We start from the raw sequence: 251,251 nt of genomic DNA, 5'->3' as shown, positions 1-251,251 counted from the left end.
ATCGCTTTTTCTCCTCACGAGGCCCTTTCATCTGTAGCCACTTTCTTAATATAAAATCACTATCATTACATAATCACTAACAAAATCTTGTCAATATGCTGATGAAGAAAATTTTGCCCACGACACAGGAAATCCTAGTGCAATGTCGTTCTATTACGTATAATAAAGTTGTTTCTTTCTTAGATGTTTTTATTAATATATAGATAATAGGATCTCGAAATATATGCTAGCCACTTAAACACAAGAGTTACAAACGTCCATTATTTCAGAAAGAAAGTGGCTTATACGTAAATCACTTCGGGTCACTAGCAATTACAGCGCTCCGAGAAACTTCAAGTTTATTTAACTAGAAATACATACACAAAGTTTAACCTGGACTTGACAGCGAGCGGCTGCTAGACGCAATTTTTCTCTGCACAAACAGTGCTGTCGGTTTTACTGTACAGTACATTTGCGGTGTTTTTTTTTTTTAAACAGGGGAAAACGGGTAGGAGGCTGACCTCATGTTAAATGATACCGTCCATGGGCATTCTCAATGCTAGAGGGCAGTTGCGAGTTTCCATGGACCTTGATAGCGTTGCTGGCCTTTAATTAATTAATGGTAATTTATTCACATTTTTTTCTAATGTACACGTACATTGAGTTTAACCAAGTCAAAAATATCGTAAGAATAACAAAACACAATATTATTGAAAAGATAATTACTATTGTCTTTTGTTAAAATAGCTTTTACACATTAAGAAAAACACATTTTTAGACGGATTAAAGCTATGTATTATTATATAGATAACACAACATTCTCTGCAGCTGTGATACTTTTGACATTTAACACATTTTGTCTTCAGTCACCGTGACCACGCACGTTAAAATTATGTAAATAATTATAAATTTTTAATAATAATACATAGCTTTAATCCGCACAAAAAGATCTCTAACCATATTCAAAAAACCCGACCCAGGTGTACAATTCGATTTGTACCAATTTCTTAAGCTTTCAATGAGATAGCGAACTTAATTCTTCGAACTAAGTATTTTATATGTAACGCTTATCTCAATTAATCAGTTTCAGTACGTCAGTAGTGATTGAAAAGATATCCAGTCGCAAGTTAACTTCGGTGGCGGTAGTTGGCAGGACGTTCTAATAAATGAAACACTTTGTTCGAAGCTAAGTGTCAACTGTATTTAATGATTAAGATAGGGTAGGCAATCTTGAGTTGAGATCTTTGGATTGAGAATATCGATCTCGATTTAAAAAGTATTTTTATACATTGCCAGAAGGCTTGCAAGTGAGTCGCCGGCCTCTTAAAAATACCTACGTTCTTTTCTAGAAGGATTCTCAGTTGAATTGATTTTGAAATAATCCAACTAGCTACCAGATCCACATAGTTGAGATAAAGTTAAAAAACGCTCAGTTGTGGAACGACGGACGTCAATGCGATACGAATGGTGCTTCGTATTCTGCCTTGACGTCTGATATTGAATCTCAGTTGCGGGAATACCTGAACAACTCGTATGAACACTGTTCATGGTAAAAGCGGTAGAAGATGCAAAGATACTCCATCTCTACACAAGCCATCAAGCAGTCTACCGTTATTACTGTAACTTTAACCCGCTGTTCTATTTTAAGAGAGATCTGGTAGCACTGAGTACAATCGATTACGACATCCCATACTTTATTAAGTACCGTAGAAAACTATCTATGTATATAAAAATGAATCCCTATTTCCGTTGGTCACGGCATCACGCGTGAACGGCTGGACCGATTTCGCTAATTGTTGTGTTTGTTATTGGCAGAAGAAGGTTCTTATGGAATTATTTAGAAAATTTAAGAATACTTAACCACCATATTAAGTTATCAGGATGTTTTTTATGATAGCAATTTTTTTTTCAGTGCATACAAGATCTTTTACAATACAAACTTTTTCATGTAACCTTATGGCATTTGACATAACATTGACAGAATGCGTACTGCAAATATCGTTAAAGAGGATATAAGAAAAATTAATATCGTTTAAAACAAATACTTCGATCGGAGTTATTATTATACATATAAATAATTACAGTTGCTAATTGTTTGTGGCATTAATCTTGAAAACCCATGTTTTTCAAATGGCTAGTTATAGTTCGCCTGTAGTGTCGCCTGTTCCCGTGTCAGAATATCAACAAAACTATTTATATACGCGCCAGAAAAACAAACAAAGAATGTTGTATATCCTAAAGCATTTTTAGTTAATTATACCAATTCGAAATTAATATTCATAGTCAAGACAGGACAACGTCCGTCGGGTTCGCTAGTCATTAAAAAAAAGTATTTTACTAATTATAAATGACTAAACAAAACACGATAATTTCCTAAAATTTTCATATTAGTAGAGAATTCAAAAAAAAATGCTCCTTTGGCGTAATTTAGGAATAATTTTTTATGGGTGTAGGATCACGGGTCTTGTGTAACTCAGTGGAATGTCAGTCGAAGTAAATGGGGATGGCTAATTCAGCCAACACGTGACTAACATGGCTGTCAAATATACTAGGCGAAAGCGTGTCAAGCTAATCCAATCGCGACGGTATTAAAAATACAAGTGTTTTTTGCACGGTGGTCGATGTTAGACTTACTCTTAATAATTATTAAATCATTAATGCTAAACACGTTATGTGATAAAATAATAGAAACTAAGCATTTTGTGTAGCAGTTGCAATAACGCTTATTGTGCGTTCCGGATATATGCGTGACAATGTAACTAGCTTACCAATTAAAAAGAAAAACCAAAAAATTACGAAACTGCTACAGAAATCTCAGGTCCAGAGATAAAAGGTTGTAGCGCCACTGTATATTAAGATAACTATTTAACGCTTTAAAGATTTAAGAAATTTTAAAAGCTTAATAATTAAGTTCCCTATTGAATCGAAAACTTAAAATTTGGTAAAAGTATTACAATTAAAAAGATCTTCACACAAAACATTAATCAACCAATACACTTAATGGACGAATCTGAGTATAAATAATGTAGTAATCTAAGTCTGTTTATGCAGATAAACAATAGCACTGTAATATCACAATAACACAATACAGGAAAAAACAACAAGGACGAAGGATGTCAGCCTTGCTGCTGAAAGCACTCCACATAACCCAGACATTAAAAAGCAGAAGACAGAAATTTACAGCTGATAGCAATCAAACAACAACTTAATATAAACTAGCATTAAAAATTAATAAATAGTTTTATTCATAGAATATTACTAATTGTTTCTTAAACGTATTTTTAGTTTAGTTTTTGTTAATAAGACAATGAAACACCTGTTAAAGACTCGTTTGTAAATCTTTTTTAGCTTTCTTATCACACAACTACTGTACACAAGTTTTTATATTATTTTTGTTGCAATTAGGTTTGTCACTGCTCTTGTAGTGTTTCACGACTCACTAATAACTAGAAGCCAAGAGCTCACGTAAGTCAACGACATCTTGATGTCTGTATATATTCGGAACAATACTTTTCTTAATATAAATTTGTTCTAATTATTTTTAACGTGGGCTTACGTTACGTGCTGTAAAACGCGTTTTATTAATTGCTTAAACATTATAAATAAACTGTACAAAGATGAATCAACTTAGAGGTTTAACCTTGGTGTCTGAAATAAATTACTATAAGGAATACATCGAGTAAATGCTGCCAGCATTAAAGGTACACTATGACCAAACGTTTTTTTTAAATTTTCTATTTATACATTTTTAATTATTATTATTACTATGCAGGTTAAGAATATTTAAAATACTGTATAATTGTGTATTAAAATTATTATTTTAGAAAATCATTTATAACAAATGGTGCTACAACCGCTACGTAGGTAGATATTCCACTCTAAGATTTAGAGAAACTGTACTAAGTATGACTTCTGTACGTCAAAAATGTTTTTGACATACCGGTCTTGTTTCTGAAACTATCCCTGACAGTGTGAAGCCCAAGTTCGACTCTCGTAGATAAAAAAAAAACCAACACAATTTATTAACTAGCGATTTTCTAACGATGGAACTCACTTCACAGGGGTTACGAACAGTTGTATTGCCCAAAATTGCATCTATGCCAAAGTTTATCAAACTCTACACAACAAACAAACCCTGAAATGTAGAATTATATTATCGTGTTAGCGACGATTTTAATATAAATCAGCCGTTGCATCTTTTGGAACAGTTATGGCCCATACTAAAAATACTTTTATAATCCCGTTCCATTTAACGTTCGCCTATTGAAATTTAAACACCAAGTATGCTGTTTTTAGTTCGTATTTTTCATTCCAGTTTATACAAACACGATACGGTGAAGAAATCGTTTGGAATGCCCTAATTTCCAACGGAGCGGGGAAAAATCTCATACTTATGTAACCGTTGTAAGTATGTGAAGACAGCATATAGTATAGATACAAACATATAGATATGTTAATATGGACAACTGAAACTATTATCTAATAAAACTGTTACAATTACTTATAACATATGATGATGATATAGATCATAGACAGTCATTAGTATGACTGATTTATGAAACAAATTGTTGGTTAAAAATTACAAAGGAACCGTATTATATTTAAGTAAAAGTTTAAGCCATCCAAAGTTATAAAAGACACTAGGCGCTGACTGGTATAATTAAATATCAAAACAAAATAAAATTACTTATGAAAATTGATTAAAATTCAACTGTGAATTTAATGTTTTATTCATTGTTTAATTCTTTGTAAAAAACCCATATGTGACAGGAATAGGTAGAAATCTGAGGCCAAAAGTTTCTTTTACTTCATCAATCATATCGAGTTCACGACGTCTGTCGCGTTTAGGCTTTCCTAGCTTGGATATTGTAAATTAAACCTTGTTGACATGAATTAAGGTCTCATTTTAAATGTCGATTGTGTATTGGTTGTAACAGATTTTGTTAGAATTGCATTAGAAACCATAATTTTAAAGGTTCATATACTCAATGTTCCACAGTCTAACGTTACAGTCGTTATACGCGATTCGATATTTGTTATAACCACGAGCTGCGAACATAAAATGCCATAATCCAGTTTCTACATCCGAGTACGTTATATTGATTGATACGCGTTTTCTGTTTTTAAATATTATGATATAACACGAAGCTTTTGACACAGATACTCAGAAGTGCTATTAAAATTAGTTTGTAGTGCATAAAACAACATACAATATAATTAAAATTCTCTGATTTTTTTTTGCTTATTATCTTTCATCTTTATTTACAATCACTCAATTCATTTACATTTGTAAAAGGGCCTGGGACTAGTGCTAGGCAGGCTACTTCTAATTAATTTGCGATATTTGCCTTGAAATAAGTGTTGTTTGATGATTTGCCATTTTAAAAGAGTACCGAGAGTTTTTTACGCCGGCTTTTCTCTCGGCCTACAACCTCTGTCTTCTTTGCCGATGAGTAGGGATGACTACCTATTCAAATTTAATGTCGTGGAATAAGTGATATTATGTTCCATAATAAACATATTTTTTTTTATTGTAAAGTTTTGAACAAATTTTCTTTTGTTTACATTTTCCAGTCCGTACTGTGCACATAGTATTGTCTTTTGTTAACATAGCTTTTACTCATTAAGAAAACACTTTTTAAACGGATTGAAGCTATGTAGTATTATTATAAACTTATAATTATTTAAATAATTTTAAATTTTCCGACGTTTCGCGTGCTTTAAAGTGTGCGTGGTCAAATTTTCTTTTGGTTCATTATAATGTAGTATCGCTCCAATCTGTTCTTTGAATTTTATTTGCATCATTAACAGTCCTCTAAGCGATATATTTAAAAATTCTAACAAATTAATAACTGCTAATAAGATAAAAAGATCCATCCGTTTTACGGCATAAAGGAAATATGTTTTCCTATCAACGATTTTAACATAATTCGACAACTTCATTTAATTTAAATGGTTTTCTTTCCAGACAGCATATATTTTAAAGTACATACTTTCTGTTGTAACTAAGATAAAAGCAATAATGAGCGGCTCGACGCTGACGCGACTGAGTCGGGTGAATTTTAAATTACACTTTGCACAAATTTGCTGAGCCAGTAAACACAGCCTTGCTACATGACCCTCCCATGAACGTAATGAACGTAACTGTCATTAAAATATATATTTTCGTTACCATTATTTAGTTACACTTTACACACCCTTACACAGGATTTACTTTTTTTTGATTCTTTTCTTTTTAAGTTTTGGTAATATATGTTGTCTGTATAATTTTTAAGTATGAATCACGATTGTATTTTGTTTTGCATTTCCTCACAATACTATATTTAGTTAGAAAAAACTTACAGCTTACTTAACTCTGATACAAAACAATACGCCACTTAAAACGTTTATTTTAATACGTAGGTGTGTATTTGTGTGTGACGCAACTTGACCGTTTTAGTGACATTAAATGTCCGATGTTCTAAGGATATCTTTTTAGAAAGAGTTGCAAGGGGAATTTAATGTCTAGTGTTAAAAATTCGTTGTACAGTACAGGCAGCCGATTATATAATTAATGTTTAGTGAAGTTATAAAAGAGTAGGAACTAAGAGTGGAGTATTTCTAGTCCTTGCCGGATATATATTGAAGTTTATATAGCGCTGAGAACAATCGAATTTATTATTAAGTATATCGTATATAATACATTTCCAAAAGTTGATGAGTATATACAGTCGTGGTCAACTAATTAGGGACACTCTTTGGTTAAAGCGAATTGTGAATTTATTTTTTATTTTCCAACGAGTCTAAACCATATTCCATATCTCTTACATGTAAGAATAATTAGTCATTTATGTGCCCGATTATACAAACAATAACAACTTCTTAAACAATTAACCTCTTTACAGTATAGCTGATAGATTATTGTAGGGCTATTTGTTCAAATAATGCTGGCTGGCCATTTAATTAGGGACACTGAGATATTGCGTCCTATTTTCAAAATTTGAATCTCAATACTTTTTTACTTCTTCTCTTATTGTTTCGTGGTAGTTTTGGCGGCAATCCCGATATTTATTTTAAGTTTTGAAAAATATTTTTAAGAAAAATGGGTAAAAATAAAAGTTCCGATACAACACTACGAAAAATTATAATGAAGTTTGTTGTCGAGCATGGTTGGCCATACCGAAGGATAGCAGAACATTTAAATTGTTCATAAACTATGGTATACAATGCAGTGCAACATGTCAGACGCAATAACACAGATTTAAATGTGCCCAGAACAAAAAGATCGAGAAAAACAACTCCGCAAGAAGATAGAATGATAACCAGGGTAGCTAAGAAAGATCCGTTTCTAGGCTCTATTTTAATTAAACACGAAGTGTTTGGGACAGACGAAAGAGCTGGTGTCTCAGCGAGGACCGTTCGACGACGTCTGGTAGAAGCAGGGTTGTTCGGAAGAGTGGCTCGCAAAGTACCGTTGTTGAAGAAAGAACATAGAAATGCTCGTTTAGCGTTTGCACGTAAATATGGACATTGGACCTACGCCCAATGGCAACATGTATTATTCTCTGACGAGACCAAGGTTAATTTGATTTCTTCAGATGGAAGGCAATACGTACGGCGTCCAGTAAAAGCGGAAATGAATCCAAGATTCACAAAAAAGCAGGTGAAACATGGCGGTGAAAACATTAAAATGTGGGGTTCATTTTCTGGACGTGGAGTGGGACCTGTGAGGAAAGTTCAGGGTAACTTAGACCAACATCAATACAAGGCAATATTGGAGGAAACGATGCTTCCCTAGGCTGAGGAGCATCTCCCTATTATATGGACGTTTCAGCATGATAACGACCCGAAACATACCGCCCGTTCAGTCAAGTCGTTTCTTACCAGTCAGTCAGTATCGGTGCTAGATTGGCCAGCAAATAGCCCGGACCTTAACCCAATCGAGCACCTTTGGCACGAAATCAAGAAAAAAGTAGCCACTTATCGTACCACAACTTTAAATGAACTTAATGAAGCTATTTGTGAGGCATGGGCAAACATTCCTGTCGAAACATGCCAGAAACTGATAATGTCTATGCCACATCGGTGTCAAGCGGTAATTACTAACAAAGGTTTTGCTACTGGGTACTGATTTTACACGTAATAAAATGGAGCTGTTAAAGATATTATAATACTGCAGATTATTAGTTTTGTTTAACTCTATTTTTCATTATAGTTTACTGTCCTTAATTAAATGTCCACCTACAGATTTATACCTTAAGATTGAATACATATTCAACCTTTGATATTAAATACTTTTTTCTATTTATTTATTCTTTTATTTACAGCCATTTAAAGCATAATAATCGGACCAAATTATGCAAACAATAGTTACTGAGAAATCAATAGGGTTTTATATTTGTATGTACATAACCGGTTATTGTTCTTCACTATCTTGCATGTCCCTAATTAGTTGACCACGACTGTATATGTAAGGGCACGCTTAGGCCCACTATGTAATGTTTCTATATTCTTTATCGTTACATTTATACAAAAACATAACATAATACATCAAAATTATATGAGATGGCTTATAGCTAACGATCTCTTCCAGGCAACCCTAGGCAACCCCAGATCGTTCGTCCCCATCCTTTTAATTTTTCCCTCAAAAAATAAATGGCTCAGCAAGAAACATAACCAAATCTTATAAATAAATTATAGAAGCATAATAAACACACATAATACACAAAAAAAATAATAAAATAAACTTAAAACTAAAAAAAACTAATCTCACAGATTCATGATTCATATTTTGTAATTCGTGTACTAATGTCGCTTTGATTTGGATTACGAAATATTTGTTTTATGTATTAAATGAACTTGCATCCTCGGTGTAGTGTTTTATTTAAATTATGAAACAATAGTTCTATCAGATAGATAAGCACAGAAGCCCTACTTACCTACATAAAAATATCACCGAAACAGTGACTAAAATATCCACCTGCCTAAAGAACTTTAAACCTGGATTTAACTCCCGCGAGCTTATTACACGAAGCTCTACGACACTTTAAATTTAATACATTTTACACGTATTCAAATATTTTCAGATAAATTGAAATGCAAAAGTATTTCCACGTTACATTTTAATTTTGCAAATCAATAGTAAGAGAATCTGGACCGTTGAACATCCAAAAATAATATAACGCTCGGATTTTATATTAAAACCTGCCAACGATAATTGCGACTTGTGGCATAGATATTTACATACAAACTTTTTTGTAATTATTTTTTTTTGTTTAACTCTCTAGTCTTCCGGTCTTCATCGGGAACTTATCGTCGCCCGTGTTAGAGGTACACTTCGCCTAGCAGATCGTATACATTTTTCTAGTAACGCAATAAACACTGATTGACACCATATAATAAAAATGACGACAGATGCAATTTTGGAGCCTTATATCACCTCACTCACTCAATTATTTATTATTTACATCCAGAGTTTACTCTGTTATAGCAACAGTAAGTTTTGGGGACACAAAAGACTTTGCAATAAGTCCAAAGTCTAAACATAAGTTCAGAACTTATTCCCAATTTATCCTCGGAGTGATTGGAACAATTGAAACTGTCAATCATCAATTTCCTTAATAACAGGACAAGGGGTGCGCAAGTAATTTCGTGAGTAAATTAAAAATTACAAAAAGCGGTATTGTTAAATGGTGACGGTAAGGAAAATATTAATTTTTGAAATTAAACTTCTTTTTCGACGTTGGAAAAAAAATTACCGTCACATTCTTGGGTTACGCATCAATTTTTTCCGTTACGTGCCATCTTTTTTTGTCCCTACCACGGTTGATTTGAAGCTATTAATAACAATAACATAAAAAAACGATAACAATAATAGGGATAATTCTATTACAATTAATAAGATTCTGTAATAATCTTAGTAGTAATAAGGTAAAAATAAATAATTGTATTATTTGTATTCATATCGATGATAATATAAGCCTTTTGTTTAACATTATCCTTTTTTATTTAACCAATTTCTGTAAAGTTGCATATAATAAATCATTTTAAAAAATAAGGTCATAAAGAAGTTTAATTTCTTATGTGTGTCCACTAGTTACCACACGCACTTAATTTTTTATAGAACAGATAGCCCGTTTAGCTCACCTGATGTTAAGTGATACCGCCTATGGACACTCTCAATGACAGACGGCTCGTGTGGTTGCGTCGAGTGCGCTGCTGGCCTTTTAAAAATGGGTACGATCTTTTCATGAACTAGCCTAAGGAGAATTGGTTCAGAAATACTTTAGTTGGCAGCTTGTTAAATAGTGATGGTCGAGGTGATATGAACGTCCGATAATAAAACTTAGCTGCAGGTATCAATCGAACAACTCCTCTGAAAACTCTCTATGGTTAATGCGGTAGAAGATGCAGAGTGACTCCACATCTTTACGCAACGCCAATTTCAGTACAATTCAAAGATTTGTTACAAGAAAACATTAAGATTCAATAAATTGATTTCAATTACATACATTACTTGTCTATTATCAATTTAGTCCTTTTTAGACATTTACGATTAATAACTGAAAACGGTCTTGTCTTGTAATAAGATTTATCTAATTATTATCAACGTAAAACGAATATAATTCGCCCTTTAGAACAATCGATTTGGGATTATATTTTGTTTTTTAATTACTATTCCAAGCATTTTTTTTCTTAGCTTAGTTAGATATATCATCCCGGAGTTTCGCTCAGCAAAATATTTGTTTCGAGTTGGTCGGTACAAGAGCTTTGTTACTACTTAAATCATAAAATACACCTTTGCCTAAGGTCTAGCAAAATATTTCATTTCTCTATTTAAAATATTTTATTTATATACGTTAGATAAGGGAAACCATTTAGGGGTGAAAGCGGGAGATCTTGAAAGGAAAAGGGTGGCGGAAGTCGCCCGCTTTCAAGCTCCGTGATGCCTTGACAACGGTCTGGTAATGAAGTACTAAGGTTTCCATTATTAGTAATTATTGTTACTTTTCTATATATAGCATTTTTTCAAGGGTTTTTGACTTACACAGATAAAATTAGGTATATACTCCATGCGGGAAAACCAATCAGCTTGTTTCTAAATTCATGTTTTTTTATAGAACAAACGCAAGGCTCAACTAAAGTAAAGTTTTTACACCCATGGACACCACTAATGGTGAAGGGTCGCGAATGCGTTGCCGGCCTTTTAACAATTAGTACGTCATTTTCTTGAAAGAAAAGAAATGTTGTAAATTCAGTATATTCCTTCTGTCAGTTATAGCCTTCTGTGTCTGACACACACCGTCGACTTTTTGGGTCTAAGGCAAGCCGGTTTCCTCACGATGTTTTCCTTCACCGTTCGAGCTAATAGAAAGAAAATCCACTGGTGCACGGCCGGGGTTCGAACCTACGACCTCGGGGATGAGAGTCGCACGCTGAAGTCACTAGGCCAACACTGCTCTTTTATTTAAATTCAGTATATATAAAATAGTATAATAGTAATATATATGACTAGTTTTGCAAGGTTTCGTCTGGTTTAAGATCGAACGGCTACAAAAATACGTAAAATGTATTTATTATGCTCTAATAATTGATGTCTAATAATGTATGCATTACGAATTTAGTAGTACTATATTCCAGATTAATTAAAGCATTCGAGAAGTTTGACCCGTCGCAGAAGTAGGAATAAATTCAGCAACTACCTTATTCTGACTTCGTATTAGATGTCCTTATTTCCTTGAAAGAAAGTCCCAATTGGGCCGAGTCCATTTACAGGTAGCCGGCAAAAAATTGAGGGCAGTCCATATTGATTTTATTACGTTCAAATCGAGTGCTGTCGGGAGTTGTTTATTTAACCGGTAAGTTTATAGTTCGTGATGAATTTATAGTTGAAATTTAGGACGCACGTTACGTTACAAACATATGAGTAACAAATATTGGAGAAAATTTACCCAAAGAGGGCTTAAAACTAATGAATTGTATAATTTTCCCGACATTGTCTATGTCACACCGGCTTTAATCCGTTCAAAAAGTGTTTTTCTTAATGTGTAAAAGCTATTTTAACAAAAGACAATACTAGAATTTCGAGGCTTATATTTAAGTTGCTCGTCACGTGTTGGAACCTAATTTTTGATCATATTTCGATTTTCCATTAATGTCGGGAAAATTATACAATTGACCACGCACCCTGAAAAGCACGCGAAACGTCGGTAAAAAAAAATTAAAATTTAGAATTATGTAAATAATTATAAGTTTTAATAATAATACATAGCTTCAATCCACGAAATTCTACTACAAAATTCAATATTTCTTCGTTGAACTAAAATGTGTTTAAATAACATTGGTTTCATTAAACACGGCATCATTATTATTCGTTTAAGAAAGTCTATAGATATCAATTTTGTAGTACGTAAGGTACACGATGATAAAGATCACAATGTAGGATATAGAACAGAAGCTACTGCTGAATCACTGAACAAGCAAAGACAAGTAACCTAACCAAACATCTCAAGCGGAGGTTGTCGAAATTCGGACTCGGCATTTTAAAATATTCTCGACTCTTTTGAAATATAACTTTACTCTTATAGTACAAATTTCGAATCACGACTCCACATTAAAACCGCTCCGACATCCAACATCTTTCGTCATATTTTCATCACTCGGCATTGGTGTACCATGTAGTAGTATTACCAATAATGTAGTGGCGCGCATACTCTTAACCCCATAGAAATGAATTAAAACATTCGACATATATATACATTCGATTTGTGAAAGAAATGAAAGAAGGTATAAATTGTTGGATTTAACCTAACGTAATAATCAGTGAGACCCACTGAGAACTGAGACAATTATATATATATTCATCATGCATGTAATATTATCAGTTTTTTTTTAATTCTTATAAGTAGTCTAAAACGCCATACGCCTCCTTAATATTACTTGTGGTACTACAGATAGAAAATAATTGGAGGAACTTTTTTCAACAATTTTTACACACGTAAAATAACATCTGACTTAACATCAGGTGAGCCTTTCCCCATATTCTATAAAGAATAATTTTCGCAAATTTGTATAGTGAAACTCTGTGTATGCCGTATAATAACGCCAGAGCCAATATTTTAATTAAACTTTCATTGAACTTCGGTATGCGATGTTGTTAAATTGATTACAGTGGGAGCGCTTGACAATGTAATTTTATTCATTAGTATATATGTATGTATTAAACAAACAATAAATAGCTTTCTAAAACGCAATGCGTGTTCAGATTTAGGATAAGAAGAGTGTGTTACAAATTGTCATATGTTTTATATGTAGACTATAAATTGATCGGGTAATAATTTCACATATAAACCTTCCTTCTTGTCTATTGACACACCGTTTAGAAAATCGTAATTGATGTAAAAAAAGCAGTGGCGCTACAACCTTTTTAGGCCTATGCCTCAGGTGTCTGTACAATGATGAGCCTCGTGTGCCTGTACACGCCGTAGTCTTTTTACATCTAAGGCAAAGTAGTTTACTCACGATGTTTTTCTTCACCGTTCGCATCCTGGAGCCACTTTGCCAACACTGCTCTATACGAGTGATAATTATTTTTTTCATATCATTGTCATCTCCTACAACTTCAGTTAAAATTATTAGGGGTATTGTTAATAGTTAACCGAGCTGTTCTCACTAGCACCATTTAGAGAGGCGTGATTAACACTTGCTCGTTAAAGATACGTGATCGACATAGTGAGGCCGTAAAATGAGCTTGAAGTTTCACATTTCGGACACCAAGACACATTTTGGATTGGAGTGATTGAGTGTGGGCAAAAATGGGTGACACGTGTCAAGAGATATATAAATTGAACTATACACAAATCTAGTATTGTCTTTTGATAAAATAGCTATTACACATTAAGAAAAACACTTTTTGAATTATTATTAAAACTTAAAGTTTTAATAATTAAAACTTAAAGTTTTAATAATAATACATAGCTTTAATCCGTTCAAAAAGTGTTTTTCTTAATATACATAAATCTTATGCCACTTCTTAGGTTGGATAACATTTCGGAATATTATTTTATTCCCTTTGGAGTTGGGACTCTTGGGCCATGGGGTTCAAGTGTATAGGCGCTAATTAAAGAAATAAGTTGGCGCGTGAAGATAAGAAAAACTCCAGAGCTCGTGATTTCCTCGTTTAACGAAGAAGTCTCGCATAACAGCGAAGTAATTCTGTACAATGTTCACTGCCACAGAGACCAACATTCTTAAATTTGTTTGAATTTCGTAGGTTTATAATATTGTAAATACTATTTGTGTCATAATGTTGTAAACAGAAGATAGGTTAATAACTTGAAATTAACTACGAGCCCTACCTGGTATATTCTAATTAACGCTAATGGATCGTGCGTTCACCTGGAATCGCCTAGTTTACGAGGGAGCTGTGATAAATATTATATTTTCAATGAGTTTATTGTACACTGGCCTGAACAATATATCGAATCGAGAAGCTAATGAGTATAAAGCGAGACGATGCATTCCCCTAATTTGTAGGACCTTAATGTAGTGGACGTCACCACAATAATCAAAAAGATTTGGAGCCCACGAACAAAGGCTCCCGCACGTGAACGACGCTATACAACTTCAACAGCAACAGCACGGGCCTAGTGAGAAGATTGAAAACTAGTAACCGAATATCGAATTAATGTGAGTGCATGTTAGTCATAAGTGCTAAACAGTCGTAAATGAAAAAATAATACTCAAAAACAGAATGTCTCCCCCTTAATAGTGTCTGTGAGTAGTGTTATTGGACACTTTCTTAGGAGCCGTTCAAGTATTACGTAAGCACTGTAGCGAGGGGAGGTTTTTGATTTCCTTATTTGGCGATTACGTCAACAGTAATTATTTACTTTTTAACACATATTACCTACACATTGTTTATGTTTTGAGAGCTTTGTTTAAATTTGGTGACAAGAGGAAGAGAGACGAATAAATTGCAGAATACGTATATGAACGGCCTCTTATGTTAAATATCCTTTTTAGTAAATAACCTTAGTTTAGAATTACATATTAAGTTAGGCTAGATCGGATGTCTTTGTACCGAGACAATTTGTGAACACTTGTAACATAATTAAGATAGCAGACCTTAAAACAATAATATTTAGGTTTCAATAGGTTGCCTCGTGGGTCCCGAAAGCTTTGGTTGGGTTTGACAATGATTACTTCTAGTTAGCAGGAACAAAAGGCCACCTTGTAGGAAACCCTAGCCCAATTAGACAGACATAAAGCTATGTAAATATTTTTAATCGGCGACAAATATCATTTTGCAAATTAACAGACGAATTGCGATCCAATTAAAAGTACGATTACGCAAATCATAACGATGCTTATTCGGCAGAATTTAATTAAAGTATCATCAAACAGATACAATGAATATTGCATTTTGGCGTGGTGTATTTGTGCATTCCCGATATAACACTGACCGAAAGTTAGTTTAATAAACTGTCATTATTGACAGCTTGACTACTACGGCAATACTCAAATTTAATTTATATAACTATACAGGATGTTCCTGTTCGCGACTACTCAAAAAAGAACAGATTTTAACGTGTTTATGTTCATTTATTTATGTTCCTTAAACCGGCCTAAAATCTCATAACGGAGTACATATTTATTATTATGTTCGGTTTTTTTTATAATTAATAAATCTGAATGTACCAGTTTGCAAATAAACGATTCATTATTATTAAAATTCGACGATTATTTAACGTCTTTTTAATCTGTACACAAATCATTGTTATTGTGTAATGTACTTAGTTACCTATTAAATACTGGTTGGATTACGAGAAAATACTACTTCTACAAAAACTAATTATCAAGATATCAAAACGTCATCTATTGATTCAAATCGTGAGTATAGCGTATAACAACATCAACCATAACAATGTTTCAAATGTAACCTCTTTTGGACTGTCAAATCGGCGCCGTATACAAGATGAATCTAGACAGTGCCTTAAGTGCGAGGGGCCGAAATAGACAGGGCGTTTAAGTCATGCATAGTCAGGTTAGTTACCCCGTGAGGGAAGCGCTTTCAATGAATGCTTAAGTGGTCCACACGATATGCATTCAAAGTGCACTCAATCCTTGCGTGTATACTATCCTTTCATACAAAATGTGTCACTTGGTCCTTCCAGCCAAGTGCGTGGGAATTTCTCAATTCAACTCTAGTCAATGCCCCACTTTACTACATGTTTCATTGCAATTTGAATATAGAAACCTCCTAAACTTCTAGTTTGACGAAAACTAGGTCTACATTGGTCCTCGTGGTAGTGTTTTCGTAAAGGGGTTGAAATGTTTGATTCTCCGTTTATGTCTCTATTTCGGTGTGATGCTAAAGATAAGTGATTGCTACTAAAATTTCCTCAAGTAGAACGCCTAGGGGTTTAGCACTTTTTTACTACTTATTTACTAGTTCTTTTATAGCAACCCTATAAACAGTTACTTGCTGTTCTACACCAAATACTCCTATTTTATTTTTTGGAAATCAATTTAGGGACTTTTAAAAGTGACGCACGTGTGTGGGGGTCGGTCAGCGAGGTGCAATGGACTCCTACCTAAAATATTCCTATTTAAACGAACACCATCAAACTTTAAATGTTTGTCATATTATGTATCGCTAAACGCTCGCCAACAAGTCTGCAAACTTTGTAGTTGAGGCAAATACAAAATTGCATCTTGAACTTGCGCTAACTTCCATAACGATGGTCGATGGTCGATGCGGAGATCTTCAAATAGCTGTTCCAGACAAAATGTCCTGCTTATTAAGACTTATTGAGGAACTTTTCATGTAACGTAGTAGGCACAAAACTAAGTGCTTCGTTTATGTGTTACGCTCATGCCGGTGTCACTCCACATCAGGTAAGCCAGATAGTTTTGCCCCAGTTTATAGTTTGAAAAATATATAAAATCACACACGAACACACATAGTAGGCAATTCCCATGAGGTAGAAAAAAAATAAAACTCTCCAATAAAGCGTTATAGTATATAGAAGTTAGAACGTTACTTCCCGACCTCTTTCAAATATCAGACGGAATAGAAGTTGGTGCCGGTTCAGAAGATACGCTGGCTGAGTAGCTATTGAACAAAAGACCAGTCACATTATAAAATCAAAAATCTATTTCCATATGAATTTCCTTTCTAGGTCTCTTCATCTAAAAGCATTACAGACACGGGACAACGGATCAATAACACGAGGTCGCGAATTGTTCGCGGTGAGCATTGTAATTCAGACAGAACCGTACAATAGGACTGTTTTGCTAAAAAAAACTACATTCTTAACGGTAAAGGCTTATGGACATTTTAGACACAAGTTTCTACTGTAAAGTATTATATAAACAAACATTTATCAATGTATCAAGGTCTATTATAATCAAAGCAAAACAAGTGACACTACAACTCTTAATCTTGCTCTTAGATTTCTGCATCTGTAACGTGTTATTCTTAATAGACAAGCTTGAGTGCATGACAAACTGGATTTTAGACACACACCTCGGATTCAGTGCCTTAAAATTTAAAATACTGGAGTTATGCTTATAAATTTCAACTGTGCAACCTTGACAAAAAGGATAAACAAATTATTAGGGATGTAACGGGCGGGTTTGTCGCTAACAAGCGATATCTTCCAGGCAATCCTAGTAAGGAAAAAATTAGAAAAAGGAAATATTAAGGGTGTATATTCAAAGCAACAAACATAACATTACAAGTAATGCACAGGTGGTGCTTTATAATGGAGGATTTTATTTAAACTCTATATAAACCACTCGAGTACGATATAAGCGAAATATTGAACTGTTAATTGCTATGTAACGAATGAATGCAATGTAACAGTTGAGGAGAGTGCTGACGTCTGGCTTTACTAATCCGACGATTTAGGAAACCGCTACGTTTATAAAACTAAGAAAGCCTGGGTGAGCAAAATGTACAGCCTTGGCTGGTACAAGTAACACTGAAAGAATTACCGAACTTAATCTAAAATATAACAAAAAAAAATGATAAATAAACTAAAAACTAATATCACGGTAATAGTTAGCCTAATTCATACCGGTTTTCTCACGTTTCCGTCACCGTATAGAGATATGCTTGATATTGTTGGCTGATAATTGACTGGCTAATAATATCCATTTGCAGACGTGATTCGAACGCTCGACCTAAGGATTTAGAGTCACGCCTACTCACTAAACTACTACACTACTACTGCCTATTTATATAACGAGAACATGGAGAGTGTGCTGAGGAGCTATTCGGATAGCTGCAGCTGAGTTTCATCATCGGACGTCGAGGCAGAATACGAAATTCCACCCGTATCACGTCAACGTCCGTCTTTCCAAAACTGAGCGTTTTTTAAGGCAGTTCAACGCATCACAACTATGTGGAACCAGCTGCCCATTGAGTTATTTCCGTACCTATTCGACTAAGGGTCCTTCAAGAAAAGAGCGCACCAATTCTCAAAAGGCTGGCAACGCATTCGCGAGCCCTTTGGCATTGAGTGTCTATTGACGGTATCAGATGAGCCTCCTCTGCCCGTTAGCCCCCAGTTCTATAAGAAATATATATAGCGACAATCAAATATGTTAGATAATTTGAAATCCAAAATTTCGTCTATTAGAGTTCTACATTACTAATAATCAAAATATTCCGTACGCTGATTATATACAATGCAAATTAATTATCTTATTAGGTCAACATGTTTGGAATAACCAAATACCATTGAATATGGTAAAGTTGCCGTTCCAGGCTCGTGCCTCGAACTCACAGAGCGCAATTAGTTCACTTCCGTGCTTTCAAAGGCCTTCAACTATGTGCTGCTAAAATTTTAATATAGCAGAGAAAAATTGCACATTCCTAGAATGCGATCTTATTTTGGGGCTATATACGTATTAATACTTTTGTATATAGCTCAAGGATTTGACAGAGCAAAAGGTGTTTGTTTCATTATTTTACTTTTTATTTTATCCTTCACCTAAACAAGAAAACGTAACAAGGGAAATGAATACTTATTACATATACTATATATTTATTTATTCTGGTGTCACAATGTTAGTTCCCATACTCCTCCGAAACGGCTCGACCGATGCTTATGAGTTTATGCATATTCAGTAAGTCTGAGAATCGGCTACTATCTATCTTTCAAACCCCTAAAAATTTTATTATATTTTTTAGACAATATTTTGTTTTGTTTATTTTTTTATGATACATCATACACAAATACATACAACCCTTAATTTACACGCCTCTACGATCAAGCACTATTTTTTATTACAATAGATAGGTTATTTTTATTGAACTAAAAAAATGTTTCCTGCAAAAATATACATGGCAAAACGACGTATGCTAGTATGCTATATATTTATTTATTTACTAAAGTTCACCACATCATATACAATTCTATATCTGCAGTATATGTTACAAGCTATATTTTATAAAGTACATGACAATTATGATTACAAAAAAAAATTAAAATAACATTTCCAATTTTTGATTTTACTGGTAATTGTTTGCTTGACATTAAGCTACAGCAATAAAACAGCGGATTAGGTATCAGATAGGCACCAAATAATGCTTTTTTTAAATTGATCAGCTCATTTACGAATATGTCAAGCTCTGGATAAGTAGTGTTTATCTTGTTATATTCGCGAAGCTTTCGAATGAGAGGTGCCTGAACTTCTAGGTTGGTTTTTGCAGACGGAATTTCATATGCAATTGACATTTTATCGTACTGGTGCCACTTTGACCTCAAATATCTCATTGGAACCAAAAACGCAGTGTGTTTTCTTTTGCGGCACCGCCGCCATACACATCATTAATCCTTCCAGCCATTTCGACAGCACTGGTGCCACGGTGGAACTCGTACTCGTAAATAACGCGATATTTCAAGTTTTCCATTTTATAAGTATAATGACGCAAAGAAAAAAACGAGAAAAGGAAATGAATCATGGTTTTCGAAAAACAAATGCACGAGTAAACAACTGTAAAAAGATTTGAATTTGGAATTTCCTAACCAAAGAGGAGATATTTGCGGTCAAAGTGGCCAGTAGCACAAAACGTCAATTTCCTATGTAGGAACGTAATATATATTTAAAATAGGCAAATAAACAAGTCCTGATTAACTTAAGCTCCCATCTTTACGTGGAGCATACGGAGCGGACTAAAATTACTCTTTTCCCGCTTCCTTTACGTTTAATTGAACGGTTTTCGGCTAATATTTAATATATAACAAATTTAAAACGCATGCGTACACGGAACACGGAAAGTTGTATCATTAGGAATTTTCGTACTGTATAGCAACATTATGCGTTATGCAGCTCGTGTTCATCGAGGCATTTATTTCAGCGGTCGTGCCTTGCAGCTATGTTACCGCTACGCAATTAAAAACGTGAATTTTGGCCCTCGCTCATGTTTAAAACGTTTGTCAGATCGACCAATATTTATATGGAAATAGCGATGTTTTACGTGCAGACACGTAAATTACTGCGAGTGCCAAACAATGTTCGTTTTTTAAATTTTTATATTTTTCTGTTAAAATGCCAGGACATTCAGATACATATAATATACATGGTTGAATTTTTTTTCACCTGTCATGTTATCATGAGAACTTAAGAAGGTAGGAAGCCCTAACCAGGTCCATGCAACTTCCTCACAGTCGAGTAGCCCGCAATATCTCTCGAGGGGACTCTTTCTATTGAAGTCACATGGGTCCGCCAAGCATCCGCGATACACTGTAGCTTTTTATATCAAAGTAGAACAGTGTTGTCCTAGCGGCTTCAGTGTGCCACTATCATCCCTCGGGTCGTAGGTTCGTTCCCCGGCTGTGCACCAATGGACTTTCTAAGTGCGCATTTAACGATGAACGGTGAAGCAAAACATCTTAAGGAAACTGGCTTGCCTTAGACCCAAAAAGTCAACGGTGTATGTCACAGAAAATTGATCACCTACTTGCCTATTAGAAATGTTCACGAAACAGATACAGACATCTGGGCTCAGACCTTATCATCATACATGTTTAGTTTCTGTAAAGTTTCTCAGAAATTTTTCATTGCAGCGATCATAGTTATAAAAAAAAATTGAATAATATAAAATTCAAAAAATTAATGCTATATGCATTTCAAACATGAATATTAAAACCGGTACAATAACAACGCCCAAAGAGGCTTGAGAAAAAGGATTTGTTGGTTAAGCCTGACAACATTGTATCGCCAGCATACTCCTGAGACATTTAAAAATGGAAATGAAAGAAGTTACATAAAGTTTATTCAATATATAAAAGAAACAAAAACATAGCAATACGACATTAGTTTACTTGTTTACATATGTAACTCATGACTAATTACTCTTATAAATAAGTGGTGCATACTCGTATATAAGTTCATAAGTCAAGTATATATGTATTTAAATCAATTATGACTTTAGAAAGCATCCAAAATTGTTTAAAACATTCAAAGAATTGCCTGTATACCTCGGTATGCCGAGGGATCCAACAAGGCTGTGGATGCCTGCATGTCATACCACTATATTAAAAAAAAATTACGCCATCGCTATCAAACTGTTTAATCACCTTCCTAGATGTTATAGATCACTGCCGTGTAATGCTTTCAAGAGAAAGGTGATTAAAATTTTTAAAAGAAAGGTACCTGTATAGTGGTGGACCATAAATTTGATTTCATGAAGATTAATATGACATTTGCATGCCTATCTTTATATGGCTGATTGTGCGGATTTTTATGCAAATAAATGATTTATTTTATATTGATGCTGCTTGTGCAACTTATTTATGTCAATCTCAAACTAATTTAATTTCAGCCGTGTATCGAACTCACGACAATCTGGGTTGCAAGTTTAAGCCACTAAGCGAACAATGCTAAATTGAATTTGCTATGTGCGCAAATAGCACTGACTCCTACAGCAAAGGCAAACATCATAAAAACATATATGGAACATATGCTGCCTACTGATGTGTCTCTAAACCAATTCGACTAAGGGTCCTTCGAGATTTTTTTTTAATGAAACTCGCTGTTGGCCTCGAGGTCCTTTACAGTTCAGCTCATACTGAATGGGCGTTTGGTACAATTCTTAAAACACCGACAACGCACTTACAGCCCCTCTAGCAAGTGGTACCACTTGGGAGTTATATCTGTCAGATACAGAAAGTTTACTTCAAATGGGTTATCAAAACTCAATTTTGTATCGCACGGCCCGGCTAAGCCTCGACTTGTTTAAGCTATCGAAAATAGTTAAAATGGGAATTATGAATATCCATAACGCAAAATCACCTGCATCATGAGCATACCCCACATGCACACCTTCACGGACATACCCTCACTTATACACCATCATATAACAAAGCCAAATTAGGTAGTTAGTTAAATGTATTGAATAATTATATGTAATTGTTTCTGTGTATGTATTCCATCTTTGGCTATATTTTAAGTGTAATTGTTTGATTTTATATAATGTTTTTGATAGCAAATAGAATTACGAGATAAATAAATGATAGAAAAAACGCATGTAATCAGAGGGCAAGAACAAAATAGGGTCGTCACGCGTAGCGCCACTGGATTCTTATTAGCAATTTAATACATTTATGTATATAAAAATGAATCAGTATTTCCCTTGGTCACGGCATCACTCGTGAGCCGCTGGACCGATTTCAGGAGAGTAGAAGGTACTTATAAAAGAAATTATTATTATTTGACCAAACCTACCAAATTAAGTAATCCTGACTTTTGTTACGATAGCAATTTTTTTTTTCATATCATTTCAACTTTTTCTATGTAACCTTATGGTATGGCATAACATTGACAGAATGCGGGCTGCACATCGTCAAAGAGAACTAATAAAAACGAATTACTAATAAAAAATGAATTTCTTAATGCACGCACATCACCGTCAGTTCAGAGCTATCAGGCCTAATATCAAAAGACAAATTTAATATTGAATTTTGATAGGAAATATTTTTTTAGTTAATTATACCAATTCGAAATTAATATTCATAGTTAAGTAGGACAACGTCTGTCGGGTCCGCTAGTAGTTCATATAGAAAAAAACTATAATATCCGTCACATATAATAACGGATATTATCCGTTGACAGTCATAACATTTCTATTACTAACAATGTTCTAACAGTACTTCCCATTTAACTAATGATATAATATTTATTTATATTAAATAATTAACAAAATACTTACGAGTGCAACGGAGTTATTATTCTGCTGTAACCATCTAAGTATCGCGCTTGCCGTGGTGAAATCTGGCCTCGGTGGTGGAGGAATCGCATGTTGGAGCGACGAAGCCAACTGTTGGGCCAATTCTAAAGCGCGACCTCTGGCTTGTCGACCTGGACCCGTTGTACCACCGGGGCCTGTACCGCCCGCTTCTGCAATACCAAGGTGAGGGTTATTGCCTTAAAAAAATGACAGGCGCATTTTTTTTGATATTGGTTTATATTTTTGTAACTACTGTATAATATAATATTTGCATTTACATTCCCTATACTCGATAATTATGTAATCTGTATTTTGTCTCTATATATTTTACTTTATAAATAATGTAGCTTTGTAATTAAATTGCGATCATTAATTAATAATCTAAATATGATATAACAGTAAATTAACAGAGCTTAATTCGTTTTTATTATAGTGTTACTCAGAGTTAAATCACATGAAATAATGAAACTGCAACCAGCTCTAGCATTACTTTGATAAAATATGAAACGTTCAGTAAAATATCTATATGAAAAATCTTACAGCTCAAAACTAAGAGATTACATAAAAAAATCAAATTATTACTACAAGTATGACGCGAGTACGCGAGACGTTATGTGCAAATGATTCACGTTAAACTTTTCTCGTTAAAGGGGATTTAAATCGAATATTAAGAAAATACTATGTTATGAACGAAATAAATATAAATGTCACAGTATAGAAACAACGTGTGAATCCCCGCGTCATATAGAGGAACATCTGTGTTATGCGAGGAACTAAAATCGCGTAATATAATAATGCGTTATAAGAGTACCGTGTTATACATTAGAATTTAAACGTACCAATAGATAACATCAGGGCTTCCCAAAGGGCTGAAAATTTTAAATTCGGAACGGTATTAACAATTGAAAATCACCTAGAAGTCTAGAATTACAACCTTCGTGGAAATAAAGAATTTAAGTTTTAAACAGATTAATATTTAATTATTTATCTTGCCAATCCTGAACCTAACTCATTACTGAAACAAATGAGGTGAGTCCGTATAACGAACTGCTGGTAATTGCAACAAGTTTTAAGTGATGTGAGCCAAATTAATGAACCTTACGATTATATGTGAAAATCACGTTTCTTGAGCTAATCACTGAGCTAATTGAGGTCTTGGGCACCGCTCAGACCCGTAATTAAAATGAACGTTGGAGAAACATTTGACGTACAAATATTATACGTCAAATAAATCAGCCTGAAAGACGAGGCGCAAAACTAATTTTAATCAATGCGTAAGTGTTGGTGACCATAAGTTTGAGGTGACCATAAGTGTTAGGAGACCATAAGTTTGAGGTGATTATTAGTGTTAGCTGAATACAAGTTTTAGGTGACCATAAGTTTGATCATAAGAGTTAGTTTAACATAAGTTTGAGGTGATCATAAGTGTTAGTTTAACATAAGTGTTAGGAGACCATAAGTGTTAGGTGACCATAAGTTTGAGGTGATTATGAGTGTTAGTTGAATACAAGTTTTAGGTGACCATAAGTTTGATCATAAGAGTTAGTTGAACATAAGTTTGAGGTGATCATATGTGTTAGTTTAACATAAGTGTTAGGAGACCATAAGTTTGAGGTGATTATGAGTGTTAGTTGAATACAAGTTTTAGGTGACCATAAGTTTGATCATAAGAGTTAGTTGAACATAAGAGTTAGTTGAACATAAGTTTGAGGTGATCATAAGTGTTAGTTTAACATAAGTGTTAGGAGACCATAAGTGTGAGGTGACCATACGTTTGCGGTGATCATAAGTGTTAGTTGAACATAAGTGTTAAAAACATTAGTATTTATACATTAAGTTACAAATATTTATTAGTTTACAGTAGAATTAATTAAGTCAAAAAAAACATTTGGGTGAAAAGGTGGATCGTGGCACAAAAAGTTTGGGAAACACTGGTGTAAGGCATACCAGTTTCTTCACAATTTTTCTTCACCCTACGGGGGAGTGTTTAATTCGCACATAGAAAGTCCATTGGCGCACAGCCGGGGTGTAGCATCTATAGTCGCACGCCCAAGCCACTAGGCCGACAGCTATTATTCATTAATCTAATACAAATCTTGAATATGCTCGCTCATACCTCTAATTAACACGTGAGTAAAATATATTAAGCCGTTTTTAATAAAATTAGCTTGCGAGCGGTGTTAACCAAATTGAATCTAATTTACAAGGAGATGAAATTAACCCCATATGAATATGATTGTTTATATTATAAGAGACAATTTGTCCTATTAATAATTATTAGAATTAATTATTTTAGATATCTCAGTATAAAGTAGTGTTAGCCTAGTTGGCTCATTGTTGAGGTTGTAGGTTCGATCCCTGGCTATGACCCAATGGACTTAGAAAACATCGACTTGCTAAAGGTACAAAAACTCCACTGCGTGTATCAGGCGCACGGGGTTGATCCCCTTTTTGCATATTAGAGTTAGAAAACTGAGGCCCAGACCTAAAAGGTGGTACGGCCACTATTTTTTTTTATTCAAATGTAACTCTAATTTCCTACCAATTTAATATAAATTTTAATCGTATAGTTAAGTCGATTGATATACATTTTAATAAGCCGTTTTTAATTTAAATGTTGCATCCATTTTCAATTATTCTTATGAAAGGAAACGAAACGAGAGGCATAAATAAAACACATTGTACAAATGATTTTTTGTAAAGAAAAATATAGCAACAATAGGTTAATTATCTCCGGTGCTGGAGGCGAATAATGGCAACATCTCAATGTATTATTAATTAATGCCACAAGCCTATGTGACCCAATAAAATTGACTAAGCTTAAGTTGACAAGGTGCCAGATGAGAGATAATCATATGTAGTACCACCCCACGTCCCCTGGTAACACCTTATACGTTTCTGCATGGTTTCATTTATCGTGATCACAAAAAAAACAACATCGTCGATTATTGATTAAGAAATTCCTGTTTCCGCCTTTACAGTACGTACAACTATTATGACGCACATATATACAACAAAACGGGTTTTAATATTATATGCTTTTGTCAGTACAGTCTAGTGCTTCTATATACGGTATAAAGCTATCAGATTATGTCTGCCACGCTGTCTACAACTTATACATCGATCGGCTTTAACTACACTGAGGTAATGCTTAACGTTCCTTGCTGGAAATTCCTTTTGCACCGCTACGAAGCTTATGCAACAAAATTCCAACTTGTGAATATGCAATTTATCGAAAGCCTAAAATACCTTGATTTTTATTTAATTTTAAAATAACATTATTTTTAAATATTCTTCAAAACTAGTTTTAAGTATCGATAAAACACTCTCACACATTCACTTACGTCAATAAAATTAGAATTAATTTTGATTTAAATACAATATCGTCTTTATAACACACTCCCAATTACGAACGGTAATTAGAATATAGAACCAGTGAGTTTAAATGAAAGTACCCTCTGGATTATTAAGCATTTTACCCCGCAGCGTTTATCAACAATAATTTGCAAAGTTGTCAGTAACTAAGAACCTAAATGTCCGAAGAACTTAATTTCGGTGCTTTCTACCGAACTTCAATAACACGGAAGTTTATAATAAACTTTTTAATAGCTTTTATTTTGTTTTCACGATATACACTTTACGGGTCCCACAGCTGCGGCCCTGTAAGGCAAGATTTAATGTAGCAATATAAAATGTTCTGTACAAAGCGTAGATCGTTTGTACTAAGTACGTATTGGAATATACGTACAATGGAGTACCACTACTATATACTGTTGACATTTTAGTATCACGTCTTTAATTACATGTAAGCGTGCCCGTTGCAGCAATGTTTCCTATTTAATATTAAACGGAAGTACCCTCTAAAAGTTATTGTTTCCCTTAAATTTTTTAATGTATTTTGTCGGTATTTTATTATTTCCTGTATCCAAAACACTGATTGCATTTGTAGACTGGCATTTTATTGGCAAAGCATGTTTTCGAAGATGTATTTTGTAATATTTTTAGATATGATTGTATTATTGGCCAGTCCTCTGTGTATTACTGAAAATATATTAATTTCTTCACACTAAACCTATTTACACAAAGCAAAATATATTGACACATTGAGCATCTTCTATACATGTTTAGAAAATCAGCTAACTCCTCAGCATAACTAAAATTTAAACACGTTTAATATTCGAAGTACCACACGATTCAGAGGCAAAACCCATTCACAGACATAACGATTAGATTCACCATTGTTGTTTACATACAATTTTTAGCATAGTGATTCGAATGTCGTCGAAATTATTGCAATTGCAGAAATAACGGAACGAGGGAATTGTACCCGCGATGGAACAATGACTCTCTCGCTTCGGGCACGAAAACAAAAAACACGCCATCAGGTTTTTCTTTTCATTACATTGCGGATATCTAGTACGATATTTGTAAAGGGAGTTTTCATGTTCAACTTTATTGTTTATAAAATAAATGTTGTGTTTACCATTACTATTTGTATTTACGTTTAATGCGTAAAAAAAAGCTTTATGTTATGTTATATAAAACCACAGATCTTAGCTACTAAATATTTTTACTAAGGATTTGGTAACAAAATATATTATAAGCAACATTCTCTTCTAAATTTTGTTAGCTCATTCATAAAGTAATAAGCAAAGATTGCGAGGAGTTACTTAACTAATTACACGACAGTAAACGAGACATTATTGCTTAAGTCAAGTAATTGTTATGAACAACCCTGTAAATCCCATAGGCGCAATTTCTTAGTACTTCAAGTTATATATAAATGTTTCCTTTATAAATCAAAAGTATCTTAGTAATGGAGGCCGCATTTGAAATTTACAGTTTCAAAAATGAACAAGAAAGATATTCAATGTTATCATTTTTAATTTTAGCATGTGTAATGCTACATGATATTGTCTTCTCGTAAATAGTTATCTATAGTCACCGATAACACAGAATAAAATGAAAATATGCGCTCAAAGCGATCGTAATAGACAAAAATCAAATTTGATAGTTGAAAAAAAAAATTTTTTTTTCTACATTAAATACTTTATAAGAACATACGGTGAGGTATCTGCGACTCGGCTTCAACATCGAAGAGCCCATGGCCACAGACATCGAACATCCAACACCTTGTCACGTGGTTCGGCCATTGCCAACACCCCGGCATCACTCACAATTCACATCACACACAGCACCACTATTTTTCATCCACCGTCACTATTAAAACAAATCTAGGACTGGAAAAGCATACTATCATAAAATTAAAAACATGAAGTACATAACAATTAGTATCGCAATACAGCGAGGAAATTTAAAGAGCGTAAAATACTATTTTTTTTATTATTATTGAAACAACACAATCGACGGCACTTAAACATATATTCAGTACTAGCGTATAAACCTAGTCCTAGAGCTTCAATTATCATTTCAAAGCTCTGTCCCATGTAACTCGTGCTTTAGACTAAACTAAAATGTATATGTATATGCATCGTAGACTAGACTTTTTACTACAGCTCAGAAAATATCAGACGTCTTCCTCATACGACACACAATACGGCTTATCGGGATTACTCACCCCTTGACGAACAATAGGGACTGGGGTCAATGAGGTGTTCTGATCGAAATCCGTGTGAAAAATACGAACCTGTTGAATGGTAGACGCTAGACATTGCTGTAGAAAGTCAAACAAAAGGGAAAGAGTACTTCATACGAAGGAATACCTACACATACAAAAGTATTACGTACTTTGCCCGAGGAAGTACTAATTAATATTGAAATTTCGAGTAACCAACAAAAGCCTAAGGATTTTTTCCCAACATTAGATCCGTTAGTAAATATTTGAGAAACGACCGTCTCCGATAAGCGATGTCGGAAATATTGAGCATTTTACATTCCAAGTAAGATTAAATTCTCTATAGAGCCTGGTTTCTTTGTACATGTATTTGTATCTCTGTTTCATTTATGTGAAAGCCTCCAATTGTGCCTTTTGAGTTTTGGCCTCCTATAATAACGTATTTCTTATTGTAATCTTCTTATTATTTTTCTTACGGTTCAAGAAATAAGCCTGATGTATTGTTAAAAAGAAATGAATATTGTGTATTATTCTAAAGTGGAACAGATAATAAAAGAAATATTAATTGTTTAGTATAAGATTAGACGACGATAAATTAATCTTATTATACTGTAATCTGATTGGAATTTGATAATTAATTGATAGAAAATTTGTATAATATTTTATATAATAAACTACTTTTTCATTTAGGTTTAATAAATATTAGATTTTATATTAATTGTACATAAATATACTAAAATGACGATTAAACCAATAAAATAAAAATAAAACATTTCATATAACTAACAATGTTTGATTAATAAAAATATATTTATCAGAATTTTTCGCGAAATACGCGTGTCACAACCGGCACGTGCGAACGACACGCGTGTTGCGGCCGACTGGCGCCATTTCACCCTCTGTTCAACAGTTAGCACCCCTTGCTCCCCTGCACTCACCCGCTTGTTTAAATTTTCTTCTGTCAGTAATTTTAACTTAGTTTATATTCAAAATAACAGTCCTATTAGCTCTCCTATTAGTAAATCTATTTTATATTATGCAATTTTGTTATTATATGCCAATGATAATTTAAACAGGAAGGTATATATTTATGAATACCTCCAAACAGTAAATAAACTTCATAGACATTTTTTTTCTATTATGATCCTCAAAATCATACTAATTAATATTTAATGTTACAGCTCAAACATTGGAAACAAAATCTTCAGTGTGTTGGCTCTATAGCTTTTATTAGCTAACTGAACGCTGCAAAATAACTAAACTATGGACATTACCAGTTTTAAATCATGCTAAAATACTGTAACTTCAATAAAGCTAGATCATATGATTTTAATGAATCATACTTTATAAAAACAAAATTTTTGAACCTTTAAACATGCTCATGACCTAATAAGATAACTAACAGAAATGTCTATACTATTCAGTGTGCAAATCTTATCCCATAAAAATTATTAACCTTGTGTTTTTTGTGTAAATAAAACCAATTTTTGTCAATATACCTTGTTAATAAAAGTTGATTCAGCAATTTCAAAGTTTGATCTTTTCATCAGTTTGTTCGTAGAAAACTTTCCCTGTTACTTTAATGAAGTTAGAATTAATTTAAACTTAAAATAAACGGATTAGTAAAGTAATGGGCTTTTGACAAGAGTTTACTATACTTGTAATCCAGAAACTAACCAGCTATGATTCCATCCATCTGTTCTAGAGCAGCTTCAAGCAGCTTTGCAGGATCTGACTCAGCTGATGTTGGATTATTGTCGCCATCGACCTCCGTACTCCTTCCCATCACACTTTTTAGAAATAACTAATTCTGAACGCACTCGCAAAACTAAATAAATTATTAATTAACAACTTTACAAAAAGTTTAGTCAAAACTTTTTTGGGTCAACAACTCTACTGTCAAATTAAACCGACGAAACTGACAATTCACGGTCAACAGGTAATATCCTATTTTGTAAATCGTACAAGTACAGGTTATATTTTATATCCTGATCTGTGATATTGTTTACAGTAGTAAAATTACGACTCATTGGTATTTGAAATGCGTATTTTTTTTTGCTAGATGGAGTTTTAGAACATTGTAGTCCCTTAAACGTCGCTTACACACCCGCATGGCTTTTCGTAATGCAGGTGTCCATGAGCTGCATAAAGCAAGGCTGGTAATGCGCACGCGAGCTTCCTTGAAATATTAGCGTCAACGACGTCGGTGACACTCGCTGTGACTACCCTTTAAAAAAAAATATAATTGCCAGGTCAACAAATGAAGACCAGACTTTCTCCATTTCGTCATAAAAAAAATATTCGGCTTCGAAAACAAGCTTCCAAATTTAAGATACTAAGTCGAGACTTATTGCTACTATGACTTCTGTCTGTCCCCTCGGAGCTGAGACCTTATAACTTTGGATGCAATGAAGCATAGATAACTATTGAATTGTGTCTAAAATTTATGCACCAAAATAAATAAAAACCCACCATTTTATCTCATATTTTATTAGACCCTTTACCAAATTATTTTATTATAAGTAAATAAATTACAATATTCGGTAATAAGTACCAATCCTTTTAAAACCTAGACAATATTTTGTAACAAGATGACATTCACAACTGCAAATAAACTTTACCATAAAAACAAGCTAAACAGCCATTTGCAAATATTGCGCTATATAAATAAATAACATTGAACTTTGTGTAAATATATCTGTGAGAACAGTTTAACACACACATCTAAATACTTTTCAATATAAATTTCGAAACAATTTAATTTATTACTGATCTAAGGCACAATCTTCTATGATATTATTTACTATCACTCAGGTTACAAAGTTGGTTTTTCATAAATTTTATCCCCTCTAACTTATTAGTATGTTAAAAATTAGAAATAAGATTAATATATTATAACGCAATAAATTTAACAGCAAAATATCAACGATCTTCTCCATCTACCTACCGTAATGTTTTATTCTTAACTACATTGTTACACACATAACAACTAAAACAAAAAAAATTAAATGTTGGTAAGCTGTATTTTGGTATTAAGGTGAGGACTGCTATTCTACGATACGTCTATGAATAAAATGAATATGAACGTAATTAAACTCAATTCTAGCCTACAGGCCCACAAAGGCATCAGTTTCAGGTCAAAAAGTATAGAATGTAGTAAAACCATAGTGTCAGAGACAAGGAAACATAGAATAAGAGCTAATTTAAGTAAGTCTTTATCTATTTGATATATTACTTCGTGTTCTTTTCTTTGAAAATGAAATTGCTTTCTTGCCCCTGCTAATACACTACATTCTCATATACACTTAATTACAAATTGAGGGCCAATTTTTCAAATGTTAAAGATGTAAGGCACAGTGTAACAATTGAAAAATCAAGGCCAAATACCTTATAGTTAACTCACGTTTGACTTATATATTGGATGATTTGAATACTGCTCTGTATCGTAATAAATTGACAATGTTTAATCACGACAACTAAGATACTACCACACGATAAAGCATTTACATCAAAACCGCAACATCCAAAAATCGAAGCCTACCTCTTCAATTCTCTAAACTAATTAAACCTCTTGTTATTTGTAAATATTTTCACTTATCTGTTCTTATCTAACGCTTATAAATATATTATCTCTATTAAATAGTAAAGGCAATATCTATCTTTAGACGTGGACGGATTAAGTGAAGGCGCCCAATGGGGTTACCATCTATTGGTAAACTGCCCTAAGCTAAGCCACGGCGCGACGGTAGGGACCGAAAAACATCAAGTCTACAACAAAATCAACAAAGAGGATAAATGTATCTATATAATAAATAATAAATATGTGTTGTTCCATCAGGTAACTCACTAGGTCCATTGGACGTCACCGCGCGCTGCGGCTCTTACACTAATAGCATTTAAAACAAAACAATGACATCTAAACAAAATACTGTTATTAAAATAAACAACTATTAAGTAGGCCAACAATGACTTATAGATCCGATCAAGTGTCAGAAAAAGCCAGTGTGAGGGTAGATTTTTAAGTTTTAATTAATTTGTATTTTTAACAGTATTTTATTTAAACGTAAAGACAATAGACACTTCATTGGTTAACAATTTCAGTTTCATCTAAACGATTTCGTTAACTTAACAGGCAAGACCACAACCGATATTAAGTACTTATCGTCTATACTATAAGGAATGTTTTGTATTTAGCCAAAACTCACCTGCAAGTATCGAAACTAACCCCAATGCAGTCAATACAATCTTTAAATTTAAAAAAGGAATGCTTAGAAATTCAATAGACTATAGAACGATTGTATAACTGCATTAGAAACCATAAATAATATATTAATCTGATAACATTTAAATATCTTAAATTTTCTCTAATAAATAATTTGCATAAAATATTTCTCTGTTGAGCACATTTGGCGCAATAATTAATAGCTGTTATGTCGCTTATATTAAGTAGTTTTAATTACCAATTCGAAATACCTATGGGTATATATATATAGGTGCACCAAAAAGCACGCATTACAATGTTACAAGATAATTTTGTGCGAATCGCTTGCACCGAATTGAACCCACTCCTTGAGCCTTGAAAGTATTGAGCAATATATTACAGAGCGTCTACACGTTCGCTGAATAGTGAGGCGAATTAAGAGAAAAGCTGCATTTTCGTATTGTGTTGCCAACTACAAATACCAAAGTAAAAAAAAAATGTAAGTCAATGATAAACATGAAATGAAACGCTACTCAAAGCACATGCAAAATTCTAATGTCTCGCTTTAAACTGAGCTAGAAAGGCACTGATTATGTGCAGTGCTATTTTCCCATAGCCTAACTGAACTATAAATACGAAAGTCGAAAAAAGTGATAGATTAACATATGAAATTAAACACTAATAAAGCCCAAAAAAAAATTGCGCTGTTTTTCCATAACTCAGCGCTAAACCAAATATCAGGTTCTAAAGCGCTAGATTGGGCGCTGACGAATCCAAGAGTGACATATGAATTCTAACACAAGATTCCGCTAGATGGCGGTAAAAGCGCTAGATAAGGATGTAGATTTTGGACAGAAACTCTTCTAGCTATTCGCCTCACCATACGTGTGGATTCCTTATACTTTCAAATAAATTCCGATTCATGGACCACTTAAGTACGATATCCCATTTTAGAATATAAATAAAATAACAACAAAAATCAACTTGTACATTAAGTATAGTCGTGGACTTGCATCATATGCGTAGAAAATAAATAGAAACGGAAAATTTTTAATTCCGGTCATCACATTTAGGCTTTGCCATAATAAAATATTGAATAGTGAAATGTAAAAATATATTAATTTGTACATGCATTAAACATTTGTAAAATTCACTATCGCACCACAATAGATATTTGTATATCACTATACATAAGTACACAAAATAAATAAATAAAATCTTTTTATGATAAACAATATTCCCCGCCAGAGGCTATAAGTCAATCTCATTAAATGGAATGCACTCGTTGCAATTCGGAATGTTTAAATTTCACTTCGATAATTTCCGACAGGTCCCAAACACTATCTAATTAAACCGATTAAGTACTAAAATATCCATAAAAATATCCTTACTCGCACCACAATTTGGTAAACCAGTATGATCCTTCAAATGAGTTAAGTTCCAAATTCAAATTGTCGTAAAGCAATATTTGACATATGATGACACAATAACAACGCTAAATTTTGCTTCAAACATATTTGACAACTGACATATGTAGTCCATTCTATAAACCCATAATATAACTTTACATTTTAATGTATCTGTCTTCTTATTAACACTGTTACAGTTCAGTAGTACAAAAACAATTAATTATTTGAAAAAAAAAGCGTCCATATTCTACTACCGTCTCTTCATACAAATTTATAATAAGCAAGACACCAACGTAATAAAGCAAAATAACTAGAAACAAGTTTGAACCATATCTGACCTTGTTATAAGGCATGGACTAAATTTAATACCGTGTTTATCTTTTATAATTTTACGATGGTAACAAATACGGTACAATTTATAGTTCAAATTTTCAACGAACAAGTATATACATATATGTATATATAACAAAATAATAATAATCATAACATCCAATACCGCAAAACAATAAATTTAAATTTGGAACATTCCACTCAAAGTAAACTTTTGTTTTCTATACTGCTGTCCCTTTCTTGTCCACTTATAAAAAGACAAAACATTAAATTTGAATTTGGAACATTTTATAAACACCATTCCTTTCCACAAAAGGAAAACATGAAAGTAACCATTTGAGATAAATATTTAAAGTACCATACCAGCTTCCACTTCAGCTTCGGGGGGACGTATCAGCAGTTCGAAGATCTTCCTAGATAGAGATAAATACCTTCGAATCGCTCACGTGTAGTGCTTATATCATTGCGTCCCCCCAGCAAACAGTCATTGGTGGCTTTTGGACAGTAGATGCGAGTTGAATTCGTAAACATTGCAGCATTGTTCGCCGCAAATGTTGCATTTCCATGGATTTGAGTCGCAATGGCAACCCTTGTGAAGGAAATATAGAGTCGAATCAGGGAATGTGATAGAGCAGAATGTGCAGACAAGAGAAGATGGTAGAAGAGCATCGCCGTGAGTGGACGTTATCATGCCGCCTTCGCTTGGTGATGCACGGGCCTGTAATCATTTTGTTAAATTTTAATTATAATAAAAAATTGCTTAAACGAACCTGGAAATGCTGCCTGGCGACAGAGCTTTGCCTTACGTATTCATTTTACTTAGAGTCAAAAAAAATGTTTTAATTTTTGAGTATTAAGGTACTGTAAGAGTAGAAAATAAGGAAATAATTAAACATGGGCCAAAGATCATCAGCCTGATTGCTCTTAGACAGTTCTTTTAATCCCGCTTCTAGAGGGCTAAAACGTCAGAGGGAAGACGAAAAAACCATGAGTTTCTGCACGTCAAACGAACATTATATGACGTATGACACATGTCAACGATGGGCGAGCGATGCGGTTGACCAATGACAATTGACGATCGTTATGTCTTTCACTTTACATTCTCACCCCCCAGGCGTACTTTATGCTCTATACTACTGGTACTTTAGTACCTATATAGGAACTGAAGTCGACGGAGTCATTTATAAAATATAAGGGATGAAAAATCTAAATTGTGGTTGCTATGTGGGTTGTTAGCTACGGCTGTTAATGGAAAATAAGCCTTATTAAAATTAACTAAGGTCAATACTACTGGACTTTTTTGTACCTAGCAATGTAAAAGTATATAGATAATGGTTTGACAGTTCTTAATGATGTGAAACTATGGACTGTAACTTTTTGACTTTGACAAAAATACAAGTTTGAGTTTACCGCGTAACCTCAACAGCAATCAATTATAGTTGACTGTCATTGGAGTATCAAGGAACCATAATGACGTCATCTAACGATGGTACATATAAAAAATCTAATGTTGAAGTTATGTGATAGGAAATAATAAAAAAACAAACTTCTTAAAAATTCTTTCATGCATGCGATACCTATATTCAACCAACGAATGTCCATGAAACATAAGCAAAATGCAAGTATACCAAACATCCGTTAGTTAAATATTGGAACCGGGTGTTAATACTAACATTTGAGCCACGCGAGCGTCCACGCGCTGAGATTCTACGGCGTAAGTCTTCTCTAAGGAGGCTTTTAAGTGGCGAAACCTTTATAAGGGAATTGAGACTCGATTTAACGTCTCGTTTTTCGCCATTCCCATCTTCACCTGCATTCTCTTCCGCATTTGGCTCCTAAAATTACCCCAAACACCCAATTTCAGACATTTATTATACCCGGTTCTAATATTCAACTAACGGATGTCATATACATTACCATTCGACAAGCTGTAAAACTATTGCGGTCTTATTACAGAAAACTCTATTTTTGTTAATATTAAAAGCAAAAACCCTTCAAAAGTTTCCTAAAACTTGTCATTTAATTTATGTTTTATCAATGCATTTGACAAAAGTCTTATTCCGATAGACATCCATTACTTGAACATAGTATTGGATTTACAAATAGTTAGAAAAAACTTTTCTATGGGTTAAGACCACAAGATATATTGCGAAAGTCCTCTCAATAATGTTAAACATCCCGTGTTTATCAATTTTAAGTAAAAAGCTGACACAGTCTTAATTATACACATTTTAATTTTATCATTGAGCAATATTTTTCATGTTTATTACCAGTAAAATTATATATAAAAATAATATTTACATATAGCTTGGCCCCCATGGGCCTTAATATACTTTTAATTAGCCTACATACCAACATATGATGTTTTTTTGCTATGCTACCCTATTAATACTAATTGCATTGCCGGAATAAAAACTATTTTATTTTATTTTTAAAACTTTTCTAAGTATCCTAATAAAAAAATACTTAAATTGATCCAGCCGTCCTCAAGTACAATATATTTTGTGGTTCATTTAATTCATATAGATTTATTTTTTAATGTTTCTGATTACAAAATCAATCATGTTTTATAATTCACTGTAGAATAATCACAATAATAAAACTATATAATCATACCGACCTGTTTAATAGGTATAAGTGTGATTGATGGAGTGATGTTAGTAGGCAGGCCTGCGGAGAGTGAGCTGCTTGCCACTGCGCTATCACCTGACTGGGGTGAACTGGGACCTTCCCCATTCACACGGGAATCTGAAATTATAAACATTATAAAACTTAACAATAGACAAATGTTAGGGCCTTTCCCAATGTAATACATGTGCTCCTATATCATGTTTTTTTTTTTATTATAACAATATAAGGTTGCAGCCCCTTAAACAACAATCTTGCTGCTTTAAAGGGTTACAGAGAATGGATTACATTCTACACTTTTGATTTTTGTTTAATTCATAAGTGTACCACAAAATATACCTATGTGTATAAATTTTATTTTGTTTTGATTCATCTGTTTGTTAGCCGTTTGTTTCTATATAAACAATATTTAAAAATAAATTGCAATCTACATTTAAACATAAACTTCAGATATATTCAAGTGGATCAAACATATAAAATATTTAAAAATGTAAGTTTCAAATTACATCAATCTATTTTAACATTTGACCTAGATAATTATGGAAAATCCTCTTTTATAACTGCTATAACAAAACAGATTTAGGTAAAATCCATAGATATGGGAGTGAGATATTTTACATTTAAAGGAAAACAAGGTAAAAGGAAAAACTGATGATAATGTACTATGCATTGATTATACCTATGTACTTTGAAATTATAATCACCTGAATTGCCCATATGACTTGTCTGGCCAGGGGAAAATGTTTCATTATTGTCTGCCATTGATATTTCAACATGAGGGGTCAAATAGTGCATGGGTGGTGTCGCATTGTCAACCGATCTCTCTCCATTACTGTCACCGCTGTCTGAATAAGCTGCCGCAACTGATACCGATAGTCCAGACCCAAGAGCACCCAATGCATTTAGAGTACTAGGGTCCATTGTACCATCACCATATGCTGCATTTGCGATTCCAGCAGCCAAAAGGGAAACAGAGGTATTCCCAGGGCCTGGGTTGTCGAGATCAATACCGTGCCTGAAAATTTTGTATAAAATTATAAGCTATATAAGATCTATAAAGAATGAATTACAGTCAAACACTATTTATGAGAATTTTCATACAAGAATTATGTAAACTTTACTCTAGTAAGTTGCTTAACTACATTAAGTTTTTAGGACACAAATAGGTACATGCATTTTATAAAATACTTAAAATCACCTAGTCATGATATATCTTATTCATAAAAATGAAAGTTACCTGTTAAAGAAGTGTACTCGAAGACTCTTCATAGTGGGCGCGCGGTAACTACAAAGAGGGCAAGTTTTGACAAGGTCATGCTGACCTACGTGTTCGTTCTGGAAATGGGCGCGCATCGCGATCTGGCGTTGGAAACCCCGATTGCAAATTGGACAATGATATGGCAAGCTTTTTGTATGAGTTGTAAAATGCTCAGCTAAGTGATCTTTTCTGAAGAATCGCTTCTGACAGACTCTGCATTCATAAGGTTTGACACCAGTATGTCGCATTTTATGGCGACGCATATTGGCGCCATTAGAGAATTTCATATTGCACACGTCACACTCAAAGAGTTTTCTGTGCGGCCGGGCATCAGTATTCTGAGCTGTGGCCACATTATTGTTATCTGGGGAGCACTGAGCCATGTGAGTGTTTAGAGCCCGGGTACTTAGTGTACTGAAGCTATTACATGTTGTACATTTTAATAATGTACTATTATTTCGTTTGGGAGTCTCCTTACTTGGTGCCGCCACCTGAAAAATCCATTTTTCCTCACTTATATTAAAACTTAAAGACTAGATCTAAAACTTAAAGATCTAGTCTTTAAGTTTTAATTCAAGTGAAATATGCAGTTTTTCTTTTGCCATATATATATTTGAGTAAAAAACAGGACTTTTAATCAACTCACTCAACATAAACAATAAAAGATAAAATGATTTAAATGAATATGATATATATATATAAACTACAAAATGATGAAAAATTCTGTGTATCTGAGATAAGCTTAGAATTTCATGTAAACAAGACCAAATACAAATGAAAAATAATTATTTGTCTCCTATCCTCTCTGAGAAATATTCAAAGTAGTACTTGTGGCAATGTGTATAGTTTCTATTATAATAGTGATACCTGTTAAATTAATATTACAAATCCTATTAAAGATAAACAACTAACAATATAAAACAAAACTTGTCGTGTAATTGTAGATATCACATTTATAGCACAATTTTTTCACATTATGTTAATTCAAGGCCATGAATTCCCTTGATAACTAGATTGACCTCATAGGGAAAAGATAAAATAATAATAGTAAATTATAACATCTAATGAATATATAAAACATACATGCTACATAAGTAATTCAGAATTCTAATTCTGAAACAGCAGATCAGCTGTTAAACTAAGTTATATAAAATAAAATCTCACCTAACTTAAAAATCATCTCTTATCAAAATCTTATCAAGGGTTGGTTTTAAAGATGGTTCCAAATAATAAAAAAATTAAGGTTATTAAACTTTTCATTAGATCCTACATCTATTATTTCATGTAATTATAAGTTTGGACTCCCAACTTTTTAGATACTAACAAAAAGATGACACAGTTTTTGCTGGCTATGTAAAACATAAACATAATATGAAATCAATGGAAAACAGTCTACTATGAAATCAACACTTGAGCTAAAATAACTGTGAACTGTCCCACTTTTACTATGCACACTGGGATATGTTTTTGTATTGCATGGACTTACTAACCGGTTCATTTTTAACAGGTAATGCATTTGGCGACACCGTGCCAGAATCGGCCTCTGTTTCCCCTTTTGATGACATCACATTAGTTCACGGCCTTTTGATCATCACTCTCCCGCCTCACTTATCTAGAACTAAGACGTTTTATATTCAAAATGTTCCTTTATACAATAATAAAAACGAGTAGGACTTCTATCTGATGAAGAGAATACACCTAGCAACCTTAACTTGAAGAATGGCGAGGTGACCTATTTACGAAAACATACGAATAAAATGATTTGCTAACACTATTTTTCCTATTCACGATCCACGACATTTAAATGTTTATTTAAACCATATTACTTAGTTTTATTTGCACTTATTAATCACTTTAATACACTTACTTGCAAGTCCGTCTTAATACGTAGACACGCGACAGCCAGAACAGCGGTATTTTAGGGAGAGATCGCTATGTGGCCTAATTCAATACTTGAACTCTATGCACAAAATACGTGTTACACGAATAACTGTAAATTCACGAATAAGTGGGCTTACACTTCTAGTTATTAACAATTTATACATTAATTTTAATTATAATCACAGAAAATATTTTATTTACAATAAAATTACTAATATATTATTTTTATGAAACCCATTCCGTCGAACTATCTAATGACCAACTATAAATCTAGATACCTACGGCTAACATACCTACACTCTACATGTCTACAGATAACCAAGTACGAAAACAGCAAAGATTTACTTCTCAATACTAGTATAATACTAGTATTGGGACAGTAATTTATTGGGCTTGATACACAAGACAAAATGTTAATGTGACTTTTCAGCACGGTTTAAGCAACTAATCATCGGGAATTCTCGTAAGACATTTAGATAAAATAATTATAGAGTATTTAACAATATTTAAATATAATTTATAAGTTAAATCAATAAGGAGCAGATTTATAATATATTACACATAACTGTTTGTAAATCTCTAGTAGAAACGTCGTCCATCTGTGTTTTTTTTATAATTCATATATATTTTTACATTACCGATGCCAAGGGGACAATAAACGTGTGGATAGCTGTCACCTTTTTAAAAACACTGGATAGGCAGGTATAAACTTAGTTTTAAGCAGTAATGGCCATAGGTTGAGAAATGTTGGTCGACGCGAGGGCAGTTAAATATGATAAAAACCCAGTCCATACACCTGTATTAAATAAAATAACAAAAAACTTATATACCACGTAATACTTTACAATACTAATACAGTATTATACTGAGATATTAATCTATCACATCCCTTTTGTAATTTTAGTAGCATTATTTATTATTCTGTTCTTGATTCTAAATAAAATACAGGTACCACGGCAATTTTAAAACTGGGGCGGTTTTATTTATTTATGTTTATATGTGATAGCAATATTATTCACGAATAATTAAAATCACCTGATTTCCAACAATTTTCATCAATAATCTGTCCAGGAAGCTTAGACTAAACCCCCAGCGTGTTATACACTTAAATTAAAACGACAACTATCAGCCTAGTAAATGACATATAAGTTTATGACAATGACATATACTATGACAGTTGTTAAAATGAGAAAAATGATAAAATTGCGAGACGTGATTCAAAACTTAGTTAATAATTATTGTTATTATGTACTTTGTTAATTCTTTTTGTTTAGTAAATGTATACATTGATGTTATAATTTCGAATTCAATATACTGCTCATTATTTAATTAATAGCAATAATAATTAATATTCGGTTATAGTTAATAATAATTTTCTTTTGCTAAATTTATGTGAATGTATTAAGTGTATTCACATGCGTAACGATTTGCTTAGAGTATCAGATGAAAGTGACTTTCCGTGTAGGCATTTTTTTATGAAAAACTCCTATAGTAATCAACGAATATGTGCACGGAGCCAGTGAGATCATTTTTTAGCCAGTGGCGACTTTGGATAAGGCCTTTCTTTATTGCGACATATATATTATTGGTAATTGTATTAGTGCCAACACTAATTGTACATGCTATTGAAAATGGATTTACAAAATCTGATCAAGGAACGTTGGTTGCTGGGGGCTTCGTACTCTTGGCTGTGCCAATATCAATTTGGCAAATTACACAACACATAGTACACTATACTAAACCGTCATTACAAAAACATATTATTCGGTGAGTGTTTACATTTCATGTTTATCCCGATTCAATAAACTATTCCTGTCATAAGAACTATTTTATATAATTTAGCATTTTTTACATTACATATTTAATTTTGTCATATTTTATTATTTTTCTTACATCTTTTTACTTGTTGCAGAATATTATGGATGGTACCAATTTATGCCTTAAATGCTTGGCTTGGCTTAGAATTTCCTGAGCAGTCTATATATATGGACTCCCTAAGAGAATGTTATGAAGCATATGTTATATATAATTTCATGAAGTATTTACTTAATTACCTCAATGATGGTAATGATTTTGAAGAATTATTAGAGTCAAAGCCTCAAGTGTATCATATATTCCCCTTGTGTTGTTTGGCTCCTTGGGAAATGGGAAGGTAAGAAAATTTTAGGGATAATATATTATCTTCCTATCCTTTATTTTTATTTTTGTTGTAAAAATCTTTTCTTTTTTTTCAATTTATTAAATGACCATAGATAGATATAAAAATTCTAAATAAATTGAACATTACCGGTTATAGTTTCTTATTCAATGGCTATAGTCTATAATAGTTAAAATCTATTTATTAAAATTGCTACTATTAAGATCCAATAAAATAGATTTTACATTTTTGAACTTAAAACCTTTTAAGTTTTATTTTAGACCTGTTTAGTTATATTAAAAACTTGTCTTGAAATTTTTATTGCCAAATTATGTAAAGGTTGACTTTACATTTTGGATAAGGCCATGTATTATAATTATATACAATACTCAAACAAGCAGTAGAGAAACAAAAAAAAATTATAAAACAAGTTTTGCGCATTTATACTATTATAGATAATTTATATACTACTACATTTAGACACACTAATTATAATAAAGTTAATTAATATATCAATTTTCGATAAAAATAGATGAAACCGTAAAATTTGTTTATCACTAGCCTGGACACATATCCTGTTTAGGATAAATTGTTAGTTGACCTTTTTAAATTATAGTACATATATAAATTCTATTTTAAATAATATTAAATAATTTACATTTTTATATAAAAACTACAAAAATGTTTTTACCAACATATTAAAAACTAGGGTATATATTAGTAGCCTTATGTTAGTCCCTACACCAACAGAAATTATTTTTTATTCACTGAACGCAAAGTTGGCTCTAAGTTTTAATAGGAATCTATTAATGTTTAAGGAATGCATTAGAAACAATTGAATGTTTAAAATAGATACGAATTATTTTTTTTTGCAGTGAATTTATTCATAACTGCAAGCATGGGATTCTGCAGTACACACTTGTGAGGCCTCTGACAACTGTCATCTCAATGATATGTGAACTTTGTGGTGTCTATGGAGAAAGTGACTTCAGTGCAAATGTTGCTTTCCCTTACATGGTAGCAATTAATAACTTGTCACAATTTGTGGCTATGTATTGTTTAGTATTATTTTACAGAGCAAATAGGACAGAGTTAAAACCAATGAAGCCTATTGGAAAATTTCTATGCATCAAAGCGGTAGTTTTCTTTTCATTCTTGTAAGTACTTATACATTTGAGGAATCACTATTCTCAGTTATTATTATATTATAGGCGCTATATATATTCTAAATCAAGTTTTTTAAAATGTTACTATCATGATGATGTGATGACAAAATAATGTGGAGAGTGGTTGAGTAATAGTAGAGAGGTATAAGCATGTGCTGTTTCTGGGTTAGTTTTTGCAACATCTGAGTCATGCCAAGATATGTAGAAAGACTTCTGTAGAATCAAAATCCAAATTGGCTAGCATAAATTTTATGTATTTTGTGAGTTTCTGGATAGTTTGACTATCTCAGAATATAACTTTTGCTTTATTGGTAACTGTTTTACTTTTCAGCCAAGGCGTTATTATAAATATTTTGGTATACTGTGGTGTGATATCAACAATATTTGATATTTCTGATAAGGACAAGATAAAGATTATGTCTTCCAAACTACAGGTACTTTTTTGTTTACATTTTATGATCTCTTATCTACATACAAATAGAGACAAAACATTTTTATTATTGATTGCAATGGCAATCTTTGGCTTGTTAGTAGACTAATTATGAGGATGTAAAATTGTTAAGTTTTTCTAGCCGCAGCCTATTCTTTTTGTTTAAGTCAGATCACATACTTATAATGGCTGTCATAAATTTTGATCTGAAGACCATATTTGAGGTTGATTTATGTTTTCAGGATCTAAAGGTCAGGTTCAGAAATGAGACTTTAACTCCAGTATGCCGGAATCCAATACATTTTTGTGTACGCTGGTCAGACTTTGAGCTAAATCTCGTTTCTGAATCGAGAGTCATATTTTAGAATATCAATTAAAATAAAATCGTTTTGACAGTTCTTGATCTGTCAAAATATTTTAATTGTGTTTTATAATTGTTGGACATAGTATAAAAATTATAATACATGAATGAGATAGGATATATATTTAACCAATTTCGTAATATAGGAACTCTGAACACAATGAGTAGAAGTATTTTTTAATGAATAACAAAAATAGACTTTGTTATACTCTGTGGTTGGGGCTGGCCCTATGTAAGAATTTTCTAAGGTCCAGCCCTATAATTTTGAATCGGTAAATCGGTTTTTTACTTACGAAACGAAACTTTAAATAAAATACACAACAAATCCATTAAATATTATACCAATTGTAGGACTTCCTGATTTGCATAGAGATGTTTATAGCAGCGATAGCCCATCACTACAGTTTCTCGTACAAGCCTTATATATCGCCTCTCGATCCATCTCCATCGTGTTTGGGCTCGTTCCTCGCGATGTGGGATGTATCTGATGTCAAACGGGACATTTCTGAGCATCTTGGCGTTGTGGGTGAGTCACCTGAATTATTGTACATAGAAATAGGTTTAAAAAAAATTGTGGCGCTACAACTACAAGACTTAGTTTTGTTCTTTCACCAATTATGTAAATGTTTTTGACATTCATAAGCATACGCTTTATTAATTTGATTTTGATCATCTACATTAGTAGGCAAGTAGGTTATCAGCCTCCGGTGCCTGACTCACGCCGTCGACTTTTTTGGGTCTAAGCCAAGCCGGTTTCCTCACAATTTCCTTCACCGTTCGAGAATGTTCGATTCGCAAAAAGAAAGTCCATTGGTTCGGGGATGCGAGTCAAACGCTGAAGCCACAGGTCAATGCAGCTTGAAATAAGTTTATGTCATTTTAATCTAATGTAGATTATATATGAATTTGTTTAAGGTTATACTTCGTAATATTTTAACAAGATTTTTTCTTATTATATGTCTCGACCTATTTTTACGTTGAATTGTCGTAACCTAAAGATCAAGTTTTTGCTTTCAAATTAAAATACGTACATTTAATCATGTCACAAATTAAGACAGACCTTAATAACTATGAAAATTCTTTTGCTTGCTTCATTCCTTTTAAATATTATTTTAGGAAGCTCATTTAGCAGACGATTACGAGGTAAATCAATGTATCACATGACCAAAGGTTATGATGAGAGCTCAAGGCTTGTCAGCGAACAAGTTCCATCCAGCTCTGCTCCAGATTTGACAGTTGAAGCCACGGAACCACCGTCGGTGGACATACGACCTTCTGTATATGGATCTCTCGATAGCACCATGGCAACGGGTTCAATGAACTCTGAAACTGACCCCTTACTTGATATGTCCGAAGATAAATCTGAACCGAGAGCGTAATTAACGAACTAATACGAATTGTATGTTAGCGATTAAAGATAAATGCAATTTAAAAAAACCTTATGCTAGTTGTTAGAAATTTGTGTATAAAATAACGGAATGATATGATGACCACTTGCAATGTCTAATGTGGTAGATCTAAGGTTTGGGGGGGGGGGGGATTCCCACAGTAAAAGTAATGGAGGAGTGCGGTATGTATGTTCATAATATACTATTAAAGTGATTAATGTCCTGTTTGGATCGTTTTTTATCAATAAGAAAATTTTCAATATCAAGGCAAGTAATAATAACATTTAAAATTTTGTGATATGGAGACCCCACTCCAAGCCCCAGAGTTTATATTGAAACTATTTGAATCATTACTATTATGAAGTGTGATGACGTCATCATAGTTTTAGTGTATTTTACAATGCATAATTTAAATATGATTTTTTATGGCCATGGCGGTGTAACAGCATTTATAATTGAATCCAGAAATGTGAAATTATATTTAATAAAATATTTTTATGTATAACATAAAAATATTACGAAAAATAGATTAAAATTACATACTAAAACATATTCATGAGTTTACTATTGTCTCTGGTTTTAAGTGACATTACAACACTATTGCGTATTATTTATGATTTACGTAAGCCGGCGTTTTTTTTTTAAATTTTTGTTAACGATTCGAAGGACTTTCATACTGTATATAATAATTCTAATAATCGGAAAATATTTAATTAAAGGATGTCAGTCGTTCAATGAATGATTATGTCATATCAACTTTTCTTCGGTTTTTATCTGCGTTAATTATTGAACCGAATGTTAAGTAAACAGCAACTGACAAACGCTTATAATGAACTAACCAAGTGTATTTAAGATAGATTTCTAGAAAATCCTTCATATTTTTTGGCTGATTTTATGAATTATAAATATAATATGACAATGTATGATTTTAAATGTATATTTAAGTATTATTAATGTTGCATTCCAAAGGCTAGAGCAAGTATTTCTCCCTTCTCTGTACTTAAAGTGTGTTTTGTTGAGTGGAATAATTTTTTTTCTATGCTATTTCAATACTATTGAAGCGTAAATACGACTTAAATTTTTCCGAAATAATGTTTTTAACACATTAAAAATGCTTTATAAACTAATATCTTTTTGGAAAATTAGCTATATTTGAAATAATGTTTATTTATTCGTAACTATGTTCTTACGCAATTTATAACTTTTCTTAGAAATTCATATATCGGAAGATACATGAGCATCTCAAATAGTATTGTTAATACATTTAAACTTAAAGAGCACGGATTTAGTCTTGCCATATAAAAGGAGTGTTTATTACTATTAAATGTGCGTTGTATGCGCGGCTAGAATTTCAGTTACAAAAATTAATTTAACACTTCGTGAACGTACAAGTATAGAAATTGTTTAGGCCTTATATCAGCGACTTTGCTGTAACTTCACATGGTGACAACGACATAGTGTCACAAGGAGCATAACCTTGGGATATACAAAAACCTGTTTCAGTATCTCTATTGGAAGTTATAGTAAGGGGCTTAAGGTCTTTAAAAATATGAAATTATTTTTGAAATTTATCATTTTTAAATGGACTGAAATGTATAAAATACACTACTCTCGTTTTTTTTTCACGTTTAAAAAGCTTTAAATACTTTATTGTGTGTGTTACTTTACATAGATCTTTCTTTTATTAGCAATAAAGCATAATAACCACACTATGGTAATATAATGGAATGTGATATATTTTGTTGTTTTTTTTTAAATATAGTTCACTGTACCGTTGAATATGATTTGTGAAATAAAACAATTTTTCTAAGAATTGGTTATTTATTTTTAAAATGAGTATGAATAAAATATCACAATTATTGGTATGTACACTTATGGGCCTCGTATCTTACAAGGCAAACTTATCTTTAAGACGAAAATCGTAAAAATTCCGTCCTAAATAATAGCTTATAAGCACTGATAAATGCATAGTAATTACGTATTGAAGTACTGTATTTATTGAAATATCTGCTTCCAAATATTCAGATACAACAAAAATAATTTCATACATTATTTGAATTTCGAAAAAAAATTGGTTTATTTTTTTTAAAGATTTCGGTATAGAACACATGTTTTCGTTTTTACTATAAACAACAAATGGCTTAGCCAAAGCTTAACATAGGAAAGGCTACTGCGTAGACATTATTAGGAAAAGACTGCTATGAAAAAAATTATATTTGGAAGTCTGTTTAAAACGTAATATAAATTACATTGTACCTAATAAATAAATAAATATTTTTACACTAATTTTCACTTAAACTACTCCTTTGGAAATTTTCTAATGCTGACAACCCAGCTTTAAGACTATTCATCTCAATTCTATTCCAAATCGTCCCCATAACAATATAATAAAAACAAATACCGGTCATGAATATTTTAATCATATCGACTAAAACATTGTTCGGCCAATACCCAACCGAACCAATCAAAAACATGAAAATAAGACCACCGGTTATCAAAAATAACTTTCTCGATTTCACCACAGTAACTTTTGCTTCTTTACAGATTTTAATTGCTTCTACTACTGTGTCATCATATTTGTCGTAAACGCTCTTAGGCCGTTCCTTGTTTTTGACATTTGCCTTAACCTTCAACTCGAGCGACACGGCGTTGTGGTCTGAATATGAAAATTCTTGTCCTGGTACTCTATCTTGTAGTGGATTCTTGAGACTGATGACTTCGGCCTTTAATTAATAAATATTGAACCTTATATTGCAGTGTTTATTAAAAATTATAGGTAAAGAGATTCAGAAATATCTTTGAGTATTTGCGGATATGAGACAGTATTTAATTTGTCCTCTGTGTATCAGCTTTTTTCGCAAGCCGTACGGTTTATATGAACAGAGCTAGGAAACCGGCAACCAACAATTGACATATCAGGCACAGACGTCATTTATTAAAAAAAAAAATTGTGCCGTAAAGGCTTGCAATAAATTATTCTTTAAATATCTTTTAAAAATAATGAAAAATCAAAACAGTCAGAAATTCTAGATCTTGGCCTAAGATTGCTGTGTTAGTTTTATAATCGTTTTGTTAGTAGGCAGATGTGAGAACATTCGATGCCTGACACGTCGATTTTTGAGTCTATGGTTGGTTTCTTCACGATGTTTTCCTTCATCGTACGAATATGTATATGCGCATTCAAAATTCCATTAATGCACAACCGTACTTCGAGCTCACGACTTCCGGGTTGAAAATAGGGATGCACCAAATACCGATATATTGATTGCCGATACTACGATACATTTCAAATATCGCGCTTTATCCCCGCGTATTCCATTTCGCTACATACATTAGTTGGCTTTTAACTCCTATCGCGCGTAGTATCATTTCGATACCACATTAAATAAAATACAGAATTATAAAAATCGTATCAATGTTAATTTTAATTACTAACAGTTATTTATTTTATCGTAATTATTACTCCCAATTCTTAGTTTAAATAACTAAACTTTTAATTTTATTCAAAGTTTGTGACTGATATTTTATACTAAAAATTAAAAACTTTAACTAAGTAAACTCGATATATTTTACCCTAATTTAATTTTAATTCAATAAGCGTTGGTATCGGTATCGGTAAAGTATCGGCAACAAGGCGTATCGATGCATACCTAATTGAAAGGCACGCCACTAAGTCAAGACTATAACTTTAAATAATGTACTATGCATGTGTCGTTCGCTCGATCTGAAAGATCTGAATCAATACTGAGCCATTGACAAAATGATCTCGTTCGTTCGAACCGTTCAATCAAACGATTGATTCAATTTCATAGTTCATACGAACCAAAGGTAACTGAATTCGAACTGAATCGTTTCGGGTTGTATCGGGTCAGATTTGAAAATATTATTATTAGTTAGTTATGATTGATATTATCTTTTCACTTCGTACTTCTTAGCATCATTTTGCATTAGATTCATTTCACATGTTAATTATTAATTTACCTCACTTAATTTAAGTAGAGTGTGCCTACCTAGTATCTACTACCTACTTAAACTTTAGAAATATAAATTATTGAAATACCTTACTCAATAAATATTAGCTCTAAACTTATTTTGTTATTATTTTAAAAAAGAGAACTTTCGAAATACATTATTTTCACGGGCCACTCCGTTAACAATCAACACGTAAAAGGACACTATGGCACTAAAATATAAAATTGAAATGGGACCTTTTTTGTTTTAAAGAATAAAAGTAAATTTTCAAACTATATCGGCTAGTCAAGTAGTTCAACAATAATATAACCGCGACCTATATTGAAGATTCAACCTTATTTGTACCACAATAGAATATCTTATTAAACTGAAGTAAAAGCAAACTAAAAGTATAAAATAGATTCTAGCTACAATTTACCTACATTCAAGTATCATATTCGATTGTCTCTCTCGTAAATTTTAAATACCGCATCGTCGGCTCCCGCTTGGTTCGTTCGTTACTTCGTCTCATAGCTCAGTTTCCCATGGATCGCTACGACCCACCGCGAGTCGCGACCTCATTGAGTGAACGAATCATTTTCAATGAAGTGAACCGATCAATGGCGAACGACACATACATATAATGTACAAAGTTAACAATCATAAGATTTACCTCCCATCCTGAATTCACGTTGAACAGTATATGATCAATTCTCTTTCCTTCCGGGCAGGTTTTTGTCATTTTCGGGTTAGAGTAGCTATTATTGATATTATCACAGGTCCCTAATGCTTTTATCAACTTTGCTGTGTCCCCAATTGACTCTACATCACATGGATCTAGAAGATTTGCTATTTGAGTTATTAATCTATAATAAAAATATACTAAATTAGTTTAACAAATTACAAATACCATTATTATTATTATACACACACAGGTATTATTATTGTACGCATACAGTCATAGAATCATTACATTATTTATTTATCACAATGAAATACTAAAAAAAGTGTGACGCAAATGTTATTTTCATATTTCAGGTTAATACATTGTGTATATTTAAAAAAAGAACTAAAATTCTTAGTCTCGTTTGTTTCGCGTCGGAAACCATTCTGGGCGCTGCGGTGACCATTTTCATACCCAAATGGTTGTGTGTAATATTATGAACACTTTCTGTATAAATCTTCACTTTTGCTATAAAACAGTAACACGCACAACGATCCGCGAAGACAACTGTTAAAAATTTTCTAATCCCTTATTCAGTCTCACTACCGTTGTAAGGCCTCGTGAGCGGGTGTCGTTAAGTTTTTCCTCACTTGAACTCAGCACATAAACACGCAACCGTAGAATATTTAGGAGCATAACTCCACAAGTCTAGATCTACCAATATTTATTTATTTTAAACTAACTAAGAGATAATTTGTTACAGCGCGATCAATTTTAAATTTCAATTGAATTCAATTTTATCCATTTTCAAAAACACGACACGACGCAAAGAAATGATTTCTATTTAAAAAAAAAAAAATGATTGATTTTATTAATTTTTCGATAAAGTATCGCATTATGACAATTTATTGAATATCCATCGTATATAAGACAATAAAATTATGAAATACTCAATCGTATGCGTCAGTCACAATGTACACACAATCTAAGATTATATATCCTTCCTATGACAACAAATTTAAAAAAAAGTAAGCGAAAAACTATAAACGAAATTAAAAAAAATTAGTTTAAATAAATAAGTTTTTAATACAACACTCAATTGGTTATTAAAATACAAATATTTTTTTAATGATAATAATAATACTTTTAAGATCAAACAAATCAGACCCGAGCATGGCATGCTGCCGATATAGATCAATTTATTTGTGTGTGTATTTATAAAATCTTATCTTTTAGTGAAAAATGAGCATTTAATTCCCTTACACAAAAAAACGTGAGTGTATTATGTACACGCGTTAGAAATTATACTTCTTTGGCGTAACAAGATTATCTACGTTTGTATCTATATAATAAGTAAGATGTTGACTATAGCTAACTTCAGGGTGACGGATTTTGTGACGGTCTGCGCGCGCATCGTAAAAAAAAATCATAATTTTTCCCTAACGCGCCAAAAAAAATTAGGAAAGTGTGGAATCAATACTTTAGAAACACATTTGTTATGTACCTTACACATATTTATCTCAATAAGAAAGTTATATTCACCTAAACGATATTTCTCCAGGAGCTGTATTAAAATCACCAGCTAGAAAGGAGATATCAGCTGGAGAAGAGGTAAGGTTCACAAACTCGGCAGTCGAATGTGCTTGCAATACTCGGTGGGCTAGGTAAATGTCATCTTCATGGTATTCAGCATGCAACTATAATTAATAAAGCATAATAATTAAAATGTGGCTTAAAAATGATCTTCATTTTAGATATAATTTAGTGCTGACTTTGAACTTCAACTCTTAGAGAAAGAAATGAAAAACAAAGTAAACAAATATCAATGTGAACTAGTTGAGCTATCTATTGATCTATTATATTAGCTTTTTTTGTTACTTAGTATAAGTAACGGTAAGAAGAAGCAGCCATTAACAGAAGTATTGTAGTATCTATCTTATCTTATAGTAAGTACAAAAAGTTGTCAATTGTTAATTCGAACTATATTAGTACAATAAACTTACCATAATTAATTATACTCACATGTGTACAATAAACATTTATTAATCTGTCCAAATATTTAATGCGACAAAGACCAACCCCTTTCCCTCCAAACCAATCTCCATGATGTATCTTGTGAATGTAACCATTCAACGGCCATTGATGAAAGAAGACATCTTTTATAAGCCACTTGGAGAACACACATAGACCTGAACCAAGAACTCCACTACAAAAAAAAAATACTCTTTATTTTGATATTCTCAAAGTTGCATTTTTGTATATTAGTTTACCTGCCATTGGAATAGAGGATCCCTAGCAACAGCGCAAATGTAATAATAAATTAATTAAATATATTTTATTATATTATAAGTTTTGTCTGTTCTGTCAATAAGTAACCAATGATTTTTGAATATGTACTATAAAGATTGTATTATGATTAGTATTGTAAGAATGTATATTGATTAGTATGCTTGCAGGCTTATTATATAAAATGAAATGGTCTTTTTTTGAATACACTATCATTATAATTAGATTTTTATGTAAATGGCTAAAGTACATTTGATTAATATGTTACTATAATCTATTCGAAAATGTGTTTAAAGAGGTATTTGTCCATGCAAGTTTGGGAGAAATGAATGATCACCTACTATAATTAAAGTATTATAGTTCGAGCCGAGTTTGTGCAATACAGATAAGATTGTGCCTTTATAAGCACAATTATCATTTGACATCACTTATGGCTTCCATACTTATATCAAGATATTGTGAAACAAAGGTTTTATCAGTGTTCTACGTAACTAAATTATTGAAATAAAATATTTATTATTACAAATGGTAAAATAAAAGCAGTAAATTGTAAGCTTACCTATAGAAATAGTGTGAATATGGCAGTACACTACTTAAATTCTCTTTCAAATAGAGATAATCATTTTCACTCCATACTTCTTGAAGACATACAATATCTTGGTCACCGGAAAGTAAATACTTAGTAATTGCTTCAATTCTTTCCTTACGATTTTTGGATACAATAGGGATACCCCTTCAAAAACAGTCATAACATAAATAATTTGCTATATTTTTACATTAAGATTTTTGAAAACTTTGGTCCACTTACCAACAGTTTAGTGTAAACAAATTTATAGAGAATTCCATTTTACTACTAATTAGTAAATAATTAATTATAATTGTACCCGTAATATGTTCAATATGGATCGCACTAATTTAATAAATATAGCAAACTTTTCTCTCTCTTTGTTTTATCATCAATTTGTAGTTTGAAGTATTTAAATAGAAAATATTTGAATACAGAAGGAATGTAAATTTTACTAGATATTATTTTTTGGTATTCAATTCTCACTGTCGCGATTCGACAACACGATTTTGATTAACAAACTGTCAATGAACAGCTGCTGTAAAACAGATAATTTGCAACTGGCAACAGTAGCTATAGTGCAGATAACATGAAAAAGATATATTAACCAACGGCTAAAGTTAAATTTAGTACGGGCAATATTTTTAAACCTGTTTATTTATTCTAAATAGGTAATTAGGTTTGCATTAAATTATAGCGAACAACGGCATTGCATTGGCCCTTAGCTAAATAAATTAATATAACATATTTTAATAAAATAATAAATGTATGTATAAAGCAATTTAATTTTAATTATTCCGGTTAATTCAATCAGTAACACTCATATTTTAAACGATTTATCCCTACTGCATTTTTATTTCAGGTTTATGATAACTATATTCATTATATCACAGTTACAGTTTAACGAAAACTTCAGAGAACATAAAAGATTTTACGTATGGCGGAATAATATTAAATATTAATATATAAATGAAGCCAATAATTTATTTAACACTTTTAAACCATTTTACTTTGTCCCTATTGCCGTAATGTGGGTCTTTTGTACATTTAAAAATCAAGAAGAATATTTCGAAAACTTTGTTTCAATTGATGGGTGTATGAATCAGAACCGTAACTGTAAGTAAAAAAACGTTGGTAGTTTATTTGTCATATAATTTGTACATCAAAATCACTAAGTACCAGCAGCAAATTAAAGTCATTTATTTGTACTCCCTTGGACTTAAAGTACGTAAATTTTATTTTAAGCTATTGTTGGTAAACACAATAGATATTGTATATTTACTGAGCTAACAGTGATTTATTTTTACATTCCAACACTTAATAGTTGATTAACACCGGCATTTTCTTCTCTTTCTATATATGCATCTGGTAATGCTGGATTTTCCAAAACAGGACATGGCAATCCAGCTAACTTGAGGGCTGTATTGGATCTAGGTATGTAGGCATCTTTCCTCTTTTTTCGGCCTGTTAACAATGTCTTTGGGGGTTTATAAGGTGTAGGACGACTGTGTCTTATAATATGCTCTTTTAGTTTTGCCTGTAAGTAAAATAAATGGTTATCTCAAAAGTACACCTTGTTTAGAGATATGGTTTAAGATTAAAATACTGAAAGCCATCTAATCCAAAGCAGTCAATCTTTTAGGCTGATATTGATAAGAAAAAGGTTAAGTATAGACTTAAAATGACATATGAATCTAACACAGCCAGTTAGATTTCAGTTTGAAAAAATCTACTTTTATTTGAAGGAGCAACAATAAATATTAACCTCAAAGCAAGTTTGTTTAATGTATTACTGGGTTCTTTTCTTATCACTAGTTTATTATATAACTAATCCAGCCAAAGTTCTGTTACTAGTGATAATGCATTTTCTTAAATGAAGTAATGTAATAAATAATATAAAATTTATTTATTTAAGTCTCAAAACAATAAACCCCTTTGGCTTTTATACAGTCTTTAATCTGTTTTGCCACGAATCTATGGATTTACGCACTGTTTCCAAGGGAAATTTCGCCATTGCTTGCTCCAAAGATTTTTTAAGAGACTTAATGTCGTCGTGTAGTTTAGAGCAGGCCATGTCCTCTAAAACTGACCATAATATGAAGTCTAAATGGTTGAGCTCTGGGCTAGATGAGGGCCAGTCTACAGCTCTCATAAAGTCCGGAACGGTGGTTTCAAGCCAGGCTTGGGTAGTTCGTGCTTTGTGACCAGGTGCAGAAACCTGCTGGAAATTCCACGGTATATTTATAAAAAGTGTATTGCCGAGCGGTTTCAGAACATGAACCAAGACTGTATCTTGATACACTTTGGCTGAAGTTTTCTCTCCTTTGTATGTAATTAATAAAATGTAGTTTTGTGACCATGATAAGACACTCCCCACCAAACCATTACTGACCACGTTGTACCTTTCCGACCACTTGAGCAGCTTCTTTAGAACTGTGAGCGTACACTAACATATTGCTTATTGTAGTGTTCTTCAATCGTGAAATTTTTTTCATCGGTAAAGAGGATATGTATGTGCTTTTACACGATCCACTCTCTTTAATTATAAAGATTGATTTAAGGCATGCCCTGTATATAGCCAATAAGCACCGAGCTTTTGGGCTTGTTTTATAATACACGACAGAGTCCGAGCCGGAATCTACATTTCTCACGATAAGATTTTTTTACAATCTAATGGGGTTTCGAAGAATTCTGGCTTAAACCCTATTAACAGCCGTTGTATTTCTAACAGCACGCGGAGGCCTCGATTGTTTCTGGTCTGACAGACAAAGTCATGTTATATTCGTTGACAGTACGATATACGAACTTACGGCTGATACCAAGCTTTTGAAGTGTCTGGAATATGACTGACAGCTCTAAACTCACTTTGTTTGTAGGGCAATCCTATTTTCTATAGGCCCCGTGCGTATCGTGACAATACGTAGATGTCCAGGTGACTGGCCCCTGAAGTAGTATATGATTCATACGCACTTCGAGGTCATTATTAATCGAAAATAATTGACAATTATTAACGTTATGACCTCGACGATAATCCAATGTGGTTTTCAATCAAACTATTTACATTTTTTTCAAAACCCATATCAAAGGGTAAGTAATGTACCAAAAAAAAAATAGTAATCCAACCTTTCCGAGTGAATGTGTAGATGCTTATTATTGAATTGAATTTTAGGTAAAAAAACTATTTGAAAGCAGGCATGTCTCCAACGTGAGAGAAATTATCGATGCGGATGGTAGACGTATGATCAAGGGAATTTTTTTACCACAAACTAGCGTAACAAACCCTCCGTACGATGTTACGTGGAAGGTATATAAAAAAAATATTTTTATTGTAAATTGTATTATTAAAATTTGATGTAAATCCCTAAATCATGAATTTTTACAGTCACTTGTATGAGGATAACAACTCGTTGAAGCAAATATGCAGGATCGTACAGTCAAACTAAATAAGTATTGTTAGAGTAATTGTCGATTCAAGTTTCATAGGAATTTCACTAGCCTCTTGCACTAATAAATTAATGATTTGCTCTTTCATTTTCCTCAAAGCATGATGTACGGCACTGATGGTGTGGTCCTTGTGTGATTATAACACATAGTTTTTGTGTTGTATTGTTCATAGCTATAAATTAATGAACCATTCGATATTTTTTGGTATTCACTGGATATTTCATAGGATCAATTTTTTTGTCGCTTGGCTTTTTAACTCTTACACTATTTTATTGTTATAATAATAAGAATGCATTTTTATATTTGAGTTTGAAGTTTATAGTAGTCTTACAGCTTGTATCCACTTTTTCCTTATGTCATTTTCATGGCTTTTTCTCGAAAACGAGCAAAATTTTAATTTCCGACTATTTTGTTCGGAGTGGTTGTACCCAATAACACAACAATATCTTTTGGCAGGCATTATTTTTCGATATTTTCACAAGTTCAATCCGTATGCACGAGCTCACTCCGAACGACTGTTGTGACCACATGGTCACATGGGCATCTACTAACTTTCCGATTGAGCCGCAAGGGCGGCGCCACATGCTCTGCGCACGGGGCCTATAACACCTCATTCCATGTTGTATTTCGATAATGAACACGAAAAAATGTGTGAAATAGCTCAAAATAGAAAGAAGTTTTTAAAATAATAAACATGTTCCAAATTCAAAATAATTAAAAAGTTAAAAAAAAAAAGTTTTATGTAACAGTATTTATGGCCAGACTAGTTATATATCTACCATATAATAAAGAAAATAATTTCTATGAGCTAATATGCAAATAGACATGTCAAAGGCACGCCAAACTTAAGAATGTAAATACTGTATGTATAGTCTATTCAAACAAATACCTTTGTTGACAATTTTGCTTCACATAAATGGCAGTTAAAAGTCAAACCCTCATGTTTAACTAATATATGCTGCTTCAAATTGCTGTTTCTTGAGTAATTCCTGAAATACAAATAACTTTTATCAAAAATTATTACCTCCTAAATTTATAATGTATTTTTTTAATAATCAATAATCACTTGCTCTCCAGTAAAGTTTGTACATATTTGTAAAGGGGTTGTAAGTTAGTATCAACCTCGACATGAAACAAAGATGCATGGCCTTAAGTAATAAAATGCTGACCACATTCTATTACTTAAGCTCATACTTTATATATTAACTACTTAGACTTTAGTATATATAATAATAATATCCAGAAACTTTGGGAACCATAGACGGGAAACCAGGAAATCTTACAGAAAGCATTAAGGCAACATGACGAGTGGTGTGTTAGAATATTACGCATTTATAGTGTAAGTATTCGAATAAAATGTAAAGCTTTGTATTAAATAAAATAACAATTTTCTTACCTAGAACAATTTTCATATGGACAAATAAAAAGTGACACTTCTCTGGTGTAATGTTGTATCTTTAAATGACGAATTATGTGTTGTCTTTGCTTAAAAATTTTCCCACAGTGATCACAAATATATTCTGAAAATACAAAAAAACCTTATATAATTTTTCAAATTATTGCATACCTGGATACAGATCAAATCGGTCCTCTGAGTTATTTGCAATGTTAACCAGTAGGCCAAGAATTATACAATAGCATAATTGTAATTTTCATATATATATATATATATATTTTATACTGTAATTTTTATTTAAAACTATTAACTTTTGACACTATAATTTTTGCTACAACACATCTACATATACAAAGCTTTTACAAGACAAATTGTGGCATAGAAACATACCTTCTGATTGATGACTTGTCTGTCTATGTTGTACCAGATCAAGCCACCGTGAAAATTTCTGATAACAATGTTCACATATAAATTCTTTATGATTTCTTATGTGTTTTTTCTGCTCCGTCATAGATATAAATTGTTTTGGGCACATTGGACAACTGCAACATTTACTATGTCAGTGGCCTAAAATAGTATCTTTATTAAATAGATAAATGAGCAAACAATGCAAATAGATAATTGAGAAACATTTTCTTCATGTATTTTTGTTTCAAGTCTGTCATTCTAGTAACTGCATATGTACTTTGATACTACCAAATATTTAAATTAATAATAAACTAAAAAAAAGTCACCTAAAACTTTATGTTCATGCAGGTTCTACTATCTCTAAAATTGTGATAGTTAAGCTTATATTGTTCTAATTGATTTATACAACTTTTACTCAATTTATTGCCTACTCAAAGTTGAAACTAGCTGTTATAAGATAATTTAAATAACAGACATAAGAGTATAAAAGCTTATACACTGAAATTAATTTACCTGAAGTCTTTTACTCCTGTATGTCTATACATATGTGTCCTTAACTGATGGTTACGCTTAAAACTAATGTGGCATATTTCACATGAGAACTTTTCCACACCACCCACATGATGTATTTTATAATGTCTTTTAAGATTTTGGCGATTGCTATATTGTTTAAAGCAAGTTGGACAGCTGAAAGAAAAATATTAATAAAAAAAAATCTTGTGCACAATGTAAGAAACTTGTTAAAACAAAATACACAACCTTTAATGTTTTTACATGTAAGTCTCATTGTTAAGGAATAATTCAGGGACCAGACAGCACAAACTAGGACTACTATTGTGTCTAATGTGTGTTAGCAGTAATTTTTGTTTTAATTTCAACGGTAGAAAATGTGATTATGGACTTTGATAATAATAATATATTAAGATACCTGTACATTGTAGTATCATTGTAAGATCTGTGAGCAGTATTTATGTGCCTTTCTAAGTGATTTTTGCTAGTGTAGGCTTTACCACATCCATCTTCTATACAAGAATATGGTTTCTGGAAATATTAATATATTCAATAACAAAACATAGTCGTGGAGTACAAAATAAATAAGATACTTACAATATTTGCGTGAGTTAGTCGATGTTTTAAAAGCCTGTTAGGTCTGTCGAACTGAGCTCTGCAACCTTCTATCTCACATTGAAATTTCTTTGGTTTCACCGCTTCTTCACAATCCATCATAATGTAATAGGTTCTCTTCCTCCCCAGAATTGTTTAACCAATCTATACCCGATGTTATTTTGACTTTAATATTACTTTTAAGCAATAAATATATGAAATGTATTTATGCCAGACTACAAGCCATTAACATAACATCTCGATTCTTTAAAAAAAAGTATCACTATTCACAAATATTAATAAAGCATGGATCCATTCATTACATACTATATAAAGAAATTCCTTCCACTTACTACTGACTACAATCCACTCACGAGTCACAGATTAGTATGTAGTACTTAATAGTACAAATTTCACGAATTATACGAATATCAGAGTCAGAGATAAACAATTTTAGTAATTGTATAATTACCATAATCGCACAGATATGCAATTAATATTTGTATGGCTCTTTTTCTGTAATATTGCAAAGATATCGTATTTTGTACCTTCTAATTAATTTCTTGATTGATATGTGTATATATTTTTTTATCTTGTCAATTTAGGGTCATCTGTTAGGATAGGATCTTGTTTTAAGTAAATAAGTAATTTTTTTATGTAAGTGTCGGTAATATTTCCCCTAAAATTATCCTTTACACGCTGATCTTAAAAGAAGATTTAAAATGTTATGTTTTTTTTTAATTCCAAAAATTTATTGATCTGTGCCGAGTGGATCTTACCTCTGTGGAATATTGCGCTATGAAAATCTTGAAGTTTTTATTTTTCTGAAATTCGGATAGTGAATCCAATGTTCTTAAAAACTTTGAATTATTGGAATATAAATATGCGTTTCAATTAGATTAAGAGCTCAAAAGTGTCGTGCTCAGTAATTCTTTATATTTAGTTGATGTGTATTTACAATTATTTTGTCAGCTGACTAATATAAACAAAGGAATGTCAAAAGTGTAGTCTTGAGACGTAGTGGTGCAATAACTTACAACAATGGATGTGGACGGTTCAGCTGTTACTGGGGAAATAGATCAAAATCTTCTCTTGCAATTTAGTTGTATGAATACTACTGATAGGGATGAGCTTATAAGCCAAATGCAAAGGCTTTTGGGGCCTAGTTTAAATTATAATACAGCAAGCTTTTTCCTAGACATGAGTAATTGGTAATACAATTTCACTGGGCATTCATTAAAATACATCAGACAATATTAATAATAAAAAATCTTAATTACAGGAACTTACAGGCTGCAATATGTTGTTATTTAGATTATAATTTACCACCAAAACTTCCATCAATGTCTTTAAAAGCTGCTCAAACACAGGAATCAGCAGTTAGTCCAGGAACGAGGTAAAACAATTCATTACAGTTAATACAATATAATATTTACATAAGATATTGGTAAAACTGACAAAACACATTTTAATATTAGCTATTTGGTAAAGGCAAAAAGAAAATCTTGAAATATTAATATTGTTGCAGTTTTGAACAAAGTTGGAGTATTGCAAATACAGGGACAGAAGGTTGGCCAGGAAGTTGTAGGTTGATACAGGCTGGTGGTGATCCATTAGGAGCAACATCCTTGTATGTGCCACCATTGCTCCCAGGGCACAGTACAACAGTTACTATGAAGTTAGTGGCACCTAGTACACCTGGCACATACAGGGGCTATTTCCATTTGGTTTCTGATAAAGGAGAACAAATAGGAGGTAATTTAAAATTATCTTCTATTTACCATGTCTTACTTCATTTAAAGAAATTGCTATTAAAAAAAACTACAAATAATTATAATAAACCTACCTACAATTATTGTATATGAATTTTTTGTAAAATTATATTCATGTTAAAAAACCTACACATACACCAGAAGAAGATATTTAACAGTAAACAACATTGTTTTTAATAAATTAACTATAGGATTAAGAGTGTATAGGCCTTTATTACCATTATTCAGAATATATTGTTTCAGATCCACTATGGGCAATAATTAAGGTAGAATCTGAGGAAACCATGGCACTAGCAGAACAATTAGCTGCACTGCCAATACCTAGTAGTAGGCTAGAAGAACAATCACAGGTGAACAAAAATAATTAAATTCAGTTTCTAGTTCCTTAAATTTTATATAGTACTAAACCTTACACTCTCACAATCTCTCTTAACTAGCTGACAATAATTATAGTGTCTAATATACAATGCTAGGGATTCTCTACATCTAAGTTGGACAAGCATGTGGTTTATTCGGGCACATATATATTTGTCTTTTATTAACATAACTTTTATACATTTAAAGAAAACGCTTTTTGAATGGTTTGAAGCTATGTATTATTACAAACTTATAAGTTAAAAAAGTGTTTTTTTTTCTTAAACATATATTTGTTATATGAAAAATGTGGTACTTTAATTGGATAAGAAAGTGTCTCAAATAGGAGGTAGACAATGGCTGGCTAACCTGCTAATTTTTTTTTTCAGGCATCTCCACCAGATGATCAGATGTGTTGATAATTTGAATGCTTTTTTGTTCTCTTAATATATTTGCCATACAATTGGTTGAGTTGTGGAAATTTTATAAAAAGCCCATATATAGTTTTTGAATAATTTTTAAAACTTTTTTTTGAATTGGCTCCTCACATTAGCATATTGCTAATTAAAATTACAATAAAGTAAGAAATGTAAAATCCAATGAATGTACAAATAGTAAGTACCTATATTAAGAATGTTGTCTAGATTATAAGGTATCACAATATTAGTCTATCATGATATTACACAAAAATAATTTTTATATTTTAATTCATAAAAATTTTCAACATTTTTATTTAAGAATTAGAAATATATTTTTGGTGTTTTAGTATCTTATAATAGGGTTTTTATTTTAATAAAACAATGATTTGATTTTTATACAATTATTATTTGATTCATAATCTTATGCTAAAATACTGGCTAAAATACAAATTTGGTATGTTTTAGTAAGCATCACACAATTTAGTCACCATTACTTATTATGATTTTTTTTTACTTTTAATTTCATAATTAAACTTATTTAAGGACTAAATATGGTAATGGTCATTCCTGTATAAATGTTGTCTTACCAAAGCAGGAAACTATATTAAATATATGATAATGATGTCCATAAAAGGTAAAATTCTATACTGCCATGTCCATTTCAATCTTAGGATGTGGTTCATAACCCTTAATTATAAAATCTTCATATTTGAAATCATCTATTGATTCAATTTTTCTGGTAAATTCTAAAGTTGGAAATGGCTTAGGGTGTCTTTCTAATTGTTTTTTAAGAGGTTCTATGTGATTGAGGTACACATGAGTATCACCTGTAGTATGAACAAATTCTCCTGCCTGAAATGATTTTGATTTAAGTCAGATAACAAAAAAAAAACTCACTATAAAACTATAAGATATACAAGATCCACAGAAGGAATTGATTTTTTTGAAGCATTGTGCAGCAAGTATAAACATTTTTGAAATTGTAGCACTTACCTCAAGACCAGTTATGTGAGCTATCATATGAGTTAAAATGGCATAACTGGCAATATTAAAAGGTACACCAAGTCCCATATCTGCACTCCTTTGATACAATAGGCAGGAGAGTCTACCATTAGCAACATGAAACTGAGCAAGACAATGGCAAGGCGGTAATGCCATTTTATCAAGATCAGTTGGGTTCCAGGAACACATTAATATTCTTCTGTCTGCTGGTTTGTTTCTGAAATATTTATTAATTGTTATATATAATTGATAATTTATAACATCTATTTTGTAAATATAATGTTTATTACTTTATTGTATGTATAACTCTTTGCAATTGATCTATTCCTTGTCCAGTATAATCAGTTGTACAATCTATGTATTTGGCACCACTGTGTCTCCATTGAAAGCCATAGACCGGGCCAAGATCGCCTACAACATAATGTAGGGTTAATGAAAGGAACGCAACAAATTGTATCCATAAAGTATTTTCGTTAATACAAAAACTAACCTTCTTCTCGTTCTGTAAAACCTAAGTTATCAAGGAAAGCTTTAGACCCATTGGCATCCCAAATATGAACATTCTTCTGTGTTAATTTTTTGCTGTCTGTAGAACCAGAGATCATCCAAAGTAGTTCTTCAATCACCCCTCTCGTGAAGACACGCTTGGTAGTAAGTAGAGGCAGTATATTATGTTTTAAGGAATATCTTTGCATTGCTCCAAATATAGATAGAGTGCCTACACCTGTCCTGTCGACACGCTTATCTCCTATAAAGTACGAAAGATCACAGTATTACATTTCTGTACATTCTTTAAAAGAAATACTAGGATAGACACGTATTTAATATACTCATAATATTAGCAAGAATAATCGACAGTTACCTGTATCTATAATTTGTTTCACCAAGTTTAAGTAGTGATATTCATCATGATTTCCACAATCATTACTTAATTTAGACACACCATTACTTGTTTTAGACACACCATTACTCAATTGATTCATTTTGATAGATCTTGTTAAGTTTAACAACTTAAAACACACTGCAATCAACGTTTGCCCTGTAATCGTTTTTTTTGGTGTTTGGCGCCAAAAGTGAAAACAGATAAAAAATCCAGCCATGTCAAATTATGGTTATAGTATAAATATTAGTCCGTATGAGATCCTCAACAGCAATGAGATTTAGTCATGAACATGAATGTTTATGTTTCATAATACATAATAATACACAGTAATTAAATAAATTTTATCTTTTAGTTATTGTTATTGTTTGGGATTTAGATACTTTAGTCTATTAAAAGGAAGACCACTGTTACTCGCACGGTAGTCGGTAAATAGCATTATGCCTAAAATTGACGTCTGAAGAGAAAATTTGACAGAACAGACTACCATAGATCAATGATACTAAGTTTTGCAAACATTAGAATTGATATGATGACCCACAGATATAATATTATAATTTCAGATAGGAATCAAACATCTTGCTATAAAAGATAAAATAACTATTTTGTTTATTTTTTAGTTCCTACTTCCAACTTAATACGCATTCCTGCGACATACCTGGTTTTATAGTCCACTCTCAAACCATTAGAGAACCAATAGACTTTGGGTAGTGGTTAATGTATTCTTTAAGGTTGACATGGAAACGATATTGTTACTAAGATCGACATAAATCATGATGTTTTCAAAACTTTTTAACGATATTATGGTACTAAAGAATAATCAATAAATATTGTTTTATAAGAGATTAATTAGTATTCAGTGAAAACTAAATGGAGTAGACGGTAAAAAAAGATTTCCAGTATTATGCCATTTCATGAAGCACCCAGTGTTGAGCTGGGATCAGCACCAAGAACACCAAGTGTTATTGCCTCGCCATCTCCATCAGAGGTTTCTAGTGCAAGCTCATCGGAACCACATAACGTTCGAGCAACGCCGCTGTTCAGGTATTAAATATTATTATTTTGTAAAACATAAACTGGCCGCGGTTTAGATGTCACTCTTTTGTACTCGTCCCGTTAATATGATCTTCCGTTAGTTATGTCATTATTTAATAATTTTATGATCTGTTTATCATAAAAAAATGACAGCTTTAATAGATCTTAATAGTGTTCATGATAATTAAAAGTGCCTTCCATAAATATACTGGCAAAAACTAGACTCGGTACATTATACAAAACTTTTTAAGGTGTTTAAAAAAATACGCTTAAAAGTAAACAGAACTATAATAACATTTTTATTACTAATACTTCTTGATATACATGTTTTTTCTTGATATACAAGTTTATTTCGAATTATATGATAACGATACTTAAAATACCCTACGTAATCATACATCATATATTTAAATATATTTTTATCTAGGACGACTGTTATGCTAGTAAGAACGTAGGTAGTAGAGTACACAAAATGCAATACCAAAATTTAAAAATAGACTGGTATAATAAAAAAAATTCTACTATATTTAATTTAATTACGGATTAGGCACTTTTTATACGTTTTATTGTCTTATTTTGGATGTTGTGGTATTGATTAATTGTTTCTAAATATGAGAGAATTTTTACTTTATGTTTTTATTATAGTGTTACAAATTTATTAGTCAAACATAATATTTCCATTTAAGTATTAAACCTTTTAATATACAATTAACACTCAATTGTGTGTTAAAACTCCAGGCGGCAGTGGTTTCTAATAGGTTGCTATTGGTACAAATTACTTAAGTATCTACAGTACTTTTATTTAATTTTTTATATTATATTCTAATTACAGGGCCCTGGCATTACGGCCCCCAGAACCGGAACAACCTCCAGGACAAGATGAATTGGAGCGACGCCTGCCGGGTTACAGGCGAATCGTTATACCCCGGGAATTAACTCTCATTGAATTGCTTGTTAGTACCGTTGTAGTTTATTTAAATTATCGAAATGAAAAGACATAATGTGGTTGGTACTCCCGACTTTAAATTCCAAGGTAGCGCAGCTCTACGGATACAGAGTACCGACGCACACTTTGTGTTTTACATATTTTCACACTAACCCTCATAAAAACCAAATTAATCTAATTGAACTCTTTTAAATAAGTCTTTTGTCTCTTTCTGTAAAATTCTATTAACTCTGAGGTGAAAAGAGGCAGACCAGTAAAATTCTGACAAGTTGATATATAAGAAATATTTTTAGGTTTAATATCCAATAAATATTATTCTAGATATTCTTAGAATTAGTGTGATAAAAAAATCTAAAGGTCTGGCTTCCGAGTTCTGAACACACCTTACGCAGAGTTGGGGATGATACTGAGATAACATGTAGTTATACATTCATACACATTATATTCACAGTACAATAGACTTATAAAAAATCAAAATTGTTAATGAAAAAAAAATATTATTAACTTTGTTATAGATTTGACTATTAAGTTTGTTATTGAAACCTGGAAATCCTCACATACGTATATTTACTTAAAAGCTTTATAGAATTACGAAAAGAACTGTGTTTTAGGTCGTTGTTCAGTTCATATTTTACAGACATCGCTGAGACTTGGAACATATATATATACACACATGTGTATATGTATATATATGTGTACAAGTAATATCGAAAAGATATATTTTTTAAATTTAGAAGCAGAGCAGCGGTGTGACAGCTGATGACGAAGTCCTGAGAATCCGCGAAGCAAAGTTAAAAGTTGTGGCCGAGCGTGTAGGCTTACGACGTCTTCATGTTTTAGCTCCACACTTGAGAAAATTGATACTCGATGGCAGTGCAATATCCTCTCTACGAGACCTGGGTATTGGCCTGATCCATTTAAAGGTAATTAAAAAAAGTGTACCAGCCTCCATGTCGTGGCAATGAAGGCATATGTAACGAAAGGGTTGTGGCTAATTCCTAGCAAGATAGTAATTGTTTTATGTTGTCCGACCAATGGGCCTAGTCGTAGTAGTAATATGATCTGTGGCTGAGCTGATGCAACTTGCAGATCATCAACTTGATAATATTCTTACTTTTAAAAACATTCATTCCGTATCCGTATAGAGACAAGTAATTTCAGGTGCTTAGCGTCAATCGTTGTGGGCTTACATCGTTGGACGGAATATGGGGTCTTGGGACCTTACGAGAACTTCACGCAGCAGGAAATCGATTGCGTGATCTTCATCCTTTGGCTGTGTTACAGAAGCTGCATACGCTAAATCTGGCCGAGTTAATATTTATGTTTTATTAATATTGGTAGTAATCTCGTCCCCAGCGAATCTTTCAAAAATATTAGGTTACATATGAAATTGGCGTTTTGTTTGGGAAGAACAAAAAGTAGTTTTTTAAATAGAATATATTTAATTTATCGAAGTATGTACCGTTGCTATCTTTGCACTTTCGCCATCTTTTAGGTTAGGTTAGGTTCATTGATCCCTTTACAAAAAAATAATTCGGACTGGAATCAATAAATTCTTTGAAGGCGGTTTCGACTGCCTCTCATGACAGTTGAATTTTTTACCTTGCTAAAACTTATGTAAAATTGTTACGAAAAAATGATAATCTAAAATCAAATGCCTCGTAAAAATCTGTAAATATCGAATTTGGAATTTCTAACCAAAAGGTAGTAAACCTCTTACTATTTGAGGTGACGACAAAACGTCAATTTCAGATGTAAGGACTTTATATATTCATATGGATCTCTTAGCCCACTCATTAATAATATTCTTTTCTATCAATGAAAGACCAACAAAGAAACTTCTAAACTTTTAAATAATAGTAAAATGACTTGAAAACTATGTGTTGGTCACGTGACACAAGAGTCAGCATGACTCGAATACACCATATAAAGACGTACTACGAATAATGTAAATTATTTTTTTGCAATATTTAAAGTACTTTTTAGTGTTATTTTATGAAAAGCTTTAGAATATACAAACGATTGTATAGCTTTCGAAAGTCTTAACCTAAATTAAATCAAAGCTTTAGTTTCTCACTCTTATTATCTAAATTTAATTCATAACCAGTAAAACTTGTAAAACTTTAAAGTCATTTTCAAAAACTCTTAAAAATAGATATATAAGGCTTTATTACTTAAGCATTCACCAAAGTCTTAGATTCCGGAGATAGAGAGTCTTAGACTCCGGTAATTGTTCGGTAATTGTTTTTGTAATTTAGATGCCACTTGTTACTAATCAATAATTAAATAGTTATTATCTGTGGTTGTCCGCGAGTTTTCTACTTTTATATGCTGTTTTTGGAGTCGATAAGGAAATTACATCCTGTAGGCCCTCAGTTACTTTCATGTTTGTCTCCATAGAGTAACTCCTCTACGAGAAAGAACCCGCGATTTAAAGGCATTTGCAATATCATTGACTAAAGTTTGATTAAAATGTTTTACTAACCCAAATACAAATTGCGTATCAAATGAACAAGCAAAATCTTGTTTTGTCTTCTTGAAAAAACTAATAAAATTTTGAACTGATTAATATTTTGTTAGCAATCCTCTGGAGGAAACAAGTCGCCTTTGGACTCTGGGCGTATGTGGTGCATTGCGACATATAACATTGAGGGGCACTCCTTTGGCCAACCTCATGGAGTACCGAACATTGGTGGCCTCAGCTCTGCCAATGCTGACGCATCTAGATGATTTTCCTCTTCAAGATGATAGTAAGTTTGCCTTAACTGGACATAGTCTTTTTGGGGATTAATATCGATTTCTAATGATTGACATAATCCTAATTCCAATAATTATGACTTTTATCTCAATTTGAAGTTTCTTTAAATGTAGTAATTTATTGGGACTCCGGCGCATTTAACTTATGAATACATCTAATGCGCAAGAGTCAGTTTTAATTATTAATTAAGAGGGGAGGATTATATATCGTTATAAGTAGAAAATATTTATTGATAGGTGTTATCGATGAGGCTATTGAAGCCTCTTCGGAGTCCGATGCTGACGTCAGCGATATTGAACTAGATAAACCATCTAATGTGCAATCTGATCCACAACCTGGTCCATCACATGAGGTATGTATTTAATATATATATATTACGCGCTCAGTGACGCTACTCTATATGGGCTTCTTACAAGTAGGTAATCAGCCATCAGTGCCTCATACATTTTAGATTTAAGAAACTAAGGCATGCCTTATCTCCTTATACGGATCCTCCAACTACTTACCTTAGAAAGACCTAGTAGGGCTTAGTGCTCCGGGAAGCAACGCAGGAAAACAAGCTGTGCAAAAAAGCTAGTGCTATACCAACTAGGCGATTCTAAGCAAATAAAATCCCATTTTAGGAATGGGATATTATTTGGGAGATTTAACACTCCTACTTTCTCGACACCAGATCTTCCTGATCGCATGCCTGATCCTTAACCCAAAGGGACCCTTGAAAATATAAAAAGAAACTAACACCATGGTGCGTTTCGATTGATTGGCATGGTGGTATGAAAAGTGTTAATATAAAATAATACTATATATATAATATGAATATATATAATAATAATATTATTGGACTCAATGCTATTGATCAATTACAGTGAAACGATAGCTCATCGCATGGCAGTGACTACTGTCAAACAAGAATAGAACAATTTAGAAACACAAAATGTATACATCCTTTTTTTTTTAATTAATTCATAACACTACTCCCTTGCCATATTGTCCAGGGACTTTTTATACCACATTTTTTCCCATAAAAACAATGTACATTTAATTAAATCTACTAGTTCGCGAATGGCAGGCTACGCGTCGCGAAATACGCCCCGGCTGCATCGGTAATATTTTTATTTACAATATGGGCGAGCCGGGGCGCAATTCCTCGCGAAACCCGCTCTTTCGGTTTTTGTTCCTTTGGACTTACACAGTAGTAAGCCATATTTGTATTTACAGACTAAAGGATACGAACCAGTCGTCTGTCTAGAGCCCATTCAACCAACGGCTCGTAAACGACCAGCGACAACAGAATGCGTTGGTCTTCGGCCGAGAATAAATGTCCCACCAAGACCAAAGACAGCAGTAGAACGAAATACACCATCCAAATTGCACGTGGTTAACACACTTTTAGGTATGTACTTTTAATATTAGTTATTAATCATTATTCTGTAACATGATCAAATATTTTTTAATTTAAAAATATCGTAATGGGCGTAAATGTTGATTAATAAAAGGGGTATGAAACAGAACACACTTAATTAAATTATGAATAAAAAGTATTAGAAAGTACGAGCTCCGATGCATAATAGTACGTCTAGTGTGAAATTTTCTCTGTGAGATTTTTTCTAACTTCATTTATTTTGTATATCTATATAATATATTAAGCAGTTCTACAATCACTTATGCCATTTTTTAATTATGAAAATTCTAACTTACGTATTCTTACTTAAGTTAAGATTACCCCAGGGGATATAAGGGCTTGAGACAAAATCACTTTTGGAGAGGCGTGACCCACTGAATTTAGAAATTCACGCCAAATGAATTTGTATGTCAATATGTTATACAGCGGTCGAAATCATTTTGATAGTGCGATTCAAAATGATGTCATCGTACTAATTGTAGTGTCACTAAACATACATTCGAAAGAAGATGCTTGTTGTTAATTGTCATTTTATTTTTTTGCTTTATATAGGATATAGATAATAGACAAAGAAACTAGATTATAGTCAAACAAAGTTCTCAGAGATCTATGGATAAAAACGATTCGCTCTAAAATTTTTAGACAATGAGTGGCACTGCAGCGGCAGTAAGCTGACTTCGAGTGGACCAGTTTATGGGAATTTAGCAAGGGCTTTACGAAGACCGAGAAAAAGCCGCGATAGTTCAAGTAAATATAATTTATTTATTATAAACTCTTTTGCAACAAAATAAAAACGGGTACCTAAGAAAATTTACATTATATGTTCTTCTTGTATTTGAGTTGATTGAATGAAATAATTATTGTGTAAATTAATACGCGTGATGTAAATTCCGGTATTTTTTTCTGAATTCTTAAAACCGGCCAAGGCAACCTACACGGCTAAACAATAGGAAATGGTCGCCAATAGAGACAAGGATTGAAAAAAAGTTAGGAAGTTTCTCCTAACTCCTAAACGTTTTTTTTTGCAATAGAGTTCCGATAAAAATCTACTATCTGACGAACTGTGCAGACGAGTTGATTTATTGGTCCGTTTATATTTGTTCTAGACCTAGGCGATTTATTTAAATGAATTATATTTTATGTTGTGTATATCATCTTTGTTAGTAGAGTGTCTGCGATGACGTACATAACATTTGGCTTTAGTATAATTAGAAGTAGAATTGCATTGAAGATGTTTTGCACAATCTACTACTTATATGTACTTTTTGTACCAAATTTTTATTATTTAGCTCCAACATTCAATACTAATTTCTACCAAAAATATTATGATTTAGAAAGTAATATGATTGTGCATGTCATGTCACGATGAATATGACCCGTAATCACATATTTACTAAGCCCATTGTGTTGTATCAGTTACAACAGACAGATTTCTCAATTGAGTATTTCTTGTCACCGTGTAAACTTTAAAATATAGAAACTAATTTTGTTATTGTTTTTTTTCATATAATTGATATTCTATATTTAAAAGTTTCTAGTTAATAGAATAAATAATGCTATATAAACGAAGAAGACTAAGTTTTAGTAGTCTATCTAAAGATAATAAACTATTTTAACTGTCTATGGTCTCACAATCACAAACATAGAACATCAATTTAATGCATCGAAGTCGTTAACAACTAGGTTATTCTGTTTTGTTCTAAATTTTCTTTAAATCTTCACTTTTATAATAAATAAGAAAATTTGCAAATGCTTGTCAGATTTGACTTGTACACAGATTCCGATATATTTGTTGAACAAACACTGGACGTGACCTATAGCGCTGTTGCCGCAGAAATACCGCGAGCTCTCACTTCGGAACTATGGGATAAATTCAAAGAAGACACTGGGTGAGACAAATACAAATATAATTATAGAGTGAGAGTTTGATAAGAAATAATGACAGGCTACAGTAATGGCAAAATACTGAGTTCTGAATTTGAATATATTATATATGTACGATATTTAAAATTCTTTTCCCCGTACAATTGAAGGTATTGTTAAAGTACAGAGAATATAAATTATTATTTGTGAATCATTAGATGTTTTTGTCGTCCATTATGTAAACGATGACGCCCGGGAAAAAATTAAAGACAAATACACCTACACAGATTCAAGTTGGAATCCGACGGGGAACAGTTCTTCAATCTTTTATGTAATACTTGTCTTAATTGGGCAATCTCTGTGTGGAATAATCACGACTCGGCTTGCGAAGTGGATTCGCTCTGAGACACGTTTCTAAATGGATAAAACAATTGTTTTTAAACGTATTCTTAGCTAGATTTCATCAAAATTGGTACTGTTTTAAATACTGTAAAAAAATTGCTTAAAGTAATACATAAATAATAGACAAATACAATGACATAATTTTCCGGCAACGCACTTGCAATGTTTACTCCTATTAAAATAAAACGGACTAAAACTGGCCTAACTCAGTTTATTCAAATTCAAATATCACACATGTTAAAATCGTACTTATGAAAATATGTTAGATATAGAGTTGTGAAAATGATATGAGAACTTAAAAAGGCAAATTGATTTTATGTTAGCATTTTAAATAGGTGATTTGACAAATATGTATATATTTTTATTCAGAATTGAAATCGATATAGACTTCAATGAAAGACCAAAAGGTGCAGATCCAAACAAAGCCATTGAACGTTTAGAAAAAATCGAGAAGGAAACAATGGAACGTTTGAACAACGAAAACCCTGACTCGAATTTCACACGCAACGTGTATAACTTTGCTTCGGATCCCGCTAGAATATTCTCAAGTGGCCTAAATGATGAATTGTGGAGGGGAATCGAAGATCTGGCATTACCTGATACGGAATATACGGGAAATTTACAACATTGAGTGAGGTTTATTAGAATTTTATAGGATCTTGATGCATATATCTTAACATGTATCGGTGAAATGAAAGCTGTTGCGAAATTGAAAATCTTTAAAGCTTTTGTATAGATGTGAACCTTTCCGCCAATAAATCACTCCAATCTCGTCCATTTGAAGATGACTTTTCGAAACTTAGGAAACAATAATTTGTATGAAATTTGGTCACGTTGCGTCTAAAAATAAATTTAATTTACACAATAACATATCTATTTAAATATAGCTGTTTATTATACAGCTAAGGTTGTTGTCTGTCTCTGTCAAAGAGAGATAGAGAAAGCAAGAGTTGTTACAATAGTTCTAAACACAATTTTGTGTATTTAAAGAGGTGTTATATTTTGTTTTGAACACAAAGAATTGTGTTATTTATTGTTAATTGAGAATTGTTTTGTTTAATAAATTTTATTATTCGTTTTTATTGTTTCATTTATAATACCTAAAAGCATAAATATTTGAAATAGGGACTTTTAAGTTCCGCAGTCCCACTATCCCACAAAAGTCCCACGCCTAATAATACTACAAATTTGGCATGTAAGTGTTCAGGTTCCTGTGCCTTTCGAACCGAAACAAATATTGTTTGGAATCGAATCATTATATAAAATTAGCTAAAGCTATGGAATTTAATTTAATTTCTATTTTCAATAAACTGTTATTAATATTCTAATCTTCGTACTTTATAGTCTATGCTGATATTTTGTAATTTTATCTTCATCCATTGATAATAATAATGATTACAATTTCTTCATAGTAAAAGTGGGTCTTGAATCATTAGCTATATTGTTATAACATGATGTATGATATAAACATTTTATGGCATACATATCATAGAGAGAACTGTTATAAGTTCAATATTAATAAAGATAGACTATTTCGATTACTATAATAAGGATTAGGTTAATGTTATTATTGTTAGTACACGACGCGACGTAGTTAAGGCCTTCTCCAAATTCTTTCATCTCTCATCTTCGCTACTATTTTCAAAACCAGCTCTCTTTTATTTCGCTTTCCCAGGTTACTGGTAGGCTTCCTCTGTCACCTCTTTTCTTCCAACTTTTGACAATATTTAAAATAACTTAGAACTTACCTTTAAAAAAGTGAAAACTCAGTTACAACGAATACATATTGAATTTTTATTCAGAAACAAGGCATCATAAAAAGATATCTGATTAAAAAAAGAAAATACCTATTATGACCTTTAAATTGTGATGTGCGCGCTCAGAATAATAAGTGAACGTATTATAATTGTTAGTTATTAGTATTAACAATTTGTAGCTTCCTCACAGTTATAATATGATAAACCTCAGTCAGCCACTCACAGCCGTTAGGGACAAACGTGTTAATTAATCCCGCTGTGTTTTGTTTAAACATGGGTGTGATAACGTATATAAAACGACTTGCTATAGCAAACGCATTGACGCTGTATTATACTGCAGCTATTATTTTCTATATGTTGGTGACGTACTTGAAGAACCCCTTCAGGAATCCATGGGCTAATAAGCAGAGGCTGGTACCACCGGCTAGGTTGTCTGATCCGAAGTACGGTGTTCATAAATATATTAAAGTTAACGTGAGTATACATTTAAATTTATTACAGGTACAGTTAGCCTTTTTTAGAACAAGACGCAAACGGGCAGGAAATTGAATGATTCCGCTGCTCATGGACACTCAATGCCAGTGTGCTCGCGAGGGCGCTGCCGGTTGCCTTCCACATGAGTGATCCTAAGCAATTTTGACTATATATGCCATTTAAGGTTCTTTATTATGTATCTATTATATTTATATCTATCTAATTACTGTATGATGCATGGTAGACACATTTCCAGCATCCATTTCATTGATAATTTTTCTCTAGTTTTTTTATTTCAATAAAAAATGATGTAATTATCATGTAAGCTTTTTTACTACCTATTTCGTGTAAGGTTCTCTTTTATCTATCTAATCTTTTTATACCTATTGTAGACACGTTTAGCTTTAACTGATAAGTTTCCAATAAAACACTAACAGTTGTACAAACAAACGTGGTATAAAATGCTAAACCAAGAATAAGCAAAATCTTTTCTAATAAACTGGGAATAACTTAAATCTAGTATATCTTCATCTAGTATATCTTTTCATATATTCATGTATTTATGAAAAATCTAAAAAATCAGAGATGGATGTAATTGTGTGTGTAAAAATGTCGCACTACGTACACAGTAAATATATGTACTTTAATGTACAAATAATTTTTAATTTAATGACTGCCGAAAATGAAATAACTACAATTACAAATTTTTATTTCAATTGTTTTTGCTATAATATGAATGCTGTTGTTATTTGGCTTGAGTTTTTAGCAATCACTGGTTTAGAAGGAGTTCCAGGTGTCAATGTGTCACTTAATAACGGTTTTACGTTGGACCCCGGTTTCTAGCGAAAAATAATTACCAAAAACGCTTTCTGCCTAGCAACTGCGGGTTTTCTTACTTTTTTTTGTCTTCTCTGGTTTGATTTGGAAGGTATTTACATTCCAATCAATACGATGAAGCAAATCCTCAGTGCTTAACGTAACGTCAATGTGGCTGTTTAGGCTTCGGGTGCCTCTAATAGTATCGAATGTTCGGACTTGCCCATCGTTCAATATTTGCAAGCCCCATTAATTGCAGAAAACCTTTACAGTATTTATGTTAATTATGGTTTTGTTTATAAAATTACCTGAGAAGGTGTTAAACAGTTAACTAAATGTTTTTATTCAATCGCATGAACAAGATTAAACCTTAGAAAGCGGAACGAAATCGTGCGTAACATTTTAGTGTTACGTCGTCGCACGACTGTATGATAGTAAATATTGATTTTACAGCTTTTCATTATCATAAAACCTAAGTGGGATTTTGTTAATTATGAATATTACTTTGTCATAAAAGTCCCGTACTGTACCAGTGCATTCCTGTTAGTTATTATTTAAATAAATTATAAAGGCGCTATTAAAAGTAGCGATCCGTCCTGACTAAGCACGGGTAGCAATTCTTTAAAAATTCTGGAATGTATTACAATATTATCTTAGAAATAGAAACAAAAGCAAACTAAAAAAACCCAATTTCAAAGTTAATTTAAAATAATTTGCATTAAGGAGCTAACATAGCATGCATTAAATTTGCGTAATAACTATTTACTAACAATTACTTAAAAAAGAGGAATATCTAATGAGCAAAATATAGATGACAATGCTTATTGCAAAATATGCGAGAGCACTAAACTGCTCTACTCTGTGGGTAAGAGAGGCGAAGGATTTACAAAGGTTTACTCTAAAGAGTTCCTTGAATTTTAAACACGAAAAAGTCCCGAAGGATGTCCTAACAGATCCGAAGGATCAAATCACGATAGCTAATGGTAAAATTAAAAGCCGGGCTGCCGTGCAAATGATAGTAGTCAAAAACAGATTAGGGTAAAAAACCGCCTTCACCGGGAAAGGCGAGGACCTTTACTTCGCACTTCGTTCACTCCAGTGAGCTTTCATCCTGCCCGTCCGATTGACTATGCCACAACGTCCCAAGCCGAGGTCCGAGTCTCGCAGGAGACGCCCTTGCGCTACTCGCGGGAAAACTCCCATTCAGATCAAGCTACGCGCGCCAAGACATCCCGAGCAGTGCTGAAGAGGCTCTTAAGGCCAACGGCGAGAGATTCCATAAAAAAAATCCATAACGTCCAAATATTATTTTATTACAACAAATTAAAACTTGACAAAATATTTGCATTAACCTATCTTACTATATATAAGGTAATCCGTGCTGTAGTTTTAAGTTTTTCGGAAACAAACAGAAACGCAGCGGATGACTTCGTTAAACAAACTTAGATTAATTTTAATTTACCTTTATGAAAATAATTTCGTACTAAACATAAACTAACCTTTGCTAGGTGATGATTTATAGATTCCAAAATAATATATATAAAATACACATTATAAGGTTAGCGAAACGCCACTCATGCGAGCAATACAAATAATAAACAGAATTCCTATCCAGGTAGATCTTTTATTTGTACACTAGCTGAGTTCACAAGAGTTGCTTGCGATATTATAAGTTAGAGCTAGGTACATATATATTTTATTGTAGGATTATAGGTGTAGGTATTATTGTGCCGTTCTATCGCTTTAGTAGTAATTGTTAAAATAGAATAATGAAGTGGAAATAAATAAATAAAATAAAATAAGTGAGCAGTGTTCGGCATGAGCGTCTTTTATCTATGATTTTCTGTCTTTGGGCATTTAACACTCACTCGGACAGTGAAGGAAATTATTGCGAGAAAACTGGCTTGTCACAGACCCAAAAAGTCGACGGTCTGTGTCGATCACTTGCCTATTAGAAAAAAACAAATGATCACGATATAGATACAGAAATCTGAGACCCATACAAAAAAGGTTGTAGCGCCACTGGTTTTTTTTGTTTCACATCTAAATTGTCTGTGCACACCATATATTATCTATACATACATTCTGTAGTACAGACATTTTTTTCAGAATGTGAAGCTCCATTATGTAGAAAACGGAGATCCCTCAAAACCTTTAATGGTATTCTTGCATGGATTCCCTGAATTTTGGTATTCATGGCGGTATCAATTGCTCGAATTTAAAAAAGATTATTGGTGAGTATCTGGCTTCATAATTTGTCTTCGGTTACTAAAATAGCCTTGATTTGTCTTAAATTCCTTTAAACATATGTAATAAAACAATTTCAGGTGTGTAGCAGTTGACATGAGAGGGTACGGGGACTCCGAAAGACCAGATGGTGTCTCTTCGTATAATATCCAAACAATGGCGGAAGATATACGGGACCTCCTTCGCCAATTAGGTATGATTTTATTAAAAAAATATACATGTAGCCAGTACAGCATAGGGCCCACAATTTTTTACGTCTATTTCATTGAACATATTTCTTTATAGACAAGGATAAAAGCCGAATTACTACGAATTTAACTGTAAAACTCATAGTAATTCGGAAGATTAAAGGGCATTATTTAAAATATCAGGTATTATCTAATAGATAGTATATCTAGCACCAACTCTTCAGTCTTCATCCACTTGTTAAGTGATAGAGGGGCTTTCCCTACGCTTCTCTATTTGCCTTCATAGCGCGCAACGAGCTGCCCTAATATTTGGCATCATATTTATCAAGATGTCATCCCATGACATAGGAGAGTCCTACTGAGGGTCATACATTCCAGTTTTCTTACGATGTTTTCCTCTACAGTACGACCAACTATAGATAGAAAGAAGTCCATTGTTGTATGTATAACGTGTTGTTCACTGTACAGAAACGCATGAACAACCTATCACTGCTCCATACGTCTGACCTTCGATCATTATCCTTTAAACTGATAATACGCAGACAAATGCTGTCAGACAGAATTCGTGATAACAAATTTAAATGAGTAGTATTAATTGTTTGTATTGTCCTTTTTTACGCAGTGCATTTATTTTGTATTGTTAAGAGGAGTAGATGCAACTTGTTCTGTGTAAATCGAATTGTTAACCTCTTTCTCCTCCTTCGTCCTTCGAGTTTTTATTTAACAAACTCATCAAGTCGCCTTGGTTTAAACGAATACTCAAGTAATATTTTCAAAAATCGATCACTTACAATACACATATTGTTATTGAGTAAGAAGAAATATTAAAAAATAATTTATACTTTTTAACTTTTGTTACACTGAGCTTATAAAAACTAGACTATAAAGTAGACAAAATCTCGAGTACATTGTAGCTTTTCGTGTTACCGGATACATTGATGTAGTACGTCGTATGTACGAAATAACATTTTTAAAGGTCAAACAAAATAATTTAATTACGTATGTTACAACATTAACAATAAAATTGTTAACTTAATAATTTGTTTTATTTTATAATGTGAATTAAATTAACTCTAATTGCTCTGAAGTTATGTACGGGAAGTTCAAATATATATTTTATTAATTATAATGCGGGAGTCTACGAACATCAGTTCAAAATGCGTTCAAATATAAATTTAAGCGCGTTATCTTAATTACCTTTATTGATAATTAGTTCCATTGTCATATGTACTTTCGACTCCGCAATTAATTTGATAGGCTACTTAATGATTATATACTTTATCCTTGTACAGGGTCAGTGATAGGGTAAAAAAAATATTCTGCATTTGATTATGAGGATGAATCATCAAAATAAATTTATGTATATAATATCGCATCTCCGCTTAATGTAAAATAAAAATGTTTCAGGTCGAGAGACGTTCATTTTGGTTTCTCACGACTGGGGTGGCATAGTAGCAACCAGGTTTCGGGACAACTACCCGGAAACCCTACAAGCACTCGTTGTATTGAGTAGTACAGCGCATGAGGCATGGCTTGATGCTATATGGAATGATGATGAACAACGAAAGTTATCTTGGTGAGATTTTCTAGAATAATAAAATATTATTTAAATTAAGTATCCTGTGTCGTATCAAATAAGGTTTTAGTTCTAGAGCTCGGAGTCGTAAACTTTGAAATGGGGGAGACTGTATACAGTTAGAGCTTACCCCAGCTATGTATCAACCTACCTAATAATGTAGTGTACATACATTAACATATTTCAGGTATGTTTTCTTGTACCGTATGAGAGTGATTCCAGAACTTATGATACAAATGAATAATTTAGAATTGCTGGACAAGGTCATGATTGTTGAAGGAAAGCCGACTGTTGATAGTGAAGATTTGGAATGCTACAAATATTGGTTCGGCAAACAATGTGAGTGCTAAGTAAATAAGATCTTGTACTATTACGAGGCGCACACGCGTTTTGCTTTCCATTACGGCTATGATGTAACTTAAGATTAAACACCTAAGTAAACGCAAATCTCAACAAATAGTATGTTAAGCCTTTATATAGCCGTATAAGATACGGCCCGGCTGAAAATCAGACTCGGAGATGTTTTTTTCTTATTCTTCCAGTTTGTTTAATTGCAATTCCGTCCAAACAGGATGAATCGTATCTACCCTTTATCTTTTAAAAATCGAACACTGAATGGTATCCTTTATCATAATGAACATCGTGTTGGATGTAGTGGTGATTAAATATAATTTGTATGGATTTTTTCAGATGCTCTAACACCCCCGATCAATTACTACAGAGCTGCTATTGATTACATTGATGTTGAATTGAAGCAACACGATGAAAACGTTCCTTTCCTATTTGCACATGGGACAAATGAACGTTACTTAGGTAAAAAAATAATGGAAACCATGAAGAAACTCTACAAAACAATTGAAACAACTAAAGTTCAAGATAGTGGCCATTTTATGCAGCAAGAAGACCCGGAAAAAGTAAACAGACTTATTAGAACATTTTTGCAAAAGCAAAATCTGTAATTAAGTTGGTCTATGAAAATATTTGTTCATTCCTCTCTCGTTTAATATTAATAGTAGATTTTTATATTTTGTTATTATCTTAATTCCTTACGAGAGTACCGTAATTATTAAAGATCAATAATTTTAAAAAAATATCTTTAAAAAATATCATCATTAATATTTAAACAATTTAATTTATTACTTTATTTTCAATACCATCCATTTTGATTTTAGTATGTTTGCTGAACCAATTTTAACTAAAATTTTGATCAAATAAACAATAATTAAGGGTCATAATTATTCTGCGATAATGGCGGTCAGGTCATATTTTTTTTAGATTTACAGTAGTGAGTAATACAAAATTTTTATGTATAAATTAAATAATAAATTAATATTATGAACATTTTATTTATACCTTTTAATGATTTTATTGTCGTACTACAGTACAGCTATAAATAAGACTTTATAATCGACTTCAACATAATGGGAATTTTAAACAATAAAATAAATTAATTGTTTAAAATTTAAGTTGTTTAAGATTTAAAGTTTTACAAGCACAGAAAGAAACCATAAACCAACAAACCAGAAATCATCTTAACCTGATAAATTTATTATTTATAAACGATTATGATAGATGATTAATTACTGTTAAAGCGTACTTAAGTTTATACAAAAACCGTTATTTTCGATTTACTTTTCGACACTGATAAGAGATCTATAAATACCTTTACTAAGCCTATGGAATTCACCACAACTACTTCAATCAAATAAATGTAGTCTGTGGATTATATTAGTGTCGGTAGGATCTCCAAGGGGTAGTTCGGTTATAAATCATTTCATTAAAATATAAACTGTGGACCCTTCTGTTATCTATGAATATTACATACTTTTGTATTTCAAGGTCATGTCATACTAGTATTATCATACCCTGTGAGAATGCTAGGAACCTCATATTTTTTCTCTTTCTATAACATTCAATTCACATCGTGTTATCTCAACAGCATGATTTATTTTAATTTTCCTACATTTTAGGGAACTTCTAAATCTTCTAATGGCTGCCGAAGTCCATCCACAAAACAGCTGATGTGCGTCTTTTGCTTTTTAAATAAAGTTATTGTGTGTTCCCTTGTTTGTGACTCTATTTTTTAAATTAGATGGTCCGGTGTTTGTGTTTATATTGTATGCGACGTACAGGGTTAGTATATTATAGCTTTACAATCAAATTTTATTAGACAAGGAATGCTACTGTAGATTGTTGGGCTTTTCAGATGTCACTGACCATACAACAAATAATTTTGGATGCAAAAAGACTTGCTGGTCGGCTTAAGGAGCGGGAGACTGAAGCGGATGCGTTGCTGACTGAAACTCAAACAGCATATAGACAAATAAGCACGATGAAACAGGTAGGAATCTCAATAAAGCAAGAATCTTATTGACGTAGTCAATTGTTGTAGTACATGAATAAGTTCATGTAACTGTATAGCTATATTTGGTTAAGGCAGATTAAGATATATTTAAGAACATAAAATCCTATTATTCTAGTACAAGGAAGAAGTGGACACACTTAATGAGGCATCCAGAGAGAGACCTAGAGGGGAGTTAATTGCTAGTATAGAAAGAGAATCTCGAATAATGAGGGAGGTCCAGAGGGAAAATGTTGAACTAAGAGCTGCACTTGAGGATCACAGAAGAGCTCTTGAGTTAATAATGTCAAAATACAGGCAACATACAGAAAAGAGAATATGGGAGTCTCGGATAGATTTTACATCAGCAATCAATGAGAAACAGCAAGAAGTAAGCTTTAATTTGATATCACAATCAATGTTTCTTCTGAATTTGTAAAATGCTTACATGTTTATAATTAAATGTGGTTTTTCAGCTTATCCGCCAGCAAGCAGAGCGAATTAATGAAATGACCAGTATCATGTATAAAGCAGTGAACATGGATGCTCATGGTGATACTAGGAGAGAAGAAGAACTATACCAAAGGCTTATTACAGAGAATAAGGTAATACTATTGTTTGACATACTGAAACTGGTCTAATACATCTAAGCTTTATTTAGTATTATGATAAATACACTTGTTTATGAAAGGGAACTGATGGGTATTGATTGCAACTACTAAATGATTGAAGACATACACAGAGGCAATATATATACATATATTTCTAAACTAGTAGAATTGTAGTATGTTAAGAAAACTTTACTCATCCTATTTGCTGGTTTATTTAGTAATAATTGACCTCTCGTGAAAACTACTTTAGCTTATACAGTTTTACTTATATTTTCAAAGATATCAATTAAAAATACTGTACATTCTTTCAGGTTTATATATAATATGAAACATTAATTATATATAATAAGTTACAGTTTTCTACATTATACATACTTTTTTTTAAAGAAAAAGCACAATATAATTTAAAATAATAATTGGTCTCTTTGAGACAATCTGAATTATGCAATAACTGGTTTTCACTTTTGTAAGTACTAGTGTGTTATGTACAGCGAAAGACACAAATATATTTTTTTCTGAAGTGATGTGATTCTCTCTTTTTGTTATATTTTTGTGGTTTGTATCTTTTGTTTTATCACACTTGTATGATTGGTTCATAAATTGAAACCTATTTATTGTGTTTGTATCAAATAACTGTGAAAAGATACTTTTTTGATGATACTTTACTATGTGATAAATTTTGCAGGGTCTACGAGAAATGCTTGATATATCACGGCGTTATGGTTCAGACAAGTCGTACCCTTCTATGGAGGACAAAGATGTTCAGACAGATGGGCCACCACTACCTGGAGCGTGACGACCTGCTAATGACCTGTGCCGCCTCTAAATAAATAATGCACCTTTCCAAACATTCTCTTGTGACATAACTTTACATTCGTGTGAGTCTATTCCATTTCCATGCTCATCTAAATCTTATGTTATTTGTGTCCTAAAAATTATTATGTAAATTTCATAACAGTTAATTTCAAGTATATAAGATTGGCATGGCCACTTCATAAAATATGTGTGAGAATAAATTACTTGACTTGACTAGATCATTTACTGTGATCAAGTATAATTCTTGAAAAATTCTTAATTTGTACTTCTAACATTGTTTGAGTAATCCTAATTAGTGACATCATTGTTATTATGAGATTATTTACATAAACTTTAAATTTTCAGTCCATCAAATTTTATTTTATGATTATTAATGTTTACTTGATTAACACCCTTTAATTATATTTTCAATCAGTTAAGTGTGTAAAATAGAAGTGTTTAACACATTAAATCAGGAAAGCATTGAAAATACCAGTTGATATTTGAGGGGTTTTAACAACACTCTATATCAAGTTAAGACCACAATTTTGTAAACTATTTTTGATAATAATTTCAAATGTGTTAAAGTTACTTCCTGAAAATTGGTGAAGGATGACATTGTATTGTATATTGCATTGCTTAACGCGTTTCTAGTTGAAGGATCTGTGATGGTTAATTTAGTATGAAATTATTCATGTTATGTTGCTGTTAATATGACTACCCAATTTACAGGAAGTTTTAACGATAATTTTAAAGCAGTAAATGTTAAGAAATTTTCGAATTTTTGGATAAATATTGAAGTGAATGTAATGTTGTTTTACTTTTAAATTACAATAATTGTCATAGATGTAGCCTGTCAACCATTTTCTGCTTGAATGTGTGAAACTTATGGCATTACTGTGATCTTTAGAATCTACTTAATGTTTATTAATATTCTATGAGTACCATGTGGGCTATGGCTACAAAGACCTACCTGTTTTTCTATTTTTCTTAGTTTTATTGTTATACATAATTTTGACTAAAACAACTAAGGTTTTTTACTTAATAATATAACATTTGAATAAGTTTGTACTTCTATAGTTTAAATTTCTGTTGTGAAGTTTCATTATACAGACGGTTTGCAGAAGCAGAGTAAGAATTGTGAGCAGAAAAGCCATTGATAATTTTTTATAAAAATTTTAACTGTTTGTGTATGTGCAAAAATGATCTACAAGCTATTAAAATATACTTAGCAAATTACCATGTATTAGATGTAATGTGCTATTTAGACAATATGATACTTATTAAATTGTAAAATTTTATTGCAAAAATTAACTCCCAACTCTTTTCTTCTGTTCAGTAGATATTTCAATATAGACTATTCCTATTGTAGATGGTTATCAAATGTAATGTAGTTGTAACAAATGTAGCAAATAAGGTTAAGATAGTTTTTAGCCACATAAGCAGTGCTGGTTCGACATTCAAGTAGAGGCACAAAGCAAGCAATATCAATTTTTTTTTCTTAAAACATCAAATGATCGTTTTTATAAAACTAAAAGTTAGAATCGTACAAAGCACAATTTTATATAGCATTGATTAGATTTCAATAATCGTACCTGGATCTATGGAACAATGTGGGCACAATTAAAAGATTTTGCAAACTCATAATCTCGTAAATACCCCCGAACTAAAACCCTTTCTAAGAAAATTTTAGGCAATTAATAAACTTAAACAGAACTTATGGATAACAGTATTTTCAAGATTGTTAGTATTTTTCAATACTTCAATTTAGACGTGCCAACTGATGTATAACTTTCTAAATGGTATTATTGTAAAAAATATATTAAGCTCACTCTATATAATTCTGATTTATTATATATAAATCATCACATTGCCCAAAATAATAAATAAAATATATTATTTGATCTTCCCATTGATCAATAGTAAAGTATACTCTGGTGTATAAATCTGTTGATTTTTTAGGCTAACAAAATTTACTAAAGTATTGTAAGATAAATTAGTTATAATGAAACACTTGATGCGATATTTTTTCATATTACAGCTTTGGATGTTAGTTGCCTAGGGTTAGTGGTTAAAGTAGTTTCTTTGTAGTTGGTAAAAAATATGCTAGAAAAAGCAAGCAATATAATGTGGACTGCATAACATAAAAATTAGTCAAACTTGCTTGATAAGCCGTCCTCACTGGAAGTCGGTACTTTCATATACATAATATTATGAAATTAAGGAAATTCTTCAATGTTTTAATGACTATGAGCCATATTAAGGCTGTATCCTACAAATAATTGTATTTCATACTCTGAATGAACCCATTAAATGCCATGTGGTCATAAAAATGTATCAAACCCTGGAGTAAATGCTTACTTGAGTTTCTCCAATTAATTAGTATGTAGTATTCCTCCCTGTTCTATTTTTATAGATGTCTATATAGTTTATCTGCAAAATTGTTAATATGTAAAATATGATTTTGCAAATTGTTCATATTATTTCATACCATGTATAACTATTACTTAATGTTATAACAGTAAAATTGAAGAACAGAGTTATAGTTTGATAATTATTCTGATTGTTATGTTGCACTTTATCAGATTAAACCCTAACTGCAAAATTCTTCAAAATGCAATTATAAGTTTTGATTTTAAGAGTCTAGTATCAAAAATTATTGTATCTGTATAATATAATAGAAAATAAAAAGATGACAAATAGTAGTTTTATTTTACTGTAGTTTTCTATCTTCCATATAGATTTTTCAACATTACATAGCCATCCTGATTAATTAATAATAATTTTTTTAGTGGAAAAAGATTTTTTTTTAAAACTACATGGATATAATAAAAATGCTAACTTAGATTGAATATATAATTTATCAAACACACACATTTATTCATCTAAAGAGTTGTAAACTCTTTTATTATGAATCATACTCTTGTTTGTGTGTATTCTATAGGGAACTTGAAGGAATGCTGACCAATGGCTGGAATGTTAGGCAGCAGACCTGCATTTGGGATAATATTCCATGACAAGGTTAATGTGACATTGTTGTGACCCCTGAAATATAAAAAAAATAGAACATGAATGCAAAACACAATTTAAGTGATAATATTTAAAGAATCAATTTCTGAAAAAGTTAAAGATGTTATGTAGACATAAGTTTGTTTAAAATACAAAATATCTGTTTGTCTAGGAATAATATATATATATATATAAATTCTAAATGAAGTTTCTGAGAATTACTAAAGAACTAAGTTTTACTCTGTTACCAACCACAATATGTTAAATGATATGATTCAAATAATTACTTACTTTAAACCATTTCCATCATCCCAGAAATAGTATTTTATGTTCATATTCTTAAAATCTAGCAAAGCATTTTCTCCCCTTAAAATAATTTTATCCCACAGCACAACTTGATTCAATTCATTAGATGGTGTAATGTACTCTGCAGTTAGATATAAGAACAACTGTTTAACGTTCCAGTTAAAGAGACTGGAAAGATCTGTTTTCAGATCAAATGTTAAATAGCCCAAATCATTCTTTTCTCTTGAGGCACCATAGTCTGGAACATTTTTTCTGTAATGTTAAGGATATAAACTTTTACAAGGATAAGTATAGAGGAATATTTTGCGATGCTCTTAATTCTTTTTTTATTAGTGAGAGATTGTTATTTTTCACTTGTCGTAACGAGGCCCAATTTTAGTCATTGTTAAAAAATTACTCTTTACTTACACAACTACTTTCACTGTATTCATTTGAGCAGCGGTTCTATAGTCCACCGTCAGTGTGGATAGAAAACATAAGAAAGTTAAACATGCAAGAACACTAAGAGTATACGTAAGAATTGCATTTCCTCTTGTTAATATAGAATACATGTTTATATATTATAAACGAAACAATTTATTATTGTGATTTTATATATTTGATAATGTATTTTTGTTATCCTATTCAAAATGAGCAATAAAGCCACGATCCACTGCGGTTAGCTGACGTTGTCTGTATTTGACATTGACATTACCAGATAACAATATCTGCTCGAGGACACGTCATTCTTTTTTTTTTTTTGGAGTTTATGGACTGGTGTCTAGACCTTTAGGCCAAGTCTTCAGTATTTTTATTCGGTTATTATAATTTCCCCACTGTATTTTTGATGAATTTATATAGAAGCACGTAATAGGGTCTATTTTTTAACATATCACTCAGGTGGCGGGAGGGATCTTGCACTATATATATTTTACAATAACAATGGTATTGAACTACCAATGGAAAGTACATCCATCTTTATTTTATTATTATAATAAGTAGTTTATAATAATAAACGAAATATATATAAAACAAAGGATATTTTGATTCCAAAAATCGTGGAAGTTTGGAGGATCTAAGGATAAGATTCAGATACTAGACGATGGGAGTCATACTTCGATAGTATATTAAAAAGTCTCGGCTTTGAATCTGAAGCTCAGATTAGGTAAGGAAATTAATGATTAGTCGTTTTGATTTTTCCTTGTCTTTATTTATAACATACATTACTGTTTTTTTTAGTTTCTAATAATAAAAACAACGAAGCCTAGCAATGCCGCAAATATCGACGGTATGACAGCAAAGCCCTTGTTACACGGCACTCCCCCAAGAACACTTCGACAGAAGCAAACCCTTGTTCGATAACTTCCAGACATCTGCTCATAGCACCCACTAGTGATTGCTGTATTATTATTATCTACGGCCCTAGTACACATGTAGGTTGAATTTTCCGCTGTAAAGAAAAAAATCTATTCCATTACATTTCAGAATAGTGATACGTTGCAAAGTATCTGTAAATTTCTTAAATGTAAACTACTTAGAATCAAGATATATTTCCACACCTTGTCATTGGTTTATTTAAGGAATTTAATTTCAAAACCTGAAATAAAACGAATCCTTTACACCGTCGACGATAAGTCTACGTATTCTACATATTTCTAAGTATTACTTTCAAAAAGTTTAATATAATGAATACATACGATGTCCATTGAAATAGTAAGTATATTTTGCACAGATATCATTTTGTGTGAGTACACATGTCGTTGCGTTAAAATGGTTTGCCCAAATGTAATCCATATCTGGCCAGGTGCCGTCCTCTGAAAATAAAATGTATTTTAAGTTGTTAAAGGTTAGAACGTGGGTTTTGGAACGGTGAGATATAGTCAGACTTAGCGCCTTACAAAAAGATAAAGCAAATTCTGCATCGCGTACTTTCGTTAGTGACCGACGACCGAAGTAGCCGAAATATGAGGTAATCAAATCGAAATGTTATGTTTTTAAGTTTTTTGAGTTGTTGCAATGGTGCGATACAGCAATGAGAGTTTCTGAATAATTGTTATTAACGATGCTTATAACTTTGTAGAAGCTGTAAACTTTTCAAGATTTAAATCCAACCTCTTTAATAACTATATAGGTATTATACTAAGTATATAAGTACATAAGATGGGATATAATTATATAAAATATTGTTTCCTTGTGTTATTATTTCCTTCAAATATTCAGATTCGATAGTCATTGCAAAAACTCAAAGTCTAAATTTGTCGACACGAACTGTAATTTTCATACAAATTTAGTTTTCGACTTTCTACATATACTACTGTTAAGGCATCTTGACTAAGTCCCGGGTTATAAGAAGCAATTAAACCGAATAAGAATATATACCCATACTCTTAATAGCAATTCCAATAATGAATCCAAATATTGTAATAAATAAATCTGGGGTACAGACCAGTAAAAATATTCAATTTTGGAAATTATTACATTCAATGTTGTTCAGAGTACGGGAAATCAGCTACATGAAATGTGAAGTACAAACCTGAAACAACGAGAGGCTGATAGCATGGTATTCCATCCGCAAGTCGTGTAGCATCATTGCAGGTCGCGTTCAAGAAGACACTTTGATTATCATATCGGGGACCAAGCCACGTGAATTGGAAGCATCGTGTGTCATTACGGTTCGACTGAGCTACGGCTGAAGCGTCTATTTTACGTAAATGTAAATATCGATTTAATATGACGGCAACATTTTGTACATGGTAGAATTTTAAGATTAATAACACCTGTAGAAAATCCCAAATACAATTGACAGCCAATGTTACTTCATTTTCTAAATACAAATTTAATTATTTTATACTTGTTTCGCTAAATTTAACCTGTTTAAGTTGGACAGACACAAACTTCCACTCCAGATAAAAATTTACATAATTACAACTAAAAAAGGTATATTAATTCAATTAAGGAACCGCTCAAATAAGCAGGTTTATCAATTTCAACAACTACGGTATAATAATTAGTAAGACAACATTAAAACAGCAGTTTAAAATTGAAAAAAATCGAAAAGGACACATTTAATATTATTTAATTACAAATACTTACATAAAATTGATGTTATTACTACAATCCTTTCAATATTCCACATAATTAATACTAGTCTTTTTGTTTTCATTCACATTGTTTTCACTGTTCAACACTTGAAGAAATCTTGATAAATTGTTATCTTTAAATTACGTACGATATTAAAATATTCAGTTAAATATCTTTGTTCCTTGCCGATTTATCAAGAACTGATTGCACGGATTTTGATAAGCATTCTGTCTAGTTTGAGTAATCAGTATTTAATAAGTGCAGATATATATTTATATATACATAATAATACGCAGGTCATTTCGTCACATCAGGAACATTTTCGAAGTGCCTCGAATGAACGTCTAAAGCTAAGGTCTTATTCCAGTTGGGTTGAACTGCCATTCCATCAGAGCATGAGAGAAAATATCGTCGACTAATAACGACTCGTGTCGTTACGCACACATAATATGTGCACAATATTACTATATATCTAACCATTAGAATTGTAACTATAACAATGAACGATATTTCTAGAAAATTTTCTTAGATTACATAATTAAATTTTTCTAATATCATTCCAGTCGACATAGATATTAAAAAAATTTTTTTTAAAATTATTATACTGGCAACACTGTCAGCGACTAGATCCTTATTATATCTTAATAGGTATATATATTATTTTTATACAACGCTACTTTAACTTGCAACTAAATCTCATTAAGTCTGTAAAGTATAAAGCTACTGCAATAGGCTTGTGGTTCGCGATAAAGCTTCAAAAATCCATCGTGAATTTTGCTTAAACTCCTTGTTGTTATTTAATATTCTCAGGCGTTTTGGTATTCAATAGGTACGATATGAATATTAGGTTCTTGAAAATATGAAATACGTCAGAAGGATTAGCAAGTACTGCATTTGCAAGTGAAGAACATGTCTATGATATAACTTCCCTCGGGCTGTATATTTGTATAAGCCGATTTCGTTCATCCTTGTTCCATCAGCGAGCAACGCGTATTCCCAGGGGAATATGGCTACCTACAGATATGTCTTTAATATAATCGCAATTTATTATCTTTTGCGGTTCTTATTTTGAAAGGGATAATTGTTTTTATGAAGTGGGTTAGATTTTTTGGGACTTCACGAGTACCGTTTTATAGAACGGACGGTAAATGGAGTAAAGACTCGGAGATGTGCCCCCTTATTTATTAAAAACATCTGTGTAATTTAACCATTTCAACTCAAGAACTCATGTCTCTTTTCATGAAATCATCACAAATTAACAGAAAGAAACGTAAGAGTACATTTATGTGTTAGACTGTTTTAGTTTTTATGAATAAGGTCTAAACACTTTTTTATGATATCACGGTCATCGGACACTTGCAATTCCAACATTGTGTCGAGTTATAACGCAAAACTTCGCGTAGATGCAAATGTAACTTCAATTGTCCTTATCCTGTCATTAATTACTGCCAATTATCATGATGCCTCTTGTCTAACTGTTATTGAAACTTATTCCTAGGACCAAGAAGAGTTGGTATGGTTTAATTAATGTTGCCTAAAACTTGGTTTAAATTTTTTAATTATGTATAGTCTCAAAATCTTAGTCCAATAAAATACTATTGTAGAAATGTTAATAATCTATAACCTGTGCCCAACGTAAAAAAAGCATCATATATTGTTATGCTAATGTTTCAGAAGTTCAAAACTTATTTTTGGAGCTAAAGATTTATTATATTCACAAAAGCCGACATAATTTTTACTTTGACAATTCGTAGTGCCTTTGAGTGCTCTCGGTGTGAAGTTTTAAAGAAGATATCACGGTAATAGGATAAATAGGTAATACTTTTTATTCAAGTAAATTGTTTATTTATTAAAAATGAATCACAAAATATGTTGCTAAGCGTAAAACTAGAAGTCGGCTGGACCAACTTCCATAATTTTTATGTATTTATTTCTTAAACTCCGAGAAGGTTTTTATGGAGGAAAAAATGGAAAAATGTTGTTTTATTTTAATAGTTTCAATTCCATATTAAAATGTTCCATATGTTGGTAAGGCTAAGTAAAAAAGTCATATTAAGGCGATTCGTTTCGTTCCCGAGGGAGCTAGTATAAAATAAAACTAACTAGTACGAATTGCTTGTGCTTCTAAAAGCTCGGATTAATGTCTGGTTGTTGGGAGAATGCTGTATTCTAATATAGGAACGGCTTTCCTAACCACAGGTAGGTGGTAGAACTCCGTTTAGATTTTAATTCCTCCTCATTTTCCTTATAGTGGGTATGGCTCATTTTAAGTGATTTTTCACTTAATAAGGGTTTTAAAATTATGTTTCTTTTGAAGAGCATTGAGAGCGTAGGCTGAGCTCCATTGAACTTTTTGGTCTGTGTGCACTCACTGGAACGATGAAGGAAAACCGTGAAGAAACCGTCATGCCTAAGAGATTTAATATCGTGTATCAGGCAGCCTCAGAAGGCTGAGGACATTCTTGGCAATTAATAAATAATTAATATAATTAAACAGATACAGAAATCTGAGGCCTTGTTGGCCACAAGTTCAAGCAGTATTCACCTTTAGTCGTTAGGTCGGCATATAAGGAAGCGTGATTGTTTCGTGCGTTATCTTTCGCATAAGGGTATAGAAACACCAGTTATACTATATAAAAGTTTATTTAAAGCAAATGGTCTTATCATATAGTTGCACAATTACGTAATACCTTAAAGAAATATTACCTATATACAAATACAATAAAAAAGTATAAATAGAGTATTTACAAATATTACAAGTGCTTAGAGTATTTATATTTTTACAAACTCTATTCTAGATATATCTAAGGATTAGAAAATATTTCTATTACACACCAAATAAAATGTTCACCGTCACATTATTCGAAAATGATTTCATATTGAAGTGCACTAAAGACTTAAGTTCATCTCCTATCTTTAAATTACACGAACACTACTTTCAATTTTCACTCATAGATTTTACAGGCTTAGACTAAGATTTTATCACGGGATATATTAAAATCTGTGGTGTCTAACCAACGTAAGGAAAGGGCGCATATGGGGGTGGGTAATATCCGGGGAAACCAGGTGCAGCACTAGCTTGTAAAGGTATAGACGATGTAACGTATGATGTCAAGACTGTTGGTACGACTGCAGTTGAGAATAATGTTGTGTAAACTGTTTTAGCGCCAAATGTCAGTTTCAAAACTTGGCTGTTTGTGGCTACCACTTCTGTATTAATCACGACTGGCGTGGACGTTACTGTGAATTGTTGTTGAGGGAAGAGGGGGTTCAAAGGAAGAGCAGGAAGGCTACTGGTTCCCACTTCAAACTCAGTCCTAGTTACTGTTGCTACTGCTCGGGATATAGTACTTTGAATCGTATTTTTACCATCGAAGACTGGGATGACGTGTGATTCGTAAATCGTCTCATATTTGAGTATTGGCTTTGATGTGGTTACTACATTTGGTATTTGGGCAGCAGCAGCAGGGTTAAGTAAACGTAGTAAAGCCAGTTGTTGAGCTTGCTCTGGAGATAACGCCGGTGTTGATGGTAGAGGTGGTTCTGTAACTTGATTGTTTTTATTTTGTCCATGTGCTTTCTTAAGTCGTAAGTGGTTGTCTCTGTATTTATCAATTTCTGTGAGGTCAAAATCTGATCCAATATTTGCAAGATCTAAGTCTGATGGAAATACGCGGCGGGGTACACCCTCTTCGTCTTCGTTGCTATCACCAAAGTCTAATTCTAAATGTAGTTCTGAACCAGCTTCATCCAGTCTGCTGTTAAATTCTTTGAGGGTCTTGCTTGGTATAAATTGGAAAAAGTCCAACGGTGGTAATGTTTTCGTTGCAGTGACTAAGCGTGTCACTTGATACGTTTGAATAAAGGTTAAACTGTTTGTAACGTTAGAATCTCTTACAATTGGTAATATATGAGTCTTAAGCATATTTTGTGTAGTACTAAATGTTTCCGTCACAGTTTCTAATGGCGGAGTTTCAATATCAGACGACAGAGTAATAGCTGGCAACGTGACTATGCTTGAATCCAACAGGTGATCTTTGCCATATGGAGACGCTGTTGCCAATATATTTTCTGTCAACGGTTCGTTGAGAGAACTTTGCGAATTGTATGATGTTGGTTCTATGCGCTTTTCTATTGTCGATGTTACTGTAATAATACGAGTATTTTTAACGCGTCCAACCTGTAAGAAAATAAGTACAGGTTAGTATAATGATTTTATGCCATATATATTTATATTACTTAAGTATAAAAGCAAACCTGGAATGTATATGGAGACTTAAGAGTTGCAATTTCATAGTAGACATCTCGAAAATCTGCTGGAGTAGAGATTTCTACCTTAATAGTTTCGACTGGAGGAGGCTTTTCAATAGAATTATCATCAGATTCGTTATCTAAGAGAGTGCCAGGACCAGTTTGAGATCCGGACAACTCAAGGTCGTTGTCTGAACGCGCTAATGGTGTAACATCATTTGATTGCACATCGTCAAAAAGTGGATTTGTATTGGGAGTTGTTGGCTCTTCATCACCACTCATTTTTCGAATTGTCACTTTAGGTTTAGGACTTGTTTTGTATTGCCAACGTCCTGAACCTGGCGAGCGATTCAATTTGAATTTGTACACACTCGTTGAAGAAGCCGAGACTTGTTCAACTGCTGATGGCTGTACTCGAGGTTTGAAGCCGCGTCGTGGTTGATTATCATTACTACTGGGTGGGGTAACTGTGGTCTTATGCCCAGAGTTTCGATTGTTGTTCTTTCTTCTATTCGAAAACGCTGGTGGTGCTGGTGGTTCACTGAAAACAGAGACGGTTGCCAGTTGAGGAGTGTTTGTGGGTCGGCCATATCGTGTACTGAAAATAGAATATTAATGTGAAGGTGCATCCTTAATAATAATTAAGTAGTGCTAAGAAGAGGAAAGTTTAAGGTTATGAAAATGATACTATTACGTTACCTGATTGTTTTTTGGCCTGTAGGTGAATTTCTGTTTTTAAATTTTTTAGACTGATTGATTGGCTCTGTGCTATCGTTTTCATTATTTTGAACTCTATGTCTGTTTTTAAAGGAGGTACCACTACTGGGTTGTCTTCTAGCAGCCTTAGTGTGATTTTCTTCATCGCTTATTGATGGTGTTGGTTCTAGATTGTGTCTATGATTTTTTGCGATTGCAGGCGCTGCCGTTTTTAGTATTCTATGAGTAGGGCTTGGTGAAATTTTTCCTTTATGGCCAGTTTGTAATATTTTTGAATTACTGTTTAAAACTTGAGCATATTTTCCAGAAATATAAGTTCCAATAACACTTGTTTCATGTACGGTTGTAAGTCCATCTTTGACAATTGTACCTCCTAGCGTAGTAACCAGGCCAAGAGGATGTTCTTCATCGTCCTGTGAAGGCGTCGGTGGGTGAACTCGCGTCTTAGGCCCTTTAGGCTTTTGGCCATGGGGTTTAGACGGACGTAAGTTTATAACTCTATAAGTTTCTTCTACAAACTCTGAGGGTTGTCGTGATAAATAATCGTACTCAGGCTCCCCAATATTATTGTTTGTAACTAAAATTGCCGGTTCTTCTTGACTGGACTTTATTTCCACCATTTTATTAACCTTTGAGTTTACCACAACTGATGGGCCTACATTTTGTTTTCCATCAACCTTGCTGCTTACAACATTTGTAACACTTTTGATTGTTTGACTTTTCTTTGTTTCTTTTTTATTTGGTTGAGTTGCTTGTTTACTAGGTTTTGAAGTAGTTTGTTTCATAGAGTTATTTTCAACGATTTTTGAAGGTCCCGCATAAACTTCAACTTTAGTAATTATTTGCTTTTGTTCTTTAATAATAGGTTTTGGAGCATTAGCGTGCTTTTGTTCAACTTTTGGTGGAGACGTTACAACAGATATAGCACTCGATGCCACGATCGGGGTTGGCGCTTTGTTTGTTTTTTCTTTACTCGTTGTTTTACTTGGTTTTATGGCTTCTGGCTTTATACTCGTTATAGGCGGTGGTTTGGTTTCTATTACATTTTCTTGAACTGATTTTTCGGTCACAGGTTCTGAAATTGAACATTCTTTTTTAATTTGTCGCTTAAAGATTTTTTTATAACATAGTGATTTTTACAAATTATTACCTGGAGGTGGAGCGGAATTTGGCGAAAACACCATCACAGTATTTCCTATTGTTGTTGTAAAGTCCAGGAAGCCATAAACAGTTTGAGTAAGAAAGTTGGCTGGATTCGCTGAAGACACGCCGCCTGAAAATTGTAAAGAATCTTGTCTAATCGTTGTCTTTATCAAATAAATTATTAATAAATTAAATACACTTTCTTGAATATGACAAGAATATTTGTATAAAGATAATAAAGACTCATTGAATGTGTTACTTCAATATCATTGAATGTTTAATGGTCTGTATTAGTACCATCGTGAAGTTAAAAAAGGGATTGGATACAAAACAAAGCCATTCAAGACATGCGTATCTTTGAATTAATGATGTGTACTGTCGTTAACCTAAAGAATATCTCCAAAAAGAAATATTTTTGTTGATGGTTTGGCAGACAAACATAGTTCACTTGTTTTAAGTGGTTGTGAAAAACAACTTTAGAAAATACATGTTATAAAAGTTTGTTTGCACTGTGGCTAATTTGTATTAAATAATAAGAAAAAATAAGTACTTCGTTATATTTTGAAAAATACACAATTGGTTGAAAACAAGATGCAATTTAATTTAAAATTGCATTTTTAAATTTATAACTTTGGTATGTCACAAATTTATTGCCCCACAATCCGTGCCAAAATCAAATTTATATTGCATTTTCGCTTTCGAAAGTAGGTAACAAAATTCAAGCATCGTTGCTCTATATTCTTGTTACTTCCGCACAATTTGCTGGCAAGTGGATCGAGATAGTCCACCATTGATAAGGTTTAGGGACGCCTAGTAATCTATGCTTTCAATTATTTTCGCCCCGTCTATATATTGAAATTTCTTAGAGGAATCTTAAGAATTTAATATTACACCGCCTGGACTAGGCTTTATTTATCACGTTTTTTAAACTTTGTGCTTTCTCCGCATTTCGTGGGGATCCAGCGACCCACTAGTGCATTGTTTAACATGTGATATTTGCTTAAAATATTATATTATTAACATTAAACGTAAACAAACCTTTGTAACTAAGATACCTAAATAGCAAAAATTGACTATATCTTCATATTATATATGACAATATAATTTCTGTTATATTAAACTGTTGTCAATCCAGTAGCTATATTATATAAAATTTACTGCATATGTCCTCATTAGCTTCTCTGTAATTGCTTTGCGAGTTTTGCAAAACACATTGTGAAATATTTTGGCTTTTGTTTTATAATGAGTCCTGTGATTTAAGGTTCGTAACCTTTAGGTTTTCAAGTCACGGACAATTGTTATAAGCTTAAATACACAATATTAATAACTGCAATATTATATTTATGCAATAGTACTCAAGGCTAACTAAGCCAGTAAAATAATTAACACTTCGTGACTCATATAGTCAAATATTCATCGATTATTATAAGAAAAAGTTTTTCGATACATTTACTTACACAGTGCAGCAGAAACTGCTAGAAGCAAGAATAACCTCGGATCCATGAATCTCATCTTGATGCTCAGAGTTTCAACTAGTAAAAATCTTGTTTATCAGCTCAAACAGTGATGAATACCCATATTGTCTGAAAAAGCAGGACCTGAAATAAATAATAGAATAATTGAGTAAATGATCAGACTTATGAACCGACTTTTTGAAGTTCAACTTCTTTATCGGCGTAAAATTACCACATTTTTTTCGCTTACGCGTCACATTTTTCCGTTTCGCGTCATCTTTTTTTGTCCCTACCATTCGATTAGATTTAGGTTGATTCGAAGAGATTCAAAGCCATTAATAACAAAAATATATAATAACGATAAAAATGACAGTAATAATTCTATTACAATTAATGAAATTCTGTAATAATCTTAGTAGTAATAAGGTAAAATTAAATAATTGTATTATTTGTATTCATGTCTATGATAATAAAAGCCTTTTGTTAAACTTTATTTAACCAATTTCTGTAAAGTTGCATATAGTATATCATTTTTCGAAAGATAAGGCCATAAAGAAGTTTCACTTCTTATGTGTGTACACTTGTAAAACACGCACACATTATTTTAAATAAGTATCTTAAGTCTAAGCTAGACTTAGGTCATAGTGACTTGCGTCTAAAAACGCAACAAAACCTTTATGTATATTGCCCTATGGGCTAATTTTCGGCTGTGAATCCTACCCTTCTACTGGTAGTAGGTACTCGTGTTGACGATATAGATTTCAAAATAGTTGTGAATTATTTTGCTAATAATGCTAGAAGACCACAAAAGCGATTGGATGACGGCATATAAGGTTTCTAAGTAGGAATGGATGGAGGAAACAAAAAACAGATGTAAATGGAAAGGTTAGGCGGAGGCTTTTACCCAAAAGGGATCCATACTGCAGAACACAAAGAAACGGATATAACAAAATCTAACGTAGACTAAGAGTATAATAACAAATAGCACCCATTTGATATGTATTTTTTATCAGTATGGAATTACATAATAATAATTATTATATTAATTATTTGTTACGCTCTATTATTATTTTATTATTATAATAACTGCTACAATCATTCCAAGTCATATCATACAAAGCCATTCCTAAAAATTGAATATATTGGCGATATATAAAAATTGTTATAGTCATCGCGGCCACCAAATTAGACTGGGCCTGGTTTCAGTCGAACTTTCAGGTCGGAGGAAGTGTCCTCCTTAAAAATTATGCTTTAGACTTTCTGCTATTTAAAATTCAGTCTACAAAATGAATCTATTTCTAAAAGATCTGTTAAATAAACGGCACCTTGTTGCGTGAAAAAGTTAGGTTCTTATAGTGTCTTCGTAGGCCATTATCAAATGTGCAGTCATTATAAGAGGTTTCTTTCTAAAACGAACATTTGCCCACGACGCAAAATTTAAACATTTAATAAGTTCACTTCATTATATAGAAGTAGTAAATTAAACGGTTATAAAACGATGCCGCATTCACTCACGCATCAACGGACAAAATAATCACTCAACATGCAAATCGTTGAAGCGGCCTCACCCTCTCATTTCATTGGTATCCCAATCCGCACAAAACCAATATAGCTTTTAATATAAACAAGTTTACTTGTTTACGTTATCCGATATCAGTATACGTTAGAACTATGTTATAAAATATAGAAAAAGGCTTATATATTGTGACATATATATACTTTACAAGGGCTGTGATAAAAAATAAATGAATGTACAAATAAACGTAACAACCTTTTTTGGGTTTCTGTATCTGTTTGTCAATTAGGTGATCAGCCTGCTGTGCTTGACACAACATCGACTTTTTGGGTCTAAAGCAAGCCGGTTTCCTCACGATGTTTTCTTTCACCGTTCGAGCGAATGCGCACAAGAAAGTTGCACGTTAAAGCAACTTTGCCAAGGCGATAGAAACTAAACAGTGTATCTAGTTGTTTTTACTATGCTCAGTCTGAAAAAGCACAAGGCTTTGTTTCATCAATGTATTAAAACAAATTCAATACTTTTATTAAGTAAAGACGACGTGGACTACACAGCTAAGCATTGTATTGTTTGAATAATAAACAATGCACCAAATACACCAAGGAATAAAACGGTAACAAATAATAGGTATTAAATTAGTAGTATTACTTTTGTTGATCGACTGATTACATTTGGTAATTCACGATTGGCATCCATTGTGGGGCTGGCATTTGAAGGCACGGAGGATTTAAGGTCGGATAGGTTAGCTCTGGAATTTGCAGTGCACTACGAAATGTCTTAAATAGGACCGGACTATTCCTATAGGATGATTAAATTCCATTCAATAGAGGCTAGATATTTTATGGATTGGTATGAGATTAAATGTATTTGTTATAAGTTAAATTATATATTGAAATTATAACAAATATGTACATTAAATCTCATTCGCGTTAAGGGCCAAATTTGACTACTTAAATTCGTGAATTTGATTTAATTTTAATGACTCCTGAGCACGGATATATAATAATATTAAAACAATGGTAAAGTGAGTTATAGAAGCCCTGTAAGCGTCTTCGAGTATCGGTATATTCAGCATTATGAATGGAAATATAGCTGACAAAAACATTATTCGTATTTGAATTAGATTAATGTTAAATTACCTTATTATAAGTTTTTAATCATATTCGAAACCGAATTAATAGGATTGGACTACATAGGAATTGAATAACATCATTCATGTTTTTCTGACGGTAACTAAATTTATGTTGTCGATCAAGTAGGTTTAAAGCTGTACGTTAGATATTTAATTGAATATTCTGTTGTATATATTATACAGTAATTGAACCGCCCGAAGACACGTCAGTATGCTGGCTGTGTCAGCGCGGAGGCATCTGAACCAAATTCCTGTGCAAATTGGCATCTATTGTGCTCCAGTCCAGTCGCTAGTCTGGCAGACTGCATTCAAACCATTTGAATGCACCCTAAGTTCCTAAGCACCCGTCATTTGAATATGCTAGCTAACGGTTGTTTACTTTTGATTAAAGCCTTTCTATATATACGATCCGTAAGCAGCTACGAGTAGTAGATAATCACATTTTTTTTAAATATAGAACGCTGTACATATAGCATCCGGCTATCGATAAAAAAACCTTTGTTGATTTCAATTTGAATTAAGAATCATTTATTTATGGTGAAGACAGAAAACGATTTCTATGAGCCATAAATTAAAATAAAAAGCGCAGACCCCTTGCTATCTACGCACATGATCACTCAATTGGCTGTAAAATTCACAAGAGGTTAACGTCCTCGCAAGACGCGTGATTTAAAATTAAAATGATCTTTCAAAAAGCTTTGCCTTTGCTAACACAAAATGATATAAAAAATGCGAGGACGTCATCAAAGTACGGTAAAGGAAGGGTGTAAAGTGTTTGCGAGTGAGATGAACGCGGTTTGTGGTGCTATTCATATTGTAAACGCTCTCGCATTCCTAACGATAGTTTTGAGTGTCAGCATTTTACTTCTACTGAAAGTAATTAACTTCCTCCTCAGCAGCTTGGTTAAGCTTTGTCAAGCTTACGATAATGTCAGTTTTTGACAGCGTCCCGATCGTGTTATGTTTTCAAGCTTCCTAAATCACGTACATGAGGTTTTTAAACTCTAAATAGCATATTTATTTATAACCAAATTTTTTTTTCATTTTTTTAAATACATATGTAGTCTGTTTGATGCAATTATTTATTGAATTATTAAAACTTGTTACATTAATAGAAAATACTCCACGCACATTACTACAAAGGTAATATGTCAATAGGGTCTTGTTAATTCAATGATAAAAAAAAATAGTGACGCTCCAACCTATTTTTGGTGTGGGCCTCAAGAGCAAGTACAGATACCGGCAAACTTCTTGCGCATTAAACAAAGGAGTGGGGGAAAGTTTGCGCATTGTACTCAGCGCGGGACACAAACCTCCACTGATTTACCAATCGCGCGAATGACACGACACTCTCCCACCGCCCCCCTTCCACTGATACCTAAAAAATAGCTTCTGCGTTTGCCGGTATCTGTAGGGCTCCTGTGCTTGACACATGGCGTCGGCTTTTTTGGGTCTAACGCAAGCCTGTTTCATCATGATGTTTTGCTTCACCGTTCCAGCGAATGTTAAATGCGCACATAGAACGAAAGTCCTCACCCAGGGATGGAACCTACGACCTCAAGGATGAGTGTCGCTGAAGCCACAAGTCCAATACTGCTAGTCAATCAAATTATAACAATTGTATAATGACAATAATATGTAAACATATTTAAGACTTTCGTACAAGTTGTACCTCGAAAATACCGTGGAGAACGAGTTAAGAGCTGGAGGTGCGCAGAAATGGTTTGGCTGCAGCCCAAGCACGTTTTGCATTTTATTCAAAACGTTGACGTGAAGGATAAAGTTATATTATTTTACTACTGTGACGTGATCTGCATTCTCTCGAATAAATAGCTGCAAATAATATCAACGTATTAGCTTTGTAATTGACTTTTATGTAAGACAAAGCTTTTATAGTAATGATTGATTTGTAATTTTATAAGATTTGACGATAAACATGTATAACAAAACTTAATAGTTTAACTTACTGGCCTTATTATACAAGTAAATTTACTTAAAATTTTAAACTATTTCTATATCTCTGTACTTTTTTATTTCTTAGAAAAAAAGAGAATTGTTTAAAAAACTAGTCTGTGCTTATTAATATTCAGTCGCCTACACGAAACAAAGATGGCGCTAGAACCCAGGTAGTGGCCATTCAGTATCGGTTTCTTGGTCGCTTGTGTTTAAAAATCCGATTTCAATCAAATGTATCGCTAGTGCACAGATATTTAATATAAGTAGTTACAAGGATTACAGTTTCAGTCTTATTGTTTGATAAACAATCACAAAAGTAAGTTATGTAAGGCATGACGTCAATTTTAGTTGATCAGGTGGTGGTTAGTTAGTTTATGAAGACATAATCCCTTTCAAACATTGTTTAATGTGAGCTTGCTTAACAAAGCCACAGGTACTTATTTCCTCGCTACGAATTAACTCTAAAGTTCATGTTTACTGATACTATAGGGTTTCTCTTCATTATACTAATACAGAACTTTAAATTTGCTTATATAACACTCCTGCCCGACCCATTACAGCTATACCACAGATAATATGTGGCTTTTGTCATTATCTGTAAATTTAATAAGTTCCAATTTTAAAGATTATAAGTTTAAAACACACTTAAAAGTATACGATAATAATATTCGGTATTTGAATTGTAATATAGAGTTAAGTTAAAAGAGAGAAAAGAGGAATGAATACAATAAAAAGTAGTTGCATTTGTCTTTATAAAATAAAATAAAACCTCCTTCGATATTGTTGCTTATTTTAAAAAGAAGAAGTATTATCTATGAATTTACAATGATCTTTTGTTATTCTCGGCAGTCGTGTTAGTAGAGGCATTCATTCGTGATGCGCAATCAGGTGTATATATGTGTTGTATTGTATTAAAAACATATAGTATGTTATTATTACTTGAGGTACTCGTGGAGTTGTGCTTTACACTATAAGAAGGGTATGGAATTCATAAAAGTTATGGTAGAAATTTTCTAAATTAAATATAGATGAATTTATACATAAAAAATTAAATAGAACTTTAATGGATGTAATTTATGTCCATAACGTTTATAACCACTGTGGAGTGCAACCAGAAATCATGGTTTATTTATTATTTATTAACACTTCGTTGCAGAAACATAATAATATTGCAGCATTAAATGAAAAGGAGGGCAACTGGCGGCCTTATTGCTTTCGAGCGATCTCTTCCAGGCAACCACTTCCAACCACGCCACAACATTTTATTTAAATGTTACTCTCGTGACCAGACAATCTTTTATATAAATTGCATATACAATAATAGTTGTAAATTACTGTTTAATCAGTGTAATGATTGAGTGAGCAAAGTGCGAAGGGTGCGCCTTTAAAATTTAACAATCGCTAAATTCTATTCTTGCATACGCCCACATTATTTTGATTTGTGAAGAGTTAATTCTATTGTTATTTACATCATGTATTTCGAGATGTCAAGGATTTTCTAACAATAATTGACACAATTTTCCTGTTAACATATATTAAACCAGAATTCGAAATTTAAAATTGAACAGATTTTTGTGTCCGTTTATGCCTACCGTTTTGACACATTGTTCCATAGAGAGCCCATGCAATAAAGTCTTCCATAATCCAGTTTAACGATTTGTTTAAATCTAATTACAGATAAAACAGATCTAAGTCCTTTGAATTTTGTTTTATTAGAATACAAGTATGGGTCTATAATAATATAATTAACGGAAAATCCCATGTATTTATGTTGTTTTGACGTAATTCGGATTAGGCGAGTAGACTTATTTAAATAACAATTCACAAGAGACAACAATAGGTGTTGAACTTAAATTATTTATTATAAATCCTAATCAACATGGATTCTTAAAATACAAGAAAATATAACATCACAAATTTTATACACATCGATTATATTAGAACATAAAAATATCAAATTAGCAAGGGAAAAATTTAACTAGAAAAAAAAACTAAAACTAAATAAAAATATTAACCTTATTAAGAGTGTGATACACAAAGTTGCGGTAAGTATGAAGATTGTTGTAAAATTTATCAATATTCACATCAATGTTAGTAATTAAGTTTTAAGAGCGAGAATGCCTATTCATTAAACTAAACGAATAAAAATAGCAGATAAGCGATCCGTACATACATCCCAGCTATTTCCGACTAACGTTAAGTGCTGTCAGTGGTGGCTAGCGGGAGACTGCCACAGACAATTTGATATTATTGATTAAACGTTGAACATGATTTTAACAAATAATTTAGCATCTGCGTAAATATTTGCATGAAAATAGTTATTTTACGAACCAGACTCACGGTTATTGTCTCGATTGAGTTTATTCTTTGTCAAACTCTTCATAAATATAAAGATAAATTTTAAATTATGTGAAAATTAAGTAATACATATAGATTTCTATATGTATTACTTGGATTGATGTCTATATAGATAGAGACATCAATCCAAATTTGTAGGCTCAATGGATAAAAGCAATTCGCGAATCTCATTTCATGGAAGATTATTATGAAAATCTCGGCTTAATCATTGCCTAAACATCAAAAATCGAGCGCCAAGGAATTATTCACAATATATTATTATTTAATTGCGTTTTATGAAAATCCGTGGTGTGACGATATTGTGAGAATTCTTTACCAGATTTCATATTGAAGAGGGTGTTAACAAATAAATACAATAAAATGATTTTCAAGATGCTTTCAATATCTATATAAAACTACGCGATTGAGACTGTATACACCATGATTATGCTTTGTTTGAAATTTAATTTTTTGGTAGATAATTCTATTGCAAAGTATAATATTATTATTGTTACAAAATGTCGACGCTTCGACAGAAAATGTGTAACCAATGTATGTTCCATCGTCATATAAATTTATTTAGCTTTTTTTAAAATAAAAAATTGAATAATTAATTAGATCAGTCTTGGCCTAGTCGCTTCAGCGTCCCACTCTCATTCCAAAATCGTAGGTTCGATCCCTGGCTGTGCACCAATGGACATTATTTCTATTCGCATTTAATATTCGCTCGAACGGTGAAGGATCAGCGCGAGAAAACCGGCTTGCCTTAGACCCAAAATCCCAGCATGTATCAGGCACAGAGGAGGCTGATGATACATAAATCAGAGGTTAACTTAAAAAGGTTGAAGCGCCACTTATTTTAATTTTATTTTTAAATAAATAATAAACGCGTAGGATCGAAAAATAAAACCAGCGATCGCGTTACTTTATTATTTGTTTATTTAGTAAGAATTACTATTCCTACGAATCATTAGTATTAAAAAAATATAATTACGATTATAAAAATACGTTTGTAAGTTGTTCGAGTCGTAGATGAATTCTAATTCTAAAAAGTCTTAAACCTCCTCTTTCGGGTCTTATGAAAGCTAAAAATACCCCATTTGCGAATTAAAGTCGATAAGAGATCTCTTCTAATAAAAAGCTCATTAAAAAGAGCATTAAATTTTGACAATGTTACTCATTTTAAAAAATCGCTTTTCCTTCCTTCACTCGGCGGATGCATTCTGCCTGTATTGCCATGGAAGATTTTAATTTGAGATAGTTCGAGATTTACTCGTAATACGCCGTATATTTAGATACTCTATTTGTACGAGATAAATAATATTGTGACTTTACTTTGTGGAGATTCTGAAGCTCGTTGCAAAGGTGAATTCGCCGAGTAACTATTGAATACTGCAATATTCAGTATAAATAAAACCCGTCCTAGGCAAGTTTGAATACGTTTGTATACTTTAAAAATAGGTAGGTTTAGAATTTCCTTAATCCTTTTAACTGTGCATATATAAATCATTTCAAGGCAATCATTTAGAGATAGACAGTAAGTGTGGTATGGAATTTCACACGAATAACTTCGCTTCTCGTAGTAAAATTAATAAACACACGCTCCGAAAAGATTCCAATTATAATCCCAAGCAGGCGCTTGATTAGAACTCGCAAGTAAAGCGGAAACGTGGCCGTCCCAAACAAACCTGGCGTTGTACAGTTGCAGATGAGACAAAGAGGGCCGGAAATACTTGGAGCGAGGTGAAATACGAAGCTCAAGACCGAACGCGATGGAGACTCACTGAGAACGCCCTCTGTCCCACTTAGTGGTTACACATTAAGGGACATTAAGTCAAGATTATATATTTAAAATGTAGATTGGGAATTAACTTACAAGCAAATTCCTTCTTAATATTGTACAGTGACTAACTGATTAATAAAAAATTGTAATAACGTCTGAAAGTATTCTAACAAAGATGATATTATCCCGCAGACTCAAGATTACTTTTCGTATGGCTTTGATTTATTTATTGTACAACAATTGGATAGAAGCCATTAAATATGCGCCAAGTCTTGCGATGCAGACGTTCCTGTTGTAGTCACTTTATTGCAAAGAGACAAGTAGGTACTACGTGGTATTGTTGTGCTCGATCGATTCTCGTCCGAGGCCAGACAAAAGCACGGGAATATTGTTTGTCACAAAATTTATTATGGCGACAGAGTGTGGGCGACCAACTTAGATAACCCTCTAACCAACACAAACATATTTTTATCCTGACATCTTTCGGAGTTTCGTCCGTTGAGTGTGGCTTAGGCTAAATTCAAATAATAGTAATGGCTACAATATGCTCCAGGCTTTAGATTGCATGTTTCATTAAGTATTTTTCTTTATATTATATTTTGATTTTTTTGGTCGAAATGTTATCCACAGAAAAAATATTGCTGACGCAACTTTAACACAAAACCTTTGTCATAGTTTGGCTAACTTTTGCTAGATCAATAAATCGATTCTGAATACCCAGATTTATCTTTAGGATTGAGGCAAAACAAACAAAATGAGTGAACACGCCATCAATTTGCATGAGACACCGGCAAAGGCTTATGAGATAAGGATGTAATGTTTATCAAAGTGTCAACCATAAATCTTAAGCCCCATTTAGCATGTCTAAAATATTTTATTTTCGGTAGCGAATTGATTCATTATTACTCTCTTTCTATAGTTACTTTTGTGAGTATTATCTTACGAGTTTGTGTTTTTGTGGCCTGGAAACAGACGAAAAAATGTGTCCTTAGGGAAAATGGGAAATGACATTTTTTTAAGTTTGGGATTGATTTAAACAAGTGGGGTTTAAATTATAATTATATAAAAATAACAAGTTTATTAAGCACCCTTTCGTCTAAGTAATGGTTTAATTCTAATACGTAATCAATTAATACCTACCTATATAAGTATAAATTCTTTTAATTAATTTTAAATAATTTCAGCGTTTTCACCTACAGTTTATCCATTGAATAACTTAAGAGTCGTAAAAGAAAACGAAGAATAATCCGATTAAGGGTTTTAAAAGTTGACTGATACAATTTAAGTATTTGAGTTTGAAAGCCTTTCAAATGTTTCAAATGTACAATTCAAAAAGTATGTAACTTTATTATATATTAATGTTTATCATTACTAAAGAATTATTTCTTCAATGTGTTCAATTTCTTTTTCAACACATTCATTATTACCACTTCGTTGCATTACAATATAAAAATGGAATATAATTAAATGAAAGGAGGGCAACTGGCGGCCTTATCCCTTTCGAGCAATCACTTACAGGCAACCACTGTGAGAAAAAAATTTATTAAATTAGATAAGGTAGGCAAGGAATGCAAAAGTACACATTACATATACTTATTGAGACAAAACTAAACAGGAACAAAAATGTCAAACTAAACGAAAAAAGGATACATGAAAAATAAAATGTAAAACTGCATATATATCACGATAATTTAAGATCAGTCTCACGTCAGTACTAGTACGACAGTTATAGACGATGTGGACAGGTGACAGTGAATTCCATAGCCAAACTATAGAGACCTTAAGTATTCGTCAAGAAAGGAGGAGTTATGAGATGGGAATTCAAGGATATAGTTTTCTATAGGCTATAGTAGCGTACGCTCTTCCGAATGGACTCGCAAAAATTTGAAATCATTACATTAATTTTAACCGAAAACTCAAATCTTAGTTAATTTTATTTATTATTATTTATACATTATAGTTATTGTTTTTCTTATTCCACGATAACCGATTCTGTGTGCCTACGGCCAAATGCCTCCCCCATTGTCCTCTATTTTTTTCTTATACTATACCAGTTACGTCCAGCCACTTCCATGATTTCATCGACCCACCTTTTGAATCGCCTACCTCCATTTTTACGGCCATAGTGATAGGATTTTATCCCATTTATCTGCTCTTCTTATGGTATGTCCAGCCCATATCCATATCAGTTATTTTGTTTTATGTGTAACGTCAGTTTTATCTCTTAAATTCTTGTTACTTATTTTGTCAATTCTACTTTTCTTTATTATACTTCTTTCCCTGGCTCTCTGGGTTACGCTTAATCTTTCACATTGTGCTTTGCTAAACTTAGTTATAATATTAGGTCCTTACATATGAAATTGGCGGTTTGTGTGGGAGGAACAAAAAGTCGAATATTTTTAAATATAATATATTTAATTAATCAAAGTATGTCCGGGGAGTCCGGGGAGGATGTCTTAGACATTCCAATTGAAGCTCTTCTAATTTGGTAGCCGTCTGGTGTGCAGTGTGTGGTCTAGCGTTGTCGTGAAGTAGCAGTGGCGTGGAGCGATTGGCCAGCCTAGGTTGTTTAGCCGCTAGCTTTTCCATCATGGTTTGCAATTGCTGACAATAGACATCAGCCGTAATAGTCTAGCCAGATTTAAGAAAACTCCAATGAACAATACCGGCACTAGTCCACCAAACGCTTACAAGTAACTTTTTTGGGGTTAATTTTCGCTTGGGGCAGGATTTGGCTGGCTGGCCAGGATCCAACCATTGCGCTGAGCGGTTCCGATTATCGTAAAGAATCCATTTTTCATCACATGTAATTATTCGGTTTAAAATACCTTCATTATTGTACCGGTTCAGTAATGTAACGCAGCAATCGACGCGCGTTTGCCGGTTTGCTTCAGTCAATTCGTGAGGTACCCACCTTTCAAGCTTTTTAATCTTCCCAATAGGCTTCAAGTGAATTAAAACAGTTTTATCACTAACACCGCAGCCTGCAGCTAACTCGGACGTGGTTTGCGATAGATCCGCTTCCACAATGGCCTTCAATACTTCATTATCAACTTGGGTCTCAGGCCGTCCACGGGGCTTGTTCTGCAGGTCGAAATTTCCAGAACGAAAACGTTGGAACCAAAAACGAGCTGTGTTTTCTTTTGCAACATGACCGCCATACACATCATTCACCCTTCGAGTCGTTTCCCCAGCACTAGTGCCACGGCGGAACTCGTACCCGTAAATAATGCGATACTTTAAGTTTTCCATTTTGTAAAATGAGTGACGCAAACAGAAAAAACAAATGAATGACGGTCATCGAAGCACAAATACATGAGTAAATAGCTGTACAAATTTGAATTTGAAATTCCTTACCAAAGAGGAGAACATCGTGATTAAAGTGGCCAGTACGAAATACGCCAATTTCATATGTAAGGACCTAATATTACATAATTACAGTAGTCACTATAAATAGCAATTTTGAAATAGTTTCTGTCATACATACTAAACATGAATAGTAAATTTCCTGTCTTACCTTGCGTATTACAAAGAAAAAGTGGTTCAAAGCTTAACTAGTCTTCCTGTAAGTTCTAATGCAATGTAATTTATTACCACTTATTTGCACACACGTACACTTTAAACCAAGATGTCGCTGTATGCAACGGTTGACCTTAAACATCGGCCTCTAGCACAAAACTGCATAAATAAGTAATATATAACTAAACAAAGTCTAAAATGTAATTATAAAATACTTATACAAGATTACACTAAAACTTCAACCAAACGTCAACTGATATAAATGTGAATTTATTACATTTTTATAACGTTTCCAGTGTTTTACAGCACTGCGGGAGACCGATTTTATGTATATAAATTACAAACATTATAAAATACATATTTTCCAAAAAATATATATTTCTAAAACATGCAATCGGTGTACATAACTAAAAAGTAATTAATTATACCCAAGATCTTTAAGGCTGTCGCTCGAAGGAATTCTTTCCTACTGTCTGAATAATTCATGTGCATTTAATTGAATAACATTTAAATTCATTAGTACTGCTATTCTTTTCTGATTCTCATTTTTATTTTCGATAGCAACAGAGCATAAAAGGAATACTTGATGCAGAAAATGTCAATGGGATATTTTAAAAGGTTTTAATGGAGGGTGAATATTTCGTGGTTTAAAATATGATAATATTTTCATTTGAATCAATTTTTGATTGTGTAATGATGTTCGTAATTTGAATATATACATTTGAAATGCATATAGATTAACTCTATTATTTGACTTTTAGGATTAGGAGCTTTCAACTCGTAAATTAAAATTTGATGCAGGAGACAAATTCTATTAAAATCATAAATTAAACTCGTTAATAATTACTTGTCTTTAACATTGGTAGTAGTTGTTTCATTTAGGGTTGCGTTTTCGGACGGAAACTTAAAGGTACGCTTATGACTAAAAAGTGCTTTGTAAAATGTTTCTGAAGAAAATTAGGCTAACAAAGTTTTAAATAAAAGTTAAGTACGAAAATACGTTAAATAAACCTCGCTCAGTATTAAGTTACCAGTTCTAGTGGTGCTGTCTACAAAACTAATATTCGCGTATTAGTGCTCAATTTCGAAAGGCCCTCGGACGCTACCCACTTTGTCTACTGTCTGAATTGTAAATGTCCTGCTCTCGGTGTATTTGTTTAGAGGAAATCCAAGGTAGAAGTCTCTACGCAAAACTCGTGTACTGAATAAATTGTTTTTGATATTTTCTATTGTTGCATATTTGTACAGTTTGTGAGAAAAGGTTCATATAGTATATATAAACTTGTGACAAACTTATAAACACAATTTAAAAGAATGTGTGCGCGTACTAGTGTACACACTTAAGAAGTGAAACTTCTTTATGACCTTATTTTTCGAAAAATTATCTACTATATAGCAACTTTACAGAAATTGGTTAAATAAAGTTGAATTATAATTGAAATATAGTTTAACAAAAGGCTTTTATTATCATAGACATGAAAACGAATAATACAATTACTTCTCAGATTATTGCAGAATTTCATTAATTGTAATAGAATTATTACTATCAATGTTATCGTTATTATATTTTTTTGTTATTAATGGCTTCAAATCTCTTCTAATCAACCGTGGTGGGGACAAGAAATAGATGGCGCGTAACGCGAAAAATGTGACGGTAAATGTTTTTCCAACGCCGATAAAGAAGTTTCACTTCAAAAAAAAAATTAATCGTTTTTTATTTCTTATCTATTGTCTATGTAAGAATAATAGAGGGCCTACATAATTGTCTATAACAGTCTTGACGACGCCAACATCGTACATAAAGTGCACCGAATGCGGACGTCAGAACCCCCCAAAGTCCTTGCGGTACTCATCACCTGGCGGGATGGAGTTAAAGACCTCGAAATAATAAGTGTTCAAAGTTAGACGCTACAAGCACGTTATAGATTGGACTTAGCCCATAAGGGGCTGTACAGTCGTTGATTATAATGGTGAAGATGTAGTTATTAATCTTTGCAGTAGAAAGAAAGCGTGTATAATATTTAAATATATATGAAATGTTATTTATATATTTATGATAGTAATACACAGATGCACATTATTTACGCTAAATTTAGTTGTCCGAATTGTTGAAAACGAGGGCTTTACGATAAAATGCATCATTTACATGACCTAAGGGGTATTTGTGTGGATAAGTTTATACATTAACATGAAAATTATAATTGTTATACGCATATTTGGATTAATTCCTGTCTGGGAGTTTAGCAGTTTAATGTTAAGTCATCTTTTTCATGTCCCTACCATGGTTGATTCGAAGAGATTCGAAGCCATTAATAACAAAAATATATAATTACGATAACGATAACAATGCTAGTAATAATTCTATTACAATTAATGAAATTGTATGTATTGTAATGTAAGAATCTTAGTAGTAATAAGGTAAAATGAAATAATTGTATTATTTGTATTCATATCTATGATAATAAAAGCGTTTTGTTAAACTTTTTCTCGATCAATAATGTAAAGAAGTTTTACTTCTTACGTGTGTACACTAGTACAAGCAATATTTTTTTTTAATTTAGCTTACGCGGCAGTTCAATAAAATATTTATATCTTTATACATTTTTCAAAAAATAACCTGCCTTCACAAGACAGGAAATAAATCATTATGTCTTTAAGTTATTTAACATTAATTTAACCTTAAATAATTTTTCACAAATCAATGTAAATAACCGTCTATTTTGATTAACTGTTAGCCAGGTGCTAAAACGATAATCTGACACATTTTGATATTGTTATTAAAATATATCCGTAATAATAAACGAAGTTTTTATAGTAGTTATGACGCGCGTTAAATTCATAGAACAACGCTTGCTTTTGTTTTGAAGGCATACGTCCACGACTTGCTTATGTTGGGACCTATTCTGTGCACTTTTTGGTATTAATATTAAATCTGACAAACAATGTAGCCAATAAAACTTTATATTATAGAAAACTAAATGAGATTACAAATAATTTATTATTATCAATGCAGGGCTACATGGACTAATGGTTAATGGACAAAAACGTTACGTCAAGCTTCACAAAAAATTTAATAAAAATATACAGTACTCATAAGCTACTGAAAGAAAATGTTCAGTCATCCCAATACGTAGCCCGCAGCTTAAAATATCACTAACTTAGGCGAAATATTTCCCATTTATTACAAACCTAAAAATTGTCCTTAAAATTATATTTATCTTTTAAGATAATTTGAAATTACATAAATGACCTAATTTCGGAAGTATTTGCTATGTTACTTGACGTTTTCTAAAACAGAATCATTCAGAGAAACAATTGAATTTCCGTAAACCAGAACAATCCTTGTTGACACAATGTTACCCCTATTGACGTAGTAGGTTACTGGTGCTCTCATAGTCAATAAGTACGGGAAAAGTCAATTTTCCTTTAACTTGACTTAATTGGCTTGTTTTGTTTGGGGGTTCTAATTTTCATGACTTCCTTCATTTGTTTCTTATAGAATTATTTGATATGTATTACTAATATTTTATACGGGTTGAATCATACATTTATGAACACTTACACTTGACTTAGGAAATCATTTACAACGAAAACTTTTTATATAATATAAAATTTTGTTTTATAAAATATACTTTTAAGCCTCAACCACTGTGTATAAAGAAATCAAAGAAAATCATATCACTAATGTGTAAACGTTTCATTTTACAAACTATACTTTCATACAAAGTACTATAAAAACTTGCAATAGTAAATGAACCGACTGATCATTTACAACTAATTTGTGAGAAAAATCCTTATACTAGAATACTTTTGACAATAAAAGGGTATAAATGTCCGAATAGATATCGCTTATGGAGATTGCTCCAAGATTATAATCAAACGTAAACAAACTTCGGGTCCCACGTGCCGGGAATCCAAAAACTTGGGCTATTCTAATTTCACGGCGTGACGAAGGGAGCTCGTCATTTTCCTGACTGTAGCGGATATTTTCAATTTTCCCTGTGGCATCTCCTTTTTATTAGTTGTTGTGTCGACTTGAATACTAATTTGCGAAAATTAAAATTCACACGACAACACTCGTTGGTAAATTCGGTTCGACTTTTATAATTTGATCGATATTCTTGTTGTCTAGATGGTTTTTACTCGGCCTTTGACACTTGATCGGGGATATTTACATGTAACCTCAAGACCTCGAGGACAATATAGTTGAGGCCCTTACAGGATACCATCACCCAAGCGCTGAAGCTTGCTAAAGACAGGGGTAGGAAATTGTGTAGTGTCACAAACACTACCTTTAGAAATAAGAAGTGTGACTGAAGATATTTTTGTGTATATTATATATCTTGTTGTCTAGATGGTTTAGGTTATAACAATGTTTTCAATTGTTATATTTGTGCGTTTTTTTAAATATATATTATAGTTGTTCCATCACGTTTATGTCAACCTGAAGCAATTATTTTGCCAAGAACCTCGTCTTAATTCTGACTAACGAAGCTAAAATATTTGCCTTTATTATGTAGGCAAATATTAATCTGGTTGAGTAAGTTATAAAACCATGAAACTTATAAGATATCCAAGTGTGCATTTGTGCCTTACATAGAAGTTTTAGAACATGTTAAGTCAGCTAGTTAACACAGAATTAAATATGTATATTGGAATACTATAAACGTTATTTTATCTCATATGAAAATAGCAATTTCCATTTAAAGCAAAGCGTTGAACTATCTATAGTGCTGCTGTTTATTAATCGTCGTCCGGATTTTAATTACGGCGGTTATTACAGGGAACGTCAGTGTAATATCATTTTGCTGTACCTACCTATACATTAAAGCAATTTCGCTTCGAGCGAGTTTACGTCTAATGAGGACGCTATCTTATTTATTTAATGAACGCTGAAACTTCTATACAGTGATAGGGTTGATACATTAGTTTGCCATCAAGTCCCATCAATATCTATTATAGTATATGGCATTTAAGCAAACTGTGTGCGTGATATAAGTGAGGGTAAATACATTTTGTGAAAATCGAGGAAGGTTGGATTATATTGAAACAGATATCACGCTCATTATTATATATCGTTATGTATAAAACTCATAAACTCTTGATTAAACGAAACGAATTGAATTGGCGCTGTATTTATTGAATTTAAAAGGGCCCTTAATTACTCTTAAGAGCCCGAAACAGGTTACAAAATTAAAACTGTTGTCCAATGGCGATTGACATAATTAAGTTCTCATGAGAAAACTGCAATTTTCTTTAAAATAATAAAGTTTTTATATAATATAAAGTACACGTAGTCGATGTATCATTTACATATTTTAATAGAACAGGAATCAAACAGGCTCACCTGATGTTATGTGATACCGCTGCCCTTGGACACACGCTGCGAGAAGGCTCGCAAGTGCGGTTTTTAGTTCAAAATAGTTAAGGAGCAACTTTTCTATAACATATAAAACGTCCTATATATTATGTTAACGATTGGTACGTAGTCCTTGTAAGGACTTTTTACATTTACACCGTTTACACTCTGGTATAGATCCCGAATACTATAAAAAAGATGTTGTGTTTTTACGTGAATATAAATAAGTAGGTAACATATTATACTTGTTGCTCGTTTACGGCACCATTTAGTTACGAAACTTCTGCTCAAATGTACGAATCATATAAACAAGAAAACATTACGAAAAAATCTTGAGATTTGAGGTTGATAGCATTTTTTATGGTTATCAATTTTGGTCTCAAACAATGCGTTATTTACAAAGGTTTATTGAATGGTAATCCTTAGTATTCTATTGACTCGGCAATCGAATAATCAAATACCATAGGTTCATTAATGTGCAAGGCTCTTAAATAGTATACAGGAAGAAGTTTTTGTTAATTTTAGCTTTAGATAAATTTAGTAAAAAATAACACACAGTCTGCTCGATTCTGCGCAAATATTTCTCTTGCATTCAAGTTTTATATTGTATTGACATAATATAATATTGACATAATATAATTGTTATACACAATTCTCAATAAAGCAAATACACTTTGTAAATTCACTAACGTGTATTTAATTTACACTTTGAAATTTTAAAGGCCGCACACACAAAGCCATAATCATTTGATAAATTAAATCTATAATGTTTACAATGCCCGTCAGTTAACGTGATGAATGGTACAAAGTCAGTATAGTAGTTTATGTGTATTCAATATCGACCATGACTGGAGTCATGACATCATTATAGAATTGGTATTTATGATGATGTTTATCAGGTTTGATTTAATGGCTAAAATCTTTTTGTAGCCAGCCGTATTCAGTGTTACTCATTACATTATAAGTAAGCATCATTATTAACTACGTACATATATAACCTTATTCACAAAAAAACTATTTCTTAATTCATTCTTTTAATAATAATATATTCGTAAGATTATGATACAAAAATATTATGGTGCTACAATCTAAACTTCACATATTCTGCCACATATAGCGGCGTGCAAAATTTGTCTTGAAAGGTAGAATTTTACATGAAAGTTACATGTATTTATTACATATTTTATTCGATTTTTACGTACATTATCAAATTTATGAAAGTACTTTTTCTGTCAAAATACGTGACAGAAAATAAAATCAGTGGCGCTACAACCCTATTTACAGGTTTCTTAAGCGGTTTTCTGACCATGTTTTCCGTCCAGAAAGAAAATCGGCAGCCGGGGATCGAACCTACGACCTAAAGGAAGAGAGTCGCACGCTGACGCCACTAGGCCAACACAGCTTTGTGACAGAATACTCTTTCTAATTAAGGCTCATAAGATCACTTGTATTCATCTAAATGTAACTTTTAATAATATAATCTTACAACCTTTAATATTTTGATTGGGTCGTTCAATATGACGAGGTCGACCCATTGTTATCTTTTGTTAGAGGTTCCATTCATATTTTAATTGATAATTCGAAATTCGAATTCAGAATAACTCAAATCGTTTTAGTATACGATAATTAAATACAGAACTATCTTCTCTAAGCTTTCCTAGTACAAATAGGAAAGTAATTTGAAACTAAAATATCATGAACGCGTGTATCAATAAAAGTCCAAAATGGGACGAATGTCGTATACATATATGATTCGTCTGTATCTGTGTATCTTGTATCCGAGTTCTGTCTCACTCACTCAGGGTATAATTTACCTCTAGTCGGTATAATAAAAATAACCCAGGTGCAAAAAAATATAAGTCTGTTTCGTAAATATTTCTTTATAGGAAATCAGGTCACTGATGTATTGAAGTGTTCTGAACCAATTCGACTTAGGGTCCTTCAAAAAAACAGCATACCAATTTTTAAAAGGCAACGTTCGCGCCTTCTGGCATTGAGAGTATCCATGGGCGGTATCACTTAACATCAGGTGAGCCTCTTGGCCATTTCTTCTATGAAAAAAAACCGACATGCGATTAAAAAATTAGTTAATTAATTTGCGGAATCTGATCGGTCTCCAGATTGTTAATTGCACACTTGTAAAAGCTGATTTTCCGGTATTCTAATATAACATTGAATATTAACTCGACAGTTATCGAAATGGATAAACCCTTATATATTAGCTTAAATATGCTAGAGAGTATTGCAAAATTATTGTATAAAATCTCTGGAGTAAAACTTTTAATGCAACATAAATTACTATTTTACACGGTGATAAGGGACATTATTTCTTTCGCAAAATTGAATGTAGCATGCTCCGGGGAGCGGTCACGAAAGCCTTATCACAGTCGGAATTACAATGTCAAGAATGCTATATAAATTATTTATGAAATACTAAATACTGTTTTAAATGTACATTCATTTGGCGTTCCTGTTTTATTTATAAGCCCTTCAGGATGAGATCAAATGGATTTTGTGATAAATGTAATATTGTAAATGAACCAGAATAACTAAATATCAGTCTCTTATGAGCAGTGATGAAGGTTGGACGTTGATCTCTTAAACCTAAGGTGATCTGTTCGGTCACAGTTGTCCACCAATGGAAGGTCCATCCATTTTTTTATAGAAAGGGCAGGAGGCCGATGAGCCTGCCTAACATCAGATGTGATGTTAGGCGATACCGCCATGGATATTCTCAATGCCAGAGGGCTCGCGAGTGCGTTACCGGCCTTTTAATCCTTCTTTTGTGATTAACACTCGCTCGTTTTGTAAAGGAACACAGCAAGCGGAAAGCATGCTTTCGACCTAAAAGACAGAGGAATGCCCATTAAGAAGATATATATGATCCTGTAATAGATACACTACTATCGAGTAAAATACAAAATATAGCTCTCATCAAACGCATAGGAATGTCGTTGATAATATTACGAGATTTTTCTTCACGATAATGTCAACAAATTCTTTTACTTCTACAATTTGTAAAATATCTATTGATTTATTGTTAAAAAATCCTTAAAACGTCATCGAGACAAGGTATTTCGTCTAGTCGTGGCGGATTTTTCGTTGTTTTGTCGTGATACCTTCAACATAGAAAGGTCATTCTTGTTCAATTACTGTGAACATAAAATAACAATGCCCTTCACTCACGTCTCAAACGTGTCAAATCTGTGTATTTTTTTATTCTTTACATCTGACTAATATTGAAGGCCATGTTCGTCCTTACATATAAAAAGTCCCCAAGGCGCGTTTTTGCGTGAACGCGATAAACCCAAAGTTGCCGAAACGATTTCTCCAATAATTGATTAAGATTTTAAAAGGGCGGCCAACGGAGTGTCCATGGGCGGTATCACTTAACATCAGATGAGCCTCCTGCCAGTTCTATAAAACAAAATGTTTAGATATTAAGATATCACAATAATGGTTGGAAGTGTTGGGAAAAAGTTCAAAGCCGCTTGTTTATGGCAACAACAATCAGTAATCTTAATTTTAGTGTAGTTTTAGACTCAAGACTTCATACGCTTTACCACTAAGCCAATATTGCTCATCTACCTACTAAATAAACGAACATACCTTATTAAATTAGTTAATCTCATTAACTGTTTTGTGTTAGTCAAGTTAAATTATACACACGTAAACAAATGACAGTGTCGCCTTCTTACAGTCGCAACATATAATCCAAAACCCGTCATAATTGGAACGAGTCGTAAAATTTGTCACAGAAATTTACGAATCTTAAGGTTTTCTGTCTAATGATTTCTTTATAACAAAAACTCATATATATATCACAAATTTTATAAATCTATTTGTATATTATAAAGATAGGAGCACACTCATCTCTGAGATCGTAGTTTCGATTCCCGGATGTGTACCAATGGAGATTATTTCCATGTGCCCATTTAACATTAGCTCGAACGGTGGAGTAAATCATCGTGATGAAACCGGCTTGCCTTAGACCCAAAAAAAGTCGACGGCGTGTGTCAGACACAAAAGGCTGATCACCTACTTGCCTATTCGTTATACAAATGATCATAAAACAGATACAGAAATCTGAGGCCCAGACATAAAAAGCTTGTAGCGCCATTATTTTTTTTATTATTATAAAGATAAATAATTATCTAAGTGTTATGTATTTTTAACTAAATACTGACGCAACAGTTAAAATCCTTGACAATTTTTACTCATAAGTCAAGGTGATGTCTATTGTATTATTTAGAATGAGGTGCAAGTTCGATATTTCCATTACCTAATGGTGTTATCCATCATTCATGCTTAATTGGTATAGCGTAGGTTTTATCTGTAGGTTCAGTCATTATTATATGAGGTCAAAAGTCAGCTATGAGTCGTGGCGAATTGGGTAGCTATTCATGCCTAGCAGTAATAGCACGTCGTGATTCAACGTTTGAATTTATATTCTTACAGACGCTTGATTGAGGTCAAATATTATTGGTATGATTTCTGGATAAACCCTTTTTGTAAATATATAGTGAATTAAGTGTTCATTCACAGACAAAATTATGATTGGATTTGACACATGTAACTAAAACGAGATACAAACATTTCACAAATATACTAGGTTTTTAGGTCGTTTCTAAGTTTATACTTATCATGGAAACTATCGTGAGGCGATAAAAGTGATCACAAAAGTTTACTAACATAAATCTTTTGTCTCTTATATGGAATACAGTCAAGCCTATTATTGAATTTGCTTAATAGAATGTTTGCCATTTATATGATTTACCTCTATTGTAACCAAAAAGAAAAGAAAACAACTGGCCCTACAATCTTTTGTCTCAGATTTCTATATATTCGTGATAATTAATATTTCTAATAGCCAAATAGGTAGTAGGTAATCAACCATCTTATATCTTCTGTGCCTGACACGCTCCATCGATGTTTTTGGCCTAACGTCTTTCCTCACGATGTTGTCTTTCACCGTAGAAGCGAGTGGTAAATGCGCACAATAGACAGAAAGTCCTTTGCACCGCTGAGGTTTGAACCTACGACCTCTCAATCAAGGATGAGATCGACTTTTATGACCTCGTCAAGACTATTTTTTGTATAGATAGGTATTGGTTATTGAATTTATACATATCTTTATTATAGACGGATAAAATAGCAGGAACTAGCCTGTATAACGAAAGCAATTAACTGCATAAGAATTTATTGAAATCAATATCGAATAGTTTCCTTAGAACAAGCTTATTGAAGGATAAAGATGAAAGATAAAGAACCGTCTTAATAAGGGATGAAGTTTAATCGGTTTTTTCCGTCCTTCTAATAGTTTTAAAAAGATATAATTTCAACCTACTGACTGAAATTTATTTTTTAAATGCATAAGGTTCAATTCAAAGTTCTCAGAAGTAAGTAACAAAATATGTAAGGTGTCATTGTTATCATTTAAGGGTTACAAAATTACTATTTAGTTGAACATACTTTATTCAGTACTTTTGTATCATTCACGATATATATTTATTTTAAAGCCGGCAACGCACTTGCAAGTTATCCGGCAGTCTGAGTGCCTTTGGGCTTTCCATCACTTAACATCAGATGAGCCTCCTGCCCGTTTGTGCCCCTGAACACTTCGTGAGACACGAGGGCACATTGCTACATTCACAAAATATTATTAACAGTATTTCTTAAGTTCTAAACAATAGTAAGTGGAAACTAATCGATCGACAATTTATGAAAAAAATACGGTATAATATGATGGTACGAGTGGTGTTGCTCTAAAATCTTGAGCAGACTCTCAACCCTGGGGCGTCAGAAAACCAGGACGTCTTAATCCCAGAAATTGGCGACACATGTCACGCATATAAGTCTGTTTGCTCTAAGATTGCTACTTGCTTATTAAGACAAACAATGTTAAAAGAGTTTGATAAAACCAAGTATTGTAGCTCCATTGGAGAAATTCAAAAGACAAATAAAAATATTGTTTTCACGTGATTTATAATACTGGAATAAAAATACTGCACAGTTTTTCGTCTATATCTAACATCATTAACGACCAACAATATTTATCACTGTATGTAACAAATGGTTATTTCTTAGCAATAAATGTCTGAAGACTACAAAATAACTCGTTTATTTTCATGGCTGAAACTTTCAAGTACTCTGGAATATTGGCTACATAAAAGATACCATTGCGATACTCATCACAGGTACTGAACAAAATATACTCTATTCTGCTCGTTTCATTATAGTTTTTCTTTTATAGCCTTGTTTACTCTGTGTTTACTTACGATTTATTGTATTCTAGAATAGGTTGAAAGTAACTGTTGATACTATAAAGAATGTTCGTTAACAAACAACGGCTTAGAGGTTAAGTTTTATGATGTAAGATTTTTATAGATACCGCTTCTTCATTAATATATAGAAAAAAATTGTCGAGACAACTAGATAGTTGTATTTTTGCTTAAGAAGCCCAAAAGTTTATCTCTTCTATGTATGTACATTTTAAATATGCCCTTATTCGTTCACAAGTAAAGTATTTAAGTCAACGGGAATGGAACACTGTTGAATTAGACATGGGGAGCAATTGGCTATGCTAATAATTAATCTGGAACTGTATAGGAAAACATTCAAACGTCCTACTAGTCTTTAAAATTCTTCCTAATGTACTACTTTTGGAAAAATATATTATTTTATTACTGCTTATTTGCGTGAAATATTGTAATTTATTTGATAACGTAAAACGTTTAATAGTGATGATGAATATGAAAAATATAAGAATTTGCTATAACGACTCATAATGTAATTTTAACTTCAATGCTACCTTTTAAGACAAATTTGCACGCATAATATGCAGAATATGCGATATTTAGATTGTACCACCACGACATTTTTGTACCAAATTCTTGCAAATAAATTATTATTATTAAAAGCTCTAAAAGCTTTTATTAACACTTTTGATAATTTATTCAAGATAATACGGTTGCAAAGCAATTACGATTGTATGGTCATCATGAATAATATAGTCAACTGTATTGGCAGCGTAATTATGCCCTAATAGCTTTATTTTGTTATTTCATAGTATCTACCTACCTGAAACAATTAATGTTTGTATATCTAACGCGACTTCACGAAACAGAAAAGCGTAGGCTTCGAAAAGTCACTTTTTTGTATTATTTAAAGAAATTAATATATATAGAGCTTATAAAAATACTAAATTGAGCTATTGATTTACTAAAAATAGGAAATTGAGCGACGCTTATAAAAATTACTTGGCTGAGCGTCTATAGAAGAGGTATTACTTAAGGTTAGCTGCTTGTTTGGTCCATATTCTAGAAAAAAATAATTAAACTAACATACTGTAAGTAGCGGTTCCTCGTATCTACGATGAAGGAAGCTAAAAGTGTAATGTTTGCTCACGTAATAGAGGTTACCTGAGATGCAGGAAGAGTTATTGCATATCATCGATTGGCCCTCTTTGGTGTTCTGTGTAACTGGCTACACGATACATCAGTAATGTGATGTTTTTTTCTTGTTTCCGCTTACGTTCAGAATGTGTGCTTACGTGTTGTGTTTTTTTTAATTAAACTAAAGGTGTAAGTAAGTTAAATGAAATTTTAAGATTCTCATTCAGAATTTTGCAAAATATGTCTATTTGCTAATGGAATTTTACCAGTGTTGGCCTAGCTTTAGCGTGCGACTCTCATCCCTGAGGTCATAGGTTCGAGCCCTAGCTGTACACCAATAGATTTTTTTTCTATGTGCCCATTTAACATTCGCTCGACGGGGCTTTTGGACACTATTTACACAGACTGAAGACAAGCCCCGCGTGTGCGTGTGACGACAGAACCGAACAGTGGTTCATTTACATGTTGACTGTGCGAGTTTTGAAAAGCCCAGCGATGGGATGGGCTATCATCATACATGTTGCTTTGAGCACAGATCGCAGCTGGAAAAATTCTGCGGCAAGATTTTCAAACATGTCACTAACATAAATAGCATGAGAAGTAACGTGGGTGGCGCCGGGAAGCGGGCCCCAACTCGCCCATAAATATTATGAAAATATTTCCGGAGTAGTTGTCGCCTAGGCCCAGTGGGAGACGCCAACCCTTTAATTTAATAATATCCCTTTTTAAGAAACCGGAGACTTCGACACTACCCTGCTGCTTAGCTACTCGGTCACATATCTGCGTGATTGTAGGGTATGTAGGGGACCCGGTTTATTAAAAAAAAAACATTCCGTCGAATGGTAAGGGAAACAACGTGAAGAAACCGGCTTGCCTCAGACCCAAAAAGTCGACAGCGTGTGTCAGGCACAGGAAGTTGATCACCTACTTGCCTATTAGACTGACAAATTATCATGAAACAGATACAGAAATCTGAAGCCAAGACCTAAAATAAAGGTTGTAGTGCCACTGTTTTTTTTGTATTATTGGAATGATAATCATCCTGGATCCATACTAGGGACTTAACATCTACATAATCCCAAAATTAACGTATCTTGTACAAATAAATCTATAATGCTGTTTTGGGATTGTAATATTTGTTTAGGTAATGCATATTTCTTACGGAACGGCAATGTTTGTATTAATTTAACTTGGTTTCCCGTGGGTTGCGAAAAATAGAGCAATTGTTTAGACAATTGTCGTCAATTCAATTTATATTTGTATCCAATTCCACGCAAATATAAATAAGATCATATATATGCTACTATAGTATTCACGGTATTATTTAGAACTATACAACATATATTTTAAAAATGTGAGTGATTGTGAAAATCTAAACAAACAACGTTCAAGTGTCAACTGTTATCTGTCAAGAGTAGCACAATTTTGATTTATCGCAATGCTTGCGAGCGCCCGAGTGAAAGATATGATAGAAATGCATTTTATTTTTCCGAGTTATACAACTAAACCTAACCACATACACAAAGCTTAATTCATCGTCACGTGTGCTCCAGACGCGTCATCATTATTCGTAGACATGACGCTTTGAAGAGCACCATATACGCACGCAATTTAATATTTTGTTAGCGGGGAAAAAATCTACGCCCTCAACGTTATTATAACAAAAAGTGAAGTTGTTTTAGTATTATTAATCCTACATAATTAATAATTATTTCTGATACTGTGTTCATTTCTTATTGGGTCTTGAAAGCTCTGCTCGAGCTGATTAACGAGCGTCAATCGGCTGTAATGGGCTTCGTGTTCAGGACGACTGTTATTATTTATTTTTAAACGGACAGGAGGCTCCAGGAGTATGTTAAGTGATACTGTCGTCCATATACACTCACATTGCCAGACATTTTTTATTTATTGGTAGGTAAACGTTTATCCAGACGCAGAGTTGGCCTAGTGGCTTCAGCGTGCGACTCTCATCCCTGAGGTCGTAGGTTCGATCTCCGGCTGTTAACCAATGGATTTTCTTACTATGTGCACATTTAACATTAGCTCGAACGGTGAAGGAAAATATCGTAAGGAAACCGGCTTGCCATAGACCCAAAAAGTCAAAGGTGTGTGTCAGGCACAGAAGGCTGATCACCTACTTGCCTATTCAATTCACAAACGATCATGAAACCGATACAGAAATCTGAGGCCCAGACCTAAAAAAGGTTGTAGCGCCATTGATTATTATTATCAAACGTTTATCCACATACCGACTAAGATTTAAGATATTAAATGTTTTAAAATTTAACTCTGAATAGTTGCGTCGCCTCACATATATCCGGAACAAATTGTTTTATCGCCATTTCTAGAAGAGGATCGCACGTAATTCTTTTCAGTCCGCATACAAACAGCCCCTAAGGAGGCGACAATCCTTACCGCAAACAATAAAAATATACATAAAAATAAATTTGATACTTGAAAACCAACGGCCGTGAATATACCTTATTTTGATCGCAGTATTTATTGGCTAGTTTAGAACAACGTTAGTTTTTATTAATACTATTCAAATACTCTGTATAATGCTTCAAGTTTGCTGATTGTTTATTTTTTTATTATAGCTTTGTTATCTTTGAATTGAACAGATAATAATAGACTAATCATTCTAAGTTTGAGCTACCTACATACTGTATAGGCTAATGGATTTCATTACATTAGAATTGATGCATTTTGCATTTCTATAAACATAGATAAATACATTTAATTATTGTCTATATCTTTTTCACAGATATTCATAAACCGAAGGAGGAGCTATTCGACGAATGCATCTCTATGTCTACTAATAACTCATTCACATTAGTGCAGTAACCCGTGAAAGTGTTTCCAAGGGTTAATTTGTATTGTATGTATATACAATACAAAAATTAAATCGGTTAAATAGAACAGCAGTGAGGCTCCAGCGTGTGACTCTCAACCCTGAGGTCGTATGATCAATTTTCAGCTTAGATGAGAAAAGTCGACGCATCAGCCACAGAAGGTTCACCAACTTGTCTATTAGATTGACAAGTTATCACGACACAGATACATATATCTGTGGTCCAAATTTAAAAAGATTGTAGCACCAGACTGAATTTGAAGATTACTGTAGAATACACAGGGACTCTTCATGAAATTATCTATCTAAGACAACTACGTGTGTCGAATACGTAAACGCCACATGTCGGCATAATCAAAACTCGATTCGAATACATTCACAACCTCCAAGCACACACTTGTCCTTTAATGAGATAATAGTTACGCCTCTGTCCTAATATTCGCAAATGTATAAAGAAAAAGCGCCATGTACATGAAAGTCACGATTATATTAATATCTATATCATCTTTCACTGTAATATGGTTTACTGATTTTTATATTAGTATCTTGTTACTACAGAGAAGAGTAATATACCACTTAATATTTTTCTGTCTTGAGTTCGATTACATGGACAATAACGTATTTAAATATGGAAAGGGTTGGAAAATAGAGGGAGTTTAGGGAACGTCGTGATTAGTTTCATATATATGAGTATTATAAAATTGACATAAGTATTTAGCTATAGAAATAGTTACGTATTATGAGCAATACTGAAAGCGCTAAGGCGCTAACACTTTTTACAAACTTTTCAGTGAAAATAAAGCTATCACTAACTTATAAACTATTCAAGCTTCCTAATGGAGCTTTAAGTGAAGGATTTTGAAAACTTGAATACCTTTCTAAACTGCTTCCTTGTTATCTTAGCGAATAATAATTTTCAGGAAGATACCTTTTCTAAAATCTTAAGAAAAAAGAATTATTGATGTGATGAATCTTAATAAAAAAATATTTTAATTCGGCTAAGGAGGGGTGGAGTGGGTTACTAGTTACTACTTTACTATTATTGGCTGAATTTTTACTCACCAGGTTTTAATTTTGAATAAACTTAAATACTATTAAAAATATCGATTCCTAAAAATTTCTATATGTTTCTATTTTGTGGACTATATACCTCACTATAACGTAGTAGTATTAGGTACTTACATATGAAATTGTCGTACTGGCCACTTTGACCTCAAATATCTCCTATTTGGTTAGAAATTCCAAATTAAATTTTCTATAGCATTTTTTATTTGTTGTTCAAAAACTCATATTAAAACAAAACTACTTTTTGTTCCTCCAATACAAAAAGCTAAATGTTGAATGATACAAAAGGAAGTTAACATATACATTAACATTCTTTCAACATCAAACCCTATTTAATTTAAGAATTAATAACTAAGAATAATAATCGACACTTTCAGAATTGAAAAGCACAGATTTATCTAATGAGTTGGGTTATTTAGGGAATTCGTATGTGATGCGAAGTCACGGCCTATCGGAGACGAGTGACAGGCCCTCGACATGCGACGTGCTACGGAATAATGACCACCAAATGAACCGCGCTAGCTGACATGAATCGAAATGTAGATGACGCAATTGCATTAAAGAATCTGCGGACTCCAGCTTGTGATGCGACGAATAAATAGGACGGTAATTGCGAGCTTGATTACGTTTACATATACACGGCGCACGCTATGAGGATTTTCACATTGATAACTAAAATAGAAATGTGTAAGCCTGCAGATGTTATCTTACTAACAATCCGACAGGTGGTTTGACGTCTGCGTAACATTTTTGTATGAGGATTGCTAGCGTGAGATTCAGAAACGAATCTAGGAATCCAGTTTGTCCAAATCCTTGTTATTTTTGTTGTGGCTTGTCGTACACCTAAATTATTAGTATTCCTCATCGTAAACTAGATATATCTTATACATATATTCTAGTTATATCTATATAAAAAAAACTAGTTGCCCCCTCGAACTTCGTTTCTCTTTAATGTGGTTTTAATTAGCCTTAATGCCGTGACACGAAAGAATAATTTCTCTGTATTATCGTCACTATAATTTTAATTTGATTTACACATCGATCTAAGTAACACGTGGTTGGCTATGCTAACACCAAAAATTAGAAAAGTAGAAATAATTGAATTTCACGGTATTTCGTTTACTACAAAAAAGAAATAATTTATACTTTAGCCTCAATAACACGTGGTAATCATGATATTAAATTGTAGCTTATATGACACGTTTGTCGGTTTCAATCCAGTCGAAAAGTACCGACATCTGTTAGAACCTTTTGTAGTTAACAGATAATTGTGACTGTCAATTAATTATAGACAAATAATTTGCAATAAAATAAAATTGTGACTATAATTAGAGATCTAAGCTATCCTATCTCTTAAGTTGGACCAGACTGCTCACGGTGTGCCAATTTAATTTAAAATCAGTTAAGTAGTTTAAGAGTCCATCGCTGAAAACTTCGTGACAGGAGATTTATATATATTAACATATTTATATCTATAAAAAAATGCTATAAAAAGCTAAAAAAGCTTGTCACAGCGCCTATATCCGCATAAGCAGACTAAGACAAAGTCTGTAGGTCACGTGCCTGTAAGAGGTAATAGTAGAACGGCTAGATGTATACCCCATTGGCAATTTCAAATAACTGTATGTCACCTTTTAAAAAATCTCATATATGCTTTCTTGAACAAAGTTTATAGAGCTCAACTCTCGGCTATATTCTGTAAATATAAATGTCAACATTCAAATACTGTTATCCGAACACGAATAGCAAATATTATGAAGATGAAAACGTAGGACTTGTGTCGAAACTTGTATAACAAATTGCATTGTGACACAGGCGTTATACCAACGAAATTGGATTGCGCTATCTAATAATTCCAATCGTGATTTTCATTGATGATGTTCGTGACGGTGTTGCCATGTTTTACCAAGTTTTCACAGAGAAAACAACGTTGATTAGATTAGGAGTTAGTTTGCTGTACATTCGAGTGTACGAATTAACTGCTTTTGCTAGATCAATAGCAGCTTAGTAGCAATGTTGTATATATTGCTCATTATAATATTTTGTGTACTTCCTCTATGGAAGTTAATATAAAATAGGTATATTGTGGGGAAGTTTAATCCGTTCAATACTAAAGAACATTACGGAAGTTTCCTGCTTTTTATAAGACCAAACTTAGGACGCCTGATACAAATAAGCACGAATAGAATTTCTTTCTTAATGTTATTTTTAAATTACGGGCCATTAGAACGAGTTGTAAAAATATCTTACTCTAGACTTTTAATCAAAGAAAACTTCTTTAACGAAAATAAAATCAATATTTGGAGTGTTATAGCAGTCGTGGTCATTGAGAAACTGCGATATCAAATTAACAAAAACTAATTTTATATTATAATAAAGCGTAATGAAATGTTGCGTAATAATTATTTCTTTTTGTATGCCATCTATTGGCTTAATCTGTGAAAAGTGTATTGCATAATATATCATAAGGTATGTTTATAGCAATGTTTAAAAGCATTCGAATGCAAGCTGCATCCACCTACATGAATAAAATTAGCATTCGTGTACTAAATGAGTTATTAGTTTGTTTCGTTTACGCCAACAAATTATTTAATTTGGTTACTGCTATTTCAACCTTTTTTTATCTGCAGATTATCTACAATAAGAGTTTATACATTTCATTGACAATTTTTAACTTATATAACACCCAAATAAATTTCTTTTAATTACCCAATTAAATTGTTTTTCATAGCCGTCCTTGGTCCTTGGTCCGATCATATATTTTAGCCACCGATTTTTATCTTTTAGTATAAAGCCTTCTCTTAATACAGAGACAATTAACACAAAATTATTGTTCAATACTTTTTAGTCCATTTCAGAGTCGGATATAATATTTAAAACAAATTTATTGTATGTACCGAAAATCAGACAATTCTAGGTCTACAATTTTGTTCCTTGCATTGAAAATGACTCTTTACCTCACGGCTATAACTATAGTATCAAATATTGATAATACTACTATAATTTTAAACATGAATCGACATAATAGATACAATAGTAGCAAACGCCTACAGGCTATATGACAAATTGAGTTTTGAAACTGTATCGATAAATAACTGCTAGTTTGATATATAGTTCAGAACTTCGATAACACTGAATACATCACCATTGAATTATTGTTTCAGTCACAATATTATTTGATATTTAACTGACATCAAAAATGGAGGCATTTATAGGCTTCCGAGCGCGTATGTTAAAATTACGTAGTATGTACATTAACACTAAGATAATTCATTCAAATTAATCCCTCGCTAAAGAAATGTTTTAAATAAGTTTTTAGCTTATGTTTTATTATAGAGAGTGTTTTGTTTATGATATTTTACTTCGAATTTTGCATTTATGTGTCTAATTATCATAAATATAAACTTAAAGCTTAAGAATCTTTATAAAAAAAGTTTTCTATTACTCTAAAAATTTCAATATTCTACTAATTTGTGTTGTTGGGAAATCATTAAAAGTAAAATCTATGTAATACAAGTTAATTATTTAAAAAAAAAGTGTGGGAGTCTTGTTCAAGTCCAAACTTTCGAAGAATGCGAATATTAGCCATTGTTATGAATTAGATTTATTAAGCTTTTACCATTTTTAAATACTTGAAGAGAATTTAAGGTGACCAAACTGACCATAATAAATGAGGTATGAAAAAAAGTGGCTCACAATATAACATAGTATAAAAATGATATTCAAATGGAATTTTACGTTTAGTTCCAAATTCTATTTTACAATTAGAGTAAAGAGTTATTACATATTCGTATTTTTATTCACACACCACATGCCGTGCCACGTTGAGCTGTCACTCCTGCGCCTGCTTGTGATTGGCCGTGCCGGATACTCGTCCTACTGTAGTACAGATACCGGCAAACATCTAGTCTTGAACAAATGTCCTTGCCTGCGCAGAAGCGATTTTTAGGTATCACTGGGAGGGATGGCGGCGGGGCGGGGGGAGAGTGACGTGTCGATCGCGTGATTGGTAAATCAGTTGACGTCTGTGTCCCGCGCTGTGTACGATGCGCAAACTTTCCCCCACTCCCTTGTTTAATACTCAAGAAGTTTGCCGGTACATGTAAAGAGTTTTGGAATTGACAGTCCACGTCTCCATTCATACGCATAAGGACCATATCTCAAACAAGGCAGATCCCAATAGATGCCGTTTCACAAAGAAATTTTCTCTTTGGACAACGTCAAATGTAAGTTTTAAGAGTTTTGGGATTGGTCTACGTCTAAAAGCTAATTTAAATGATATCGAAAGATTGTAGTCTAATTAACAAACGTGTGTACGTTGAATAAGTGACAATTGAAATAATTCGTTATTGTTGGGGTAACGCTGTCCCGTGGGAAGATCCCACGGCGAATGGCCCAATCATATACGATAATGCACTAATGCCTGCGTTAGAGCATTGCAAATATTAATAATTGGCATTGTTCCTTTTTTATTGAGGTTTTCTCACTTTGACAATAGTTTTAATATTGCCTGACAATTGTTAATATTATAGCCTAATATTGTTTTGTTTTATACATACTAGGAAGCAAACGGCCCTTTTTAACCATCGTCTAAAAGAAAAAGTTATCAGTTTAGACTATATTTAATGTTCTTTACGCATACAACACACAATTATGTTTAATATTTCTCATTACAGACAAAGTTTATAAAAAAATCAATAGCGCTACAACCTTTTTAGGTCTGGGCCTCAGATTTCTGTATATGTTTCATGATCATTTGTAAATTGAATAGGCAAGTAGGTGATCAGCCTTCTGTGCCTGACGCACGCCTTCGTCTTTTTGGGTCTAAGGCAAGCCGGTTTTCTTACGATGTTTTCCTTCACCATTGGAGCTAATGTTAATGCGCACATAGAAAGAAAATCCATTCCACAGCCGGGTATCGAACCTGCGACCTCAGGGATGACCGTCGCACGCAAACGCCACCAGGCCAACACTGCTCAATAGCACAAAGTTTATAAAGCTAAGTTAATATTTAAAACAAATTGAAACTTCAAAGCATTTCAAATAACTTTCAACACACATGCAGAATAATTCAACTTAATTAATATGAGATTGGAATAAAGAAAGGTCAGGTCAAAAGGATCTGAACCCGTGAAACACGAATGTAAATTAGATGCATGTAGAATTACTCTGTTGTTGGGTATTAGTTTATACATAATGTAAGAAACTCTTTGTTGAATAGACTAAGAACCATATAGTAGCATAGTAATGAAATTAGTTACCCTAAAGTAATTTTCTTTTCGAATAAGTGGGACCATAAATATATACATATTTATTATATAAAGAAACTGGTTTTGAGGGTTTCACAAATTTTAGAGAATTCAAAAAGCCCGTTATACCATATATAATATGTTGTACAATATATTTTGCTTTATTGAATATAATCTAATATCTATTTTTTCATTCACACATTCTGCAGGTATCGATCATCTTTGTGGGAGACTGGTGCCTATAATAAAGCTATAGAAGTCAGATATCCATCGCGGATAGAAATTATGCAGAGATGACTATATGTACTTAGACTGAGCTAAACTAACAGAACAAAATAACACTAAAGTATGAGTGGTTGTGTGTGAAAGCATAAAATTTTCTGTGGCATGGTAATCAATAATGAGAAATTTAGAAACAGCTATTTTAAATTTGTTTTCTTTGCTGTAATTACTTAAGTAAGAATTACGTTTATTGTACATAAATGGCCCGAGAAAGCAGAAAAAGTTATGCGGATGGTGTGAATGATGGATGTGAAGGATGATTCACTTTGCAAATTGTATCCTTATGCCGTTTGTGGTCAACGTAGTTTAATTTTCCTATGCCTTTACTACGTATTTTTAATAAATATGTATATTGTAAAAACTGGGAACTTGCGTGTGGAGTACAGTTGCGTACGTAATTAATTAATTATAGAAATTAAAACAAAAAAAAACGACACGCACTGCAAAACCCAAGCTTGTAGCATAAGGAAGCATTCTATTTCAAATTGGCTGATAGGAACTTAAGAGAACAATTAATGTTATTTTATAAACTTTGCTATAATTTAAATTTTTAACCCGGCAAAGTTCTCGACTTTATATATCAATTGCTTCTAGGATTAAAGCACCACCTAGCAATGACACTTCATTACAATTTTTAAATCACTTTAACTATTTGAAGATTTTCTAAAACGACTAACTGCTATTTTTTTACTTTAAATTACCGCTAGACGTTCAAGAAAATATGGCCTAACGTTTTGCAATTTTATTATAAAAAGTCTTGAATACTATATTATATTAATTAATGAAGATAAGCTTATGTCTGTAGGCAGAGCTTATGAAAAGCTTATTGCAAGGATGAACATCTTACCTTCACTTAATTAATCTGATCAGACGATCTTGTAATAATTTACAAGATCGTCTGATCTAGGGAACGTATAGTTTCATGAATTATCTTATATTTTGTAGAAAAGTATATGTAAAAGCGTTACTCAATTAATGATTGTAATACAACAAGCTGTAGTATAAAACAGTTCCCCAAAATCTAAAAATATAATGCATTCGTACTTATAACAAATAATATTACTTTCAAGGTTTGTATATTATACTTGAATCCAAGCCTGTGATAATGTTCAATAACGGTCAACTCTATTGTTTGTGGCTTCATGTGTATGAAATTGTTTTAATAATATAATGTACTATTGTTTTAATAAATGAATAAAGTATGTAATTTTAATTAATTATTCAAAACATTTTAAGAAACTTGCCTATTAATAACGAGGGGTCCATCACGACTGCATAGCGTTCCACGATGTTTTTAAACAATTGTTACGCCGGCTATAAAACTTGGTTAAATAGTTTCCTTCCTAGAAGTTGTAGATCACTTCTGTGTTATGCTTTCAAGGGGAAGGTAATTAAATTTTCAAGACAAGGTGCCTTTATTGTGCTGGAGAGTATTTAGACTATTAGAACTGAATAACAGTTATGACAATATGGTTATTAATATGACACATACATGCATATTTTTATAGCTGTGCAGTTCTTGAAGTGAATCTTCTTTATCGGCGTTGGAAGAACATTTACCGTCACATTTTTCGGTTATGCGCCATCTTTTTCTTGTCACTACCACGGTTGATTCGAAGAGATTCGAAGCCATTAATAACAAAAAAATATAATAACGATAACATTGATAGTAATAATTCTATTACAATTAATGAAATTATGCAATAATCTTAGAAGTAATTGTATTATTTGTTTTCATGTCTATGATAATAAAAGCCTTTTGTTAAACTATATCTAATTCAACTTTATTTAACCAATATCTGTAAAGTTGCATATAGTAGATCATTTTTCGAAAAATAAGGTCACATAGAAGTTTCACTTCTTACGTGTGTACACTAGTACACGCACACATTTTTTTATACAAAAAATCAATCTGAACGTTCCTTGCAAATTGGCGATTTATTATTGATCGTCTTCATTTACTTAATCGCGAGCACAGTTTGTGAATAATGCTGAATAGAAATCAATTTTCAAGGCGAACCTGCTATTACGCTCATAGATTAAACTTAATTATTACAAATGTCTAATTGGTTATTTCAGTTCAGTAATTAAACAGATAAATGGATAAATTTAGGGCTGTTTTCTAAAATTTTATCTACTTACACTAACGAAAATGAAACAAATATTTTACATCCATAATTATTTTATAGATCATCCTTATCTATGTTTAAAAACCTTGTAAGTTCATTAAAAGCCAACATGGCTTTAAAGTGCTTCTGTTTAAAACAGGGCGGTATGCTCTAGTATATTGTAGACATTACAGCCCTATTCGTAGCACAATAATATTTAAATTAACAATATGCATTTTTGATAATTTTATCGAAGTTTTATTTACGTAAATATTATAAAGAGGAGTGATTTGAATGTAACGATAATCGTAAGATAATACATCTATTTCTTAAAACCGCAGCAGTTATGGTCTCTCTCAGTATCTGCTGAAGAAGTTTTATTTATTTATTTGTATATATTTCTAGCTACTAGACTTTGTTGGTCAAGAAATGAAAAATCACAATCTCAAATTTGTATTTGAATTAAAAAGCAATTCAAAAACGTTATTAATATTATTTCTAAGATCCATTACTAATACAATGCTTTGGCCAAATTAACAATAACCGAAGCGCGAATACAGCAAAGAAAAGCTGCCAGCATTAAGGACCCACAGGGTCCAAACTTTTAAATTGGTTTTAGTGTATTTATTTGTATGTACAGAGTAGGTTAAAATTGTGTTTTACTTATTGATTAAAACTATTGATTTCTAAAGGCCGCTTTAGATCGGCTACAAAATCCTAAATTTAACTATGGAATACACAGAGTACTGCATTAGAAAGAGTTTATTGTATTATAATATTTAAGTAATTTAAAACAGTCCTTCGATCCAAAAACAATATTTTAAACAACGCTTTCTGTTTATATAAATGTATTAATTATTTATGTTTACAGAAATAAATAACCTATATATAATATATATAATTTTGTACCATATGTATTAACGTTTGTTAAATAAAGCTGCAGTTATCTTGTTTACCTTCTAAAATTGCATTTGCCATTCTTATTAATAAGTTTTGTTTAGAATTTATTATCGCGAGTTCAGGATGAATTGCCTACATATATCGGATGGGAATTCTGATCAAGTGTAGAAGTAAGAGAAATTGTTCCCGCGTTCTGGCTATAGTGGATCTTTGATTATTAAGGAGAGACAAACGTGGCAAAAGAGAACATTTATTGCTGCCGAAGCCTGAAGCGTTCTGAATTAATTCCCGAGGAATTAGACTAAAGATAAATGTATAATAAAAATATATACATAATACTGTGTTTATAGGTAACGGCGAACTTATGAATAACATAAGGCTTAGTTGTATGTTTGAAAGTTGAATTATTATTCCGAGTATGTGAAATCTAAGAAGCCTTTGAAGGTTCTCAAATTAAGTTGAAACTTGAATCAAGTATTTGAATGTCTTTGTACTTTGTAATATGATTTGAGATTGAGTCCAACAATATACTTCTGTAATTATTTGTTGTTTCAATGTTTCACTATGTTACATCTGATGTAAATTATTCTGACAGGAAAATATTACTTGGTACGATTTTGGGCAGCTGGTCACCCACTAAGTTTATAAAGAGCGTTTAGGCTGAATTCTTGGTTATTCGTAAAACAATGATGCTATTTATTTTCTTCTTCTTCCTTTATATGTATATTAACATAAACCCTAAGTATAATTTTTACTTTTTTATTGTTATTTTTTTTAGGTTTTAGTTCAGTTTAGTATAATTCTCGTGTGAACACGTAATAATAATGTTTTTTGTTAATTATTTATGCACTTAACGCTCATTTGAAGGTGTGTTTGAAGGGGAAGTCAGTCTGGAAGAAATCGCTTGTTAGGCGGCCCGTAATAACTTATGTAAGCTGTTTTTTACATGTATGTTTAAGGTAACGAAGTGAAAATAAATATATGAAATAGTGCATGCATGCATTTTATGAGACTTTATATTGAATGTAGGCATTTTAACCCAATCAATATGAACCACAAACCCCGTGAACAAATTGAAACTCGCTCAGCATGAATAATTATGCAAAAACCACATGATATGGGAATGTACAATTGACATTGTTCATTTGCGACTTGCTATTTATATTATTAGTCATTTAATGACAGCATAAAAAGGGGATTTATAAGCTGCTTGCATGGATTCAGGATTAAACGTCATTTTAATTCCAGCCTTAGATTATAGATGTCGCTGTTAAATGACCATCCTATCTATTCTGAGTAATGTAAGGGAAACGTGTATATTTTCCGAAAGTAACATAACTATTTTTAGTTGAACTTCTTGTATGTATTGACTTATATTTTGTAATATGTTAATAGGGTAAAAAGCTTCTATGGAGGCCTGCTATTCTTCTTTTTTGATATAGCCACATACTAGGGCTCAATATTGTACGCGTAACGTGCACAGGTGGGAGCCGCGTCCATAAATCGTTAGTGGAAAGGAAGTGCCTTGTAAATCGAACGGATTCCCACAGAGATAGCTAGAGTTTTAACGATGTACATTATTGATTGGCAAACAATAAACAATGATATTGCAAAATTAAGTTTCTTGTTCGTGATCACGCCTCTTCATCGAAGAACGAACATCAAAGTTGCTAGACATTAACTTTATTACACATAAACTACGGTGTTACTAGCTATGAACTGCTGATTCAATTTAAGTTTATTTTGTTAACTCCGAACCATTATACATACACCATAGATGGTGATATTACGATTGACGACGATATTATTAAGATCCGATAAGCCTCTAGCCCGATTGCTTCTATTACATAAAAAAATATTACCTCGACCTCAGTCGTTTCAGAACTGAGTCTTTTTATTATTTTTAACCACGCACGATGAGGAACCAGCTGCCCTCTTAGGGTCCCTCAAGAATATACAAATTCATAAAACGCCGGCGACATCAAGAGACAAACATCAGATGAGCTTGCTGCCCAACAATATAACAATATTTATTCGAACCTTAAGAAATTCGACAGTTGCCAAAGTGTTGTCCTATACGAAATTTTAATCTAGAACATTGTTTTGAAAAATATAAAAATTATCTATGGCATAGATTATAAATATTTTCATCCAAGCCAGTTGGGATGGGAGGTGTTTAAAAGCTTTTGTTACTTTTAAGCCACAATATAGAAAATTAATTTATATGAATAAAGCGTTTGCATGCTTAATAAACAATACCGAGTTATAATATATACTTTTGGGTTTGAAGTACCCTTTACAAACACTTGCACAGACTAACACAACACCTAGTCGTTTGTACGTTTTGACTTTGAGACCCCATGATTGGACTGTCCCGGTATTTGTTAGCGAGTTGAGTTGTGCATTTGCGCGACTTCAGCTTTGTCTTACACGGCTAATGATGAATGATTTAAGGCTATGGTTGGCATATATTGCAATATTCTGAAGACTGCATTTTTATATAAGTTGTGTTTAGAAATTGTAAAAAATTTCAATAACTTGACCAATTCGGAATGTAAAATTAAAAGCTGTTTACCTTGTATGTTAATGGGGTTTGAAACTTATAATGAATAAAGTCCACCAAAGACAGATCGACTCAAATGAATCCTATAATCTAGAATAATACATAATTATATTTTGATTGAAATCTTTACATCACAATACTATTAAATAGATAATGTTCTTTAACAGACTTAGTGTTCGACCATGTTTCGATACTATATTGTCTACACTAGTTTCACTAACCCAAAAGTTTAGTACCTTTAAGCCATTAGTATGCTCTGTGGTTTATAAATGTAACATATATGTTTATTTATATTTATTTAAACAAATATTTTTTAGTATTTTGCAGCATCATAACTTTGTATATTATAAAAGTAGTATAACTTTACACATAATTTATAGACACGGTTAGGTATATTTTAGTCATAAATATCTTCTTAATATGAGAGCCTTCGACAGCCGTTACGATTGTAATTAATGAGTGGCTTCTAAACGCCTTTTACACGTGACGTCGATATTAATTGTTTCCGAGGTTTGAGGAAAAGCTCCCAATAATTAATATTATTAACAATATATTAATTATTATCCATGTACCTACTATAGTAAATAGGGAAATATTTATATAATAATAAGAATGTATTAAGAATACACTGAACGAAACGAAAACTTCTTTCGTTCTCGTTTTATTAATATGTTACGCAGCGATGAAAAGATAATTGAAAGATAAAACACTAGCGCATTTTGTTTCATTGCCATTGGTCAATTCCACACGTCAAAGTTTTAAACCAATCACAGACACGCGATGCGATCCGTCTCTCCGTTTGACGACACGAAACGCGCGATCATTACTTTTACATTCTCAATGTGTCTGCGGCCCTTTAACTTAACTTAAGCTTTAACTTTACGAAAGTTATTTCCAGTAGAACATCAATACGATAAAGATAGATTTGACAGATAGAACGCATTAATTTTTCATGATCCATTCGCACGGGCTTCCGTTTATTTCTAAAGCGCCGTCGCTTTTGAAGTTTACATAACAAAAATCAATTGTTTCAGCGGTTCGGTCTCTCGTCACGTCTTGGAAGAGACATGTCAGTGCTTTAGTTATAGCAGTGGAACTGATCTTGTTTTTATAAATCTAAAACACTGCTTAATTATTACACAATATAAGTTCATAGGGTTATCGAGAGCGACACTCGGCCGGTGCGTGTCGCAACATTGAATAATGACGTTGGTGACATTTAATTTGGGATACAAAAGGCTCTTTATGCTGTTTACCCTAATCCATTTATCCTCGAGCCCGGAATATTGAAGGGGAGTCCTTAAAGTTGCCGATACTTAATTATATTAACAGCTTTTCGGTTATTGTTTGAGATGTATTAAGAATATTAATGTTATTTTTAGAAAACGACAATGTTTGCTGCGAAATTACTTAGATTTTTTATATAACAAACGGGTAGGAAGCTCACCTGATGTTAAGTGATACTGCCGTCCATGAACACTCAATGCCAGAGAGCACGTGAGTGCGTTGCCGGCCTTTTAAGAGCCTCTTTTCTCGCCCTATGTCAAAAATATTGCAAACTGAAATATTTTAGAATTTCATAAATATTGTCGTTCGCAAGGTGTGTAGTTGTGAAATGGCAAAGTACATGGAGCTGTGGAAATTTCCTATTTCGGAGGCCAGGACAATGACATTTTATTCTAAAGTCACTTGTTCAGATTTAATATTGAACATCAACCAACTGCTAACACGGTTCACGTGTTTTCAAATCATAACAGCTTAAGAGTGATTTTTAATTATATTTGATTTGAATATTGCTCAGTCTTATTCATTTCTCGCTTCCTCTCAAAGTGGCGAAGACTATTTCAAACCCTTAATTATCGTGGTGAGCCTGCCCGATATCCTCTGAGATCCCACCACCTCGAACCTTTGATCCTACCCGTCAGACTACGTCTGTTATCTTATGTTCTTGGTGCAGACACTTCTTATATATTCACTATTTATGTGTTAGGGTACGACTACGGCTTAGGGATCCATAGGGTTGTTAGGTTCTTGCATCTCACCCTCTTATATATTCAGTTCTCTAGTGCAGCTTGCTCATACATATATTTATTTATTTTATTTACACTTCGTTACACTACAAAATAAAAATAAAAATTAACATAATTAAATCAAAAGGAGGGCAACTGGCGGCCTTATCGCTTACGAGCGATCTCTTCCACGCAACCACTGTGAGTAAAGAAAAAAAAATGTATTAAATAAGATAGGCAAGTAGTGCAAATCTACTATAAAGATACTCCTGAAATTCAATACATATAAATTTTAAACACACACTTTACAGTCCACTGTATATACATATGATTATCTAATCATACGCTGTAATAGAGGTCGATTCCAATTAGTAAAAATATTATATGTTTTGTTGGTTTAGAGTTTGATCATTGATCATACTTGCCGGCTGAGAAAGGCGTTATAATAAAATGCGATTTAAAAATGCGTTGTAAAATGCGCAGTGTCACCCACAATAACTTCCCTTATACTCTAAACAGTAGAAATGTCTTGAATACCTCAACACCTTCGGTAATAAAAACTTTTTATTTTCATCTTATATAATTGTACATCTAAATATAGTTATAGTGCATAAAATATAAATTGAATGAATTAAATAATCTCTTATAAGCTGAGTCACAACACGGTGACACTGCGCTAATTTATACAACCAACAAGCGTGAAGGTGTCGATTAATATATTTATATCGTTACTATGACGCATAGTATTAAGGACATAATTAACGGAAGTCACTAGAAGTGCAGAGCTTACAAAAGTTGAGAGAAATACTCTATTGATAAGATATTTATTATTTATAGACAGTAGATCTTCTTTAACACACGCCGTTAATGTTTGGGTTAAGACCTCATTTAATTTTATTTATTTATTTTTAGTACGGGCAAATCTAAATTGCATACGTAATACATTAGTAAACATCCGGAGTTCACAACATGATCTCGTTGATTATACTTAGTCACAGTACGATCTTCTTCTGAAGATTGCGTCACTATAAAGCCTCGTGTCTCTATAGCTTCCCTTAGCGCAGTGAAACATGTTAAGGGAGGTAAGTAAGTAACAGTTATTACAATAAACATATGTTTATTTATAGATAATCCATCATAGGGTATATATAGTTGGGCGATAATGTGAACTTTTTGTCCAATTTATCTACTGAGTTTGAAAGGTGTTAATCTAAAAAGTCGTAGGCGATTGAATTTATTGTATATGTATATGAAAACAATTTTCTGTTTATAATAAAATGGCATACAAAACACAAGTATGTGATTAACTTCTGTGCAATTAATTTTGTCATTACTACACTCATTTTAACGTTCCATTTAATATCGGTAATGCATTTTTAATCAATATTAAATTTGGTCGTTTAATTTAAGTTGCCCATTGTGTCCATTTGAAAGAGATTTTGCTGATTCCCAGTAATTGCTGTATCACGGTAAATGCTGTTACTATTAAACGATAAACCCTTAATCCACTTCGAACAAGAATGTAAGGTCCTGGTCGGAATTTAAAATTATATTAAAATATACGGAATGAATACATAAAAAATGTCATAACAAAATGACTTCATTTAGTTTGTTTTTTAAATAGGACTTTAAATTGCTAAGCCCGAATTTGTTGTACGCATCCAAATTTTAGTTTAATGATTCCGACTAAGGAACTTAGCAAACCAATCATAAGAAAGAGAAGACATGTATGTCATGAATTCTACAGTTTACATATGCGTATGCGCAAATATAAATTTTCCGACAGTTTTGTCAGATATGCGTTAATTTACAGTTTCATACACTTGTAGTTTTAGTGCCAACGCGCAGTGTCTACTGCTTAAGTTTTCAACATAGATTTCAATTATAGAAATAAATAGTGTGTAATACGTAAAGTTTATTATTTAACATATTTCAGGTAAAATAATTTTCGTCCATTTAATTTAAATTCCAGTCCAATCGACGATTAATTGATCAGTAATAAATATTTTCTTAAAGCAACTTTGCTCAAGCAAGATTGCCTAATCTACATGTTTTATGTTGTGTTCTAAATATAAATTTATTCCATAAGCTTATCTAGTACTTAGTTAAACATGCTTAACTTACGTTTCTTAAGGGCACTCGTACTGAAGACGGCTCTCACGAAGTTAGGCGGCCTGAAAATAAAATTTCCTTTGAATATAATTCTTAATAGGGATATTATTTATTCACAAAGAAAATACACTTTTCTAAATTAACGTCTTGATTTCACGACATTTATATGCTTAGGTTGAGAACGTTCAAGGAAATTAATTTTACGACTCGACAGGATGAAGTCCCCGACTTCGCGTTTTGTTGTTCAATTTATTTGAAAAAGGAATTGAGTCTTTCATAATCAAACTTATTGGGCGCAGTCCATATTAATAAAAGTCTTAACGGAAATTATTCGCAATTGTTATTATTGTAACGGAAACCGAATTTAATTTACGAGAAATATCACTTTTCTCTGTCAAGTACATACTCGATATTAAAATACTAATATCGTTTATATATTTCTACTACTATATCTGTAGTTGTTGGTATATATTCATTTATAAATTGTATTATACAGCTTAGTAATAAAACGAAGGACCAAAAGAAGGCCCGAGTTTCATCTCTTAACATATACATACGATCTTATGAGGCGTATTTTCATTTAATTCTTATTTATGTACGCAGTTTATAATGTATATCTTAACCATCAAAGATTGAAGCGAACAGGTATGAGGGCAGAATTGATGTTGTCACAATTCGCAACAGCGAATAATTCATGAGACGCGAGAGGGCGGTCCCGAGGTGTTTCGATGTTTTGTAATAGCTACAAGCTTGTACGAATCGATCTATTGTACTATTATTATGCAAAACTAGCTGACGAACCATCGATAAATTTCTTGCGCATTGCTCTTTCTGAAAGTACACGGAATGTAGGACAGTGTTCAAGGTCGTAGTGAAAATTTGTTAAGCGCACAAAGCGATTTTAATTTGAAACTGTTGAAGTAGAAAAACAATGATGCAATTTAGAACCGGTTTTGTAATGTTAGTTTAATTAGGATTGCAGTTTTATGCTTACGTTATTTAGTCGTAAATGTGTCTTAATTAAATAATATTTTGTTAAATTGTGACGAGACAATTATAAAGAGAGGACGTACAATACAATTAACGATTCGTAAAACCTTTCTAAGACGTGTCCTTTTCGTTTATATAGACAGAAATGACATGTATGTATTTTGGTATTACTAAAAACGAAATGTCTTAAATTATGGACGGCATTTTTGCCACTGATTCTAGCAGCTTCAGCTTGCGAGCTTCTCATCCCTGAGGTCGTAAGTTCCTTGACTGTGCACCTATGTAATTTCTATATATCTGCGCATTTAACACACGCTCAAAGACATAGTGAGGTAACCGTCATATTTTAGAACCAATAAAGTGTGTGAGGCATAGAATACTGATCACCCATTCCACCCATTCGAAAAAAAATGACGATTTCACAATGAAACAGATACAGAAATATGAGGCAGACCTAAAAGGTTGTAGCACCAGTGGTTCTATTACGTCTGTAATAATTTGATTATATTTTTCTGTACCACGAAATCGTATAATTAATTTAACCATTAAACAGTTGATCGCGAAGAAACAAGCGACTGTAAAATAAATTCAAATATTCTAGTTAACTTCCGGAGGATCTCCGATAACATATCAGTCCATAACCTAATTTTTAATTACACCTCGACATTGAAGTGCATTAAGAATTTCCTAACTAAAACGGATGTCTCGTAACTCTTTGAATTACGTTAATAGTATTGTCTTGTAATTATTCTGTACACATTCTCACCTGAACGTTCTCAGTCATTAATTACACATCACAGTAATCAGCTAATCAAACTAAGCTATCAACAGCTCGTTTCGCCCATAGTTATATCTATTTGATGGTGACATACAACCTTGTTAAAGTAAGATCTTGACAATGTTTTTATAAATTCCCCATTTTTGAAGTGAAACTTCTTTAGGCGCATAAGGGTTTTTTTACGGATGAAACGTCACGAAGATGTGCAGCGTTTTTGTCGAAGAAAGGGGAGAGAGCAATTGAGACCGATTGAGAGAGAGTGAGAAAGATGTTGAAGTGTGAGGTTGATGTATTCGTTTAATAGTTACATATTAGAACTTTAGATAGCAATTCTGTCGCATAACGTCTAGTGCAGTAAACGCAGATTTTTTATTTATTTTTAATATCATTAGCATGTATCCAATGTGTAAACAGTGTGAATATAAATATACAAATACATGAAGTGATCATATACTGGTACATGATCATCGACTGGGGATTGGGGACTGGGGACCTTAGTAATAATTAATTTACAAAGAAGTTTCACTTCTGACATGTGTACTTAGAAACACGCAATCTTTTTTTAATCTAGTAATCCTCGGGTATCCACTTCTGCTGCATTTGTTTCACAGTTATGTGTAGCAACTAATAAGAAGTACGTATCTGTATTAGGTAAAAAAATAACTATACATCAGGGCTATCAAATGCGTTCCTTATCTTACCAAACCGAGTCCTTTACAAACACGAACATTAATTATTATTTCACTGCAGCCACTGCCATTTAGAAATTTACTAATTAGTTAATAATAAAGACTAAAATGTTATCGTATCTTCTCCTGGTTCACAAATACGTTAAAGGGCGTTAAAGCCTCTATTAATTAAGTTGAATGTAACACATGTTCTCGGTATTTATTGTAAAGAGAATTAATAATTAAGATGCTCTTATCTCAACATTATATTACATGACAAACGGTTTAATATATTATGTAATAAGGTGACGGTTATTATGTTGTTAAACATGTTAGTTTTAAGTTAATTGAGGCTAAGAGAATATTATATTTCGTACCTAAGATGACAAATATGGAATCTATTCTAACCTTTATTTGATCTCTAAGTACTTCGCTACTCGTATGTCCTCAGCGTAATCCAATTAATGCTACAGTAACAACATCGTTAATTAAATAAAGACATAATATACATTAAGAATAAATATTTCAGTTGAAATAGGAATAGTTATAAAACTGTTAATTACTCACAAAACAAACGAGTCAATGTACCTATTTGTAGATTTTTCTATTTAAAAGTGAATTACGGTCACAAAATGTCTTTTTGCTCCTTAAAAGTCGCGTAAGTATCTACTGATAGGTAGCACCTTAATATCAGTATAGAGATTGGTAAAAGTCCTAACCGTCCGTTGGCCGTCAAATTCGTCTAATTAACATTAAGAAGACACCCAATGAAGCGGGAAGATACAAATTAATATTGATGTTTATCGCAGACCGACGACAAAATACCGCTTTCCATCATTCCGCGCCTCCCCCGTCAGATGTCACGAATTTTTCATCCGTTAAATCGAACAGGCTTGTCAAATTGAAATATATTGCGCTGATTGAATATGCTGTTAAATTAGGATTGATTTGCCGTGTACCAGCTTATATATGGGTGCTATTTCTTAGGTGTAATTAGTATATAAGTTTCGAAACTGTAGTAGTGACTGTGGAGGGCACCAACGCCTGATACCTAAGTGAATAATATCGCTAGGTAGCTTAAGGCTTAGCTTTCAATATTTACTCATGATGATAATATATTTAATGACTGGCATAATCAAGAAGTTATTTAGGAAAAACAATATCAATAAAAATTGTCATATGCAGTTGACGTCTCATAAATAAACTGTGGCTTTTTATGTCTGGGCCTCAGATTTCTGCATCCGTTTTGTGATTTTGTCAATCTAATAGGCAAGTAGGTGGCCAGCTAGGAGGAGGACACAGGAGTATCTGACACACGCCGTTGACTTTTTAGGGCTAGTGGTAGTTTCCTCACGATGAATTCCTTTAGCGTACGAGCGAATATTAAATGCGCACATATAGAGTGTCCATTGGTCCACGGCGGGGGACAAAACCTACGACCCTAAACCTACGACGAAGATTGTACTGGCAGTTCTCTTTAGAACTCTTCAATAAAATAAGGTGTTTTATCATTGTAAAGTTCATATTTATAAACACATATACATTGTGTGTTGTTCCCACGGCAACCGTGTGCTCTTATTTCACCATGCCTACTGCCTCTATCAGCATAGAGGACAAATCTTTGTTTTTCTTAGTATGTTGTATTATAAGTTAGCTATTATTAATGACCTAAGGTGTCATGTGGAACATGGTGAACATCAAAAAGAGTGGCGGAGTTTTTATTGGCAGATCTTCTCGTCCGTTCTACGCCCTTGAATTGAGAATATATATTTCTTTATATACGTACGACGTACATTGTGTTACGTAAATGAATTAATCATTATGAATTTTGAATTTCGAATAATTTTAGTTTCCACTTCATAAAGGGCAACTTATTTACCTCGCGCTCAACAAAATAACATTAAACGAAGGCCTTTCAAGTTATAACTAAATATATTTCAAACTATTATCTCTGTAATTGATGTCTACTGTCTTGAGAACAATACTCGTTTGAACCTTTACTTATTTCGCTGTCAAGGCAATGTCAAATGAAATATTATAATTATTGTTTGTTGTACATAATGTGGTTTACCTTTCATCGTTTGGTTCTAATTAATTTAATGATTGAGGAAAATGCGCGGGTACGAAGGTCTCACGTTATTGTATAATTGTATGATGAGCGAATATTGAATAACATTTAAAAATACTGCAAGTCTTTTTTTTATTTACTAGGTAATGTATCATGTGTGACGGCCATGCTGGTTTGCAAAACCAACGGCCAGATCCCCGTTGACAAAGTCGTTGCGCCTACTAATTGCTGTCTCCGGTACTATCGATATCTTTATATGTTCGCTGAGTGAGTTTACGCTATTATATTGTGTTTCTTGTATTTTTAAATATAAATACATTATTATATTTTCGACATTATCGTATTGGCGTACTAAGTATAAACGTAGTATATGTGTTTTTGAATGTAAATGGTGTATGTTTTATGGTTTTGGATTTAGGACAGAGCAGTTGCGTATGTGTTAATTGTGCGCATAATATATTTAAAAACACTATCGCAAGTTTTGAGTCATACATTTGAGCACTATGCCATCAAGGCTCCAAGCATATGTGGTAGCTGTTAAAACTACAAAACCTGTTTACTCTTTTTTATTTTATTATTTTATAAATATCTTGTGAGTCCTACCATTGCGTAACTTTTGGGAAATCTATATTTTATTATTATAAAAATGTTTTTTGTTTTAAAAAAAAACTATAAAAGACCTTTTTTGAAAGAAATCTTGTTTATTAATTTAATTAAAGTCGTAATTGCATTTCTCAAAAAAATCGTAAACTAATTTAAGCAATATATAGGAAACTATTTGCTAAGTTTAATGACCTGCGGAATGTAAGCTAGATTTCTTTGGCCTAAATACTTTTAAACAAACAGTGCAGGGTCACGACAATGAACTCAAAATGTCCAATACATTATTAAATATAGATTAATCGATTTTACATAATGCAATTACAAGCTGTCCTATTGTTTCGGCTTGATGGATTCGCGCCAAGCATACTTAAAGATCAATGCCGTAACTTTGATGTAGTTGATACCAGAGCTTTGATTAGATAGAAGAAAATTTTATAAAATATTGAATGTAAGACAACCAGGGGAATAGTTTTTAACAAATCAGCATCTAAAAATATCGAATCAACTTTATATTACACTTTTAATAAATTATTAAAATCCTCATCGCGCATTGTAAACACAAAAACTCTTCATTCAATTCCCATTCATCGCGCTGAAAGATCACAAAAACGATTCTCCTCCGATGAGTGTTGCATCGGGCGAGATTATATCAAATTAGTATTTGTTCTGTTCCTTTGTTCTTGCGACGAATTACATTATTGTTTGGGTTTTAATTAATAGTATTATGACTAATTATCATGTATCATTATGAGTATTACATTGAGGTGCAAAATATTAAATTATTCGTTTATTAGTACTGTACACATGGATACAGTTAAAGCACGTTGGTTTACAGCGACTTTAATAAATACGCAGGACTGTATCTAGCTAGGTTCTAAAATTTCAAACTGACATGAGATACTAGCTATTTTACGAATGCATTTATTATAAAAATGCATTTATAACAGTAGCCAAATTAAAGGCGCCACAAGTCATTTAATTTGCATATCTTTGTCATTGATCCGATAATTTGTTTTTGATAACTAATTACCATTCTAATAGCATATTTAAATATTAATTAAGTTTTGTTAACGATAAAATGTAATAGTGATTTACATTGCTAAAACTTTTAATTAAAGTTTCGAAATTACGTAATTTGAAAGAGAAATTCAAATTAAATATTCAATTGGATATTAAAATTGTTAATTAAGTTAGTAGTAGTCTAGTAATTAACCGTGCGACAGACACTGTGGTCGTGCATTCACCTCCTGATTTTGCAAATTCTCATGGTATGTACGCTCGTACATCCGAAAACTGAGATAGTCATCACGGCTTCTAGACGCTGTGATCCTCTTAATTCAATATATTAAATAAATAGGTATTAAAGTACAAATAAATATATTTAACCGTGCAATGTTTGCCGATAAAAACAATACGTAGATCGTGACTTGTCTAGTGACAGGCTAAATTGTTCGCACACTACCGTGGTAACTTTAAAGCCAATTCTGTAGGAATTTCATGCTATAATAATTTTAACCTTTTATATGAGATACAACGTCAAATGGCAGATAAGTGGCCATTTGTAGACAATACTGTAACGATAAGTACTTGCTTATTTGAGTTTGTTTAGCACTGTGTGTTAATTATCAAGCGATGAATGTTTTAGGCGAGATCGGGGACACAAAACATATTCCGACACAAGCTATTTTCGTAATTTCCAGTGATATTGAAACGATTTATATTTATTCAGTAAAACAACACGTTTAGGTTGCTATTGGGAATGCCGAGGTTCTGCAGTACGTCATGTTTGCTTAACTGACGGTTTTAATGGCATTTTTCGGAAAAGAGATTCTTCGATACATCGTGTTACGCATAGCACCAATGGCTACCTAAATGTTTTGATCACAAAGGACACGCATTTCTGAAAACTATGATATGCTGTGCATTCCTCATTATAGGATTTATCTTCTTTTGTTTAGTAACAACTTCTTTTGTTTTTAATTATTTCCGGACGAGGTAGCTTACTATTCAAGTTCTGAATTCTTAGTTAAACTTATATAAGTATTTAGTATAAGTGTTGCTAAGTAGTTTATATAAGATTGTACCATATAATATTTCTTACGTGTATTTTGTTGAAAAACTAGCAGTTCCCGGAAACCGTTTTGCCTTAATATTAGTTTTACTTAGCCTTCCTTATTAGAAGCTACATATCAACATACGGAACATTTTGGTAAGCTATCCCATAGATACTTTTTTATATTTTATTAATTTTTCTTTCCATGAAAATATTCCTCAGAGTTCAAGGAATAAATTTAAAAAAAATCTTGAATTGGTCAGCCGTCTTCGAGTATTGAGCTTAGCAACATTCATTACGTATAAAAAAATCTCTACGTATATATATATTAATAAATATATATGTACGTCAAAATTAGATAGGAAAAAGCTCTTCCTAGTGCGTTCTTCTATTATATTATCAGGGAGTTTGATTCTAAAAAACATACTATTCTAACAACACTACTATTAAAAAGTCTCTTTACAAAATCTCGTATAGTATAAAAGATGAGACATTACGCCTGATTTCGTTTACAAAAGCTGTGATCTAAACAATTTTAATATCAATTATTGTATACATTATATAACGAGGGACCTTGAAATATGACCATAGTCGTGACTCGTGAGTCGAGCGGTCAGATTGTGTGTACCAAGTGACAGGAGTATGCGAAATTATTTTGTCGCTCATTTATGCATGATTTGAGATAATGTCAAGGTTTGATTTCAGAATTAAGTTCCTTTCAATGTGTCAAGATACACTTTACAGATATACCTATATATGTTTTTCTTATTTAATGAATTGCTTTTGCAGTGAATAATTACATCATTGGCGCAGGATTATTTAATAGTATTACTATTTTATTACATGCACGATTTCCTTTAGAAGCCCTTGTTCGATCATTTAAGAAAACCTAAAAGTATTATGATTAATTTTAAGACGTATAATACAAATTAAAAATTAAACAGCACTACAACGTTTTTAGGTTTGGGCCTCAGATTTATGTATACGTTTGAAAGTACGTAGGCGATTAGTCTTTTGTAGCTGGCCACGCCGTCGAGTTTCTGAACCGTACGTGCGAGTGTTGCACACATAGACAGAAGTCCCTAGGCAAACACTGCTGGAAATCTTATGAGCATAGTATAAATAAATAAATATGCATCCATCATTTGTACGCATAGGTCTTTTAAATTATGTAACAAATAATAATGCGGCTGTCATGGTTATCGTGGAAAATATCATATGTATATTATACTTATATAAAAATTACTGCTTTTCGTTGTCTATATACAGATGATTTAACCTGTTTTGTCCATTGTGTCACACGAAATCGCATGGACAAGTATAATCCTAAAACGCTTAAGCCTATACCAACCACCATACGTAGCTAAATCGTGAACACCAGTGATAGATGCCTTGAGTCACAGCTCACAACTTGATACCATATTTACGAGCACTTGAAACCGTGACAGCCTAAAAATGTCATGAAGGGCAACTAATGGCTGACACGATATGCCTTACTGATTAATAACTTATTACACTAGAATTCAATAGACCACATACAGTGACAAATGACTATTTCAATGGGATTGTGTTATCGTAATCTATGCTTTCATATTATGGCTTTTATTTATTATCTGTGGTCGCATTAAAGCAGTCTATATTATTATTGGATTTTTTTCGTACAAATCAGAAAGCGGACGCCCTTATGGATGTGGTCTATATAATGTATTTAAGAGGTTTGATTAGCGATGCAACAATCATTATTTTGGATTATGGTAATAGAGAAAAAATAATAAAAATGGTTCAAGTATAATTTTGTTAAAAGAACAATTTAAATAGTGTTTTTATAATTGTGGACATTACCTATAACGTTTTGTTAGGTAATACAGTTTTTGTAACCATTCAGAATTCTAATTGAATTATCCCAGTTCCGGCAAAGTACGTGATTGTATATTTAATGTTGCAGATTTGTTACAAAAATATGTTGTATAAAATACTAATGTAATTAGTAGTTTTAGTAGACCAGTCATAACTACGAACTAGTTGGTGCACTGAGGTTCTTGTGGTAGGTATTGCTCACCCAGTCTCTGAATAGCAGATATTTTGTTATGGGATGAGTTCCACATATCCCTGCGATTCGATATACTCCAAAAAAGAATAGTGAACTTGTCCAGGTGTAACTCTATGGATCTGCTACGTCTAAACATTTTTTAATCATATTGAAAATAATATGGCTAGTGTAAAGTTCAGGAGAATTCCTATTCGTAATATTACTGTATAGATAAACGTATAAAACGTAAAGGGAAACGATTTTAAAATAACTAGAAGTATTGAGTCAGAGCAATTTTCGATTTGAGTGATTTTATTATAAATAGATATGATGCACACGAGACTCAGCAATTATAATGAAGTTCGAACGTAAGAAGCTTCGTTATAGGAACATCGGAATAGCGTTAACACGGAAGCTTCCAGACGCTCGAGCAAAACTAATTCAATTGCGAAGCGAATACAACTTGTTTAGCAAGATCTTATTATATCAAGATTATTTTAACTTTGTAGAAGAACTGTTTTGCATTGTATTTATATTTCAATTTATCGTGTGGTTGGAATTGGGTCGTTTATTTTCAATGTCGATTCGTGTTCTCGCAATTAAAATAAATTTCTTGAACTTGATCTTGAAATGAGTATGACAATTTTTGTTGAAAATAATTTTTTAACACTCCCTTTTGAGGCAACACTTTTTTAAAGATATTAGTGTTATTTTATACTATTTGCCTAATCAACCTTAGTTAAACCGTACTAATACTGGCAAGCACATTTCAGTGTCAGGTTTTTGGGGAGATTTGGGGACTCTATCAAAAAAACGTGTGTCATGGTTCCTATTTCTTCTATAACCTAATAGTTACTTCCATAACTTTTTTAGTGTTTTTCAATAAAATTGTTTTAAACCTGTTAAAAATACGTGCGTGCATGTGTGAGTGACATGTTAGATCTCAGGAGCATCTCCAACTCTGCGTTAAGTGTGTTCATAAGGCAGTCCTTTAAGAAGGACCGATGGACCCGCAGGCTCCTGGAGTGGAGACCACGGCAGAATGAGAGACCGCACGGCCGCCCAACCAACCAACTTGGTGGACTGACGTCGTCGTCAAGGAGGTTAGCTCCCAATGGATGCAGACAGGCCAGTCCAGGCCGTTCTGGAGGAAGATGGTAGAGGCCTTATTAAACATATTTCTTAAGTTGAGATCTGACGACCAAGTTCCTCTATTTAAATATATGTATATTTACTGAGACATCATAGAACATTGCGATCTAACTTAAGACTAATAAGTAATACTAATAACACTTACAGACTCAATTTAAAAAAACGCTCTGTTCTTCTCTTATATTTTTAAATATAAATACAGAAAATATATACAAAAAACCTTAATGATAATACTTTTCCAACATCTATGCGTGGATCATTTAGTAACAGTTGTGAGTGATGAGTTATTACGATCTCGCTATTAAGCTGAGCACTCGAATTATATCACGCCGCGTGCTAACGACACCCATTCAAGTAAATGCTACGGATGAAATTTAAAATATCGGATATTAATTCAAGCTTAATCTCGTCTATATGAAATTCTTTATAAAGGCAATTTTTCAGTGTAAATACTTCATCAATTTACGAATTAATTTTATTTTCATATTACCAAATTAATGTTTACGGATAAAGAGGGATAAAGTTGTATATTGTATTATATCAAGTATTATAAGTTACTAGCTTCAATTTAACAATGTTTCCCCATAATATGATTTTTTGGTAGCTGCATACAGACATAACAATTAACATGAACATTTAGCTATTCAAATACCAAAATTGTCATATGTTTTAGGAAAGATAGCTTGTTTCTTGCCAGTTTTTCTTGCCCGTTATACGTCCTTGACTTGTGAACTGGTAGTTAATGTAAATTTAGAATTGATTTAACCTTCATAGGTGTACTTTTTTACACTTACATTATAAATAAAGCTATTTTAATTTGAGTTTGTGACATATACTATAACTATATTATGATGTATGATATGGTAAATTTCAATAAATTATAAATTTAAAAAAAACTGTTCGCTTTTCCGGAATAAAAATATTTATGTTTATAGTCTTACAAATTTTCGCTCTATAAAGATCTTCCTCAGAGTTCAAGGAATAAACTTTAAAAAAATTACACGGATTGGTTCAGCCGTCTTTGAGTTTTGAGCTTAGCAACTTGTTTTGGGATTCATGTTAATTTTTTTTTTATATACATGTGTCTTTACTACGACATCATGGAACATTACGATCTAGCCTAACTTAAGACTAATAAGTAATTTAAGTCTAACCTAATTTACTAAAAAGGATTGTTATCATAAGTAAGTGTCCAATAACGCTACTTATAGTCTCCATTAAAGGGAAGACACTCTGTTCTTGTGTTCAATAGATGTTCATGTTAATTTATGTAAGGATTTGGTATTGATAAGGATTTTTCTTACTCGTTACCATGACAACTCGAATAAATCTATGCTAACTTTTTTTTAATTTGTTTATAATGGCATACTTCTATCACGCTTGAACTAGTTTTAAATTGGGTATTTGTAGTGTACTATTAGTTCAAGAAATCTACAAATTTAATAGCTGTAATAAACAATATAAAATTGCCCGTTGAGCGAATTTTTATTACTATCGAACTTTCTTAAAGAAATTTGATTATAAAGCAAAACAAGTGTTAAAGAAGTGTTTTAGCGAAAGTTGTGGCGCGTAAAGATAACGGATACTTTCAAACAATTTTTTTGTTTATCACTGTCAAAATCACTTTCCATAGTCGGTTGAAATAAGGTAAATATCTACATACATCGTCTATGGTCTTTCTAACCTTATTACGACTCTAAGATTGGACTTGGCCATGACTCGGAATGCATCGGAAAGTTATTGACTTTTGATAATGAAACCAGTTTGCGCCAAGCTGACCGAGAGTACGTGGCCCCGTTCAATACCAGTTGTGCCTGCTCATAATTGTCGCCTTTTCTATCTTATCTCTTATGCAAGTGTTCATTGCGCCTTCATTCATTAAAGTCTCTCACGATAGCTATCAAAACCAGAAGTGTACTACCATCAGTGAAATGATCGTTCCCTTCTTTCGAACAATACGTAACGGAGTATATGTTGGGCTTACAGACAACGATAGCTCTTAAGTCGTCGTTAAGTAACCGGTAAATAAGATTGCCTTTACACGATAGAAAATAAACAGTGCAAGCAGTTCAGCTGGTCCTTCTACAATTTAATAGCTTTTGTTGAAAGTTCTTAAGACGGGAACTATTTGACATGAATAAAAAACAACTTGATATTTAAGTAGGTATATAAGGCTATCAATTAAGGACTAGAGAATGAGGAAATGAGACCATAGACCTCTTATGAATGTGTTACATGACAATTATCTAGAAATATAGGGTCTGTGGCACAAAATAAGTCTGTTAACATAACGTTGTCTTGTATCGTTGCAAAAAACTTGGATAAAACATTTATTTTGTTTAAACGCGCATGACTTACATACGGCTAGACATATGGATGAAATCGGAAATTCATAACCAAACTGCGCTAATTGAAAAAAAGAAATTTCTTCTCGGCACGATAGCGCGATTACAATGAAGCCTGGGGAACTAATTTCAAACTCATAACTTTCCCCTTTCTTATACAAAATAGATGCATTAAAGCTCATAAAGAAAGCAAGGCTTACGAAAGTTGCGATGGTAAATTGCACATTCGGTAGATAATCTTTGTAACATCACGTACAAAAATCGCAATAATAGTCAATTAGGAAGGTAGGCAACGCCAAAGAAAACCTGTGGCTTTTTGATCACGAAAAGTTGCAAAACATCGTACAATCAGATATATTGTGTAAGCTTCTATTTTCTACCATTAAGTGTTATTTTCTATGTCCTTGCCCTAATAGAAACAATGAGACAAAAAGCCTTTGAATTATCTAAGGAAATAATACGATTTGCTCATAAACGAATAAACGAGTTGATGTATCGGACAGTTGCAACAAATAAGTTTTGCTCAATCTGCTCATAATTTAATGTGAATATTGTATATAACGACGCAACTGTATACTTTTTGCCGGATTTCTGGTGATGGTTTATGAAAATTGACTGGGCTTGTCAATTTTTAAATGCTCTTAATCTCTCTTATTTGGTAGTAGTATCTGTTTTAATATGCAAATTATGTCATAAATGTTGGAAAATTTATAATAAATTCGTTGTTTATAACTTATATGATACGTATATATTTTTTATTTCTTAATTAATACACAAAACAACTACAAACAACAACAAACTAAAGAACATAACGACTCTCAAATACATGCGCATACACAACCAAATACAAACAGGCTTATACGACTTGTGTTTGACTAGAATATTAAGAATTAAAAAAAATGTTTTAAAAATGCACAACACAGGGGCTATCGAGTGAGGTGACTAGCGTTAGGTGAATTTTGTTATAACCATATGAATGTCATGAATAAAGTTTTAACTAAACATGATATGCAATACATAAACTATTAACTTACATAATAATTTATATGCACATGTTAGGTTAACAACTCCATCTCTGCGATACACTCGAAAGTTAAGCAGAACTAGCAGTACTGCAGAATTTATTTTATAACAAAATTAACTAGTATATCGTTGGAATACTTTATTACTAGAGACATAACACTAAAAAGCGCTTCCTTAATTGCATCATTTCAATCCAACTTTAGTTTTCAGCACGCTAGCGCTGTATAATTTTCCTCTAACAACTTGAAAATAATCTTCCACTGAAAACAGGGAATTGGAGTGAAATTTCCGTACGGCTATAAACTGTTACTTGCTTAACGTTGGGAAAATGAGAGGACCAGTATAAAGAGTGAAGGTTTTGGCCGTTTTCTTTGGCATTAATAGACCCAAGGAGTACCTTGGGGCGGCAATCTCGCGCCCAGGCTTCGTATCTACCTTGGATATCACCAAATCGTCTCACATTAGGTGATTGTTTTAAATGCTTAAATATCTCACTATTGTAAACATTTTTAAAAACTAACCAAAATTGAGACAATATGACAACTCTTGTTAAAATAAACTGTAAAAAGATTACACATAAAATAAGTCATACAAGTAATTTGACGAGAAAATTCACTACTACTTGAAGAATAATTTGTACCTTTCATTATTGTAAACCTTTTAACCTGTTAACTTTACAAATTAGCTGCTTACAATAAACCTACAGATGAGATACTTACAATGCAATAGCGTTAATGTCAAATGCCATTGTCATTATATGTCACAGAACTCATAAAATAACAACGTCAGTGTCAAATCAGTTTAAATCCGTAAATAATTATGGTATATTCGATTTGCTAATATAGCAAGAGCTATAGATTAACGAAAATTAATTGAATAACCCACTTGTAAATTTTTAAGCTTTGTGACATAATGACAATGGCAGCTGACATTAGCGCCATTGCTTCGACATGTATAAGGAGAAAACATTTCTTATTGTTATGTTTACGGTTATCAAAACGTTGATTACGTTATAATTTTTTTGAATCCCGATACTTCCGACATGAGCTGTCATGTCACATTATTAACACAAGCGGTCAATTGATTGATATGTACAAATTGTTAAATCGTTAATCATTTTTTATTCTCTGTGATTTATAACAATCAACTTTTTGTTAAAACAGATCATGTTTAATTAGTTGCCTAGTTTTTATAGCATTTTTGATAGGCATTTGTTCAATTTTGAGGTCACGGCTCATACTAGTTTACATGTAAATACGATGTACGACAGTACCAGCAATTTTTCTATAGAACAAATATAAAATTTTACACTAACTGACATGTCTGAATTTACGAATTTTGCGTTAATCATTTTTAACCATAAACATAGGTTATATTTACTAGCGACTACGTCCTCGCTATAAATGACATTTTGACAATTAACGGTTTTCATATCACCTTTTTTATGTTACAGGAGACAAACAGGCAGGAGGCCGCCCAGGGACAATCACACTGCCAGAAGGCTCGCAAGGCAGCGGCTTGCCTTTTAAAAACTCTACTACAGCTAGCCCCTCCTAATTAAACATAAGATGCACGATAAAAAATAATAATACTAATAAAATTGTTGCAATAAGTTTATATCCTCTGAGTTGGATACGCCTTGATCTATATTGTCCTGTACTGTAATAGAAATCCTTTGGCTTGTACAAGCTTAACCAATGTTTTACCTTATACCAAATAGATGTGAGAAGAATACAATACAAGAATAATGTTTAACTTAAAAATCACTTAGTGTAACGCAAACCTAGTTCCATACATTTCAGCAAAGTACAGACACTTAGTATAAAACAGGACAAAATCCTGTTTAAAAGCAAGATTTAAGCTATGAGGACAAATAGTTTTCGCGTGCTTTAAACGGACTTCATTTGTTTTTAGTTGAATTGTTTTGTTTTGTCGTATAAATAAGGATTACTAGTAATCTTTAACTTTTCTTGTTAGCGACGTATAGATGTTTTTAAGTCCTATCATATAATGTTTTCAAAGGTTAGATTAGGTTTTAACAGCCTAGCTTCCGTGATATGAACGAATTCTTAAGGTCTAAGACTTGACGTATATTTGACATTATACTTAATTTTATTTTAACATACATGTAGATTTGGATTCATGTATAAAGAAGTTGTATTAATTGTATCGTGAACTTAATGTTTCATTGATAAAATACAGGTAAATAGTTTTCTGTGCAAAATAAGTGTTTCCGGGCAAAGACGAAACAAAAGACAAACTATCAGTACATTGTTAACATCTAACAACTTTAAAAAAATAATATACATAACGAAAAAGATACCTGTACAAATTTCGAAGGGTACCGTCCAATGCTATTATGAATATTTTGTGTATTTTTCTTGAAGCTTCGTTTTAGGCAATTATTAAAGTTCTCTATATCACTTTCAGGATTGTATTAAGTGTACATATTTAATATATAACAAATAACTTAATACTTGAGCAAATACCAGAGTCCGAAAGTCTCTTCTTTCACGTTAGTGCAATTCACTATTTGTGGAAATTCATCTATTTGTATTTGAATTTTGTATGTGAGCAACAAAATGTTTGCCAAAGTTACGAGTCCAATTAGGCCACACTTTTAGTTTAGTTTCAACATTGGTGACCAAATAGCACTTTAGACTTTTACTTACAAGAATGAATTCCTAAAGTATTTTTGAATAACACTGATATAAAATAATTATTCTTATTAGAGCTTTATTAATAAATCCATACAAAATTTGTTTACTTTAACATTTCTTTATATGAGTATTAGTTATGTTAGTATAAGTTTAAGTAAGAATTTAAGTTATTTTTTTGTGGTCTAGTATTGTATGACGTTTTTTTTTAAATATAAAAGGATTTAAAAAATTACATATATATAAAAAAACTTAATATTAATGCTACTTTTTTTAATATAAATACTATACAGTCACAGGTCACAATAATAAAGATAGATGTTTAATATAATTCGTCAATTATGAGGACATAAAGGTACAACATTTGTATGCGAGCAAACATATATTTTCCTGGGGATTGAACTCCAGATAAGCAGACTAAACGCTGTACGGTAAGGTATGGACGTGGGTAACCCACCATACTTGTATATAACACTATAATCGTTTTAAGTCAAGAGTCGTTATAAGCAAATCATTGTATGCCAAATAATATATTTGCAGCTATTCGTAATTTATAAAGCGTTCAAAGTACGTAACGACCCGTCAATTTCCCTTTCAGTAGAATCTATTCAAGACGCAAAAGCTTTACCTCGAACCAATCGGAGCCTTCACAATAAAATATTACGAATTAGCTATGCCCGCGATTTTGTTCGGGTTATAAAACATAATGTTTATCAAAAACTCCAGTATATATAACCTTACTTATAAAAGTTTGTTGTTGTCAGTTGTTAAATACTTTTATTATTGGACCGATAATTGAATATAACTTAGTGAAACACAAACGTTAATGGCGACCAAATCGATATCAATATATTTGACCATATATAACCATAGAACCATTTGTAAAATACAGACTATGCATGTATAGTATATATTAATTACTAATGAGCTTGTTGCTTATAGTGAAGCAAAATTTATTAATTATTAGTTTTATTTGCAGAACTAAAAGGCAGACAAACCAACCTTCATTTTCATATTGAACTTCCAGAATGGAATATTAAGAATAGGCCATCTTAATACCGAACGAGGTGAATATTAAAGTAGACTTTTTCGATGATTTTCTTCAATAATTCCTTACGCGGAAAATTCATGGCACGATCTCTAACCGAAACATGATTTATGACTGCGTAGATTATAAATAAAATATGAATATGGGTTGCGTGTTTTCTATGGATAAATTGTATTTTTATTTTATCATAAGCTCCTTCCTTCACCCTTTATAAAACATGTTTTACTATAGATACAATGTTTTTCGTATGTTCTAAAAGTCAGTACAATTCAAGACAGGGGGGATTGCACACGAAGCGCAAGTGTACTCTGTGTACTCTGTGTACTGTGTAGTACTCTGTGAGACAGTGGTGGCCTGTACTGGTCGTATCTTCCCATTTGGATGATTCCCGAAACATAAAACTCCCACTGCGTGGAAATAACTTCAGTCACGGGTCATCAGTTTCCGACACCTAAAGTAATCTTTCAAACAGCTTCATTCACGGATAAAATAACATATTTATCAAAAACCTAAATTCAAACTAAAAAGTCGGAAGACCTGCAGTACAAGAATTAATGACACACAAATGGCCTACGACTGAATGAATCGAATATAGAAACCGGGTGTTTATAAAAATTCATAAGCGTCTAAGTAATAGCGCAATAAGGCACTTGAACTTTAGCAATCTTATTACTCTAATCAACATATCGCTAGTTATAATGTGCAATTTAATATCCATAATTAGAGCGTAATATGACACCTTGAACAGAACAGACTATATCTAGCTTCACTTCCTTTTCCTGAGTAGCATAATCATAGATTAACGTAGATCTTAATGCTTGCCTCGTCGACCGTGAAGGTACACTTTTCTATTTCTAAGGTTACCGTTTTATTAAAGAAACAAATATTATTATAAGCAAAATAATCTAATAAAACAAAAAGCCTTAGACATTTAAGTAAACTTTCTTTCTAATGGATAAAATTATAGTTCAATTAACACGTTATCTAACATAAGGGCCATAATAATTAGCAGTTTATTTTTGAAATTCGAATGCAGACAACGAGCACAGACAATATTATCCACAGATTACTACTAGTTTCGAGGTGACTTAATATAAATGATAACGATAATGACGTGTTGTTAACAATGGTACCTATATATGTTATTAGGAATAATAAATTATATAATTATATAATATAACAAATGTGGATTATGTCATGTAATATAGTAGCTAATCAATGATTAACGACTAATGACGTGCAATTTGTTCGTTTTATTACCACTGAAGGTATTATATATTTTTTATAACCACGAATTGGTTTTGTTTTGACTTTGATTAATACAGCTAAGCAAAAGGAGCTATGAGCAACATTAATTAATTTAATGCAGAAAAAAGCTAACGTACTTTGCATCAGAACATTTTTCAAAGGTTTTTTTAGCACGAATTTAACATGAGCTAATCTGTCGCATCAGTGCGTGACGGTACTTTTTGCTGTTATAAAATAGCTTTCAAGAAAAAAATGGAACGGCTGGTACCTGTGCACGTTTTTCTGGCGAGTTTTATCGTTATGTTAAATTATTAAAATTTAGTCAAAGTACCAATGGATCTATAACAAAATTCTAGATTTATGTATTCTGTAATAAAAATATATAAAAATACTTAAATATTTCAAAATAATAATAAACTTCTTGCGATTCATACGAAAGGAATTCAATATTTTATAGAAAAAAGTAATTTAATTTCGAATTGCTATATTGCGTCCATCACTAGTAAGTGGATCTGCAATACGCACGTCTTGTGCAACTTTAGATCATCTCTCGATAGCGAAAGGGTTGCCACAATCAATAATAAAAAATATTAGGTTTTTAGAAGCAGACTAATTGTTAATAGATATTAAGCAAATATTACCAATTAATTTAGTTTTTTTATCACCACGTAAATGTAACAAGCCTACTTTCACATAATAAAAAAGCGAATTATTCTTCTATTTATATTATTTATTGTATCGAAGTATTTAAACAACAGTTTTACTGCAGTTTTTTCTATAGCTTTCATAGTGAGATTTTATATCGTCAACCCTATAATTATTTTACGTGACCAGCCAACCCTAGTAGTTTCGTAAGGTGACACTTTTACTCTTGATAAAATGTGCCGAATACCGACGAGTGAAAGTGTTTGACAAAACTGTCATTTGCGTATGAATTCGTGACATTAGATACGCATGTTACGTTGGTGTTATGGCGTAGCAAGATATTTCAAAATCAAATTGTGTATGCAGTTAAACAAATCAACGCACTATAACCAAAAATGAGCATTTTAGCTGTCACCAGCAACATTTCAGAGATATATTTGAGACAACTGTGAGCTCATATGGTTAACTCATGCAACATTCTACTAATATTATACAACTGAGGTAACATAGAAATCAGGTTTCGAAACGAAAACGTTAATACAATACTGCTATGTACCTGTTTGTTTACTTCTTGCTAATAAACACTACATTGCTTATATGAGAATTCTGTGTGTCTATTTAAAAATAGAACACAATATCTAATATCTAATAAGATATTTATTCTTAGTTACGTCTTCAGTCACGCCCACACACGTCTTCAACGTAGACTAGCTCTGATCGGGTCGAAACATTTTAATTATTTTTTGTTAATTTTATATTAAATATTTAACACCTTTTATGAGTAACTCCTATGAAGTAGCAAATAAGGCAAACGATGTGGCAGATCTAGGCAGGCCGAAGAGGCAGGTAGGCAGTGTCAAATCTCCCCTCCCCAAAGACATGCTTTATTTGCTTAAACTTAGGCTTGACAACCAGAACGAAAATATTCTAATGATATATATGGGCAAATGTGTTTATTTTTTTACTTCAGGTTTGGAATTGAGAACGAGTTGTTCCTCGTTTTAATTTTATAAAACATACATCTTTCTTTATTGATAACTTGCCCAAGTGAATTACAAAAGCGAGATTAGAATATTTTTCAAGGCGATCTTTGGTCACAGTCCACTTATTCGTAAAACTATGCGGCGTTAAACGCGCTCGTTGCACGACAACTTTGTTTTATTGCGAACACTTTTATTTACTCTTGCTCCATTTTATTAGGTTTTTGTGCGGTCAGTGGTTATATACGGCTAGTTTGAGCTGTGAATTTGACTCCATACATTTTATCGATCGATATAAATGAAATACATATTAAGAACACTGTACTTTATGAATTAAATTTACGATGCAATTATAAAATTTATGACTACTATTTGATAAAACAAAAAATAAAACTATATATTTTAATATTCTGAAAATTTGTATATATATATTAATAATAATATAGGTTTTTTATTCCTTAAAATACAACATACGATACAAAACATTAAGTGTATGTAATAAAAATTATTTAGACCCCCTACGGGTACGGTAAAAGGAAGCAAGGAATTTAAAAAAAAATTATATCTTCAGCCAAAAGATGGCTGAGGAGCCTGAGGATGGAATTAAAACGCCAAGCCAACCTATATACGTAGATAAGCACGCAGTTTCTAATTATTAAAATATTAAACAATCAATAACAGACTGTTTCTGAAATTTGAAAGAAAGTCCTCTAACTCATTTTTTGTACACTTAAAACGGTGTGACGAATTGACGAAAATGGATTTTTTACGACCTCTATACCAATTAAACAGGACAGTATTTCGACGTAGCTAGTATTTCGTATGTTAAAATGTAATAAAATTTTAAACCAAGGTTATATATAATGCAAAATTGTGTTGCAATAATAATTCAAACTGTTTATGTCTTAACAAATGAGCAATTAAATAAAGTAATTTTAGCTTATTTTAAACTGCAGAGGATAACGTTTCTAAGCTGTTATTTAGTAAGACTGAATGTAATTGTTAAAATTTAATAAGTTAGCGTGTTAATAATACTATATTTATGTACGTAATTAACTCAAAGACCTCGTTTTATTTTGTATACTGAGGTCGCTGTGCATCAATAGACGGCATTTACTATGTGCATTTAACACCCGCTCGTACGGTGAAGCTCATCTTGAGGCAACCAATATGCCTTAGATCCAAAAAGTCGACGGATTGTATCAGGCACAGAAGGCTGCGTTTATGACTATTAGAAGAAAAAAAACATTATCACGAAACACTATAACGATATCTAAGGTTGCGCAATTGTTAGTGAAAATGATATATGAAAATTAGTTAAATTACATTGTTTTCTTTTTTATGACAGAATGATGTTTTGTTAAGCTTCATTTGTCTGTAACTATTCTAAAAAAATATATACCTACTCATAATTTCATGGATACAATATAATTGAATATAAGTTCAACACTTTTACTCCATATAACTTGTCAATTCAGAACTTGAAGAACGGATTAAATATAGGATAACCATTCCTCAAATCCTTTATATATACTACTTATAAGACTCGATACTTAAAGATAAATTCGATTCCAATATAGAAATCCGATACGTTTTTGACGTACGGGAATAGTTGGTCGCCTTAGTTTCCGCATCAGTTTCAAACACCTGCTGGTTTTCTCGTTGTGTTTATCTTCACCACACGAGAAAAAAGAAACACCAATTGGTATACAGTCCGGATGAATGTACGACCACAGGTTATTTCAAATATATTACGGAATTTATATAGAATCACAAAAATTTCAACAAAATTTCCGCATGTATGAACCGTATGATGCCAATTCGTCCGTAATAACCAATTTTAAACACATGTTCCGCCGTCCGTAAAGTTAATAACGATAGAAAAATCGCAATCCCGAAACTGACGGGATCTGATATACATCAGGCGGTCACTCCCGCTGCTAATTTCCCGGGAGACCTTCAGCTGGACAAATCGAAATGTTTCTTTATGTCACTTGCCTTTGCCGTGTCTTAAACAAAGCCAGCTGATCTTCACAAGCGATATATTATCCTGGTACATAGAGATTCCGCCTTCTTTGATATGTAACTGCCTGGTCCGATAAAAAAAGTTTCACTAAGACAATAAATCCACTTAAGAGTTCTTAGATTAGAGCGTTTATTTATCACAATTAAAGAAATCTTTATTAATATTTTATCTACCACTGAACCAGTGGCGTAACAATAGGGTGGCAGGGCTGGCAAAATGCCACGGGCCCCCGACCGAAGTGGGCCCCTGCCCAAGAGGCCGCAAGCCCAAAAATTTGTTACTTTTATTTCATTGTAAATGTACGCAGGTTTCCTCACGTTTCATTCACTGAAAAGCTAGCGAATAAATAAAGAATGCATTGAGATATTATAGAGCTGGCGTGGAGACTACAAACCATTCCCTCTCGCCTAAGAGAGTAGTTATTATTGTGGCATTAAAAGAAATTGCCTCACATGGTATAGTTACGCCACTGCACCGAACTGTCTTTCGCAACGTGATTATGGATTAGAATTATTAGCAATGTAAATAAAACTGTTATCTTAATTAGATAAATTAAATGTTGGTTATAAAATACCGCTTTGAATTAATCTAATTCTGAGAGTGTTCCATAACATTTTTAATTCCATTCATTCACGTTTACTTACTCTTTAAGTATAAGCGTTTCATTCGTCGCACACGAAAAAGATCTTTAATTTAATCTATGTCAATTGGAATTGCTTGAATACTCAGTTGCTGAAATATTTCTAAGAAAAATATTTTTATTAGACGAAATTGAAATTCCCAAAGGGTAAGAGATGTTATTTTGTGTAATTAGAATGTTGTATAGAAATAATAAACGGGGTTCTGAAAAGCTCTTCAAAATATTAAGTTGATTATTAACATTTACTAATAAATGGGGAAAGTTGTGATATTCTCAGTATTGAATTACGTCTTAGAATTTATCTTTTTGTTATTGATCCCTACAAGAGTTGCTTGGAAAATATTACGCCTGAGCGATAAGGCGTTGCTCTTTAACTATTTTATAGCTTAACGGTAACTTCAACGGTTTTAAATTACAATATATACAAAAACAGTTAATTATTTTAAAAATATCATAGTACCAAAACATTCAACATAACTATTGCAAATATTAAATATTGCTCCAAAACTTATCCAATATAGCATAAGTGCGAAGCGAAGCGATTGTTCATAAAACACAAATGCAGAAATTAGATTTGAAATTGACAGTATAAATATGACTTTCAATTTCTCATAAGCCCCTATCCGTGATTTACATATGGAAGGCGAGTTTAATAAAGCAGTATTAAAAATTTGAGCGGGGTTTGAGCTATACGTTAGAACACGTGTCGTGCTTAACAGAAATCCGTTATCAGAACGACTCTCAAAGGATTTAATTTCCTGCCGACGAAATGAAAATCGATTAGTTTGATTTCCGATGGAGGCCAGCGCTGGAGGGTCGATAGTTTCCGATGGTTTGGTTTAACTTAATAAGACATGCGAGGTAATATAGCTGAAGCCTCCAGTGATTGTTTTCTGTTGGTAATGGAGTTTCTGGATTGGTCAGTTTTGTAAATCTTGTTTTGAAGTCTAGTTATGGAGACTAACACGCTGCGTGTTTATTGATAATTTCGAATGTATTTACCAAATATATATATACTGTAATGATATTTTAAAAAGTGTATATGAATAGCATATTTTTATATATTTGATTATACAACTTTGTTTATAAAAATTTATATGAATTATGATAGTTCAACATTAAAAATTAGTATTGTTGTTTTACTTACCAACATCAACAATTGTTTCGAGGTGATGTCGAATCTGTAATTAAAAGTAACGTGATTAGTTAAAGAGTGCATATTTAAATAATAGGTACATGTATTCATGATTTTTTTTAAATGTGATTAACATTAAGAATAAACAGTTATGATTAACATTAAGAATAAACAGATTTAAATAACAAAAGCATACATTGACAGAAAAGACAAAAGAAAATATATTTATTTACAAAAATACGCTGAAAAATAGACGACACGAGATAAAATTTTAAAAAAACTTGAAAGAAATACGCAAGCTAAAATTTACGTCAAATAGATAAAGTACAAAAACAAAATTTAAATTGGTACGTTAATATTTTATTTTATTCAAAGTACAAGCTTTTATTTCTCGAAGGCGTACTGACGTGTTTACAACAATTTAATGCAGTTATCTGCATTACCGACACGCGAGGGCCTTGTTATGGGATCACTGGGTTGCTTGTTCTATAAATAACTTAATTATTTTCTAACAATGATATGATAATATATGTTAAATAACAAAGTGTTAGGCGAGGGATATCTTAATGTATGTGAGCAATTGTTTTTTGGTCACTTGGTCGTACGGAAGGATAAAATTGTAAAAATACTGATGTAATATGTTAAACTCATAAACGCCGTATGTAGTCTGAGCCGCCTGCATCTCAGATTTTAGTATTTGTTTCATGAACATTTTTTTAATATAACAGGCAAGTAGGTGATCAGTCTCCTGTGCCTGATACACACTAGGACTTTTTGGGTTTGTGAAATAATATACACATAGACAGAAAAACAATTGGTGCACAACCGGGGATCGAACCAGGGATGAGAGACGCATGCTTACGCCACTTGGCCGACACTGCTCTCAGTCCAGTTAAAGCCTAATCTTTTATTTCCCGCGTATGCGTTTCAGTCCTCCACGGCATATTTCACCATATGGAGTAATAAAATAATAATAAGAAAATTGTGTTGCGCACGGTTGAGTCTTATTAACGAATTATTTTTAACTAGGACTTCAACCGTCAGCAACCTGGGCTCTAGCATGTCAGAATCAGGCTGTCAATTGTCACCATTTTTGACTGTTGAGTATAGCTTATGATTTATAAATGTAACTGTTTATTTTTGTATATTATGAGAAATCAATGACCTATAAAAGCTTGTAAACTAAAACCTATAATAATCGTGATAATAATTTTTACGTTATCATATACGTTATTTTTCTATAGATGTAAAAAATGCTCAAGTTAGAAAGAGATGGAGCCAGCAGGAGTAGGCCTATACTCTAACGTCTGTTTTTGTAAAGACACATGAATATTTCAAGGATTGAATCAGGCTTAATTATTAATTAATATTTTTATTATAATTTTACAGATAATGAATCTTTTGAGTACATATATGTCACTCTATAATCGAATTGAGAAGTCATCAAAATGCCTTGGTATTTTTCAATTACTCAAAGACACCTGATTGCCTGAATTTTGTTGGTGAAGTTAAAATAATATGTCCATGGACTATGTAGGTAAATAAACCTCAAATTATGTACGTAATTGCTATTAGTCATACGTATGAGCACCGAGATTAAATGAATGTCCCCGAGATAATAAAGCAAATGGCGCACAATTCTACAAAATAACGGATAAAAACAAGTCTATATGATTATTTTCGAAGAAGCACTCTTATCACATCGAAATCATGTTTCCCAATGTCCGCCGTAATTCTATGAAGTGAATTTTAAGTCAATTCAAGTACGTGATTTGCGTTTATATCGTTTACTTAACGGCTTTGTTTAAATGTGAAGGTATCATGTCTTATATAGGTTAGAATTTCCTTGTTCGGTGGTTATTCAGTGACAAACAAGATCTCTATTTGATCTATGATAGTGCAAGTATCTACATTAAACTTACTTAGACTCAGCATATTAAAAATATCAAACAAGAAAACAAACAACAATACTACTGGGGGTTTATACGCAAATTAATAAAAAAGTCACGCCAAAGTACATCAGATTTTTTAAAGAATAATCGATTGGTCCAACACATAGAAGTCTAGAAAGATCTGAAATGAATTATTTATGAAGAAAATGCTTTTCTTGACATTAAACGTGATAAATCAAATAGTATTTATTTAAAATAATTAGCGGCAATTTAACATATAATTTACTTGCCTAGTAATGAAAGGTCTGTCAGTCTATCATTATAAAGTAAATATTATAATTTAAGTGTGAAAATATATGATTTTTGCTTAGTAACTCTTGTATGGTAATAATATTGTACAACCTTACACCTAAAATCAAAACATGATAAAATCCAAAATAAAATCAAATCATGAGTAGTTGTATTGTGTGAATATGTGTAAGGGTGAAACAATTTTATTAGAAGTTGATAACAAGACAAGATCAAAGATAATATTTAGGGATCCATCCAAACGGAATATTTTTTCTTTATTGGCCCTCCTCAATCAATGGACTATCCATAAAGATTTTTCTTTAATTCGAATTTTTGAATAAGATTAGAGAGGAATCACTTATTCATACGTCTGTTTATAATTGAATTGTTATTAGTGGAGATTGGAACATAACTGTAAGACATGACAACTGGCGTTTTTCACATAAAGAGTTATATTACTAATGTATATTGGTACATAACAATATAAAGTAACAAATTCCTTGTGAAAGGTTACTAAACAAGCACCAACAGCCAGGTAAACTTTCTTATCAGATATGCAAAACATTTTAAAAATATACTTAAGTACAATCGGAGGTTATGCTAAGATAATTTTAACATGTAGTAATTCCTAATTCCATTAATTTTTACTCTCACGATAAAGGTAATGGAAACACTCAAAACAAAGAACCATTTGACCTTTGACAGTATCTCAGTTAATTTACTTCACCACAGATTACGCAAAATGTCAAAAATTTTGCCGCGCCTCCAGCATTTTGCTGAAACGGAGCTAATCTGTGGGCCTGACCTAAGTATAGTATTACACCATGCTAAAATTGCAATATTATGCGGGCATGTCACTGGCAACCGCAACACATCGTCTAGTTTCCAATTATGCTTCGGTTCGACTTTATACCATCGAATTTTTACCGCGTTTTATAACCGCGAAAATAAAATCTCCTTTTTGCAATTGGCCTATTTAAGACTATTTTTATATTACCACATCCGGTTCTCGAAAAATAATGATGGAAATAGCGAAAATTATCGCATTTTCATGTTAATTATCATAAACTTATATTTGTTTACACTTCCTTACATACGTTACATATATGGGAAAACAAATAATATTGTATTATAACTAAAAGCCAAATAGAACCAAATGGTTTTAGTTTCAAATATTTATACTATGTGTCGTTCGTTAAATAGAGATATTTATTTTAATAACAATACTCTATGTATTATATAAAAAGCGAAAGCTTTAACACAACATAGCCATTATAGCGGTCACAATCAGTTGTGTGATATAAAATTTTTAATCAATGAATATTCTTCAGCTTGATGCCGTTGATTCTCGTAATAGTTGCATAAGCACGGTGTTAAAGGTTAAGAGAGAGTGTTATTTATATGTTTTTTGTTTATGTGAAGCGAGATTACAACATAGGAATTTTATTGACAATGTTAACTTTTTAATTGACCTATTGCGAATAAGTTGCAGTTGGATTTTGAACGAAACAAGACACAAGTGTTTATATTTATTCACTAACTGTCCCCGAAATTGCTTCTGCGATGTGGTTTCGCTTTAATTTGATAATTTACTTAGCCTAGATGTTGTATGTGACAATTGTTATGCTAGGCTACCCCAAGAAGACTGTTTAATTTTTTGGTATAACCTAAATACAAAAAAAAACTTGTTTTAGAATGCTCAGCGACATATTTTGCATATCATTTTTATTCATTTAGATTTTATAGTCTAAAGTATTTTTTTGCTTTAGAGCTATTTATTGTAAAAAAATATGGTTTTAAAGCCTATAACTTAAATGGGGTATACATTTAAAAGCGTAAAAGCTTTTTATTCTGACTACCTCATTTTTTTATTCGCTTCACGTATTACAACTTTTCATTAACAAATATAGAAAATGATGACAAATTTTCAGAAAGGACTAATAAGTACTTAATTAAAATGGCGGGGTAAAATTGATCAATAATAACCTTAGCATCCTCAAGATATCTGATTCCATCATAAACGTGTATATTCTACCATTAAAGCTATAGGTAAGAAATATTCAAAATTCGATAAAATAATTATTTCTAAGCGGGTCAATTTGAATTTCACAAAGTCAGGACAAAGTTTAGTGTTAATTAAACTTGTTTCATTCAACACTGAGAATGAGTTTTGGAAATTAATCAGTAAGGTCTATTCAAAAGAAACTTCTAAATGGAGGGCTGAGATGAAATTTAATTTTATACGAACCACACCGAGGTTATTAACATAAGTTAAAATTATCTTGACCACCTGAATATCATTATTAAAGTTCCCAGCTTTTTAAATAACTTATAAGTTTATAATAAAATATTAACTGTACTATGTGTAGGCTACCACAGAAGAAACATTGAGAAATTAAATTATTTGAATGATTTTACATTACTTTTTAGTCTAAATCAGGATATTTCTTGCCATTATTTGTATAAAGATATAAGTCATATTGGTAATAATGTATGACCACGAAATAGACTTTGATTTGTTTATAGGTATACAGAAAACAATGTTTGGGCTGTCTATATGCTGTTAAATAAATATAAAGAATGGAATATTTCGTACATTGGGCTGTTAATAATATAAACTTGCTGCCACCCACAGCACTCTTCAAGAATAGTCGCTATATTTCAGTGAATATAAATGAAATCATAATGAAGTTTAATCTTCTAGTCCATCTTAGGTTCAACGCTGTATACGTTTGGTATTTTTTTGTTTATTGCAAAAACACATATACACAAAAACACGACGGTTGTAATATAATATAAATACTACTAATAAATAAAAAATACTACTATATAAATATAGTTAAAAAGATATCAAATGCCATTTTTATTAGAATGAAATAGGGACATATCAATAATACTTGTGTATAATGTTATCTTTCTCCTTTCTACTTCTGATACCATTGACATCATTCCTAGGTCTCTCAGAGCTTGAGACTAGAAAGTACATAAAACATACCGAATTTATTGATTTTCAATTAAAAATTATTACAAATTTGCACAGTCTGGTTAAATGCTCAAGCCCTCCACTCGTAGTTGTTAATTTTGCAATTCATTAAAATATCGTACCTCAGACCTCTTGACAACGTATATACAGAAATAGACTACATTCTTCTTGTGGAAAATATATATAAAGTGAATTTCGCGGGTATATATATACGCGAAATTTTCTATACCGTTAACTAATTGTTGAGTTTTTGTTTTCACACCCCTTAATAACATTTTCTACAGCAGTAAAAAGATTCAGTTAAAATGTTCATTTCTTAGAATCTTGCATTTAAAACATTGAAGTTTTCCCATTTATTTGCTACAGATTGAAATTATTACCTCAGTGGACCGGACAACTGTAGGAAGAAATGGCTAAACTCTACGATTTATATCTGTATTTAATAGTCGTTTTGATAAACGGACCTTGGACATTAAAGGGCGCAAGATTACACCTATTCCGAAAACTTTAATGTTGAAAAAATAAATTGTGAGTTTTTATGAAGGTTTGACTTTATACAATTTTTGCCGCCTATAAGTGACGGTATTACGCCAGGACTTATAGAATATAAACTTTATTATGTGTGTGCGCACTCATTGATGCACTAAGGAGAGGCCAGGCTCAACATAGATCAGCCCCAATCGGGCTGGGAGCTTGTAGAATATAATTACTTACAAAATCTTTTATTTTAACTATTGTCCATGTATGCAACTCATTAGTAAAACACCATGGGATCAAAATTTCACATTTAATATTGAATTTAAAATGACAAATGTCTCGATATATTCTGTGATTAACATCAAGCACGTGGCAGGTTAATAACAAATTTTATAATTTCGAAATAAATATCGTTATTAAACACGTTAATATCCGGCAAAGTGTCTTTTGCACACTTTATTATTTATAGAGTCAAACGCATAACTCATTTCCAACACAAATAGTGACTTAGAAGTTTTAAGATATGGGACGAAACTACAGGTCGTCCAAAACGGACAGTCATCGCTGACCATGGATACCCAATTTGGGGGGGGGGGGGGTAAAAGTATGCTCTTTTTCTTAACAGTTGAAGGTCATATCTCCCAGGGAGTCGATTCCACAGTTCGCTAGTTCGCAAAAGAATATGTGTTGTGAAGCGGAAGTGGAAGACTTCCACGAAATTTTGTGTTAATACTTTAATCTATCACCTACCTGTTACTTTTAATACAAACACGTCACACACGCATTGTTACATGATTTCATAATTATAAAACAATCAGTAGTGCTGGAACCATTTCAGGTCTGGCTTCAGAATTCTCTATCTGTTTTATGATGTATTTTATATAATAAAATAACCTTGCCAATTCATAAACCATGGAATCATTTAACCTCCGAATACCATATTATAGTACACATAATAAATTGTTTAAACAAAGGAAATTATATTTTTTTTTGGTTTAACCTTGTTGCATTTCCACAGCAATAATTGTTATGATGTCATCCAAATGTATAAGGAAGCATGAGTGTCACGACTGACATAAAGGTGTTAGCTAATACAGGGGTACAGACACGTGACCTCACGTAAGCTTTTGGGTACACTCACCATCACAAATTTTCGGACAGTACAGTCAGTTTAGGTGTAGACAAATTCTACAGAACACATACTCAAAATAACTTTATTAATAGGTTACCAAGTACACTTATTAACGTCAATAGAAAATATATTAAATTGATTCTATTACATTTACTACCCGTTCACAAGTCAAAGGCGTAGAGCGGGCGAGAAGAACTGGCAAGAAACGTTTCGCCATTCTTTTTAATCGGCAAGTTTTGAGTCATTCAAATTGTAAGCAAAGCAACCATAATTAATTGAACTGGAGAGAATCGAACTGAAGGATTAGGATCATTTAAGTAAATCATATTTATAAAATGCTTTATTGATTAATTTACGTATAACGGGTGTTTTTTTAATATATTCAGTGATAATTTTGTATATTCGCTTGGTAGTTGTAAAAACAAATACAATTTTCATAGGAGTGGTTTATATTCTGGAGCCTGGTTGGTCGTACGCGTAGATTAGTTCTGTTTCGAGTATTATATAAGGTTCATGAGTATTGTGTCACCAGATTGTGTCATATTTAATTCTTTAAACTTAATCCGATATATTAATATTACAATATTATAAATTGTATAGTTTTTTTCTAGACGCTTCGAATTACGTGAAGCAAGGGACAGGTCGAATAAAATATAATTTTTAGCTCATCAAAACTACAGTAGTCTGTGGACAGAAACATTTATTTAAAAATAGCAAAAATCAAAATACCTTAGACACACGAACCTAAAATAAATAAAACTCTGGGTTTTTTCGTATAAACACTTCACTTTTTAACTTTTAATAGATTTCGGGATTTCCAGTCACATCGACACCCCACAAAACATTGACTTATGACGTCAATAACAATGAACACATCTTAAAAATTGTTGCTATAGGAAAAAAATGGTTCTAATAGTTTTTCGCAAAATGGCGAGGTTTTTTTCATTGTTTTTTATCTATTATAAGTAGTAGAACAAATTGACATAGAATATTGCACTTAAACTTTGTGGCAATAGATGGCGTTTATATAGCAGCATTTCTTAAATCGATACTGTCAAACTGCCTTTTCGTCCCTCTCCATTACTGAGGGCTACATCAGTCTCGTAAAGCGTGGCTTGTCCTGTACCTAAACTACCGAAGCCGTGTCCTCGGATTTAAGTTTTTCAAATTGTGAAAACATTGCATTATTTAAATAATAATCCGTTAAAGATGTTTTATTTTACCAGATCCTAGTTCATTAATGATTCGTCACTATAGTCGTTTGGTTCATATACAATTTTAGCAACTACTTATGCAGAGACAGAACAATCATAGGAGTTAAAATCAAGTATATTAATAATATTTATTTCTTCTCTCACATATACATAGAAGGTTATTATGATTAAACTAAGATGATAACATCTGGAAGTCTATATGAGAGACTGATCTCTGTAACAGGAGACTTGATAGCCAGTCTTTCCTGCACATGACCGGAACACGTACAATCAGGCCATTGTCATAAGATACAAAAGAAGAAAATAAGCAAGTGCTAAAAGAAAACATTGAAAACGGAGTCGTAAAAATAATTTGGTGTGTGTTTGTGTCTATGTGTATATGTATCCGTATGCAAGCGCGCGCGTTTCTGTGTGTTCGCGCGTACGTATAAAAAATATATAAATATACCTATATAATTCTCCGGCCTCTACAATGTTCATTAATGATAATGCATGGTGTTTTTTCAAGGAAATTTATTGTGAGTTAGTCACGGTAGCTGTCCTTTAAGGGCATTTAATTGTGAGTGATGTCTTCAAAGGTTGGTTATGCAGCTAAATACCGGCACAAGGCTGTGTGTATTTTAGTATCTATCACGTGTGAAGTGATTTGTATTATATTTTACTAGCTTTGATGAACCGTAATATAATGAGACAGACACTTCCTTTCTACAGACATGTTTTTATAAGGTTGATTGTTCTGTGCCTGAAATAATAATTCATTGGGAATTTAACCTAATAATTCTGGGTAATCCTCGTGAACTATGTAATGTTAACGTGGTTCATTAATTAATATGTATTATATTTGTCATATTCATTACAAAAATTATGTTTTTGACCAAATTTTTATAAAAATATTGAAAGTTAGTTTGTATAAGTTAACATTTTTATTATGTATAAATAGCCTGTACACATAAGTTAACAAGTGTTTCGATTGAATTGTTTTTATGTGAGTCGATTAAATGGCACGTTCTAATAGTCGTTTTCAATATATTCGACGTGATTTCTAAGCATGCTCACATATAAATACCAAGTTTTATGTTACGTCTCAAACAATAAATTCAATTAAGCTTCACCATTACTTATAAGGTCATATATTTACGTAATATAAACTTAAAGTGTGTTTATACAGGAAATTTATTAAGTACTTTGATATTTTCTAAAATTCACCCTTATTTCCTCAATATAACTTAGGGTCCTTCAAGAAAAGAGCGTACTGTTCTTAAAAGGCCTGCAACGCACTCGCAGAATGAGTGTTCATAGGTGGTGGTATCCCTTAACATCAAAAACAAATATATGTTTAATTATAACTTACTTATATGATAATGACGTTGTTACAGTATTGAATATGTTACATTTAAATTTTTTCTTTAAGTTAAATTTGTCGATTCAATATTATTTTTTTATCAAAATTTATAATTGTCGCAGATTTTTGTTTCTCTTATTAACGAACACAAGCTTTTTATTCGCATTTAAGATTGTCCCTTGAAAAACCCAGCACGCTTTTGTCTTGTAAGTTATATTATAAAAATACAAAAAGCCTAAAGCCTCTCAAAGATACATCTCGGATAAATATGATTACATATGAATCGAGTACATTATAATCAAGTGTCATGAATGAAAGTTGACAACAAGTTGTCGGGTGAGAGCTTTGCGATATCTTGATGTGTGTCATGTCATTATGAATTCCATTCAAACAATTTTATCCTATTCATTAACGAAAGTGATAGGCCAGATAAATTATTTATTATCAATGAGTTTTAATATTCGTGTGGCAATATAAATTCAAAATTGCAAGTCTAGTTAAGTTATTAAATCTGAGAGGTTCAGATCTCGGTTGTGCACCAATAGATTATTTTTAAAAATAAATCAGTGGCGTACAACCATTTAAAGTCTGGGCCTCAGATTTCTGTATTTGTTTTATGATCATGTTTTAATCTAATAGGCAAGTAGGTTATTAGCTTCCTGTGCCTGACAAAAGTCGGTTTCCTCACGTTGTTTTTCTTCATTATTCGAGCAAATATTGAATGCGGATACTATGTCCGCATTCAATATACTACTATACTATACTTGTTTCTATAACAAGTACATTGGTACTCAGCCGAGCATCGAACCTACATCGGACCTACGATATACAAAAATATTATCGAAATATAACACTAAGGACACAAACGTGTCCACTGTTTATACTAAGACGGTTGTAGGTAAAAATCGTCTTACGACATTTTGTTTCCAACGCATCCTGAGTTTTTTTGGAACCGTAACACGCAGAGGTTGTGAAAAAGAAAAATTTATCTCACTGGCAGAGTGAAGAGCACCAGGTCTTGAGGCCGATCGCTTACTCGTTACACCAATCAATTAAAGGCCCTTACAGGTCTTACTTCCCGGGCGCAGATGCTTGCCGAAGACTGGGGATTGTAGAGTAAGTTGTGCGGCGCCACTAACACCTTCAGAAATGGAGAACACAACTAAAGAAGAAGAAGAAATATAACAAGGAAAACCAAGCTCTTCATTAAAATTGATCAAAATAAGACTTAGATCTTAATAATTCTGTGATATTTATGGCCTTAAATTACGCTTAGAACATTTTGACTACGTATTTGATTCTCATATATCTAATTTAAATATTGTAGGGAGAGTTGTGGACAAGATTAATTAGTAATGAATAGCTGGTCTGGTATTGTACATGTTTTATTTGAAGACAAGTATTGTAGCGACGTAGCGAGCGTTGAACTCTTCCCAAGCAACATATTTGTTCTGCGACAAAACAAAGAAGTGAGATTGTACTGATAGCGAGACCAGTTTTTATTTAGCTATCTATTTCTTGTGTACCTATGACTGCTTTTACATAGATTATAACAAGTATGTTACCATGGCAACCATTACTGAGCCATGATCCAACGGTAATTAATACTGTTAGTAAAATTTAATTTAATGGCGAGATAAAAATAAGAAAATAAAATAAGTTTAATATGGAATATAAGATAAAGGTATCATCTATTCCACGTCAATAAATTTGAATAAGTAGATATCCCTACTCATCGGCAAAGAAGACAGAGGTTGTAGGCCGAGAGAAAAGCCGGCGTAAAAAACTCTCGGTACTCTTTTAAAATGGCAAATCATCAAACAACACTTATTTCAAAGCAAATAGCGCAAATTAATTAGAAGTACTAGCTCTACTTCCGCCGGCTTTATATTTTAAATCTAGCACTAGTCCCAGACACCTTAATCAACTAGATAATCGTTACCTTTATAGTAAGCCTTTTAACACAGCCATTCTTCAATATATTTCTTAAAAGGCAGGGATAAGAGAGCCTCTGGGATTAAAGAAAAGTATCCCTTTTCCCAAAAAATAATTACTTACTTTAGATAGTCTTGTACGGGAAAATTGCAGGCAGCGTTTGTTCCGATTATTAACATTGTGCGTATTTTTTTTCTTGTAAACTTATCACTATTTTTGAATACATACATAATATTTTCATAACTTTAAGGTATTTGATATCACAGCTAATAGTTATACTACCCAGTCAGTTATTATATAGCCTAATGTTAATTTACATAAAAAGTAAGTTAAAAAACTATTTTGATATGCATTTGTCGTGCTCTTTAATATGACAGCTATGGGTTCTATAATACAAACCACAGTGGTTTTTAAATGTATATATCATGATTTATTATTCAGGATTACATTATTCTGTAAAATAAAAAAAACAACAACGAGTGAAAACGTTAATTACGAATAATTTAAAATAAAGTAAGTTTTTTTATGAATAATACGGTGAAATTTCTTAAAGGTCTTGTTACCATGGCAACCATTGACAATTGAAATACTGCTAGGCAATGGTTTGTCACTGAAATTTTCTGTGATTTGCATCAGTATTGAGTATTGCAATAATTGTTGTTGGAGAAAATGTGCCTGTGCCCGGATACGTAACCATAATGACGGTAATCATTAGCTACAAAACATTGTACAAAGGATCTCAATTCGGGTCAAGGAATGCCATTATTTTTTATACATATTGATTTTGTAATATTTAAATTTATCTAGGCCGTGTTCTATGTAAGTTAAACGTAACTGATTCTGTGCAATCGTTATGTTTATAAGGGTATTGGATTCCACTACCGGCCAAACTTAAAAATGTAATGGACGCAGGATGGAAAAAGGATGTGCCTATTGCGATTTTAATTTGAAGAGAATCCTACCCCCAGCAGTGTTGGTCTAGTAGCTTCAGCATGCGACTCTTATCTGAGTTTGTAGGTTCGAAGCTGTACACCAATGTATTTTCTATGTCTTATACGAAAAAAAATGAGAAAATCGAAATGCCTTGACCCAAAAGTTGACGTCCTGTATCATGCATAGAAAAAACCAACCATTGCTTTTTTTTTCATCACAAATGTGAAATTTTTTTTAACCTAAATATATATTATTTCGTGGTATCTCTGATTCGGGTTCAGTTGTTTTGCCGCGATCTTTTTTTCACCGGCACAAAGCCAAAATCAAACTTCAATGTGTGGAGTACTTGATTTATTTAACAGACTTTAATATGTAGGTATATATTTCAATATCGTAAATTTGTTTTAACATTTAAGCCTATACGACATTTACATAGGCACGCATAAATTGCACGGAAATTAACATTCCTTATATACGATTTATGCACGAGATTCTAGATATTCCAGAACCGGAATTGACCTAGAAGCCGGGAAACTGGGTTTTAATTATCCTTATGTTTCTTCACAGACATAGTCATATTATCATTTTGTAGTCCGCATATAGTGTTAACTGTATATCTTAAAAAGTTATTAATATAGTAGAAATATAAGCGTGTCTGCATATTGAGAACAATTGCTTTTCTTTTAAAAGGAATCCTACCACGAGCAGTGATGGCCTAGTGGCGTGTGGCTCTCATCTGAAGTCGTAGGTAGATTTGAATTCTAGCTGTGCACCAATGGAATGTGTATGAATATAAAACTTGTAAGGCAGAAGTGTTAAATTTACAAATTAACTTTATGGTCGAAAATCGAAGTCAAATAATAAACATTTTTCGACTTCTATATTTTAGAGTTATTGCTTATCTAATTTTTCGGTGTCGCTTAAGATTTTAGTATGAAATAATTATGCATGCTTGTTAAAATTTCAAATTTGGATTGTCACAGACTAGAAATTTCTATCTTGGAACCATAACCTACGTAACGTCATTCATATTCAATATGACGATACATAACTTGTGTCATGTAAATCAAACATGATTTCGTAAATATTTATTAAATAATTATATAATTTATTAGAGGCTGGCTTACGTATTTGTTTTGTTACAACATAAGTAACATAATTAAAAAAAAACCAAATAAGTTTCAATAAAAAGAAACGAAATAAATAGGAATTGCGTAAAAAAATAAGCAACGAATGTTTTAGGAGCCTGAAAGCCAATTGTGAACTGAACAATGAAGATATATCCTTAAAGATCCTAGAATCCTTACATAAAACAAATAAACTCAGTTTCACAGCGGTGTCGAGAAGTTTGTTCACATAAGTGTCCGGCTCGTTTTAATCAAGTCGGTTACGAGCAAACAGCGAGGGAGTCTAGTGCACTTATCTTCTTAGACGCTTGATTACGCCTAACATACTATGCGTATAGGTTTTGTTTAGATATTCCTTCTGATCATGGACGCCTGGTACATATTATTTTATTTCACTATGACAATTAGCTTAGATATATAAAAAAAGTCCATTAAAATTTCATTAAACGAGTTTTGATATTGCTTTTAGTCTTTAGGAAAAGTTGTATTATTTTGCCTTATTAAGAGGCGAACAGGCAAGAGGCTCATCTGATGTTAAATGATAGAGGCTTATCCATTATTATAGTTCTAAATTTGAATACAACGGAATTAGCTGGTAAAATTTAATTAATAAAAAAACGGTTCTTATGGCGAGATTTGAACCTGCAACTGTCAACAAATCTGACGTTCATTTAAACTCCAGTGGCTTGATTAAACTGGACCTAACAATGACCATTTCCCCTCATTGAAAAGTAGGAAAGTCCAGACGTTCAATACGTTTATTGGGTGTTAATGACCATGAATGGGGCATAAAGCGTTCAATGAGCCAGTAATAGCTGTCCTTTTGAAATCGGAAGTTACGAGCACTTTTATTTGATCTTAAGTGGTCTTATACTATGGAATTTGAAAATGGCATTTTATATACATATTTGTATTCCTTTATACTTATAGGTGAGTGAGGACCTTCCGTCTCGTTGTAGTGATCAATGTATGTTACTATGCTTCTCAATATTTCGGGTAACTGCTTGGCAGTTATCTTTAGTTTGAAAGGGTTCTAAGTAAAGCTTTTTTTATAATTATCATAGTATGTTATAGTATCTTTAGCACGTTATAAAATCTACATTTGTATATAATTCTCCGCGGCTGCAATATCGACTAAAATACGACGCTTCATGACGTCGCCAGTGTATCAGGGATACAAGGTATCTTTTATACCGAGGTCTGTATTATGGTTGGCAACACTGTTTATAAAATGAAAACCAATGATGCATATTCATTATAAACTATTTGATTTATTATTTAACAATATTTCATTTCAAATTAAGTCACATTTCATAGAATTAAAAGCAAGGTCTGCTTTCAATGTATTTATGGCATTGGTCGCAAGTAACAGAGTTCAGTGAGTCTTAACTGGTCAATCACGAAGTTCAACTAATTCCATTAATTGCCTAAGAGCTGAGGATTGCCGGAAGAATCCAAATGTTCTTCGGAAGCTGTTGAAGTTTTATGGGATCTTAGTTGAAGCTAAGATATTTGTTTCCATTGAGTCGTCTTACATTTAAACAAGATTACTTTAAACCCGTTTATATTGTATACAGAGTTTCTAAGTAATCGTTGTCAGGGAGAGATTAAATATTGAAAGTAAATGAGAAGTGATGGCCTAGGGGCTTAAGGGTGTGACTTCCATCCGAAGTGGTGCGTTAGAATCACGGCTGTGTACATGTGGATTTTCTTTCTTTAAATTTGGAATGGTATTTAAAAGACTAGAAAGAGAAAATGATATACTATACTGGAGATGAATTCTCATTCTGATTCAGAGCAGTGTCGGTCTAGTAGCTTAAGCGCGCGACTTTCATCGCTGAGGTCATAGGTTTGATCCCCGGCTTGGACTTTCAGTCCTTTGTCTATGTCCATATATTACGGTCTATGTGCGCACACTCGCTGTTACGATAAGGATAACATCGCAAGGAAACCGGCATGCACTCACTTGTCAAATATCATGAGACAGAATAAAATCGATGGACTCTTATACTCGTTAAATAACTATTTGGTTAAACATTAATCCTATTTATTGTTATATCAAATGGAGAAAACAGGTATGCAAATCAGTGCGCAACTAAGAACTGTTTAGCAAAAATGCATTACGGGTGAATGTAATTATGATTTCATTCATTTATTGGATATGTTATGGTAATATAAATAATCGGTCCAGGGATTATTACGTATTATTATTATCGTACGTATTACGTACGTGCGTGTTTAGTTGTTATGGGATAAAGAAAATAGCGCCTCGCATCTGTGAGGTCGTCGAGGTTCGGCTTGACAAGTCGGAGTGTTAAGCACAAGAGGCTGATCACCTACTTCCATATTAGATTAACAAATAATCATAGAAATCTGAGGCTCAGACCTGAAGTCTTTTTATTTATAAATATAATCGTGGTACAGATTAATTTATCGTTTACAGAAAACTACAACAAAGTCGGTCATTTCTCTAATATCTAAACTTTAAAGTATTATAATATACTAGCTGACCCGGCAAACGTCGTCTTGCCATGTATATTATTTATATAGGAAACATTTTTAAAGTTCAATAAAAATTTCTACTATAATTAAAAATAGGGGTTGATCGTAGAGGGGTTGTATGTATGTTTGTATGTTGTATCATAAAAAAATAGAAATTAAAAATTTTGTCTAAAAAATAAAAATAAAAATTTAGAGGTGGACTACCCCTAACATTTAGGGGGATGAAAAGTAGATGTTGGCCGATTCTCATAGATACCGGATAAGCACAAAAAATTTCATCAAAATCGGTCAAGCCGTTTCGGAGGAGTATGGCAACGAAAACTGTGACACGAGAATTTTATATATATAGATCTTATTTATAAACAGTTAAATTAATATTCACATCTGTTCTTCTTTTGTTTTAAATTTGCTTTCAGAGTAGTAAAACATTCGATAGAAAAATAACTAACGTTCTATTTCATAGAACAATTTTTAAAGTTCGAAACTGGAACGTCTAACCCAGTTTGAAAAAAAAACCAATAGACAACATCCCTTTTATAGGCATCATAGAGCACGCACTCTAGTTACACAATCTGACGTAATGGCACAGGTAATAATGGAATGAGAGCGCAAAACAAAACGCGTCGCTTTCATTCGAAAGTCGAGGCCGGAACTGGCAACACTCGACCATAACTCACGTGAAGCTGTTTTTTGCGTTGCACATTTCACTTGATGCATCTTAGTACTTGCGCTGTGAGTAAAAAAGGCGATTTCTCGCATGAAATGGTATAGTCTGCTTTTATATTTTAGGTTATAAATTCTAATTTGTGACAGATTTAAATATTTAATCCCTCGGTGATTAATAATCTATTCTTACTTTAATGTATTCCTGTCTTGTTAATATAACATCAGGTATTAGCCGAGGATGATCGAATCATTACGTTGGCATCTATTATTTATGAAAATCAATCACTTGTTCAATTTAAACGGACCGGATAATATTATTAAGCTGTGAAGTCATTAATATCAATGTCTTTAAATATTTTACAGTGTTCAACAGTGTGTTTGTGAGAGATTTAGGTTCTAAAGTGACTTTAATGCCGTTTTGATAATATTGAAAGCTTATGATAGTATCTGTCCTGCATATGCGATCCCGAAGACCTAGGTGGTTCATACTCAAGTTGGTTTTATAGCACCTAGCGCCGTATAGTTCTGAAAGTTTTGAATTGAAGACTCACATCCGTAGGGGATTTAAAATTTCATTTCCTGAATAAAAATAATTAAACAATTAAAAAAGGCGTGGCGCTAAAAGCCTATCTGGGCCTCAGGTTCCTGTATCTGTTATATGACAATCTAATAGGTAAGTAGGTGATCAGCATCCTGTGCCTTCATGCCGTTGACTTTTGGAGTCTAAGGCAAGCCTCCTCACAATATTTTTCATCATGTTTTGAGCGAATGTTAAATGGGCACAGTCGGGGATCGAACCTACGAGGGTTGAGAGTCACACTCTGAAGCCACTGTATCATTTTATATCTATAGTTTTTTTAAATCACGTGTTTTTAGTTTGTAAGATTCTTTTAGTACTTATTATAAAGCAGTTATTTAGTATGAAGCACCAGTGTTTGTCAGCCAAAAGTTGAACAAATACTTTAATTGTTGTTAAACTTTATTGTGATGCCGTTGCCAAACCTTTTTGTATTTTTTGTGTTTCAATCTAGCTTGTTAAAATTGTTATAGAGATACCGCTATATAAGACGTACTTATGAAACTATTGCAAGATATCAAATCAAAAATCGATCTTTTTTGTTTTATTTATGATATTTCTGAGATAAAATACTGGATATTCCTTATCTGTCAAATGTAATCGACTGAACCGGAACTTTACCGTTCCGAATTTTTTGTGTTTTTATTACAAACTGTTCAATTGTAAGTTATTAACAGAAATCACAATTGTAGCGTCTGATAGGTTACTTGCGTCGAATTTAATGAATACCTTTTCCAAATTAAAATTTTGACTTAATTATTTTTGCCTCGTGATAGTAATTATTTATATATATAATTCCCTATTACAGTGATGATGCCCACACAATTATGTATAACAAATGCTTATTTGTAACAGTTTTCAATTTCTTATTTTATTAATTTAGGTTTGTTTCTTGTACCACGACATCTAATCAGGCACAACATAAAATTCTACTGGTGACCAGTTTTTTTAATCCACTAGAGTGTAAACTTTTATCGTAATAATCAAAAGTTTGCTTTAATTTTACCTAGTAAACTTTTATTTCGCTAAAATTATATAAAGCTTGTTGAAAGAAAATAGTTTTCATTTTCTTTATTAAATCTAAACATTTGTAGAAATGAAATTTCCAACTACACTGCTATAAAACTCGAAAGAATTTTCACGATATTAAAGAATCAAATTAGCTTTTTTATTGTTCGTAGTTATAGTGCTTTGAGCTCATCTCCAAGTAAAAAATAAAAGTGCACGCGAACCGGTGAACTATCGAAGTAATAGGACGTAGCGAAATGGACCGGCTACAAGACCCAAGTAATCTCAACTAAGATTGAATCTCAAACTTAGTGTATCGACTTGGAAGTGCATTATTTTGTATCAGCCCCTATCGCCTTCGGACTTAACAAAGGCAGTATCCCCGATTAGAACTTGAAACAATACGTATTCTTTATAAAAGTTAGATTAGCTTTGAGTTGAAATTAGTATTCCTATCTATACTCGGAGCGAATAGAATTATTTAAAGTCGAACATTATACGAACTCAGGAATTTTGGGAAACTTGTTGAATACGAAGTACCTTTCAATTTATAATATATAAAATTGTAGGGCCGTGGGGTCCAAGTGCACAGATAGAACCAGTGACGCCAGATGTGATGCTTTCCTCTCCCACCGAATAAGTATTGCGAATACAGCGAGGAAAATTGCATTAAAAGTCACACACACACTGCCATAGGGACCAAAATCTAATAATTATCATTATTACTTTGTAGGTTAAGTATATTGCAAATACTGTATATTTGTGTATATTAATATAATTTGTAAAAAAAACTTTATTAGGGTTTTTTCTTCGATTTATTTATAGAGTTATATTTTTACTGATTTTAGTTTGGCATCTACTGTCATAAGTTACGTAGTTATACTTGTTGTTTATTTAAAATTCGAATCTTTGTCACACTAGAACTCTGTTTTGGACTTCTTTTGTTTTTTTTTTGTCTATCGCTTTGTATTATTTGAATAACATATAATTGTGGATGACTTCATAAATTTTCTCATTGACGCTTTGCATCTGTAAATAAACAGTGAGTAATATGCAGCCTCCTTGATCTTGACATAGATTCTACTACATATCCTTCTGCAGAAACCTGTATGGACAATTACTTGCAAATAGTAATTTATGTGTTTACATAAACATGTACATACGTACTTAAATGGGTGTAGATGAGTTTAGATGTATTAAGAGGTGTCGAGAGATTAGAAAACGTTAGCAAAATAAGTGTAATGATTCCTATATGAAATATAGTCAGTAAAATCAAAATATTAAGCATATTTGTAACTCCGTAATATAATTTTATGTTTATTTATTCTTTTAGCACGCTAATACGAAAGAAAGACGAAGTCATTTCTTTTGTGTTTCAAACAGCGTACCAATTCTTAAAAGACCGGCAGCGCACTTGCGAGGCATCTTGAAATGTGAGTATGTATGGGCGGTGGAATCACTTAACATAAGCTGCTGTTATCGCAAGTTAGGAATCGTGCGGTACAATTGTCGCTAGTACTTACACTGCACTGGTATTCTGTAACTTATTACAGAATACCAGTGATGCTGATACCAACACATTTTGACCGAATAAATCCGGGTATAGATTGTCAATTATATTCTGTAACGCCCTAAAACACAGTCAGTATTAATCATATTTTATTGATTATTTATAACCACTAAATAGTCTCCTAAGAAACAATTCCGCCGGGAACCAAACCTTTGAAACTTGAAAGTATGACGGAAATAATGCTGCATACATAACATTACGTACATGTAGGAAAGGCCTCTTTTAGTAACGTAGTAACTTTGACGTAAAAAGGTTTTGATAAAGTGATAAACAAAAGTCTTAAGAAATATGTGAGTATAAAAAGACGGTGAAACGGACGGTATGAACAATGTCTATTCCCATTTTATCTTGTTTCCACAACATAAGTTAATGTAACATTTGTATTGGAGTTGATTTTATTATACATTCGTAGTCAAGATTTACATTGTTGTCGGCAGCTCCACTATCCATAACTAAACAACTATTACAGTATTAATAATTGATTAAATAATGATTCAATGTATTCTTTAAGGTCGCAAACTTGGAAAAGAAAAATCTCTTTATTGGAGAAAAGGGCGCCCCAAAAAAAGAAAGGAATACAATAAATAGAAGATGGACTATGAAAGCTATGGACAGATTTACATATTTGGAAAAAGTCGAAGAGGCGTTAATACAATACGAAATAGTGTTTAAAATGTATATAACAAATCTAATGTATATTTGTATTATACTTTTGTAATGGTTGGAAATTAAACGGGGTTTTATTATAACGATACAATTATAGATGAATGTCCAGTGCTCGCAGCTTCTTCAAGCTTATTACCTTTTCCCCAAAACGGAAGATACTTTATATATAGACATGTATGTATTTTAATTTTTCGTTGCAATACAGTTCGATTAACAAGGTAACAAAATTAAAAATAAAATCCATAATTGACGGTGTCCACAAAAAACATGATCAAGGAATAGCTGTTTTTTTATCCTATAATTAAAAATATTCACAATCTTTTTGCAGTTTTAGCACAAAAAACTATTAAATGTCATATCACGATTTTATAAAACTATTTAGAAAATCGTGTTCGCGTTTAAATATTTTAATTGAATATAATAAATACTTATCGGCTAATGAATGAAAATTATAAAACTCCGTGTTTTGGTACTAAAAATGTCTTTATGAGTTTAAGCAAAGATGGCTTCATATTCCTTTTTTTGGAATGTTCTGGACCTGTAATTGAATATGCCACCATTTCCAACTACTATAACGTATCGCAATAGTCGCTAGAGCAGGATGGTGGTGACGAGTCTTACATTAGTTGTATGTAACTTTTGGAATAGCGATAATACTCAAATAGAATCTCCTCAGAAATAAAAAAGCTAATAATGTTAGTAATATTCCAATGCAGAGGTCATCTTAGCTAGCCAATACTTGGTTCTTCTAATATTTTCTTACCGATAGTCAAGGCGTTTACTGTCAAGAGCAATAAAGGAACATCCGTCGACTTGACCGAGTTTACGGCCAGTTTCTTCTCGTATAAACTTTTGCCTTTGCACAAGTGCAAGTTGGTATAACTTATACAGGCAATGAAATTTCATATACTTGTTTACGTTCTTTTCAACGGGGTTTGTTCTAGAATGTTTTTGTTTTGTATTCTTGTGAACCCCAGTGATGTTCTTTTGTTTTATAATAAAAACTTATACCAACCTCACTGTCTCGGTTGCTAGGTAACTGTTCTTTTTATGGCTGTTCTCAATTGTTCTAATTATTGTTTGTATTTGACATTCATTATTTCCTGGTCATTTAAACCAAAAGTCTAATAATATAATTAATATAATATATTTAATGCTAATAATACCAATCAATAGCAATTAGAAATTGTTATAAAATACTTTTTAGTGTATTTTAACTCTTATTAATGGAATACATTTATTTTAGTCTTGTTTTATTGAGAGACCCATTTAATTATTTACTTCGAACCAAACCATTAATAGAACCTCATTTATTTCGAAATTTAGAACATAGTAGTTCGAAATTTAAAACGACCATACATAATTTAATATGCCCGAGCTTTCCTGCCATTACTCAATACAAAAAATCGCAAAGCCAGTTTATCTTACAAGTATAAAGCTCTTTATAAATTCTGTTGGTATTCAGGACGCGGGTCTGGGATCACTGAACGCTGGTACAATGACTCCATGGTCCTCAACCCAGCAACGAGACATTTTCTAAGAAAGCGAAACATTTCGAGAAATTTCGATGTCTTAACGTCGCTTTTCAAAAACTTAAGTTTCTGTTACGTACAATTTATAAGACTCAATTTCTTAGAAGAAATTTTAAAGAAAATTTACAATGCTATTTTTTTATTTAAAATAATGTTACATAGCTTCATGGTCTTCAAAAAAGAAACAAAATATTAACAAAAACCGTTTAATATGATATCGTATTCGTAAGATCCCTGTTTTCCAATCCCTTTATAATTTTCAGAGTATTGTTGGCCTTGTGTCTTCTTCTCTCATGACTGAAGTGGTAGGTTTGAACATCGGCTGTACACCAATCGACTTTCTAACGATGTGCGCACTAAGCACTTGCTCGTATGGTGACGGAAAACATCGTGAGGACTTTGCTTTAAACACATAAAATTGACGGGTCTGTCGCATACAAAGCTGATAACATTTACGTGTATATTAAGAAAAATAACTATACAAAACAACATTGCTTTTGTCTTAAACATGCTCAAGTCCAGTCCCCATCAACACAGGGTCTAGTGTGAGGACTAACATCAGATTAATGCTGTCACAACCACAAATTGTTTTCAAATAAAGATCGTTATTATATTGTACATAATAATATTAAGTCAGTTACCAATGTTGTATTATATAATTAATTATTCACGTAGCTGAATCATTTGTGTATATAGCATGATTATATCAATTATGTACTTATGAGCTGATTGACTTAGCGATGATAATGTAATTGAAGGCACATCGTTAAATCTTACATTAAATTAAGGATGTTTTATACATAAGCGAGTGTGTATAGATAAAATGAATTCTTCTTTTAATTATCTACGTAGATTCCTTGTTTATGACAAGTTCTGAACTTATTTGTGTAGTTGTGGCTATGTGTAGAAAAGAGATTCCGTGATTTCTCCTTCTCACAAATACTTTAATTTATTGTTACTACCGTTTCAATCTATCTACAAAAATTATATAATATCTAAATTCACAAAAGTGTGGAGTATATTATAAAAATAGTATTGAATTAATATTTCTATGGAATTATCAGGGAGACGACACAAATGTACAGCTTTATAATTAATAATATCTTCTATAAACCCGAGCGTTATAGGACATAATAGACCTCACAGATTTCAGTTATTATGTTTATAACAAAGAGGTAGAATTCTCTGTTATAATAGTCCCGCAAGAGGCTTTATTATGTTCAAGTTATTGACTCAATAGCCAAGTCATTACAATGTATTACGTCAGAGTACCGCTATGAGCGTCTCCTGCCATCTTTAGATTATGGTTGTATCACGTGTGAAGAATAACTTATATCTACTTTCACAATACTGATGGATAAATTTGCGACGGGTTTTTGTGAATGCCAGTGTATTGGCTTTGAAAAAAGCTTAATTTTAACAGAATGAAATTTTAAACAGATGAATTTCTCCTTTTAAAAACATGTACGTAATAACGTCATTTTCTTCAAATTATAAAATTATTTCGGTTGAAAAATCGCAAATTAAGTACTTAATATGTTTATTGACTTAATCTTAGATAAACAGTATTGTACACTTATCAGGATAATATTTTAAATTCTTGTCCCAAGCGTGGGTTTTGAGTATAAAAAGTTAAAAAGGGCTACAGATAATTAATTCAGTATGGGCGTAGGTTCGATAATATAAATCAGCCTTCCTTAAGATAAGACATTTTAAGCTAATATGTTTTAGGCGAAGGTGTGCAAAATTATTAGCTTGGATTCGCATAAATTGCATTTTATAATCCCACACTGGAAAGTGGTATAAACGTGAAGTTTTGGATTATTTTTATTTGCGGGTGCAAATTAGTATAACAAGAAATAAACAGAAATTAATATTTTTTATTATTGTAAGATATTTTATATAATATCATATCGATCGAGCACTGTATCCTAGAGCGTGTTACTGTACTATATGGTGCGTTTGAAACTCGGCTGTGTCCTATTAATGTATAATAAAAAATATAATAACTACAAACGCGGGTATGAATCTATAATTTACTCAAAAAGTCTTCGTCACCTCTTAGTATCGAGGTGATTTTCATAGAACTGGAGATAAACGTGCAGAAATCTCACCCTTTGTTAGGCCCATGGACACTTAATTCCAGAGGGCTAGCGTGTTCATTTCTATAAAATGCAATTAAATCAAAATTATAGCAAATTAACACGTTTTGTACGACATTTATTCAACTGGTGCATAATTTGATTGTTAATTATGTAATACATTAATTAACTCTAGGCTATGTTCGAATTTTGTGGTCTAATTTTCATCTGAAATATTCTGTTTGATTATAACAATAATGGGTTCATTAAAGTTAATAATTGAATAATTTTTAAGAACGAAACAGAATTTATGTTTATGATGCATTTGGGTAAAATATTATTCACGTATGAATTGATTTTTTTGTACGATTTTTTGTTTTAGTGTATAAGTCAGCTTGTCCCAACTTCACACGGCTGTACATTTATTACTTACAAAGTTTTGTACCCGTGTTAATGTAGGATTTAAATGGTAAAAGATTTGATCAGTCCATAAGTTTTTAAGTTAATTCGTTACAAGACATACAACAATTTAAATCCACTTTATAATATTACTACATAGTACATAAAAATAAAACATCAGTGGCGCAACAACCTTTTTAGGTCTAGGTATCAGATTCCTGTGCCTGTTTCATGTTCATTTGTTAATCTAATAGACAAGTAGTTGATCAGCCTCATGTGCCTGACGCACGCCGTCGACTTTTTGGGTCAAAGGCATCTCGGTTACCTTCATCGTACGAGCGAATGTTAAATGCGCACATAGAAAGTCCATTGGTGCACAGCCGAGAATCGAAGCTACGACCTCAGATATGAGAGTCGCACTCTGAAGCCTCACAATCACTTGACTAGAATATCTCTGTAAATATCTTATATAATCTTTTTACATTTTATATACAGTTCTCATCCGAAACGTATCTGACATGCGTTTATAGCGATATCAGATATATCTCAATATAATACAATCTATTACGCGTAGTAAATAATTTTGTATTATTATTTGTTTTAGAATTACACATTGCCTTCGCAAGTTTTGAACGAATTTCGTGTAAAAAACCCATAAATACACATAACACGCACAAAATAGAAAGTGAATTTGAAATAAGAAAAACGACCTTGAATTTCATAAACAATACAGATTTATTGTTATATTTTGATTACAAATATGCATATGTTTTACCTTCAGTAAGCCTTTACGCCTAGTAATTTTGTGAATATTCATTAGTCTAATTAACAATTTTACGAAACCGCTCACGATGGAGATTAAAGATTATTGTTATCAAATATTTAATATTTTAACACTTAATAGGCTCCATCACTTAGTTTTTTTAAATCCAATAGAACAATTTAAAGTAAAATAATATATGTTACACTTCAGAAAACAGTTCATTTAAGTTAAAGGAAGTAAATATTATGACACTATCTGACAATATATTATTAAAGCCTTATATAATAGTGGAAACAGAACTAATCTAAGCGTACGTCCAACCAGGCTCCAGAAGATAAACCACTACTTTTATGGACATTGTATTAGTTTTTACAATAAAGTTGTTTTGACAATTAGTTAGCGTTATATCAAAACCCATTTTTGGGTTGGATACACAATCTCCTAGATTACAGACGACTATCGTCTGTCATCTATCATGTACCACGCTACCTTTGAGATCCATTAATCAAGACTGTATTGGAAATTAATTCTTATTCAAAAGGAAGATTAACTTTATGCAAAGGTATGTGATAATATCTGTCTGAACCGTCCATAAAATTTTTGGGACATTATTTAATTACTGGAATACTATAAAAACAAGAGCCCGCAGAACCTATTAAGCAAATATACTTGTTGAAAACATTTAATAAATGGCATTAAAAAAAACCGTTTTAACTTGCAGCCTTTTGGCTGTGTGTCTTCATAGGCAGAGGTAGCGCTTAACATTAGCTGAACCTTCTATAACTCTTGAATTTACGAAATGCTACATTATATTAGGTTTTAATATGACAAATCTATAGCATATACAGTCGATACAACAAAAAGCCTATGATAGAGTGTCGTAGCATACTAGTTATAATTTGTGAAATATTACCTTACGAAACCATTATTAGCAATTCTTATAAATCGATTATTTATTGGCCACGCTCTATTTGGCTTATGTCTTGATTTATCATACAAATTACCTGAGAAATCGGACTAAATATAATTATTGAATTAGCTTCGTCGTAGGCCTTAACACTGACCGAATTTTATAGGCATACAATTTTACTGACACCGGCAGTGTTATGCGACATTAAAGAGATCAATATCATAAGGATATATATTTTGTATATTTTTTTTATGAATAAGCTCAAAAAGTACAGGAAAATAAAAAATATATAATTATTAAATAATAATAAAAAATTGTTTATTGTGGCTAGTGGTGATTTCAGATTTATAAAAAAAAACTGTACTATCAGCCATATTAAAATAGGCATGTGTCATATTAATTATCATAATAAAAAACAGTCCAGTTATTTATAGTCAAAAGTTATGGTCTAAAATCATTATCTCTGTGTAAAATGTATTTATTCCTAAAATAGAAAAAAGTTCAGCGAAGTCGCTATTACACCCTGTTAGTATATAATAATTGGTATTATATTATTGGACCACATAATCAGTCAATTACGGTACACAAAATGCATTCAGTAGCAGAGTTCTCGTGACTCCTTGAGGTCGTAGGCTCAATCCAATGCACCAATAGGCTTTCTGTCTATGTGCGCATTTAACATTCGCTCAAACGGTGAATAAAATACAGTGAGGAAACTGGCTTGTATTAGATCCAAAAAGTCGATAACTTTCTTATTAGATTGACAAATGATCATGAAAGAGATACAGAAATCTGAGGCCGAGTCCTAAAAAAGGTCTTTCTTCTTTTATAAAAAAAAAACAAAAGCTGTTAAAATCGTGTTCTAACCAGTACGCAAAGGAATAAAAAATATCATTTATATTGCATTAATTAACATTGTATTAAATATTCTCTATGAATATGTAAATAGAAATATTCAATTCTAGAATAATATTCTAGAACCACGCATATCGCCAAAAGTGTGAAAACATAGTTTTTGTTTCTCCGCGACAGTGAGAGTGGTTTTCTGGGTCACCATGATCACACAGTATGTAGTGTGAGATTGTCCGAGAGAAAACTACTAATTACAAGTTAGCGTTCATTGAACATGTTTACTCCACTCTGTATACATACATGTTTTATAGCATAGAATGCAACATAAATAAATATTTTAAAATCGCATAGATACAATACGTGGCATAAAAATAAAATAAACGCTACAACCTTTTTAGGTGTGGGCCAGACTTCTGTATCTGTTTAATGATAATTTGTCAATCATATAGGCAAGTAGGCTATTAGCCTCCTCCTCGACACGCCGTCGAATTTTTGGGACTAAGGCAAGCCGGTTTCCGTACGATGTTTTTCCTTCTCCGGTCGAGCGCATGTTGAATGACATACAAAGAAAGTCCATTGATGCACAGCCGGGGATCGAACCGACAAACTCAGGCCATTAGGCTGCTGGAAGACTCCGTGGCATAGTGAAAGATCGGCTAATATCTTACATGAAGAAAGATACTTAAACATAGACAAATGTGACGTATTTATGCCTAAATTTAAATATTTTTAGCTTTGGGAACTCAATTATTATAATTCTACTAATTTTAAATTACCACCAAGACATTTACATTCATGATATTATGTAATATACTAAAAAATAATAAACATTATCTACAGTTCTTTTGCTAACATTTTATATGATATTATATTTGACATGACATGACATTTTATATGATGATATACATTTATATAATACTTAAAAATAAAATAAAATATCACCTAAAAAGAACATGGAATTAATCCTATTTATTAGTAAGTATAATAAATTAATTGAAATTCCTTCTATTACCTCCTACGCGTTTGAACTAAATCTGTCCTGCTGTAGGTGGATATTTTGTATAGAAAGTTGTTCTAAATTTTAATAATTATATCTTGATAAAGGAGTCGAGTATGTCTTTAAATATTGAGTTCATGCTAAAAAAATATCTAAGATAATTTAATTTACCTTATAAAAACTAGTTAGATATTTTTTTAATATAACAGGGGGCATTCGGACATGGACTCTCAATGCCAGAGGCCTCGCGAGTGCGTTGCCGGCCTTTTACTTTATGCTTAAGGTTTCGCCCGGAGTTCGATTCCCGGTGAACCGTATATTAAATAGCGTAATCAATAAAAGTCATCGCTATAACGGTCTTCCTCTCATAAAGCATGAAAATGGTGTAATGTGATTGGATAAATGTGTCAAAATAGTGGAATTAAACACAAATCAGAAAAGAAAGAAATCTACCAGTAACTTATAAAATAAAAACATTGATCTATAACTGGCGTAACAGAATTATTTTTAAAAATTACACGGTTTCAGAAACACAATATTAACAAAGTAGGCTTTATTATGCAGTCATATTGGATAATTGTGTAGGTCAAAAAGTGTTAATTCTATGCAACGGTTGTTACTATTGCAGGTACTGTGAACCGCAACGTTGCGAAAAAACAAAAAAATATTGAACGGCAATTGCATACTAATTCTGTTAAATTTCCACACTTTGCCTTTAACCTTAAACATTTGCAAAGCATTTTTGTATTATACGTGGTATGTATGTGATATTTAGAACGAAATAAATAAAAATTTCAATTAAAAAAAGTTTTGACGACGAATTCACCTTTTTCCATTTGCAGTTTTCCAAGAGGTATACAAAATAGTTGAGATATTTTAGGCTAGTTGTATGTATCAGCATTACATTAAGATTTATATACTTTTTATATATTCTAAAATACTTATGTAATTAATTTTATCTAGATTTATGATCGAAATAGGATTTAAACTTAGCCCAATAATATATATACAATTTTTTTATATGAATTTTTCCAATTGTCTTATATTTATTTAGCAACATTTACTAAATTATTTTGAATTAATACAGAAAGACTGTTTATTAGATAACTTAATAGCATAAAAACATATCGTGGACTACAGTAATAAATTAATTAATTAAGCTATAAATTTTAATTAAATATTATCTAATACAAATACAACACTAATGTACAATAAAACATTAAACACTTCGTTCGTAATACTTTTGATTGACGTAATTAAAAATATTAACATCGCCTTTACAAGTTTAATTAGTTAATTATTACAAATAATTTAAAGTCATAGTTGTCTAATTTAAAAAAAAAGTTGCAATTTTTATATTATATTAATTACGTAGAGAGGAATTTAAGAGAGTAAAAATTCATGTAAAACCTTTAAGATATACCGCAATAATAAATTTCAAATCAGCGTATAAAATAAAGAAAAAATTGTCGTGTTATGAATCGAGAAACAGTTTTTACGTCTTACGCTTTCTTAGCAGGAGAGAGTGACCGCGAATATTATAAACGAAAGTCGACTCACCTATGTTAACAAACACAATCACATATATCACAGAGTTCGTTCACAGTTCACGTTAAAAGTTCGGTCGCTGGTAGTGTTAAAGTTGTACTGAGCAGCTAGCGGAAGAAATGCGTGCGCGCTCAACAAATACCAAACCCACAAGCGTTCGCCGTACAGTGCTCAATCGGAAAGATATCACAGCCGATCTAACACCCCACACTGCGTTTATTAAGGTTAAGGATAGTAATCGTAGCGAAAAATGAATTCGGTAATTGATTTGTTACGAGATAAACGCTAATTGTGTCGAAAGGTACAATGAGAGCGTGCGAGTTTAAGATTTTTAACGGGTAACGATGTGTCGATGACGTTATCAGTTTATGAAATAAAAAAAATATTAAAACGAGTTTCAATAGTTCTGCTCCTCCTGGTATAATCTGTGAGGCGACGTTAAAACATAGCTTTCGTATGGGCCTGAAATTGAAAAAAATAATTAACAGATAACAATATTTTATTTGATGTTCAGAGTGTCAATTTGTAATAAAATCAGTAGTTGTTAACATATATATATATATATATAGCCGGTACTTGTTCACATCAAGTTAGGTCTCAAGTACAAACATTACTGGTTTTCCTAGAAAGCTATCCTACTTATATAACTTGCGATTTTACACTTTGACATACAAGTTTGTCGTTAATACTAGAATTAAGTTTAATGGATTTATTTTCAAGAGAATTGTTTGCGCTCTCTTCTTGTATTATAAGATAGTCTATTGATTGCAGATTGAAGTAGTAGTATACGGTGTAAGGGATAAGCATTGTATGCCAATCACAGTATACAATTAAGTGTCAAAGCAGAGCCTGTCGACAGCCTAATATAGAATATATAGTTCTAAACATAAACACATTTGACGTGATTTTTTTGATATTAATTAATAAATTATTTTTATTTAAAATATCCAAACATTATATTTAAAAAAAAAACAGTGACACTACAACCTTTTTGGTCTTGACCTCCTGTAACTATTTTGTGGTCCTTTGTTTTTTTTTAAAGGCATGCATAGTTTTCCTTCCCAGTACGAGGGAGTGTTATCAGTGCACAGCGGCGGTTCAAACATACACAGGGATCAGAGCCACACACTAAATCCACAACTGCTCTGTAAAACTGTGTTCGTATTTCGACGAGTAAGTTGATGTAAACCTTTTGCGTCTTGGCCTCGTATTTATGCATGTGTTTCATTTAATACTCTTCTATAGGCATACAATCTATTGAAATGGTAGAGGAGAAAGATATCAGAGGTGTGGGCGTGGAGTTCAAAACTAATGAGAAGTTAAACCGTAAATTAGAATCGCACAAAATACAATAATTTTTAATTAAATTTAAATCTACAAAAGCTTCTAAAGGTTCTTAGTTAATAATGAAGCCTTTACGAGACTCTGGCATTACACCTGTATTATCGTGGTAATCATGTTTATTAAAGTCATACATCATGCTTTACGAGACTTAAATGGCTTGTATCTGTGGATGCCTTCTCATAAATAATTTAATTAATATTTGGACTGATGTTATTATTATTATAAAAGAAAATTGAAGTTTTGCGCCTTATTCCATATCCAGTTACTATTTTTTTATTGATTTTTTTATGAAAAGACAAAAGATGTATTATAATGGTATTCAAGAATTATTTATGTTAAAGTGATGTATCTGTTTGTTTCCTGATAAATATATAAATAAATAACAGGAGGAGAGTAAGAGAGCACGTCAAGTGACAGGCCATCTGCTGAAGAGATGGAAGAATTCACAAAAGTAGGCTTTAGGAGTTATCCTATGTTAAAAGACTGTCTAACCATAAAATTGGAATGAAAAAATTATTTTGTTAATTTGAGTTCTAACCTTGAAAATAACGACTTAATTCATTTATATATCTGTACGTACTATTTCATGCCTTTGACTTATTACGTGGAAGTATGTCTTATATACCTAGAAATGATCGACATGAATAAACCGAGATATAACTAGAATAAATATTGTCCTTTCACTTATATTTGAATTAATGTATACAGTTATACAGTAAACATGTATCCGCATTTATATTTGTTTTGTTTTTTGTGATTTATTCCTGTGCTGTGTATTCGTTGATAACTTCCTTTCATACGATCCGATCATCGGTCAGGGCCTGACATATGTCGTGAATTTTTAGCAAATCGAAACATGCTCTTAGGAAGTTCACAGGTCTGTCGCTAACAGACGATTTCATCATCAGCCGTCAAGGCAGAATGCGAAAATTTCCGTCCGACGTCCGGTCCGACAACTGAGCGTTTTCAGGCAGTTTTTATCGCACTCTACCACCACGCGGAACCAGCTATACAATGAAGTATTTCAGAATTAATTCGACTAAGGGTCCTTCTAGAAAAGAGCGTACCGATTCTTTCAAGGCCAGCAGTGCACTTGCGAGCCCTCTGGCAATGTGACTGTTTGGCGGTGGTGTCGCTTAACATCAGATGAGCCTTCTGCCCGCTTGCCGCCTCTTATAAGGTCGTTTTAGTACCTGTGTACAAGGCAGTTGATAAGTTTCATACAGTTATCCTTAACCTAATGTACAGTATCAGCAATCAAAATTCACGTTTTAAGCCATTAGGCTGTGAATGAAGCATAAGGCTGGATTTTACTTACAATGATCGTTCTTTGTCACAAGGCGTCGATTTTTGGGTCTAAGACTTCTCTTACTAAACGAAAGTATTAATGCGCACGTAGTAAGAAAAATAACTTTTTGTTTTTCTCAGACTCGAACCACGAACGAAAGTTGTGAATTACACCACTAGTAGTTGTGTACTGCTCAATGTGCAAAAAAACGGCCGAAATCTATTGGAGATTTTCCGTTTTTAAAAATGTTATGACAGGCCAACCAGTTTCAGTTTCACAGTGCATTGAATTGCTATCATAACGTTTTGAATATTCCTATTTTTATTGCAGTACGTGACATCGAAATCATATCGGCAAAGTAAAAACTATCGCTATACATTCATCTTTTTGTCTTTCGGTTAAAACGATATTTGTGTTATTCGTTAAAATGCTAAAATGGTTTGAAAGTTCATTGAACCTATTGTTTTGTTGTATTTTTCATTTGCTTACTATCTAAGACTTTTCTGCGTGATACTTAGACTAAACGAGAAATACCACGAAATTGCATTACCGACAAGCAACATCGTCCTTGACTACTTGGGCCACATTTTCATAACGAAGTTTAATTACCCTTGATGGTATTTTGATTTTCAATTATATCAAACGATTCCGTGCCTAATATACTTATAGGTCTAAAGACGTATTGTAAGTATATATTGTACTTTATGCAATAATTGTCTAACAAGACTTATCAAAAGAAGTTTTTTTTTGTTTATTTTTTTATTTATGCATGTCCCAATTCTAACTAAAATTTTGTTCCCTTTGGAGTAGAGACTCTTGGGCCGTGAGGTTCAAGTGCTCAGACGCTAATTAAATATTTAAGTTATCGCCTGGTAGATAGGAGTGGTGACCCCAAGGCTGGTGCTTTCCTCGCTCAACGAATAGGTATCGCAATATGGTGAGGAAATGCTGCCAATGTTAAAGGTACACTGCCACAGGGACCAATCTTTTTAAATTTGATTAATTTTTTTTTATGATTACTATGAATATTTTGATTGCTATGTTTAGGTTTATTTGAAAAAAAATATATAATCATTCACGAAAAAAATAGATACTAATAATAGAACCCTTATAAACGTCAATGTGAATATCAACACGCATCATGTTCCACCTTTAACCAGCTGCTAGAGGCATTTCTCTTATCCTATATCCTTCAAGGAATCATCCATCATTCATCATCATCTTAAAGGTCGGCAATACAACCTCAAGACTCCCAGTGTTATAGGCGTATATGGGCAGTAGATGGCGCTTTAGTCAGTGACACAGTTGCTAGATTTGCTTTCTATAGCATAAACAATATTCTAAATTTACTTTTACTTTCTGTTTTCAAATTTAACGTTTCAAATGTAATAGATTTGTAGAACCCTCTTCTCTTATTAATAGTTTTTATTTGTTATTTAAAATGCAGCGACTTACTTACTGTGTTTATGGTGTCTCATAATATCGCCTTGACACTCTTAGCTCGAAATGTAAAAATACGGTGAACGTGGGTTCAAGAGTTTTTCACTAAATTTTATTTAACTAAAGAGAAAAATTGCTGAAAGAATAAAAATAGAAGAAGGGTTTACTTTCAGATTTGCATGATCAAAATAAATGAGTAAAGTTTCGACAGTTGGACAGCTCCGTCGTCTTCAAGAAAAGCTTGGAACATTGTCATCGCGAAAACAATTAACAGTGAATAGAATAAGTTCTTTTGAAGAGTTTAGATAACAAAATTGAATACAAGGTGAACAAAAGTGAACTTTGACAACTCTTAAGTTTCTTCTAACATTGATAAGTGTTGACAAAGGGACGATCTTTTGAATTATATTTTTATGTTCACCAATTGGATCCGACCGAAGTATATTCCTTTTTCTATTAACTAAAAAGTAAATCGTTTTGTGTTTTATACATATAACAAGAAAAGCATTTAAATTCCATGATAGTAAAGCAAATTATAGAACAGGGACAAACGTGCAGGAAGCGCACCTGATGTTAACTGATTCCGCTGACCATAGACACTGTCGATGCCAGAGGGCTCGCGAGTGCGTTGTCGGCCTTTTAAGAAATAGTACGCTCTTTTCTTGAAGAAATCTAGAAGAAGAAGTCGAATCGGTCCAAAAATACTTCAGTGGGCTTGTTCCACCAAGGCTCTGTTTCTGGAACGACGGACGTCGCGGTAATACGGAACGCAATTAATACAGTAATAACTTTCTAATATTGGTCTCAAACAAATAGGCAAATAACGAACAAGTATGCAATATTTTTTCGTCAGTCATTATTATTCTGTATTCGCGCTGAAACAAACATCAACATATAGACAAAAACAATAGTTTTTCCACTTGGTGTCCTTCCAAAAGAGTCGCATTTTTCTCCATCAACAAAAGGCAATTTCGCGGTTCGTGGAAATCGTGAAAACGATTTATGCAACTGAAAATGTTTACCTGCTTTGAATTCTCAATGAAACTAACACAAAACACTTGTGTAGCTTACAGTCGCATGTAAAATTATTTCTCTGGTAGTACAAAGGGACATTGTTAATTGCAAAATTATTTTACACAGAATACATGGATATAATTACGAGTTCAATCCTTTGTTTGAAGCTTCTAACGTTTCTAACATGGCTGGGTTTTACTCGGTTTTTGTATTTTTGGACTACGATAGTAACTTGCATAAATTTGAATTATCCTGCAATATGGATAACTAGCCGTTTACTAAGCGTTCTATGTGGTTAACCACGTCATTGTAAAGTCGACGTTAAAGAATAGTGTTGGTGTAGTGGTTAGACCTTAAAGTATCCCTGAGATTTTAGATTACATGTGGTTCTTTAACACTTGTTTGTACCCTCCATTCGGTATCATCCTCTGCAATTGCCCTTTCTTTTGACCGACAACCTTTGTGTGCAACAAGGTAGTGTTTATTGCCCACATCTCTAAGTTTGTCTCGCTTATTAATGAGTCCATGGCCTTCTAGTTCCATGTCTTTATATATATAATTCTACTGTAGGTGTGTATGTCACTGAACTCTTCTTAAGCGACTGGACCGATTTGAATGAATTTTTTTCTGTGCTTTGGGCGCCCTGAATGGCTTAGATTCATAAATCAGCCCGGCAGATGGCACTGCAGTGGGGAATTTGATACTTTGCTTGATAACCTTATCACTTGAAATACCATGCAGGACAACGTCTGTCGGGTAAGCTATGTCTTAATAAAATTATATTCTCTTCTTTAGAAAAAAACTTATTTATTTTATATTAATTTAAATGTCTGTTGGCATACTATGTGCTTCTGTATATAATCTTCTAGGATACAGAATACAGCTAAAATGCATTCCAACTCTGTACTGCAGTCCATTATTTAAAGGAACAAGATCTTATTCTGCTCACGTACACTGTTGTAATTGTGGAGTACGATTGATCCGTACGTAAAATTTACATTGAATAAAATTTTGTTTGTAATATCTATATTGTTGACTTCTTACTAGAAGCAAGACGAAATTCCACGGCTGCTGTGTAAGGCATTGGTGGTGGCTGATATCCAAACAATATATTTATAATAAAAATAATCAATTTAGGGGAAACTAAAGATGACCGTGGTGAAAAACGGTCCTCTTGTAAACTCAGAACTAAATAGCGTAATGCCATCTATTTACAGCTGGTGCTGATCAGGCAAACATCCCTGTTCAGAAATACATGGGGAACAGTTATAATGTTTAGAACTGGCCCGTTAGATTGATTGCTAATGAAAATGTTTTTTGAATTTCAGTTTTAGAACTCTTTGGTAACATAATGTATATTTCATTAATTTGTTTGTGAATTGGCGCTAAATAAAAAACTCTTGTTACACGTGAAAATGAACCTAACGCGAGAATATATCCGGTCAATGATTTATTATAACTTTCGGAATGATGCAGTGAAGATGCGGTGAAAGCGTAGGAAAATGCCATAGAAGAGACGCCTAAGGAAGAATGGGCCCACTGTTTTTCTCAGTGGTTCCATCGAATGCGACGATAGAAGAACGGAGATTACTTCGAAAAACAATAAAAGTATTAGGAAAATTCTACATTAAGCCGTTTTTCATTTTCTAAACATTTTCAGTGTTACCCAAGTATTTTTGTTTTCTTTGTGAGAAGAAGTTGACCCAAGTTTTGCGTTTGGATCACACTACAAATCGTCAAATATGTACTGTAATCTGTCAATCAAACTAATATTTCAATTTGGAATTTTACCTTTAAACATACTTTAATTACTAAGAAAAGCTATTCTAAGCCTTTAGAAGTACGACCTCCAGGAATTCATCATTAGCTTGTACATAAATTACACTGCAACCATACATCGGAAGCAATCTTGTTCACTCCAATAAATCTCATTAGACGAAATGAGTTAATATTAAAATGAAAATATGACCTGCGAATGAGATGAGAGTTTTGAACTACATACAAATTGATGGGTCAGCGAATACGGTAACATGATGAAGAGACTGTAAATATTTTAATTTTAAATCGCATTAACAGAATTGGCCTAGCGGTTTCAGCGTGCGACTCACATCCCTTAGATCATAGGTTCGATCCCCGGCTGTGCACCAATGGATTTTATTCTATGTGCGCATTTCACTTTCGCTCGAACGGTGATGGAAAAACATCAAGAGGAAACATAAAGTCAGCGGTGTGTGTCTATTAGATAACAAATAATCATGAAACCAATACATTTTTATTGTAGCGCCATTAATTAATTTATTTAATTGAACCAAATTAGTAATTATTATTATATCGCAACAAACTCTATCATCAAAGGTGTATTGAAGTGAGGATCACTGGTCTTCTTTCTGGGACTTGTAAACATGATATTCATAATGATGAATAATTCCGCAAACATCAATACGGTCTGTATTGTTGTTCGAAGGACATATCCCGGAGACTGTTTCATTTACATTTGAAAAGTCAATGCAGCCTTTTTATCTACTAACTTGAACCAATTATTTTTACGAACTTTTTAATTAAAAAGTTAAATATGTAATATTGACGTATTTAGAAAGACTCAACAATTCTTTACAAAAATAATGTGATTCTCGAAATAAACAGTTATATTACGATGATAAATAATGAAAACAAGATATTCAACAATAAATATAATAAACCTGCAGTAAACAGCGCCCTTAATTAATCAGCGTCCAAAAAACCATGGCCAACGATATGGTTTCCTATTTCATGCTCTCGTATTCAATCGTATCCACCTGCGAATTTGAGGGTTGGCAAGGTTTGTGTACACTCCAGGTGTTCCCTTACGAGCACAGCCTATACCGAAGGATACTACACCAACTTGCTGTGTGTTCGAAGAAAATACCACTGGGCCACCGGAATCACCCTAAAACGATATTAAAGTAAAAATAAGTGTAAACTATTTTGGTGTTATAAATAAGTCCTATAATTATATAGAACAATGTATGTATATTCAGTTCATCAATATCGACAATACAACCGTGTGATATAAGTCATGTTTAAAATACAAAATAAGAGACTTCGAGAGATCGAAGGATAAGCACTTGTCCCGCAAGTGCCAAGTGCTGATTGCCACTGGTTTCTCCACTTTATCTTGTATGACGTGGAATAAAATAGTTTTACAGAATATTCTTGTTCTGTCATGGGTGACCATGGGGATCATGTTGGGGTTTTATATATATTTAAACTTTGTCCCCAAAGCCGTCAATTAACTTCTACCTACTAACTTGGTGAAAAGTACCTGGCATGAATCCTTGCCTCCTTCAGGAACTCCTGCGCAAAACATTCTGGACGTAATAGTGTTTCCGTAAGATTTGCGACAATCTTCGTTGCTAACTATTTGTACTTGCACAGCCATTAAAGTGTCACTTGTGTCACCGTTTTCCTGCAATAAGTAACCAAAAACAGATTAGCTTTACTGTTTTTTATTTAAATTTATTTTTCTTTTGGGCTCTCTCCATTACTACTTGATGGTCATCAATCATGTCTTTGTCCTGTGCCAGATGCAGCAACTCTTCCCCAGTCGTAATACCCGTTCACGCCTATGATTTTCTTTCTACCAACACTCGGTTTACCTTGGATTTCACCCATTATAATTAATTGAAGTTGAGTTAGTAGTAGGAGGTAGTAGCGGTCTGGAATGACTTTTCTTTTAGTTTAGTATTAGTATATTCTTGTGCTACACGCAATAATGTAGTTGAAATTTTGTTTGCAAATTTATATTTATATGTTATAGGTAACGAAGTGTAAATAAATATATACATATTTTAATAAATATATATTTTAACTATGGAGTAGCCCAAAACCAGTTCCAGTATTTTGAATAACATAACCATTTTAGGTTAAAAGAAAACACTTTTTTACCGGATTGAATCTGTATATTATTATAAACTTATAATTATTTTACCTAATTTTAATTATTTTCCGACGTTTCTCGTAAAATACTGTAAAAGGTATGTTAACAAAAGTATTACGTTAAACATTTTACGTTACGTTAAGTGACACCGCCACCCTTTAACACTCACATTGCCAAAAAGGCTCGCAAGCGCGTTGCCAACCTCGTAATAATTGGTACGCTTTTTAAAAAAATACACAAAATTTACTTACAGCTGTAGCTCCCCAGCCACTGACAGTGACATTTCGGCCAGCAGGAACAGCAGTGTTCCTTGCAACTAGTGCGGTTCTCTTAGTACTCTGTCCATCTATAGTCATGCGTCTAGGTAGGCGGACGTAGCCAACATCATAATCGCTTGTAACTGTATTGTATAGAGGATGTTGGAAGAAAGTTTTGCTTACATACTGCGTACCACCACTTAAGGAATCCGTGCTCCCGGCTCGTACGAACACTTCTTCCATTCTATAAGTCATAATTTGATTATTAATTTACAAGTATTCTTACAGCTACGCATACCCATATTATAAAAGAACACAGCCAGACAATATACTAAAAGAAAACAATATACTAAGATGAAAATAGTAAACTGAAATTAATCGATTGACGAATCACAATTGCTATGAACTTAATATATTAAGATTGTTTAAGTCATTATCAAAATACTAAAATACTGGTAAAGTTTAAGAAGTGTTTTTAAATAAATTTTAGTGATATAGCCTTTTGTTTACGATTGATATATATTTTAATTAAACATTTGAAGGTTATAAACGCGAATTTATTATATTGATAACATAATTTGACGGTTTGAGTGCTTTACTGACCGCGTAGTCAAACGCCGAGTTATATTAACTATAAATCCGGATTTATCTGTATGTATTATTATGTTTTATTAATTATGAGTTTATAGAAAAACTGTTTTTCTGTGAAAAGTCTAATAATTACGACTCCTTAAATCTGTATACTGAATTAGAAATACAATTTTAAAAATATTTTCCTACTCGTTTGACATTTTGCTACAGTTTCAGACCAATAATACAATTTTTAATATCCTTTTGTTGGTTGTATTGCTACTTATGTATTGATTTTATCAGTAAAATATGATATCTGTTCTACTATGTTATATATTTGTATACCTATTTTATTATTTGTTATCATTGTGGAAATAAATACCCGGTCAAGCAATGCGCGGCAGTCAAGATATTCATTTCGTTCAGAATGGATCCTCCACACTGGTAGTAGTCGTTTCCCTTTCTCAGCAAAAGATATACTTGATAAGGGAAACTCTGTATGGTTGTATTGTAACCACCTACTATCCTGCCATCGTGTCTTAAGTGCACACGTCGTCGACATACAACTTCTGTAACAAATAATATATCTTTTGCGGTATATCGCCTTAGTATTGACTGGGTGTCAAGCCAGTCCAGATATGTCGGTGTAATCTAGAGATCCTGATTCCACCCATGGTGGAGATTCATCCATAGAAATGTTAATAAAAACGATCTATTTGGACATTGCATCATTAAAATTTCTTTAGCTGACCATGATTTCCACTGGCGTGTCACGAGATTTAAACACACATTTAACATACATTGATGATATTTGTTACATTTTGTTCCAGAATATAATCACTAACGTTTCAGGCCTAGATTGAGAATCTCCGACTTAAGCCTATTAAATAAAATAATATTACAAAACGAATCACGATCAAGGATTTAAGCGCCACTGTTTATCTTTAAATAAAATTCAGAATATCTCACTCGTACCTTGCACTAACAAACAGATGAATAGGACAAAACAACTTTTTACTGCATTCATTCTGGCTCACGATTGATTTGAGTATGTTTTTTCACTTCACCATATATAAATTCTTTCCTTTTCATATTTTTCTTTGAAATAATCTATTTCTTATCATAATTGGATCCTCATCAACGTATTAAAAAGTCATTACTACGACACTTCCTATAATTTTCGAAAATTGGTCCTGTACTAAGGCTTAGGAAATATTATTATATTTACGTATTTAAAATAAGACCCTTTAACCATTTGGGTTATCTAAGGTTAATCTATGTAATGGTACTGCTAACTGATTGTGTTGAGGGTAAACATAATTGGAATGCTGCTGAGCTATTAGCTGAGAGGTCGCTAATAAAAGTGTTTTTAAATAAAATGTCAACAAAATTGCTTCCATAGGAACAAACAGACGACTGTAGGATTACATAAAAATACTACATTACCACCATAGGTAATTCGAAGTATCGATATTCAATACATTTCTGACATACAAGAGTCATACTTTCAGGAGCTGGTTTAATATACTCATTTAGGTAGAACGTTAAGAGAATAAAAAATAGTATGTTTAATTAATAGTTTTGATTAGTAAGTGAGTATTTAATTTGATAAATAGTTAATAAAAATTTCATAATTCACTCAGTAATTTAACGTAAAGTAAAACGAAACGGGTAATAACACGAATGTTTATATAACTCGACGTTACAGTACAGTAAACGTCATTATAAAGCACTCGAAACGTCGAATTATGTAGATAATTTAATTTTTGCATATAAGCATGATAATGGTATTGTTTCCGTTCCGTTATTAACCAACTTCAAAACACCCGAAGGAAGAGGTTTACAATTCTTGTAAGTTGTGGTTTGTATGTTTAAGATGTCTGTTATGGCTCCTCCGTGAACCGATATGAATCAAAATTCAAAATCGATTTGAAGTGATTTGACACCCCGATTATTCCCTACAAGTTCACGTTTCAAGGATCATCGTGCTTGCTTAAATGTCACTGCCTGTGGCGGCGTCCTTGCGTCATGTTGTATCTATCCTTAAAATGTGGCGAGGAGCCCGATGGCTGGCGATGCGTCATACTCGTAAACGTGTGCTTCTTGTAGTGAGTGGTTGAACTGGAATTCGTGTATGCGGTGATGTTAGTTATTTCGACTATGTATTTGCGTGTTGTTCCCACGAGAATGTAATGCGTGTTCCTATTTCACCATGCCGTCTGCTGATAGAGGACAAATCTTTGTTTTTATTTTTCTTTTATTACTAATCAATTATTAATTACTTAAGATGTCATGTGGAACATCGTGTAATAGTTGGAGCTCCTAACAAACATTGTGTAAAACAAAAACGTGGCGATTAAAAAGAGTGGCGGAGAGTTTTATTGCCAGTTCTTCTCTTTCGTTCTACACCCTTAATTTGAGAACTGACAGTAAATAAGAAGCATTTAATATGTATTTCCTTATTGACGCTCATAAGTGTACTTTTTGCCAGTCTAAATACGATAGTATCAAACATAATTTGATTTCTTTAAAATTATAATATGCATTTATCATACACAGAATATATGGTGTTACTACTACAAAATCGCTCCACGAACATATGTATGTGTGGTCTATGTAGGAGACGTTAATTGAGACTTTCTTTCGTTATTATGACAATTCCAATTATGTTTACCCTCATGTTAAAAATATACATTTTCAAAAATATATAATATATTTGAAAGAAATGTTATTACTCATTAATGTAACAAAACTTGTGTGACGTCGATGCTGTAGTTTATTTGTTAAAACATACAAAAGTTGAAATATTACCTCTGTATACACATTACGATAATATTATCTATATTTCTGCTATAATTTAAAAGAATACACAAATATTTTTATAGATTTAATTTGTTTGCCGACCGACCATTAACAGATTCACAACACAAAAAGAAAACAAAGGAACAACAACATTGGATGATAAATAGAAGTATATTAACTAAACAAGTAACACAGAAATCTATAATTTATTGTCAGTCATAGAGCATGCCAAACGTCTCCTAAAGGCGCCAACTGTGCTGGCACTTCTAATCAGAATTAAATAATTTCACCCCCTCAAATGTCAGCATACTCTTGCTTGCTTTACTTTTCAAAAAAATTTGGATGTCAAGAAGACTAGTGTCACAAAATAATCTGGCTGAGTGTATGGTTAAAGGGAGTTAAAGGGATAACTTTTTTAGCTTTTATATTATTTTGCAGTTTTTAGGTCACCAAGTCGAAGACTAGAGATTTATACATATTTATTCTTATAAGATTGTATGTAATAGTTATTACTCTGTGTAGTTTACTATTGTAAACAAATATTATAACTGCGACATAGCGATTAAAAAATCCGCACTCGTCGTATACCGAACGCTACCACTAACCTCGCGCTTGCCCTGTGGTATACCGAGAAATTTGTGTTTAAAGTTTAAAATCGGCATCCTAATAAAATAATAAAGGACATTTCATTGTAGTAAAAATATAAGTAAACGGTGGCTTATCTAATCGGTGTGCTAGATTCTATAGCCAATGCATTTTATATTTCAATGTTTTCAGTAATCCAGTCCCGTAATTCAGCATTGGCAAGGTTTCCGTAAACACCACGGCATATTTTACGACCATATCCAGTGCGGAAAGAAACAAATCCAACTTGATCCTGTGTCGATAAAAATACAGCAGGACCACCGGAGTCTCCCTGAAAGAGAAGCGACTTCCGTAGTAGTAAAATACATTGTTAGTGACTAAGAAAATATATGTAATTAGTTAAAATGAAGCGAAGGAAAATATTGCGAGGAAATTATCAATAACTTAAATGAAGATATATATGTTTGCCCTTTGGAAAAATGGGACCTTGTACTATTAAAAAGTCGTTCACAATTGGACTTTTGTCGTAATAGTTGCATACGATTAACGATTCAACTCGAGTAACACGTGATTCTCACACTTGGGATCTCTTTTAAGTAAAATGCCTACTTCATTGCTGGGTTTTGCAAATATTTATTTGGGCGTAATCACTGTTCTTAGTGCCTTTGAATACAAGTTTTACATTAGATAAGTATTATATATATTTATAACAGTTACTGTAGCCGTATATAAGGTTCTTAGAGCCGTAGGAAACATCAAATCAATTAAATTAATATATTAAGAAGAAAAGCGTTAATGTCCTTATCTAATCATGTAAGAATTGACTTTGATGATTTGATTGATAATGAACTGTAACATTTAACTACTATATACAATTCTGCCTTTTAATTAAAATAATTATGTAAGAGCAATTTGCACGGAAAATGTGTGGTACAATATACGAAGTTATGATTGTACTATATTCTCGTAAATAAATTATTAAAATGCTCCTGCGCAAAACATTTTCGACGTATTCGTATAATAGTATTCTTATAAGCTTTGTCACACTTATCTTGGCTTACTATTCGTATTTGCCTAAGGGACTCACATGAAACACCGTTCTCCTACAAAATAGTTGATTAAAAATAAAGAAGTTTTGGATTAATTGAATAATTATTAGATAAATGGTAATGATGTTATTTTTAACACTTCACTTACAGGCGTGTCGCTCTATCTGTAACTTTTCCCCTGCGGGAATTGCAGTGTCAGCAACGTGTGTTTTCTTTTGTTTCTTTTTTCCATAAAGAGTAAGAGGTATATGAGTAAGGCGTATGACTGCAATATCATAGTAATTGGTATTCCTAACATAGGATCCCTACTATGATAGAAATTTGTACCGGGTATACGCGTACCTCCACTTGCGGACTTAGAGCTCTCAGGTCTGACAAGCACTTCTTCAACTCTGCAGCTACGTACTTAGTGCTTTAGTTGGTAAAGCTTTATAACATATTGCTCAGAGGTATTTTGACTACTAGCGAAATAATAGTTTGGGTCAATACAATAATTTTTGAAAAAATATTCTTATAATATATCCGTATTGGTACCGATTCTCCAACACATCGTCAACATTTTTAATTTTTTTGGCGCAAAATAGCTATCTCCTTCATCGTACTTTATAAAGTGGAGTATTCCCTGTGTCATGTTTATAGTTCCTCAGGTCTCAAATGCTTTTGCGCATGGAGTTGCATGTGTTGTCGAATTATTTTATGACATTTGTAAACTTAATTTTCGTTAGTAAAATAATATTTTGCATGGAGCATCCTAATAATAAATAACATAAAAATTATAAAAAAAAACGACTTGGCAGACTAAATAAAATAACTCACATAATCATCAACTATTTTTTATATACACTGTGATACCGACGCCCATGGCTACACTCAATGCGTCTTTCATCAAACCTTTTTAGAAATTGAATATAATTTAAAATAATGATTCAGCCTCTCAATTATAAAAATTTAATGAGATGCACGAGTAAATGTTGGTCATCAAAAGAACAATCGTTTATAAATGTTGGGTCGAGTGACGATAAAATAAACAATTCAATGAAATCAACAATAAAACAGATATCAATTGAATTTGGGACGTCCTATTATGCATTGGTTTAAAATTCATTTACAATATCGAAATATTCATATAAAACAGTGATGTGAGTAAATTATTGAGCCAAATCGTTCAAGTTTAATATAAATTATTTGAAAAGACCATTTCTGGATTCATACTATATACATTATTTGTTTATTAGAGATTACATTATCGTATTGGCTCTGTTTGTAAGGATAATGTTTGTATGTATTTCTGTAAACAGATAAATAATAATGTATCTTAATGCCTTTTCTCTTTCAGACAATTTCATCTTCAATGACGTTAAAAACAAAATTTCACAACTCACTATCGATTCAAAACTTTACACATTCACTAACAATCTTAAGCAATCATTTAGCATATACGAAACAAGAGTAAAGGTAAGTTTTAAAATAACTTGTATTTATATTTCTATGGATCCTACACGAAATACCAATATTTTAATGGTCCTAACTCCACCAATCTTTCGCTTGCTGTGATCGCAATTTCGTTTTTCCATCTGGTATAGGTCGGCCTCTTGGCCTTATTGGCCTTTTGCTTCATGGCATTCATGCATAAGTCAGTTTAATTAAGGAGTACCTTTAGGTTGGCTATTTCAGTTATAGTTACTCTATTTTTTTTGGAAAAATACATTGTAACGCACATTTAAATTAAATAAACCAAACTTAGCAATAATGTATAAAAAAGTTAAATATTTGTATATGTTTAGATAATCGAAATGTATTATTTACTTGATTGTCATAACTTTTGAACAATCAACTTGGCCGTGTTTCATTTGTTTTGATAATGTTTACAAAACACGTAATTTAAATTGATACTTGCTAATGTATGTGAAGACAAAACAAAACAACTGGCAAATTTTAGGCCCGTAATCCAATTTCTTATTCAAGTCACAAACTAATTGTACGTATTGTAAAATTTGACAAATTTCATACAAATTATTTTATATAAGTAAACTTGAACTGTCTATTTGTTCTGCTATATGGTTGTGCAACGTGGAAGGTCACTAACGACATCTCACACCGGCTCGAAGTCCATGTCCACCATGATCTTCGCCGTATTATGAGTCTCTCTTCTTGACACGCTGTCGAGAAACTCCGATTAGCCAGCAGATCAAGCGACGAAAGTGGATAGGCCATAAACTCTGAAGAGAATGAGGCAAAGAGACGGATGGACTTGGAGTAATGTAAAATGCAAAGCTCAAGATGAAGTTTTCAAAATACGAGTCTTTTTATTTAAAAATCAAAGTAATACTCAATTTTTTACGTATTAATAGTATTCATACAGGTCCCATATATGTCTTAGATTTTCTTACAAACATTCGTTGTTGTGAATAATAAATTCATGAGAAATTTTTAGTTTGAAATATACTTATTTTAGAGCAACGGCAATTCTTAGAATTTAAGAAGATTTAATCAGCTCACAATAGAACTTGTTTACAACTTGCAGAAGAAAGTTTTCGTTTATTTTTCGTCTGGTCTATTATATTTTTTAATAATTTAAAATAAACATGTAATGAACCTGCAACATCGGACAATATATGTGAGTGTATTACTTAACATCAGGTGAGCCTCTTGCCTGTTTGCCTCCTTGTACATAAAAAAAATGGGACACATATTTTCCGTTCACTAGACATAATTCTTTATTTTTAAACTGGTGTTTAAAGTCATAGTAGACCTAGACCGCTAGACACAATGAGTGTTTCCAAGCCTAGGGTGGTTGTTTTTCCCATAAAATTAAAAATATCATGTATGATTAATGTGGTCTTTATAAATAGGATTTCAAGTAGGTCATAGGTCACTGTTAATGGAAAGTCATTCACTATCCATGAATTCCTACCTTCCACTTTGTTCTCTACCTGGTACCCACTAGGATAGTACACATCACCAAATCATCATGGCCTTAACGGAGGCGACTGGAAAATGCAGTCAAACGTCTTCTAGAACGCCGATATCAATAGCGATATTTATATAACGGACGAAAAGTGAGGGTAGATTGTAGATGAGTCGACCCATTTGCAATGACCTAACATGTAATTAATATTGTCTTTTGCCGCGAGTACATATTGTTAGCTTCTAATATTTATGTAATTAAATTCTGAACATTTTTTATGAGACATATTCTTAAGAATCTTCCTACAAGTGCGCATGTGGAATAGTTGCTCATTTGCTCGTTCGGTTGCTTACGAATTGTTACAAATTGACTCGAACATCTCCCTGAAATGGAATGATCGAGTCGGAGTATGGAATAGATTATAAATGAGATTGTGACACATGCGCATGGGCAATTCATTTGTGTAAGTTTCAGGTTATATAAAACTGTAAAATCAGTAAAGAGAATTTTAGTGAATCAAGTCATTATTGGAGTGTTTAAGTTCTTAGGGTAGGCTGTAGGATACATCTCTTTTCTAGTGCTCTATAGCAGTCGTGGTCAATGATCTTATTTTTCGGTTTATACGCTAATATCCTCTGAAACTGCCTTGATTTTTCGCTAATAAATAGCAATCAATAATTTTCATTAAATAAACTGTTAAAATTACTGTACTGTATAACCTTTAACATACTTCTGACAAGGATTCGAAACCTCACCTCATAGTTCCTCTACATACAACTACACTAAACATTAATTTTATAAACAGCTACATCGTACCCGCATCCCAAGTATTTCTGTATATATATTGGGTGTGTATTTGTGTGTATGCAACTGGAGCATGTGTGTAAAAGGTAGCCGTTTATATAATGAGTGTTTTGTGCAGTTAGTTAGAGTTAAAGGGTTTAATCAGACTTTTAATTGGCGTATTGATTAAAATTTATTTTGTTTTATAGTTTTTAGGTGTAAGGTTTCCTGAATACATAAGAAGACTTCGCTGCATAATACAATATTATCAATAATACTTTTCGCTTACAAGTGTTTTCAGCGATTAAATAAATAAAATTCTTAGATATACATAAATAAACAGCAATTTCACGTATACAATGCAAAACGTGGATATCGAAATCTATGTAGATAATAATCTAATCATAACAGAGAGAATAAAATTAACTAAATATAAAATAAGCAGCAGTAATGTTGGCCTAGTGGCTTCAGTGTGGATTCTGATCCTTGAGGTCGTAGGATCCAAGGCTGTGTGCACCTATGGAAACCCACGGTGAAGGGAAACATCGTAAGACTTACCATAGATACAAAAAGACGACAGCGTATGTCAAGCACAGGGGGCTGATCATCTACTTGACTTGATTAGATTGCCAAATGGCCTTTTGTTTTTTTTAATACAAAATAATAATATTAAAACAAACACTTAAATAATTACGTCACATTTAGACAACTTTTTATTATCACAATTATAATTGCAACACCAAATTTTGTCACCCATTAATTAGAAGTTTTAAAGCGTTAACGACGAGTTTGCACAAACTTTATACAATAAACGACTAATTTAACGGCTACACGTCATGTCGTAGGTTACTACAATGAACAGTTTTAACTGATAAAATTGAGTTTAGAACAACTCAATTATACTAATATTGATTCAATCAGGTCCTTGTTAAATAGTATGAACCTTATCGTAACCAGACTTGGGCAAGTGACACAACGTTGGTTCAGGGAAGTCAGGTTGGTGCGGACTAGGCTACGCTGTTACCGTGTCTGGGCAATGGCTGGTGGCGCTGTGGTATTCTAGAATGCACAGGAGTCCCACACAACGCGCCACAAGACAGTCACGCTCGTTTGTCACGCAAACTAATTTCCCAATCGGCCATTCCTGGACATATGTCAATACCTGTCAATTTAAGACGGTGCTCAAGTGCAAGTCGTGTGTGATACCTAATGGAAAACAAGCCGTCTATAGCCGCAGGAGTTCAGTTTGCAGGTCAATTCGACAAACATGAAGAAAATCGAAGTGGGCGGAACATTACGCAACCCAATCCTAAGGTTCATATTTTAATTCGTATCTCATTCGTCTTGGGCATAGTCAAATAAGTCAAATTTCAGACCGAATAAATGGTATAACATCTCTTGAAACTTTGATGCTCTTGAAGATTTAATTTTGATTGACAGTCTAGAGTTGTGTGCTCTTCTCTGCAACTCCGAAAGTCGAATCAAGAAATTTTATTACATTACAAAATTCTAGAACTGTATATAGAATGCAATACCAGGTAATTTAAAACGGTCATTAAAATGGGTTTAAATGTTTAAAAAATTGACAAATATTCGATATTCGATGTGTTTATTGTGAAATTAATGTGTGAAATACTTGGTGAAACCGTATCGCAATTTACATAATTTCATTGTTACAATTTAAGACAATTATTATTTTTATGATCGCGTTTTGTTCAAAGTATTAAGGTAGAAACGCTAATTTAGTTACAGACGAAAGTTTTATTCGTCAATTGAGGCCATGTGTGAGATATTTTAGTCTAAATATTTGTTACACTTAACAAACTTCAACAAAAGAGCGTACCAATCATTAAAAGGCCGACAACGCACTTATCAACCCTTTGTCATTGAGTGTCCAAGCGGTATCACTTAAAGTTCGAGCCCGAATATACATTTTGTTGATGAAGGCATAATACAGTGTTAACGTGTATACTTTTACTTTTACTGTTGGTTTTTATATAAATATTACAGTTAATTTATTTTTTAGGTTAAATAAACACTTTGTTTATAAAAGCTTGCTCGCTGATATTGGTAAATAAAGAACAATAAAATACAAGATTCAATGTAACAAGCACTTAAAGGAAAATAAATACGGAAAAAAAATAACTATAAAAACGAAAGATAAATTGATTTCAATGTGAGTGCGTAGATTTAAGACATTACAATTAAAAACAAGCAAATTCAATACACCCTATACAGTGATGGTGTCATGTTTCCTGTCACGTTCAGACTGTAACAATTGTACTGAATAGTTTTAATTGGCGTACGGTGTCTAATGATGTCTTAGGGACATACAGCCTTCGAGATTCCACGTGCATTGATGCAATAAGATGGAATTCGTAGCTGCATTTTAGAGAAATGTCACCACATTTTTGTAATTAATTTAAGTGGTGTAATACAGATGGGAATTGTATGTAATGTAATGTCAACATTTTACCCACTGCACCATTAAAGAAATCAATAGCGCTACAAACTTTTTTTTAGGTCTAGACCTCATGACCTAAAGGTGATTAGCCTCCTGTTCAGGCCACACTCGCTGTCGACTTTTTGGGTCCAAGGCAAGCCGATTTCCCCACGATGTTTTTCTTCACCGTTCGAGCGAAGGCTAAATGCACACAGAAAGAAAATCAAACCTATGACCTCAGGGATACTCTTATCCCTGTGGCTCTCCACACGCTAAAGCCACTGGGTCAACACTGCTCTTTCTTTATCCATTGCACTCTTTTGGCTAAAGTTCTACGTCATTTTTTTCTGTCAAAAGGTATTCTTTACATAGATCCTCTTATAGCCTACCAACCACGAGATCAGGCAGATCTGTGGCCGAGAAGCTAAACGGTAGGGAGAGTTTATTCTCTCCTTTCTGAAAAAAATAAATACTTTATTTACAATTTTTTCCAGCTGCAGTCTGTGCTTGGGCATTATGTCAGATAGCCCATCCTGGGATACCCTCATGCTAGTCTCAAGCTGCAGACCGCACCTGGGTCTGTCGAAAGTCAGGTCGGTTCTTTGGTCACATTCGCACGCAGGGCTTATCTTCAGTTTGAAATCCCTTTGCCCACTCAGAATCTGTGCCATATGGGGTGCGAAGCACATTGTCTTGCAGATATACAATTCCACAAAAAGAAATATGTGCCTGTGGGTGTTTCGCCATAGCGCTTGTGCCTAACTAGATACCTAAGCCAGCGTTTTGAGACATGTCAGCCGTCGCAAGTAGGAAAGCCTCTGATGGGTTATTAAACGATCATATTGGTCCGATGTAGTTTTTATAAATAAGTAAGTAGCACAGTAGTTCCATAAATTACCCTAAATCTGAAAATACGTAAGTTATCAGTTTGTTTATAATTATAATATTATAATAACTCCTATAATATATTACTATAAATACCGCGACCCGCTTTTACATAACAAATTCTCACTAAAGATTTCACATGTATTTTAAAGTATTTTTTTCTATAATTGCGTTTTCATTACCAATAATTGTAAGTGTAATAACAGAAAAGCGGAAAACGAATATTAACTAAGAATGCAACCTTACATACATAATTGTCATGGAATAGTTTTAGTCCTTATTATGTTTTCTCGAGAACCTAAACCAAATATGGAATGAAATTATGCATAGAAGTAACTTTTTGATCTTTGTTCATTATGTGGCCAGTACAACCTAATATGTGTATACGAAGACCCATGTTTAAGTAACACACACACAAATACACGAATTATCTCTGAATATATATTACAATTAGATTTTGCTAAACTAATAATAGCATTTAAGCATTTGAAATTGTATTGCCAAGATAAAGTTATCGCAAAGAATTGTACGTAAATGTTAGACGCGTAATAAATGGAATTCACCGGCCACAAGTTAAATATTTAATTAAATTCTAAGTTAAAAAATATATGTTCAATGTTAGAAACAGTGAATCACGGTAATTCTGTAGCAGACGTGTCAGCTAATTGAGAACGTAATAGTTGACCCATGTGCAGTTCTTCGAACTGATTAGTTCTGTTTACGCTGTCTTTATATTTTGTAAGTTATGTTTTTAATTTAGAACTTAATTTATAAGGAAAAGTAGCAGATGCTTTTCAGTAGGATTAAGTAGTTATAGAACTTTACACCACTTTTGAGGGTTTACCATTGACAAATGGCTTATTTTCTTTATTTAGTTCGAAGAGTATGATTTTTTTATTACGTGTAATATCTTCTGTAAATACGAAAAATATACATGCAATCTGCATATAAACTTGAGTTTAATTACATACACGATTACTTAATAACGTCATATTAATGTAAGTTAAAAATAATGCGCCCTAGTTCGAACTAGTTTACAAGAAAACACGTGCAATTGTAAGCATTTTCCTTAAGTTTTGATATCGCTTAAAAATACACAATTTTTTAACACATTTCCAAAGCTTTACTTTACATATTATATGTTCTAAGAAAAAACTGCTTAAGAGTTTCCTCTACTTTAGATTCTATAGATATAATAAAGCTAGTTTAATACAAAAGTAGAATATACATACAATTTAGATTTGTTATATACATTTCTTTTTCCTGTTATCCTAATATCGTAGCTTCCTTCACTACCGTTGATTGGAACTCCTACGCTACCGTGCGTACCTTTTTTTCTCCATTCGCTTCCTGCTACCGCTTATATTTCTTCTATGCTCTTTTTCTTTGAAATATATATAAATATTTCTATATAGGGAAAATTTGTAACTTATGAATATCTAAATAATTGCAATATAAACGATTCGTTGCGTTTATAAATAGAAATTAATTAACTGATATACATGATTCTAGTGAGAACTCAATTACTGCAGTCGATATTTAGGTACATTTAAACCAAAATTGGTCTTGTTATCTGTGATCTATACAATAAAGCTCAATCCTATGTAATTATTGGGAATACACCGTTCTATAAAACTAGACTACAGATGATTAATGGTTGGGTAACCTAGGGCTTTCGACATAAGTTTTCCATTATAAAATCACATCATTTACTTTATATTTAAAAAAATGTGTGCGTGTACTAGTGTACACACGTAAGAAGTAAAACTTCTTTATGACCTTATTTTTCGTGAAATGATCTACTAAATGCAACTTTACAGAAATTGGTTAAATAAAGCTAAATTAGATAAAGTTTAACAAAAGGCTTTTATCATCATAGAAATGAATACAAATAATACAATTATTTCATTTTACTCTATTACTACTAAGACTATTACAAAATTTCATTAATTGTAATAGAATAATTATTATCATTGTTATCGTTTTTATATATTTTTGTTATAAATAGCTTCGAATCTCTTCGAATCAACCATGGTAGGGACAAGAAAAAGATAGCGCGTAACGGAACAGTGTGATGCGTAACCAAAAAATGTGACGCAATTTTTTTAATACGCCGTTAAAGAAGTTTCACATCAAAAATATTTTATGCTACTATATAGGTGCATCTCTCAACGCATCTCATAAATACAAGATGTTTAAATCAGTGTTTATTTATTGAAATGTGTTTTTAAAACGCATTAATAATTGTGTAGTGTTCTACTCATTAAGAATCTGTCGGTAGTATTTCTCCTTGCCATATACAATTTCTGAATTGTATTCATCATTCCTGCTGTACTGCATGTACTGCCCGTACATGTAAGGTACATTGACGGGATCTTCAGCATTTCCTGTCTGCTGCCCATTTTTTTATAGTATCGTATGCCTCTATGTTAAGTGATACCGCCGCCCATGAACAGTCATTGCTAGAGGGCTTACGAGTGCGTTGCCGGCCTGCTAGTGATATCTCCAGAATGTTTAGTCTATAAATTTCTTGGCGCAGCAAACAGAACTTAATACGATAAAAATACAATTATGTATTGAACGGCTGTATTTGTCTAATTATGACTGTATTCTTATTTTGTTTTATTAAATAATCACGCCATTTTCCCGGTCCTGCTGTGAGGACTACCATCTACAATTGTTACGGTCCTGACATTAGTCTCCCGCTTCATCAATTTCATGACATTCACCAAACATGCTCGTAGTTTATGGGTACTTTTAACTTCCGTCCATTTTCAAATACAAGTCGTACCTAATCCGATTTCAACCATGGTTGCTTTGTATATCCTACTTCTTAACCGCTTCTCATCGATCAGTTCTTTAAGGCCAAACCACCAATCCATTCCCTTTCACGTCCTTGTCATTATGTCCTTTTTTAAACCTGCTCATGAGTCTCACTGTTCTTCATCCTATCACGCAATGTTCCACCACACATGCTTCTTAAAGCTCTCATTTTCACGGCATTTATACTAATTTCATTCTTCCTCTGCCACACCCAACATTTACAACCGTATGATCCCGTATATTTTATAGCTACTTTTTCTAGTTCTCGTTTAAGGTTTTTTTATACGCATAGTTTTAGAGTTAGATTTATTTTAACCTACAGCAATTTAGCACTTATTTGATAGAACTGAATATGACGGTTTTTAACGCATGATTAAGTGTGTATCCCTGAGGAAGTCTGTGGCACAGCCAGCAATAGCTGACTTTTCCCTTAGCTAGTGTGGTTAATCGGTACTCAAATCCCGGCCCCCTTTAATACCTCTGCATAAAAAGTTTAAGAAATTAAATATTATGACCCCATCTGGTCAATTCTTGAAGCCTTGTTGTATATACAAAAACAATAAACTATTTTAAAACAAATGGTGAGTTTCACCAGTATAATACTCGAAACAGAACAAATCTAAGCGTACGACCAACCAGGACCAAGACTCCAGAAGGTAAATCAATCCTTATATGGAAACTGTATTCGTTTTTACAAGAAACACCCAAGCAGATTAGAGAATTATCACAGAGAAGTACTTCAATAAAGCGTTTTATAAATTCGACGATTATTTAAATGATCCTAATCCTTGAATTGATTTGCTCCAATTAAAATATTTATGGATGCGTTATGCTTGCCTTAGAAACAATTTGTACGACTCGAAACTTGGCGATCAAAAAAAGTGGCGGAGAGTTTCTTGCCAGTTCTTGCCCCCTCTACGCCCTTCACTTGCGAACTGGCCATAAATATAAATTTAATTTAACATATTTTCTTTTCACGATCATATATGAATAAAGTTATTTTGAGTTTAAGTTTATTATTTGATTATTGATAGTTAAATGACGGCATTCTTATATATTTGAGTACTTTTATTGCCCGAAGGATGTCCATAAAAGAATAAATTAAAATACACGTAAGAAACATCTCACTTTTTAACCTACCCTCTTGCTAACAGTGCATCTAAATAATTGTGCTATAAAAAATACCTAACAATTCACGAATAGAAATGCGAATCCGTTAGAATTTAAATGAACGAGAACAAAGTTGTGTAGCTGAAAACTTTTTTAATTTCGTCGAAAAGAGCCAGGTGCTCACGTCACTTTGAATTCGACAGACAATATCCTATAGATAAGACTTCTCCAAATTTCGTAATTATCTTTAATTGAGACTGCGTTGATTGCCTTTTTAACTTAGATCTGATGGTTTTGCCCCGCAAATTTAAGGCTTGATTTATGGTTTTTAATTACCCACCTTTTATTTATTAACTTTACGGTTATAAGAAGTTGTAAAATCAATACATAAGTAATATAATTTGAAAATATAAGAACACGAAAATAATGCTCTTTTTGTCTGTGGCCAATCAACGTTGGTTTTTTACCGAATTTAAATGAATTTAGTCCGTTAGAAATTACGTGTGTCGAGGGGTTACCACTCCGCGAGTATAAGACGAGTACATGGAACATATCTGCCAGTGTTTTTAGTTGATTTTTCTGTAATATGACAAATTATTAGACCGGGAATCGAACCGTGATGCGTGGGAGGGGACCTTCTTTGTTATACATTATGACATGAAAGTTTTCACGGAAATGTTAAATTTCCCAGTAACTGTTCCTATAATTGTATCTTGGTAAAATAGCTTGTCTTTCATAAAAGCCAGATGTTCAAAGGAGAATTCTGGCCAGTTCAACCCACCCGATTAGCATTGGTTACGATCTGAACAAAAACTAAAGTAAACAATTTATCTTAAGCAATTCAATTAATTTACAAATAACGAGTTCATTACAGAGCAATCTGCGCCGTGTAGATAAACTCTGATTCAATTGAAAGGAAAGATAAATGAAAATGTAATTAAGCAACAAGAAAACTTTTTGGGGGATACTTAAGTTTATTCTCGAAGCAAGATTATTTATAACTTCCGTCGACTCTCTTGATATTATTTAGTCTACACCTCCGACGGAAAGTAATCAACGTGGCCCGACTTCGAAAATTGAGTCTTTTCCAGATATTCTTTTTTCAAATGTGTGTACAGTTTGAATTTGGAATTTATATATAAACACCAAACTATATGATAAAATAGAAGTGAAACTTTTTTATGAACTTATTTTTCGAAATATGATTTACTATACGCAACTTTACAGAAATTTGTTAAATACAGTTAAATAAGATAAAGTTTAACAAAAACACTTTTACTTTTATTATCATAGACATGAATACAAATAATACAGTCATTTCATTTTACCTTATTACTTTTAACATTATTACACAATTTCATTAATTGTAATATAATTATTACTGTCATTGTTATCGTTATTATATATTTTTGATATTAATGGCTTCAAATCTCTTTGAAGCAACCGTGCTAGGAACAAGAAAAAGATGTCGCGTAACGGAAAAATGTGACGCGCAACCGAAAAATGTGACGGTAATTTTTTTCGATAAAAAACTTCAAAAATATTCCTTTTTTGGCTTTTTATTGATAAATACTATCGATACTTATAAACGAGACTATCGCTTAAGTATTGCCAACATCATCGACTATACGTCACGAGCAGAATTGTGTCTCAGCACATATTTTTTGGTGCGTTAGGGAAAAATCATGAGGGTAAATTTTTACGATGCGCGTGCACACCGTCACAAAACCGACATCCTGAAGTTAGCTATACTCAACATTTTAGTTTGTGATATTTAAATAAACTTTATTTAACTAGATAATGCGTTATAATAAAACTTTCAACGTATTAAATACCTTTCTCCTATTGTTAGTGTCGTTTTTTCTACAAACGTAGAATAAGGCGGAAGATAATATTTTTAAAAAGATTTTTATGTTGTTACGCCAAAGAAGTATCATTTTTAACATGTTTACATAAGTACACACACGTTTTGTATACTTTGTTATCTATATTATCAAACACATAAAACAATTAGATTAACTTTCCTCCATAACCCATTTAAAAATGATATATACGGAATTTAGAGAAAATGGACGACATACGAAGTCATAGACACTACTGAGCTAGGTGCAAATTTAATTTCAAATATATTATACATTCAAAAGAAACTCATAACGTAGCTAAAGAAGTCAGAATTTGAAAAATATCACTTTTCTTTCGTTTTCCTTCATAATTACCACGAGTGGAATGTAGGGGTGGCGCGCGTTAAATTTCTTTATGTAATTTCCATTTTTTAACGTTTAACGTTTCAAGATTCCAGTGAATTTACCCCGACTTAAAAGCTACTTGGCTGTACCGAATAAAATGAATAATGCGGGTGTAAGCTTTTCATTTCGCTAACAACGTAGTATTGTTCTTAAAATGGCGCGGAAAACAGCTTGACATAATGTATTAAAGGCGGTAAGACATGTTGATAAAGATGAGGTCAATGAACCTTGTAAAAAGCTGTTACAAAATATAATATGTTTAAATCTATGGAAGGATATTAAAATTAATAATTAATTAAATTTACTAATAATAGTAAAAGTTGGATTACAATTATCAAAATGTATGTTTTGTATTTCAATATATTTTATTATAAGTAAGAACATTAATAACTGTCCCTCTTGAATATACATATAATTGTTCGGTTTTGGTAGGTGATCAATTTCTTACCTAATTCTTGCAATCAAGATCAGTTTTAGCTTATTATTCGATGAGAACGGTCCCAATGATGCACTGTTGGCCAAGATGAAGTATTGAAGAATTATGGAAAAATCTGAAGAAACTCATTTTATACATAGATAACTACTATACGGTATTTGGTATATGCACAAAAGCACATATGGAACAGTATTTAGATTTAAAATGTACGCTAACCGAAATCTGTAAATACCAACACCAAAACAGGAGTTTATCTACCGGCGCTAACTTCGGATGTCAATTGACAATTAACACCATTCGTCAATAGTCATCATCATGGATGACAAATTTGATACTGAGATGTGAATGTCAAGTTCTATAACACCGTTTTTTAATAATCGAAACGAAACGTAATTTTCACATTTAACATAAAGATAGTCTTGGTTCTGAACACTAGCATTTATTACGCAAGCCACAAAAACAAAAAAACATGCAGAGCTTGAAGTGACAGTTGACAAATGAAATATCTTCTTGTCAGCAGTCTATGATCGATCGATGTATGGAAAGTATTCTAATTTTATATAAAAATAGGATTTAAATTAAAAATGTTTATTAATTGGGAATAAAATATATCAATTGGAGTTAATAATTGTAATTTTTCAATATGTTCATTATATAATTAATTAATTAAACATAATAAAAAAAATAACATGGCTGGCATTAATGGCTCTGTGGTCTTCAATAGCATAGATAGCATAGATTTTAATGTCGATAATGACAACATTGAGCGTTTGCGGATTTTTTTTAAAAAGATTAATTGTCATTTCTGTAGATGCTAATTCCTTTGTCTTTTTATACGAAGAAAAACATTTTTTCATTAAAACAGTAATCCACTTAAGCGTTTTATGTGACAAAAATAATCGTTAAATTTAATCCTAATACATTTCCGAGAGCTCGGGACATTCCGTAAAACTAGCGGAGCATGAAAGCGAGCGTCCGACATTTTTCGAAAATTCATTTGTCCAAAATTCTCAGAACTTTCCCTTGTATCGTACAATATTTTCGACATGAGCATGGTTGTATATCGAATACAGGCTGTTCAATTTAAACGAAGGCGACGGATTTTATCAGTGCGTTGAGATAAGCGATTTAATTTCCTTCTAGACGGTTTGATGGCATCTTTTTATGAAATTAAAAGATATTTTTTCGTTAAAAGGCAACGAAGTAAGATAGGGAATTGTATTTTCTGGATTGTAAAACAACAAACCCAATGTTGGGTCGAAATAACATTTCATTAAAACAACATTAAAATAGCTAATAATGAACATTTCATTAATACATGAGACATATTGTTTCGTTGTGTGTATAACGTATTTCGTCTATTGTTATATCGTTATTGTTTATAATACTTTAGCTAGATAATATTTTTTGTTAATTTTGCTTTGATTGTTCATAAATGGAGGAGATTTAATTAGCAGTTAGGCTCCCTAGGGATTTCTTTGAATAAATAAATTAATTCAATGAAATTAATTCTGTAGTAGATATCAAGTGTTAAATTTATTTATTCTTATTAATATTTGGGCAGCTTTACAAACGGTCACTTTATTTACTAGTCTACTAGTGTACATAAGTATATATATATATATATATATATATATATATATATTTCATTTATAACATCACTATAGATGTTAGAAATAAATACGGGTGCAATAGAAAAACGGTCAAGTCTAGTGGTGGGAGTAAGTCTGCTTAAACGACATGGTATCCCTACTCCACTGGAGAATGTACTCTTCCAATCAACCGTGGTAGGGACAAGAACGCGCGCAACGGAAAAATGTGACGCGTAACCGAAAAAGGTGACGGTTTTTTTTCCATGCATAGTATAAAAATATATTTTAATTAAGAAATTTAACCGTTATACAATGATTAAGTATATTAAGTATGGAATTATAGACAAGTCATGAAGCCTTTATACAAATATTTGGATTTCGGTGCCAAAAGTTACGATTGGTATCGAGGATATCAAATTAGATATCCAAAAAGTCGTTCTGATTTTTCAAGCCAGTTTAAAATACCTTATTAATCCAGAGCACAAGTTAAGTATTGTTAGAATATTCTAAAATACATTGTGATACAAGTCTGTAGTCAGCAGCGTAAGTGACATGAGCAAATTGGAGCCTGATAGCATCGGGCCAAGTTTCAAACTCCTAATAATCTAGCCATCTTGGGAGTGCAACGGAAATCCAATACGTACATTGTTAGTTTTGTTCCTTAGTTGTTGAAAGTAGTTATAAATATTGTAGTGCCATTTGGTGACAGAAACTTCAACTTCATTGGGTCCTTTTCAGATACTGTTTTATAATACAGTATACCCAGTAAGCTAGCAAGGTCACCCAATAGTTTGGTTTATAAGTTAAATAAATTAGGTCAGTCTCTGCAAAGTTACGATTTTAAAGTATGAATTTTTAAAGGCCGGCAACGCATTCGAGTATTCTGGAAATGTGAGTGGCCATGGGCGGCAGGTATCACCATATCAAAAATGTTTTAATAATGAAAGCTTTAAATATTTAAAAAAAATCAATGGCGCTACAACCTTTTTGGGTCTGGGCCTCAGATTCTGTATCTGTTTCATGATCATTTGTTAATGTAACAGGCAAGTAGGTGATCAGCCTTCTGTGCCTGACGCACACCGTCGACTTTTTGGGTCTAAGACAAGCCGGTTTCCTCACGATGTTTTCCTTCACCGTTCGAGCTAATGTTAAATGCGCACATAGAAAGAAAATCCATTGGTGCACAGCCGGGGATCGAACCTACGACCTTTGGGATATGAGTCGCATACTGAAGCCACTAGGCCAACACTGCTCAAAATATAAAGTGAAAAGAATAATTTGGACTCTCGATTTAAAATACTGAATCACAAGCATTTCGCTCTATTTGCTTGAAAAGAATTGAAAATCTTTAAAAATCTCATAAAACTTCCTCATGTCTATAAAACGCTGAAAGCGCCCTCGAGAGGTAAAGAGATGCAATTTGCATTACAATAAATTCATATTGGAGTTCTAAGAACTTCGATCAGCATGAAAGGGGTTTGAAAAGCATTATATCTGCAGTTAGCAATAATGATGCATAGGTCGCAAAAAGATTTCTAAAGAAGTCCATCGCCTGACGTTCAGATGTTATTTGGTTTAGAGGGATAGAACTTATTGGTTATACCGATGATTTAACAATTTAGCTTGCGATTTCAATCAATAATATATATATATATCCCAATTGGGATTAGATTATTGAATTATATGAATTTTGTAATCTTATATCAAATTATGATAGGAAAACAATGGGCCGTACAATGGTCACAACTACTCTTAGTTGTTTGTAAGATAAATTCAAAGTATGGCAATAACGTGAATAACTTGGTTATTATTGCGATAAATCTCCAGAAGGAAAATTAAAAAAATAAAATAAAAATCAGTGGCCACAAGCTTTTAAGTCTGGGCCTCAGATTTCTGAATCTGTTTCATGGTCGTTCAATCTAATAGGCAAGTAGATGATCAGACTCCTGTGCCTGACACACGACGTCTACCTTTTGGGTTTGATTCAAGCCGGTTTCCTCAAGATATTTTCCTTCACCGTTCGAGCCAATGTTAAATGCACACATAGAAAGAAAGTCCATTGGCACACACAATTCGTACAATGCTTACAAATTATAGTTTCTTTGCTATGCTCTATTATCTAAGCTCAAAATATAGAGATAGCGGCGACATCAGATCGCTATGTTATTATTGCGATAAATATTTTGAATGAATATTAAACATTGTTTAATATATTTGATTTTAAATAATAAAAGTATTGCAATATAGCATGGATGTGCTGCCAGCATTAAGGTATACTACTACAGAAACCAAATTGTTTAAATTGAATTATTAAATTAATAATTTAGTCAAGCCAGAATAAATTATTAATTTACATTCTTGTGTTAAAAATCTGGTCTGTCTAAGTATTATTACATTTTAAAGTGTTTGTAAATGTCTGTTTGTAAAATCTTTTTTGCAGATCGAATATTAAAACTTCTTCAAGATTGCGAGATATTCGAGCGATTTGTAGTCTACTCCCAAGCGAGGTTGTTCGCCATAAATTCACAGAATCTCTCAGGTCTTAAGAAAATAGTAATTTCAAAATAGCGCGATATACTATGTATCAAGTTCTATCAAAATTTTAGTTTTATCATGTATGGTATGCCATGCCCTGGTTCAGAACTACATATGTGTAAGCGATAAACTCTCTGTCACAAATGCCATGCATCTGGAGATAAAAGTACATCTAATTTGATAAAATAAGTCATAAGTATAAAAGGTATATTTTCCGTTTTTGGATTTATCTGTAAATTAATAGTTTTTACTACATAACCAGTGTTATTACGAGTACTGCTAATTACGACACTTGATAATTATAACATACAGTTTTATTTGGGTTTTAATGTTTGAAAAATCAATGAAATGAGACTTAGAAATATGCTCATACAAATCTATCTCTACTAGAATTTGCATTCCTTGGTATCAAATTAACCTGTAGAACGACCAGTCCTTATCGTATTATTACAACTAGAGAATAATAACGTTAACGTACTGATATGATTAATTATTGAATGTTGTGTCTATCAAATTCATTTGACAAAACATGTTTCAAAAGATCAGGTGAAAAATAATTTAATAAATCAGCAAGATAAGGTAGTAAACGTGTGGATTGATATTAATTGTTCTACCAAGTTCTTAATCCAATCCCTTCGATATCTAGCGTTTTTGAATGACCAACTCCCAGCGAAGTCACATTACGAATGAAAAACCACGAGTTTGGCGTAATTGAAAATTCCCTGCGTAAAATACGACTTGCAATTCCCTCCTAATAGGGCTGCTACATTTTTTCTAACGATATTATTTAGGGCCACAAATTTTACCATTTCTCTTACGCCTAACAGCAATTTCATTATGGAAATCGCACATTACCTTGCTTCACCTAAGGAGAATGCGCCTAAATTGGTGCTTCAAATGAAAAATAATCCTGATTTCGATTAGCTACTGCGTAAGCTTTATTTTTATTAGATTCGCGAGAGTGAATTTTATGGTTTCAGATGTTATCTGTTATTCAAATTCTATTTTTGAAAATTATTTGTTAGGATTTGGTAATTTGGAAATTTTATTTGCGATATTAAATAATTAGTCTTGTTAGAACGAGACCAGGGGTAACCATGGTAACAACACATCTTCAGTCCACGTTTAATATTAAGGCTAGTCGATTACCTTATATTAATATGTTACAGGTGTATCGATTTGAACGACTTTCTGTATAGAATCATCAATATCCTAGCAGGTATTTTCTGAACTTTCCTTTTTTTTTAGAACAGGGTGTAGGGATCCTAAGTGATATTGGTTCGTAAATACTTCAGTGGGCAGCTGGTTCCACATAGTAGTGGTGCGCGGCAACAACTGCCTTAAAAAACGCTCAGTTGTGGAACGACTGATTACGGAATTTCGTATGCCTGATGATGAAACTCAGCTTCAGGTAACTGAACAACTCCTCTCACACTCCTCAGGGTATATGCGGTAAAGGATACAGAGTTACCCCACCAGTTAAGATATCAAGCCGCTTGGAATGGGATTGGACATCGAAGATTTGAACTGCTCTTTGTAAAATACGGTCAAGTGGAAGCTGGTACTGGGGAGCTCGAGAACAGTACACGATATGGGGCCAAATTTGCGCTTTATACAGTTGCAAGCAGTAGCCCGGAGAGAACCTACCGTACCTAATTTAGCCTTCAATGATTATCAATGATTAGTAATATTCTATACAACAAAAATACGCCATAGTGAACATTAAATTGAAATTCTCAAAGCACAATAATTGCTTGGATTATTTATCTCTTTGGTTTAAGTTCAACTAATTAAGAAGAAGCTCAGGCCTGGGAATTTGAATCCAGTTAAGCGAGTTTTAATAGCAGAGGCTTATTATGAACCGGGTGTAACTAAACCGTCGGTGGCAAATATTATTTAAGAGAAATTTCTTTAGGGATTTTTTACAAATGTATCCATAAATACTAAAAGCAACCTAGTTCTATGTCTCCTGAATGTGTTATTGTATTATGTGAGTAGTTGTCACTCCAACATTGAATGGGTCTACTGAAAATCAGTATTGCTGGTGACAGTAACGCTGAGTTCGTTTTTGTTTAAAGTGTTTATTTTTTTGTATCTTTTATGTATTTTGTATACAAAGAATATTTTTGTTAAATAATATTATTTATCCGTAATTATAAATTATAAAATTCCAATCCCAGCATATTTCTGTGATTTCTAATAGGCAGACAAGACCAGTTTCAATTAGATATCTTACAACCAAGTTCACGCAGTAATTCGCTGTTTAAAAAATTAAGCTATGGTGGTAAACTCTTATAAGTTCCATTAATTAAGACGAACAAAACTCGCTCACGAATGGCAAAAGTATTCTTAATTAAACTGAAAGTCTTCAGCCGCTGAAAAATGCTGTGTTTTAATTATAACGCCATTGAAGCGCTTAGGTAATAAAACCCAATTTATTTTAAAGTAGGCACCTGCTTTGGCGCTGTATTTATATTAACGTTTAACAATAAGAATTCTATTCATAAGATTATGCCTCTGGGGTGACTTTGACAAAACATTATACGAATATATCGATTATAACGTTTACTAAATGGTTCACGCGATTAAAAAATACTTTTAGGATCTACGTTTCTGAAAGAATTAATATAAAACAATATTGTTTGCCTTTATGATTATGATATTAAATTGTGGTAGGTTCTACGGATTGTATGGTTTTGGCTGTGATTGCAATTACTAATCTTTAATGTGGAAATTCATTTATTTGAGGAAAATGTAAATCTTAAGTTGATGTTTTTAACTTAATTTATTTCAGTAAATAACTAAGTGTAGATTTAACTAGTTAAGTTAGGAACATAACTAAGACCATGCACTATGTTAATATATAACTTTAAAAGTTATACATTATATACAACACCTTGCTGAATTTTTCAGGTGATTCGTACCTATTTTTTTCCTATCCTAAGGGGTCCTAAGGGATTCTAAACGCTAAACTTGAAATGATTATCTGGTAGATTTGACAGTGAAAAGTATTGTAAACTGCAGCATACACAAAAAAACTAATATTATTGATTAATTTAAAAATAACACATATTTATTTTAGAAATGTGAATGCCTTTGTCAACCCTATTCAACGGTCAATAATAATCGAAAGCTTTCATTAAAAGCATTAAAACACTCTACGAATGCTCGTCTCAACTTTGCAAACTTAAACAAATTTCAATGGTTCCTCCATACACCTTTTCATTTATTCCTTCTTAGGCACCACCTTTTCCTTGTCTTTCTCAAATCAGTACCCACTTTAACCCCTTGCAAAAGTTCTTCATAATATGCGGGGGAGGCTTAAAGTTTCCCTTTATTGAGATTCACCTTTGAGGCCATTTCACCTTTATTACGTTTTTTATTGGAAATATCTATTGTCTTTGAAACTAGTGACATTCAAGTTAGCTTTATTGGTATTTGAAAGTTATCAAAAGGAATTTTTAATAAAGAATATTTGTCATACCGAGCTTTTGTGCTTTCTTGGTTTTCTCTTGAAATGGATTCTATCTCTATTTATTTTGATATTTATTTTCAATGTAAGCGATGCAATTTACGTCAGGCATAGCAGTGATGAAATCATTTGATTTATCAATTGGTATATCGCATAACAATCAATGTTATATTTTTATAACTCCCTTATTTATAATAACGGATTAAATAGTGCTTATCCGGAGCTGGAAATATTCGGCAGTGGGTTGATCGGTTTAACTAAAGCATTGTTAAGCTGCCTATCTCGAACTTAATCCGCTGATATTTTTTTTATTTTTTTTGTTTAACAAAAATTTATGGTATATTCGTTTTAACTAGTATATATTTGAATTGTATTTTTTATTAATTTTTTCTATAATTTTGTTACCTTAATTGTCACACCTTTTAGATAAAATAGTTTGTATGTAACATTTACTGTAGATTTAGTACTATCTATGATTTTAAACTTGAATAAATAAATAAAATATTGTAACATTATGGTTATGTATAATTAATTGTTTAATGTGACTTACATTACGTTGAACCTCAATTTCTTTAAAAACTAGAGGATTAAAACAATTGACAAAATAAATAAATAACATTAACACGGCTCTCGATAGAGATTTATAAACTAAGTAGTTCAAATTTTTGCCTGTTTTAATTACTTTACTGCCTACGCCTCGCCAAGTGAATGCTTTTATCATAAATCAAAGTAATGTCGAACTGTTTATATTTATAATACTTTATGTCACAATAAATTATTTGTAAACTATTACAAATTATTCTATTCTATTAATTTATATTAATTGTATAAGAAATACCATAGGAAACGTTAAAGTATTACGTAAGCAGATTTACTGCTATTTATTTCCCCCTCCAATTGTCAGCAAAAGTAAGCAAAGCTCTTAAAAGTTCTTTCGTTTTCTAGCATAGACAATATTTCGGGAATATGTGTAAACAACTAAATAATTACTGTTGACGTAATCACCCAATAATAAAATCAAAGACCCCCCCCCCCATAGTGATTACGTCATTACTACGTCATTATTTTAAATATATAATTTCAGCGGTCTCGGCAGCGGGTCCTCGAATATTCTCACATTTGATGTTGATGTATGTTTCCTAAGCAAATAGAAATCACGATTTTGGCAGACGGGACCTTTTCGAACAGAGTATCTGTAGCCATGTAAATGCAGGCACGCGTAGGATCACGGATGGTCATCGCAGTCTTTGCGCAGCCAGAGGTTAGATAGATCCGTTGCTTCAAGCGTGCCGAGGCTACGAGAACAGACATCTAGTGTGACGTACACGCCAACTCCCGCCCGCGGCACCAAGGAGTGTTCCAATTTGTACCCCAGATAGGAAAGGTAGGTCCGCGGCTGATGCTGGTGAGGATATCTGAGTCTCGGTAAGGAAGAATAAGGCCGGCGTCACAGTCTAGATGAAATTGAACCGCATTGAGGTTAGAATTGAGCCGTTTAATATTGGTAATGTCCAATTCTTATAAGGCTGGCAACGAACTTGCGAGTCCTCTGGCATTGAAAGTGTCCATGGGTATCACTTAACATCAGGTTAGCCTCCTGCCCGTTTGGCTTCTGTTCCATAAAAAAACTGAGCGTGTTAGGGGTTGCTTTCGGTACATTCGTCAGTTTGCCCCAAGATCAGCTTTCAGATATCATGGGCTATTCGTTGTCTCGCTTGACCGATTTGGCTTATTTTGATCTTGAAATATTTGTGGAAGTTTTGGGAAGGTTTAAATGGTGATTAAAAACATAAATGGTTGAATTTTCTAACCAAACCATTATCATTATATATTTACACACCGCAATAAAGATAATAACTATTAAATATCAAAAAGCTTTAAAATTTATGGTTATAGCTTATTTATGAAACCTTTCTTATCTTCCGTTTATATGAAAAATAGACCACAAGTAATCCATTAAACTATTCGAGCAATATCGGCCACCTGGTTTTGTGACACAGGAACTTTATGAGGGTCACTTTCAAAACAATCCCACTAAATTCTCGACCGCACGACAATGCGCGATTTTCAAACAAAAAGTGGTTTAATTTATGGAGCAAAGTTATAGGTTGTGATGTTCTGAAATACGTAAATAATTGCGATTGTAATTAATTTGGCGTTTTTTTGATCTCAGATAAAAGAGTATAAAGAAATCCATGCTTTCAATATACAGGCTATATTAAAATAAAATAAAAACTTCTTTGGTAAATGATAATGTTAAAATATTGTATTTTATAAAATCAGAAGATTTTATTATTATTATTTATTTATTAAAAGCAGTGTCGGCCAAGCGGCTTTAGCGTGCGACTCTCATCCCTGAGGTTGTAGGTTCCATTCCCGTGAAAAACATCCAAAAACTCGATGGCGTATGTCAGGCACAGCAGGACCTACTTGTCGATTAGATTGGTAAATGATCATGTAACAGATACAAAAATCTGAGGCCCAGACCTAAAAAGGTTGTAGCGCCACAATTTTTTTATTTTATTTTATAAAAATATTTTAATCCTTAATAATATTTAAAAAAGAGTTTAATATTAAAGCGAAATCGACATTATTAATTTATTGAAGAAGCTGCAATTTTTATTAGCAATAAAAAAATATGGTAACAACTATATTACATACTAAACTAACTATATATAAAAACTATAATAAAACGAACTTATAACAAGTGAAGAATTAAAAAATACACTTTTTGTAAAAATATACCAAATGAAGTAATTAATACACAAAACATCAAAGTTAAATGAAAACATTTCTATACTATTATGAACAGTAAAAATTTCTTAACTCTGTGACTTTATGTTAAATGATAAAAATGGCTAGAAATAATTGGTAAATCTTTAGACGCCTTATAACGTCCCGATAACGATAATAAGATAACAATAATCAGTACAAATACACATAGTATTGTTGTATATACCCAGGTTGAGGCTTCGGATATCTTTTTTTTAATATACGAAATTAACATTTTACCTAGCCAATGTTGGCTAAATTAATGCTTTAATTCGTAGGAGTTTTAGTTCCATCTATAGAAACCCGATGAACGCCACCATTTATTACGAAAACAATAGAATTCAGACATTATTATTTCGTTCCTGACATTTGCGCTAACAAAAGGTCAGTTAGGTAGGGCCAACAATGCCCTATAGCATCCATAATAGTTTTGTACTATTCATAATTTACACATTGTTACTTGTATATTTTAATAGTACAATATTGTATCAGCATCATACAAGTGCCTGGTACATTGAGACATTTATATCATTCATATGTATTAAAAACGTAACCTATAATATTATAAACCATTTCATAACTAAGAATGGTCAATAAATCTTTTTTTTTTGTATAACGGGGGCAAACGGGCAGGAGGCTCACCTGATGTTAAGTGATACCGCAGTCTATGGACACTCTTAATGCCAGAGGCGAGTACATTGCCAGCCTTTAGAAGTTGGTATGCTCTTTAAGAGTTTCTTTAAGGGTTTCTAAATCGAGTTGGTTCGGAAATACTTCAGTGGGTAGCTGGTTCCACATAGTGCGCAGCCAAAAATTGCCTTTAATAACGCTCAGTTGTGGAACGGCGATGACGTTCGAAATGAATATTCCGTCGGTCTTTAACACAACATTATTCAGTGTGCACAATGCATGATTTCTTTATAGAACTGGGGGCAAACGGGCAGGAGGCTTATCTGATGTTAAGTGATACCGATGCCCATGGACACTCGAGCGTACCATGGAGAATGGGTACGCTCTTACTATACTATACGTAAAATAACTATATCGTAATAGTGCCCGTAAGATTTTTTAAAATTATATTTTGTGCAATGAAGCGTAAATAAATAAACTCATTAATTTCAACACCGGAATGGTTTTGACGGGTGCGTGAAGGGCATTATGAAATTAAAATGTTTGTAGAATTGATCAGTTTGAATTAATGACACTCAAGGCGCCTTTTGTACTGTATATTGATATTAAATTATGATTGATACAATTGTTCCTATTGAATAGACTATTAAAATTAATATTTCATAATTTTAATTGTGTTAAATGTTGTGACTGGTTTTTAATTGTATGTATTTGCAATACTTCAAATTATAATTTTAATTCTGATTCCGTATTAAATTATTTAATGTTCATTAGAACATTACCTTAGATTAATTCATTAGTATTGTAGAAAATAAAGTCAACATAATATTATTTATGAGCCATAATTATTGTATAGGCTAGACTCTTTGTGAACTTTATTGCAATAAAAAAAATCTGATGTCAATTGACCAGACCAACCTAATGACGACGTCATCGGACGTCGAGGGAGAATACGAAATTCTACTCTTATCACCTCGACGGCCGTCATTCCACAACTGAGCGTTTTTTGTGGCAGGTTTTGCCGGCTCAACCACTATGAGGCACCAGCTGCCCACTGTAGTGTAATGAGCGTACCAATTCTTAAAATTCCTCTGGAATTGAATATTCCCTTGGGTGGTATCACTAAACGCTCATTGGTCATTTGCCCTCTATTCTAAAAAAATACAATTATTTTAAAAGGAAAAGAGACTTTGGAATTAATGATGAAAACATATGAACTTTGCTATTAAATGGTAGTTCTGTATGCTATATATTCTGCCGATATGTTTGGAAAACGCTGCGTTAGTACTGCAAACTAAGTAACTATATCGCTAATAAGTAAACGCTACTTTATGTATAGTCGACTAAAGAATCAAAAAGTTTGTCTACAACTCAAGCTAGACTAAACAAAACAACTGAAAAGTAATTCTGAATACTTAAAGTTTTATTCAAATCATTTATTATTATTCAAAAATTTATTTATTCCAGGTGGGTACTGGATACTTTAGTATTTATTGTTTGCCTATAAGTTACATTATAAATCAATGGCGCTACAACCTTTTAAGGTCTGGGCTTCAGATTTCTGTATCTGTTTCATGATCATCTGTTAATCTAATAGGCAAGTAGGTGATCAGCCTTCTGTGCTTGACACATACCTTGACTTTTTGGGTCTAAGGCGAAACGGTTTGAGCGAATGTTTAATGAGCACATAGAAATAAAGTCCATTGGTGCACAGCCGGGGATCGAACCTACGACCTCAGAGGTGAGAGTAGCACGCTGAAGCCACTAGGCCAACACATATATTCAAATTATTTTTTCTTATAAAAATGTATAATATTTTTTATAAATAAATAAACTATGTTAAACCGAGTTGGACAGATGTTCTAATAAATGAAACTCTTTGTTTGAAGCTAGGTATCTGTTTTATTGTTTAAAATATTAGCTTATAACTAATACATTTATTATTATTATAGCCTCTCTATTTACATAATGAATATATTTAATATATAAATAATATATTTAACAATATGATTAATTATTACATAATATGTGCATGCATTCAATAAAATATTACTATTAATCATCCTTAAATTTAAATTCCAATTGTAATTAAATAACAATGTATACATATTTTTCATTTTTATAAAACATAAATAATTTATCTTTATATTTTATTTATTGGTCCTCGCCAGGTAGTTACCCTTAATGTCATCTAATATTATTTTCTGGTTATTGTATTGATATAGTGCGTTTTGTAGAAGTTATTGATTTCTTGGATGCTTGCCTCAACGGTTGGTGAGCGAACTTGTATAATAGTGAGTCTTATGTACTAGGAATACATGGAATAAACATAAATTAAGGCAAGTGGGATTGTGACGCTAACCAAAAACTAACTTGGCTTATGTATGGGTTCTTAAATCTAAGTGATACTTCAATATAAGTAAAGTCAACATTTTGGACATTAACGGAAACAAGAAGTTATATTACAATTATTAAGGAGTGTGAGAAATGCTCATTTTGGCTTCAAGTGTGCGATAATTGCTAACATTTGGTTTTCGTTTCTATTTATTTACTAAAATCTATATATTTAACTCAACTAATGTTAGGTTACCTAACTCACGTACGAACGTAAATATTTAAATAAAATATTAACTGAAATATTTACGTTCATACGTTATACATGATAAATTTTGATTTATATTATGCTAGCTGACCCGGCAAACGTCGTTTTGCAATGAATATTATTTCCAGGAAACATTTTTTCAGTTCAATAAAAATAACTTATCTAACCGACCTAACCTACAAAAATTAAAAAGTAGGGGTTGGTAAAAATTGGCTAAACAATAAAAAATAAATTTTTGGGGTGGACACCCCTTATCACTTAGCCGTTTTAAAGATACATAGTAGCCAATTCTCAGACTTAATGAATATGTATAAAAAATCATAAGCATCGGTCGAGCCGTTTCGGGGGAGTATGGGAACAAACATTGTGACACGTGAATTTATTATTACTTGACTAACAATTTTGAGATCGTAACTTGTATATTGATATTAAAAATTCATGGTTTTTTTTTGTATTATCATTATTATTAGGTTACCTCTCATAGATAGCTTAGTAACGATAAGGTCGCCCCTTGTATTTTTTAAAGTTTATTGTACTTAATTCATGCCAACAAAGTGTAAATAAATGAATAAAATTGTACTGTTCTCATGTAAATTGGTTGCATTATTTGCCATGTACCTGTTATTGGAAATACCCTCGAAGCCGTGAATACTTAGCACATTTTAACGGGAACTAAATATTTCCAAGTTTTCGATGGACGTACTTTGAGAGTTTTGCATTTTAAAGCCTTGGCTTGTACAGAAACGATTGCAAAGGTTTTAAAGCTGTAATGAGAGCTAAAAGTGGCCAAATGAAACTCCCAGTGTTTGAGTTAAATCATGAAGACTATTTATGGATAAAATGTTTCTTGTCGTTGCATAAAAATAATTGTCGAACTGATAACTTTTCAGATTTTTTAAAGTTAAAAATACTCCTCATTGTATGTCGTCATTACTTATTTTATTCAATCTGCCCTGACGTCTATATAATCAAATAATATTTACAGTAGAATCTCGATAACTCGAACCTCGTTAAGTCGGAAAAAAATGCCATTCTCTTCCGCTGAACCCGCGGAAACTTAAATACGCGGTATTTCGAATTATTCAGACTTTGTAACTCGAACAAAATTTTATTTCCCTAAAATATTAATAATTTATAATATATATTTACACTTTATATATCAAAATTTAAAACGGAGACTCCGTAAGTCGTGGTTAGTAAAATATAATGACGTCTTACTTGGAATTCATCGAAATAATAGCAATAAAATCCAAAGTGAATGTTCGGGTTCGGGGCATCTAATCATAAGTATACATTCATATATTTAGAGTATAGTTTATTTAATAAATCTGTAAAATAAATATACTACAAAACTTAATTTGTATTTTTATTCAAATTTGACTCGAAAAATACACAGAAATTGTACCTCTGTAAGTTGAGTTCCTCTGTCCATTTCAACACTTAAATCATATGTATCTCGTAAGTTCTTATTCAGTTGAAAACTCGTCATTTTTTGCATTTCCTTTGACATTCGAGTTATTGAGATTCCACTGTTTTTACTTTTTTGTAACAACTATAGTTTACATACAAATGAAAAAGATTATGTAATAATTAATATTATGCGCCAATAATCATTATCTGTTCCAATTTCAAAACTATCTATCAACAGTTGCAACAAAAAAAATTAAGAGAGTTCATGAGGAGTATTAACCAATCTTTTAGGACTAATAACTTTAAGCAGGTAATAAATATTTTACGTCATCGCGTTATAACAAAGCGATATTTCAATTGGTTTCTTTACGAGCACAATGAAAACGCCGATAAAAGGGGAAAAGTCCACTGGAATAGTAAATTTTAGTTTATGGAACAAGTCGGGCTGTATTGGCTCATAAACATTCATATGCTGTTTGCTACGATCGGACATAACAATTGCAGTAATGCTCCGTAGCACGATGGAATTAAACGCTGGCTTAAACGAGACAGTTTCTTTGGAGTTACGAGTATATGCTTTCATAATATACTCTATGGTAGCTTGCGCGCTCGTTTGTCAAATTTTATATTAATTTCAGCTGAAGGGAATGTAATTGGTTTAAAAGACCTCAAGTAGACATGCTTCTATTAAATCTGTTAATAATATAAAGCATTTTTTTGAGTCCTTCCTATAATCTATAACCAAATACTAATTTCACGCTCGTGAAACACAAATTGCATTGCGCCAATACTCCTGTGACATGAATCGTAATTTATTGTTCAATTATGATTTTACTTATACACGTAACTGCCAATAATAAAAACATAATGGCTTAATAAATTAATATGAAAATAATATTATATTACCTACAAATAACAATCCTATTGCTAAATGAGTCTTGGCTTCAAGGTTCAGTGTTCAATATGTATTGATCCTTGGTTCTAAGGCGTACCAGTTTCATTACTTTGGTTTTCTTCATGGTACTAATAGCGTACAAGAAAAGCTTAAGATCATTGGAATACACAAGTCATATATATTTTAGTAAGAAAGAGCGGGTTTCGACAAAAATTGTTACACCTATCAGGCAAACCTCTCTTACTGGTAGGTAATAGTCGTATATAATGGCTTATAATTATATAAAAAAAATTTAGGCCTGATAATTTGTCAATCTAATAGGCAAGTAGGCCTCATAGATCACCATGATGCACGCATGAATTTTTGGGTCTAAGTCAAGCCGGTTTCCTGACGATGTTTATCTTCACCGTTCGAGCTAATGTTAAACGCTCACATAGAAAGAAAATCCATAGGTGCACAGCCGGGGATCGAACCTACGACCTCAGGGATGAGAATCGCACGCTGAAGCCACTAGGCCAACACTGCTCTTCGGATTGTTTTTCCGAAATTCAGGTGGTAACAAAAGGTTATCTAAACTGCCTGAAGCAAAGAAATTATACACGAGGTTAGCAAAACTTTGTATGTGGTCTTGAAGAGGGTAACTAAAGATATATACAATATCCTTTTATTTCCACACATTTGATTTATATAACATAGTTTAGTCATTTATAAGAGCTGAGTTCATGATGAAATTTGTTGCGGGTGGCATAAGCTAGATTTCCTAAGGGAATAACTGACTTCTGATGTTCAGAAGGTACCTCGACGCATTCAAATGTACTTCCAATTTGTTGAGAATGCACGCTTGGTTTAAGGGTTAGGGAACCATTGCTATAAATATATTCTGACCTATTCACGAATGTATTTCAATATTTATATAGTTGGCCCAGTGGCTTCAGCGGGCGATTCGTATCTTCGGTCGTAGCTTCGATCCCCGGTGTTGTACCAACATACTCATCACAACGGTGAAGGAAAACGTCGTGAGGAACTGTATGTGTCAAGCACAGGATGCTGATCACCTACTTGCCTATTAGATTTAAATTGAAATGATCATGACACAGATACAGCAATATGAGGCTCAGACCTAAAAAGGTAGCGACACTATAGTGTACTTTCGAAAACCTAATTTTGTCACTTTTGGCTTGATTTAAAAAAAAAATCATTTCGCAGCGATTTTTATGGCATAAGTTTGACTGGCATGTTGGCAGTGGTGAACCAGTCCACATATACTTAGTAGAAAATACAGGTTATTTTTGTGACGAGGACAAAGGTAAGAAAGACCTAATGTATCTTCCTAGCTGGACTATGATTTCTTTGCTATAAATCAAAAATGATAAAAAATGTACTGTTCTAGCGTTCCAAGGAAGTGAAAAATTTTAATATTAGAGTAGACAGAGACTCGTAAAAATGTAAAATTCCTAATGTGATAGTAAGATTATGTTTAAAGCTATAATATATATTCAACGCCAAAGTCATATCATTTATTTTAATGATCCTATTAACAAGGCACTTTGGAAAGTCAAAAGAATGGGAAAGAAACTCCATTCCTACTCTTTTAAAATAGGTTTTACAATACAATGATTTGATAATTGTGAAGACCATATATAACAAAAAAAGTAATATACTAAAATAGAATAGGCGCATTATGTTATAAAAAACAAAACAGCAGATAATTAAATTGTTATGTAGATATATGGTGCTCACATATTTATAAATATTGCGAAAATTAATTAACAAACAGTTAAACAGTGTGTCTACGTCAATGTTTGTGTATTTTTCAAAAAGAAGAAAACATTATTAGTCATAAAAAAACTATGTTAGTCATTGAATTTGTTGCCAGCATTCTCTTAAATAAAAAGTTTATTTCGAGGAGATACCGTAGTTTACAACGTTTCTTGCATTTGAATTACAAACATTTTATAGCATGGTCATAAAATGAATCAATTTACATTTTTACAGATACCAGTCTGCCAACGAAATAGTTCAAAGTTTCAATGGTGCTTAGGGCATGGAAGTTGGCAGAGTTACAGAGTAATTTCATTAAAAAGGCTTAAAGACTTCTGAACGGAACAATATTTTCTTAAGTTTTTTAAAAGTGTTTTATTTGGTAGAATAATATTCGTCGCTTTCACCCACCATAGCCAAACTCTTGATTTTAGTAATCAAAAGAAACATGCTGTTATTTGTTTTAATTGTTTCTTTGCTTATTATTCCTGCAACAATGATTTTACTCAAAAGCCAAAAACGGTTTACAAATTCAACACACTTAACAATTATAATTTACTTATACAAAAAATATATGTATATTATAAATTGTAAAATGAACTGATATTTATAATATATCTTAAAAAAACAAATAATAAATATTACGAAAAACAAACGTTTCAACAAATCCTTCAGAATATACAAACTACAAAACAGATTTTAATGCAACTTAGACTTCGCTATGGAATATACACAATTTCAAGAAACAATGGTTCGTCCCAATATGATTTTAAAATCTATTATTTGGAAAAAAATCCTTATGCACTGTAAATATATTAAAAAATCCGTGCTGCTACAAAAAACACCCAGGGTTCAGGGTTTGATACTAAGATTTAAGTTAATGAAAGGTTCCCTCTATTCCTCCTCCTCTATCTAAATCTATAGTACTTAAAGGAATACTTAATTCTTAAATGTAATTTAGCAGAGTATTCATTATACATGAGTCATAACGAATATATCAATAGGAATAGATGGAAAATCTTCCATCTATAGTTTTTAAATTTAACGAGATAGTCATTTCTCTCGTTCGTTCAAAGCACTACGCGTCATTACCTTTCTATAGAATAAGGAAAATGACTCAGCAAAAACACGCTCGAAGTTATTACAGTCGTTGTAAGATCCTGAAATTAAGTTCTGTTAGATCTCTTATATTTCTAGCTGTCAAATTAAGAAGAATACAATGCTGGACCTCATCTAGAGAAGTATGGGATATTTTCTGTATCAGATTTGTTTATTGCATGATAGTGTCTAGTGTTACGTACAACATGCCACTTAAAATCATTACGATATCACACCCTGAACACACTAACGAAGTAACGTCACTGAGGCCTTCTCGATTATAGCCAGGCCAGTGAATGGTTTGACTAGACGAGGATATTATTAATAAGAGCGTTCAACCAGAGACAAATTCTTCAGCTCTATATTGTATGACATTTCACTGCGTAATATTTAAATCAGACTCTTATTATTTATAAAAAGTGAATCAGTTTATTCCACCATTTTAAACTACTTAGTCACTTTATATTACATAAACAGAATTGTGTAAATGCGTAAACAGAATTGAACAGCATGAGACGAAAGAGTACTTTAGTTTAAAAAGTGCAATAAGAACGATTTTTTTATGATAAAGGGGGCTAGTCTCTATATAACTGGCTGACTGTATATTTGACTTAAATAAAAAAGAAATGTTTTTATAATAAATAACTGTCAACCTGTCTTAGCTTCCTTTGTTAAAGTATAGATAATAGATAACTTTAAAATTGTGTTCAAGAGTCTGTCGACATAGACACCTGCTCCACAATGACCTCACAATGATTGATTGTGACAAATCGCCCCCCGTGAACATTTTCTCACTTAAACTTATTCCATTCTTGATAAAATATTAAATTAATTGCAATATGTCATTGTATTTTTAACAGGCCAATGGGTTCGTAAAAGAATTACTTAATTTTTTTAAAGCTTTTATATTTTACAATATAAACTCAACAAGTACTCTATTTTCTATTAATAATAAATACATATATCCCTTGATATAAACTTAATTTAAATCACTTAACGAAAAAACATACAGAATCGAAGGGATAAGGGAACAAAGAATACCTCCACCGTATGCGACAGGATATTCACAATTGTTTTACGTACCTGCCTCGTACGAAGACGAATTATCTGTGTAATGCGCCAATGTTTCGAGGTTTAGGTAAGTACACTACAACTTTTCTCCAGATGGTATAAATAAATATTATTAGCAGTAGTAATAATTTTGTTTAATGTTTAATTTTATTTTTTATCTATTAATGTACTTAACTGACTTATTTTTTCCGTTTCATTCATTTCATCAACATTTTGGCTTTGTATATTCTCTAAGTGTTTTCTTATAATATGCATATGTAAAAATATGATATGGAAATAAAAAGAGACTACTATATATATATATATATACATATTCATATTTCTTTCAAGTACATCACGCAAAATTGTCATGAAATAATGTAATATTTAGGGGTAACACTAATATCACTAGCACCTACTGCAAGAGTGAATCAACCATACAACAAAGCAAAAGATGATGTGAAACGAAGTGGCCGTGTCAAATTTTGAGTTCCCCTAACACGGTTACAAAACATGTATGAACACTGATTATTCATAAAAACGAAAAGACTTCAAAATTGCCTTGAAAAAGTCCAATATATATTAACCTATGAATCTAAATCGGATCTAAATAGAATATAAATATCATTCATCAAAATACTATACTGTTATCTTCTATAACCTCATTGTGTGTGAATTATTCATATACGTAGGAAGCGGATAGCAAAAATATAAAATATTTCATTTCATACACAATACCAGGTATCTATGTTCTCGTTCATAATAGAAGCGGTGAACTGTAGTTGTTTTTCAGTATTCCTACGTAATCCACGCATGGAACTTGAAGACTCTGAAAAGTTTTCAGTTCAAAGATATCACAGCTCAACATTCTCCTGATATTACCAGAGTTTACGCTTTTATGTCCGTAGTTTCTTCGTGCTTCGTTCCTTAGTTCATTTTGAAGAATATAATTTTAGCAACGAGTCTGGAGAGGATCTAGAGACATCATATAATCTGTTATAATAGTCATATTAAAATTGAAACAAAAGTTAACACGTAATACATTTTTATGAATCAAAATAGTATTCATAATAGTTTATTTGTGTGTATATAGGAGAATGTTTGTTGGTACTTCATTATAAAAACTAGGTACTCTTAATTAAAACTGTAATAGTAGCAAATTGAAGTCTACAGAACGAATATAAAACAATAAACAATACCAATCACCATTACACTAATAAGTTTCCAGGTAGTCAATATCTAATACATAGAATCGGATATATAATTTTGCAAGTGAGGGAATGCGTCAAGATCAGGTTATTGGGCTTTGGAAATATCGACTGACTCGAAGTCTCTGTTATTGAGACATTGGACTCACGAATGCACGTTCTAGGTCTGAGTGTTGAAAGTTGGCGATTGTTAATAAGGTGATCAACTACATACAATATAAGTTTCTTTTACAGACCAGGGCATGATAAAGAATTCCTACAGATGTATAGTATTAATAACCATTTAAAGGTTAATAGTTTATCTCACTCGTATATATAATATTAAGTTTCTCATGTTAATAAAATACAATTTTGTAATGAGACTTAAAGTTCTTTAAACATTATTATTAAACGTTATATTGTACATAAACAATACATACCTAAAACCCAGGCAAAACCGTATCTTGATATATATATGAAGGTTTGTGGTCATCTTGCCCATGCCCTAAATTTACTAGTAACGAATAATAGTCGGAATAAAGTGCCTACAAAATTTCCATTATGTTACGAAATACTTCACGTTCGTCTCGATACGTTACGGATACGAAACATATCGTTAATCTCAAAATAATGTTTTTACATAGCAATTTCTAGTATCAATTATTTTTAAATATAACCAATCTCGAAAGATGATTAAATAACTCAATAATTAGTCTGTATGTAATATAAACATCATGTACTTAAGATATATAATTTAAACAGGGGATTTAAGCAATGGGATTCTTGTGAAATTGCCTGCAAGAGGTGTCTTAAGATATAATATCCCAAGCGCCATCAATCATTTATTTTATTAGCAGATACGATTTTCTAACAAAAATCTGCACAAATATACTAAGTACTAGATTAACTGAAGCCCAGAGTAAGTGTCGAATTTAATTCATTTTTTGTATACTTGCACCAAACTCTTTAATCCTTTACAATTCCCAGTCACTACCTGTAAAGCTTGTAGCAGATGAATCCCTTTGAATATGTCCTACAACTTGACTTCAAATACCTCACTCGAGTCTATAGGGCGCCATCGAAAGTACTAAAACGCTGTCGAACTGCAATTTTCAGACAATATGTTCGTGTAATTACGCTGCGAGCGACTCATTTCGTAATCCTTATAGCTAAGCGTATTTCATACACTGTCAGAAACTTTGAAAAGGGTATTTGTAAAATTTTAATGGTTACAGAGAGATTTAACTTTTTCAACGCATTTGTGGCTTTATTTTCTATGCTTTTGACTTGATTTTTGCGGAGATCGACGGTTACATCAAATTAAAATAGTGCATAAAACTACATACTGCATGCACAAAACAAAGCACAGAGACACACTGAGAAGTATTTAGTTAACACACAAGATATTAGAGTATCTAATATTTAGAATTCTCGTATTACGATGTTTGTTATTAAACTCCTCTCAAATGGTTCAACTAATTTTCGTGAAATTTTATGTGTATATCGGTTAGGTCTGCGAATGAATCGAAATGGTTGTTAAGTATCAGTTCACTCCTAAATTTATTATTTGATTTATTTATTAATAAAAAACTCATGATTTGAACTCTGAGGTTTAAATAGAGAAAAAGTCATAGAACAACCTATAAAGCTTTCATTACGCAAAACCAAACAGTCTCTGGTAGCATAGCAAAAATTTTTATTTTGGTATGTACTAAATAGGTAGATTAAATATAATCACATCAGGAGAAACGAAGTTCGCTAGGGCAGCTGGTATCTACATACTATGCCAACATTAGAGGCAGGCAAAAATATAGCTTTCTGTGATTTTATTATTACAAATCATTTTCTATTTTTGGTGTTTTACACAAAATAAACTGTGCAATGTTTCTTTAATTTTAGAAGTGTTTAGAAAAAGGTCTGCATTATTACCGTACACATAACTACAACTTTTGACAAGCAAACAGCATACATTATACTAATAGAATATAACCGAACTATTTTATATTTAATTAACAATTGTTGTAAATGAAATGTGCAATGTATTTTTCAGTAGATACAACATTTGTCAATTACCTTACCGTGTTAACTGCAACTTCTAGTGTAACATTAATTTGAATCTGTCAATTCGGCGGCACTGATCTAGATATCTTGTAACCTTCGCTTGCCAAACTCAAAATAACAAAGCCTCGATTCTCCAAATTTAACTTCGATAGAACTGTGGTTGGTCTAATAGTGCCAATGAAATTTTAATATTATTTGTAAGTAATAAAGTTCATATTCGCTATTTGTCGGTATGGTGCGAGCCGCAACTTTTGTACCACTTAAGTCTTGTATGAAATAAGGACTAAATATCCTTTTCCTACAATTCAACTTTGTCGGGGAGGTGAAAAACCTAACCTATAAACGATGGTTCGTACCGTTAATTAATGAATTATCGATTAAAAAGTAAAACAGTGGCACTACAACCGTTTTTTTATCAGCCTTCTGTGCTCGACTCACGCCGTTTTTGGGGCATGTATTATTTTTGTAATAGTTCTATACAAACCAAATTATTAGTAAAGTTTGTATAGAATTTTATGTATTTCAATTCATTAAATTAAGGAAATTCAAATTACCATATTTTCATATTTTAATTATTATGATTTGATTAATTCATTTTTTAAAGACCGTCATTAAGTTTTTCCATTAGCGCTAAGATCTAATATCACTTAACACCAGGTAAGTCTCCGGCCCGTTTGCAATATTTTTATATAGACTAAAAAACATATTCTACCTACATACATACACTTAAAGTTTCTTCCATCGATTTGGCACTGTACCATAATCCTCACACCAAACTATTAATGGGTTCAATTGTGCGCATCCCTTTGACATGATCCGTACCGCAGGCGAAGTTTGTATGCAAAAGTCTCGAACTTCCGAATTGGGTTGTCTGGTGAAGTTTGATAGCTTTAGTACTTAGATATAATTCGTATGTGCCATGAATTATAGCTCCCAAGTCGCGGATTCGATATGGCTTAAGCCATCTTGGTAGTAGTGAAATAGTCGTGACTTTTGATGTCCCCCTGTGGGACTTAACTTTTCACTCAACTATTGCCATTTATCGATATTAGATTTAAAGTATTGAATTATATATCCAGTTTACACCTTGCGTGCAGCTTTACAAATTATTCATCAGTATGTCAGTTTTGGTTAAAGTAATCAATATTTCGGAGCAGTGTTGGCCTAGTGGCTTCAGCGTGCTACTGTCATCCCCGAGATCATAGGTTCGATCACCGGTTGTGCACTATCAATTTTTTTTCGATGTGTGCATTTAACACTCGCTCGTACGGTGACGGACATTGTGAGGGTACCGGCAAACTTTAGAAGTCGACGGTGTGTATCAGGCACAGAACGCTGATCACCTGCCTGAACGCGATCGTTTCATGATTATTTATTTTTTTATAATTGTACCTACAGAAATCGACCTAAAGAGTTGTAGCGCCACTGCTTTATTTAAATTATCTTTATTTATTTAGTAACGATAAGTAATTATAGTATGTTCCTCACTTACTAGAAATTTGAATTTTTAACCCAACAATAAATAATTCAAGTACCGGCGAGTGACAAAATTTGTGGTAACCTATCACTGGCGTTTGGTTATTAATTTGAATTATATTATTTGTCGACAAAGTTTTAATTTGATTGTGAATCTAGCTACTTCACTCTGCCTTTGTCAGGGTTTTGATATTATTTCAATTACATTGCAGGGGAAACTTTGTCAATCGTGCTTTAATATGAAACAATTATTATTCCTATTTAAGTTATGAACGAAATTTTTACTTCAACGATATTCATTTATTTCATTTTTCGGTTTTAACGTGAAAAGTTTCTTTAGAATTTAGTATATTTTATACTGGTCGTATGTCAATTTTTAAAGTATAATTCAAAGTCATGTCACCTCATAATTTGAATTACGAATTCAGTCATTCCAATTTCAAACTGATTTAAGGAATTGCGTCGGTCGAGTACTAGTACATGATACGACAAATTTGTATGAACTATGCGAGTGGTTTGAGAAAAGTTAAGAAGGTACTTCAATTTTATACTGGCAACTATGTTAAGCATTACGTACATTTTTGCAGTTGAAAAGCTTTTTCTAAAGTTCATAACTAGAAATTTCTATAAACTTTGTAGGTCTCGTAAATGTAACAATTTCGCACAATCGCTAGAGAACTTTAACAATATTACGAGGTGCTTTACAAGTTACAACAATGTACCGCACGCCGCAATTATATATCGTAATCGGTAAGAGGCCAGCCGCACTGTAGTTTTTAAACGAAATTAAGAATATTAAAATAAATTTCAATATTAAAAGTACAATAAAAACGTAGGTATAATTTTATACCAAAGTTTTTAATATCAGTCAGTATTAAATTGCAATTCATGCCATTCTTATCAAACTTACTGTTGAAAATAGGGAAGTATAAAATTGGTATAGAATGATTCTTGTTATACTGAGGAGAAGAACGAAGTCTTAATAGTGTTAAATAAATAATATAGTATTAAATTGCAATTCATGCCATACATGTCAAGTATGGAATGATTCTTGTTATACTTTGAGGAGAACGAAGTCTTAATAGTGTTAAATTTAATAATATAGTATTAAATTGCAATTCATGCCATACATGTCAAGTATGGAATGATTCTTGTTATACTTTGAGGAGAACGAAGTCTTAATAGTGTTAAATTTAATAATATAGTATTAAATTGCAATTCATGCCATACTTGTGAAACTTACTGTTAAAAGAGGGAAGTATAAAATTTGTATGGAATGATTCTTGTTATACATTGACGAGAACGAAGTCTTAATAGTGCTAAATTAAATAATATAGTATTAAATTGCAATTCATGCCATACTTGTGAAACACACTGTTAAAAATAGAGAAGTATAACATTTGTATGGATGATTATTGTTATACTTTTAGGAGAACGAAGTCTTAATAGTGTTAAATAAATAATATAGTATTAAATTGCAATTCATGCCATACATGTCAAGTATGGAATGATTCTTGTTATACTTTGAGGAGAACGAAGTCTTAATAGTGCTAAATTAAATAATATAGTATTAAATTGCAATTCATGCCATACTTGTGAAACACACTGTTAAAAATAGAGAAGTATAACATTTGTATGGATGATTATTGTTATACTTTGAGGAGAACGAAGTCTTAATAGTGTTAAATTTAATAATATAGTATTAAATTGCAATTCATGCCATACTTGTGAAACTTACTGTTAACAATAAGAAAGTTTACATTAGTAAATTGCAATAGATACTATAAAATTAGTACCAGTGCATGTGACCTCCGCGCTATTTCTATTAATAGCAGTTCTATTCGACTAAAACGCGGCAGATTACAGATAGTGCGGTATCAGCATACAGCCAGTTCATCTATAGAATGTCACATTGTTAATTTTATACCGCCGGTGCACGCAGCTTTAACTACTTTTATGAGGTTTTCTATTTTATTGCTTCAATGAAATTATATGTTTGTTTTCCTTCTACTGTGTGATTACGTATTGAAATTAACATCACGGTAAATTGTCGGTTATGCGAATTTTGAAATAAAATATTTATTTAAGGCATTTAAATATTATTATCTCTGCAAAATATTAGTTATTTGCTCGCTTAAATTATTAATTTTGTTGCCATGATGATAATTTACCGTTTGGGTCTGTTATTGATTCCAAGTATACTTTGTTATTGAGTAAGCGTGGACACTTTTGTTTATTTTAACTGTCGCGTTTTCGTTTCATCGACTTTCATATCACAACGATGCTAAACTAATTTTTAAATATATAAAGGAGGCAAACAAAACCGAAAGAGCGGATCTCGCGAGGAATTGGGCCCCGGCTCGCCCATGTTGTTGTGTTTACAACTTATACTAACACAATTTAATATTCATATTAAAAATGTTAACGAATTTTTGTATGGATTCATTAATAAAGCTTTAATAAATAACCACTTAAAATATTTAATATATTTTTTTAAACCTAACGTGACTTCAAATGAAGTAAAATTATTACATTAAAGTTCCTTCTAAGTTTGAACTAGTCTATTTATCAATGGCCCCTTCATAAAATGCCATGCCAAATTTGCAGTATCTCTAGATTCCGAGATACGGCCAAAACTTATTCAAGTTTTATTGTATCCATTGCACTAATATTATGGAAATTCCATATTATTGGCAACAGTTCGAAAATATCACCTATATATTAGATATGTATTTTGTTGTTTAAAATTTCTTACTATTTTTATGGATTCTTCCCTAACAACCTTTACTAGGTACTTAGAAGCTTGTAAATGGTTATGTCTTTTATTTGTAGAACAATATAGGTAATTCACGTCAGTCACAATTTTGGTAACGGTTTCAATTCCTTTGATTTTGGTCCATAAATGGCCAAACTCAAAATTTTAAAATAAATTGTACTAAAATAAATATTTTTTCAATAATGCATTTATTTTTTGTGTAAAAGTGCTATTTTAAGGAATAACATGAGAATTATTACAAATTTTTAATTATTTAATTAATGAGAGTCCTATCAATATTTAAACAAGCAACTTTTAGTTTGTATTTGTAAAACGTCGTTCTAGTTTAAAGCTTTGAGCGAAATTGTTTTTAAAAGTGTTTGTATTAGTGGAGAGATTTTAGACGTTAATTTGGGGTGACCAGCCATGCAAAGACGTGGGACTTTAACCGGCTACTTTGCAAACGACGTGACCACCCGTTTTGACAGCTCTGTTTACGTTGTACAAATACAGGCGCTTTCTAGCTAGCCACCGCACTGGGATTAAAATGTTTGCAAGAACAGTCTGTTTTGAACACGTCGAAGTATTTTTCAATAACTTTTTAGCATATTGTTTTGAGCTGGTCAGGAACTTAACTTATTTGGCAGCTTTATGGACTTAATCTTCCGATGAACTTCTTGAACTCTGGCTGTATATGTCTTCTGGGAACTGCGTCTATAATGGAGTTACGCAGGGTACTGCGTCGATAGCGCGTATTCTACACACCTAAAAGTGAGTTTATTTAAAAAATGTAAGGGAATTTTTAAACCATATCTGAATAATAACCTTTTAAGTTCCGTCAGAGTCCATACTATTACTTAGGCTTTATATATTTGAACCCTTCGAACTAATTTTTGTTTCAAGTATGAAGGAAAATTACAGCATTAGTAAAACAAATGAATTTTAAGTATAATTTGTCGTCTAAAGTGTCCCGATTTGTGTAAGTTGTTCTTTTTGCTAAACTTATTCACATCTAACGCAAATGTTCTTGATTACTAAACACTTAATAAGTAAATTGTGCTTAATACAAAAATATA

General features: G+C 32.4%; 13 protein-coding genes across 18 annotated transcripts; 5 read left to right on the top strand and 8 right to left on the bottom strand.

Moving 5' to 3' along the window:
* Positions 1 to 31,259: 31,259 nt before the first annotated feature.
* On the bottom strand, positions 31,260 to 40,746 carry LOC123711695 (zinc finger protein ztf-16). Of its 3 annotated transcripts, none has more exons than XM_045664402.1 (7): positions 40,469 to 40,746; positions 40,092 to 40,219; positions 38,581 to 39,092; positions 38,048 to 38,358; positions 37,336 to 37,463; positions 36,389 to 36,550; positions 31,260 to 35,433 (listed from the first exon to the last, which is right to left on the bottom strand). In XM_045664402.1, the coding sequence occupies exons 2-7, from the start codon at positions 40,164 to 40,166 to the stop codon at positions 35,200 to 35,202; spliced, it is 1,422 nt and encodes a 473-aa protein (XP_045520358.1). In that variant the 5' UTR covers positions 40,167 to 40,219; positions 40,469 to 40,746; the 3' UTR covers positions 31,260 to 35,199. The 3 variants fall into 3 exon arrangements, with proteins under 3 accessions (XP_045520358.1, XP_045520359.1, XP_045520360.1); XM_045664403.1 differs by having other exon boundaries at positions 40,092 to 40,213; XM_045664404.1 differs by lacking the exon at positions 36,389 to 36,550.
* A 936-nt stretch (positions 40,747 to 41,682) lies between these two features.
* LOC123711713 (transmembrane protein 184C) lies at positions 41,683 to 47,699 on the top strand. The gene is made up of 6 exons (XM_045664430.1): positions 41,683 to 42,249; positions 42,395 to 42,634; positions 43,495 to 43,776; positions 44,117 to 44,219; positions 44,928 to 45,102; positions 45,693 to 47,699. The coding sequence occupies exons 1-6, from the start codon at positions 41,987 to 41,989 to the stop codon at positions 45,953 to 45,955; spliced, it is 1,326 nt and encodes a 441-aa protein (XP_045520386.1). The 5' UTR covers positions 41,683 to 41,986; the 3' UTR covers positions 45,956 to 47,699.
* Positions 47,700 to 47,771: 72 nt separating this feature from the next.
* On the bottom strand, positions 47,772 to 53,961 carry LOC123711714 (putative neutral sphingomyelinase). 2 transcript variants are annotated; one of them, XM_045664431.1, is made up of 6 exons: positions 53,674 to 53,960; positions 53,425 to 53,598; positions 52,602 to 52,785; positions 52,122 to 52,276; positions 50,589 to 50,781; positions 47,772 to 48,687 (listed from the first exon to the last, which is right to left on the bottom strand). In XM_045664431.1, exons 1-6 carry the CDS (start codon positions 53,709 to 53,711, stop codon positions 48,247 to 48,249), a joined length of 1,185 nt encoding a protein of 394 aa, XP_045520387.1. In that variant the 5' UTR covers positions 53,712 to 53,960; the 3' UTR covers positions 47,772 to 48,246. The 2 variants fall into 2 exon arrangements, with proteins under 2 accessions (XP_045520387.1, XP_045520388.1); XM_045664432.1 differs by lacking the exon at positions 47,772 to 48,687 and having other exon boundaries at positions 50,637 to 50,752; positions 53,674 to 53,961.
* A 584-nt stretch (positions 53,962 to 54,545) lies between these two features.
* On the bottom strand, positions 54,546 to 60,172 carry LOC123712564 (gastrula zinc finger protein XlCGF17.1-like). 2 transcript variants are annotated; one of them, XM_045665728.1, is made up of 7 exons: positions 59,786 to 60,172; positions 59,607 to 59,719; positions 59,192 to 59,365; positions 58,661 to 58,812; positions 58,271 to 58,394; positions 57,764 to 57,863; positions 54,546 to 54,967 (listed from the first exon to the last, which is right to left on the bottom strand). In XM_045665728.1, the coding sequence occupies exons 1-7, from the start codon at positions 59,903 to 59,905 to the stop codon at positions 54,734 to 54,736; spliced, it is 1,017 nt and encodes a 338-aa protein (XP_045521684.1). In that variant the 5' UTR covers positions 59,906 to 60,172; the 3' UTR covers positions 54,546 to 54,733. The 2 variants fall into 2 exon arrangements, with proteins under 2 accessions (XP_045521684.1, XP_045521685.1); XM_045665729.1 differs by lacking the exons at positions 59,607 to 59,719; positions 59,786 to 60,172 and having other exon boundaries at positions 58,661 to 58,837; positions 59,192 to 59,303.
* Positions 60,173 to 60,580: 408 nt separating this feature from the next.
* LOC123712132 (protein ILRUN) lies at positions 60,581 to 62,425 on the top strand. The gene is made up of 5 exons (XM_045665103.1): positions 60,581 to 60,993; positions 61,065 to 61,178; positions 61,311 to 61,537; positions 61,798 to 61,904; positions 62,298 to 62,425. Exons 1-5 carry the CDS (start codon positions 60,824 to 60,826, stop codon positions 62,325 to 62,327), a joined length of 648 nt encoding a protein of 215 aa, XP_045521059.1. The 5' UTR covers positions 60,581 to 60,823; the 3' UTR covers positions 62,328 to 62,425.
* Positions 62,426 to 62,737: 312 nt separating this feature from the next.
* Positions 62,738 to 64,556, bottom strand: LOC123712131 (thymidylate synthase). Its single transcript, XM_045665102.1, has 5 exons — positions 64,192 to 64,556; positions 63,820 to 64,077; positions 63,620 to 63,740; positions 63,321 to 63,546; positions 62,738 to 63,179 (listed from the first exon to the last, which is right to left on the bottom strand). The coding sequence occupies exons 1-5, from the start codon at positions 64,427 to 64,429 to the stop codon at positions 62,970 to 62,972; spliced, it is 1,053 nt and encodes a 350-aa protein (XP_045521058.1). The 5' UTR covers positions 64,430 to 64,556; the 3' UTR covers positions 62,738 to 62,969.
* A 319-nt stretch (positions 64,557 to 64,875) lies between these two features.
* On the top strand, positions 64,876 to 73,468 carry LOC123712587. The gene is made up of 10 exons (XM_045665768.1): positions 64,876 to 65,253; positions 66,077 to 66,197; positions 66,925 to 67,113; positions 67,352 to 67,500; positions 68,771 to 68,940; positions 69,185 to 69,300; positions 70,167 to 70,341; positions 70,993 to 71,097; positions 72,128 to 72,239; positions 72,985 to 73,468. The coding sequence occupies exons 1-10, from the start codon at positions 65,114 to 65,116 to the stop codon at positions 73,244 to 73,246; spliced, it is 1,539 nt and encodes a 512-aa protein (XP_045521724.1). The 5' UTR covers positions 64,876 to 65,113; the 3' UTR covers positions 73,247 to 73,468.
* Positions 73,469 to 74,564: 1,096 nt separating this feature from the next.
* On the top strand, positions 74,565 to 81,005 carry LOC123712455 (epoxide hydrolase 4-like). The gene is made up of 6 exons (XM_045665553.1): positions 74,565 to 74,846; positions 77,772 to 77,896; positions 77,990 to 78,102; positions 79,505 to 79,673; positions 79,861 to 80,012; positions 80,364 to 81,005. The coding sequence occupies exons 1-6, from the start codon at positions 74,646 to 74,648 to the stop codon at positions 80,630 to 80,632; spliced, it is 1,029 nt and encodes a 342-aa protein (XP_045521509.1). The 5' UTR covers positions 74,565 to 74,645; the 3' UTR covers positions 80,633 to 81,005.
* Positions 81,006 to 81,629: 624 nt separating this feature from the next.
* LOC123711715 (FGFR1 oncogene partner 2 homolog) lies at positions 81,630 to 85,795 on the top strand. Its single transcript, XM_045664433.1, has 5 exons — positions 81,630 to 81,806; positions 81,880 to 82,014; positions 82,154 to 82,405; positions 82,491 to 82,619; positions 83,311 to 85,795. The coding sequence occupies exons 2-5, from the start codon at positions 81,880 to 81,882 to the stop codon at positions 83,419 to 83,421; spliced, it is 627 nt and encodes a 208-aa protein (XP_045520389.1). The 5' UTR covers positions 81,630 to 81,806; the 3' UTR covers positions 83,422 to 85,795.
* A 467-nt stretch (positions 85,796 to 86,262) lies between these two features.
* LOC123711716 (signal peptidase complex subunit 3) lies at positions 86,263 to 87,407 on the bottom strand. The gene is made up of 3 exons (XM_045664434.1): positions 87,144 to 87,407; positions 86,721 to 86,987; positions 86,263 to 86,465 (listed from the first exon to the last, which is right to left on the bottom strand). Exons 1-3 carry the CDS (start codon positions 87,284 to 87,286, stop codon positions 86,336 to 86,338), a joined length of 540 nt encoding a protein of 179 aa, XP_045520390.1. The 5' UTR covers positions 87,287 to 87,407; the 3' UTR covers positions 86,263 to 86,335.
* Positions 87,408 to 87,908: 501 nt separating this feature from the next.
* Positions 87,909 to 89,990, bottom strand: LOC123711717. The gene is made up of 4 exons (XM_045664436.1): positions 89,808 to 89,990; positions 89,248 to 89,412; positions 88,412 to 88,528; positions 87,909 to 88,164 (listed from the first exon to the last, which is right to left on the bottom strand). The coding sequence occupies exons 1-4, from the start codon at positions 89,875 to 89,877 to the stop codon at positions 87,950 to 87,952; spliced, it is 567 nt and encodes a 188-aa protein (XP_045520392.1). The 5' UTR covers positions 89,878 to 89,990; the 3' UTR covers positions 87,909 to 87,949.
* Positions 89,991 to 92,532: 2,542 nt separating this feature from the next.
* On the bottom strand, positions 92,533 to 195,145 carry LOC123712106. 2 transcript variants are annotated; one of them, XM_045665059.1, is made up of 8 exons: positions 194,993 to 195,145; positions 165,596 to 165,629; positions 141,508 to 141,557; positions 97,364 to 97,504; positions 95,914 to 96,036; positions 94,746 to 95,838; positions 94,053 to 94,644; positions 92,533 to 93,975 (listed from the first exon to the last, which is right to left on the bottom strand). In XM_045665059.1, the coding sequence occupies exons 4-8, from the start codon at positions 97,416 to 97,418 to the stop codon at positions 92,806 to 92,808; spliced, it is 3,033 nt and encodes a 1,010-aa protein (XP_045521015.1). In that variant the 5' UTR covers positions 97,419 to 97,504; positions 141,508 to 141,557; positions 165,596 to 165,629; positions 194,993 to 195,145; the 3' UTR covers positions 92,533 to 92,805. The 2 variants fall into 2 exon arrangements, with proteins under 2 accessions (XP_045521015.1, XP_045521016.1); XM_045665060.1 differs by having other exon boundaries at positions 94,053 to 94,587.
* A 7,583-nt stretch (positions 195,146 to 202,728) lies between these two features.
* Positions 202,729 to 205,870, bottom strand: LOC123711872 (trypsin-2-like). The gene is made up of 5 exons (XM_045664716.1): positions 205,785 to 205,870; positions 205,192 to 205,378; positions 204,234 to 204,483; positions 203,368 to 203,511; positions 202,729 to 202,992 (listed from the first exon to the last, which is right to left on the bottom strand). The coding sequence occupies exons 1-5, from the start codon at positions 205,834 to 205,836 to the stop codon at positions 202,834 to 202,836; spliced, it is 792 nt and encodes a 263-aa protein (XP_045520672.1). The 5' UTR covers positions 205,837 to 205,870; the 3' UTR covers positions 202,729 to 202,833.
* Positions 205,871 to 251,251: the final 45,381 nt, after the last annotated feature.

Source organism: Pieris brassicae, chromosome 7 (assembly GCF_905147105.1).
Source record: "Pieris brassicae chromosome 7, ilPieBrab1.1, whole genome shotgun sequence".
NCBI lineage: Eukaryota > Metazoa > Arthropoda > Insecta > Lepidoptera > Pieridae > Pieris > Pieris brassicae.
Note: the sequence above shows the minus strand (reverse complement) of the source record. Positions and strands in the feature narration are given on the sequence as shown.

Excerpts from the sequence above, each read along its gene's own strand:
- LOC123711872 (XM_045664716.1), bottom strand. The coding sequence starts at position 205,836 with ATGAATGCAGTAAAAAGTTGTTTTGTCCTATTCATCTGTTTGTTAGTG. Across the intron at positions 203,512-204,233 it reads GTGGCTGGGGAGCTACAGCT|GAAAACGGTGACACAAGTGA; the intron begins GTAAGTAAATTT and ends TACTTATTGCAG. Across the intron at positions 202,993-203,367 it reads GAGGCAAGGATTCATGCCAG|GGTGATTCCGGTGGCCCAGT; the intron begins GTACTTTTCACC and ends ATATCGTTTTAG.
- LOC123711717 (XM_045664436.1), bottom strand. The coding sequence starts at position 89,877 with ATGAAAACAAAAAGACTAGTATTAATTATGTGGAATATTGAAAGGATT. Across the intron at positions 89,413-89,807 it reads AGTAATAACATCAATTTTAT|ACGCTTCAGCCGTAGCTCAG; the intron begins GTAAGTATTTGT and ends TACGTAAAATAG. Across the intron at positions 88,165-88,411 it reads TTACTATTTCAATGGACATC|CGGAAAATTCAACCTACATG; the intron begins GTATGTATTCAT and ends TTTTCTTTACAG.
- LOC123712132 (XM_045665103.1), top strand. The coding sequence starts at position 60,824 with ATGGATGTGGACGGTTCAGCTGTTACTGGGGAAATAGATCAAAATCTT. Across the intron at positions 61,179-61,310 it reads GCAGTTAGTCCAGGAACGAG|TTTTGAACAAAGTTGGAGTA; the intron begins GTAAAACAATTC and ends ATATTGTTGCAG. Across the intron at positions 61,538-61,797 it reads TAAAGGAGAACAAATAGGAG|ATCCACTATGGGCAATAATT; the intron begins GTAATTTAAAAT and ends ATATTGTTTCAG.
- LOC123712106 (XM_045665059.1), bottom strand. The coding sequence starts at position 97,418 with ATGAGATTCATGGATCCGAGGTTATTCTTGCTTCTAGCAGTTTCTGCT. Across the intron at positions 95,839-95,913 it reads AAATTCCGCTCCACCTCCAG|AACCTGTGACCGAAAAATCA; the intron begins GTAATAATTTGT and ends GTTCAATTTCAG. Across the intron at positions 93,976-94,052 it reads AGTCTCCATATACATTCCAG|GTTGGACGCGTTAAAAATAC; the intron begins GTTTGCTTTTAT and ends ATTTTCTTACAG.
- LOC123711695 (XM_045664402.1), bottom strand. The coding sequence starts at position 40,166 with ATGTCATCAAAAGGGGAAACAGAGGCCGATTCTGGCACGGTGTCGCCA. Across the intron at positions 37,464-38,047 it reads AAGTCATATGGGCAATTCAG|ATTCCCGTGTGAATGGGGAA; the intron begins GTGATTATAATT and ends TTATAATTTCAG. Across the intron at positions 35,434-36,388 it reads GACGCTCGCGTGGCTCAAAT|GCCCGTGCATCACCAAGCGA; the intron begins GTTAGTATTAAC and ends AAATGATTACAG.
- LOC123711713 (XM_045664430.1), top strand. The coding sequence starts at position 41,987 with ATGTGCACGGAGCCAGTGAGATCATTTTTTAGCCAGTGGCGACTTTGG. Across the intron at positions 42,635-43,494 it reads GCTCCTTGGGAAATGGGAAG|TGAATTTATTCATAACTGCA; the intron begins GTAAGAAAATTT and ends TTTTTTTTGCAG. Across the intron at positions 44,220-44,927 it reads TTATGTCTTCCAAACTACAG|GACTTCCTGATTTGCATAGA; the intron begins GTACTTTTTTGT and ends TACCAATTGTAG.
- LOC123712587 (XM_045665768.1), top strand. The coding sequence starts at position 65,114 with ATGCCATTTCATGAAGCACCCAGTGTTGAGCTGGGATCAGCACCAAGA. Across the intron at positions 67,114-67,351 it reads TTGGCCTGATCCATTTAAAG|GTGCTTAGCGTCAATCGTTG; the intron begins GTAATTAAAAAA and ends AAGTAATTTCAG. Across the intron at positions 71,098-72,127 it reads AAAAAGCCGCGATAGTTCAA|ATTCCGATATATTTGTTGAA; the intron begins GTAAATATAATT and ends ACTTGTACACAG.
- LOC123712455 (XM_045665553.1), top strand. The coding sequence starts at position 74,646 with ATGGGTGTGATAACGTATATAAAACGACTTGCTATAGCAAACGCATTG. Across the intron at positions 74,847-77,771 it reads ATAAATATATTAAAGTTAAC|AATGTGAAGCTCCATTATGT; the intron begins GTGAGTATACAT and ends CATTTTTTTCAG. Across the intron at positions 80,013-80,363 it reads ATATTGGTTCGGCAAACAAT|ATGCTCTAACACCCCCGATC; the intron begins GTGAGTGCTAAG and ends GGATTTTTTCAG.
- LOC123711715 (XM_045664433.1), top strand. The coding sequence starts at position 81,880 with ATGTCACTGACCATACAACAAATAATTTTGGATGCAAAAAGACTTGCT. Across the intron at positions 82,015-82,153 it reads AAATAAGCACGATGAAACAG|TACAAGGAAGAAGTGGACAC; the intron begins GTAGGAATCTCA and ends CTATTATTCTAG. Across the intron at positions 82,406-82,490 it reads TCAATGAGAAACAGCAAGAA|CTTATCCGCCAGCAAGCAGA; the intron begins GTAAGCTTTAAT and ends GTGGTTTTTCAG.
- LOC123711714 (XM_045664431.1), bottom strand. The coding sequence starts at position 53,711 with ATGGAATTCTCTATAAATTTGTTTACACTAAACTGTTG. Across the intron at positions 53,599-53,673 it reads TTGTTTACACTAAACTGTTG|GGGTATCCCTATTGTATCCA; the intron begins GTAAGTGGACCA and ends CTGTTTTTGAAG. Across the intron at positions 50,782-52,121 it reads CCTGGAGAAATATCGTTTAG|ATTAATAACTCAAATAGCAA; the intron begins GTGAATATAACT and ends TTTTTATTATAG.
- LOC123712564 (XM_045665728.1), bottom strand. The coding sequence starts at position 59,905 with ATGATGGATTGTGAAGAAGCGGTGAAACCAAAGAAATTTCAATGTGAG. Across the intron at positions 58,395-58,660 it reads GACAAGTCATCAATCAGAAG|AATATATTTGTGATCACTGT; the intron begins GTATGTTTCTAT and ends TTGTATTTTCAG. Across the intron at positions 54,968-57,763 it reads AAGCAAAATTGTCAACAAAG|GCAAAACTAAAAGAGCATAT; the intron begins GTATTTGTTTGA and ends TTTTACTTACAG.
- LOC123712131 (XM_045665102.1), bottom strand. The coding sequence starts at position 64,429 with ATGGCTGGATTTTTTATCTGTTTTCACTTTTGGCGCCAAACACCAAAA. Across the intron at positions 63,741-63,819 it reads TTTTACAGAACGAGAAGAAG|GCGATCTTGGCCCGGTCTAT; the intron begins GTTAGTTTTTGT and ends ATTATGTTGTAG. Across the intron at positions 63,547-63,619 it reads AGAGTTATACATACAATAAA|AAACAAACCAGCAGACAGAA; the intron begins GTAATAAACATT and ends TAAATATTTCAG.
- LOC123711716 (XM_045664434.1), bottom strand. The coding sequence starts at position 87,286 with ATGTATTCTATATTAACAAGAGGAAATGCAATTCTTACGTATACTCTT. Across the intron at positions 86,988-87,143 it reads AATACAGTGAAAGTAGTTGT|AAAAAATGTTCCAGACTATG; the intron begins GTAAGTAAAGAG and ends TTAACATTACAG. Across the intron at positions 86,466-86,720 it reads GATGATGGAAATGGTTTAAA|GGGTCACAACAATGTCACAT; the intron begins GTAAGTAATTAT and ends TTTATATTTCAG.